Source organism: Microcaecilia unicolor, chromosome 3 (assembly GCF_901765095.1).
Source record: "Microcaecilia unicolor chromosome 3, aMicUni1.1, whole genome shotgun sequence".
NCBI lineage: Eukaryota > Metazoa > Chordata > Amphibia > Gymnophiona > Siphonopidae > Microcaecilia > Microcaecilia unicolor.
In genome coordinates this window covers 147095657-147305973 of record NC_044033.1, presented here as the reverse complement: position 1 = coordinate 147305973, position 210317 = coordinate 147095657, and the positions used below count along the sequence as shown (strand labels likewise).

Sequence of the window (210317 nt, the reverse complement as noted above, 5' to 3'; positions counted from 1 at the left end):
TTTTCAGAGGTCTGCTCGAAGACCAGCAGTTGTGTTAACCACGGAGTTATTCATGGACATGTATATTGATTTATATAACACTTCTAAAAGCTAAGACTTTGCAATGGTAGGACTTGAAAAAGAGAGTGGATTTTCCACATGAACAAATGACACACTGGTGAATGAAAAGTGCATTCTTAGCAGGAGCAATGTATTTGTGAAAATTTTCATTATTATAGTTCTTTCATTATTCAGATCAGAAAGCGTAAACTCATTTTAAAATGGTGTAATGTATATACAATTTTAAGATGGTTGTGTGATTTGGTAAGAGTTCGAGTGATGACAGTGTAAATGAGTAATACAATGAGGTGAGGCATTTCCTTTGTTATGAGTTAGCTGTATGTAAAGATTTACTTCAGAGGAGCATTTATATTTGTAACTATCCTATATAATAATTCTCACCACCAACGTTCTAAAGTAGCTGCCTGTGTCCGTGGCTCCTGGAGTTGCTGAGCTAGGCTCTGTAGCCAGGATGATGTCACTAACAGCTGATTCCCAGGCAGCGGGAGGAGTAGTGTTTCCCTACTCCTCCCCCTGCCTGGGAATCAGCTGTCAGTGCGCTGCTCCCTGCTACTTCGGAGCAAGTGGCAGGGAGTGGTGCATCAAAAAACTACAAGCGCGGCACCACAGAACCCCCCCCCCCCCCCCCCCCGGCGCATCAAACCCCATCGCCACCCGCAGATGCCATTAGTAACGCTGTCCGGCCACTGATGCTTCTGTTGAGCAGCAGCGGCCGCTACAAAAAGAAAAGAAGCGATAAATGTCACGTCACTGCGCTCCTCCAGGGTCTTCCTTCAGGGGCAGTGACGTGGAGGCGAGAGGAGGAGCGGCTGCAGAGACTGCGTTGTAAGACTCGGGCATTTGTGAATGATTTGGGCTGGGTTTTAAAACATTTATCGCTTCTTTTCTTTTTGTAGCGGCCGCTGCTGCTCAACAGGGGCAGCAGCAGCAGCCAGACACCGTTACCACTGGCAGCTGCGGGTGGCGAGGGGGTTTGATGTGCCTGGGGTGGAGGGGAGCCTCGCTGGACATGGGTAGCTGCAGGGGGAGAGGAGGGTCGCTGGACATGGATGGCTGGAGGTGGGGCAGGGGAGAGGGAAGTGGAGAGGGGGTTCTGAGACCAGAGGGGTGGGGGGCCCTGCGAGAGGGGGGTGGGGGCTCACACTCACTGTCTCTCACATACACTCGGGGGGGGGGGCAGGGGGAGAGGAGGGTCGCTGGACATGGATGGCTGGAGGTGGAACAGGGGAGAGGGAGGTGGGGAGGGGTTCTGAGACCAGAGAGGTGGGGAGGAGGCCCTGCGAGAGGGGGGTGGGGGCTCACACTCACTGTCTCTCTCATACACTCTCTCTGACACACTCCCTGTCACACACACACAGACACTCTGTCACACAAACACACACACGCTGTCTCTGTCTCTTATTCTCTCTATGACACACACACTCCATCTCACACACACACACTCTCAAACATACACACTCCGAGGAAAACCTTGCTAGCGCCTGTTTCATTTGTGTCAGAAACGGGCCTTTTTTTACTAGTATGGAAATAATTTGTACTCAAGTATACTAATAATGAATATTCATGAGAATATATTTACATGCAGTGAAGGCAGATGTTTTATTTATTTATTGCATTTTGTATCCCACATTTCCCCACCCATCGGTAGGTTCAATGTGGCTTACATTTTATAAGAGAGAATGGTTATAGAGTTTCGATTTTGCTGGAGTAAAGATCTTAATAAAAAGGATCAAAACTGGCATGTACTATGTTTATAAGCATGAGTTGATTGGGTAAGGGTTAGTATTGTTTTCATTTCTGAGGTTATTTTGGCAATATTTAAGTTGTTTTGAGGTAGGTAGCCACTGGAGGAAGGAGCTTCCTGAAAAGTTGTGTTTTTATTTTATTTTTTTTAATATAAATTTAAGGTAGTTGACTGTGAGTTTGAGGTTTTTTGGCAGTGAGTTCCAGAGTTGGTTGCCAATAGAGGAGAAGCTGGATGCGTGCGTATGATTTGTATTTCAGTCCCTTGCAACTGGGGTAGTGAAGAGTCAGGTATGATCTTGCTGATTCATTTGTGTTTCTTAGTTCGGTCATGTAGTGCAGTGCAAGGCCGTAGATAATTCTGAACACAATTGAGCATATCTTGAAAGCTATGTGCGCATTTATTGGTAGCCAGTGGAGAATTTGGAGGAAGGGTTTCACGCTTTCGAAGTGTGATTTTCCGTATATAAGTCTGGCTACTGTATTCTGTGCTGTCTGTAATTTTCTTATGATTTGGTCTTTGCATCCTGCATATATTCCGTTGCAGTAGTCCGCGTGGGCAACATCATTGATTGGATCATGTAGCAGAATATATCCCTGGGGAAGTAGGGTTTTATGCATTTGAGTTTCCATATTGTGTGGAATATTTTCTTTGTTGTAATCTTAGCTTGGTTTTCAAATGTCAGGTTGTGATCTGTTGTTATGCCTAAAATTTTCAAATTGTCTGAGATTGGGAGAGACGTACCCAAAGCATTGATTGTGATGGGGCATTCAGTATTATATTGGGAGGAGAGAATGAGACACTGAGTTTTATCTCTGTTGAGTTTTAACTTAAATGCAGAGGCCCAGGATTCCATGATGTTCATGCTGTTTATTTCTTTGGTGATTTTGGAGGGATTCTGTTTGAAGGGTATGTAGATAGTGATGTCATCAGCATAGAGAAATGGGTTAAGGCCTTGTTTGGCTAGTACTCTGGCCAGTGGGATCATCATAAGGTTAAATAGTATGGGCGAGAGAGGTGAACCCTGTGGTACCCTGCATTCTGCTTTCCAGGGTGGGGAGATCTCTGTGTTTGATTTGACTTGGTATGTCCTTGAGGTCAGAAATCCCGTGATCCAGTTAGACGCGTCCTGTGATTCTTATCTTATCAAGGGTTTTCAATAATATATGGTGGCCAACCATGGCGAATGCGCTTGATAAGTCAAATTGAAGCAGTAGGATGTTTTTGCCCAATGCTATTTCCTGCTTGAATCTGGACAGGAGCGTGACTAGTACTGTTTCTGTACTATGTTGGGGTCTGTAGCTCAATTGAGATTAGTGCAATATAGTAAATTTGATGAGGTATTCTGTTAGTTGCCTGGCTACTAAGCCTTCCTTTTCTGAATATCCATAGGGATATCTCAAAATTGTGACTAGCTTGTGGCCCTCCAAGGTTGCAGTTCAGCACCCCTGCTTTAAGGCCTAACAGGATAGTGCCTGTAGCTATCTGAAAAATATATTGGTTGAATATTCACCATGGTGTCTGTCGAGAGTGCCTTCAGCTCAGAATATGTTGAGGCAGAATATATCTCAAAAGGCTGCCTTTTCTGTTCTAGTCTCTGTGCAGTGAAATTACATTACAGTTCAAATTACGTTGCATTATAAATATTGTTGTTTTCCCACAAACACCTTGTAAGTTCTATGCGGATTATATGTTAAAAGAAAGCAGACAATCACTGGGAATAACAGATCAATGTAAACAGCCAAATAGCAACTGCACAAGTCAAATTACTACTACTACTACTATTTAGCATTTCTATAGTGCTACAAAGCATACGCAGCGCGGCACAAACATAGAAGAAAGACAGTCCCTGCTCAAAGAGCTTACAATCTAATAGACAATAAATAAAGCAAACAAATCAATTAATGTGTAGAGGAAAGAGGAGAGGAGGGTAGGTGGAGGCGAGTGGATACAAGTGGTTACGAGTCAAAAGCAATGTTAAAGAAGTGGGCTTTCAATCTAGATTTAAAGATGGTCAAGGATGGGGCAAGACGTAGGGGCTCAGGAAGTAAATATTTCCTAAACAAATAACCTTTCAGCAATTTCCTAAAAATTGAATAATTCTGTATAATTAGAATTCCAAATACAAAGGCGCTTGAAACCAAAAGCTAGAATTAAAGTAGGATTTCTATTTGACCCCTGCCAGATGTGTTGTGTTGGGAGAGTGGCGGAGAGGGGGGGGGGGGGGGGGAGAAATGTATGTTAAACAGATTAAGGTTTTCTGTTTAAGCAGCTTCTATCACTTGCGACAACTATGCTGCCTGTCTCCTTACATTGAGAAGGCAAGCTTTGTCTCAGTTGTGCATGCCATGATAACATCAAAACTGGATTATTGTAATGCACTTTACACTGGTCTGACTACAAAGGGTTTGCACCAGCTCCAATTGATTCAGAATGCTGCAGCAAGACTAATGGAAGGTTGTAAGTGATGTGATCATGTCACACCATTTTTGCATAAACCTCACTAGCTACCAGTACAATAAAGAGCCAAATTTAAAACTCTCTGACCTTCAAGGCCCTTAAAGGAAATGCCCAGAGTACTTGAAGAACAGGCTGTTCCTCTACACACCTTCAAGGTCACTAAGGTCCTCAAGGAGTTTCCCTAACCACACCCTCTCCAAAGGACATCACATGATTTGATACCCACAAGCGAGCCTTCTCTGGAGTAGCCCCAGCAGTCTGCTGGAGCAGGCTCGCAAGAGCCTGTTGTTAAATTTATTGGCATTTTGCGAGCTGGTTGTTGCGAGCCGGCTTGCCTCTCCTCCCCCCCACCCCGCAAGCTGCATGCTCCCCCGCTCCGCAGGTCATCCATCATCTCCTGTCTGCCCTCAGCTCCCCGATAGCCCTCGTTTTCTTCCTGCCCGCCACCCTAAATTTTATATTTTTCCTCAAGTCGCAGCACCGGCATTGAAAGCAGCAGGCTCGGCTCCAGCCTTCCCTCACATGGTTCCGCCCTCTTCTGATGTATTTTCTGTTTCCGCGAGGGCGGAACCATGCGAGGGAAGGCTGGAGCCAAGTTGAGCCTGCTGCTTTCAATGCTGGTGCCGCGACTCGAAAAATACAATATTTAAAGGCAGGGCGGCGGCAGGAAGGAAACAAGGGCTATTGAGGAGCTGAGGGCAGACAGGAGATGATGGATGACCTGGGGATCGGGAATGGGAGGGGGGCTGGAAGAAGGCAGGAAATGTCTGGCGTTGAGTAGGGGAGGGGCTAGAAGGGAAATGGTTGACATGGGCTGCTGGGGGGGAGGCTGGAAGGAGATGGTTAATGGGTGGGTGGATGGATGGATGGAGGGGAGGGCAGGGGGGAGAAGAGGGTTGCTGGACAGGTGGATGGAGGGGAGAGGAGGGTTGCTGGACATGGGTGGATGGAGGAGAGAGTAGGGGGAAGAGGAGGGTTGCTGGACATGGGTGGATGGAGGGGAGGGCAGGGGGAAGAGGAGGGTTGCTGGACGTGGGTGGGTGGATGAGGGGAGGGCAGGGGGAAGAGGAGGGTTGCTGGACATGGGTGGGTAGAGGGGAGGGCAGGGGAGAGAAGGGTTGCTGGACAAGGATGGAGGAGGAGGAAAGAGTGAGGAAGGAGATGAGATGAGGGAAAAGGAAGAGAGGAGAAAAACTGCACATGGATGAATAAAATAGGCAGAAGCTGGATCCACTGGACAGTCAAGTCTGCGGAGGACCCAGCTTTTACCTACGGATGTAGGGCAAGAAATGAAGACAGGCAGAAAGTAAATAAATAAATGGAAAGGAAGCCCTGGAAACGGATTTAAGAGGACAGATAGCAGCAGAATCGGATACTGGGTCAGCATAATCAGAAAAACAAAGTCACCAGACAACAAAGGTAGAAAAAAAATCATTTTATTTTCATTATAGTGTTTGGAATATGTCCACTTTGAGAATCAGGTGCTCAACATTAAAAGTTTATATTTATTTACTTATTTATGGCATTCTATCCCACTTTAAACATGAAAGATTGGAACCTGGGATCATTTTAATTTTTTTTTTTTTTCCTGGAGTAATGCATTGCCCCCTCCCCGGCTATAGCCAGCTCTGCAATTTGGGGGTGGGGTGGGTAGGGGGCGCAGAGCTGGATCGGCGAGAGAACCTGTTGTTTTAAACATTTACCAGCACACCACTGAGTAGCTCCCACTATTTCAGAAAGCAGGTGAAAGCTTGACTCTTCAACCAGGCTTTTAACGGAAGAAGTAAATGACACTGACTGCACATACTATAGCAGGAGATAATGTTCAAGCACCTTTCTGACCTCATTTGCAACTCTCTTTAGTCCCTTATTTTCTTACTCCTGTTACTCTATCTTATCTATATATGTTCCATCTATGCTTACACCCTATGCTGTCTATTAAAATGTTTCATTGTGTATTGTGTTGACATAATGTAGCATGCTATGCTATAGTTTGCATTGTTTGAACATTTTTACTGCTGTAATTGTCTATTGCTTATGTTTGACATTCTTGCTGTACACTGCCTTGAGTGAATTCCTTCAAAAAGGCGGTAAATAAATTCTAATAAATAAATGTAGGCTTTTGGATGAATTTGTTATTGGCTTGAAGGAGGGATGCATTTTTAATCTGTTTTCTGTTGACGATTTGTCTAATATGCTTGTGTGAATGTGTTGTTGTAAGCCATGCTGGCCAGTCTTGGTCAGAAGTGTAGTCTATAAGTTTTATGAAACAAATACAAGTTCTCTCTCCTGGATCTAACCTTTGCCTCAACATAGCTGTTGGAAATGAACAGAGTGACCAAGCAATAAGTTGGAATTCAAAAGGTCAGACTACTGCACTGCTTTCCAGCAAACCACACATCTTAAATATCTTTAAATCAGAATTCTTGCAGTCATAGCTTTGGCCTCACTGAAAAAGTGCTATGTTTTGCAAATCAGTAATGTAGAAAACCTTCATTTTCTTTTTTATGCAAATGCATGCAGGTGCTTGTTCAAAAGTTAATTTAAAACACATCCAAAGCAGCTCACCACAGTTTTCAAATGGCCCACAGATTTAGGGCCTAATTTTCAAAGGAAAGTACCTGTGTTTTTTTTTTCTTTTCGAGGGGGAGGGGCATTGTTTTAAGACACCCGTTGCTGGGTCTGAAATAAATCTGGATATTCAGCTCTGTAATTTGGATAGGGGTAAGCACTGAATATCTGGATTCAAACGGGAAAGAAGATTAAGTTGTTTCCGTCGTCTACGCCCATGAGTACATCAGTTGTGATATATCAAAAGACCAAAGACAAGACATAACATACCTAACAGTTGGAATATATAACATTCAATGACATAAATTATTGTAACTGTCAAATTGAAATATTTATATATTTAGAAAAACACCAGGACAAATAATAATAACCTGTAGTAAATATAGATGAAACATCCAAGTAAACTAGCAGAACAATGACATAAAAATGAATTAAAATACACATACAAAAAACTCTGATAAAAGTTATATATCAAACTTTAACACTAAAATAATAAAATGATCTGATAATCTAAAGTGTTTATGTGCCAAGGTATGTCTGTTGTCCATTTTTACACGTATTATATCCACGTTGTATTTAAAATCACCATTTTTTAAAAACATCAGCACTATAGAGGATACGCAATGATAAATCTACCAATATGTGAATATACATAACTCCTCCACATATATTCAGAACTATCTCAAAATATCTGCTTGTTCTCTACTATCGTGCTTTATCTTTTTCACGTTCCCAAGATCCTTCTGTAACACTAATTGTATATTTTCTAATATATGTCCATTATTCATGACTATTGTAAGCCACATTGAGCCTGCAAAGAGGTGGGAAAATGTGGGATACAAATGCAATAAATAAATTAGCCACAACGGTTTTTACAGTATTTTGATATGGAATAGCATCTTTCTGAGCTCGCTTCTTTTCTTATTCTTAATATCTACATTCTGCATATTACTGCCCGTTGTTGGTTCTTCATCCAATATTTTCTCCCAGATTTCCATTTCTATGCGAAAGCAAGATCATTTTTAATGCCAGTACTTTGATTATTTAATCCATGATGACATATAGGTATCATTATTATTAAATAATATATTTTTAATATCATCACTATAATATTAATAAATATTACTATTTATGTTTTTAGTTTAATTAAATCATGACGATTAATGTTCGCTTTTCCTTTTTTATATAGTGTTTAATATATTTTGTGAATATGTTGGTTTTAATTGGATTTGTATATATATATATTACTTTTTAGACCCCTGATGAAGGCTTCTGTAGCTGAAACATGGACCGTGTAGGGTCTTAATAAAGTTGTATTTGGAGCATCTTATCCTGGTGTTTGGACTGATCTCTTGGTTCTTTTCCACCTTTCCTGTTCAGTTCTGTTTTTGTGGAATTTGTGAACTCCTTTTGTTTTTTTGCAGAAAATGAATATAATACCATGATTCCTCTACCTGTTTCAGGTCTTGCTGATAGCAGTTTCTAAGAGATTCTTGGACACATTGCAGGACTGTATCCTGGAATTTATTTGGTGGGGGGGGGGGGGGGGTCATAGACCACGTTTTTCTAGAAAAATGTTATTCCGAACACGTGATTGTATTATAGGGCAGCTCAGTTGCGTACCACCATCGAGTGGTTTCAAAATCATCCCTACAAATTGTGGATAGGCATAGAGCACAATGTAATGGGGCTGATTCCCTTGAGCTACCTTATGTGGCTCCCTGAAGATGTCGCATATTATAAGGGGTGATACTAGCCCCAGCAACTTTACTCACCTTGAAGATTTGGGATGTATCAGGTGCTCATTCGAGTTTCCACTCTCTAGGTATACCCCCATTAAGCATAACTCCATGTTCAATCCTGGGTTGACATCAGGAGTGTACAAGTAGTGGGAGTCTAGGGGGCTAGGGAGGTGGGGTCAATTTGTGGATGATGACTCTTTTGTGCCTTTTGCTACCTTGACTAGGGAGTATCAGCTCCCTTGTCAAGTGATACACTTCTTGCAAGCTAAATTAGTTAAACCACATTTGTTTGGGGAATACACTGAATTGGAAGATATAGGTGAAGACTTTTGATTTGCTAAGTAAGTACTTACTGGCTGCATTGTATTGCCACAACCTGACTTGCAACATCGACAAAAGTGGGGAGCGTGAACTTGGTGAATCCATTGAGCCATCTGAATGGGATTCCTATTTTCCATTCCTTAATGTTTATGGACCTCTGATCTATGGTTTTGCAGCCAGAAGGAAAAGTGAGGAGACCAGATGGTCTTTGGCTTTTACATGTTTTCTCCTAATTTTACATATCCCTACAAGTCAAGGCATTACAGGTGCCTCTAAAAGCTGCAGATGCCACGGTGACAGAGTGATTATCTGACTTCAGGATATAAATGAATAGATGATCCAGTCTAGAATTTTTGTTCCTGTCTTCAGGCATTTTAGTGGTGGTGGTGGTGGTGGTGGGGGGGGGGGGGGGGGGGGGGGGGAGAAGGGTTCTCTAAGTGAAGAAACTTGAAGCCAAGACTATTTACAAAAAAGAAGCAAGGAGTTAACTTTAACATAAACTATTAAGAATTAATCAATACAAATTTCCAAAATAAAAAAAATGGTTTGTGTAATTTCGATCGGCAACTCATTCTACCATTTAGCTGCTTGATCGGAAATGATTTGTGGCAATTTTAGAAAGGCAGTATTTACATGTGAAGATCCACGCCATGCCAAGATTTCAAGGAGACATGATGGAGTCATAGTTTGAGCGGGACAATAATTTACAAGTGTATTCTCCATTTACAAAGGGCATACAGATTTATGGGCCAAATTTCCCTGTCAAATTTTACAGCAGCTCAGGCATACATAGATTTTTAAAAAGTGCTTGTTTCGGGCAGGGTTTTACATGAGGGATTAAGGGAATAATTGTCCTTTTTCCCCCGTTTTTTATTCCCCCTTTGAAAATGAAGAAAAATAAACATTTCAGTCTTACTGCTTGGCAACGTGTACATGTCCAGGGTTGTAAAATGGCACAGCTCTGTTTGGAAACAGTGCCACTGAAGAAATGGCAGCACGGTTATGGATCAAGGGATGTTGTTAAAGGTGAAGGCCGACCAAACTAGCAGACAAAGCCTGTAGTTAGAATGGTATGTGCACAGGAGTTCAGGAAACAGAACATGAGGCAATAGATAAAGTAAGCAGGGAGGTTTTGGCTGAAGAACATAAGAGAAAAAGATAAGTGAAAAGAATGAAGTAATGTTTTTTATGAAAAGGCTTTGTGTAGAAACAGTATATAAGTAGCAGCATGATTAGTGAATGTTTGAGACAGTCTCAGCCAATACTTTTGTATAAGCAGAACTGTACTCCTATGAGAAAATTTATTTTAATTCTGTATGCTCTATTGGTAAGTTAATAAATTGTTTTTCTCACATGTGGCCTGGTCTTTTATCATTCCAATCTTTTCCAGGGATATGTATGATTATTGGGATGGTGGTAAAAAGACCTAAATCTTAATTACACCACTTCCACATGGAAGCTGCTGGGCCCATGCTGTTTGGGTTTTTTTTTTTTCAACCTGTATATTTGTGAAATGGCTGTCCCTACTGCACATGTAGCTAAATACATGTGTATTCCTGCATAGGTGCAATATTTTGGGGCCTAACCCAGAATGGAACAGAGCTCTGTACACCGCCGTTGACCCAGCACAGCACTGCACCACAAAAAGTACTTTCAAAATTCATGGCCATCAAAATTCATGGCCGGCAGCAGCAGCAATGTTGCTTGCTGCCTTGCTCCTCCCCGAGTGTCCCTGCTTGGCCTGAGGCCCCGAGGCTCACCCCGAAGCTAATATATTAAAACCTAAAAAAAATCCAAAGCGGCGACAGCGTTGTGTGCAGCTCAGAGGGAGGCAGATGTGATCATGTTTGCAGCCAGTGGAGGCGTGCAACCAATAGAAGAAGAGAGGCAAAGATTGTGTCAGCGTCAATGTGTCTGGGGTGCAGGTGAGGGCTGAATTCTAGGCCGGAAGTTTGCTGGCTGCTTAGCATTTTGCACGAGGGCAGCAGTCAGCATCCTAGCCTCCCATCTCCTGGAGGACTCCAGTTTGATGGCTTTCCTCCTGCAACCGCTCCCGACTGGCCCACGAGGAGAGACAACGTTTAGTTTACTTCATATAGTAACTGATTGTGACACTTTAGTAAACAGGCCCCAAAATGTGCTTTTAATTTCTCTCTGGCCATCCATCTCTTGATGGTGATGTCACAGACAGAAAATATGGCAGGCAGATGGACACACACATTTTTCTGCCCATGCATACTCTACAATATAGTTCTACACATGTATCCATATGCTCCCAAGCTCATCCACCCAACTCTCAACCCCACACTATACACGTATACCTCTTTTAACAATCCCCTTAATATAGTCATTTACCCAATACACACCTATCTACCCACATACCCTCACAGTTCTTTTTCATATATTTAGATTTCAATAGTAGCTCAAGGTGAATTACATTCAGGTACACTGGATATTTCTCTGTCCCAGGAGGGCTCACAATCTAAGAGGCAACAGAGGGTTAAGTGACTTGCCCAAGATCACAAGGAGCAGCAGCGGGATTTGAACTGGCCACCTCTGGATTGCAAGACCAGTGCTCTAACCACTAGGCCACTCCTCCACTAACACTCACACACTCTTCATTCAGTAACTGGTGGCATCTCCCTGAGCAGCAATAATTTCAATTAAGCATTCTCCTACAGAATTTTCTGATATAAAGCAGAATTCATGGTTCTGCTAATGATAATATTCCATCCAAGTCTGAAGTAGCAAAGAACCCCAGCAATTGATATCTTCACCACCACCATAGTTGCATGAGGTTGTTACTTTAGGAGGTAGTGTATGGTTTTTACCAAACAAACATGTCATTATGACTGAAAAGTTCAAGTTTTGACTCCATCCAGAAAACATTATTCCAGAGCTTTTTCAAGTCACCCAGATATTCTTTGATGAGCCTGATATGGGCAGCAATGTTCTTTTCAGAGAACAGAGGTTCTTTCTAACTGCCTTCCCATGAACACCATTCCTAGAGAGTCGAATGCAGTCTAAGACTATTTCTTTTTTTGGTGGTGACAGGTGGAGGGAGACGGGTTGTGTTCATTTGGCACCCCCCAATCATTTTGAAAAGTTGGCTGCTATGCAATCCTGCAGATGTTTTAGACAAAGCCTTTGTGTCGGCAGAGCCTTTCCCAGAATTCTGCTGGATTTGAGCACGTCCTGGCCTGGATGTCTCAATTCCAGTCTCTATGTTCTCTGTAAAATGGACCTTCCTATGTCTTTATAAACATGCCTTCATGAAATTCCCACAAAAGTTCTTCTTGTTCCAAGGACAGAGTAACGTGCTGGTAGAAATCAGCACATATGAATTTATTTTGTAGAACTCGTGGATGTATCTATCTCATTCCTACTCCACCCATTCTTCTGGGAGCAAACTAAAAGGTATTACATAAAAGTAGGTGTATTTTTATGCATATATACTTGGCAGCAATTTAGAAGCACTTATTTGAGCATGGAAAATACTATCCTGCATGCTGAAGACCCGTGTAAATTACCCCCATTTATTTTGATGCTTTCCCTAGACTGCAAGAGTTGCAGGATGCAACTGATAAAAAGAAACACTATTTAGACAAACACAACCCTGCCTGGTAATAAGCAAAGCAGCAACATTTGATGTTGGCAATATCATAAGAATTTATTGAAAATCTGCAAAACCAGATGAATCATGGAGGGTGGGGGAATACAATAAACTGTGACCAGAGTAGATCAATAAACTGTCTCAGATTCAGAAAGTACAAACATTTGCTATGTATACAAAAATTAGAAAAAGAATTCTTGGGGTTTTTTTTTTCTATCCACCAATGTTTGAGCACAAATGTGATGTCTTTTGCCACTGGATGTAGCTGTTCACAACTAGAAAAGTGACTTTAACATGTTAGGGTTTGGTAGAAATGAAAATACAAGCAACATTTTTTTTCTCCTATTCAGTTCTATGGGAGACACAATACATTACTTTCTTTTCACCAACATTTAAATCAACATTTCATGCTTTACAATACGATCAGAGGACAGATAAAATTAGACCATGCAGGATATCTCATACTTTATTTCCTTGTGGTTCCATCTTTAGTGTTTGGAGGAGGGAGGAGACAGGGATTAGCCGTTTGTTTTCTTTATATTTATACATGAATTGTGGCAGACATATCAATGGGTGGGAATGCAGCTACAGCAGGATTAGGAGTTACAGAGAAGTACGGGCAAAATACACAAGCTATTACAAATATTCATGTTCAAATAATTCCACAAAGACCTTTGACTGACACATCTTAAAGAGGTTTGCCTCCAGCAAGCTGCTGTTTAACTGGCAAGGTACCAGATTCATGCTGCTTGGACGGCAAGGATGTCAGATGATGCCAGGATCACTGGAACCAGGTTGACCCAGTTCTGGTTTTGCCCCATTGCACCTATGAAGTTCTATATCAGGCTTGTCTAAGTTCAGCCCTAGAGGGCTGCATGCAGGCCAGGCTTTCAGGATAGCCTTAATGCATGAGAAAGAGTTGCATGCAGATTTCTATACATATTCATTAGGGATGGCCTGAAAACCTGGTCTATTTGCAGCCCTTCAGGACTGAACTTGGACAAGTGTGTCCTAGATCCATTGGTGCAGAACTACAGGCTAAAACAGAGGTGAGAAACCTTGGTCCTGAAGGGCCGCAATCCAGTCAGATTTTCAAGATTTTCCCCAGGTCACTTGATGAGCAGCGTATGAGCATGACTGAACCTGTGGGAGCTCCTGACCATCAGCATTCAGTGGCATACTAACTCCTTATTTGTTTGATTGGAGGGCTGCACTCAGTGATGGATATTACAGAGTACGCAGTGAAACTGAAATATTGGTCAGCTACGGCTGGTATGTCCAGCAAACTAGAAAGAGCACGTCACTGACTTAAAGATGGTGGCTGAGAAGGGACTACCTGTTCTCATAATGTCTGAAGAGGTGGCGCGTCATCTACCCAGTGTGTCAAGATGATATTGGATGATAAGATATCGCAGCTTCAATCTGCACTTCATGAAATGAAGGAGACACTGACAACCAGACCTCTAAGATTGAGGCTGCTGAGCATTGGCTCACTTCATAAGAATGATCACAGGAGGACTACAGGAACAGATGGATTGCCTGTGCATAAAATGCCAGGTTAGAGGAACAACTGGAGGATTATGAGAACTGCAGCTGTAGGAACAACATTTGGCTAGTTGCTCTGCCAGAGGACATACCTCCAGGTTCATATAGCATGCCTAGAGATCCACGCTGAAATCCAAGCGTATTCTATAACAACGCAGGTAACTTAATTGGCTAACAAGCTAATCAGTAGCTCTTAACAAGCAATAATGAGCACTAATTGACAATAATTAGACTTTAGGTGCACAACTTGCTAAAACACATTCTGTAATGCAGTGCGCCTAACTTCTAATATGCACAGGCAAAAAGGGGCATGGTTATAGGCAGGGAAATGGGCATTCTGAATATAGAATATGGCCCAGTGCGCCTAAATCTACATGCTTAGATTATCCCATGTTTTCGTTGAGTAGATGGAGGTGCATAGTTTTAGATGCTGAGATATCAACTAAGTGTATTTTATACACCGTGCCTAAATCTAGGCGCCGCGTATAGAATATGCTTAGTCAGCACTGATTTCCGTGCCAAATTATTATGCGCCATATATAGACTCTCCCCCCATAATGGAAAAAGACCTAATTGCATTGTGTGAAAATGAGCTGCTTCACAGGTTGGGCCTGCAGGATAGTAAAACACATTTCCAAGTGGAGGAGAGCGCGTGGCAGACCATAGGTTGTGATTGCATGCTTCTTGAACTATGCAGGTAAGATAAATATTCTCAGAGCATACCGTTCAGCTTGAGAAGTGGAGATTGTAATCATAAATCTTCGAGGACTTTTCCACTCATGTGGCAGCGCAAGATGTGCAGTGGGTGCCATTGTACGCGGGCTGGTCAATCAAGATATCCACTTCATGATGCAGTTCCCGATGAAAGTAGAAAATTTTCATAATGGATCCGTGCACCAACATTATATAGTACAATCCTTGAAAATCTTTGTTTCGGTCCTGGGCAAGCAAAATGCTGATGGAGGCCATGGAAACTGACAGGGTGTGTGTATACTTGTTGGATATGACAGCACCTAAATAATGGGTGAAGTAGGAGACTTGCACAGCCTCTTGGAAGTGTGTGGCACTGGCAACCATAGACTGCCGATGGGATTTTTCAGTTCTATTGATGTTGCTGACAACCAGCAGCGAACTACTGCATGTTGCTAACTTGAGATTATATACATTCCTAGTTATGGCTGTGCTGGGTGATGGAGCATGCTACCACATTGAGACATATGATCTTGGCCTCTAAGTTTTCTCTCTGGAAGATACTGTACTTCTAGGAGACGGCATGGACCCAAGACATGTTATTACCAGATCTTTACAAACTTTTCATTTGGTGGGGTGATGGCCAGAGACCTGTAATATTTGTGATAGGGGGAGGTAGTAGAATGGAAAGGATGATTGGGGAGGAGAGGGGCGATGGTGTGGAGAAAATGTATGTGTGGGAGTTGGGTGGTGTATGGTCATCTCTGAAATTTTGTGAGGACAACACTTGGAAATATTATGAGTAAATTATTTCATACACATATGCATTTCTTTGTTGGGGGATTGGGAAGCAGAGGAAGGTAGGGAGGCAGACAGAATTGTTCCCATTGCGCAGAAGACATTTATCATGTATGCTCGTTTGCTAGCTAAAATACTGATTTTTGAAGAATTAGATAACAGTTACAGCACCTGACCCAACAGTGTGGGTTCAATGAATGTGTAGATTGGGTACCTTTGAGCTGTGAGCATATAAATACAACTCCAAACCTTGGGTACCCACTTATCTATCACTGTGGAATATGTTTTTTTGTAAATGTACTCACTTAGCCGCAGAAGTGGATAAGCAGGAGTGATACTCCTTTTATTCGTGAATTATAGCAGACAGAAGACCCTTGTACTGATGAGAAGGGAGGAGTGTGTGTGTGTGAGGTATGGTTTGAATGATGGAATGAATGTTAATCATGGGATATTGGGATATGTTCGGCAGGGTGTATTATTATTTCATTAATCCATCAGATTAGAGTCCATCAATGGATTTTAGCTGGCCTTCCAGACTATAGTGAAAATGTTATATTGATTACGACTTGGGTTTCATCTTTGGGTTGTATCATGTATACTGTTCGTTTGTTGCGGTACGGGCCTCGGATTATGTTGAGGTCTAAGCATTATCATGTATTTTGCCGACTGATAAAGTACAAAAAAAAAAAGATTTCCCCAATGAATATGCATGACTTCTATTTGTAAACAATGGAGGCAGTGCATGCAAATAGATTTCATGCATATTCATTCGGGAAAACCTGAAAACTCGACTGAGTTGCAGCCCTTGAGGACTGAGGTTGCTCACCCCTGAGCTAGGACTATCTCAACCCATGCCAAGGTACTTGAAGCCAGCTGGTGCCTCTGTTAGAATGGGACTAAATGTCTGTGTTCTGGACCTGAGGATAGCAAAGTGTTATAGAGGTACCTAGAACAACAATACACAACCTTTAGTTCTTCCATACCACAAAAAGAGCAATGTTTTCATCCATAAAATTTTAGAACCTTAAAAAAAATCTATTGGATCAAATGCATGAGGCAAATACACTGTGAATATATGAGTGAGGCTGTCAGAAATGGATGAAAGCAAATGACTGTGTAAAGATTCTACAAATCATCTGCAGTTCTTCTCCACTCCTTTTATTTTTTCAGGAGTGTAATGACTAGTGTTTTATGGAGACGATAGCCAGTTGCTCATTAAGTAGTGAGAGACTGTATTCTTCAATCAGGTTAAGAATATCACAACATACAATAATATGTTTTTTTTAGTATGCCTATAAAATATTTAAATTGTAAATACAGATCCTTTTAGAGTCTTGAAACCCCACTTATTTTCATGAACTAACTTTTTAAAGAGTGTAATTTGTTTTCTTTAAGGGCGTGATTGACATGAATAAGACATGGACCTCATAGTCTAATTCTAGAGTTGATTCTTCAAGGATTTAATACATTTGTTTACAAATTATACAGAGTTCAAGCAAGCAACCTCTAGTACACTGCTTCTTGCTCAGGTACAACTAGATAAGAAGTAAATTGGGTGCGTTCTTTTAGCTATCTTCATTAGGTACAATTGTAGAAATGAATACACATACATATAAACAATACTAAGCACTTTTCAAATCCCACCCATGGAAATATTTCATAAAACGATTTTATATACAATACAGTGCATAGGAGTTTAATTATATTTCAATTTTCATCATAAAATCTTGATGTAGGTTATCAGAAATGCTTCTAATTCTGCTAATTTACAAAAGGTATATATGTTTAAACAATTTTTAAAGACAGAGGAAAAATTATTTTCCTCATAAGGTCCCTCTTTGCCCTAATACTTGTTATTTTTTTTCAGGTAGTAGCATCTTTTGCTCATTTTGTCCTGAAGAATTTGGTTCAATAAGTGTGTATCAACTTATATTCTTTTGAGATTTTGTTTTGATTTAATTTTATCTTTATTTATTAATCTTTTATTTTTCTGCAGTGAGCCCAGAAGATGCATAAAGGGTTCTTTCCCATTTTGTATCTGGGAACAAAGTTAGTACACCTGCCCCTAGTCACAGAAATAGTGTTGCTCACCTGTAACAGATATTTCCTGTAGACGCAGGATTGATAAGGGACATAAGTGGGTGACATCATCTGATGGCACTGGGAAGGAATTGCTCTCCCATATGTGGCTGTCTTCATATGTCCTCAGTTAATTCTAAAGGTACAGAAATTCTTGAGGAGGTGGATGGGATTGTGTGCCTTATCAATCTTGCTGTCTATGGAAAAAAGTTACAGGTGAGCAACACAGCTTTTTTTGTCGACAAGCAGGACTGAGATAGGCACATAGGTGGGTGACTCCCAAGCTTAGGACTGCGCAGTTATATATTGTCTAGACCTTAGAGCAGCCTGCACAGTCAACTTTGAAAATTATTAGGTGACAAGGACAGATTGGCCAGCACTTTTTGACCAAAGGCACTGTCAATGAGGCAGATTTCAAGAGGTCTCCCATAGTTTTATAGCTCTAATTTGATGAGATTTGATCTTGGAACTGAGAGGAATATACACCTGTTCATAGCAGAATTGTATGCAAAAGGCCAGCCAGTTTGCTAGGTTTTTTTGCAACCAGTCTTCCATTTCTATTTGGATCTAATGAAATGAGTTGAGTTCCTTAATGAAGCAGTTCTGTTCATGTAGTAGGCAAGAGCCTGTTTACAATCGAGAGCATGAAGAGCCTTCTCTCAAGCATTCAAATGAGGGTTTTGACAAAAATTAGAAAGCCTAGTGGTTAGTGCAGTGGACTTTGATCCTGGGGAACTGAGTTAAATTCCCACTGCAGCTCCTTGTGACTGGGCAAGTCACTCAACCCTCCATTGCCCCTGGTACAAAATGAGTACCTGAATATATGTAAACTGCTTTGAATGTAGTTGCAAAAACCTCAGAAAGGCGGTATATCAAGTCCCATTTCCCTTCCCTTTATTCGGATGGAAAGGTGTTATGACCTATTGTAAACCCTGTGATGTGTTTGAAAAACAACTTTGTTCAAACGGGCTAGAGTATATGTTTGTTCATTACCAATGCATGAAGCTCACTAACTCTCCTAGCTGATGAGATAGCTATGAGGAAAAGTACTTTCCAAGTGACGAACTTAAGAGATGTTGCTCTAGAAACTCAGAAGGGGACTTATGTGTGAAGGACTAGATTCAGGCCCCAAAACACAGGGAGCTTTCGCAATGGAGGTTTTACAAGATGTCAGTGGTGGTCAAAGTACTAGATCAAAGTACTTAAGTAAAAGTAAATGTATATTTTAATACTTAAGTAAAAGTACAATGAAGATCACATTCAAAAATTTACTTAAGAGTAAAAAAAGTTACTATCTAATATAATACTAAAAGGACCGTAACTACAGAGAATGCAGTTATTAATATTTTTATCCCAACAATTTTATTATTCTACAATTTAATCTACTTCACTTTTTGTAAAACTAAATTTTGAAAATTGTCACTCATGTGAGTGCACTTGTGAATCTTGAATTCACCACAGCTAAAATGGTGTTTAACAACTGCACCATCAGGAAGTGGATTATTCAGTCTGATAAAAAGTTTCTTCAAATCAGGCCAGACTGTAGTATTACTGATGCCTTTTAACTGTGGCTGCAGCCAGGTATTGATGAAAGGAATCTCTGTCTGAAACACTTGACTTCCGTATAGCAAAGAATGCTTATCATCATCGTTGTCATTATCATCTGCATTAGTAATAGTCTTAATTCATCACTTGCATCTTCATCTTTGTTATCACTGACGGTCATGCAGTCCAATTAAAGAGAAGGCTTTCATGAAGTTGAAATCATTGTCTGTTGTCCTAAGTATTTTTTTATCTAATGACAAACACTGAATATCTTCAAAAACTGATATGAGGATGTCAAATGTATGGAAACTCTTCAGTCAGCAGACTATCAATCCAGTGGACTGTCACTCCAGTGTAAAATTTTTCATGGGATGTCCAGCAGTCTGTTGTGATTGAGATATGATTGTTCACCTAGAATTGCAACCAGCTTTAGTTTCATCTCTGTTTCAAAGTGATCGAACTGATCACTGTTCTGTTTGGCCAGAGACTAGTAACTAGTTCAGCAAGCACAGGCAACCCACTGTAACTGTTCTCATAGGCTGTAATCCCTGAACAGCAAAACTGTTTGTGTGACGAGGTTTGCTATTGCAAAATCCTGTTCCATAGAAACATAGAAACATGATGGCACATAAAGGCCATACCAGGTTTTGCTATTTCATTTGGTTTATTAAGGAATCATCATTTAGGTCTCTCTGCCACATTTAATTTTACTTTTGGTAAAATTATTACCTCGGTAAAAGTAAATTTTTCCTGTACTTCTTTACAAGTAAAAGTAATAAGTTATATTTATTTAGTTACTATACAACACTGCAAGAAGTAAACCTTTCACGAAACTGCAATTGTAAAGCTGAAAGTTATGTTTCTGAATGGTAAGCTCACAATTTGCTGAGATGAAATCTGATCGAAAGGCTCAAAGCCAAAGATGATCTAAATGGTATAAATACTGCAGGATCGTCATAGGAGGGCATCCGTTACAGTCATGGAAGTAGTAGAGCACCAGATAGCTGTTTGTTTATTATTTATTTATTTTTAAATTTATAGTATGCCTACATCCTAGGCGGAGTACAATAAAAAGTTACATAATTTAAAAGAAAACATACAACAATCACATACACATAAAAATACTGTTATCTTTGGTGCCAAAAGAGTGCTTACAGAGGGGGTCTTTTACTAAAGCTTAGCTCGAGTTATCTGCAGCAGGGCCCATAGGAATAAAATAGGCCCTGCAGCAGATAACTCAAGCTAAGCTTTAGTAAAAGCCCCCAGAATTCTACCTCATACAATACACACCAATAGGTTTGCAAGAAGAGATGTTTCCTCCTGGCACTGTCAGATGATAGTAACATAGTAACATAGTAGATGACGGCAGAAAAAGACCTGCACGGTCCATCCAGTCTGCCCAACAAGACAACTCATGTGTGCTACTTTTGTGTATACCCTACTTTGATTTGTATCTGTGCTCTTCAGGGCACAGACCGTATAAGTCTGCCCAGCACTAGCCCCACACTGTCAGATGATGTCACCAACTTTTGTGTTTGACTCAATCCTGCTTGTCAACGACAAATGAGTATTTGCCTTTTTTTAAATTGTATAAAGCACAAGATAATAATCATTTCCCAGTTCATACAGCGACTGCTAATCATTTTATAAGCTTATTTTCTTATCCTTGCTTACATTCACAAAACAGCATGCTAGAAAGGGATATGTTTAGTGTTACTTTTCTCCCATTTGCTATTCAGTGTAATCACAATTTAAAATAATTAAGAAACCTATGGAGTAATGAGTGTTAGCCCTAATGTTCATATACTAAGGCCAGTAATGTGGCTTTGCATATAGACTAGATTTACCACTGGTTATCCCAGTATTCATGTAAATATAGATACAGTTTCTATTAAAAAAAAAAGTTTCTGTAGGTATTAACGCTGGATTTATATGTGATGTTATGCAAATTCTAATGTGACTTGGTATATAAGCTACTAAATTTATGGACTAGAACACCAGAGTAAAGCTTAAATGTTTTCAAGTTGGTCCTGGAGGCACAGACACTTAAAAAGTCATTGATAGATAAAGGTCTTGAACTTATGTCTTAGGATTTTGCAAGTACCTTTTTCAGTAGCAGCACAAGGTGAGATATATTCAGGTACACTGGGTATTTTCCCTACGTTTGTACCTGAGGCAATGGAGGGTTAAGTGACTTGCCCAAGATCACAAGGAGCAATAATGGGATTTGAACCAACTACCTCTGGATAGTAAGACCAGGCCTCTAACCACTAGGCCACTCCTCCACTCCAGTTGTCTGCTTCACACTCGACAGCTATAACCTGATAGAATGCACTTCTCTCATGATACAGCCTGGCTTCCACTAGTAAAGGGAGAAGATATTGTGCAATGCGTAAGCTGGTATGTTGAAAAGTTACTTATAATTGCTACATAACTCTGTAATTCAACTTAGCAGAAATGTGACTACATTTACAAAATATTGGCGTAAGCTAAATATTTAAAAAAACATTATTAAGCTCTACAGGGCCAACTGAAGGGGTGAGCCAATGAGGCAGTGGCTCTGAATGCCAAAGCTCAAGAGTGTCAAAAGCCTGCCATCTCTGTTTCTTTCTTTAGTATTCCAGAGCTCATAGAGTCTGGGTTCTTGGATGTTCCATTTCATATTTTGTCTGTATATATGTTTATGAGTTGCAGTCTTTTATTCTTTGCTAGGTAATGGTCTGTGTTTTGCTTGTTTGAAGGCTTCTGTTATTATATAGGTTCTGTTTAGGAATCTGCAGCAATCAGTCTTGTTCAATTTTCCCAAGTGGAAATGTACTGCTGTTCTATAGTATTTGCAGTGCTGACTTTTCATAGATAGGGTTTGTGCAGTTTGAGTTTTTGGACTTGGTGCTGGTATAAGCTTCTGAGTGTCTGCTTGCAAAGTTTTGTGTTACTTCACTCAGTGCCTTTAACCAGGAGAATGCACAGTTTGTGTTGCTGTCACTGATGTGACACCAAGATTTGAATAGTATTTTTGTAAGTTAAATTGTAAAGTGAAACATCTACTTCTGCTCTGCACCCATTATTGGGGGAATGTTATTGGTTGGTCTGGGAATGTTCCATGTGAATGAATAATTACATGCCATAGTATTAAAAATGTGTATTAGAATGAGATTAAATTATAATGGTAGTTTTAGTTGGTGGCTGAAACTGACTGGAGCTCAAATATAATCAGATATAGCCAATCAAAAGAGAACTAAGTAGTCAATTGAAGCTGGATCTGCTAATGTGTTTCTCAAATAGTCAATAAGAGGAATGGAGGACAAACTTACAGGTACCCAGAAAACAAAATCTGTTCTCTCTTGGGATCCTGATTCACAGACCTGTAATACTCCTCTTGAGAGGTACAGTTCCTCTGGGACATGATGCATACATACATTGACAATCACCAGCCCCATAGGGAGGGCATACTAGTTGTTACACAGTGACACCTACTGGCTGAATAATGTATATAAGGTTCTGGAGGGAATCAGCAGGGGCAGCAGAACACCTTTTTGGTTACAGGGTCACAACTCTGACCAACTACTACTACTAATCATTTCTATAGCACTACTATATGTATACAGTGTTGTACACTGAATATGTAAAAGACAGTCCCTGCTCAACAGAGTTTACAATCTAATCAAGACAGACAAACAAGACAAATAAGGGATAAGGAAATTACTTAAGGTGGAAATTATAAAACAGGCATGGGTACTGAACAAGTGAATAGGAGTTAGGAATTAAAAGCAGCCTCAAAAAGGTGGGTTTTTAAGCCTAGATTTGAAGACAGCCAGAGCTGGAGCTTGACATACTGATTCAGGAAGTCTATTCCAGGCGTATGGTGCAGCAAGATAAAAGGAACAGAGTCTGGGGTTCGCAGCGGAGGAGAAGGGTACAGATAAGAGAGATTTACCTGATGTATGGAGTTCCTGGAGAGGAATGTAGAGAGAGATAAGAGTGGAGACGTACTGAGGAGCTGCAGCGTGAATGCACTTGTAAGTCATTAAGAGGAGTTTGAATTGTATGCAGAAATGGATAGGGAGCCAATGAAGTGACTTGAGGAGAGGTCTGACATGAGCATAGCAACACTGGTGAAATATAAGTCGTGCAGCAGAGTTTTAAATGGATTGAAGAGGAGAGAGATGGCTTAGTGGGAGACCTGTGAGAAGCAAGCTGCAGTAGTCCAAGCGAGAGGTGATGTGTGGATAAGGGTTTTGATAGTGTGCTCAGAAAGGAAGGGGACAAATTTTGGTGATATACAGAAAACCCCCCCAAAAAGTTTTAACAGTCTGTGGAATATGTGCAGAGAAAGAGAGAGAGGAGTCAAAGATGACCCCAAGGTTACAAGCTGATGAGACAGGGAGGATGAGAGTGTTATCTACAGAGACAGAGAATGGGGGAAGATGAGAGGTGGGTTTAGGGGGAAAGATAAGAAGCTCAGTCTTGGCCATGTTTAGTTTCAGATGGTGGTGAGACATCCAGGCAGCAATGACAGACAGGCAGGCTAAGACTTTTCCTGATGAAATTTCTGGTGTGGAGAGGTAGATCTGGGAGTCATCAGCATAAAGGGGATTACTGAAAATCATGGGAGGAGATCAGAGCACCAAGGAAAGAAGTATAGATGGACAAAAGAAGAGTTTCCAAGACAGATCCCTGAGGTACACCAATTGATAGTGGGATAGAAGTAGAGGAGGATGCACCAGAGCATACACTAAAAGTGTGATGGGAGAGATAAGAAGAAAACCAAGAAAGAACAGAACCCTAAATGGAAGGACAGAGTATCAAGAAGTAAGTAGTGATCAACAGTGTTAAAAGCAGCAGATAGATTGAGAAGGATGAGGATAGAATAGAGACCTTTGGATCTGGCCAGGAACAGGTCATCAGAGGCATTAGTAAGGGCTGTTTCAGTTGAATGTAGAGGGCAGAATCAAGAATAGCTTGAGATGAAAGAAAGTCAAGACAACAGTGGCGAACAGCATGTTCAAGTATCTTGGATAGGGAGGAGGGAAATGGGGCGATAACTGGAAGGGCAAGTAGGGGCCAGTGAAGGTTTTTGAGGAGTGGTATAACTACGGCATGTTTGAAGGCATCAGGAACAGCTGCAGTGGAGAGTGAAAGACTGAGGCTATGACAGATAGAAGAGATGGTAGTAGGAGAGAGAGTGCTGCGAAGATGGGTGGGAACAGGTAGTCAGTTTGGAGGAGAAAAGAAAATGTGCAGGTTCCTGTTCAGTGATTTCAGAAAAAGAAGAAGGCAGGGGTTGAAGAAGGGTTGACAGAATGGACTTGGGGAAGGAGAGGTGGAGGTGACTTGGTTGAGAACTCAAGGTTAATCTTGTGAACTTTATCATGAAAGTACTCAGCCATAATCTGGGAAGAAAGCAAAAGAGAAGTTGGGAGGTGAAGGCACTTTAAGGAGAGAGAGAGCAGTGTGGCAAAGAGACATTGAGGGTTTGAGCTGCTGATGCTGTGATGGACAAAATATTGATACCCCAGCCCATTCTACTACCTGTGAATGCTGATCTCTCGGTTGGAATTGTTTGCCTTTCGAACTCTGGTAAACTGACTCTCATCTACTTTTTTGGAAGAAGACTAAAGCCTTCCTTTCTCCCAGGCATTTAGACCTGAGTTGGCACAAGAAGAGAACACTGGGCAGAAAGAAAAGACATGAGGGAAAAAGAAATTAGGAGAGAAACGTGCAAAAGTAGCCAAATTGTTTTTGAGACAGTTCATCCTTTGTTTCATTTATATTCAGAGGGAAGGATCAGTGAAAGAGCTATTCTATTCTATTCTGTTCTTTTATATTCTGCAACAAGCCTCATGAGTTCTGTGTAGATCACAAAAAGAGAAACCAGGCATACCTGGGGTTATACATAAAATTTCTCTTATATTACAATATCAGCCGATATCTGCACCCATAGCTAAAGATAGGTATTTCTTAAATAACTAGGTTTCTTTTGGTCCAGCTGATGTTTATTGGGGTAAGTTGTGAGCATTATGCAGAAATAATTCTTTGACTGTCTATGGAATTCAGACAAGACATCAAAAAGTTTAAACAAGAATTGAAGACCTACCTCTTTAGCCAAGTATATGGAGCAGATGATAACATGGTTTGAATGGTTCTATGGATCAGATTGTATAAGAAGTCTGATATTTGGATTTTGTATTGTTTTTGTTTTAGTACTTGGTTGGTGTCTTTGTTGATTTTATGTATGTTTAATTTGTAAACCGCTGAGAACATTGGGATTGTGTGGTATATAATATTTTACATAAATAAATAAATAAATAAAGGAATGGGATGAACACAGAGGAACCTTATATAGCAAGAATATGGAATCAAAGGAAAACTTAACTGATCTGCACATTTTTAAAAAAGCCATAGAGGGGTGTAAGCTGCACAGAGAGACAGGTACAACTCAAACCAACTACATGAACCATGCTGGTCTTTATCTGCCATCTTTTACCATGTTACTTAGGAACAATCTGCATTAGACTGCTGATCTTTCTTTTCACAGAATAAGTCCGTTCACCTCTTTAATGTCACAAGTTCAACAATGCACAAATGAAAGCTACAATACAGTAAGGCATATTTCTTTAAAAATTTAATTTAAGATCACTGGAGGTGGAATTCAGGACCAGAAGCAAAATCTGAGGTAGATGTGCAGACCACCAAACATATTCGCTAAGCTAGTGAAAAATGAAAGAGATGGTCACTCTCAGGAGATCTCCAGTCTTCTGAAAACATTTTTGCAATAAAAACTTGATGTTTCAAGAAGATACATCATTTATGAAAGAAATCTTTTTCATCTTCACATTCTGAATAACTATTGTATCACTAGCGTAGCCTGGATGGGCCCAGGGGTGAACTAAGTGGGTCCGTGTATTTCTTTCCTGGCACCAGCTGCCAACACTGGCACCCCTCAAGCAGGCTCAGTTCATGTGCATGTACAGAGCGCTCATGGGGGCATCCTGCAGATCCCTGCCAGCTACACCAAGGATGTATGCCACTACTTGGTGGGCATGAACCCAAGTGGGTGGTCCCTTATGCAATCATGACTACGCCACTGTATTGTGTAACGTGGAGGGGCATAATCGAATGGGGCACCCAAGTTTTCCTGAAGGCGTCCTCGCAGGACGTCCTCGGGAAGGGGCGGGGATACCCGTATTATCGAAACAAGATGGGAGTCCATCTTTCATTTCAATAATACGGTCGGGGACGCCCAAATCTTAACATTTAGGTCGACCTTAGAGATAGTCGTCCCCAGTTTTCAGTGATAATGGAAACTGAGGATGCCCATCTCAGAAACAACCAAATCCAAGCCATTTGGTCATGGGAGGAGCCAGCATTTGTAGTGCACTGGTCCCCCTCACATACCAGGACACCAACCAGGCACCCTAGGGGGCACTGCAGAGGACTTCATAAATTGCTCCCAGGTGCATAGCTCCCCAACCCCCCCCCCAACCCCACTCCCCACAACTGTACACCACTACCATAGCCCTAAGGGGTGAAGGGGGCACCTAGATGTGGGTACAGTGGGTTTCTGGTGGGTTTTGAAGGGCTCACATTTACCACCACAAGTGTAACAGGTAGGGGGGGATGGGCCTAGGTATGACTGCCTGAAGTGCACTGCACCCACTAAAACTGCTCCAGGGACCTGCATACTGCTGTCAGGGAGCTGGGTATGGCATTTGAGGCTGGCAAAAAATATTTTAAAAGTTTTTTTTTAGGTTGGGAGGGGGTTAGTGACCACTGGGAGAGTAAGGGGAGGTCATCCCCAATTCTCTCTGGTGGTCATTTGGTGAGTTTGGGCACCTTTTTGAGGCTTGGTCACAAGAACAAATGGACCAAGTAAATTCGGCCAAGTGTTCATTAGGGACGCCCTTCTTTTTTCCATTATCAGCTGAGGACGCCTATGTGTTAAGCACGCCCCAGTCCTGCCTTTGCTATGCTTCCGACACACCCCCGGGAACTTTGGTCGTCCCCGCGATGGAAAGCAGTTGAGGACGCCCAAAATCGGCTTTCGATTTTGCCAATTTGGGGGACCCTGGAAGAAGGACGCCCATCTGCCGATTTGTGTTGAAAGATGGGTGCCCTTCTCTTTCGAAAATAAGCCTGATAGTAACATAGTAAGTGATGGCAGATAAAGACCTGAATGGTCCATCCAGCCTGCCCAATAGTCACACTCATTATCAATTCATGATTAAATGAGCAATGAATGTGTGTGGTGCTTATTCACTGTTATATTCAATAGCTAACTTTATTAACCTGTACAATCTGGAAACCAAAGTCAAGAATGCCATCTTGATATCACATGTGAAGATCCATTTTATATAAATCATTGAAATCAGAATTGAGATGTCCAGGTCAGGACATGCTCAGTTTTCCTCTGTTTTTTAACAAAATGCTCTACTGAATGAAGCCAGCTCGTAATATAACGCGTGCACAAAAAGAGTGGCATCAACTCATCAGCTTTCACTTCTACGTGTAGTAGGGCTAATTTATACACCTATATATATATATATATATATATATATATATATAAACCACCAATTAATTAGTGAAACCAGCAGCTTGATATTTTTCATTTCATGAAGCTGAGTAGCATTTTGACAATCTTGAGCCTTTGAAACAGTGAACTACATGAAATTTGGTGCTAAGTTGGGCAAAATGACACCGTGAACACTGCATTATTATAAGCTAAGTGCTTTTGATACAATTTAAGCTTTATTCTTGCTGTGGATATTTGGAGTTACATTGATATGAGTTTTGTATGACTATCAATGGGACACATACATTTTGGAATTTGCACTGAACACTAAATATTTGCACTATAATGAGAGAATTAAGTCAGTGACTGAGAACCAGACTTCGTACTTCACTTTGTTTTACTATAAGCTCAGCAGCCAGTATGATGATATTTAGCAGTGATAATAATATGCTCTGAAACTTTGTCCCTTCTTCTATAATTATTATTATTGATATTGTACCACATCATGGTTTTATATTGGACTGTATTGTTAACCTAATTCCGTGTTTCATTTTGGATATTGTACATCATTCACAGGTCAATCATTTTTCTTTTCTGTATTCCTAAAGCCCAGCTAGTTTCCAGTTATCTGCTCTTTAATCTTTTGAACCTCACAGTCTACATAGTCACCATAATCCATTGGTCTTTGGATCATATGGAGTCTTCCCCGTCCAGCTCTTGGTACCCTACTACCATTCTGGGAAACTTTAACATCCTCCTGAACTGTTTACTACTTGGCTTTAGGGATGGAAAGCCCAGAAATGTTCATTTTATTTCCCTTGTCATTTGCAGCATTGTTCATTTTATTATCTTTGTTTAGTCCTCATTTTCATTTTAGGGGGAAAATGTTAAAAGTATATACTCTTTTGAAATAATGCACCCTCTTTGCAAATAGTGTACAATGCACTGTTCCTTTTAAGCAGAGCGGGAGTCCTCCAACTGCGTTGCTGCCAATAGGGGGTGGTGCTTCAATATTGTTATTAAAATAGCTAACATCATTCAGGTACCCTGGAGTCCTGCAGAACTTGCCTGTCCCTGACTATTGAAAATGTGATAGTGAAACAGCACCACCCACTGGCAGAACTGTAGGTGGAGGACTCCTGCTCAGCTTAGAGGGAACAGTGATGCACACTGGCAAACAAAAAACTCAGGATATCATGTTTATTCTGCTTGTTTTTGTTTGTTAATGACATGCAATGATGTGGCATAGGACATTGACATTTCCCATCTCTTTGCAAATGACATCCCATCCCTACTCAGCTTTGCTGCTCTTCCTATCTGTGCTTCTTATCTAATTTCTTCTGCATCCTTTTCTACTGCTGGCCATTTCTTATGTAAAAGAACTTGCAACATTTGCAGACTGGTCACTATAGATCTTTGTTAGTTGAAACTCTGCTGACCACCGCACAATTTTTGCATCAAATTACTATACTGAATGTATTCCCTTGAGCTATTTTAACACAGGGTACAGAAAATCAGGTTTTACTTATTTGCCACACAGCGTATCAAGGAGGTTCGATTGACAGGAGACGGCATTTCATGACAAGGCTGAAGCTGTCTACACCCAAGGAGGTTTAATTACTCCCCTATGCAGTGCCGCCATCTTGATACACTCAAAATTCATTACTTTGAATGGAAGCAAGCTCCGCCTATGGGCCAAGCATGCTCCCGTCATCTCCTGTCAATTAAACCTTCTTGTAGCATATATGGTTTTAGTGTTTCTGTGTGTTAAATTTAATGCCTGGAACTCTCACTGTATGATCTGTAGAAATTAGTCCATTCGCACGCTCAGATCATATCAGCTTTTCATTAAATATTTCTATCTCGCCTTATCCTCTTTGCTGTAAGTATTGGTTTGCACACTATCAACCTTGGCATCTGATACTTCAGATTATACACTTTCTTCAGTTTTCCTTTAAATGAATTCTACTTAACTGTGATTAGTTTGCTCGAGGAGTAATTATTCAGCATAAATGCTTTAAGTTGACCATGGCTTGGCCCCTTTCTGAAAGAAGTCAAACCCTTCCTACAAAGAGATGCTGGAACAAATTTCATTTTCCATTCAATTGCATATTTTACACAACTCTTCTTTTTCTCCAAGAATCATCTAAGTTAGACAATGAATCTTTCATTACCTCAAACTTCAAATTCTTGCCAGCTTTTCAGTACTCTGAAATCACTCCTTTCTTCTGTTTCCTATATGATTTCTCCTTCAGTCATTTTATTTGTAGACTACTCCCATCTCTAAAGCCAAGTCCACTAATTCATTTTTTCAAATTTTCATTTCCATCCCTATTTTAACCCTGTGTCTACACCTACTGCCTCTCTTCTAGTTGGTCCTTATATATTGTCTCACTTAGATGTCTCCCCTCTTCAATGAATGTATCAGTTTATTTATACAACTGATGTACTGCCTTTGGCCAAAGGTCATAAAAGCAGTTCACAAATGCTGAAAAAGACTAATAAAAGGCACGAAAACAGTAATGCATTGCAATGTATCCAGGGGTTCCAGGGACCTGATGGTCGAGAATCACTCTTCCAGGAAGGTCTTTGCAAAGAGGTAGGTTTTGAGGTTCAACTTAAAACAGGGCCACAATGTCTCACATGCGATGGCAGTGGGCAAGGCATTCCAAAAAACGTGGAAAACAGTATCAGCACCAAGTACCCTGGTGGTGTATAAGTGAAGAAGATGAGAGGACCAGTTGATTAAGATACTGTGACTACAGCAGATGAATGAAACATTGAGGAATCAACAGAGAATTCAAGTAGACAGGATAGCCTGAGATGTGGGTTTATGTATCAGTTGCGTATTGTACCACATGGGATAAACAACTGGGAGCCAGGGAAGGGAGATAACAGAGTGACATGTTCATACTAACTGGCTCCCCAAAACAGTTTTGCATCAGCTGCAAATGTTGAAGAGAGGAAAGTATACAGTGAGAGGAAAAAGCATTATGGTGATCTATTCTGTTAAGAGGAAGAGCAAAGATCAAGGAATGAAAATTGTCTTGATTAAAGAAAGGTGTCACAATGCATAGTTGCATTAAGGCGAAGAAGGCTGACTTGACTACTGTTGATATCTGTGAATCAAAAGAGAGGAGTGAGTCATAATGCACGCCAAGAACGGTGGTAGTATCCTATATTGAGATGGATGAATCCTTAATAGATGGGGATAAGCCCATACAGGGCAGACTTTGAACAACCCAAAGAACCTCAAATTTAGTGGTGTTCAGTTTCAAACCATAACTAACCGATCAGTTGTGGCAAACAGTTATTGATCTGTGAAAGACCTGGAGACGCAAAATCTGTCTAAAACACAGTCTGGACATAATCAGTGTAGAAAAGGCTCTTTACTCAAACCTTCAGCTCTCAGCCCTAATTAAGCACACTACTTCAACTGCTCACTCTGGCCTATCTTTTCTTCTTCTATTTTAGCTCTACTATTTGATTTATTTTAATCATGCAAACCACCTAGTGGCACTCAGCATTATATCAAGAGATAACAAGCAAATAGAATCAAAAGTGACAGTTGAGAGAAATAATAACAAGTTTTCCAGTGTCTTATTTCATTTGTTAGAGAAACAAGCAGAGATTCATTATAATGATTGAGCTGAAAACCTACCTCTCTTGGAACTGCGGCCTGTGGGGTAAATGCAGTCTACTTGAGAAATTTAGCAAGCAAACAAACAAATAAAATGTACCTAATTAGCTAGCACTTATGATTTCAAAGAATTGCAGATCTATTTGGTAGACTACTATTTCAGAAGAGATTCACAGACTCTGCTGAGTATAAATCATCCTGTGACAAGCCAAAATATTCATACAGGCCGAACACAAAAATGGATTTCTGATTATGTGGCCCACTGAAAAATATATGCTGCACACTACTCCATCTCCAAAGCCAAGTCTTCCAATTTGTTTTTTTTTTTTTTCAGTTTTCTCTTCCCTCCTTCACAAACTCCATGTCTGTTCTGACGACCAGCCATGGTTTAGTGTCTGGTTAATTGTTTTGCCCAGACTACATTTATCCTTTTGTTTCATAACCTAGGAAATTTGTAATTAAACTCTGGAAATCATTGCCAGAGAATGTAATAAAAGCAGTTAGCCTAGTGGGGTTTAAAAAAGGTTTGGCTAGCTTCTTAAAAGAAAAGTAAATAAGCCATTATTAAAATGGACTTGGGGAAAATCCACTGCTTATTTCTAGGATACTGTCAAAAATTAATGGGCACTTCTCTACTGAAGAATAAAACTCAAAACTAATAAAAATAGTAGAGGATACACAAGAAATGCAATATGTCACAATCTTATACGTGGGTAAGTCTCATATATGTTTGACGGCTAATGTCACTTCACTCCTCGGTGAACCTATTGCCGTACAATATTATAATCATAGACTCTTACCCTCCGACCTACCAATGCCTAAGTACTTTACTATTCATTTTTTATTTTTAACATTATGTGTAAAGGTTAGGCAATATGTTACTTATCTGAGCTTGTTTCTAACGGGTGTGCTCACAAACCCCGACAGGTAGCCTGTTTCGCAATTCTTGCTTTGTCAAGGGGGAGCGCTTCACCTCATGTTCGCTCGTAACATGAAGAAACCAGAGTTGTTACGAGCGAACATGAGGTGAAGCGCTCCCCCTTGACAAAGCAAGAATTGCGAAACAGGCTACCTGTCGGGGTTTGTGAGCACACCCGTTAGAAACAAGCTCAGATAAGTAACATATTGCCTAACCTTTACACATAATGTTAAAAATAAAAAATGAATAGTAAAGTACTTAGGCATTGGTAGGTCGGAGGGTAAGAGTCTATGATTATAATATTGTACGGCAATAGGTTCACCGAGGAGTGAAGTGACATTAGCCGTCAAACATATATGAGACTTACCCACGTATAAGATTGTGACATATTGCATTTCTTGTGTATCCTCTACTATTTTTATTAGTTTGTATTTCTAGGATAAGCAGCATAAAATGTATTGTACTGTTTTAGGATCTTGCAAGGTACTTGTAATCTGGATTGGCAACTGCTGGAAACAGGATGCTGGGCTTGATGGACTTTCGGTCTGTCCCAGTATGGCAATACTTATGTACTTTATGAATCATTCATTTTTAGGTTCACATTTTCATTTTTGACCCATCTTTCATAAGTAGGGTCCTGCCTTCTTAGTACTTACAGAAAGGAGAACACCACTGAAGTGGAGGAATCAAGAACCACTACTGAAACCTCAAAGGGAGTAGAGAAAAGAGATAGGGCTTCCAATACATGGTCTGATAAATCAACTAAAGTGTTTGTTGCAGGGGTGTAGCCAGACAACAGATTTTGGGTAGGCCTAGACAAGAAGTGGGTGGGCACCAAATGTTCTCCCCCCACCACCACAAAAAGACATCTCATCTGGCAGGAAAATGCTTCTTTCCACCTTGGCAGTCTGCAGCAGGCATGCACTGAAAACTGAACATGCACAGGTGCCAGTATCGTGGAGAGTAGCGTTTTCTTTACCATCAGGGGGAAGTCTTCAACTGGTAGAGCTTGGGATCTCCACCAGCTACCGCTAAACGCGTGCTGCTGTTGGGTGGGCCTGAGCCTAAGTTGATGGGCCCTGGCCTACCCAGGCCCGCCTGTGGCTATGCCACTGGTTTGTTGTAAAATTGACACGGTGCCTACATTTTCTACTTTGTGAGAACTAGTACTGAGTTTTTATTCTCCACGGTTTATTGTCCATTCAGGCATTATGCTGTGCTGACTTACTCATAAAAATAGAGAGATCGTTTGTAGCTTACGAACTAGCAGATTCCTGAAGTAGTCGGCAATGCTGAAACAAGGCTCCATGTCGAGTTTCAGTGTTGATTTTGCAATAAAAACTTTACTCGATGTATCTGAACTTTTTTAGTACTTACTACATAAACCTCATCTCTCCTTTCATCATACTAACACCTAGGGTCAAGCATTGCTTTAATTCAGACACGATTACTGCAATTTTCTTCAGTCTGCCTATCAGAGATATTCAAACAACTCAAAGGTATAACTAAATAATGCACAAGAAGCACACACTTTTCACTAGAAGGCAATTCTAGAAGTCGTCATGGTATATAGGGCTGTGCCATCATTTGAAAGAAAACAGAAACTATTAACGATAGTTTCTATCTCGTTTCAATTCATTGTCAAAATGTTGGCTGCCATTTTAAGAACTCCCTGGCCACCCAGGCTTTCTGTCACCTCTGCCACAGGTCCCCTACACACAGGACTGATTCCCTATTGCTTCTGCCCCACCACTACTATTTTTCAACATGGTACCAACCAGCCTGAGGCTGTGCTATTTTCTTGTACAGCAGATTCTGCCACACAAGAAAATGGCAGTGGTCAGGAGCGACAACAGATCACTCCTACTCACAGAAGACCCGCAAGCAGCGTAAGGGGTAGGGAGGGGTCAGGTGGGGATCATTACCAAGCCTAGGTGGGAGCTGTTTTTAAATTTTGGGGCTGGAGGGTGGAACCTGACATTTTTTTCTTCTTGATTTCTTTTTCTTTCGTTTCTTTTGTTTTAAAGAAATGAAACAAATAATGAAACCAAACTAAAATGCTCAGAACATACCCCTAAAGATATCAGGCTGTAAGTGAAGGGATTCAGCAGTAACATTAGAAAATATTTCTTTACAGAAAAGATGATGGATACATGGAACAACCTCCCAGTGAAGACAGTGGAGGCAGACACAGTAAGAGAATTCAAGAAGGCACAGGATAAACACAGATGATCCTTAGCTGTGAGGAAGAGAGAAGAAATCATCTGGGGTCTATGTAAGGCAACAGGGTGCAAACTGGACAGCTTAGATGAGTTTTACATTCCTTCTCTGCTCTGTGTTACCACTGGATGTCTTGCTTTCCTTCCCAGCTAATCCTAAATTAGCTGTACAAACTCTGTGATGCTCCACTTGACAATCTCATGCAGCCCCCACTACTGTGTTCATTCTTGTGGCTTATAGTTCAAACTCCCACTTTACCTTTTTTGCAAGGCATGGCTTTCTCTTACTCTACTCCGAGACAATGATAAATTATTAGAAACCCTCGAAGCTCTTACACTTTGTCCCATCTGCTTTCTCTTTTACTGGCTCCCTATACTTTTCCCCTTTTCCATATTAATATGCTCCTTACTATTGAGATGTTGAAGAGCACAGACTTTCCGCACCACACAGGGGCAATTCTATGCCTAGATGCAGCACACTGAGGGATAATTCTATTAACGGCAGTTAGGCGCCAAGATTCCATTATAGAACACCAGAGTAAGTTGACATTTACATGCTTACAATTAAGCATGCCCACTCATACCACGTCAATAGCAAGCATAAATGCATGCGCCTAAATGCGGCACCTTAGCACACAACTTACAGTATGTTGTAGTTATGCACATTAAGTGGGAGCTCCACCTATGCTCCGCCCACATGTACACTGCCCTTGCATGTACATGTTAAGCAAATTATGGAATAGCAGTGTACCCTAACTGCATTAAGTGCTAATAATCTATAAATTTAAGCGTGCTAAAATGTCGGTCAAAGACAAAAGCATGATGTGCTTCCAAGAATGGGTTTGTGACCAAATTTTAATGAGGGACCTGACACAGCCATGTTTCAGCAGAACGCCTGTGTCAGGGGTCATCAGTATCAGTAACACAGTCTGGGTGGTGTTCTCTGTGTCAATGGTCACTACCACCACACACAAAAAGTGAGAGCAATGTAGATTGTCCTTTCAATATGTTGAAAAAAACACTGCCAAGGCTCACTTAAAGTTGAAAGCAGAAGCAAGGAACAGAGGCTGAAGCGGAGAGTCTCTCTGTCATAGCAGTGAAAAATGCTGCTCACTGTTTTCAACTTTAAGGGGGTCTTTTACTAAAGATTAGCTTCAGTTATCTGCAGCAGGGCCCATTTTATTCCTATGGGCCCTACTGCAGATAACTCGAGCTAGCCTTTAGTAAAAACCCCTAAGTGAGCCTTGGCAGTGCTTTTTCAACATTTTGAAAGGACAGGCTACATTGCTTTCACTTTTTTGTGTGGTGGCATTGGCCATTGACACAGAAAGAACAGAGGATACCACCCAGACTGTGTTACTAATACTGGTGACCGCTAATACAGGTGGTCTGTGTCGGGTCCCTCATTAAAATCTGGATAGAAACCCATTCTTGGAGGCTTTTTGTGCTTTTGTTGTTTGACTTCGTCTTCTGTGCCTTGGATTTCCTCTCCTTTGTTGCCTCAGTTGAGGCAACAAGTTATAGAAGTGAAAGCAAGAATCCACACAGAAGAATACATAGTCCAGTGGGGTGCCCTATGTGGATCCTTGCTGTCACCTTTAATGATGGGAATTCACAAGCTGAAAGAATTTTCTTGGTATCATCAGAACATACATTCTCAGAATGTTCCTCTGTCTCTGGCTCTTCCCTTTTGCTGAATTGTCATGCACATATTTCCATCAGCTGCTATTCGCCAGTTGTTTCTCAACCGCATATAACTGAGATCTTGGATTTCCTCCATGCTTGAAATGGAGGAGGTCTATCATTCTGGGCACGTTAGGTCCCAGCAATTTGGCAGAGGGCTCTGCAAAATGCAAATATAATTCAAGCTTGAAAACTAAATCAAGGAGTTGCACTTTTTTTTTATTAAGCATTATGAGTTATGAAAAAGAAGAGGCAGTGAGGTGTCTACAGATTTTAATAAATATGACCCTAGGTTACATTGCTCTGTGGCTCTCACCATGTCCGTTTTCCAGGATGGATGTGTTCTCTAATTAGGAAACACATCTGTAGGACACATGGTACAGAATGGTCTAGTTTCAGTTTTAATACTTTAATTCCAGGTTATTCTGGGTCTTGGAGTTCTCAGAAGAGAGCTGGGGGGGGGGGGGGGGGGGGGGAGTGTAGTAAGGAGCATGACCTTTGGGTGTCCACAGAGGTTAGTGACAAGAGAGCCATTTGCATCCCTTTATTTTAATAACTATTCTTGTAAGTATTTCTAGGATTTTGTTGTACATTCTTATTTTTCTCTTTTGATATGCCCCCATCATCCCCCTGAAAAGTTTCTAGCGGGTACTTTGCATAGTAATAAGCAACCTGTGTGTCAGGCTGCAGCTGCTTGGAAAAGACAGCTCACTGCTTGGGAGCTTTATTTTTTGTGCTGCACTGCACTAACCAGCCAGGGAAAACATGGGAATGTTCCTGTTGGTTTCATGTTAAACCCCTAATACAGCCCTTGAGAGGGCGAAACATGGTCATGTTGGGTGGTTATAAGAAAGCTGTATGCTGATTTTATGTATCTGTGTGAGGAGGAGTGGCCTAGTGGTTAGAGTGGTGGACTTTGGTCCTGGGGAACTGGCTTTGATTCCCACTGCAGGCACAGGCAGCGCCTTGTGACTCTGGGCAAGTCACTTAACCCTCCATTGTCCCAGGTACAAATAAGTACCTAAGCCACATTGAGCCTGCCATGAGTGGGAAAGCGCGGGGTAAAAATAAATAAATAAATTTTGTTTTATTTTACCATGTGGGTCTGCTTTTCTTTTCTGCAATTCAAATCATTTCCAGTTCAGAAATTCAGCTCTACAACCTGAAGATTCTGTCTGAATGAGGGCTGTAGTTTTTTCTATGCAAACTGTAAGTACAGTGCTGTGAAACACCTGCTGATGGTACATGTGCACTCCTACACTGTGACATCTCAAATCAGCAAAGGGAAAAGACACCAGGGTTGCCAGGTGGAAAATTTTTTTCCCACCCAAACGAGCCCAAATCCAGCCCAAACCCCGCCCAAACTCAAACCCCGCCCCTGACACCCCCACCCCCGCGTCATCACTCCCGCCCCCGCCGTCATCACCCCCGCCCCCGCCGTCATCGGCCCTGCCTCCCCCGTCATCGACCCCGCCCAAAACGTCACTAACCCCGCCCCCCGCGGCCAAAAAAAAAACGCTCAAAAACCGCCCAAAAGACACAAAACAAGCCCAAAAAACCGCAACCCGCCGCGGGCAAAAATTTCCCGCGGCAGGTCGCGGAAAACCGCCCAATTGGGCGGTAAAACCGCCCACCTGGCAACACTGAAAGACACTCATAAACTGTTCACAGGCAGGGTTGAGCTGAGGGGGGGGGGGAGGGTATATGAGGGAGTCTATAGGAAACTACCACTCCCCCTTAATAGCACTCCCTCATAGTTATGGAGCCACCTTAAAAGGCAGGGCCTAGAACAGGGAAGTGGTGGTTCACCAGGTACAGAGCAGGAAGGGTGTTGCCAAACACAATACAAACCCACAGTTCTAACCCCTCCTGAAAACTAAAGGCACCATTATTACTGAAGCCATCCTCAGAAGGAAGAAAAGTGTTTGATGAAACAGTGGCGTAGCCAGACATTGATGAGTGTGTGTGTGTGTGTGTGTGGGGGGGGGGGGGGCACATTTTAGCCCGCCTCTCCTGCACCGCCTCCACACATATCTTGGCTGGCGGGGGTCCCCAAGCTCCACCAGCTGAGGCATTTGTCCAGTGCTGATTTCCTCTACATTGCCTGCCCTGTTCTTCCCCTCATATCACTATATATGCAAACTCGTTTTAATGAAATTGAGCATGCACGAGTGTCACGCATGTTCAGGTTCACTAAAACGAGCATCCACATGACGTGAGGGGAAAAGCACAGCAGGCAATGTGGCGGAGACCAGCGCTGACCCCCGCCAGCCAAACCAGGGGCACCAGAGCCAATTTGGGTGGGGCCCAGGCCCCCATAGCTATGCCACTGTGATGAAACAATGGTTTTCATGTGCTATACCTATGCCATACAAAATGTATATGTGTATAACAATCATGTACAGAGTTACATCACACATACTATCGCATTTGAATAGAGAACCACCTTGATGGAGGACTGTGGGTGGATAAGCAAGTCATTGTAAAATTCTAAATAAATATATAAGTATAAAGCATAATATTCTCATTGTAAAATGAAATTATGTAAATCTTTTTTTTATAAAAACGTACAGCACAAGTTAGCAGTGCAGTTTTCTGTTGTGTTGAGTGTGCTGTATTTTTTTAGCGTATTAAATAATGTTATATAACAGAAAAACAAACAAAAAAAAAAAAAGATCAGAAAAGCCACCATTGGGTTTTTCAGCAGTAGCACGGGAGTCAGATGGGTGGTTTTGTTTGTCTTATGCTCATTGGCACTTCCAATCCTGTGCGCAGAGTCACCTGTAAGAATAAATATATACTGAAACATTACTAATTACTTTAATCTATGTTACAAATGTGCAGGATTGACTCATAGGAAATAATTCTATAAGGAGCCACCTAGATCTAAGAAGCAAAAAATATGTATAAATGCCGGTATTCTAGTCATCTACATGCATAAAGCGCCACTTATATGCAAAAATGACAATTTTCTGGCTATGCACTATTCTATAAGAATGTACCAATCTTTGATGGTGTGTACTTTACCAGGAGGGCATTGACATGGGCGGAGTTTGGACAGAGTTTAAATGGGATGCCCAATTACACATGGATGTTATAGAATATGAACAGAAAATGTAAGGTGAGTTAGATACAGGTTACAATTTATATACTGCTAACACCAATTTGGTTCAAAGCGGTTTACAATAAGATTAAGAACACCATCCTGCTTATAATCGAACGAGAAAAACGCCCAAGTTCTGACCTAAATCGGGAGATGGACGTTTATCTCACAAAAACGAATAAAGCGGTATAATCGAAAGCCGATTTTTGGACGTTTTCAACTGCAATCCGTCGCGGATGCGGACAAAGTTGATGGGGCGTGTCAGAGGTGTGGCGAAGGCGAACTGGGGCGTGGTTATCTGCCGAACAGAGATGGGCGCATTTCACCGATAATGGGAAAAAAGTATGCGTTTTTAGCTAGAATTTAGGACACTTTTCCTGGACCCTGTTTTTTTCACGAATAAGGCCCCAAAAAGTGCCCTAAATGACCAGATGACCACTGGAGGGAATCGGGGATGACCTCCCCTGACTCCCCCAGTGGTCACTAACCCCCTCCCACCACAAAAAATGAAGTTTCTCAACTTTTTATTTTCACCCTCAAATGTCATACCCAGCTCCCTGACAGCAGTATGCAGGTCACTGGAGGAGTTGTTAGGGGGTGCAGTGGACTTCAGGCAGGTGGACCCAGGCCTATCCCCCCTACCTGTTACAATCGTGCTGCTTAATGCTTATTAGTCGTCCAACCCCCCCAAACCCACTGTACCCACATGTAGGTGCCCCCCTTCACCCCTTAGGGCTATAGTAATGGTGTAGACTTGTGGGCAGTGGGTTTTGAGGGGGATTTGGGGGGCTCAACACACAAGGGAAGGGTGTTATGCACCTGGGAGCTCTTTTACCTTTTTTTTGGTTTTGTAAAAGTGCCCCCTAGGGTGCCCGGTTGATGTCCTGGCATGTGAGGGGGACCAGTGCACTACGAATCCTGGCCCCTCCCACGAACAAATGCCTTGGATTTATTCGTTTTGAGCTGGGCGCTTTCATTTTCCATTATCGCTGAAAAACAAAAACGCCCAGCTCACACATTGTTGAATAAAACATGGGCGTCTATTTTTTCCCAAAATACGGTTCGGTCCGCCCCTTCACGGACCCGTTCTTGGAGATAAACGCCCATGGAGATAGGCGTTTTCGTTCAATTATGCCCCTCCATATCCTCTTAATAAAAATTAAAGAAAAAAAACCTCAAAAAAATCAGAATTAGCAAGAAAATCTTTCAAGAGAGCAGTTTTAAGCATCTTTCTAAAATGTGCATAGTCTAGATTAAACAAAAACAGGTTGCATACAACGACTGCGAAATTTTGGGGGCTTGATAAGCAAGAAGCATATCACAGACCCTAAATCTCTTAATGCCCTTAACTGAAGGAAAGCAAAAGTAGAACATTTAGTGGTTCCTCTACTCCTAAAGGATCTTGAAAATTCAAAATGAGACAGTAAATACTCAGGACAATCACCATGTAAAACATGAAAAACTGTACAAGAACTGTAAACAGAATCCTGGCCTCTATAGGAAGCAATGGAGGTCCATGCAGAATTTAGAAATCCTATAATTAATCTGACTACATATTTTGATTGTCTGCAGACATTGAAGATTATACCTGGAAGTACCCAGAAAAATCAAGGGGCCCTTTTACTAAGGTGTGCTGAAAATGGCCTGCGCTGGTGTAGGCGCGTGTTTTGGACGCACGCAGGTCCCATTTTTAGCGTGCCTACAAAAAAGCCTTTTTGGGGGGGAGGCTGAAAATGGATGTGCGGCAAAAATTAAAACCAGCATGTGTCCATTTTCGGCCTGAGACCTTACCGTCAAGTCATGGGTGGCGGTAAGGTCTCATGCGTTACACAGGCGGTAATTGTCAGTGCGCGTGCACTGCCAATTACAACCGGGGAAGCGCCACACGGTAGAAACTTCTACTGCGTGTTTTTGGACATGCGTCAAAAATGGAATTACTGCCCGGGGATGCAGTAGCTAGGCGGTAGTTCCAATTTGACGCTCATTATACGCACGTAAGCATCTATGTGCCTTAGTAAAAGAGACAAGCTACAATAAACTAATTTTGACAAAAGTAAAGCTTGCACAAGTAATTTAAATTGTTCAGTTTCAAAAAATGTTCTAATTCTTCTCAATTCCTCATAAGGAAGAAGGAACTCTTGGCTATAGAGTTAACTTTTGGTTCTAATATATTTTACCAAAAAATAATAACCAACTCCAAACATATTCACAAGAATCAGCAACAATAACTTAGGGACCCTTTTCTAAAGGGCGTTAACCCCCAGATTTCTATAGTGCATTTAGATTTAGGAGCCAGAATCGGCACAGATTCTATAACACCGCACGTAACTTAATTGGCTTAACAAGCTAATGAGTTCTGATAACAGCACTTAACAAGCAATAATGAGCACTAATTGGCACTGATTAGAATTTAGGTGCACAACTCGCTAAGCGTATTCTGTAATGTTATGTGCCGAATTTCTAACACATGGAGGCAAAAAGGGGTGTGGTTATGGGCGGGGAAATGGGCATTTCATGGGCATTCCAAAATTTAGGTGCCTAGTTATAGAATATGGCCCAGTGCGCCTAAATCTATGCACTGAGATTTACACCAGGTTTTTGTTGGTGTAAATGGATGCTCGCAGATAGGGCGGTCCGCCCCGGGTGCACGCCGCTGGGGGGGTGCCGCGTGCCTGTCGGCTCCGCTCATTCCCTGCTCCCTCTGCCCCGGAACAGGTTTGTTCCGGGGCAGAGGGAGCAGGGAACGAGCGAAGCCGACAGACGCGCGGCACCCCCCCAGCAGGTAAAAATGCACCCGGGGGGGGGGGGTGGTCCTTTCGCCGGGGGAGGTGTCCGTCCTTTCGTCGGGGGTGGGGTGGGTTGCATTGGCGATCCGCCCCAGGTGTCAGCCACCCTAGGAACGCCACTGTAGAATACACTTAGTTGGCACTGATTTAGTGTCAATGTTTTAGACGCTATATATAGAATCTCCTCCTAAGCCCTTAATATGCAGTTAGTGAATACCAACAGGCTACTAGACAAGTACTTTGCAGTTTTGCCTGGTAACACATGGTATGTCGTGCATTAGTGATTTTCTGAGAAATATTTTTGGATGGGGGCATGTTAGGGCAGAGAGTTGGCGTTCCTGCTTTATCCAGCTAGCCTATTATGATTAGCATGCACTAACCCCCGGATTCTATATATGGCACCTAGATTCTGCGCAGAGATGCATGCGTATCTTAATTGGCGGAACAAGATAATCAGCATTTTAACAACACTTAACAAGCAATAACAAGCACTAATTGGCAATAATTACAATTTATGCATGAAATCGCTAAGCGTATGCTATAAAGAACTGCGTCTAAATTGCAAAGCGTGCAGTTCAAAATAAACACACATAGCTTAAAGGGGCGTGTTTATGGGCGTTTCATGGGCATTCCAAAATTTCCACCAGAATTACAGAATACAGGTCAGTGCGCCTATATCTACACACATGGATTTACACCAGGTTTTATTGGCGTAGATGAATGCACATAGATTTAGGTGCTACGTTATCCACTAAGCGCATTCTATATACCGCGCTTAATTTTATAGAATACGCTTAGTTCCATGTGGATTTTTAGGCTCCATATATAGAATCTCCCCCTAACTGGATAACGCAGCGTTAATGCGGGAGAACTCAGGCAACTCTTAAATAGGAGGCGGTAAGTGCTGCGTTTAGTAATATAGTTGTTTTTCTGCATGTGGTGGAGTCACTAGCACACATTGTTAACTTTTGTGATATTTTTCAGTTTTTAACATTTTTACTCTATTTGTCAGACTATCAGTTGCAGTCTTTAAATGCACTAATTTTATTTATATGATTTTAATTTCATTGTTTATAGATTAGTTTTACCCTGATGCAACCTTTGGGCAAAGTGTGGCCATGGGTGGTTGTTTTAATAAAATTGCACAGCACTTTACTACTGCTGGTCTGCTTGTCTGCTTATTGCCATGCTTTGCTGCGGATCATCACCTCTTGTTGCTGTCGATTGAAAAAAAAGAGTACACACTCTTTCCAAAGAGTGTACACTAATTACAACACAAAAAAAAATAACATTTTTTTCTGTTTTGGATGTGAATGCTGTGTAACATCAGCCTGCACTGTTTACAAGGAAATTTAGCTTGAGATGTGCGACAGAAACTTAACCTATGCATTTCGGTGGAGACTCTTACCTGTACATTTCGATTGAGACTTATTGCAGGCATGAAGACACCTTCTATGTTCTCAAAAGCCACTGGACCTTGGTGCTTCCCGTTAATATAAAATGCTAGTGTGTGCTTGTTCAGGTCCAATAGAACACCGACTGTGGCCCCCTTTACAAATTCCACCTTCCATCCTAAAAGAGTGAGAAAGAGAAAGTTATCTCAGGGCCATACCTCAGTCTAGGCGCTATCTTTCCCAGTCACTCTTTCCTGTGTTTTGGAAAAGAGGATGGGCAACATCTAAGGAATGACAAAAACTGACCCAGAAAACTGCAAGCATTTGATTCAAAGAAAGTGAGAAATACGTACCGCATTTTGCAGTTATGTCTCTTTGCATGTACTAAGTGCATGTTATTTATTTTTCTTAAGTAAAAGGGCCTGTTTAATATTCATTAAGGTAACCCAAGAAGTAGACCATTACAGTAATGAAAATACAGAACAATCAAACTTTGGTTACTGTTCTAAAATTCACAGGAGATAAATATTCTCTCAAATGCCTAACTATTGCTCTATGCTTCAGTGACTTAAAGATTGGCACATAAGAGAATTTTGTAGGTTTATTGATAAAAACAGTTTGAATTTCACAAAAAGTAAACTTTATTAATTTAACTAGTGTGAAACTCTTTTCCCCATAGTTTTAAACTTAACTGCTATAGCCTAGAGCATTAACAGATAGGCTATAGAAATCACAGCAGGGCCTAGTCTAGTCTTCTTTCCCACTCACCCCTGGCACATTTCTTAAAGTCTTAGGGCTCCTTTTACAAAGTGGTGCTACTGAATAGTGTGTGGTGAATGCACAGAAGCCCATGGGAATTAAATGGGCTTTTTGCATTCAGTACGCTGCTAATCAGTAGCATCGCTTTGTAAAAGGAGCCCTTAATTTGTAGTCAGTTATTCCAATTAAGTGCACAAGTGAGAGGGGGTTGTCATTAGAGTATTTTCATCTGCAAGTGATTGCCCTAAATAATTTACACTTGCTGAGAAGCGAATACTAAGTAAATCATACAATATACCATATAATCTTAAAAGCTCTTTATATTAGTCTAACCAATATTGGGAGGAAGTGACATCACCAAACAGTATGGCGGTCTGAAGAGATTGCTCCTACTCGCCCACGCTGTTTTTTGAAGCGTTTCCCCAGCATCTAAGCTTCAATCAGCTGATTTTGACTAGAATGGCAAGGAGAAGAGTCCAGGCTGCCAGAGACGATGAGTTTGCAGAACAACTTGTCACAATTTGAGTATGCAGGAGGCGCGACTGCAAACCGCGAGGCAGACTCAGAACCGCCACCCACACGCACCTCGCAGCACTCAGAGAGTTTGTCGCCCCGAGATCTATCTGCATCTGGGGAAGGCCAGGACTTAGCAGGGACGACTCCCTCGATCGACCTAAAAGAATGGCTGCAGGAGATTCGCTCTGACCTGAAAGCCATTCTCTTTGAGCTGGCCTCATTAGGGGCAGACTTAAGAGGTGAGATCCGGGACCTGGTAATAGGCTGGAGGAAGTGGAAAGCCAAGTTGAGGAGCAGATGGAGGAGATGGGATCCCAGATCGCAGGGTGTCGGATGTACACTTGGGCTACCAGCAATTAGCTGATAAAATCGAAGATCTGGAGAATAGGAGCTGGAGACACCATGTAAGATTTAGAGGGCTCCCAGAAACCCCTGCATATATTGACTGTGAATCAGTGGTAAAACGGGTGACTAACGCTATTCTGACAGAAGCAGGAACCCCCTTGGATGCCACCGAGATCCTGATTGAGCGATCCCACAGGGCTTTGGGCCACACCCGGAATAACTTGTCTAAAGACATTATTGCCTGCGTCCAGGATTTCAAACTCAAGGAGCGAGTGTTACATGCAGCCCGGCAGCTCAACAACTTTCAATGGGATTCATACCATATAGAGATTTATCAAGACTTGGCAGTGGCCACCCTAAAGTGGTGTGCGGAACTTAAGCCGGTTACAGCAAGGTTCCGCGAGTTGGGACTGCGATACCGCTGGGCACATCCTTTTGCATTGGTGTTTTATAAAGATGGCCGTAGGCACCAGGTTAGATCACTATCAGAAGCCAGGGAGATCCTTCCTGCAAAGGACCAGCCAGTGGCGTTGGAGACACCCGGAAAAGGGAAAGCACCTGCTTCATCAGGTGCGCACCCTAAGTGGCAGCGGGTGGCGAAGGGACATAAGCACCTGCAACGCCAACAATCGGCAGGACAACTCCCATGACTGTGGTAACTGCATAGATGTATACACCAGGATAAGACTTGAACTGCAATATTGATATTGACTATGAGACACAAGGATACAGGTCGGACTAGCAAGGAAAAAAAAAGTTGTGTTTAAATGTTAACCGTTAGCTTGTTTGAGTGCTGGGGAATATTAGAGGATATGCTTTATCTACAATGGTGGGGAACTGATTTTTCACGCTTTCAAAAAGTACAAAGACCAGAGGACACTCAATGAAATTAAGTGGAAATACTTTTAAAACAAATAGGAGACAATCTAGCATGAAATATGGGTGACACAGATTTTTCAAGTATAGTCACATGGGAAATTGCATAGCCTGACTAGTCCGAACAGAAAGAGGGCCTCGTTTTAATCCCTTTTAAAGAGCCCTGGCCCTGATGGTCTTCCTTTAGAATTCTATCAGTTCTTGGCCGAACATGTTACTCCCACCTTGCAGGCATTGTAAGAGAAAGCTTTACAGACTTTTTTTTTTCCCCTGATAGTATGTGATGGGTTATGGTGATACTCATCTTGAAGCCTGGATGCGATCCCTTTTGACTGCATCCTACCACCCTATCTCATTGCTTAATGTAGATGTCCAATTATATGTGAAACTTTTTGCTAATAGTCTTCTGAACATCATACCTCATTTGGTGGGCACTCCTAAGGGATGGAATGCGGTTATTAATATCCAGCGTCTGCTTTGCAGTGTGTGTCCAGGATGTCGACACCTTACTTGGTGGGCTTTGACATTGAGAAAGCTTCTGACACAGTGTCCTGGCCTATCTCTGGAGGTATTGCAGGGCTTTGGCTTTCGGGGCTCCATTTTAGCTATGATTCGCATCCTTTATACTGACCCCTGTGCCCAGGTTTTGGTAAATGGCCTTCTCTCATCGCAGTTTTTGGTACATTGTGGTACTTGACAGGGCTGTCCACTCTCCTCTACTCTTATGTATGGAACCTTTCACACTGGCTCTCTTAGGGGACCTGCAGATTAATGTATCAAGGTGGGAGTAAATGAACTTCAGGTGGCTTTATTTGCTGATGATTTACTGTTGGCCCTCACCCATCCTACAATGGCTTTTTGCCTAGAGCTTTGGACTTGTTGCAAACTTTTGGCCATTATTCAGGTTTTTGGATTAATAATGATAAGTCTGAAGCCCTCTGGATGAGCCTTAAAGTGGGTGGGTGAGTGGGTGAGAAATTGAAGTACTTGGGTCTTTTGATTCCCAGGGATCTTAGGCGATTATATGATATAAATGTCACCCATTTATTATTTGCAATGAAAATAAATGTGCTAAATGGAAGATCTTCCTTTGTCATTTGGGAGTACAGTCCAACTCGTAAAGATGGTCATTTTGCCTAAATGGCTATACCTGCTACAACATCTGACTCTTGTTTTAAACCCCAGGACTTGGCTCTCTGGAATAAATCATTTGTATTTTTTGTGATGAACGCGGAAACCACAGGCCTCTCTCCGTCAGCTTCAGTTATTGTGACGGGATGGGGGAGTGGGTCTCTGATCTCATGGGTGTATGTCGATAGCTTGTCATTTGTGTTGCCCTCGGGATTGGATACCTTACCTCAAATTGTGTGATGTGGCCTACGAAGCAGAGGTGGTAGCCTCACATACATTGGCTTATGTTTGCATGCTAAATCTGCAACACTACCCTTTTTGTGAGGCAGTATATTTAGTGAAAGCGGTACGATGGCTTGGACTCTATTTTGCAAGAAATTTGGTCTACATTCCTATTGCTCCTGACTTTTTCTCCGGAGTAATGCGGAATTTCCTCCAGGTACGATTCTGCTACTTTTGCCAGGTGGCAGACTCAAGGGTTGTTTTTGCTGAAACATGTGTAGAAAATGATGAACTAAGAATGCCTGTCCTATGATGTGTTAAAGAAGTGACTTGTACCCTTAGCTACAATTACAACATTATCTTCATGATTTATTCCAAAATAGTTTGGTGGATTTCACTGAATCTGCTTGTGTTGATTGGGTTTGATTGGGTGATATTATGATACAGTCAAGAAGCCCATGGGAGTCACTCCTCTCAGCCAGATAATTACTAATTGGACACAAGATTTTGGCATTTACTTTTGAGTCTGAAGGATGGCCTCCGCGTAGCAGGTAGTATCCAGTTACAGAAACTGCATTATGAGTTTTTGTTAGAGCTAAAAAGATGAGTATGCCCATATCCTCCAGTTCTTGATCCAGCGATTAGTACATTTTGAAGCTTATTCTTTTTGACCTTGATCGGATTGAAACAGACTATTCTAATACATAATCTGTCCAAATCAAGAATCACAGGCATTGAAAGAACTGTGAAATAATTTTGAGTTTTATATCCATCGTGCAGATAAAGGAGGCGCAGTAATCATACAGTCTAAAATACTATATGAGGCTGAAGCCCAGCGACAGCTGAGTGAGAATAAATTTACTCAATTCTACAACAAGATCCTACAAGTTATATTATAGCTTTAATAGCGAATATTGTAGAACCAGCAGTAATGAGCGGTATGATTACTAAAAAGAAGCTGAATTTTTGCTTGATAAAACTCCATCCACTCCTTACATATATTTTCTGCCTAAAGTTCATAAAAATTAAAGAGCCCTCCTGGTAGACCGATTGTATCTACGGTCAACTCTGTACTAGAACCATTGTCGAAATTCGTTTGATTGCTTCCTTCAACCTATGGTGAGGAAAAATTGAATCATACATTAAGGATTCTTCTCATATGTTACATCTTCCGATGAATTTAGAAATGATTCCTGAGGATGCATGGCTGGTCACCCTCGATGTTACGGCACTCTACATGAATATACCCCAGGATGCAGCATTGATGATTATTAACGAAAATTTAGAAAAACGTACGCCTACCCCCCATATCTCTATGAATTTTCTGATGGAATTAGCCTCTTTGGTGATTAAAAGAAATTTCTTCTGGGATAATGGTATTTTTTTATCTTCAACAACATGGAGTAGCAATGGGAGCAACGCTAGCTCCTTCTGTTGCAGCTTTATATGGCAGCGTTTGAAGAAAGATTTATTTATCCAGCGACCCAATATACTTCAGTATTAATTTGGAAGCGTTTTTTGGATGATATTTTCTTGATCTGGACGGGATCTTTTGAATCATTATTGGATTTCATTACCTGGATAAACACTTTGGATTCAAATTTAAAATTTACAGCTATCTATAACCGGAAATTTATTAATTTTTTGGATATTCATATTGAAAAGACTGGTGGTAGAATCCTAACTACCATCTATCGTAAAGTTACTGACCGGAATATCTATTTACATTTTAGGAGTTTTCATCCATATCATCTACACAGTAATTTACCTATTGGGCAATTTTTGAGGCTATAAGGGAATTCAAACTACAGTCTGATATATTAAAATCTAAATTCCTGGAGCGAGATTATCCTGCCACTATAATCTGGAGGGCTTATCTACGTGCTCGTTTTGCACAGCGTGACTTGCTGCTGTTGTATCAAACTCAAGAGGAGGAGAATGAAGAGAAGCAGATATGGTGTTCTCCCTTTTTCATCTTTGGCAAAATACATAGTACATTCAATTATGGTTCATTGGCATATTTTACAAATGGATGCGGTATTTACTAATAAACCTATAATAGCCTTTTTCAGAGCCAGAAATATTGGAGAACTGCTTTCTAGGAAAAAGAGGAGAGAAACGATGATAAGGGATGAGACACCTCATCACAGTTGCTGTGGTCATTGTCAATGGTGCTCCCAGACTTTACCCGGTCCAACATGGATGGATACACAGATGAAACAAGTCATAAGGTCTCGTTGGACTACGGACTGTTCAACCTCTATGGCTGTATATATTGTTCAATGCCCTTGTAATAAGATCTATATTGGCAGAAGCAAACGTGCAATAAAGCCACACCTGAATGAACATAAGTCATGTATTTTCACAGCAAAGACTGAAGCGCCTCTGGTGCAGCATTGGATAGAATGTGACCACCGAATCTCAGATCTCCGCTGGAGAATTATCGATTGTATTACAGTAGGGTGGGAGGGAGGTAATATGGAGAAATTATTAAACTTTAGAGAACAATATTGGATTTTTTTCTTTAAAAGCTGTAAGTTCTGGAGGGCTGAATCGTGAAATCGAGTGGATGTCGCTGCTGTGAATATATGCTTTGGGATAAAGTGATTGGATGATGGAGTCGGTCTCGAGTACGCGATTGGTGCCTTTATGTTGAACAGCTGCTGAAACTTGAGCATTGAGTATATAAGCATTGAGACGCCGCAGCCATTTTAAATTCTGTGGGCTATGAAGATGTTGCCGTTTCTGTATAGTGGTACGTGGGATAAGAAGAATTGTTTGTAAAGAATGAATAGTGTGTGAGCTTGATGCAGACTTGTTGTCTGTTTTTTTCAGGAGACAACCCTTGACACAGAATTTCAGGATACAATTTAGAGGCTGCCACATAAGTTCGATGATCATCTCAAAAGAAATACTCTTGAAGTAAATATTTTGGGCCCTTTGTTTGCAATTTACATTTGTTTTACAACTATCATTCAGTTTTTACTAATGTTGTAACACTCAAAATGTAGAATTTTGTTCTGGTCCCCAGATTTCATAACTGCTGGGGATTCCTTCACTCCTTGTACAGAGTTATTGACCTGCATACCACAGACTAATCTCTGGTCTTCATTTCCTGACCTATACCCAGCACCCCTTGCCTGTCCAAGAGGAGATAAATGTGCAGTGTTTCATACTTTTGAATGCCAAAATAAACCCTGATATTGGCCCGGGGAAGTGAGCAGTTTGTTCTGCATGGATTTTCCCCCACCCCCATTTTGTTATATTTAACACTGACACATTTCCAAAAATAAAATAAAATGAAAAACTGAAAGGAAGAAATTTAAAATATTATATAGCAGTGTGGTATTTGTAGTCCAATTTTCCCCATTGGACTCACATAATGCATCACGATGGGGCTATTGTGAATCCAGGGCTATAGCAGGCATAAAAACAAAGAAAATGTAGGCCGATAAAGACCATATGGTCTACCCAGTCTGCCCATCCATGCCATCTACTCTCCCTATCATCCCTTATAGATCCTATGTACTTGTTCCAAGCTGTCTTGAATTCAGATACAGAGTGGGCAAGCTGGCAACACAGAGACAGTGGTACATATGGGCCCTTCCCTTCTACAGTATGTTTCCTGCTTAGAAAGAATGAGCAGGCCACTGAGGCTAAACCAGCAGTGAGGGCTAGGATTTCATGTTCACATTGAACCTGTGTTACCAGCCTACCAATTCTGACCGCCAAGCCCAAAAGAAGGGGTGCTCTCAACTCCGCACTTTCTATTTTGCACACTGTGTGATCAAAACAGAATAAGATTATTGGTAATTGGGGTTAGGAGTGTAGGGAAAGGGATGGGAGAAATATCAGTGTCCCTGAATGAAAGGGGAGGGGTTCAGGATTTTCTAATTGATCTTTAAATTCTCATATTTTTTCAACTGGAAAATATAATCTATCTTATTAGCAGGCTCATTTTTGAAAGAGGACGCCCATCTTTCGATACGAATCGGAAGATGGGCGTCCTTCTCACAGGGTTACCCAAATCGGCATAATCGAAAGCCGATTTTGGGTGTCCCCAACTGCTTTCCATCACGGGGACGACCAAAGTTCACGGGGGCGTGTTGGAGGCGTAGCGAAGGCAGGACTTGGGCGTGCCTAACACATGGGCGTCCAAGACCCATAATGGAAAAAAAAGGGGCATTCTTGATGAGCATTTGGATGACTTATCTGGTCCTGTTTTTCCTTACGACCAAGGCACAAAAAGGTGCCCAAACTGACCAGATGACCACTGGAGAGAATCGGGGATCACCTCCCCTTACTCCCCCAGTGGTCACTAACCCCCTCCCACCCTCAAAAAACATCTTTAAAAATATGTCGTGCCAGCCTCTATGCCAGCCTCAAATGTCATACTCAGGTCCATCGCAGCGGTATGCAGGTACCTGGAGCAGTTTTAGTGGGTGCAGTGCACTTCAGGCAGGCGGACCCAGGCCCATCCCCCCCTACCTGTTACACGTGTGGTGGTAAATGTGAGCCCTCCAAAACCCACCTCAAACCCACTGTACCCACATCTAGGTGCCCCCCTTCACCCGTAGGCTATGGTAGTGGTGTACAGTTGTGGGGAGTGGGTTCTGGGGGGGGGGGGGTTGGGGGCTCAGCACACAAGGTATGAGAGCTATGTACCTGGGAGCAATTTATGAAGTCCACTGCAGTGCCCCCTAGGGTGCCCAGCTGGTGTCCTGGCATGTGAGGGGGACCAGTGCACTACGAATTCTGGCTCCTTCCATGACCAAAGGGCTTGGATTTGGTTGTTTCTGAGATGGGTGTCCTTGGTTTCCATTATCACTGAAAATCAGAAACGACCAAGTCTAAGGACGACCATCTCTAGGGATGACCTAAATTTCAAGATTTGGGCGTCCCTGACCGTATTATCGAAACAAAAGATGGACATCCATCTTGTTTCGATAATAAGGTTTCCCTGCTCCTTCGCCAGGATGTTTTGCGAGGACATCCTCAGCAAAACTTGGGCGTCCCTTTCGATTACGCCCCTCCACATGTCCTTTTACTAAGCTGCAGTAACAAATAGCCATAGCACCCCCTTAAACGGGTCATTCCCATGCACTAATGCCTTTTTTTACTGTGCCCGTAACCTCCCCAATTTTCTGTTTATTTCATTAACAGCTGTTTGCTAATGTTGCATATGACCATTAAAAAAAAATTACAACGGGAGCACTTCCCACCACCTATTTTGTAGGCAGTAAGGGCTCCCGTGTTATCCATGCGCTATCCAGTTAATGTGTGGTAATGTAGATGAACTAACTAGTTAGTGCAGTAATGCCTACTCTCCATCCATGACATGCCCCCTCAAAATATTCCCCAAAAAATGTTTACCACATGGTTATCACGCATACAGGCAAAACCTAATGTGTGACACTTAAGCACATCCTGTGTTAGACCATTTTTGCTCGATTAGGTGTGCATTAGTGCCTAAGGGGCCCTTTTACTAAGCCACGTAAGCGTTGACACGCACCCAACATGCGCCAAAATGGAGTTACTGCACGGCTACTGAGTGGGAGTAATTTCATTTTTGGCGCATGTCCAATATGCGTGGCCGAAAAATAATGTTTATTTTCAGCCGCATGTATCGGACACGCGCCAAGTGGCATTTGGCGTGCGTAGGTCATTACCACCCGGTTACCGTGTGAAACTTTACCACTAGGTCAATGGCTGGCGATAAGGTCTCAAACCCAAAATGGAAATGTGCCAATTTTTATTTTGCTGCACGTCCATTTTTGGCAAAAAATTAAAAAAAGGTATTTTTTGCAGGCACGCTAAAAAATGGATCTGCGCACGCCCAAAACCTGGCTCTACACTACCGCAAGCCATTTTTCAGCGCACTTTAGTAAAAGGACCCCTAAATCTGCTTTGTAAAAGGATCTTTTAATATTGTAAGCAGTGTGGTTTCTATGTTAGTATGTTGAGATACACAAAAAAATAGGCCATCATGCTAACTGTAAGTAGTACATAGTGACAGAGGGCATTTTTTAAAAACATGTTTTCCTTTGATATGGCTCCCACTGCCCTTCTCTCCCTACCACTACTTCCTCTGGTTTGTGCTTACCCTTCCTCCTGTTTCAGGATTTCCCCCCCCCCCCCCCCCCCCCACCAATCCACCTCTGAATTCACAGATTTCCTTCTCCTCAACTCAGCAGGAAGCCAATTTGCCAGTATGATCCATGTAGTGTCCCCATTTCAACTACAAGGTGCTATATGGTTCAAGCTGCCAAACTAAATTCAGGTGCAGAGGATGTAGGAGCAGATCTGAAATGTGACTCTGATCCTGCTGACTAGGGGAAGGGTGTGGGAGGAGAGCACAGAATCCAGGTCAGGGGAGAAACTCAAAAGTAAAGGGAGAAAAATCCCTGAGACCTAGGATCAAGGGAGGGAGAGAGTTTGAGCAAGGGCTAGTATTTGCAGAGGAGCTGAATTTCTGTGGGGTTTTTGGTACCATGATAATATTGGGTCAGCTTATCCTTTTTGTTGGACCAATGTAATAAATTTCTAAATAGCTTTAAAGAGCTAAACACTATTTAGTGGGTCAGTGCAAACTGAGTGAAGGGTGATGATGTCTGAATATATACATAAATAATCAGTCACGATACAATATCAATATTGTTTTCAAAGCTGTAAAGAAACAGAAAGTCAAAGAATGAGGGGATGTGTTTAGAGAAGGATGAAAAAAATCGAGAGAGGCATAAGAACAGCAGCTATAGAAAAGCTATGAGCCTGATTCATTAACACTTTGCTTCCCTTCCGTGTCTGAGAGTATGGGAGTGAAATAAACAGTCTCTCTATTGAGTCTTTTCATGTTCGCTTTCTTGTATTTGATCATTTTCCTTTCAAATTTCTCATGGTCTTACTACGTAGATTATAAGGTTATTGAGGCAGTGATCTGACCTGAAAAAGGCTTCCTCATAAGAGTGTTACCCTGTTCTCTGTAATCTATTATCATATACATATTTTTTGCTTCAATAATTTTTATTCAGAAAAATATGTACAATACTCCCTCCCGCTTTCATAGATCATAAAAAACAAATAAAATATTTGTATCCTTTCTCTAACTAGACAGTACAACTCCAACAACCCCCTCCCCAACAATATACAAAAAGAATTTTTATGTTTCACTCTATCAGGATGTTTACCGTTGTTCCTTCAGCAAATGCCTGCTAAACTACCCCCAACCCCCTCCCGAATATTCAACTCAGCCAAGTGAATCCATTCCTCTTGTGATGGATCAAAAAGGCCATTTCTTCTGTCAATTGTTCCAGTTCTCGAACCACTTCCAATCTCAAAAGCGAGTCCTGCAGAGTTGGGCCCAAAGATTGTTTCTACTTAATGGCTATAACACCTTTGACAGCTTAGGTCCTCTCTTATCGCTGAGGACCAACAAACACGCCACCTGTTCAAGAGTGAACCAAGTCCCTAAACTGTGCTTCAGATGAGTAACAACAATAGTCCAAAAAGTTTGAATCTTTTAACAAGCCCACCAAATATTATATCTATGAAGGTTGATTCTTATTTTAAACTTCTGTTTTGCCAATCTAGCATCCCTCTTTTCATTATCAGCAGAATATAATAAAAATGGCCCTTTTATTTGGAATATCTTTCCCATTTGGCCCAACTGGAGGAGCTTGCAATATGTACTAACATTGTTCCTACTGTGGTAATTTGAAGGGTTTTGTGCCATTTTATCTTTATGGATTTCTGTTTGAAACCTGCTTATCAAGGGCCCTGTTTACTAAGACATGTTATCAATTTTAACGTGCCTACAATTAGCACGCGCGCTGTGTAGGCGTCTATAGGGATATTGTAGGTGCGTACACTGTTAACATGCGTACATGATTAACGTGCATTAAAATGCTAACGCGCCTATAATGCGGCTTAGTAAACAGGGCCCCAAGTATTTTTTGCCTCAGAGCAGTTGGTTGCCAGAAAACTAGAACAAAAGGCACAGGGAATATTTCATTCAGTCTCCAATGTAATGGCTGTGGGTCATTTATGATTTTTTTTTTTTTTTAGTTTTTTTATCACCAGATTGCATAGGTGATTTTCTAAAAACAAACAAACAAATAGACAAACAAAACACACACACACACACACACACACAAAAAAAAAAAGGTACCTAGTTGGGGCAGAAGTGTACAGAATTTCATTCTGTTCCCCTCCCTCTTCAGTGGTGCGGATCTGTCTGACCCATTCTCACCAGTATTTTTCTCTTCCCCAGTCCATCCCATCAGTCTCTCCTCTCTATCTCATCCCAACAACTTTTGCCTCTGCAAACTATCCCCGCCCCACTACTCCCCTTGTTTCTATAAACCAGAAGGGTTTTTAATGTTGTAATTTCTTCTCCTAAATTTTCTTTTTAAATTTATAATGTAAACCACTTATATTTTATTTTTGTTACATTTGTATCCCGCACTTTCCCACTCATGGAGGCTAAATGCGGCAGGCAATGGAGGGTTAAGTGACTTGCCCAGAGTCACAAGGAGCTGCCTGTGCCGGGAATCGAACTCAGTTCCTCAGGACCAAAGTCCACCACCCTAACCACTAGGCCACTCCTCCACTATGGCATTCTCGATGGGTGGTATAGCAAGATACGTGTAAACCTGAAAAAAAAAACTAAACGAGGGAATAAAGATGCATTTTTTAACTTATTTGTTCAGAGTGGTGGCCCCTCTAAAGCCAGCAGTTGTGTGGTTCAGAATTTATTCAGTCTAATGTTTCTTTTCAACATGAGCTGAGCAACAGGAGAGACCCTGAAGCAGTTTTAAAAAGACAAATAATTCCCAGTGCTCTACTAGTCCCCACTTACAAAGGGGGTGGAGCAGGAGAGCTCATCCTTGAAGGGTCCAGAGGAGCATGAGTGAAACGTCAGCCGTAAGCAATGAATGCCACCATTCCAATCAGTTAGAGGGTCCTGAGAGAATGAGCAGCAAAGGTGAGAAGGTGGTGCTGGGTTCTACAAATCCTGAAAGCCTGGCTCTAGAGCCACACCCTGCTCTTGGTCTCTGTAACAGTTTGTCAGTACCCTTGGCTCCCGCTTTTAGTCTAGCTCTGCTCTTGACTCTTGCTACAGTTGAAGCCAAGCTCTGTTCCTGCTTTCTGCTAAAGCCAAGCTCTGTTCCTGCATTTCTGTTAAAGCCAAGCTCTGTTCCTGCATTTCTGGTAAAGCCATGCTATGTTCCTGCTCTTTGTTAAAGCTAAAGCTCTGTTCCTGCTCTTTGTTAAGGCTAAAGCTCTGTTCCTGCTTTCTGCTAATGCCAAGCCCTGTTCCTGCTTTCTGTTAAAGCCAAGCTCTGTTCCTGCTCTTTGTTAAGGCTAAAGCTCTGTTCCTGCTTTCTATTAAAGCCAAGCTCTGTTCCTGCTCTTTGTTAAGACTAAAGCTCTGTTCCTGCTTTCTGCTAAAGCCAAGCTCTGATCCTGCTCTTTGTAAAGGCTAAAGCTCTATTCCTGCTTTCTGCTAAAGGCAAGCTCTGTTCCTGCTCTCGGTTAAGGCTAAAGTTCTGTTCCTGCTTTCTGCTAAAGCCAAGTTCTGTTCCTGCTTTCTGCTAAAGCCAAGTCTGTCCCTGAGCCCTGTTCCAGTTGCCAAGTCCGTTCCTGAATCCTGTTCCAGTTGCTAAGTCAAGTTCGTTCCTGAATCCTGTTCCAGCTGCCAAGCCAAGTCCGATCCTGAATCTCAGCTGCCAAGCCTAGTCCGTTTCTAAATCCTGTTCCTGCCTTGTTTATAGTCTTGTTTCTGTTTGTTCTTGTGCCTTTCTCCTGCCCTGTTTTGCCTGTCTAGTCTCATTCAGTCTAGTCCTGTCAGGATCCAGTCCTTGCCTAGTCCTAGCCTGCCCTTTTGTGGACCCAGTATTAATCTAGTTCCATGTCTTGCCTTGTTCTGCATTGCCTTATATTGCCTGGGTCCCAGTTTTAATCCAGTTCCGAGTCTGCCTGTCCTGTCTGGGTTCCAATTCTGCCCCTTTGCCTTGCTTTCCTTGCCTCACTTGGATCCGGTCCTTGTCTTGTCCATTGTGCCTTGTTACCTCTGTCCTGCCTTGTCGAGTCTCCTGGTATATTCCTATCCAGCCTGTTCTATTTCCTGCCTGTGCCAGCCCAGGTGACTTATCTGCCTAAGCTCCGGCTTTGGTCTAAGGGCTCACCTTACCTGAATCCATGACAAATTGAAAAAGCCCTTGAGGCCGTGACAAAGGGGGCCTGTGCTGGCATCGACACATATTTTTGACGCGCGCTGAGGCCCCCTTTTACTGCAGTGGGTTTAAAAAGAAACCACACAGAGCGAAAAACTATATATTGCAGTACGGGGTCATGTACCTTGATAAAGCCCAGAACGGTGAAATGGGACCCCGTCGGAGTAGAACAGAGTGTAATCATACTGCAACACCACGACAACAAGATAAGTGTTAGACATTGTCTAATTGACAGTCATATTGCGAATTATAAGTTACATCTTTAAATGATATCAATGGAGGTTTTCTATTCATCAATTTAAACAAGGCTTGACAAACTCTTAATCATGCAGGGATATTCAAAAAGATACCACTTTCCTCCCAGCAATGTCACAAAATTTCAAATAGATGCAATCATTCCAATCAGTCCACTGGTTGAAATGATAGGTACCTAAATATTGGCACTTATGCGAACAACTTACAGTAGTCTACAAGTTTTGTATATACATGTGTGACCCATCCCCATGCATACACTCCTTGCAGTTATGCACCAAAGCACTTAGGAACTACTTTATAGACAAGGGCCTAAGTATAGTTATGTGCATATATGCTACATCAGCTACTACTGCTTCCACTGCAATAGACCACTTTTTTCTAAATTGTACTATGAACTGCAAGTTTTCACCAATTATACTACTCTGAACTGCTAACTGCCATAATGAATATTACCAAATTGCTCTTAGTAATTCATTCCCTATCCCTGATCTCCCACATACTGTCCATCACTCCCACACACAACAGTATACCCACAGTACTTAGTCCTTGCGGATTACCTAAATACAATTCTCCTCACCAGAAGAATAACAACCAATTAAAAGGAAAAAAACTACTACATATGGTTAAAATCAACTTAAAGGAAAGAGAGGACAAAACAAGCCCAGATTCCAAGAGGATAGACAACTAATAAAAATTAATACATCTTCGATCCTAACCGAATCCTACCAATCAATCCAACTGGGATATATAAATGCCAGATCAGTAGTCAATAAAACAACAACAATAACTGACTGGATCACTTCAGACAATCTTGATCTCCTTTTTATTAGTGAGACCTGGAAACTACTGAAGACTCATCTCTTTAACAAGGCATACCACAAAGATCAACAAATGTGAATCCCTACACACATATCCAGAATTGTCTTACAACATTTGCTTGTTACTCTACTATCATGTTTCATCACTATCATAGTACCCAAGATCCTTATGTTATACTAAATGTATATTCTCCTATACATTTCCATCATTCATGATGTATTGTAAGCCACATTGAGCCTGCAAAGAGGTGGGAAAATGTGGGATACAAATGCAATAAATAAAATAAATAAAAAATTCATGATCCTAAAGACCCCATAATTTTAGATTTATGCCCCCTGGTTACAAAATTACCCACTGGACAAGGAATGGAAAAACAGGAGAAGGCATAGCTATAATTCACAGATCCCACTTCATTGTTATTACCATAACCGAATCCTTACTTCCCCAACTCGAAATTGCCTCAGTCAGTATTAATCATATAAATCTGCTTGACCAGCTTAATGTAGTCCTCTTTTACAGACCACTCTTTATGGACTTATATCCAACACTTGTGTTTCTACTTCCAACCTTATTATAATAGGGGATATTAATCTTCACCTTGAAGACCCTAACTCTATTAATGTGCGTGATTGCATGGATCTCTTCCTACTATGGGACCAACCCATATTAAAGGACACATACTTGACATCATTACATATAAATTCTCGTCAGACTTAAATCTTCTATTAACAGCTACTTAATGGACAGCTACACCATGGTCTGACCACTTCAAATTAAATCGTCTCCTCCAATGGCGAAAAAATGACTTACACTATATCAAAGAACGCTTATCCTATACCACGAGAGGCCAAATTGACCCGGCTAGAGTTTGGCAACAATTCTATAATAATGAATGGACAGCTCAAACAGATTCAACTCATTTCCTTCAAGAATGGGACAATAGGTGTAGAAGCATTTTAGACAACATAACACCCTTACAAACTAGAACCTCACGTAGAAAGAACTCCATACCTTGGTTTAATGCTGAACTGAAAAAAACTAAAAACCCAAGTTAGAAGGCTAGAAAGAGCATGGAATAAAAAGAAAGACGACTCTACACTCAACGCTTGGAAACATCTACAAAGAAAATATAAATATACCATCCGACAAACCAAAAGAGCATACTACAAAACTAAAATTGGGCCAGACTACAATGACACATAATAAACTCTTCCAACTTGTGAGCAAATGATTAGATACCACACCGATTACCTATAACAGTACAAACACCCCTTCAACAGATAAACTTGCGAATTACTTCAAAGAGAAAATAATTAAGTTACGACTCACACTACCTATTAATTCCACAGACTACATAAAATTCCTTGATTGTCTAGACCCAATCTCTGGTGAACATCCAGCAGACAGAACCTAGACTAACTTCGATATACTCCTGGATGATTCCATCTCCCAAACACTCAAAAAATTTGCCAAGTCCCACTGCAAACTAGATAAATGCCCTAACATCCTTATAAAATCCGCCCCTCAACAATTCACATCAGACCTCAAGTTACATTTCAATTATATGCTACAAAATGGACTATTCCCAAAGGATAAAGAAAATATTTTACTCACCCCTAAAACCAAGGACTCAAAGAAAAGTACTAATGATTTAACCAACTATCGTTCAATAGCATCTATCCCTTTGATAACCAAACTAATGGAAGGTGTGGTGACCAAACAACTTACAGAATACTTTGATAAATTCTCAATTCTTCACGACTCTCAATCAGGATTTTGGTCTTATCACAGTACCGAAACATTATTAACTACTCTTCTTACTAAATTTAAATAAACAATTGCAACTGGTAACAACATACTCCTCCTACAATTTGACATGTCAAGTGCATTCGACATGGTTAACCATAAAATATTATTAATCATTCTTGAATACTTCGGAGTTGGAGGTAACATTCTCAATTAGTTTAGAGGATTCCTAACTACTAGATCATACCAAGTAAAATCTAATTCGAATATGTTAGTTCCATGGATACCGGAATGTGGAGTTCCTCAAGGATCTCCACTCTCCCCTGTTGGATTATTTGTAGTAAATAATTAGCAGATTTTAGTACACACAGCTTCAGCTTTAGAAATGTTAATTTCTTTCTTCATCTCTCTCTCATTCACCCTGAATAATTCACTGCTGAGTCACTTTAAAGTTGAAGTAACAAAACATCTGTTTACTCACAGTTTGTAGTTAGATTATAATCAGACAGGCTTATATATACATAATATTATACATTTGTATTATCAGCTCCTTCCATGTGCTTAGATGGTAATGGATGCTCACACCACCATAGATCCTCTCAGGTTAGGAGAGATCATGAGCTCCATGTGCTCCATGTGCTGCATGTGCTGTGTCTAACCCCCACAGGAAGTTGCATAGCTGTGTGACCTCTCTAAGTAATTCACATCAGAGGTCACAGAGTAATCACAGAGAAATAATAGGTGACAGGCAATGCATGTAAAATACAATACATTCCACAAACCCCTTCTCATGCATAACTGTCATGCAATTATTTATTCATACAAAGTCCAAGCTTTATACGCAGATTCACAAAATGTTCTCTGGGTAACGGTTTGGTCATGAGTCAGCTGTCATCTCACTGGTGTGACAATAGTGTAGACTGATGACCCCTTCTTTCGCCAACTCTCGCACGTTGTGGTATTTCGTTGCGATGTGCTTGGTGCGTGACTGAACCTTGTCATTCTGTGACAGTCGGATGCAGCTCTGATTATCTTCCATTATCTGGATTGGTCTCTTTTCAGCTATTCCGAAATCCAGCAAAAGTTTTTCAATCCACATCAGTTCTCTGCACGCTTCCGATACGGCCACATATTCAGCTTCTGTAGAAGACAAACTCACAATACTTTGTTTATGACTGGCCCATGAAATTTGTACATTTCCATACATAAACACATATCCACTTGTGGATTTATAATCAGAATGATCCCCTGCCCAATCTGAATCACAGTAACATATTAGTTTTGGGTTACTATTGGCTGAAATCTTTAATTTACAATCAATGGTACCCTTTAAATACCTTACCATCCTTTTAACTGCAGTCCAATCTGATTTGGTAGGTGAGCTGACCCTTCTGCTCAAAATTCCTACTGCATTTGCTATATCAGCCCTGTATGTGGTAGCTAGATATAAAAGCTTACCTATGGCTGATCTATATTGGATGTTATCTGGTAAAGGTTCTCTTACTGTTTCATCCTTCAGAAAATCAGTGATCATGGGAGTGCTTACAACTTGGGCATCTTGCATACCTAAACTTTCAATAAGCTCATTTATTTTGTGCTTCTGGCTTAGAAGATAAGAACCATCATTTTGTTTCTCAATTTCTATACCAAGATAGTATGACACATTACCAAGTTCTTTTATCTCAACATTCTGGTTTAAACACTTTACAATGTCCTTGTACTCTTGCTCACTTTTGCTTGCAATGAGCAGATCATCAACAAAAGCTAAAATGTATGCATATTGTCCATTTGTGCACCTAGTGTACAAGCATTTATCTGCTTCACCTTGCTTAAATCCTAAATTTGTCAATATTTCATGCAATTTGTCATTCCAACATTTTGCACTTTGCTTTAATCCATAAAGACCTTTGTTTAATTTACACACTAGCTGTCTTTGTTTTGTATTTATGAAACCTGTTGGTTGTTCCATGTACAAGTCTTCAGTTATATCTCCGTGAAGAAACGCTGTTTTCACATCAATGTGGTTGACTTGCATGCCTTTTGAGACTGCAATGCTCAGAAGTGTTCTTATTGTCGTGTGTTTCACTACAGGTGCAAACACTTCATCAAAATCTTCTCCATATTTTTGAAGATATCCCTTTGCCACTAATCTGGCTTTATACCTTTCCACTTTTCCTTGTGCATTCCTTTTTAACTTGAATACCCATTTGCATCCTATAGCTTTCTTGCCAGGAGGTAATTTTGTAAGAATCCAAGTATTATTTTTATGCAATGCATCAATTTCTTCTTGTGCAGCTTTATGCCATTCAGCAGCTTCTTCTGCTGGCATTTTCTCAATCTCATCCCATGTTAAGGGCTCTTGAGCTTCTGCTGACTTTGTTAGGTAAGACAGTCTTGGGGGTGGAACACCTTTGTTTTCCCTGGATGAGCGTCTGACAACAGGTTGGTCTGACCTTTCCGCATCCTCTAAATCTGAGAGTCCTTCTCCAATTGATTCCCCTTCTCCAACTGTACTGTCTTCTTCAATGATCCTTTCTGTGTCTGCTTCCTCTGCCTGTTCCTCGTTAGATACAGGTGAGTTGCTTTCAGACATCTGCCTTGGTATGGCATTTATATACACTGGCATGTCTATTATGGTTCTAGTTTCATATTCTGGATGATAAGGCTCATCTGGGATAATCCAGCCTTTATCAACCCTTTTGTTTTCATCAAAATATGTAACATATCTTATGCCAACAATGCCAGTTTTCAAATTCAAAATTCTATATCCTTTGTGTCCTGGAGCATAGCCAACTAAAATGCCCCTTTCTGTTGTGGAATCCAGCTTATGCCTTCTTTGCTTTGGTATATGAGCATATGCTGTACTTCCAAATGTTCTTATGTGTGACAGGTTTGGCTTCCTACCATGCCATGTCTCATGTGGTGTGCGCTCAGCGCCTTTAGTTGGCATTCTGTTTTGTAGGTACACTGCTGTGAGAATGGCTTCCCCCCATAGTCTTTAGGGAGATTGCTATCTGACAGCATACATCTGGTCATTTCCACAATTGACCTAAATTTTCTCTCTGCAACAGAATTTTGCTCTTGTGTATAAGCTACTGTTGTGATATGCTGAATGCCTTCTTGTTCTAGAAATGTGCGCATGCTTTGTGAAGTGAACTCACCACCATTGTCGGTCTGAAGAACCTTTGGTTTTCTTTCAAATTTATTGTTCACCATGGCTACGTATTTCTTCAGCATGTCTGTGACTTGACTTTTTTCTTTCAGCAAATAGGCCACACAATATCTAGAGAAATCATCCAAGAATATTAGCACAAATCTGTTATTTCCCAATGATGGGATATTAAACGGTCCACATAAGTCACTGTGTATTAAGTCCAGCACTTTATTACTCCTATTTCCTGTGTATGCAGGAAATGAGGGTCTCACACCTTTTTGAGTAACACAGTCTATGCATTTCTCCATATTACCAGCATCTGCACTTATCTGAATGCCGGTGGCCAGTTGCTTACTGTAAAGATCCTGGATCACCTTAGAATCACGATGTCCCAGGCGGCGGTGCCAGATTTCCAGACTACATTTACCATCATTCTTCCTTACTTGCGCCATATGTGAGGCTTCACCTGAAATGCTCAGTTTATAAACATCATTATGCATAAAAGCTTCAGCATACACTTCATCATTTTTAGAGATTGTGCACTTACTGTTTTCAAAATGAATCACAAATCCCTTCTTATCTAATGTAGATACACTAAGCATATTACAAACTGCTTGGGGAATATACAAGACATCACTTACAGGAATTTCTTTAACTTCATTAGACACTTTGCATTTTAAGAATCCAATACCTTTTGCTTGGATCTTAGCAGTCCCTGCGTTTGCAGTTTTAAGAATTCCTTCTTCTGGACACATTTCCTGAAAGAAATCTTTACAATTGGTTAAATGGCATGTGCTCCCCGAATCCAAAATCCAAGTACTTTCATTTGAATTATTATTTACCATAGTCAAAGATTTTTCTGCCATTAGAAAGCCCTTGTGTTTATCTTTGTCCTTCATACATTTCCTGGTTTGAAAATTCTTTAGTTCCATTGGCTTAGGTGAGCTAGAGGGAGTGTTTTGTGTTTCCTTACACCATTTAGATACATGTCCCTCCTTTCCACATGAGTAGCAAATCAGCTTGCCCTTGGGTGGAGTTTTCCCATAGCTCCGCCTTCCTCTGTTCTTTGCCAAGAAATTTGTTTCATTTCTCTCTGACTTGCTTTGAGAACACATCTCCTCAGAATCATTTATTATGCATTCCTGCCTTAGTTTTGATGTTGTCTGTTCAAAAGATTGCCCTTCAATGGCCTCATTTACAGACCTAAAAACATCAAACTTCTTTGATAGTGAGGTAAAAGAAATGCTCTTTTCAATGCATCACACATGGGAATTCCAGAAAGTTCTAGCTTTTGAAATGAAGACATAAGATGCATAATGTGATCATTACATTTACTTTTATCCCTTAATTTGGTTTCATTCAACTCTGCCAGCCAAATTGGTTGCTGCTTTGCATATGTAGTTGCATACATAGTTCTCAGTTTATATAAAATGTCCTTTGGTGTATCTTTCCCTCCACTAATATGGCTTGTTTCTCTGAGAGAGCTTCCAAAAGCATGCACTTCACATAATAGTTTGCATTGTCCCAATCAGCCATATTTTCAGCTGTTCTGTCTTGGTCTAAGCATATATTTAATCCTTTTGCTTGAAGGAGACATATGAATCTTAGTTCCCACTTCTGATAATTAAACTCAGTTAATCTAGGCACCTTGAGAGAATAGAAAAATGGTGAATTTCTTCCCTCAGCCATTTTCTTAGCCTTCTGTCTGCTGTGTGGGGGGAGAGAGAGACAGACTGAATCTTTCCTTTAAAACTTAAGAGAAAAATGTGGCCTTTTTTTCTGCCTGGTAATATTTCTCTTCTTTTTCAATTCCTGGCCCTGGGCCCATAACCCTTTTGTTGGATTATTTGTAGTAAATAATTAGCAGATTTTAGTACACACAGCTTCAGCTTTAGAAATGTTAATTTCTTTCTTCATCTCTCTCTCATTCACCCCTGAATAATTCACTGCTGAGTCACTTTAAAGTTGAAGTAACAAAACATCTGTTTACTCACAGTTTGTAGTTAGATTATAATCAGACAGGCTTATATATACATAATATTATACATTTGTATTATCAGCTCCTTCCATGTGCTTAGATGGTAATGGATGCTCACACCACCATAGATCCTCTCAGGTTAGGAGAGATCATGAGCTCCATGTGCTCCATGTGCTGCATGTGCTGTGTCTAACCCCCACAGGAAGTTGCATAGCTGTGTGACCTCTCTAAGTAATTCACATCAGAGGTCACAGAGTAATCACAGAGAAATAATAGGTGACAGGCAATGCATGTAAAATACAATACATTCCAACATCCCCGACCCTCTTTAACTTAATGATGACACCCTTAGCCAAGTCGTTATCCAGTCAAGGCCTTAATCCATACATATATGCTGATGACATCACAATTTACATCCCGTTCAAATATAACCCAATGGAAATTATGGACGACATCAGCCACAGCTTCCAAATCATGCATTCTTGGGCGGACACTTTTCAATTAAAACTTAACGCTAAAAAACACAATGTCTTATACTTACCTCGCAATATAACACAAGCAAATTCACCACCATAAACACATCAAACTTTTCCCTTCCTGTTTTAGATCAAAATCTCACACTTGAAAGTCATATGAAAAACACAACCAAGAAGATGTTCCAGTCAATGTGGAAACTTAAAAGATTAAAACCCTTCTTCCCAAGAAGCATTTTTCGCAACCTGGTGCAGTCAATGGTGCTTAGTCATCTAGACTATTGCAATGCACCGCAGAACACTGCTGCCAGACTCATATTCGAAAAGAGAAAATATGAAAGTGCTAAATCCCTGAGAGAAAGGCTACACTGGCTTCCAGTTAAAGAACGTACTGTGTTCAAGGTTTGTACACTGGTTCATAAAATCATTCATGGAGATGCACCAGCCTACATATCAGACCTTATCGACTTGCCACCTAGGAATGCTAACAGTTTGGCACGCACATTCCTAAATCTTCACTTCCCAAGCTGTAAAGGTTTAAAATACAAGCTAACACATGCGTCCAGCTTTTCCTACGTGAGTACGCAGCTGTGGAATGCATTGCCTCTTGACCTGAAATCTATTCACGACCTACTCAACTTTCAAAAATCACTAAAAACTTTTCTTTTCAACAAGGCATACCATAATGATCTATATTAAGAATTTTAGCACATCGCTACTTCCTGATAGCATGATTGTTATCTTATATACCGATTTGCTTATATCTACTATATTACACTTGTTCTTTATGTAATACCGTTTATTTGCTCTTGTATTGTGATTGCCATGATGGAATATTGTAAGCCACATTGAGCCTGCAAATAGGTGGGAAAATGTGGGATACAAATGCAACAAATAAATAAATAAATAAATAAATAAATAAATAAATATGCCATTTACCCCTGTTTTGGCAGTTAACTTTCCTTGGTGCACAAAATGTTAGGCCTATTATATAGAATTAGGAGGATAGTGTTGAGGCGTCTTCCCAGATATTCTGTGGTACTCTATGGGCATGTGCTGCTAAATTTCTGGGTGTGGCCTGGTCATTTTAGACTAGGCATTAACAAAGCAAGAACAAATAAGGAAAATAATTAAAACTGTCTTTTTGAAATTAAAATGTATTAGACATTTAAAAGAGTTTTTAACACCAGGAAATTTCTAAATGGTAGCCCAGAGTACTGTGATCCCACATTTTGATTAGTGTGGTGGTTTATTGTTAGGGGTTCCTAGGAAATTTTTTAAGTCCCTTCAATCAGCACAGAATGCAGTGGCAGAGTAATTTCAATTTCAACATATTACTCCTTCACTTATAACTCTTCGTTGGTTACCTACTGAGGGGTATGTTTACTAAGGTGTGTTGCTATAACAGCACAGAAAAAGAGTGGGAAATGGACCAATGACTCCAGGAAAATGGGAGATGAATTTCAAAGAACCACTTTATTCAATGACTCGACACAGACAACTGTGTTTCGGCCAGGAGGCCTGCCTCAGGAGTCTTGGTGATCCTTGTATTCTCAAATAAGAACTTGAGGTCGAATAGTTACAAAATGGGGGAGATGTTGGGTCTGCTCTTCTTCCTATTTATTCTGCATCTGCACATCTCCTGGAATTCTCTGCAGCCCCTCTGAGTCAGTGTGTGTTACAGGGAATCAGTGCAGATGGAATTGCTTCTTCCAAAGAAAGGAACTCAGTCATTTTTGGGGGAGTCTTCATTTATTTCCACCCCTGACCACTGACAGAAACTTCACATGGATAAGACCAGAAGGAATTTTAATTTCATACTATTTGATTTTTACTTTAGTTTTGTATTATTTGAATTTTACATTTTTGTATGTTTTTTTAAAAATTTATTGTATATATAATTCTGTGCTCCACCTAGAATTGGAAAGATAGAGTGGAAAAGAAAGAAAGATAAAAAACTAGCTCTTACCGGTTGGTGTGGGAATTGCAGTGCATAAACCAGCTGCGATTGTTGTCAACATACATGGCCCAAGCCTTGTCGTCTTTCCCAAGCATCATGTCCTTTGCTACATTTACTCTTGCAATGCCAAAGGCTGGATCGGGATGGTTGTCATAACGATCCACTTGGAGTTCCCAGTAATGCACCCCCTTGGAGAAAGCTGCGGTACCAAGCACGACCCGGTCATCATAGCTGTTACATGAGGCCGTCATGTTGTCATTTGTCAGGACAATGTCTCGATGTGCTGAAGAGTGATCAAAGGCGAACCAAGCCACTGGACAGAAGGAGCATTGGGAGAAAAATAAGAAAAGCATCCCAGAAACACTCATTCCCGCCAGAGAAAACTGTCTTGTAAAGTGCTATGAACAGCAAAAAAAAAAAAACAGTAAAGAAAATGAGCAGAGGAACCAAGCTTATTATAATCACAAAAACAGAAAAAAGAGCAGCTACAGTGAGAGACATACTATGGAGTAGATATTCAAAGTGATTTAACCAGGCAGAAGAGGCTCCTGCCTGATTAAATCATGCTAGCCAGCTCAGGAGCCAATATTTAACACCATTTAACAGGACAGTGTCACTGAATATCTGCCCTGACCGCCACATCACTCTCTGGTTAGTGCCAAGGCAGTCCAGGGGCAGAGTTGGAGCAGAACTGTAAGTTACTGAGGCACCAGTAATATTCAGTGCCGATGCCGGGATGGTTAAACAGACATGTTGGACTGCATGAACTATGCCTGGTTAGCTATGTGTGTATAGCTAATAGAAATAAGGACAAAATTCATTCTGAAGAAGTGTAGAGCCACTGAAGGAGTAGGAAAGGGATTTGACCAACCAAACACACAAAACCTCCAGAAGTTGACTGTAGTATAATTTATTTAGAGACCAGATCAGAAGACTCATAATACCAGATACAGTGATCATAATATGATCAGAGTTGATATTAGCTTTAGAGAAAGTATACGCAGGAAATCCAATATGTTAGCGTTTAACTTTCAAAAAGGAGACTATGATAAAATGAGAAGAACGGTGAAAAAAAAAACTCAGAGGAGCAGCTGTGAGGGTGAAAAATTATATCAGGCGTGGATGCTGATCAAAAATACCATCCTGGAAGCCCAGGCCAAATATATTCCGCATATTAAAAAAGGAGGATGGAAGATCAAACGACAGCCGGCATGGTTAAAAAGTGAGGTGAAGGAAGCTATTAGAGCTAAAAGAAAATCTTTCAGAAAATGGAAGAAGAAAACGACTGAAAATAATAAGAAACAGCATAAGGAATGTCAAGTCAAATGCAAAGAGCTGATAAGGAAAGCAAAGAGGGACTTTGAGAAAAAAATTACGTTGGAGGCAAAAACACATAGTAAAACTTTTTTTTAGGTATATTAAAAGCAGGAAGCCTGCAAAAGAATAGGTGTGGTGCAACATGGGATGCATTGGGGGGGGGGGGGGGGGCCCTTTTACTCAGCTGCGGTAAAAAGTGACCTGCACGTGAAATTGGCGCACACTGGGCCCTTTTTTACCATAGCGGGTAAAAAGGCCTGTTTTAATGGGGCAGCAAATGGCCATGCACTAAAATTAAAAGTAGTGGTGGCTATTTACTGCCTGAGCCCTTACTGCCACCTATTTACTTGGCGGTAAGGGCTCACACGCTACTTGTGCGGTAATCAGGCAGCTTGCGGCAATGTGGCTGCACTGCCGATTACTGCTGGGAATGCCCTTCGTGGTAGAAAATTATTTTCTACCATGGGAAACAGTGCGTCAACTTCAGAATTACTGCCGGGCTTCCACGCTACCTTGGCAATAGTGCTGATTTGATGCGTACTACCCATGAGTTAGCCTTACCGCAGCTTAGTAAAAGGGCCCCTGGGTGAGGCCCTAGGCATATAAAAGGGTATGCAGCTTTATCGAGAAAGAACTTACCATCAGATGTCTGTAAGACAACCGTTTTACTGTAAGGCCCCACCCCTGAGGAATTGTAAGCTTTGACTCGTGCATTGTACGTGCTGTTGAAATGAAGTCCATCGATGGTGCACAGGGTCTCCTTGCCAACGTACACTTCCTAAAGGTTTACACAGAAAAGCATAGCATGGTTCATTAAATACCAAATTGTCATACCTCCCAATGAGGCTTTTCAACAACGGAGAAGGCAAAGAGCACTCGGCACAAAATAGGAAGCTTGGGTTCCTGCAAAAAAAATGTGACACAACTCTGTTTGATGCTTTTTTGCAATGGCGGGAGAGGGTCGTCGGGAGAGGGGTCCAGGAGGAAATCTACGGAGGCCCAGGCCCCCTCAGGACCCACATAGCTACGCCACTGGTGAGGACAGTTCCGGGCAGACTTTTACAGTCTGTGTCCTGCAAATGACAAATAGTACAGTCCACAAAAGAAAAATACACGTCTTCTAATAGTTAAAAAGGCTTGAGAAATGAGGAGACACTCTCTTTATCCTGCTGCTAGCTGCTGATCTGTTTTCATTTCTACATCTACCAACTCTTAGGTGTTTGTGCCCTTTGGGACCCTAATAGTTGATAATCCCTGATGCAGCCTTTAGAGAGACGAAACGTGGCCACGTCGGGTTGTGTTTTAAAGTGGCAAGAATAAAAGCCTTTTTTTAACTATTAGAAGACATGTATTCTGGTTTTGTGACTGCTCTTTCTGTAGAACTTTTGTTTTCCTTTTCTGGATTTTCTTTGCAAATGACAAAAAGACAGATTTGGATGGAGTGGGCTTTGACGGCAACTGCAGTAGTTAGAACATAAGGACAGAGCCAGGCGGACTTCTACGGTCTATGTCCCAGAAAAACCAAAGAAAGACCATGATCAAGTATATATTATCATGTTCATTGTTGATTTAATCTTGAATTGATAATGAATGTGGCTGTTGGGCAGACTGGATGGGCCATTCAGGTCTTTATCTGCTGTCACTTACTATGTTACTTTGCTACAACTATAAGACATACCCCACTCCACCCATGTGCATGACCCCTTGTACTTGTGCACTATAGCATTTAGGCGCATGCTAGTTCATATTCAAACTCCCCGATATTCAGCACTGTTTAACTGGCCAGAAACTGCTCCTGGCCGGTTAAACAGTGCTAAGAGTAGCCATACTGGGTCAGATTAATGGTTCATCTAGCCCAATATCCTTTTTCCAAACAGTGGCCTAGCCAGATCACAAGTACCTGGCAGAAACCCAAATTGTGGCAACACTCCACACTACAAATCCCAGGGCAAGCAGTTGCTTCCCATGTCTGCCTCAATAGCAGACTATGGACTTTTCCTCAAGGAATTTGTCCAGACCTTTTTTAAACCCAGATACGCTAACCGCTGTTACCACATCCTCCGGCAAAGAGTTCCAGAGCTTAACTATTTGTTGAGTGAAAAAATATTTCCTCCTATTTGTTTAAAAAGTATTCCCAAGTAACTTCCTTGAGTGTCCCCTAGTCTTTGTACTTTTGGAACAAGTAAAAAATTGATTCACTTCTACTCGTTCTACACCACTCAGGATTTTGTAGACCTCAATCATATCTCCCTTCATCCATCTCTTTTCCAAGCTGAAGAGCCCTAACCTCTTTAGCCCCCCTTTATCATTTTGGTCGCTCTTCTTTGAACCTTTTCTAATTCCACTATTTCTTTTTTGAAATACGGTGACCAGAACTGAACCCAATACTCAAGGTGCGGACGAACCATGGAGCAATACAAAGGTATTAACTGGCTATCTGCGAATATTCAGCGGGAGATTGCTGGTTATCTCCTGCTGAATATTACAGGCCAGTGCTTACCCCTAGATTCCATATATCATGCAGAAATCGAAGTGTATTCCATAACAATGCACATAACCTAACTGGTTAACAAGCCAATCAGCACTGATAATTGGCATTAGAATTTACGCACAGAACTGTCTAGGCATATTCTAGAATGTGCTGCATGTAAATTCTATGTCACATAGTTGAAAAGGGGGTGTGGCCATGGACATGGATTGGGCAGGTCATCGGCATGTCTAAAATCTATGCATGTTGTTATAGAATACACCCAATCTGCGCCTAATTTAGGCGTCAGCATTTACATCAGGTTTTACTTGGCATAACTGCCCATGACTAAATGTAGTCGCGCATAAGGGCGCTCGGTGTATTCTATAAACCACGCAGTAATTTAGGCTTACTCTATAAAGTATGCCTAAATTGACGCGTATTTTATAGAATGTGCTTAAGCGGATTTCATTTTGGTGCTGAATTTGGCCTTTCTTTGGCCAGTTTCAATTTAACCGGCCAAAAATAAACCGGATATTCAATGCTGGTCACTGGAAACAGCTTGGCATTCAATATCCAGTTTCACCGTGACCAAGGGAGTTAGCCGAGCTGCCTCCCACAATCATGGCCGCTGAGAGACTAAGCCGGGCCAGGGGCAAGGCCACCCCCCACCGCCGCCGCCACTTCAGTCCCCGGTCTCACCTGCCTGCCCTCGGCTCCGTCCGCCAGCGGGCCCCCTGCATTAAAATCAGCAGCGCCTCATCTCCGTGTGGAAAGGCAGATCACCTCCCTTTCGGGCCTTCCGTCACGGTGTCCCGCCCTCGTCTGATGTAACTTCCGGTTTCCACGAGGGCGGGACACAGGGAGGGCCCAAAGGGAGGCGATCTGCCTTTCCAAACGGAGCTGAGGCACTGCCGATCTTAATGCAGGGAACCTGGTGGCAGACGGTGCCGAGGGCATGCAGGTGAGCCCGGGGACTGCAGCGCCAGCGGCCTGACTCCGGCGCCGGGCCCCCCTTGGAGGCCCGGGCCTGGGGAATTGTGTCCCCCCTGCCCCCCCCCCCTCTCGGCGGCCCTGCCCACAGTCCGAATATCGGCCCCAAAATGATTTAACCATCCAGAAACATCCACTGACTGATTAAATCGCTTGTTCAGGGCTATTCACTAATATTCAGTAGCACTTAACAGGTTATCGCTGCTGAAAATTAGAGCGTAGCAATATATGAAAACCGGCTATTTTGAGGGCATTCTGGGGGTGGCGTCAGCAGTTGACTGGTTAAGTGCTGATATTCAGCACTTAACCAGCCAGGGTAACTGTTTAAATGGAACCACATAAAACACAGCCCTATCTTTAGCACTTCAGTTCTGAATATTGAATTAACTGTCTATGTGTTAGCTGGCGCTGCATAAACCAGATATTCAGTTTCAAGGCCTGGACATAGCTATCTCTTCTCTCTGCTGTATCCTCCCCATCCCTGATTGTTTGTGTGTGTGTGTTTCCTTTTTTTGGCACAGCATAATTATGATTAGTTTATTATGTGAACCGCTTAGAAGCCAGTTCCTGACGTATGTGGTATATCAAGTGTTTGTAAATAAGTAAATTAATATCCGGGAATAACGCCGGTGATGGTCAGCTGAATATTGAGCCCTAAGTTCATAGAATACCAGCGCAAGTGGCACCATTCTATAATTTGAATGGTGTAAAACGGATAAAAGTGAATAGGTTTTTACTCTTTCAAAAAGTGCAAAGACTAGGGGACACTCGAGGAAGTTACATGGAAATACTTTAAAAACAAATAGGAGGAAATATTTTTTCACTCAACAAATAGTTAAGCTCTGGATGGTAACAGCGGTTAGTGTATCTGGGTTTAAAAAAAGTTTGGACAAATTCCTGGAGAAAAAAGTCCATAGTCTACTATTGAGATAGACATGGGGAAGCCACTGCTTGTCCCGGGACTGGTAGCATGGAATGTTGCTACTATTTGGGTTTCTGTCAGGTACTTGTGACCTGGATTGGCCACTGCTGGAAACAGGATACTGGGCTAGATGGTCTGACCCAGTATAGCTATTCTTATGTTCTTAAAATTGTGTATGGGTTTGAAATTTGGGTATGCAGCTTTATAGGATCTGGCTGTTTTATCATTTGCTGATAAAAGTGTGCACCATGTGGAAAGACGGCCCACTCTTTCCTGACAGCAGAACAACCACACATGCACAAACTAGTGCACACATGATGCTCTATCAGGAAAAAGCGCATCCACTTTCTGAAATAGTTTGCCTTTTTTCCACATAGTGCACTTTGCTTGTTTTTCTCGAAAGGCGGTATATCAAATGCCTAATAAGCATTTGTGCATGTATCTTCTAGAATACCGCTGTGTGCACAGCTAGCATTTATGCACACATGTGTACATTGGCACACTATGTGCTAGTATTCTACAAATAAACACACACAAGTGGAGCTTTACATTAGGTGAACAGTTATTGAATTAGGGGTTATTGCTGGGGTGGTCCCATGGGCGTAGACTGGGGGGGGCGAGGGGGGGCAATGCCCCCCCAAACGCAGGGCCGGCAACAGGCAGCTCTCCCTTCACCCCACCCTCTCCCCGTTCCTTCTCCTCCCCCCCCCGGCCCCCCCGTGAGCCGGCTCTCCTCCCTCCCTCCGTATCCGTCCCTCACGGACCTGATCTTCGAATCCTTTGCCTGCCCGCTAGGCGCTAGCGCTCTCTCCCCTGCTGGTTCGCGCTTTAAAAATGGCCGCCGAGACTTTCAGAGGCGGCCTCGCGAGAAGTCTCGGCGGCCATTTTGAAGCGTGAACCAGCAGTGGAGAGTCAGCGCTAGCGGGCCGGGCAGGTGAAAAATTCGAAGATCGTTGGTGAGGGACGGATCCGGAGGGAGGGAGGAGAACTGGCTCGCGGGGTGGGAAGGAACGGGGAGAGGGCGGAATGAAGGGAGGGGAGAGGAGGGTCACTGCTGGACTAAGTGGATGGAGGGCAGGGGAAAGGAGGGCCACTGGGTATGGGGGCAGGGGAGAGGAGGGTCACTGCTGGACTGAGTGGATGGAGAGCAGGGGAAAGGAGGGCCACTGGGTATGGGGGCAGGGGAGAGGAGGGTCACTGCTGGACTAAGTGGATGGAGGGCAGGGGAAAGGAGGGCCACTGGGTATGGGGGCAGGGGAGAGGAGGGTCACTGCTGGACTGAGTGGATGGAGAGCAGGGGAAAGGAGGGCCACTGGGCATGGGGGCAGGGGAGAGGAGGGTCACTGCTGGACTGAGTGGATGGAGGGCAGGGGAAAAGAGGGCCACTGGGTATGGGGGCAGGGGAGAGGAGGGTCACTACTAGACTGAGTGGATGGAGGGCAGGGGAAAAGAGGGCCACTGGGTATGGGGGCAGGGGAGAGGAGGGTCACTGCTGGACTGGGTGGATGGAGGGCAGGGGAAAGGAGGGCCACTGGGCATGGGGGCAGGGGAGAGGAGGGTCACTACTGGACTAAGTGGATGGAGGGCAGGGCAAAGGAGGGCCACTGGGTATGGGGGCAGGGGAGAGGAGGGTCACTGCTGGACTGAGTGGATGGAGGGCAGGGGAAAAGAGGGCCACTGGGTATGGGGGCAGGGGAGAGGAGGGTCACTGCTGGACTGGGTGGATGGAGGGCAGGGGAAAGGAGGGCCACTGGGCATGGGGGCAGGGGAGAGGAGGGTCACTACTGGACTAAGTGGATGGAGGGCAGGGGAAAGGAGGGCCACTGGGCATGGGGGCAGGGGAGAGGAGGGTCACTACTGGACTAAGTGGATGGAGGGCAGGGCAAAGGAGGGCCACTGGGTATGGGGGCAGGGGAGAGGAGGGTCACTGCTGGACTGAGGGGATGGAGGGCAGGGGAAAAGAGGGCCACTGGGTATGGGGGCAGGGGAGAGGAGGGTCACTGCTGGACTGGGTGGATGGAGGGCAGGGGAAAGGAGGGCCACTGGGCATGGGGGCAGGGGAGAGGAGGGTCACTACTGGACTATGGATGGAGGGCAGGGGAAAGGAGGGCCACTGGGTATGGGGGCAGGGGAGAGGAGGGTCACTACTAGACTGAGTGGATGGAGGGCAGGGGAAAAGAGGGCCACTGGGTATGGGGGCAGGGGAGAGGAGGGTCACTGCTGGACTGGGTGGATGGAGGGCAGGGGAAAGGAGGGCCACTGGGCATGGGGGCAGGGAAGAGGAGGGTCACTACTGGACTGAGTGGATGGAGGGCAGGGGAAAGGAGGGCCACTGGGTATGGGGGCAGGGGAGAGGAGGGTCACTGCTGGACTGAGTGGATGGAGGGCAGGGGAAAGGAGGGCCACTGGCATGGGGGCAGGGGAGAGGAGGGTCACTACTGGACTGAGTGGATGGAGGGCAGGGGAAAGGAGGGCCACTGGGTATGGGGACAGGGAAGAGGAGGGTCACTGTTGGACTGGGTGGATGGAGGGCAGGGGAGAGAAAAGAAATGCTGGACATGGATGGAGGGGAGGAAAGAGTGAGGAAGGAGATGAGGGAAAAGGAAGAGAGGAGAAAAACTGCACATGGATGAAGAAAATAGGCAGAAGCTGAGGACCAGAAATGAAGAAGAAAGGAAGAAAGAAATAAATGGAAAGGAAGCCCTGGAAACGGAGTTAAGAGGACAGATAGCAGCAGAATCAGATACTGCACCAGCATGATCAGAAAAACAGTCACCAGACAACAAAGGTAGAAAAAAATCATTTTATTTTCATTATAGTGTTTATAATATGTTCACTTTGAGAATCAGGTGCTCAACATTAAAAGTTTATATTTACTTATTTATACCCCCCCCCCCAGGCTCTCTCCCGGCTATAGCCAGCTCTGCAATTTGGGGGGGGGGGCGCAGAGGGGGACTGGGGGGAGAGCCTGTTGTTAAACATTTGCCAGCACACCACTGCCTGTCGCCAACCCGCTGCCTCTCTGATTCAGTGGCTATCCATTGGCAAACGAACACTGTTATTCCCAAAAAAGCCAGCTCTTGCTCCCTTCCTTCCTCCATATTAGCATAATTTGCATATACATATATGCAAATGAATATGCTAATATGCCCCGCCCCTTCCTTTGCCCCCCCAAATGAAACAGTCAAACTACGCCTATGGGTGGTCCAGTGGCAGAATCTGGGTGGAGACAGGAATTATATTCAGTGTCAGTGTCCAGATAGCTATTCAGGACAGAATACAAAAGTTATCCAGATAATCTCCCCCTAATTTTGGCCCCCCCTTTAAGAAGACTCCCTGGGACACTAGACTGTGCACAGCACAGCGCCTGTTGCTACTGGGGAGAGGAATAATGCAGCTAATGAGGTTGATGGCAAGTTGCATTATTCCTTTACTGTGGGAGTTATTAACTGTGGTGCTGAGTTACTACAGGTTAGTGATGCTTGCGGTAAATTAAACTGCAGTAAAATGTGATATTATACCATAGTTTAGTAAGTAGCCCACTAACGGGGTAATTATATATGGAGTTGTCTAGATTTAGGCCACAAGAACACATGTAAATGCCAGTATTCTAGTCATTTATGTGTGTATGTGGACACACAAGTGCATAAATGACCATTTTCCAGCTACGGACTATTCTGTAAGCAAGTAGCACAATTCAATGGCACGTACCTTTGAGGTGTGAGTTCGCATAGGTGGAGTTTGGGCAACGTGTGGGCAGCTGCACATTTATGCATGTAGATTATAGTATTCAGTCTGTGTGCAAGCTTCCTTGTCACCTAAGGCTACACCGTTGTGAACATGTGAGTGTTATCCCCTCCTACCAGCAGATGGAGGTAGAGAAAAACCTAGGCTTTTCCAGTGAACTCACCGGTATAACCTGCTAGTGCACTGAGAAAGTTCCAATATTTTTCTCTACCTCCAGGAGATGGTAGGTTAATCAGGTTGGTGTTCCTGGTCCTCTGCCCAAGAGCCGCAGGCTTCTGCGGCAGAGACCGTTGGAAATGGAGCATTTGGATCTCTTCTGGCTTACGGTTTGGCCCTTGAGAGGAAGTGGTTGGCAAAGCATGGCTTGTCATTCACAGTGATTTCTACCTTGCTTAAGTCCCAGAAATCTGCCAGGTCCTTGGCTTATGTGCGGGTCTGGAAGGTTTTTGAACAGTGGTGTTCCGAATGGGCTCTAGCCCTATGGAAGGTGCAAGGTCCCAAGGTCTTAGCCTTTTTGAAACAAGGTTTAGATCATTCCATCAAGGTCCAAGTGATTGCCCTTTCCAGTTTCAGGGGCAAAGCGCAGGACCTCTGGCAGCACATGGGGAGGTTGCCCAGTTTTTGAAGGGGGTTGCTCATTTGCGGTCTCTGGTGCATCCTTCCTTCCCCTCCTGGGACCTGAACTTGGTCATTAGGGTGCTCTCTGGGGCTCCCTTTCAGCCTTTGCAGTGGGTCTCCATTAAGTATCTTACTCTCAAGATGGTGTTCCTGGTGGCCATCACTTTGGCCCATAAGGTCTCAAGTTGCAGGTGCTGTCCTGTAGAAACCTGTCCCTCTCCTTTTCAGAGGACTCTATGTTGATCTGCATGGCTCCTTCTTTTCTGCCCAAGTTGGTCTCAGTGTTCCATATGAACCAGGAAGAGGTCCTATCCCTATGCTTGGAAGTTATACAAATTAGACGCCCATAAGATGTTGCTTCTCTACTTGGAGGAAACCAATTAATTTCATCTTTCTGACCATCTGTCCATTCTTTTCCAGGGTCCTCTTAAGGGCTAGGCATTCTGCTTCAAAAGCTTTACTAGAAGAACTATCATTTAAACTTATGAGACTTGGTATCTATTGGGCATTGCTTTTTAGATTTGTTGGACCATCCTTGTGGAATGCTCTGCCAGATATAGTATGAAACACATCTTCCTATTTGACTATCAGAAAATTGCTAAAAGTATACTTTTTTGCACAAGTTTGTCTTGGGCAGACTGGATGGACCATGCAGGTCTTTTTCTGCTGTCATCTACTATGTTACTATGTATGTTACTATGTTTCCCTAGATAAGCTTGCAGACAGCACGAATGTTATATATTTAATTTCAGCACAACCCAGGCAGGATTTATTATTATTATTATGTTAAGAATTTTGTTTTTATGTATTTTATCATTGTGATGCGTTATTTTATTGTGTATGTATAGTGTAAACTGCTCACATTTGGATATACAGTGGTGGAAATAAGTATTTGATCCCTTGCTGATTTTGTAAGTTTGCCCACTGACAAAGACATGAGCAGCCCATAATTGAAGGGTAGGTTATTGGTAACAGTGAGAGATAGCACATCACAAATTAAATCCGGAAAATCACATTGTGGAAAGTATATGAATTTATTTGCATTCTGCAGAGGGAAATAAGTATTTAATCCCTCTGGCAAACAAGACCTAATACTTGGTGGCAAAACCCTTGTTGGCAAGCACAGCGGTCAGACGTCTTCTGTAGTTGATGATGAGGTTTGCACACATGTCAGGAGGAATTTTGGTCCACTCCTCTTTGCAGATCATCTCTAAATCATTAAGAGTTCTGGGCTGTCGCTTGGCAACTCGCAGCTTCAGCTCCCTCCATAAGTTTTCAATGGGATTAAGGTCTGGTGACTGGCTAGGCCACTCCATGACCCTAATGTGCTTCTTCCTGAGCCACTCCTTTGTTGCCTTGGCTGTATGTTTTGGGTCATTGTCGTGCTGGAAGACCCAGCCACGACCCATTTTTAAGGCCCTGGCGGAGGGAAGGAGGTTGTCACTCAGAATTGTACGGTACATGGCCCCATCCATTCTCCCATTGATGCGGTGAAGTAGTCCTGTGCCCTTAGCAGAGAAACACCCCCAAAACATAACATTTCCACCTCCATGCTTGACAGTGGGGACGGTGTTCTTTGGGTCATAGGCAGCATTTCTCTTCCTCCAAACACGGCGAGTTGAGTTCATGCCAAAGAGCTCAATTTTTGTCTCATCTGACCACAGCACCTTCTCCCAATCACTCTCGGGATCATCCAGGTGTTCACTGGCAAACTTCAGACGGGCCGTCACATGTGCCTTCCGGAGCAGGGGGACCTTGCGGGCACTGCAGGATTGCAATCCGTTATGTCGTAATGTGTTACCAATGGTTTTCGTGGTGACAGTGGTCCCAGCTGCCTTGAGATCATTGACAAGTTCCCCCCTTGTAGTTGTAGGTTGATTTCTAACCTTCCTCATGATCAAGGATACCCCACGAGGTGAGATTTTGCGTGGAGCCCCAGATCTTTGTCGATTGACAGTCATTTTGTACTTCTTCCATTTTCTTACTATGGCACCAACAGTTGTCTCCTTCTCGCCCAGCGTCTTACTGATGGTTTTGTAGCCCATTCCAGCCTTGTGCAGGTGTATGATCTTGTCCCTGACATCCTTAGACAGCTCCTTGCTCTTGGCCATTTTGTAGAGGTTAGAGTCTGACTGATTCACTGAGTCTGTGGACAGGTGTCTTTCATACAGGTGACCATTGCCGACAGCTGTCTGTCATGCAGGTAACGAGTTGATTTGGAGCATCTACCTGGTCTGTAGGGGCCAGATCTCTTACTGGTTGGTGGGGGATCAAATACTTATTTCCCTCTGCAGAATGCAAATAAATTCATATACTTTCCACAATGTGATTTTCCGGATTTAATTTGTGATGTGCTATCTCTCACTGTTACCAATAACCTACCCTTCAATTATGGGCTGCTCATGTCTTTGTCAGTGGGCAAACTTACAAAATCAGCAAGGGATCAAATACTTATTTCCACCACTGTAAATAGTTTTTAAAAAATAAATAAATAAGGCCACTATTGCAGGAATTAGGAGAACAGACAGTCTTGCCAACTCTGAAAAACAATGTGTTATCAAAATCTCAGAACCTAGCAAACAGATCCCTATTCAGACACTTGGCCTTGCAGTCATACATGCAGAAGAGATAGCCCCTATTCAAAGTCTTCAAAAATTAACCTGAAAGCCTAAGAAGTTAGACTTTGCATGCAGCACAATACCAGAAAAACAGAAACACGTTGCTATACACTGCAAAATATGATAGCAGATGTAAATTCTCAAAGTGGACATATTCCAAACACTAAAATGAAAATAATTTTTTCTACCTTTGTTGTCTGGTGACTTTGTTTTTCTCAACATTCTGGCCCAGTATCTGATTCTGCTGCTCTCTATCTGTTCCCTTGACTCCGTTTTCAGGGCTTCCTTTCCATTTATTTCTTTTCTTTCCTCCTCCTTGACTGTCCAGTGGATCCAGCTTCTTCCTATTTTCTCCATGTGCAGTTTTTCTCCTCTCTTCCTTTTCCCTCATCTCATCTCCTTCCTCTTTCTTCCCTCCATGTCCAGCATTTCTTCTCTCTCCCTTCCCTCTCCTCTATCCATGTCCAGCATTTCTCCTTTCTCCCCTCCATTCATGTTCATCTCACTTCCTCTCTCTTCCCTCCCCTCCATCCATGTGCATCTCATTCCTGTCTTCCCTTCCCTCCATCCATGTCCAGAATTTCTCCTGCCCTCCCCTCCATCCATGTCCAGCAACCCTCCTCTCTCCCCTGCCCTCCCCTCCATCCACCCATGTCCAGCAACCCTCCTCTCTCCCCTGCCCTCCCCTCCATCCACCCATGTCCAGCAACCCTCCTCTCCCCTCCCTTCCATCCACCTATGTCCAGTAACTTTCCTCTCCCCTGCCCTCCCCTCCATCCACCCATGTCCAGCAACTGTCCTCTCCCCTGCCCTCCATCCAGCTATCCATCCATATCCAGCAATTCTCCTCTCTCCCCTGCCCCCATCCATCCATCCATATCCAGCAACTCTCCTCTCTCCCATGCCCCTCCCCTCCATGTCCAGCAATTTCTCCTCTCTCCCTGAGACCTGACTTCCCATCCATATCCATTGATGGCTTTGATGCTCCTCTCTCCCCTGCCCTCCCACTCCCATGTCCACCTGCCCGCCCTCTTCTCCCCCCAAAAACCCTGTTTTTGCTCCTGCCACCCTGGGGGGGTTTAAATCTTTGACTTACCTCCGTCACAGCAGCCGCAGTGAAAGCCCATCTCTAGCCTTCCCTTCGTTTCCTGTCAGTGTCCCGCCCTCGTGGAAAGAGGAAATGATATCAGAAGAAGGCGGGACACTGACGGGAATGAAGGGAAGACTAGAGACGGGCTTTCACTGCGGCTGCTGCGACGGAGGTAAATCAAAGATTTAAACCCCCCAGAGCAGCGGGAGGTGAGGTAAGCATGGCTTGTGGTGCCCTCCTGCCATGCTTACCTCACTTGCCGCCGGGTTGCGCCGCCCCTAGGAGCCAGCTCGCCTGCCAGAACCACCGGCTCGCAAGAGCTTTAATAATTTAACAACCGGCTCTTGTGAGCTGGTGCGAGCTGGCTCCAGCACACCACTGGGTACATCCCACATATTCAGAACGGTGCAACCTAGATGACAAGGAAGATAAAAGTATGTCTTACCTGATAATTTCCTTTCCTTTACTTGGCTGCACCATTCTGCCCTCAGAAGACTAATGCCCAGGCTCCCAGGTTGTTCTTTTCTTTTCTTTCAGTAAAAAAAAATCAAAAAAGAAAAGAAAAAGAAACAAAAAGGGATGATAATTTGAGTAGTGAGGAAGTAATCCTCGGAGATATAGGATAGTGAGTGGTACTCTGTGGTGTTATGCTTGTTTGTGTTATTTTTTTGTAGCTGCTTTGGCAGAAGCATACTGGAACCGGTTATACCGGTGAGTTCACTGGAAAAGCCTAGGTTTTCCTCTACCTCCATCTGCTGGTAGGAGGGGATAACACCCATGTGTTCAGAATGGTGCAGCTGACTAAAGGAAAGGAAATTATCAGGTAAGACAATTTCACCATATACACCAGCTCTATGGCTGGTGTAAGTGCTCTTGGCTAAAATACCAGCATGTATTGACCTGTTATGCTAGTATGCTTTCTTTTATAGAACATGCTCCAAGTAGGCATGTTCTTAGCACCTAAAGATAGGTACCTCTTTATAGAATTTCCTTCCAAGTAATTTGCCCAAGGTCAGAAGGAACAGCAGGGAGAGTTGAACTCTTTCCTGGCTTTCCTGGTTCTCAGTCTGAATTACTAAGGTACTCCCCTAGCTACTGAAAACTATTTACTATTTTTTTCCTGCTTATGCACATTGAATTGCATGAAGCAAATAGTGATGCTATATTTATTCTGAGAAGCTATCATAGGATCCATGGTGGGTGAGCAATTTGTGTGTTTGGAAGAGACAAGGAAGTTCACCTGTTTCACATTGCAGGCAAAATAATTCCTCAGAAATAATATCATGGATAAAGACAGGAATGATGACAGTGAAGCTCTTACTCTGAACTGCCCACCATTTCCATCGTCAAGCTCTAGGATGTAACCTTCGACTGGATTATGGCTGAAAGGCGGCATCCTCCAAGCCAGCGTCACACTGTTGTTGCGCGTACAGCACTTCTCTAGCTGCAGCAGCGGGATTGGGGGCACTGCAAGAGGAAAAAAGTGCAGGTTAGTGCAACTTGTTCATCACTTATTGAGCAGCACTGCGGATATGCAATATTCATCTCTGGCAAGCAATCCAGACATTTTCACATGTAGGTCCAATATTCAAAGCCACTTATACAGCCAGCAAATTGACTTTCAAAAAATCTGCAGCAGCTGTATGGCTATGCCACTACATAAATTCATATGTACTGGTATTTATCTGTAAGAAAAAAAAGGCTGGGGTCTGCCACAAAAGCTATCCGGAGTATGGTGAAATCTAGCTGCTCTCTAGATAACAATATATTTATAAATTAGGCTAGAGAATTAGCAGGCTTATCTTATGCGTTGAAATGGTGATTAGCAGTGCTACACAAATGGATAGTGCCGTTGAATATATGAATACAGTAAAACTCTACTGCTGGAGATTTACTTGGCCCGGAGAGGGTTTTTTCCACTGTTTATAATTTGGCAGTAAGTTTCCGCTAGAGAAGGTTTCTTGAAACTTAGAGCTAAATCAAAAATCAAATTTTCATAATAATAATAATAAAATAACACATGCAAGCTGTAAATACATTCTTATGAATATTCATGAAACCTAGACCTGAAGGAATAAAGTTTCCAGCACTGCTTTAAATGGAGGCACTTTTTAATGCATCAGCTAATGCAAACAATCAACCTCCCGATACTGAGCCCACAGCTGCCATGGAGAAAAGTTCCAGATATCAGTGGCAATATCGGGATAGCGTGGGAATGGGATTTGATATACTGCCTTTCTTGTTACAATCAAAGTGGTTTACATATTATATACAGGTACTTAGTTTGTACCTGGGCCAATGGTGAGTTAAGTGACTTGCCCAGAGTCATAAGGAGTTGCAGCGGGAATAGAACCTGGTTCCCCTGGTTCTCAGGCCACTGCACTAACCATTATGTTTACTCCTGAGGTGCCAGCATTGTCTGGAAAACAGAGATAGTCAACCACTATCCGGATAGATTAAGGACAAACCTTTTGCTGTTCTAAGTCATCCGGATAGTTATTTGGGTAAATTGTTGCAGCCCAGAAACTTCTGGTCTCTGCCCCAGCGCTGCCCCCGGACTGCACTGGCACTATCTGGATAATGCTGAGGCAATTTGTAAAAATATTCAGCCACACTATCCAGCTAGTGCCACTGAATATCTGCCTCGATGGGACTTATCCGGGTAGCTGCTGCTGACACCTGGAAAATTCCATTCAAATATGGAACCCTAATTTTCTATTTGGAGGACTAGCCTAATGGTTAGTGAAGCAGTCTGCGAACCAGGGGGACTGGATTCATTTCCCTCTGCAGTTCCTTGTGACTCTGGGCAAGTCACTTAACCCTCCACTACCCCAGGTAGAAAATAAGTACCTGTATATAATATATAAACTGCTTTGATTGTAGCCACAGAAAGGCAGTATATTATTATCAAATCCCATATTCTATCATTAGAAGCTTTAAACAAACAAAATTGGCCTTAAAACTGAGGAACTCAGCTGGGTGACCCATTAGGCAGGATAGGTGACTGTCTAGGCTAGAAAGAAACCCCTCAGATCTTAAACTTCAGCTGCTGCTCTTCACATCACTGCACTGTGCGGTCGCTGGGAGACAGAAGGAGTTAGAGGTGCTTGTAAGGTGAGATGTATGTGGAAGGAACAGAAACTGTAGCAGTGAAGGTCTAGAGGATAATGGATGACCTAATTTCTAACTCAGGTGGAGGGGCATAATCAAAAGGGGCGCCCAAGTTTTCCTGCGGACGCCCTCGCAGGACGTCCCAGCGAGGGGGGGGGGACCCATATTATCGAAACAAGATGGGAGTCCATCTTTCGTTTCGATAATACAGTCGGGGACGCCCAAATCGTGAAATTTAGGTCGACCTTAGAGATGGTCGTCCCCGATTTTCGACCATAATGGAAACCGTGAAGGCCCATCTCAGAAACGACCAAATCCAAGCCATTTGGTCATGGGAGAAGCCAGCATTTGTAGTGCACTGGTCCCCTCACATGCTAGGATACCAACCCGGCACCCTAAGGGGCACTGCAGTGGACTTCACAAATTGCTCCCAGGTGCATAGCTCCCTTAACCTTGTGTGCTGAGCCCCCCAAAACCCACTCCCCACAACTGTACACCACTACCATAGCCCTAAGGGGTGAAGGGGGGCACCTACATGTGGGTAAAGTGGGTTTCTGGTGGGTTTTGAAGGGCTCACATTTACCACCACAAGTGTAACAGGTCGGGGGGGGGGGGGTGGGCCTGGGTCCACCTGCCTGAAGTGCACTGCACCCACTAAAACTGCTCCAGGGACCTGCATACTGCTGTCATGGAGCTGGGTATGACATTTGAGGCTGGTATAGAGGCTGGCAAAAAATATTTAAAAAATTTTTTTTAAGGGTGGGAGGGGGTTGGTGACCACTGGGGGAGTAAGGGAAGGTCATCCCCAATTCCCTCCGGTGGTCATCTGGTCAGTTTAGGCACCTTTTTGAGGCTTGGTCATAAAAAAATGGACCAAGTAAAGTTGCCCAAGTGCTCGTCAGGGACGTCCTTCTTTTTGCCATTATCGGTCGAGGACGCACATGTAGGCACACCCCAGTCCCGCCTTCGCTACACTTATGACACCCCCCATGAACTTTGGTCATCCCCATGATGGAAAGCAGTTGAGGACGCCCAAAATCGGCTTTTGATTATGCCGTTTTGGGCGACCCTGGGAGAAGAATGCCCATCTCCCAATTTGTGTTGAAAGATGGGCGCCCTTCTCTTTCGAAAATAAGCCTGATAGGTAACAAAATACTTTGCAATGGAGGGTTAAGTGACTTGCCCAAGGTCACAGGAAGCTGCAGTGGGAATTGAACCCAGGTTGCCATGATCAAAGCCCGCTGTACTAACCATTAGGCTACTCCTCCACATCCTGGGGTCAGTATCTCTCCCTGTGGCTCCCTCTCCCCCCCCCCCCCCAATCTGGTGTCTCTTTTCCCCGTCCCATCCAGCATTTCTCCCCCTCCCCCAATCCTGTCTATTTCCTCCCTCCACCCCCGTCCAGCATCTCTCCATCTTCAACCTGGGTCCAACACCTCTCCCTATCTCTCCCTTCCTCCTCCCCCCCTTGAGTCCAGCAGTACCTCTTCTTGTCCATCCCTTCCTTCTCCCCACTTCCTGGGTTCAACAGCACCTCTTCTTGTCCATTCCTTCCTCCTCCCCCCTCCCGGGTCCAGCAACACCTCTTCCTGTCATTCCATTCCTCTTCCACCCCCTCCTCCATCCAGCAGTACCTCTCCCTGTGCATCCCTTCCTTCTCCTTTGTGGGTTCAGTCGCACCTTTTTCCTGGTCATTCCTTCCCATAATGCACCAGGATGGGGTGGTCAGAAATCCAGGACTATCCAAAAATCTCCAGCCTGGAACTGGATAACTTGGTTTCTCTGATAAAGTAAATTCAGCAGCGCTACTTAATCAGGATATATGCATTTTCACGCCACATGTGCTTTGGTAAGTGTACACTAGTGCATGTAAGTGGCAGCACAGTACCTAAGTGCTATTCTGTAAAGGTGTGTGTAAGTGGCATAAAGCGTAACTTGGAAGAGGGGCATGTGAGGGGCAAGGGCAGGGTGTAACTGCGGTATGGCTGGGGTAACTGCAGGCACCTAAATGTATGGTGAACCAATGCTGGGTTATGCTAGTATTCTACAACAGAATCCTGGTTACCCAGGTGCTATTATAGAAAAGATTCTCACTTTGCAGCTCCTAAAAGGAGGTGGCCACTTGTGCTCAAATCTGTCCTAGGGGTTCACAGGCCAGTCGGGTTTTCAGGATATCCCTAATGAATATGCATGAGAGAGATTTGTATATACCATATACACTCAAATATAAACCCATCTGAATATAAACCGAGATAACATTTTCCCCTAAAAAAAGGGGGGAAAACTGTTAACTCAAATACAAACCGATGGTTTATATTCAAGTAATCCTCTCTCTCTCCTTCCTTCCCTCCCCTCTGGCATCCGCCATTCCTTCCATTCCATCCCTTTCCTGAGGTGTCCTGCCACAGCCGGTTCTGCCCTCTGCAGCTGTCCCCCCAAACTGGAAACTCCCACTCATTCACTCCTTCCGTTGTAAAGAGGAACCCCCCCTCCCGAATCCACTGTAGGTCTCTCCCCAGGCCAACTTTACAGCCTTGGTGGTCCAAAGGTGAGCTGGGGCAGGAACGATCCTCTCATGCATATTCATTATATCAATACAATCCTGAGTTAACACAGACTATAAACAACAGTAATATCACAATGTCATACTAATTGTTCTTAAATCTCATTTATACCCCTTACTAAAATAAATATAAGTATTCAGAAGCAATCTTTATTCTTCATATAATGTTCCCATTTCACTCTACAGAAATTATTTAAAAACTAACCTTCCCCACAAACCCAAATCAGTTCAAGGGTCAGGACTTCCATATATCGCACACTGCATACACGTTAAAAACGATTAAATCCTCTGTACACAGTGATACAATTCTTCTTGCAATATAAGCATTCCAGTCCAAATGTTCTGCACAAAGAAGGGCAAATCCCTTTCTGACAAGGCACAATAATCCTTTCTGGACAAGTCCAAAACCCAAATACTGAGGCGTGAGTACAAAATCCTCTTCTTTCAGACAGCCAAAACTGCTACCAAACTAATCATAGCTGAAGTAGCTCCAGGCTCACTGTTGCCTTGGTCTCAACATGAACCACATTTCGCAAGTGCTTCTTCAGGAGACCAAGGTCATCTGTTGAAACATAGACAAGAGTCAACAGCTCCTCTGTAATGATGCTGATTTGGGTTTATGGGGAATGTTAGGTTTTAAATAATTTCTGTAGAGTGAAATGGGAACATTATATGAAGATTAAAGGTTGTTTTTGAATATTTATATTTATTTTAGTAAGGGATATAGATGAGATTTAACAACAGTATGCATATTCATTAGGGATAGCCTGAAAAACCGACTGGCCTGTGAACCCCTAGGACAGGTTTGAGTACCTCTGCTCCAGGCCCCATATTAGCGTAAGGTGCTGAAAACATGCTTATATTTAAGGTGCAAATGCTTATATTAGCCATAGAGCTGATAAGAATGCTCAAGCCTAAATTGCAAAAGATTGTGCGTAGACCCACAAAATATATGCCGTTGCATCTAGGTGCGTACTTAAACAATACTGCTTAGCCAGAAACTGATGATTGGCATGAGTCCATGTACACATATGTGCATAAGTGACTAGAATATCAACATTTGCACTCATTCTTGCCACCTAAAACTAGGCGGCTTCTTATAGAATTACCCCCTGCTGCTGCATTTACAGCTAAAGTAGAGTGGTGCCACCTCTGAAAGTCAGGCCCAGAACTTTGTCTCTTTTCAAACCTCCTCTTCCAGCCATCTTTGCTAAGTTTGCACAAAGCATTCTCACTTGGTGACAGACATCAGTGTCTGTCAGGTTCTCGAGGCAGAACCAGAATACATGAGCCCTTGGGCCACTGCCGAGGAGCAGCAGCGGCAGGCAAGACCACCCTGGAACTGGATACACAGAAGAGCAGGACTGGAACTCTGGACTGGAGTAGTACTGAGGCAGGCAACTAGAACAGGCAGAACAGGAACAACTTCACCTGCGCTTGACCACCATTCCTCCGGAGTTGAGCTCCGGAGTGTGGGTGGCCGGCAGGACTTGCAGGATAAGGCAGGAACTGAAGATCCAGAGGACCCACCCTGGGTCCGGGGTACACGAGGGAGACTAGGCTAAATACTAGACTCGGACTGAAAGCTGCATGCAGCCACTAAGCCAGAAACACAAGACAGACCAAAGGGACAAGACGTACACAAAGGCTAGGCAGAGACAGGATTCAGGATATACACTCAGGATATACACACTAGCTAGGCAGAGACAGGATTCAGGATATACACTCAGGATATACAGACTAGCTAGGCAGAAACAGGACTCAGGATACACAAGCAAGCTTGGCAGAAACAGGACTCGGGATATACAAGCAAAGCAAACTAGGCAGAGCAGACAGAAGAAGAACCAGGAACTAGCAGAGTCTTTGGGCAGGCAGTGGACAATAGAATAAACCAGGAGCAAACAGAGTCTTTGGGCAGGCAGTGGACAATAGAATAAACCAGGAGCAAACAGAGTCTTTGGGCAGGCAGCAGGCAGAGGAATAAACCAGGGATAACAGAGTCAGGGCTGAAGCTTCAGCAGCTCCAAACACAGACAGAGAGAAAATGGCTGAAGCTTCAGACTCCAAACGCAGAGCAAGGCAAAGGAAGGACTAGCAGTCCACAGACACAAAACAGAAGGGCAAAAGCCCACACGGAAGGACTAGCAGTCCACAGACACAAAGCAGAAGGGCAGTGCCCACACAGAAGGACTGGCAGTCCATAGACACAAATAGCAGATGGGCAAGAGCCCCAGAGAAAGGCTAAGTAGCAGCGCAACAGTGATCTCACTAACCTCACGGCCTATTAGCATAACACTCTTACTTACTATGCAAAGGCCCTGAATGCAAGCACAGCACTTCCTTATAAAGGCTCTCACTGATGATGTCACCTACTGCAGGACAGGAGCAGGGAACACACTCACACCAAGAAGAGGCTTGGAACACATAGGAAGGACAGGCAGGAGCCATCTTGAAAGCTGGAACAGAACAGGTGGAAGCCATCTTAGATGCTGGCTCCCCAGAGAGGCATAGCCCACACAGGTGAGGGCTAGTGAAGTAATCAGCACACAGAGACAGAGACAAAACTAACACAGAAACAGACAGAAGCCAGCACAGATGCTGACCCCCAGAAATAAGGTAAGTCTGAGGGTGGTCACGACCAGAGACGTGACAGTGTCCTTCCAAGAATCAGATTGCTATTTCATTTCATGTGGAGGCTGTAAAAAAGCTCACCCTTACATTTCATCTGAATAAAATCCAGTTGATGGATTGACTGTAGCAAAGGCTCACTGTCCAAAGTCAAGTCAAATTCCGAAGATACTTTTGGTTCCAGGGCTCCTTTAACCCACTGTTCCTGAGACCCTTGGACACGTTTGATTAAGGCATCTGAAATCTGAAAAGAAATATAAAGTATAACATCAAAGTATGAAAATGAAAAAAATGCATGCTTACTTACAGTGGGGGAAATAAGTATTTGATCCCTTGCTGATTTTGTAAGTTTGCCCACTGACAAAGACATGAGCAGCCCATAATTGAAGGGTAGGTTATTGGTAACAGTGAGAGATAGCACATCACAAATTAAATCCGGAAAATCACATTGTGGAAAGTATATGAATTTATTTGCATTCTGCAGAGGGAAATAAGTATTTAATCCCTCTGGCAAACAAGACCTAATACTTGGTGGCAAAACCCTTGTTGGCAAGCACAGCGGTCAGACGTCTTCTGTAGTTGATGATGAGGTTTGCACACATGTCAGGAGGAATTTTGGTCCACTCCTCTTTGCAGATCATCTCTAAATCATTAAGAGTTCTGGGCTGTCGCTTGGCAACTCGCAGCTTCAGCTCCCTCCATAAGTTTTCAATGGGATTAAGGTCTGGTGACTGGCTAGGCCACTCCATGACCCTAATGTGCTTCTTCCTGAGCCACTCCTTTGTTGCCTTGGCTGTATGTTTTGGGTCATTGTCGTGCTGGAAGACCCAGCCACGACCCATTTTTAAGGCCCTGGCGGAGGGAAGGAGGTTGTCACTCAGAATTGTACGGTACATGGCCCCATCCATTCTCCCATTGATGCGGTGAAGTAGTCCTGTGCCCTTAGCAGAGAAACACCCCCAAAACATAACATTTCCACCTCCATGCTTGACAGTGGGGACGGTGTTCTTTGGGTCATAGGCAGCATTTCTCTTCCTCCAAACACGGCGAGTTGAGTTCATGCCAAAGAGCTCAATTTTTGTCTCATCTGACCACAGCACCTTCTCCCAATCACTCTCGGCATCATCCAGGTGTTCACTGGCAAACTTCAGACGGGCCGTCACATGTGCCTTCCGGAGCAGGGGGACCTTGCGGGCACTGCAGGATTGCAATCCGTTATGTCGTAATGTGTTACCAATGGTTTTCGTGGTGACAGTGGTCCCAGCTGCCTTGAGATCATTGACAAGTTCCCCCCTTGTAGTTGTAGGCTGATTTCTAACCTTCCTCATGATCAAGGATACCCCACGAGGTGAGATTTTGCGTGGAGCCCCAGATCTTTGTCGATTGACAGTCATTTTGTACTTCTTCCATTTTCTTACTATGGCACCAACAGTTGTCTCCTTCTCGCCCAGCGTCTTACTGATGGTTTTGTAGCCCATTCCAGCCTTGTGCAGGTGTATGATCTTGTCCCTGACATCCTTAGACAGCTCCTTGCTCTTGGCCATTTTGTAGAGGTTAGAGTCTGACTGATTCACTGAGTCTGTGGACAGGTGTCTTTCATACAGGTGACCATTGCCGACAGCTGTCTGTCATGCAGGTAACGAGTTGATTTGGAGCATCTACCTGGTCTGTAGGGGCCAGATCTCTTACTGGTTGGTGGGGGATCAAATACTTATTTCCCTCTGCAGAATGCAAATAAATTCATATACTTTCCACAATGTGATTTTCCGGATTTAATTTGTGATGTGCTATCTCTCACTGTTACCAATAACCTACCCTTCAATTATGGGCTGCTCATGTCTTTGTCAGTGGGCAAACTTACAAAATCAGCAAGGGATCAAATACTTATTTCCCCCACTGTATATTCCAGCTGACTGCGCTGCAATAAGCCTAATGTCAGGCTTTGAATGGGCGCGTAGGTTATATGCAGGGTTTTTTTTGAGGGGGTACTTGGGAGTACTAAGTACCAGCACCTTTTTCATTGTCTGTAAAATTGACTCATGGTCCCCAAGTTATAATGAAAATGCTCAGGCTCTACACACCAATTCTGCCTTTTCATAGATTCTGTGACTGGTTGCAGAGGGCCTGGCTATTGTGGGGTGGGTCACTCAGTGATCAACCCACCCCTGAAGGGTGGCCTGACATTTGAGTATCGGCACCTTTTTTCCTAGAAAACACACACTGGTTATATAATACTAGCAGTTACACATCTTAAGTGCTAGGTACTATTCTATAAAGTATGTGGCAAACACATAGGCAGAGAGTGGGCAGGCAGTGGTGTACCTAGCTCGGTTGCCCTCCAGGCATGTCCCCCCCTCCCCAGCCTCCCTTCTCCAAGCAAGGGGGTGCACTGACAGTTGTGCAGCTGTCAGCTCTGCAGGTCCCCTGCCCCGGAACAGGAAGTTGACGTAAGAGGGGGCAGGGGACCAGCAGAGCCAATAGCCACACAACTGCTCAGTGCACCCCCTTTCGGCCTGCACTGGAGTGGACCACCCCCACTGCCCCGCCAGTGTGCCACTATGGGCAGACTATGGGCATGCTACCAAGTGACCTGTGCAATTTGTAGAACACTGCTATTCCAAGTAACATAAATCTGGCCTACAGTGTTTGAACGCACCAACATGGCTTTAAAGCACAGGCCCCTATCCCAGACATTTAATACAGGTTATCTAAAACACAGGCCCCTATCTCGGAGATTTAATACAGGTTATTTAAAGCACAGGCCCCTATTCCAAATATTTAATATATGTTATGTAAAACACAGGCCTCTATCCCAGAGATTTAATACAGGTTGTTTAAAGCACCGGGTAAGGCAGTTTAATCGTTAGGCATATTGGCAGTGACCTACAGTAGCAGCCGTGGTCACAGCAAGCCAGTAGGTCTTGACAATCACACAAACTTAAAATTTTTTTAACATACTTTTACCTATGGGGAAGGTGGCACTTTATAAATAACTGTTTACCTAGATACGGTATTGGCTTTTGGAAATGGCTGTTGTTGGGAATAATTGTATAACAGGTTACCATCCTTTGTGAAAAGTCCTAACAGTTGCCTATTTAGCAGGGCCCTGTGCTAAATAGGCACCTTTTAGGACTTATGATTTCCAACTGTATATTTTTACAGGATTCTGCTGAGTACCATTGCAGTGGCCCTACGCAGGGCCCTGCTGTCATATCCACTTTATAGAAATACAGAACTTGAACTACACAAGTGCTTGACTTAACATAACCCATGCTAAAGAAAAAGAGGTCAGCCGCTGCATAGTGTGATGACCAAAAGCAATGTGGTGGCGCCCACTTGGCTTGGTGCCGCTTCTTGGCTCAGCTCCATTCTGCACTGGGTTATTGCACAGAAAGCATCCTCACACCATTTGGTGCATTACCTGGATGACTTCTTGTGGGACCTGAGAACTCTGATACCTGTTCCTTGGTATTGAAATTGACTCCTCAACACTGATGACCAAACTGCCCCAAGACAAATTGGAGGTGCTGAGGACAAAAATTGCTACAGCTATCTGTGCCAAGAAAGTAATGCTCCAGCAAGAACAGTCTCTTCAAGGTTACCTCAGCTTTGTGTGCCATATCATCCCTATAGGGACAATCTTTGCCAGGAGGCTGGCTGCAGCTACATCGGGTATGAAGCATGAGCATCATCACATTAGAATGACCCTTTCACTAAAGTAGGACCTGCAGATTCTCATGGAGGACCTCATTACATTACATTACAGTTACATTGCATGGAGGCTTATAAACTGCCAACGAGTAGGATTCGAAGTGGGATACAACCAAATAAAAACTGATACAACTATCAGGAATTACAAATAGCAAACAAAACTTTAACTATAACATTTTTAAAAATTCATTAATTACACTGAAAATATTTAAGTCTTTAAAGCCTTACGAAAATGTTAAAAATGACTCAAAAGAAGAAGAGCAATGGAAAGGCGATCCCAAAGCTGAACTGCAAGAAAATGAAATGAATGTGAGAAAACAGCTTTAAATCTAACTTGTGTAACAGAAGGTAAAGCTAAAATTAATGAGTTACAAGTCCGAGACCTAGCACTGGATTGTAAGGGCCTTGTTTATTAAGCCACGCTGTAGGTGCGCTAAGGTTTGTAGTGTGTGCTAAAAATTAGCACGGGCTAACACTGGAGAAATATATGGGTGTCTCTAGCGTTAGTGTATGCTAAAATTAGCATGCACTAAAAATGCCTAGAGTGCCTTAGTAAGCAGGGCCCTTAAATTCTATAAGATTGTGAAAGACCTTCTGCACAGACACCATACAGAGATTTAAAAATCAGGCATAGTGCTTTGAAAGCAATCCTTGTTTGGACTGGCAACCAGTGCAAATTCTAACAACAAAGGGGAAGCATGATCAAACTTTGATTTATAAAAAATCAACCTGGCTGTAGAATTCTGGATCAGCTGCATTGTAGACATATATTTTGTAGCTACTCCTAAATATAGGGAATTAAAATGATCCAGCATAGAAAGAATAGATAATTGAACTATTATCCTAAAATGATCTTGTAAAAAATAACATTGAAACGATCTAAGGGATTTCATTACTAAGCCGTGGTGCAGGTGCGCAAACGTTTTAGCATGTGCTAACGCTAGAGACACCCATAGGAATATAATGGGTGTCTCTGTTAGCGCAGGAAATCGCCATGTCAATCAAGAAACTGAAAAAAAAAAGATCAAAATGCATTGAGGATTAATGCAAAGATTGTATATAGTCATCCCAGGTTTTAAAAATAAACTGTTTCCATTTAAAGGAATACACAGCATGCTGCTGATCCAGGAGCATGAGAGCATGAAAACAATTCCTCCAGGTCCAAAAAGATGGAGATTCAGCACTGAACCACAGCCCTAAAATGACCTGTTTACCCAACATACCTGTCTTCTGGAGCAAGAGGACCTGAAATCAAGCTGGAATATGAAAATCTTTATACCTATCCAAAAGTATACCTTGGGGGCATTGCAAGAAGAAAGCGACCAAATAGTTTCCAAAAATAGCATAATAAAACCATCCAGAAATGTAGGATCTTAGCACAACTCCAAAAAGCATGGTAAAATGAATTAACCCCTTGATGACATTTCGGACAAATAGGGGTATGTATATCTCCTCTGCTTTAAACAAAAGTTCCTGCATGAAATAGGCCCGATGTAACACCCTAAATTAACATTCATGTAGTTCTGCACTAATAGAAACTGCACACATACAGCAAAACAGCATCCCTAAATACAAGGATGCAGGTGGTATATCTAAATCCTGACACCAACGATCCCGGAATTTTGTCTGATTGGGGACTGAAGAATGCTTCCTGAGAGCCCAATACAGAGAAGAAACAGAAAGGCCACTATCTCAGAAAGGCTCGAAGAAATCTAACAAACAAGAATGTAAAGAAAAAGCCAAACCCGCAGAGTCTAAAGTAGTGACATAATGTTGTATTTGGTGATAAGCGAAAAAATTGTGCTGCTCCACCATTCCTTGGCAAGCAAATCCTCCCAACGAGCCAGCTTATACCCAGACTGAGGCTGCAAAATATGATGTAAATAGAGTATCCCCTTGGCTGCCCATCGGCAGAAGCTAGCATTATCATACCCAGGTGGAAACTGTAAATTACCTAAAATGGGCATATGGTCTGATACCCAAGGATTACCCCCCAAAAGTAGAATAAGAGTCTTCCACGCCTCAGTACTATTAGGTCTATGCAACAAAGAATAGAAATGGTAGGGGTAATAGAAAGCCTGTTCATAGTAATGAGGTGTATAGGTAGATTCCTCCAAAATCCAATCTCCCAGATGATGGAGCAAACATAACAAATTATACAACAGCAAATCAGGGAGCCCTAAGTCACCATAATGCCAAGAACCCTGCAGATAGGTAAATGGAGTCTTCGACCTCATTCCTCACCAACACCATTTAGAAACAAGCCTTTGCAAAGAGAGCAAATCCTGTTTTAACAGTTTTAAAGTAAAAGCTGAAGCATATAAAGCCACCTAGGAAACAGAACCACATGAAAAACGTGCACGCGACCATGAACAGTTAGGGGCAAAGACATCCAGCAATCTAAACAATCCTTCAAAGAGGCAAAAAGAGAGGAGCCATTAACCTCCCAAAGTAAAGAAATCTTATAGGACAACCAGATGCCGAGATAACGAAAGGACCGAAGTTCCCATCAAAAAGGAAAAGGACCTTCATTAGTCTGAACTGTGGCTACAGTTGGCACTGCCAAAGATTTATCTAAATTCAATTTGAACCATGAAAGATCACTATATTCAGTAAAACTATCCATAAGAGCAGGCAAAGAAAGACTGGGGTCTACTATATTAACCAAGAGGTCATCAGCAAAAGCAGAAAGTTTAAATTCTTGATTACCTATCCGAATTCCCCAAATATCCGGATTAACCAAAATGTCTCAAAAAGAGGATCTAAAGAAAGAACAAATAACAAGGGGGAGAGTGAACAACCCTATTCCCCGTTTAATAGGAAAAGATCATGTAGTTGGTCCTCCAAAAATTTCACTTTTGCTTGCAGTGCTGTATTGTCAGTGGTCAGCTGCTGTACGCGATCCTCCACATTGGAGATGCGTTGACATTGTGTGGTAAAATCCCCCCACAATGCTTCCAACTGGCCATCCATAACGTCAAGCTTGTCCGTAACAGTCTGTAATCTCTTAACTAAGGAACTATCAACAGCCTGCTGCACCTCCGCAACAATTTCGGCTACCCAAGCAGAACTCATTGCCCTCATGCGCCTCCATCGCCATTATACATGGATACATTTATGTCTGCTTGTTATCAATAGAAATCAAACAAAATAAAACATGGAAAAGAAAATAAGATGATACCTTTTTTATTGGACATAACTTAATACATTTCTTGATTAGCTTTCGAAGGTTGCCCTTCTTCGTCAGATCGGAAATAAGCAAATGTGCTAGCTGACAGTGTATATAAGTGAAAACATTCAAGCATTACTATGACAGTCTGACAGGGTGGGAGGATGGGGGTGGGTCGGAGGTATGCATGGGGACATCAAAGCATATCATTGATATTCTAACAGGATGGGTGTGGATAGGTGAGGGGTGGGGTGATCAACAGAGACATACAGCTTTATGGTTTATAATGCTAATCAAGAAATGTATTAAGTTATGTCCAATAAAAAAGGTATCATCTTATTTTCTTTTCCATGTTTTATTTTGTTTGATTTCTATTGATAACCTTAAGAGTGGACTAACACGGCTACCACACTCCTCTACTTAAGATGTCTGCTTGTTGAAATAGACATCTACTTTGCCTTTGCACATAGGTGACCTGTTAACGATTCTCTTATTTATTTGTAGTAGATTTATTCATCAATTTCGCTTTCACTGATATATTATCTGAACATCCTATTCTCAATCACTTTCACACCTCCAGCTACTAAACTTCTGACAAAGGTTTCTATTGAATGCAAATTCAGTCTCAGCTTAATCCCTACTCTGGGAATTCCCTGTAGATAAAGGCAATAAATAGAAATAAAACAAACCAAAGATTGAAAAAGCTTCCTCCTTTTGGAATTGCTGTGATATTTGAAGAAGTATGTACTGCAACATCTTTTTTACATAGATTGTTTAAAAGCTACGGTATCACAATTTACAACTAATCTGATTAAAAATAATGAACGTTCCCAATATGTTTATTTACGCCTCAAACTTTCTCAAAATAATTTTCTTGTTATATGTGCAGATGGAGAAAGTGTGGGGGAGAAGTGGCAGTCTGCCTATGTTGGTGTTGTAAATGGCCAACTTAAACAGCATTTTGCATATCTCTGCACAATATTTATCAACTGGGATGTGAAGTGAGTGGATAATTCATAGTAGTTTGACTGTTCCATTTGGGTGCAAAGGGTGGGTTGTGGCACATTAGCATATTAATTTGCATATACACATCTCATTCATATTCATTATGGCTATCTCAAAGAGTAGACTGGATAGAAACCCAGTTTATTGGACAGTGAAGACTTTTTTTCACTAAATTAAGCCAGCACCAAGGGAATTTTGTCTCTTAGTGCCCCCCCTTTCACATCCCCATGAATTATCAAGGGCAGCACACCTCTACACCTCACTACTGCAGCCTGTTCTCTCTTTCTGCCTCTCCAAAGCCCTGCTGTTTTTCTCTTCCTCCCTCCCTCCTTGTTTAGCCAGCTCTCCCTCCTCCCCCAGTACTCCCATACCATGCCAGTGTGAACCTTAGAAATACACAGGCTCTAGATGCAGAAAAGCTTATTTTTGGGTTGGCAAAATGGCTGACAGTGACAGCAAGTAATTTCTTGCCTTCCAGAATAACATCTTCAGATGGGTTAGTTTTGTGTATTCCGAAACAGTTACAGGAATGAACCTCACTCTTAAATAAGAGTATGTTGCCTGGAGATGATCACAGACTCTCAGATGTTCTGCTAATGCTCATCTTTTCATTATGTCAAAAACAGCCTCCAGGGTGTAACATCGACAAGGAACATATAACTTTAAAATGTTGCTTATCAATGTTACACCTTACAAAATTTCTGAAGGAAGCCATTTTAAACAAAATGATAGGGTTGAGATGAGCATTAATAGTACACCAGTTTACCATGATCACTGGAACATCAAAATACCTACTGGTAAAACAAAACAGACTGGACTGTTACAAATCCCTAGGCAAAAAATATGCCTTAGCAAAACACCACACCACAAAAGTGGCTCGGCAACCGCACCATTCAACTTTTCATCTTCTCACAATAGCACAACAGGGGCTCAGGGATCCCACCACTTCTACCCCTCCCCCCCACACACATAAGAACACCTATATTTAGGCACCTGATAGAAGCCTATTCTATAAAGGAAATTAAGTACCTACTTTCTTTCACAGAATAGGCTCTTATCAGGTGCCTAAATATAGGTGTCTTGTTATAGAAGTGCCCTTAAAATATCCCTTCCAAATCTTCTTTTCTCCCTGAAGAGTTTCCACAATAATTTCCCCATTTTCTTGCTCTTGATGCTGACCTCCACTTTCTACCTCAATCCATCATAGGCAGTCAGTGACTCAACTGTTTGGGGAGGTTCAGATGGGTGGGACTAAGGTGGGTAGGATGAGGTATCATGGGGCAAGTTAAAATTCTTATTGTGGGGGAGGGCAAATCCTACATCAACAGTAAAGGTACAGTAGGGACATTTTTGAACACAGCAGGGAAGGACCCATTTAAGTTGCTATCACCCCCTTATTATCTTTCCTACTGATGGTAATGTGCACACTGAACATACACTACAGAGAATTAAGTGCCAAAATAATGCAACATATTAAACAGAATGGCATTTACAGTATTCTGGTAATATATGCAGGTACATAAAATATAAGAGTAGTCATACTGGGTCAGACCAATGGTCCATCTAGCCCAGTATCATGTTTTCCAAACAGTGGCCAAGTCAGGTCACAAGTACCTGGCAGAAACCCAAATTGTGGCAACATTCCATACTACAAATCCTGTGATTGGCTCAGAGACTTCCAGATCTCTTAGCTGACTGTGAAGCATGGCCAAAAAAGACGTTTTTATTATTTGGGTGTGAATAATGGCCAAAATGGAAGGCTATTTTTGTGATGCAAGCTTTCAACTGCACTCTCTGATATCAGCTGATTGAGAAATGGGGGTGAGCGGCACGGCGTCTTCGGGCAAGGAGATATCATAGATTTGGCGATTGTGCGCATGCGTTTCCTATACTGCTGGCAGAGATTACACCAGATTAACGATACTTTCATGCATCCGATGTTTGAATACCGCACCGAACATATGCGTCTTTTTTTTTTAGTGCATCCTTCGTTTTTTCTAAAACGGTAATGACTTTTAAGTTTTCGGTATTTTACGTTTTGTTGATGCATCTAGTCCGTAGTGCTGTCTGGGGTAAGCTTGTGCCTTGAGTAATTTCAGTTTGTTTGTTTAACTTTCTCTCCCTCTGTGTTTCCTTTGTTGTGCTGAGCTTCTGCTCTGCTCCCTGTGGTTCTGCCTCCCCCTGTCCTTGTATTTTGCTCTTGTTTGTTTGTTTTAGTTCTCTTTGTTTGCTGTAGCTGTCTCCTGTGTACCAGAGCAGCATTCCTTTTCTGGTCTGTGTGTGTCATGGCAGCTTCCTCTTTTGTTTACTCTCCCCTTTATCTTTGTCTGCTGAGTAGCTCTGCCCTGTTTTTTCCCTTTAGCAATCCCCTTTTCCCCTTGTGGGCTGTGGGGCCAGCTTTGTATATTCCTTAGGTAGTTCTCCCTTTCCCTTTGTATGCTGTATATTCAGCCTAATGTGTTCCCTGTATCGTTGTATGCTGTAGGTATAGCCTAGTTCCCTTGTGTGCTGAATGGTTCAGCCTAGAGTGTATTCCTATAGGTGGCTTTCCTTCCCCTTTTCCCTGAGTGCTGTAAGGTATAGCCTAGAGTGTTCCTATGAGTGGCTTCCCCTTTCATGTATTGTTGTATGCTGTAGGTACAGCCTTGTTCCCTTGTGTGCTGTAAGGTACAGCCTAGAGTGTTCCTATGAGTAGCTTCCCCTTTCCCTATATTGTTGTATGCTGTAGGTACAGCCTAGTTCCCTTGTGTGCTGAATGGTTCACCCTAGAATGTGTTCCTATAGTTGTTTTCCTTTTTCATTGAGTGCTGTGTTGTATAAGCCTAGAGTGTTTCCTTCTGGGGCTTCCTGTATTCTTGTTCGCCTGTGGCACAGCCTTGTATACCTTTAGAGGCTTCTGCCTCTCACCCTTTCCTTTGTGACTCTAGTCTTCGCTATATGTGCTGCTTGTGGCCCAGTTCCTTGTGGAACCCTTGTTGTTCTTTCTCCATTCCCAGAGTGTGACTTAGTTCCCGGTCAGCCGTGAGGCCCGCTTGCTTGGTCTCTGTGTGAGTGGGTTCCCAATCGGCCGTGAGGCCCACCTGAATGCTCTATCTCCTTTCTGGTGGTGCCTGTTGGCTGTTGTGAGTGTGCGGGGTTTGCTGGCTGGGGTGGTGCATAGGGCCTGTTCGGGCAACCCTAGGCCTAGGCCAAAATCCTATACTAGGTCTCAGCCTGGGCTCAAGGGCTCACGTCTGGAATAACACCAAGGAGGGTCAGGGGTGGAGGCAGACAGGTTACACAGAAGCCAAGGGTTGAAAGGGGTTGAATTTGCTCAGGTCATCTGAGAGGGAGAGATCATGAAGAGGAGGAGTTTCCATGGGTTAATAAGAGACTGCATAGCCCATGGAGGTGGAGACAGCAGAACACATCCCCTCTGAGCAGATTCCTGCTTTGGAAATAGAGCCATTCTTAAGAAATCTTGGAGCATGCTAGAAATTTTCCTGTTTACCAAGAATAAGGCATTGTCACTAGCTCTTAAAATTCTGAACTATTTTCTGTAAAGGGAGACTGCTGTCTGCTGAGTGAAGCCTTACATATGTTTTTTTGTTTTAATTTATTTTTACAGCTGTGGTTGGGTCAGTGACTTAGTGAGCATTGAGGGGCTGATGCAGAAAGCTACCATGGGCAGAAGCTCATGATTGAGTGGTCTACCTGCTTGACACTGGCTACGAGAGGCAGAAAGGAATTGAAGTTAACTTACATGATAGACACCAGTGCAAAACATATTAAAATGCTATCAGTTAGGGGATCACGTGATGCTAGGCTAGAAGGAGGAAGCCACAGAGTGGAGCTCCGAGGCCCCTCAGGTAAAATTTAACTCCAAGCAGGATAGGAACATTTGCAAAGCCCATTAAACGATATAATTGAAGGAGAACTCTTTAGACATAAGACTGGAAGATCAGCGGATCTCTGAGTGAGTGAAAATGTCCACTAAAGTGCAGCGGAAAGAGGGAGCAAGAAACTGCACTGGAGAGAACAAGATGGCAGAGCACGGCCCCTCGGGTGAATCGTCAGTGGGATCGGCGTGGGCAGCGGAGATTGCAGCAGAGGTCTTGGCATTGCTGGAGACCTCGGTAGATCAAAAACTGATAAACTAGAACAGATGGACGGCAAACTGGAAGGTGTGCAGGCTGATATGTTGGGCTACCAGCAGAGACTCTCCAACGTGGAAGATAAGTGTTTGCAGCATGAGAGCCAACAGCAAACGCTGCAGAAAAAGTTAGCCCAATTAGAATCGAAGCTTGAGTCCTTAGAGAATAGAGCACACAGAAATATTCTCAGAATAATGGGATTCACAGAGACGATCAAAGACGCTGACCTGAGAGGCTTCCTTGAGACATGGCTGCCTAAAACGCTGAACTTACCGGCAATGGATAACTCCTTGAGGATTGAACGCACTCATCGTCTGAGCTTGGCCTGGCAGGAGGACTCCCGCCGTGAATCGTGATTTTCAAATTACTGAATTATGCCCATAAGCAAGAGATCCTGAGGGCTTGGAGACTGGCGGGAATACTGCACTATGAAAAACATCGTATTCTTTGTTTCCAAGATTTCCCTGCGGCAGTCGTAGCAAAATGCCGACTATTTGCTGAAACATGTACATTGCTCCATACCAAAAGAGTACGATTTGCCTTGCTTTATCCGTCGCACCTGAAGATCCAGCATGCAGGAAAGACTGACTTCTTTACATCCCCCGTCGACACCCTTAAATTTGTGTCGCATCTAGAACCAGAACCAGAGAGGGGAACAGCAATGAATAAAGCTTGAAGTTTTATCTGAGGCCAGAGCCAAGTCCGGTTGGGGATAGCGGTGGCTGTGGAGGAGAACGTGAAATGTTACCATCAGGACAAAGACTTTTATTGGAGTCTGCAAATGAGATTTGAGATATGTTTTCAGTGTTATGAATCTAACGTTGGTTTTTGGAGAGCAAAAGTGACTGACTGACACTCCTTAGTTTGTATGCATATTTGGAACAAATGTCAGCTGATAGTGAGTAAACTCAAATAATGTAAGGAGATCTGTTCCCTAGAGACATTGGTCAGAGGAACTCGTTTACCTTTAGTATTTCGGGAAGGTCTAAGCAGCTGGGAATGATGCAAAGGGTCCGAGTTTGGCTACTTGTTTGGTTAAGAATGCTATGGGTTATTTTCTTTCCATAATAGTTGTTTCTGCTTGGGGGGGCAGGAGAGGGGTTCCGGTGTGAACAGTTCTTTAAAGGGAACAAGGTTATCGGGGTAGTTAAATTGGTGGGGGGAGGGGATGGGAGGAGGGGGAGGGGGTTGGGGAGGGAGGGAGGGAGGGATGGCAGAGTGGGGGGATGGGTTTTTTTCTTCTTTTTCTGGTCAGCAAAATGCAGATTCCTTGGGGACGATGCGAGGGCAAAAATGGAAATTGCGCATATGGCGTGGGGGAGGGTGCCCAGGGGCTGGGAGGGGGTACTCTCTCAAGCAAAGTTCTAGTTGTTTCTTTCACAATATCAGTGTAACTATCAGATCCTGGGATCATTTAAATTGATATCTTGGAATCTTGGGGGAGTCTCATCACCAATTAAATGTATGAAGGTGTTGCAAACCTTACGACGCCATGGAGTGGATGGAGCGTTCCTGCAGGAAACCCACTTGACAACAGTAGAGCATTTAAAGTTTCAAAAAGGTTGGGTGGGACAAATGGAGGAGGCCCCGGTGGTAAACAAGAAGGCAGGAGTAATGATCCTTTTTCGCAAAGGGCTGCAAGTGCAAATCCACTCAGTTAAACATAGCCCTGAAGGTAAATATGTTGGGTCGCCCACTGATACTATGTAATGTATATGCCCCTAATGTCTTTGACAAAAAATTTTTCCGAGGGCTAATTGACCTTTTGAACCCTTATCAGGAGGGAAATGTTATCCTGGAGAAGATTTCAATTTGGTGTTTGACCCCCAGATGGATAAATCCACTCCTGCAACCCAGAGCCTGAGCTATTATTTGAGGGGCCTGTCTTTCCTTTGCACAGCATTAGACTTGATAGACGTGTGGAGAGTGGTGCATCCTACACTTAGAGACTATACACATCTGGCAAGGGCACACTCATCGCAATCGCGCATAGATTACTCTTTAATCTCAAACACTCTTTTTGCTAGAGTCCCAGCTGTAGAGATTGGCCCGTGTGAGGTCTCGGACTATTCTCTTATATGGTTGCAGTTGGAGACTGGCATGGGTGTGGGAAGGGGTGGGAACTGGTGATTTCCATTGGAGCTGTATTGGGACACCTCTTTTCATGCTTTTCTCCGGGAGATATGGGTGGACTTTGAGCGTTACAATGGGGGGCATGTTCACCAACATGGCCTATATTGGGAAACAGTGAAGATGGTGATGAGAGGGGAGATCATCGCTTATAGAGCCCGGGTTCGGAAAAGGAGGGACAAAGAAATCCTCTGTTTAGAGAGGGTGATTCGCCGTCAAAGGCTTCAATATGGGGCATTCCAGACAGAAGCGATGAAACAAGCCCTATTGGCTTCCCAGAGAGAGTTGAATGAGCTGCTCCATCAGAGAGCATTGAAGTCCCAATTATATTATAAACATCGGTTATTCCTTTACGGGAATAAGGCAGGGACTCTGTTGGGGCATTTGGTGCAGGGACAAAGGGGTCCATCTCGCATTATACAATTACAGGACTGAGAGGGCAGATATATTAGCTCAAATGTGGGAATCTTAGCTCATTTCAAGAAATTTTATGAATCGCTCTATCAGGCACCCACAGATGCCCTCCTAGATAACATCTTGTAGTTGGAAAACTTAGTTTTACCTAAGATCTCATCCTCGCAGAAGGCATATCTTAATGCCCTGTTATGGAAGGAGACCTGATGTTACAACAGAGTAAGCTTCATAAAGCACCAGGCCCCGATGGGTTTAATGTGTAGATTTATAAGTTATTTCAGGAGCAGGTGAAGCTTCCTCTACTTAATTTGTTCAATTCAATGGCAAAGTCTGGAGCTATGCCGGATTCCTTTAACATTGCCCAAATGACAGTATTGCTGAAGCCGGGCAGAGACTCTGAGGATCCTGGGTCCTATCAGCCTTTCTCCCTCTTAAATTGCGACGTAAAATTATATGCAAACATTTTGGCTAATAGGTTGTCCTGTGTGTTCCCGGACCTGATAGCGGCTCCGCAGGTGGGATTTGTGAAGAGAAGGTCGGTAGCTAGGAATGTTAGAGCTATTCTAGCCTCAGTGGAGGCAGTGGCGGCACAGAGAAGGCCCTCCCTGTTGGTTAGCTTTGATGCAGAGAAGGCGTTTGACCGAGTAGTCTGGCAATTTCTATTTGCAGTAAGGCAAACGGTAGGCATGGAGAGTTTTTTCAAGGAGGCAGTGGAGGTTCTCTATATGCAGGGCCGTGCCTAGGGTCTCTGGCGCCCCCCTGCAGACTATCAGTTGGCGCCCCCCCCCCCCCCCCCATGAAAATGATCGCTCACCACTTGCCACACTGACAGGAATTGTCAGCAATATTCTTAGAAACAAATTGCTATACATTGCAAAATAAGATAGCAGATGTAAATTCTCAAAGTGGACATATTCCAAACGCTAAAATGAAAATAAAATGATTTTTTTCTACCTTTGTTGTCTGGTGACTTTCTTTTTCTGATCATGCTGGCCCAGTATCTGAGTCTGCTGCTATCTGTCCTCTTAACTCCATTTCCAGGGCTTCCTTTCCATTTATTTCTTTACTTTCTTTTTCATTTCTTGCTCTATATCCATTTCCAGCAATTTCTTCTCTCTCCCTGGGTCCTGTCCTCCCATCCACGTCCATCCTTCTCCCTCTCTGCCCTTCCCTCCTCCATCCATAGCCAGCAATCCTCCTCTCTCCCCTCCCCTCCATTTCCAGCAATTTGTCCTCTCCCTGGGCCCCCATGTCCATCCTTGTCCCTCTCTGCCCTTCCCTCCTCCATCCATAGCCAGCAATCCTCCTCCCCTCCCCTCCATTTCCAGCAAATTGTCCTCTCCCTGGGCCCCCATGTCCATCCTTGTCCCTCTCTGCCCTTCCCTGCTGCATCCATAGCCAGCAATCCTCCTCTCCCCCCTCCCCTCCATTTCCAGCAAATTGTCCTCTCCCTGGGCCCCCATGTCCATCCTTGTCCCTCTCTGCCCTTCCCTGCTGCATCCATAGCCAGCAATCCTCCTCTCTCCCCTCCCCTCCATTTCCAGCAAATTGTCCTCTCCCTGGGCCCCCATGTCCATCCTTGTCCCTCTCTGCCCTTCCCTGCTGCATCCATAGCTAGCAATCCTCCTCTCTCCCCTCCCCTTCCAGCAATTTGTCCTCTCCCTGGGCCCTGCTGCTGCCCTCCCATCCATGCCTCTCTGCCCTCCCATCCATGCCCTCCCATCCATGCCTGTCTCTCTGCCCTCCCATCCATGCCTCTCTGCTCTTTCCTCCGCGCCCTGGGGCCTTTAAATCTTTTACTTCCGGTCGCAGCAGCGTCAGTGAAAGCGGAGCGCTGCCGACGTCTCCCTTCCCTTCATGCTCTTGGTTCCCTCAGTGTCCGCCTTCTTCTGACGTCAGAAGAAGGCGGGACACTGAGGGAACCAATGAGTGCAAGGGAAGGGAGACGTCGGCAGCGCTTTCACTGACGCTGCTGCTCTCTCCCCTCCCCTTCCAGCAATTTGTCCTCTCCCTGGGCCCTGCTGCTGCCCTCCCATCCATGCCTCTCTGCCCTCCCATCCATGCCCTCCCATCCATGCCTGTCTCTCTGCCCTCCCATCCATGCCTCTCTGCTCTTTCCTCCGCGCCCTGGGGCCTTTAAATCTTTTACTTCCGGTTGCAGCAGCGTCAGTGAAAGCGGAGCGCTGCCGACGTCTCCCTTCCCTTCACGCTCTTGGTTCCCTCAGTGTCCGCCTTCTTCTGACGTCAGAAGAAGGCGGGACACTGAGGGAACCAATGAGTGCAAGGGAAGGGAGACGTCGGCAGCGCTTTCACTGACGCTGCTGCGACTGAGGTAAAAGATTTAAAGTCCTTGGAGGCACGGGGCGAGGGTAAGCACTGCGGCGGCGCCCTCCAGAGGTGGGCGCCCCCCTGCAGCGCTTACCCCGCTTACCGCATCGGCACGGCCCTGTCTATATGAATCTGCAGGCTTTTATGTGGGTTAATGTTGAGAGGTCGTCATTGTTCCCTATACGTTGGGGCACGAGGCAGGGGTGTCCTTTGTCCCCATTGCTTTTTGTGCTTTCTATGGACCCCCTAATTAGGGAGATTTGCTCTCACCCGGAGAACTCAGGGGTAACCATGGGGAAAGCCCAATTTACGATTTCAGCTTTTGCAGATGACTTACTGGTACACCTCACCAATCCACGGGGATCCTTGGTGGCGTTATTGGAGCTGTTTCAGGAGTTTGGTGATTTTGCAGGGTTTAGATTGAATCTTCCTAAGTCTCTGGTGTTGGCCTCTACTGAACAGTTGAAGGGGGGTGGGGGGAGGGATTTCCGCTTAGATGGGCTCAAGAATCCTTTACATATTTGGGGATACAGCTCTCTATGCGAACATCTAACTTGTATCAACTTAACATATCTAGATTGCTAGACAACACAATAGAACATTTGTATAAATGGAGGACTTTGCCTCTTACTTTGCATGGGAGGATACATCTGTTTCATATGAGTGAATTTCCGAGATGGTTTTATGTTCTCCAGACATTGCCTCTGCGCATTCTCAACAAAGATTTGAAGCTATTATATAAACAGTTAAGAAAGTTTATTTGGGGGGGGGGGGGGGGCAATAAATCTAAATTACCCTTGCAGTATTTGTTGGGCTCATGGAGGGAGGGGGGCATGGGAGTCCCGGACCTTAGAAAGTATAACCAAGCTTGCTTGTTACGCCACTTAGGTGACTGGCTTTTGGATAGACAGGACTATACTCCCCGGCATTTGGAAGTCGAATATTTTAGCCCACGTCATCTTTATTTTTTGCTGCAGGCTCCAAGAAAGCTTCTTCCAGTTAGCTTCTGTGGTAGTCTGCGGAACATTTTGAAAGATTTGACTAGATACTGAGGAGTAGCTTCGGATATATCAGATCTTCTGTCCCTGCAAGGCAATCCTATGTTTACTCCGGGTTCGGATAGCTTAGTATTTAGACAATGGGCATCTATGGATATAACAAGATTAGAACGTTTTGGATGCGGGAGGCTTGCTGTTGGGTCTGGGAGCACTAGGGGTAGGTATTGATTCCAATCATCTATTTGCATATTATCAATTGGCACACTATGTCCATACGTTGCAGAAAAAAATCATTGGAAAGCAGACACAGTAGGTGAATCAGAGATTTTTTTAGTTCTGTGCCAGGTGACTGGCTCTTGATTTCGGGCTTATATAAGGTGTTAACGGCAATAGCCCCTTGTAGCATTAGATCACACTGGGCACAAGATTTGAGCCACCCAAATCTTGCTTTAGACTTTAATAAGTTATCTTCTCGTATACCCACATTGTCTGCAAATGCTAGTCTGCAGGAGTGTCAATACAGAATCTTGCATACAGCATATATGACCAAGGCCCAAGTTTTTAAAATGGGGGGGGGGGGGGGGGGGGGGGGGGGGTTTTCACAGCCTCTCTGCTCAAAATGTAAACAGAAGATGGGTTCATTCTTTCATTCTCTTGGGGAATGCCCAATGATAAAGGTTTTTTGGAGGGCACTATTTAGTTATTTAGAAACTTTGGTGCAGCCCTGGATACCATTTACTCCCCTGGAGGCTCTACTAGATAAATATGAGCTTTTCGCTTTGCAAAACAGGGGAGCACAACAATTAATCCGTAAGGCTGCATACTAGGCAAAAGGCTCATTACGAGTACATGGACAAGCACATCTCCACCGGATTACTGGCATTGGCGAATTAGACTCCATAATCTTCTGTTGATGGAACATCAGAGGGTGGGGTCCTCCTCTAGGAGACGGAAACGTTTCCTTGGAATTTGGGAACCATACATACAAACCTTATCCCCGAAGGCACATAGCTTTGTAGTTAATTCTCTTTGAAAGTAGGCTGGGTTTTTTTTTCCAATTAGTGGATACTGTAGAGGGTGGGGGGAGGGATGGGTGGGTTGAGAAATGGGGAGGAGTTGGAGATTGGTTTATGTGAAAATATGTGATGGCATCAGTGGTATTTTTATGTACTGTTTCTTTTTATGCTTGTCATCAATAAAAACTATTTTAACATAAAATGTTATCAGTTAGCCCACAACAATGCAGAGAAGTTTCTCAGCTGTGTGCTGGTCTACTACTAGGCAAATTAATGCCAGGCCTGAGGCGAACATAGAAGGGTTAATTGAGAGGATTTTAATGCTCCCTCACCTGACCCGACCCCATTCCCCAAAACAGCTTTCTGCATTAGCCCTTTGTTCCTGATGTCTCGTGGCACCTCCCTCCCCTAATCTAGCCCCTCTGCCCTGAAATTAAAATTAAAAATAAAATCCCTGATGTCCAGTGGTACCCTTCACTCCCTATGACCGACCCCCTCCTCACTCCATTAAAAATAAAATCCATGGTGATAACAACATCTATCCCACCCCCCTATGACCTGCGATTTCCCCCCTCCATCTTCCCCCAGACCTCACCACCCACCTTGAAGAGGCAGGAACGATGCCCACTTGCTCCTATCTCCGTGCTGCCATCTTGGAAAACTGTGGTGCTTGACACCAGAGATTTTATTTTTCATTTGGGGGGGGCAGATGGGTCAGGTTTGGGGGAGAGAGAGGAGTGCCAGTAGACACCAGCGACAAGCAAGTTATCAGGAGCGGGGGGCTCATGTTGGTGGAGGAAGGAGGGAGCCGCTAGACTGCTAGGGATTTTTTTTTTGTCAGGGGTAATGCTGACCCAGTGGCATGTTATTTTTTATTAAATGGCATCCTTCTTATTGGTGCGTGAGTCATAGTAACATAGTAACATGTAGTAACATAGTAGATGACAACAGAGAAAGACCTGCATGGTCCATCCAGTCTGCCCAAGAAGATAAACTCATATGTGTTACTTTTTTGTGTTACCTGACCTTGATTTGTATCTGCCATTTTCAGGGCACAGACCGTAGAAGTCTGCCCAGCACTAGCCCCGCCTCCCAACCACCAGCCTTGCCTCCCCCCACTGGCTCTGCCACCAAATCTCCGCTAAGCATCTGAGGATTCATTCCTTCTGAACAGGATTCCTTTATGTTATCCCACGCGTTTTTGAATTCTGTTACCGTTTTCATCTCCACCATCTCCTGCGGGTCAGTCACCACTCATGCACTGACAAGAAGGTTTTCACAATAAACTGCAGATTATTGCCACATTTTTGATGCAGCAGGAATCTGCACTCTCCTTGTTACTGCAACCCCGCAATATATTATATTGTTAATTTTGTGACAGAAGTTGTGTAATCAGCACGTGGTTCTACCGTGTGGCTTTTTGCATCTGCCTCTGAGAAGGAGATGATTGTTTTACAATCTGGCTGCCATTCGTATTGAAACAGGGAAATGCCAGTGCTGAGTCTTTTTGTTTGGTTAGCTGAATGATCTGTGAAGTAGTTAAAAGGACAATAATATAAAAACTGATAAGGTAAAGAAACAAAGGCTAAAAGCTCAGGCAAATAAAAGGCTGAAGGTTAACATAAAGAAAGAGGGAGACTCTGTACTGTTGCAGAGCTACTGGGGGAGAGAGAGAGAGAGAGACAAAGGAGCCCATGCAGAATGAAATTAGTGCTGCAAAACTATAAATAATGAGCGTGCAGTTTACTGCTGCATTAAAATTACAGCAGTAATCCACAGCTCATTGCAAAATATCACCCTTCCTGTCAGTGCTTGAGCAGTTACTGGCTCAGGCACTGAAAGGAAGGGTGTCATTTAAAAACAAAAACAAACGCTACATGCTGGGGGCATCTGCATCAGACCTCCTCCCTGAACCAAACCCCCAATGCCTAGTGTCTAGTAGCACCCATCACCCCGTGACCACCCCCTCCTGAAGAAAAAAAACTCCACCTGACATGACCTCCCTTCCCTCCCCTGCTCAAAAAATCCCACTCCCTGGTGTCTAGTGGCACCCACATGACTCCTCCCCCAGGAACCCCAACCACACACACACACACACACACACACACACACACACACACACACACACACACACACACACACACACACACACACACACACACACACCCCCCGCTTGGGCAAGTCACTTAACCCTCCATTGCCTCAGGTACAAACTTAGATTGTGAGCCCTCCTGGGACAGAGAAATATCCAGTGTACCTGAATGTAACTCACCTTGAGCTACTACTGAAAAAGGTGTGAGCAAAATCTAAATAAATAAATAATAAATCATAGCTTAAGATGCAAGAGCAATGCCCACTTGCTCCTGCCTTCAGCACTGCCATCTTGAAAATGGCAATGCTTTGCCCTGTGTGATGCATCCTGGGATGCCAGGCAGGGCCAGTCTGCCATAAAAGGAAATATGTGTCTGCTCCTGAGCAGGCATAAATGTCTCCAGCTTCAATCTAGGTGCAGTTTCTGCCACTTTACCCTTATTGTTTTACCTAGATACATAGACACCTATGTGACTTTATAAAATAGCCAAAAATTAGTGCCAACTGAGTCTTCAAGTGCTCTGTTACAGAATAATTCTGTATATGGATTGTACCAAGTACAGGTTTCTTAGGAATTAAATCCATGACCTCAAAGGCTAAGAGCTGGAGATTTGTGGCACAGCCACAGAGGCTGCTTAGTTTCTGTTTCAGCCATAGCAGCCATCTCTGTGGGTGCCAGTGAGAGTGCTAAGCACCCACAATATTGAGCAAGCTCCTTCACTGTGTGCAGGGAGGGCTAACTTGTATTGTGTTTGGCGCCCCAATCATTTTAACCAATCATTTTAAAATGTTGGCTCCTGTTGTCTAGGCTCACAGAAATATGATCACAAGGGGCAGAAGAAGAAGCCCATCTCTGTAGAAGACAATTGGACCAACAAGAGGTGTGTGTTATCAGTGGCAGTACATAAGGAAGGTCCTGCCAGATACACTCTTGCTGGGTCAACAGTTTTCAGTAGGCCTGACCTGTGTCGTGTGCTATCCGAGCAACTTGTGCTACTTGGAATGTGTATTTACAGTAATTAGGGGTGAGAAAATACTTGATTTTGAAAAACCAGCCAAGTAGATATGGGCAAACTGAATTATTTGTGATTATGTTTTTTATTGGCATTTTCTACAGGAAAATCTTATTTTCCATGATATGTTGTTACTATCCTGCTTATTTTCGAAAGAGATCGCCGGCCATCTTCCGACACAAATCGGGAAATGGCCGGCCATCTCCTGAACCCGGCCAAATCGGTATAATGGAAAGCTGATTTTGGCCAGCTCCAACTGCTTTCTGTCACAGAGCCGGCCAAAGTTAAAGTGGGTGTTTCGGAAGGGTATGGAAGGCAGGACAGGGGCGTGGTTAAGAGATGGCCGGCTTCGGCCGATAATGGAAAAAAGAAGGCCGGCTCTGACGAGCATTTGGCTGGCTTCACTTGGTCCATTTATTTTTAGAACCAAGCCTCAAAAAAGTGCCCCAATTGACCAGATGACAACCGGAGGGAATTGGGGATCACCTTCCCTTACTCCCCCAGTGGTCACCAACCCCCTCCCACCCAAAACAAAAAATTAAAAAACATTGTTTTGCCAATCTGTATGCCAGCCTGAAATGTCATACCCAGCTCCATGACAGCAGTTTGCAGGTCCCTGGAGCAGTTTTTAGTGGGTGCAGTGCACTTCAGGCAGGCGGACCCAGGCCCATCCCCCCCACCTGTTACACTTGTGGTAAATGGGAGCCCTCCAACCCCCCCCCCCCAAAACCCACTGTACCAACATGTAGGTGCACCCCTTCACCCCTTAGGGCTATGGTAGTGGTGTAGAGTTGTGGAGAGTGGGTTTTGGGGGGGATTTGGGGGGCTTAGCACCCAAGGTAAGGGAGCTATGCACCTGGGACCAATTTTTGAAGTCCACTGCAGTGCGCCCTAGGGTGCCCGGTTGGTGTCCTGTCATGTCAGGGGGACCAGTGCACTACAAATGCTGGCTCCTCCAATGCCTTGTATTTGGCCGGGTTTGAGATCGCCGGCATTAGTTTCCATTATCGCCGAAAACCGATGCCGGCCATCTCTAAAGCCGGCCCAAATGCTGACATTTGGCCGGCTCCAACTGTATTATCGAAACAAAAGATAGCCGGCTATCTTTTTTCGATAATACGATTCCACCGCCGCTTTACAGCACTGGACATATAGATGGCCGGCGCCATTCAATTAAGCCCCTCTATGGCGCTCACTTTCGAAGCATATGAACGTCTCAAAAGGTTGAAATGTATGTCTCAATTCTGTAAAGGCAGAATAGAGGCATCCAACACTGCAGTATGTCCAAAGAGCAAGGGGGTGTGTTTTGGGCAGCACTAGGGAAGGCCTGAAATCTGGACACCTATTAGCAAATACTGAAGGGGAAGAAACATTCTTGTCTAAAAAGAAAGTAATCCTTTTAGACCTGTTTCAGGAACGTCCAGGTTACAGGAAGGTGCTTTGATTGAGCAGGTGTCCACTGGAGGGATTAAGGCATGACACCTCCTTAATCCCACAGTGGTTACTGTCTCCCTTTCTCTGCCCTAAAAGTGAAACCAGAAGGGGATACCAGGCTCTGACAGCTTCAGTTATGGGCATTTTTAAGAGAACAGGAAGCAGGTCTGAGGAGTAGCCTACAGGTTAGTGCAGTGGACTGTAAAGCAACTCTTTCTTTTTTTTTTTAAATTGTGAGTCCTCCAGAAACAGAAAAATACATGCTATACCTAAATATATAAGACACCTGCAAGCCTGAAGTCTATTGAAGTGGTCTATATTCAGGTACAGTAGGTAGTTTTCTGTTCCTGGAAGGTTCAGCATTACGAAAACAAGAGTTAAAGTGGGATTTGAACCTCGATCCCTTGGTTACGTAAGTACATAAGTATTGCCATACTTGGACAGACAGAAGGTTCATCAAGCCCAACATCCTGTTTCCAACAGTGGCCAATCCAGGTCACAAGTACCTGTCAAGATCCCAAAAAAGTACAAAAGATTTTATGCTGCTTATCCTAGAAATAAACAGTGGATTTTCCCCAAGTCCATTTTAATAATGGCTTATGGACTTTTCTTTTAGGAAGCTATACAATCCTTTTTTAAACCCCGCTAAGTTAACTGCTTTACTACATTCTCTGGCAACGAATTCCAGAGTTTAATTACACGTTGAGTGAAGAAATAGTTTCTCCAATTCGTTTTAAATTTACTACTTTGTAGCTTCATTGCTAGCTTCATTGCGTGCCCCCTAGTCCTAGTATTTTTGGAAAGAGTAAACAATCGATTCATGTCTACCTGTTCCATTCATTATTTTATATACTTCTATCATATCTCCCTTCAGCTATCTCTTCTCCAAGCTGAAGAGCTCTAGCCGCTTTAGCCTTTCCTCATAAGGAAGTCGTCCAATCCCTTTCATCATTTTTGTTGCCCTTCTATGTACCTTTTCTAATTCCACTATATCTTTTTTGAGATGCGGTGACCAGAACTGCATACAATATTCAAGGAGCGGTTGCACCATGGAGCGATACAAAGGCATTATAACGTCCTCATTTTTGTTTTTCATTCCTTTCCTAATAATACGTAACATTCTATTTGCTTTCTTAGCCGCTGCCGCACACTAAGCAGAGGGTTTCAACGTATCATCAACGATGACACCTAGATCCTTTTCCTGGTTGGTGGCTCCTAATGTGGAACCTTGCATTACATACCTATAGTTCAGGTTCCTCTTTCCCACATGCATCACTTTGCACTTGCTCACATTAAACGTCATCTGCCATTTGGCTGCCCAGTTTCCCAGTATCGTAAGGTCCTCTTGCGATTTAACAACTTTGAATAACTTTGTGTTCTCAGCAAATATAATTAACTAGTTACTTCCGTCTCTAGATCATTTATAAATATGTTAAAAAGCAACGGTCCTAGCAGAGACCCCCGAGGAGCCCCACTATCTAGCTTTCTCCATCGTGAATACTGACCATTTAACACTACTCTCTGTATTCTATCTTTTAACCAGTTTTTAATCCACAATAGTACACTACCTCCTACCTCCTATCCCATGACTCTCCAATTTCCTCTGGAGTCTTTCGTGAGGTACTTTGTCAAATGCCTTTTGAAAATCCAGATACACAATATTGACCGGCTCACCTTTATCCACATGTTTGTTTACCCCTTCAAAGAAATATAATAGATTGGTGAGGCAAGATTTCCCTTCACTAAATCCATGTTGGCTTTGTCTCATTAATCCATTCTTTTGAATATGCTCTGTAATTTTGTTCTTTATAATAGTCTCTACCATTTTGCCCAGCACAGACTTCAGGCTCAATGGTCTAATTTCTTGGATCACCTCTGGAACCTTTTTTAAAAATCGGCGATACATTGGCCACCCTCCAATCTTCCAGTACCCTGCTTGATTTTAAAGATAAATTACATATTACTAACAATAGTTTTGGAAGTTCATTTTTCAATTCTATCAGTGCACTGGGATGAGTACCATCTGATCCAGTTGATTTGCTACTCTTCAATTCCTCAAATTGCACCATTACATCTTCCAGGTTTATAGAGATTTCATTCAGTTTCTCTGACTTGTCAGCTTTGAATATCTTTTCTGGCACCGGTATGTCTCTCAAATCTTCCTCGGTGAAGACCAAAGCAAAGAATTCATTTAATTTCTCCACTATGGCTTTGTCTTCCCTGAGTATACCTTTTACCCCTTGGTCATCTAGTGGTCCAACCGATTCTTTTGCCAGCTTCTTGCTTTCAATATACCTAAAAACATTTTGCTATCTGTTTTTGTTTCCAACGCAATCTTTTTTTCAAAGTACCCCTTTGCCTTCCTTATCAGCGCTTTGCATTTGACTTGCCATTCCTTATGCTGTTTCTTATTATTTGCAATCAGATCCTTCTTCCATTTTCTGAAGGATTTTCTTTTAGCTCTAATAATCTCACTTTTTAACCATGCCGGCTGTTGTTTGGTCTTCCTTCCTCCTTTTTTAATACACAGAATATATTTGGCCTGGGCTTCCAGGATGGTACTAGTCCACTGCACTAACCATTAGGCTGACCCTCTTGTCTGCACTCTGCATAGATATTTGTGTAGCCATTTTCTAAGAATGCTGCTATACAGACAGTCATGTGGGCTCTGTTGAATGTTTATTGCTCATTGGATGCTGTACCTTCTGTAGCCTTCTCTGCTAGACTTGCATTGTGTTCTGTGGGTTCTGCTCTGTGGAGTGGGATAAGGTGTATTCTTTGTGCTTGTCACTTTAATAATTGCATAAGTACAAAACATGTTGGGGAGAGGGGAGGAGCTGGAGGATACGTTTGTCATGGTTGTGGATCTTTACTTGTTTACACTACATGCTGTTGAAAGTTCTTGTAGTTTTTGTTTCTGTCAATAAAGATATTTGAAAATTAAAAAAAAATCTGGATGTTTCGTAAAATGGATGTTAATGCTGGACGTTTCCAGAGCATGGAGGTCCATCTCACATATTTTCGAACAGGCTGTATCTTGTTTGAAAATACATGTGAAATGAACATCCATTTGAGACGTTCTGACTTGGACGTCTTTCGAAAATGCCCCCTGCCCATTTTTATTGTTTTGTTTTGTATTTTAAAACTTTATGTATGTAACTGTTGCAAACTGTTTAGGTATAAGCGGTACATTTATTTATTTATTTAGTTGCATTTGTATCCCACATTTTCCCACCTATTTGCGGGCTCAGTGTGGCTTACAATACATTGTAAATGATGGAAATACAGTTTCTTATATTACATTACATTACGATTATGGGTTACATTGTGAACAGATCCTTTATCAGATCAGTCGCCTTTGGGGCGTGGAAACTAAAGGATATGGTGTAAGGGATTTAATACGCTGATCGAATAATAGTAAGTGAGCGATGGGGTAGACAGTTTTTATCTGTGGGTAGATATTGAATGGGAGAGTATGGGGACGTGGATTACGTGGGGTAATATCTTGAGGCATTGTTGTGATGTATATGGGATTTATATGTTTTGCTCCTTGCGGTATGTTTTGTCAAAGAGATAGGTCTTCAATTGTTTGCGGAAGTCTGTCAACTCGTAGACCGCTCTCAGGCCGCGTGGTAGTGCGTTCCAGAGTTGCGTGCTCTTGTAGGAGACTACAATAAACTAATAAACTGATAAACCATAATTCAATGCAAGTTTTTCTCTACTTGCTTCAAACTTAATCCTGCTCTACACTTGGTTCCTCTTTCACACCTGATTCCTGAAATATGGTTGGTTCCCGCTCTACTTGTGATTCCTGCTCCAGGTCTGGTTCCTGATCCTGCCTGATGTTTGCCTTGCTCAACTCTGCCCTCTGCCTAGCCTTTCCATCAACTCTGTTGTCCAGGGGAGGTACTAACACGTTAAATCAATTACAGTGAAGTTTATTGGCACTATCCATATAGGAGACAGTTCTATATCTGGGTACCACAATTTATGCATCCACTTTACGCAGGCTGAGAGCTTATTTTATAACAGTAATTTCCATTATAGAAGATTAGTGTAAGGTAAAATTATGCATCATACCTGATAATTTTCTTTCCATTAATCATAGCTGATCAATCCATAGACTGGTGGGTTGTGTCCATCTACCAGCAGGTGGAGATAGAGAGCAAACTTTTGCCTCCCTATATGTGGTCATGTGCTGCCGGAAACTCCTCAGTATGTCGATATCAAAGCTCCATCCGCAGGACTCAGCACTTAGAGAATTACACCCACAAAGGGACACTCTGCCCAGCTCACCACCGCCGAAACGGGGGAGGGGAATTAACCCAGCTCATCCCCACACAAGTGGGGGAGGGGAATCCGTCCAGCTCATCCCCGCGGAGCGGGAGAGGGACACCACCCCGCCGATGCGGGGGGATCTGGCTTATCCTGCAACCGCAACCGTGGGAGGAGCTGACTGACCCTAACACCGCCGAAGCGGGAGGGGTACAAAGCTGCCCTACAGCCGCACGAAGCGGGAGGGAGTGCCGGCAGAATTTAAGTCTCAATCCAGCCCCGTAAAACGGAGGGGAGAGGAATGCAGCAGCTCACTGTAACACAAACTCGTCTCAACTCTTGAAGAATCCAAGTGAAAAAACTTGAACACGAAGTCCTCCTGAAGTAACTGAAGACTAAACTTGAACCTAAAATTCAATCAGAATATAAACAGTACAGATATCTGGGAGGGGCTATGGATTGATCAGCTATGATTAATGGAAAGAAAATTATCAGGTATGATACATAACTTACCTTCCATATCATCATGCTGATCAATCCATAGACTGGTGGGATGTACCGAAGCAGTACTCACCCAGGGCGGGACATTGAAATCCCTGACCGCAACACTGAAGCTCCAAACCGGGCCTCCGCCCGAGCAGCCACAGTCAAGCGGTAATGCTTGGAGAATGTATGGGCCGATGCCCAAGTTGCCGCCTTGCATATCTCTGCCAAGGAGACGGACCTGGCCTCTGCCATCGAGGCCGCCTGAGCTCTAGTGGAGTGAGCCTTCAGCTGGATAGGCGGCACCTTCCCCGCGGCCACATAAGCCGCTGCAATGGCTTCCTTGACCCATCTTGCCACTGTAGGCTTAGCAGCCTGCAGACCCTTACGAGGACCTGCAAACAGGACAAACAGATGATCCGATTTCCGGAAATCATTGGTCACTTCCAAATATCTGATGATAACTCGTCTCACATCCAGATATTTGAGAGCACAGAATTCCTCTGGGTAGTCCTCCCTACGAAAGGAAGGGAGACAGAGCTGCTGATTCACATGGAAGCGAGAAACAATCTTGGGCAGGAAGGAAGGCACTGTGCGAATAGTCACTCCTGCCTCAGTGAACTGCAGAAAAGGCTCTCGACATGAGAGTGCCTGGAGCTCGGAAACTCTTCTGGCTGAAGTGATAGCCACCAAAAAGACTGCTTTCAACGTCAGGTCTTTCAGAGATGCCCTCGACAAGGGTTCAAAAGGCGGCTTCTGCAAGGCTTTTAGTACCAGGTTGAGATTCCACGCAGGCACCACTGAGTACAGAGGAGGGCGCAGGTGATTAACTCCTTGAGAAAGCGCACCACATCTGGCTGCGAAGCCAGGGAAGCACCCTTCAGGCGGCCCCTGAAGCAAGCCAGAGCCGCTACCTGGACTTTAAGGGAACTGAGCGACAGGCCTTCTCCAGACCTTCTTGCAGGAACGCCAACACTGAAGAAATTGGAGCAGTGAAGGGAGAAAGTGAGCCCGCTTCACACCACGCTGCAAAGGTACGCCAAACCCTGGCGTAAGCCGTAGAAGTAGAGCGCTTCCTCGCTCTCAGCATAGTGGCGATGACCTTGTCTGAGAAGCCCTTCTTTCTCAGACGCTGCCGCTCAATAGCCAGGCCGTAAGACCAAAGGGGGAGGGATCCTCCATCACCACGGGACCCTGATGAAACAGGCCCTGCTCCCCTGGCAACCGCAGAGGATCGTCGACTGAAAGCCTGATCAAGTCCGCATAACAGGGACGTCTGGGCCAATCCGGACCCACCAGGATTATCCGGCCTGGATGCTTTGCCACCCGGTCTAGCACCCTGCCCAACATGGGCCAGGGCGGGAACACATAGAGAAGCTCTTGTGTCGGCCACTGTTGGAGAAGAGCATCTACTCCCAGGGATCGAGGGTCCCGTCCTCTGCTGAAAAAGCGCGGCACTTGGCAATTGGCCGATGACGCCATCAGATCTAGGCTCGGCTGGCCCCAGCGCTTCGTGATGTCCAAGAACGCCTGAGCAGATAGCTGCCACTCTCCGGGCTCCAAGGTATGGCGACTGAGAAAGTCCACCTTGACATTCATGACTCCGGCAATGTGGGCCACTGACAGCTGTTCCAGGTTCGCTTCCGCCCACTGGCATAAATTCATGGCCTCCTTGGCTAGAGGGGCGCTTTTGGTACCTCCCTGGCGGTTGACATAGGCCACAGCCGTGGCATTGTCCGACAGGACCCGTACTGGCTTCAACGCCAGTACCGGGATGAACTCCAAAAGCACCAACCGAATGGCTCTGAGTTCCAGGAGGTTGATAGACCACTTTGCCTCTGCAGGAGACCAGAGCTCCTGCGCTGTCCTTCCCAAGCAGTGGGCTCCCCAGCCCGACAAAGAGGCGTCCGTCGTGACGACAATCCACTCCGGGGTCACCAGAGGCATTCCTGCAGACAACTTGTCTGTCTGCGTCCACCAGCTCAGCGCCTTGCGCACTGCTGGGTCCAAGGGAAGGCGCACAGCATAATCCTCCGACATCGGAGTCCAGCGCTGCAGCAGAGAGTGTTGTAGTGGTCTCATATGAGCCCTGGCCCAGGGCACTACTTCCATCGTGGCCGTCATAGAGCCCAACAGCTGCACATAGTCCCAAGCCCGAAGAGGAGAGGCTACTAGGAACTGGTCCACCTGAGCCTGAAGCTTGACAATCCGATTGTCTGGCAGGAACACTCTGCCCACTTGGGTGTCGAATCGAACTCCCAGATACTCCAGGGACTGAGCTGGGCGCAGCTGGCTTTTCTCCCAGTTGATGATCCACCCCAGGGAGCTCAAAAGAGCAACCACCCGGTTCACAGCTTTGCCGCACTCTGCATAAGAGGGGGCTTGGATCAACCAGTCGTCCAGATAAGGATGGACTTGTACTCCTTCCTTCCTCAGGAAGGCCGCGATAACCACCATTACTTTGGAGAAGGTCCGCGGAGCAGTAGCCAACCCGAACGGGAGGGCTCTAAACTGGAAGTGTCGGCCCAGTACTGCAAAACGCAGAAAGCGTTGATGAGGAGGCCAGATGGGAATATGCAAGTACACTTCCTTGATGTCCAAGGATGCCAGGTACTCCCCTGCCTTCACTGCCGCTATAACAGAGCGGAGAGTCTCCATGCGAAAGTGCCGAACTTTCAAGGCCCGATTGACCCCTTTGAGGTCGAGGATAGGCCGTACAGAACCTCCTTTCTTTGGTACCACAAAGTAAATGGAGTAACGTCCCTTGCCAAGCTGATTTTCTGGCACCGGAACGACCGCACCCAGGCGGATCAGATTGTCCAAGGTCTGCTGCACTGCCACAGCTTTGACCGGAGACTTGCAGGGAGAGAGTACAAACCCGTCTCTTAAGGGTCGGCAGAACTCTAGCTTGTAGCCGTCTCTGATGACTTCCAGCACCCAAGCGTCTGAAGTTATTGTGGTCCACTCGCCCAGAAACGAGGACAGCCGTCCTCCAATCTGCACTGGGGCGTGGACCAAGGCCCCGTCATTGGGTACGAGACCCTGGGGGAGGACCGGAGGGAGCACCTCCGGGACGGCGGTCTCTGCGAAAGGAATGCTGCTTGGAGGAGAAGTTCCTCTTGAAGGAAGAGGAGGCAGAAGAGCCCGACCTGCCCGGGCGGTACCGACGGGCTTCCTGAAACCGTCCTCTGGAGGTACCGGGGCGAGTACTAGCCCGAGCCCTGACCTCTGGTAACTTCTTGCCCTTAGACGTGCCGAGATCTGTCACGATTTTGTCCAGCTCGACCCCAAAGAGCAGCTTGCCTTTAAAAGGCAATCTAGCTAGGCGGGATTTAGAGGCGTGGTCAGCAGACCAATGCTTCAGCCAAAGCCACCGCCGCGCAGAGATTGTCTGAGCCATGCCTTTAGCTGAGGCCCTCAAGACATCATACAGCAAGTCTGCCAAATAGGCTAAGCCCGATTCCAGGGCCGGCCAATCAGCCCTCAAGGAATGGTCCGAGGGGGAAGCCCGCTGCACCATAGTCAGGCACGCCCTGGCCACATAGGAGCCGCAAACTGAGGCCTGCAAACTTAAAGCAGCCGCCTCAAAGGACGACCTTAAGGCCGCTTCCAATCTTCTGTCTTGGGCGTCCTTTAGGGCCGTGCCACCTTCCACCGGCAACGCCGTTTTCTTAGTCACCGCAGTGATTAAAGAATCCACGGTAGGCCACAGATAGGCCTCACGTTCACTTTCAGGCAAAGGATAGAGGCGGGACATAGCCCTAGCCACTTTAAGGCTCGCTTCCGGACATCCCATTGAGCCGAAATTAAGGTGTGCATGGCATCATGCACGTGGAAGGTTCTAGGCGGGCGCTTCGTCCCCAGCATAATGGCAGAGCCAACAGGGGCTGAGGGAGAGACGTCCTCCGGAGAGGAAATCTTCAAAATGCCCATGGCCTGCACTAACAGGTTGGGCAAATCCTCTGAGCTAAAGAGCCGCGCTGCAGAGGGGTCATCCGCTCCATCCGAGCGGGGATCCGTCTCCTCCAAGGAATCCGCAAAGGACTGTTGGGAGAACTCAGATACGCTGCCCTCATCTACATCGGAGGAGACAAAGTCCTCCAAGGCCTGGGAATCAACCCAAGGGCGTTTACCTCCGGGGGCCTCAACCTCTTTACCAGACGAGGGAGCAGGGGCAGCGTTTTGCATAATGAAGGCCTGATGCAGCAGCAAAACAAACTCGGGGGAGAAACCCCCCAGATTGTGCACTTCCGCAGCCTGGGCTACAGCCCTAGACGCACCCTCAACCGGTGCTCGCAAGAGCGGGGGAGAGACATGCTGCGCATCCAAGATGGCGTCCGGCGCGACACTCCGCGAAGGAGCCGCGCGGGAAGAACGGCGCTTAACTTTAGCCGCTTTTGTGCCGTCGCCCAAATTAAGGGCGTTCATGGCATTAATGTCTCCCACCTCAAGGGCAGCCCAAGAAGAAGCCGTCCGAGCCGCGTGGCTGGCCAAGATGGCGAAGGCGAGCAGCGGGGGATGGGCGTTTATGGCGGGAAAAACCGCCACACAAGAGGAAGGACCGGGACACTCATCGGTCACGAAACTGTCACCCAACAAGGGCGAATCAGACTTTAAGACCCCCGCATCCCCTCTAGAAGCGCCCAAGCGATCCGGGGAGCGACTCTTTGCGCCCTCGCCCTCCGACGCCATAGGCCACGTGGAGATCAATCGGGGAACCCCCTGCCCGCTATAAAAAGGTAAAAATTACCTGCTTTCCGCTCCGAGCTGTAACGACCTGGTGTCCCAGTGAGTAGCTGCAATAAACGTTTAAATAAACGTCGAAATAAACGCCTTTAAGGACGTTCAAAATTTTTTATTTTTTTTTTTTAATGGAGCCAGCGGGAGGGGGGAGAAAAGGAGGGACCTGGTGCCACCAGGTTTGCACTTGCTCAAGAAGAGCCCTCAACCCCAGGCACTCAACAAAACCTAAAAATTAGGCTTGGAGGCCTAGCCAGAGCTGCTGCTGTGTGTGACCACCACCTGCTGAGATAGAGAACATACTGGAGAGTTTCCGGCAGCACATGACCACATATAGGGAGGCAAAAGTTTGCTTTCTATCTCCACCTGCTGGTAGATGGACACAACCCACCAGTCTATGGATTGATCAGCATGATGATATGGAAGTCAACATTTATGTGCTTACGTTTAGGTGCAGCCGCTTACACCATGTCAACAACAGGCATAAATGCATGTGATTAAATACGGCACTTAGACACGTAACTTTCAGTATTCTGTAACTTATGCACATAAGTGAGAATCATGCCCATGCTCCTCCTTCTGTGAACACCCCCTTGCATTTACGTGCTAAGGCAGTTGTGGGCATATGTTACAGAATACCGTTGAGCATGCATTCGTGGCACAGCCACAGAGGGGACTTCAGGGCCTGGGCTCCCCCACTGTGGCTCAGACCCCCTCCTAACCTGCACTGTACCCATTAAATGGTTAGTGTCCCCACTAAGCCTTGCCAGCCAAAGAAATTCGCTGCTGAACTGCTCCCCTCCTCCTCATGCTGCTGCAGTAACCTGGAAGTCAGCAAGGTGCCTCCAGCAAGAACTGAGCATACTCAGGGAGTCCTAGAGTTGGCAAATTTCTTTGGCTGGCAGGGCTTCAGCAACCCCACCAGCAAAGGTATTATTTTTAACTCACCGGGGGGGGGGGGGGGGGGGGGGGGGGGGGCCCTTTTACTAAGCCGCAGCAAAAAGTGGCCTGCAGCAGTGCGAGCATGTCTTATGGGTGCATGCCAAGCCAATTTTGTTGCTTCCTGGAAAAAGGACCTTTTTTAAAGGGGCCGGAAAATGGACATGTGGCAAAATAAAAACCAGTGCATGTCCATTTTCGGCCTGAGACCTTACCAACATCCATTGACATAGCAGTATGGTCTCATGCATTACCCGGGCGATAGGCATGCAGCGCATGCCCACTACCATTTACTACCAGGTAAGCGCCACGAAGTACAAAATAGAAAATATTTTCTACCATGTGTTTTTGGTGCATGCCAAATTCAGAACTACTGCCTGGGGCATGCGGTAGCCGGGCGGTAATGGCGATTTGGCACATGCTGGACGCGCATAGGCCATTATACGCCTTTGTAAAAAGGCCCCCTGGGGGGGGGGGGGGGGGGGGGGGGGGGGGGGGGGGGGGGAAGGGAATACATTGCCCTCTCAGTCTACCTCTGGGCCTCTCCAAAATCAGAGGGCTGGCTATGTCCCTGGTGCACATCTGGCATGTACATGCATACCTAACTGTAACTTTAACTGTCACTTCTTCTGAATATTGAGCTCTTAAGGTATCCAAGCTTTGTAAAATCTATAAGGGATTGAAAACTGAGTGTTGGAAGGGACTTGGGAAGACAAGCACATTGCTACATATCTGATAGGGGTGCCAATGATAAAAGAATACTAGGGGAATGATGCAAGAGGAGCTACAAAAGATAATAGGGAAGCGCTTGAAAAGAAATGCCAAGCTATACATAGTGGAAGGATGCGGGGTAGGAGGCGTGTGGAGGCCAAAAAGCCAAATTGATTAAATATTGCCTGGTAGCAGCGAGGGGTGAAATAGCATTGGCCTTGAAAAGAAAACAAGCCCCAGGCTTGCAAATATGGTACAAGAGGTTATGAAATGTCATGGAGCAAATTACGGCCCTGAAGAATAACTCATATGATAGAGTGAAAAGGTCTTGGAGATTATTTAAAGGATATATCAGAGCTTGAGAGGTCAATAGTTGTAAGAAAGAAGAAAACTGGAGAACCCAAGCAAGAGGTGGGTCAATGAGGAACTACACCCATTTAGACCTAGGGGAGGTAGGAAAGGGAACATGGACATGACAACAATATGGGGGGGGGACGGGCGGGGGGGGGGGGGGGTGGGGGGGGGACAGAATCAAGGCAGAGGAAAGGAAAGATGACTGAATTCACAGTTGCAAAACATGTTGAAATTTGATGTAATTATGGGATGTTTCAAGTTTTGACTGACAAATTCTGTAAGGAATATTGTCTAAGCTCAATCTGCTTCCAGTTCCTAAATAGAAAGTAAAAAAGAAAAAAAAGAAAAACTGTCTTACTTAGTTGCATTATGCATTTATAGTTCTAAGCATTTTGGCAAAATACCTGTAAGAAGCCAGATGGATCATTTTCTTTTATCACTTCCAGACAGTATTCCATAAGCCCTGTTGACTGTCGCAATTTCAATGTGCAGTGATTTATCTGATCCCAGACAACCTGAAAAAGAGGACAATATATCTCTGATAATCCTTTTTCTGGCTTTTGGTGAATCCTTTCAGGAGTAGTAAACACAGGCACTGTCCATCTCTCTCTTAGCTGTCACATAGGCAATGTCATATGTACATTAACTTTCATGCCCAGGCTGTGTAAATATAAATATTAATAGCTAGACTGGGCAGGATGCCATCTGATAATTTTATGGTTGGGTAAAGAGTCTGTCAATTTACAGGCCCATTAGTGATCTAGCAGGCTAAGATTAAAAGATGATGGTTTCTGGTGTGATATCTGTCTTGCTGATGGAGAGGACAGGATATAAAGTTAGAGGCTGTGCTCCAGAACCTAATCAAATGTAAGATTCTTCAATCATCCTACCCAATGTAGACTGAGATGTGAATTAAATATAGATTTCTGTCTAAACAGACTGACAACTTGATTGTAAGGGACATAAATACCCACTTGAATGATAGATTTACTTTTATTGGTGTGTTGTTTTGTTTTAAAGATTTTAGAGGGCATGTACCCATCTGATTTAACTTCACTAGTCACACTATTGTATGATGACAGAGCACCACAAGAGTGGAAGATGCCACCAACCCAATGCAAACTGGAACAAGATAGAAAAAACTTCTTCAAATGTCAACAAGATAAAAATTTATTTATAGGCCTTGAAGGCCTCCCCCCCCACCACCACCAAAGAGCTCCTAGTTGGCCCAGAGTCCCCCTTCCTCTGAATAGATCCTTGGTTGCTGTAATGGACCTTGAAGCTCCTTATCCCCCACCCCAGAAGAATCCCTAGTAGCTCTAATGTTCCCAGAAGGTCTCCTTACCCCCAAAGAAATCTTTGGAGGCCCTTGTGAGTCCAGAAGACCACATACCCTCAAAATACTCCTTTGTTGCTCAGGTGGGCCCAGAAGCCTTCACTCCACTGAAAAAGTTCCTGGTGACATTACTGGGACTAGAAGCCTCCCACACTGCTAAAGAAATCCTTGGTGACCTTAATGGGCTTGGAAGCCTTCTACCTCTGAAAATCTTCCTCATGGCACTAGTGGGCCAAGAAGCACCTCACCTCCCAAAGAAATCCCTGGAGGCTCTTTTGGGTCTGAAAGGCCCCTCACACTCTCAAAAAACTTCTTGATGGCCCTAGTTTACTCAGAAGCCCTCACCCCCTAAAGAAATTCCTGATCACTCTAGTGGGTCCAGAAGGTCTCCACCCCTCCCAAAGAAATCCTTCATGGCCCTAATAGGCCTCAGACATCTCTAACAAGGGCCCTAATACATCTTGGGTAGGGATGGAGTTGAGGTGCATATTAATTTCTACCTCTGGTTCCACTGTGTTGAAAAATGGAGACTCCTGACTAGTAGTAGTATATCAGAATGCAATGCTAGGATTCAGCCTGCCAAATAAGGGATTCACTCCCTTATTTGGGAGGCTGACTCCTAGCATTGTTCTTCAGTGTACCACCAGGGGTCAAGCACCACTATTTTTCAAGATGGTGGTGTTTAAGAAGGGTGGTGCTGGACACCTCCCTGGGACAAGATAAATCATTTATTTACTATATCGTCACTTATTGCATAGCAAATCAGAACGGTTTACATTTCAAAAAGTGTATAAATAACATACAATAAAATCAACAACAATAAAAACTAGGAAATCCATTTTATGATAGGACAGCACAAACAAAACTTCCATACCAAAAAGGATAAAAAACATTCAATTACATCAGTCTTATAATTCACATCAATCATACTATTGTCTCTAATAATTTATATCTCCTATATAGTAGAGACATGTTTCTTACCTGAGTGGTTTCCTAGTCAAATAATGTTATATTTGAAAAGCTTTCTCAAAAAAATAGGTTTTCAGGGCCTTAGAAAAGAGCTTATATGATTCTTCCACCCTAATACATTTTGGGACGAAATTCCACAATGATGGAGACCAAAAGAAAAAGGCCGAACTGTGGGTTGATTCCTACCTAGCTCTAGAAGGAGGTGGGATCACCAATCTATTGTCTGTGAGTGAACGTAAGGCTTGCAATGGTGTGTAGGGAATAGTTAAGGTCGCAAGAGAAGATGGTGTGGCTGAATAAAGCACTTTATATGTTAGAACAAGAACTTTAAATGAAACTGTTAAATATATTGGGATCTAGTGAAGCTGACGTAGCAAAGGTGTAGCTTTGTCATATCTTGAAGCTCGACAAATAACACGAGCAGCTGTGTTTTGAATAGTTTGTAAGCATTTCAAATTGAACTTAGTAATGCCTGCATAAATGATATTACAATAATCAGGATGTGTCGCAATGTAGGCATAGGCTATCGGTTCAGAAGGGGTGCCGCAGGTTTAGAGGATCTATGGTCAAGGGCCTCTCTCTGCCAGGTGCTCAGTTCAGACTGCCTGGCTGGGTTACCCTGACTTAAGCTGCTGGGCCACAAGAACTCTGGCTCAGGGTACCCAGGCCAGGTGTGTCTTAGTCTGGAGTGTCTTAGACCAGACAGCTTCAGGGGGAAGTACTTTTTCTCCTCCAATGAATGAACCAATTCCTGTTGAAAGGAAAAACCTTGCACCTGATGCATAAAACAGTAGCCTGTTACCATGGTAGTATGTGCTGTTTTATTGTCAAAGTACATTTTTTAATGGCATGGTAATTTGCAAGCCATTAGTTTACTGCATAGGGAGTTCAGCATTTTTTCAGTGTGTGCATTAGAACAGCTTCTCAACCCCATCAGGTTTTCAGGATATCCACAATGAATATGCATGAGATAAATTTGCATGTACTTCCTCCTTGGTATAAATCTATCTCATGCATATTCATTGTGGATATCCTGAAACCCTGATGAGACTAGGGACCCTGTTTACTAAGCCATGCTATGGGAACGCTATCATTTTTAGCACACGCTAATGCTAGAGACACCCATAGGAACATATGGATGTCTCTAGCGTTAGCGTGTGCTAAAAATGCTAGCACACCTTAATAAACAGGGCCAGTGGTGTGCTGGAGCCGGCTCGCACCGGCTTGCAAGAGCTGGTTGTTAAATTTACTGGTATCTTGCGAGCCGGTTGTTAGCCTGTGCGAGCCGGCTCGCCTCTGCTCCCCCGCTCGTCCATCTTCTGTCTGCAGATCTGCCGATAGTAGCCCTGGTTTCCTTCTTGCCCCGTCGCCCTGCCTTTAAAATTTTTATTTTCCCTCGAGGCGCGCCAGGGTTGAAGCGAAGGCAGCAGGCTCAGCTCGGTTCCAGCCTTTGTTCCGTTCCTTCGCATCATGGCTCCGCCCTTGCGCAAACAGGAAATACGTCAAGGCAGGGTGGCGGAGCAAGAAGGAAATCAGGGCTACTATCGGGGAGCAAAGCTGCAGAGGGCAGATGGAAGATGGATGACCAGGGGAGTGGGGAGGGCTGGAAGAAGGCAGATGAAGGAGAGGAGGGCAGGGGGGAGACGAGGGTTGCTGGACATGGGTGGGTAGATGGAGGACAGGGGAGAGGAGGGTTGCTAGACATGGGTGGGTGGATGGAGGGCAGGGGAGAGCAGGGTTGCTGGACATGGGTGGGTGGATGGAGGACAGGGAGAGGAGGGTTGCTGGACATGGGTGGGTGGATGGAGGGCAGGGGAGAGCAGGGTTGCTGGACATGGGTGGGTGGATGGAGGGCAGGGGAGAGGAGGGTTGCTGGACATGGGTGGGTGGATGGCCTGTTCCTTGCCAAATCCAGAGGCCACTACTCCATCCTCATCCTCCTCGATCTATCCGCCGCTTTTGACACTGTCAATCATGATTTACTTCTTGCCACACTGTCCTCATTTGGGTTCCAGGGCTCTGTCCTCTCCTGGTTCTCCTCCTATCTCTCCCACCACACCTTCACAGTTCACTCTCTTGGATCTTCCTCCACACCCATCCCCCTATCTGTTGGCGTTCCCCAGGGATCTGTCCTTGGACCCCTTCTCTTCTCAATCTACACCTCTTCCCTGGGCTCCCTGATCTCATCTCATGGCTTCCAGTATAATCTCTATGCTGATGACACCCAGCTGTATCTCTCCACACCTGATATCACCACAGAGACCCAGGCAAAGGTATCGGCCTGCTTATCCGACATTGCTGCCTGGATGTCCAACCGCCACCTGAAACTGAACATGTCCAAGACCGAGCTCATCGTCTTTCCACCAAAACCCACTTCTCCTCTTCCCCCACTTTCTATCTCTGTTGATAACACCCTCATCCTCCCCGTCTCATCTGCCCGCAACCTTGGAGTCATCTTCAACTCCTCCCTCTCCTTCTCTGCGCATATCCAGCAGATAGCCAAGACCTGTCGCTTCTTCTTCTTTAACATCAGCAAAATTCGCCCTCTCCTCTCTGAACACACCACCCGAACTCTCGTCCACGCTCTCATTACCTCTCGCCTTGACTACTGCAACTTACTCCTCACCGGCCTCCCACTTAGCCATCTATTCCCCCTTCAATCTGTTCAGAACTCTGCCGCACGTCTTATATTCCGCCAGAACCGTTATACTCATATCACCCCCCTCCTCAGGTCACTTCACTGGCTTCCAATCAGATACCGCATTCAGTTCAAGCTCCCCCTTCTTACCTACAAATGCACTCAGTCTGCTGCCCCTCGCTAACTCTCTACCCTCATCTCCCCTTACATTCCCGCCCGAAACCTCCGCTCACAAGACAAATCCCTCCTCTCAGTGCCCTTCTCCACCTACGCCAACTCCAGGCTCCGCTCATTCTGCCTCGCTTCACCCTATGCTTGGAACAACCTTCCTGAGCCCTTACGCCAAGCCCCCTCCCTACCCATATTCAAGTCTTTGCTGAAAGCCCACCTCTTCAGTGCTGCTTTCGGCACGTAACTCTTACCTTTCAGGAAATCCAGACTGCCCAATTTGACAGTCCCTATCGGACTGACTGTTCATTTGTCCTTTAGATTGTAAGCTTTTTGAGCAGGGATTGTCTTTCTATGTTAAATTGTACAGCGCTGCGTAACCCTAGCAGCGCTTTAGAAATGTCAAGTAGTAGTAGGGCAGGGGAGAGGAGGGTTGCTGGACATGGGTGGAGGAGAGGGAAGGGAGAGAGAAGAAATGCTGGACATGGGTGGAGGGGAGGGAAGAGTGAGGAATGAGATGAGAAGAGGGAAAAGAGAAGAGAGGAGAATAACTGCAAATGGATGGAGAAAATAGGCAGAAGCTGAGGACCAGAAATGAAGAAGAAAGGAGGAAAGAAATAAATGGAAAGGAAGCCCTGGAAACGGAGTTAAGAGGACAGATAGCAGCAGAATCGGATACTGGGCCAGCATGAGCAGAAAAATAGTCACCAGACAACAAAGGTAGAAAAAAACTCATTTTATTTTCATTATAGTGTTTGGGATATGTTCACCTTGAGAATCAGGTGCTCAACATTAAAAGTTTATATTTATTTACTTATTTATGGCATTTTATCCCACATTAAACATGAATTAGATTGGAACCTAGGATCATTTAATAGTTTTTTCCTGGAGAGAGTAATGCATTGCCCCCCCCCCCCAGCTATAGCCAGCTCTGCAATTTGGGGGGGGGGGCGCAGAGGTGGACGGGGGGGGGGGGGGGGGGGGGGCGCCGAGGTGGACCGGGGAGAGAGCCTGTTGTTAAACATTTACCAGCACACCACTGAACAGGGCCCTAGGTGTGCCTCATGGTTGAAAAGCACTGCATTAGAACACTATACTGCAGCTCAATGCACAATCTCAGTTCATAACTTATCACTTTGGCCTTCAAGGGTGCAATGAGCATTTATTTATTTGGTTACTTGAATTTTGCCTATAACTAAGCAGAGTACAAGTCAAACATTCATAATCAACGTGAATAAAATAACATAAATTATTTGAAAACAGGCATCATCAAAACAAGTGCATAAATAGACAAAAGACCTCATCATGCTGAAAATACCGCTATCATAAGCCAGCGTGAAAAGTAGTGCAATTCTGTTTTAAGTGATCATATTTGTGTGATTTTTCAGCAGCCCTTTTTAGAGCACCAGTGGGGGGTACAATAAACTCACTCACCTTGAATTTATGCTCCCGTTCCTTTGTTACCTTGGTGAGCAGTTTTGCTTTTTGACGGTTTAGCGCATCGACCAGTGCATCACACTGTGCCACCAGGCAGGCTTCATAATCCAAGCCGTTTTCCTGAGGAGAAAGTTAGATGTTACAGTTACATTCTTACAGCCCTGGCAGACACCACTTTAGCTGTGCAACAAAGGTACTATCAACATCTAATTTTGTATCAGATAAGACAGCAACCAAAAAAAAATTATTCACAGCTAGATTCAATATATGGCACCTGAAAAATCTGTGCGGTAAAAAAATATGCCTAGACATATTTTCTAAAGTACACCTAAATTTTATAGAATCATCTTAAATTTCCATGCAATATGAAGAATACGCCGAGCGTCTCTCCACGTGACCAAACTTGGTTGCATCTATTTAGGCCATGTTTTACTTGCAATAAATCCTGATGCCTAAATTAGGTGCACAGCGGGTGTATTCTATAATAATGTGCATAGATTTTCAAAATGCCCATGACCCGCCCATTCTATGCTCATAACCACACCCCTTTTTCAACTACACAACTTGGAATTTATACGCATCACATTACAGAATACACTTAGCGAGTTGTGTGCATAAATCTTAATGCCAATTAGTGCTGATAATTGCGCTTCCATTATTATTCAATAGCTCTCTTTTAAATAGTAGTAATAAAACATAGGATATGTTAAACAGAAAAATGGTCAATCCGTCAGATTGTTTTTCTATTATTATGATTAAAAGGATTACTCTTGATTTTTCCTTTTAATAGTAAAGGTATAGTTGAAACATTGCATTCATGGCACCACAGCAACATTGAAAAGGTATCTCATAATGCTTAGATCAGGGGTTCTCATCCCAGTCCTTGGGACACACCTATCCAGTCAGATTTTCAGGATACCCACAATGAATATGCATGAGTTAGATTTGCATGCAGCGGAGGTAGTGCATGCAAATTTCTCTCATGCATATTCATTGTGGATATCCTGAAAACCTGACTGGATAGGTGTGTCCCAAGGACTGGGATGAGAACCCCTGGTTTAGATGTATGATTTAGAATCAAGCCTCCACTTGTGACAACCATCATGGAAAGGCAATAGTGGACAATTAATTTGTCCCAATTATTTATTATTTTGGTTTTCTAATTTGTATTATCTTTTAAGCAGCTATTATGCATGCATAACTTGAATCATGTGGAGGGGCATTTTCGATATGATGTCTAAGTCGGACTTTGGACGTTTTGTGCTAAACGTCCAAAATCTGAATAGAAAACATGACCATTTTCATTTTTTTGAATACCATTTGTAACAAGGTTTTGTGCTCTGTAAATTTATCTTTTTAAGCAATTTTTTAAAAACCCTGTACAAGTTAAAAACGTAGAAAATCAAGCCATTGGGATGTAGGAGGGACCAGCATTTTTAGCAAACTAGTCCCCCAGACATCCCAGGAGAGCAATGGGGCACCCTAGGGGGTACTGCTGTGGACTTCATATAAATGCTCCCAGGTACTCATCATTGCTCCCTTTATCTTGTCTGCTGAGTCCTCCAAAACTACTACTACTACTAACGCTACAAGGCATACGCAGCGCTGTACATCACACATGAAAAGACAGTCCCTGCTCAAAGAGCATACAATCTAAATAGGACAGACAAACAGACAGAACAATTAATAGGTAAGGGAATTAAAGAGGTGGGGATAAAAGGTACAGGCAAAAACCCACCCAAAACTTACTACCCCCAACTTTACACCACTAGAATAGCTCTTATGGGTGAAGAATGATCTGTTCCTGGCCAGATCCAAAGGTCTCTATTCTATCCTCATCCTTCTCGATCTATCTGCTGCTTTTGACACTGTTGATCACAGCCTACTCCTTGATACGCTGTCCTCACTTGGATTTCAGGGCTCTGTTCTTTCCTGGTTTTCTTCTTATCTCTCCCAGCGTACCTTTAGTGTATACTCTAGTGGATCCTCTTCTATTTCTATCCCACTGTCAGTTGGTGTACCTCAGGGATCTGTCCTGGGACCTCTTCTCTTCTCCATCTATACTTCTTCCCTTGGTACTCTGATCTCATCCCATGGTTTTCAGTATCATCTTTACGCTGATGACTCCCAGATCTACCTCTCCACACCAGAAATCTCAGCCGAAATCCAGGCCAAATTATCAGCCTGCCTGTCTGACATTGCTGCCTGGATGTCTCAGCGCCATCTGAAACTAAACATGACCAAGACTGAGCTTCTCATCTTTCCGCCTAAACCAACCTCTCCTCCTCCTCCATTCTCTGTTTCTGTGGATAACAATCTCATCCTTCCTGTCACATCAGCTCGTAACCTTGGGGTCATCTTCGACTCCTCCCTCTCCTTCTCTGCACATATTCAGCAGACTGCTAAAACCTGTTGTTTCTTTCTCTATAATATCAGCAAAATCCGCCCTTTCCTTTCTGAGCACACTACCAGAACCCTCATCCACACTCTCATCACCTCTCGCTTAGACTATTGCAACTTGCTTCTCACAGGTCTCCCACTTAGCCATCTCTCTCCTCTTCAATCTGTTCAAAATTCTGCTGCACGACTAATATTCCGCCAGTGTCATTATGCTCATATTAGCCCTCTCCTCAAGTCACTTCACTGGCTTCCTATCTGTTTCCGCATACAGTTCAAACTCCTCTTATTGACCTATAAGTGCATTCACTCTGCAGCTCCTCAGTATCTCTCCACTCTCATCACCACCCCTGAAATCTCAACCTCGATCCAGGACAAAACCTCAGCTTGCTTGTCTGACATTGCTGCTTGGATGTCTCAACGCCATCTAAAGCTCAACATGACCAAAACTGAACTTCTTATTTTTCCCCCTAAACCCACCTCCCCTCTTCCCCCTTTCTCTATCTCTGTTAATGGCACTCACATCCTCCCTGTCTCCTCGACTTGTAACCTTGGAGTCATCTTTGATTCCTCTCTCTCCTTCTCTGCCCATATTCAACAGATCGCCAAAACCTGACGCTTCTTTATCTACAACATTAGCAAAATTCGCCCCTTCCTTTCTGAATACGCTGCCAGAACCCTTATCCACACCCTTGTCGCCTCTCGCTTTGACTATTGCAATTTACTTCTCACTGGTCTTCCACTCAGCCATCTCTCTCCTCTCCAATCTGTCCAAACTTCTGCGGCACGACTTGTTTTCCGCCAGAATCATTATACCCATACTAGCCCGCTCCTCAAGTCACTTCACTGGCTCCCTGTCCGCATTCAGTTTAAACTTCTCGTACTGACCTTTAAATGCATCCACTTTGCAGCCCCCCATTACCTCTCCGCTCTCATCTCTCCCTACATTCCTCCCCGTGAACTCCACTCGCTTGACAAATCTCTCTTGTCGTCCTCCTTCTCCTCCACTGCTAACTCCAGGCTTCGTTCCTTTTCTCTCGCAGCACCTTATGCCTGGAATAGACTTCCTGGACCTATATGTTTAGCTCCGTCTCTACCTGTTTTCAAATCTATGCTGAAATCCCACCTTTTCACTGCTGCTTTTGGCTCCTAGCCACAATTGCCCTCCCCTTGTCCCTTCCTCCCTTCTCACCCATTACTTCCCTCACCCGTAACTGTCTTGTTTGTCTGTATTACTTAGATTGTAAGCTCTTTTGAGCAGGGACTGTCTCTTTGTATCAGGTGTTCAGCGCTGCGTGAGTCTGGTAGCGCTGTACAAATGCTAATAATAATAATAATCTCTCCCTACATTCCCCCCCCCCCGGGAACTCCGTTCACTGGGTAAATCTCTCTTATCTGTACCCTTCTCCTTCACTGCTAACTCCAGACTCCGTTCCTTTTATCTTGCTGCACCATATGCCTGGAATAGACTTCCTGAGCCGGTACGTCAAGCTCCATCTCTGGCTGTCTTCAAATCTAAGCTAAAAGCCCACCTTTTTGATGCAGCTTTTAACTCTTAACCCTTAGTCACTTGTTCATAACCCTTATTTTATCATCCTTACTTTAATATTCCCTTATCTCTTGTTTGTCCTGTTTGTCTGTCCTAATTAGATTGTAAGCTCTGTCGAGTAGGGACTGTCTCTTCATGGTCAAGTGTACAGCGCTGCATACGTCAAGTAGCACTATAGAAATGATAAGTAGTAGTAGTAGAAGAAGGCACCTATATGTGGGTACTGTGGGTTTTAGTGAGTTTTGGAGGGGTCACAGTTTCCACCACAAGTGTAACAGATAGGGGGAGGTATGGGCCTGGGTCCACCTGTCTACAGTGCTCTGCAGTACTCTGGAGACCTGCAGGCTGCTGTAATGGACCTGGCTGTAACATCTGAGGCTGTCATAGAGATTTGTGAGTACTATTTTATTGACATTTGGGGGGGGGGGTTGGAGGGGGTCACTGACAACTGGGGGAGTGAGAGGGGTAATTCCTGATTCCCTCCAGTGGTCATGTAGGGCACCTTTTTGTGCCTTATTCGTTCTGAAAACAGGTCTAGACCAAAATGCTGAAGTTTTCACCCTAGATATTTTTGTTTTGTTCCATTATGAAACAGATGTCCAGGTGTTAGGCACGCAATTAAGCCCGCCTTCGAAACACCTCCAACATGCCCCCTTGTGATTTGGACACACTGCAGACAAAATGCATAGATAGACATTGGAAAACGGGTTTCAAAAATACCAGTTTGGACATTTTGAGAAGAAATCCGTCCAAATGGTACTTTATAACACTTTTTGGACATTTTTCTCTTTCGAAAATGAGCCCCAAAGTGTGATACTCCCCTTTTGACCAATACAATCCTGCTGGAATTCTGCAACTGATTGCTCCATGTATTTAGTTAGTTCAATAAAAAAGGTATCATCTTATTTTCTTTTCTATGTTTTATTTTATTCTATTTCTATTGATTATCCATGAATGGTAAAATTCGTATTGAAAATTTCTTATTTCTATATTGTGCTCAGTTTTGGAGGTCATGGCTGGCTAAAGATGGAAAAAGACTAGAAGCGGTCCAGAGGAAGGTGACAAAAATGATATGGGGCTTGCACCACAAGATGTATGAGAAAAAACTGGAAATATGATACAGACATTTAAATACTTGAAAGGTATTAATACAGGAACAGATCACTTCTAGAGAAAGGGAAACGGTAAAACTAGAGGACATGAGATGAGGTTGTGGGGTGGTAGACTTAGGAGTAATGTCAGGAAATTCTTTCTCACAGAGAAGGTGGTTGTTGTGTAGAATGCCCTCCTGAGGTAGGTGAGACAAAAACGATGATGGAATTCAAAAATAGATGGTATAAAACAAAAACTAAAAAAAAACTTAAATGGTTGCAGGTGTGTGGTTGTGTAGTAACGCTAGGTCAGTGACTCCGGCTGTAAAGAACTAAGGCCAGTGCCAGGCAGACTTTGTAGTTCTGTGTCTGTATATGGCAATCCAAGTTAGGATAGGCTGTAAAGGACTTCAATGGCAACTTCAGTAGCTGGAACTGAGGACAGTGCTGGGCAGACTTTTACAGTCTAGGTCTGTGAAGAAACAGTGGGGTCTTTTTACTAAGCCGCTTAAGCGCCTACGTGCGCCCAACATGTGCCAAAATGGAGTTACCGCCCGACTACTGTGTGGTTCTTGTGGTAAATTCATTTTTGGCGCATGTCTGATATGCGTGTCTGAAAAATATTGTTTATTTTTGGGCGCGTGTAACAGACGCGCATCAAGTGGCATTTGGCGCACGTAGGTCATTACCGCTCGGTTACTGCGCGAGTCTTTACCGCTAGGTCAATGGCTGGCGGTAAGGTCTCAGACCCAAAATGGACGCGTGGCAATTTTCATTTTGCCGCACGCCCATTTTCGTCAAAAATTTTAAAAAAGGCCTTTTTCACAGGCGGGCTGAAAGATGGATCAGCGCACAGCCAAAACCTGTGCCTACACGAGCACAAGCCATTTTTCAGTGCATTTTTCATTGTAAAACAACTCCAATGTGTTTTAAGCCTGTAAAATGAATTGGATATTTTCCTGTCTTAAATATGTCTGAAGTATATTTCTCCTGTTTGGCCTGCAGACGGTGCATATTTATGCTTAAAGCTGTTACAGAAGACTGACTTCTTTTTCTTTTAGGGGCCCTTTTACTAAGGTACGCTGAAAAATGGCCTGCACTGGTGTAGACATGTGTATTGTACACGCGCAGGTCCATTTTTCAGCATGCCTGCAAAAAAGGCCTTTTTTGCCGAAAATGGATGTGCGGCAAAATCAGCGCACGTCCATTTTGGGCCTGAGACCTTATCACCATCCATTGACTTAGCAGTAAGGTCTCACGCGTTAACTGGGTGGTAATCGTCAGCGAGCGTACACTGCTGATTATCGCCCGGTTAGTGCCACGTGGTAGAAAATAGAAATTATTTTCTGCTAAGCGTTGTGGACGCGTGTCAAAATTAGAATTACCGCCCGGGGCACGTGGTAGTTCTAATTTGACGCGCATTGTACGTGCATAGGCGCCTACTTGTCTTAGTAAAAAGGCCCCTTAGTTGGCACACAGAAAATAGGAAGTACCTGTAGTGATATAACCAGTTTTTATTTGAAACCTGACTGTTCTGGGCTTTGATTGGCCTGGAGTTTGAAATTACCCAGCAGATGCTGGCTGTTGCTTCAGTTTCAGCCTGGGAGAAGAGAAAAAGAGATCTCTTTGATGAAGCTCTGTGAACAGATATATGCCCTGATCTCCCCAGGTACTTTCTAGGAAGTAAGCAAACGTTTAGCTCGTTTTATAATTCATCCATATTTCAGTTACCTGTTATTGTTTTGCTGATTGCACGTTTTTTGTTCACTGTTCAATTTTAAGACAATAAATAATTATTTATTGCCTCTGCCTGTCTGGACTGATAAAGAACTCTTGTGGTTTGTGTGTTGGGTCTGTGAGTGCTTTCTGGGAACTGTGGGACCACTGGAAGTGTGGCTCCAGTAACCTAGAAATCACTGGGGATAATTTGAGAGTGGGAGACTCGCCCAGAGGCGGTTGTGACCCAGTTGGTGGGAGAAGGGTGCTAGTGTAGAGCATAAGCGGCAGGTGCAGGCAGACCTGAGCTGTGCTGGGAACAGACCCTCTAAGTGGCTGTGGGGTAACCACAGGCTGGTGGCTAGGCATTTTGTGACAAGGTCCACAAATGACAGGACATATTCAGATAGGCTGGAGTGGACTTTGACAGCAATTCCAGTAGGTGGAACATAAGGACAGAGCCGGGCGGACTTAAAGTCTATGTCCCAGAAACACCAAAGAAAGACTCGTGATCAAGTATATAATATCACTTTCAATGTTGCTTTAATCATGAATTGATAATGAGTGTGACTGTTGGGCAGACTAGCCACCTTATAATTGAAAGAGAAAAACGCCTAGATTTCGACCCAAATCGGGAGATAGACGTTTATCTCACAAAAACAAATAAATCGGTATAATGGAAAGCCGATTTTGGACGTTTTCAACTGCACTCCATCACGGAAGCGTACAAAGTTGACGGGGGCGTGTCGGAGGCGTGGCGAAGGTGGAACTGGGGCGTGGTTATCGGCCGAGGAGAGATGGGTGCCTTTCGCCGATAATGGACAAAAAGTATGCGTTTGTAGCTAGAATTTAGGGTACTTTTCCTGGACCTTGTTTTTTCACGAATAAGGCACCAAAAAGTGCCCTAAATGACCAGATTACCACCAGAGGGAATCGGGGATGACCTCCCCTGACTCCCCCAGTGGTCACTAACCCCCTCCCACCACAAAAAAATGATGTTTCACAACTTTTTATTTTCACCCTCAAATGTCATACCCACCTCCCTGGCAGCAGTATGCAGGTCCCTGGAGCAGTTGTTAGGGGGTGCAGTGGACTTCAGGCAGGTGGACCCAGGCCCATCCCCCCCCTACCTGTTACAATTGTGTTGCTTAATGCTTAGTCGTCCAACCCCCCAAACCCACTGTACCCACATGTAGGTGCCCCCCTTCACCCCTTAGGGCTATAGTAATGGTGTAGACTTGTGGGCAGTGGGTTTTGAGGGGGATTTGGGGGGCTCAACACACAAGGGAAGGGTGCTATGCACCTGGGAGCTCTTTTACCTTTTTTTTTGTTTTTGTAAAAGTGCCCCCTACGGTGCCCGGTTGGTGTCCTGGCATGTGAGGGGGACCAGTGCACTACGACTCCTGACCCCTCCCACGAACAAATGCCTTGGATTTATTCGTTTTTGAGCTGGGCGCTTTAATTTTCCATTATCGCTGAAAAACAAAAACGCCCAGCTCACAAATTGTCGAATAAAACATGGAAGTCTATTTTTTTTTCGAAAATACGGTTCGGTCCGCCCCTTCACGGACCCGTTCTCGGAGATAAACGCCCATGGAGACAGACGTTTTCGTTCAATTATGCCCCTCCACGTGGACCAATCAGGTCTGTATCTGCCATCACTTACTATGTTACTATGAGGCCCTTTTACAGAGCGATGGTAAGCCCAACATGTGCATGCCACTTGCTATTCCAGGACTACCACTGGCCCAACGCGCCCGCCAGTGGTGGTTCTGGGTCGAGCGTGCAACATTTCTGGGGGGAAAATGATTAGCATGGCGGTAACCTGGCAGTAATTGGGCATTGCCATACGCTGCCCGGCTACCACCAGGTTACCGCAGGAGCTCTTACTGCCACATGGCTATGAAGTAAGAATTTTCTAACTGCATGGCCATTTTGTTTTTGGGGCGTTTTACCCACTGCAATAAAAAGGGCCCTGCCGCTACCACAGGACCCTTTTTCCCTCAGCTTGGTAAAAGGACCCCTATAAGATTAAAAAGATAATAAGCCTTTTAACAATCACAGAATCAAAAACCTTATATGCCTTTTGATCTGCCTTAGATTAATGTTTCATAATCATGCAACATATCTTTTTTGTAATTAGCATGTTCCAATATGTAAAATATCAATTTCTCTATCTTATTTTCTTTACATATTTATGCTCTATATGATTTAAAATGACTAATATTTATGCATGGATTGTGACAGTATTATTATATATATATATATATAAAATGTATATTTTATAGAGTCTTTATTTAAATATATTAATATTGGCATTTTTAATGTAATGATCCCTAATGCAGGCACACCTGCTGAAACATGACTTATTTGGGTCATTGTTGGATAATAAACTCACAGTTCTCTGACCTCTAGCCACCTCTGCCCCTTTGTGTTTGCTAATTGTAGGAGCATTGACAATATCTGTTTCCAGTCCACTCCGCATGGAAACGCCCAGATAAAAATGTAGAACATTTCCAGAGAAGAAGCAGCTGAGATAATTATAGTTTACTTCCAAGCATGCTGACAAGTGTGAATAAAAGACAAGAGAGTTGGTCTTTAAGGGATCTACTAAAAATTGGTTTCAAATCACTATAATAATGAAAAACTTGATAATTATTGTTGTTGCTTTTTCACTTGTACAATTCTGTTAGCTAAAACACTCTATATATGAATATGTGTGTGTATATATATATATATATATATATATATATATATATTTTATACGTGAGCGTGCACACACACACACACACACACACACACACACAATCATATACATAAATTGGCTCCACACACTCCAGAATAGGGCAGAGACTTTTCATCTCGCTTTGCTTTAGTTATTTCCCCCCTCTTCAAACAGACTTTGGCCAGCTAAAACAAAGCAGCCTATGTTGAATTTTAGCCACAAAACCAAGATTATTATTCCCACTCTAGGCACAAGTACCATGAGATTGCTAACGCCCACAGCTAACAATTCCATATCATAAGCACAGGGTAATCAGGTCCTGGTTTGTTTGTTTTTTGGAATGTAGATTTTATTACTGAATTTTTAACAAAGGAACAAATCATACAAATATGTGCATTGCTGCATCCATATCGCTGTACTTTATACATTACCACCAATACAAGACACTATGGTGAAAATTCATCAAGGTGCGGTAAAAGATTGCCTTTTGCTACACCTTGATTCCCTGTGGGATTCAGCAACCTGCGGGATCCATGAATCCCAAAGCAAGAGAATAACGCTGCTTGTGAGCCACCTCACAGGCAGCGTTATTCCCATGGCATGGGAGCATTGGGTTGCAAAGCTGCCCCCACAACATAAGCCCCCTCTGGCACAAGGCCTTCCCATCCCCCCACAAGTATAAGCCCCTCACTCCCTCATCTCAAATGTAGCCCTCGCTCCACCCCCTCTAGGGCTACCTTTGTATCATTGGTGATCCAGGAGGGGTCCAATGGGGTCTTTCCGGGCTCTAGGGTGTCTTCAGGCAGGAGTGATGCCCAGTTGCTCCTGCCTAGTCCTTCGCTGCTTAGTGGTGTGACTACCACTAGAAGCCATATTTCACTTAGAGTGCCATTTTGAAGCTGGCACATGAGCAACTCGGCATCACTCTTGCCCAAAGACTCCCCCTGGATCCTCCCGGACCACCAGTAATAGCAATGTAGCCCTTTGGGGGGAGAAAACTACTTTTGAGATGGGGGAGTAGGGAGCTTGTACTTGTAGGGGGTAGGTGGGCCTTGTTTTGGGGAGGGCATAAGTTTGGGGGGTCCTGGATCTGTCGGCCCGGGCACATCAAGCTGCAGCTTTGCAGCCCGATACTCCTGGATGGTAAAAGAACCCCAGCATTTTACTGTGATTTTTGAGCCCTAACGTGACTTGCGGATCACCACAATTCATGTTAGAGTATTTGTGCAGTAATGGGATGCAGCGACTTAAATATCACCATGGTATTTTTGGTCAAAGAGCATTAGGGCATTTAAGCCTGGTTAAGGCCCAAATAATGTGACTTAGTCCAGCACCCAGCCAGCCCACATTTATTTATTTATTTGTAACATTTGTATCCCACATTTTCCCACCCATTAGCAGGCTCAATGTGGCTTACATAATACCATAAAGGCGATCGCCAGGTCCGGTAGATGTTAAACAAATATAGTATAAAAAAAGGTCAGGTAAGGCAAGGGTATACAAGTACAATAAGGGTCAAGGAAATAAGGAATATATAATGTCCAATACGATGTAAGGTTTTGATGCGTGGCCCAGCACTGAATACTGGGGGCTAATTTACTTGGCGATGGTAAGCGTTTAAAAAAACGCTGTCACCGGCTGAATATCCGGTGCATTATGTTTTTTGTGATCCCACTCAGTTGGAGAGGTTATTGGTGGAGCAGGCTGTCTAGGGCTTAGATATAGTGGCTGACGTTTTAAGGGGTTCATAAGTATTGTGATCAAGAAGTTAGGGTTTTGAAAATGTAATTCCCTGTTATATTGGGGATTACTAGAGTGCTGGTAGAACTCTCCAAAGGTACTAGGGGGAGGATTTAAGTGAGGTGTGAGGATCTTGCCCAAAGGGGGTGGGGTTGTGGAATAAAGTGCAAGGAGAAAATGGTTCTAGCAGGGGCGTATCTGAACTGCGGCGGTAGGGGGGGCCAGAGCCAGAGTGAGGGGGCACATTATAGCCCCCCCCCCGCTGCCACCGACCCCTCCCCGCCGCCGTCACCTACCTTTGCTGGCGGGGGACCCCAACCCCCGCTAGCTGAGGTCCGCTTCCTCCTGCCGCTGCCTTTAAAAATATTCCTTCAGCTGGCTGGGGACCCCAACCCCCGCCAGCCAAGCCGAAGTCTTTCAAGTTCCGCTTTGTCCTCCTCGTGTGCTGTTCAACTGCTAAATCCAGTTTCGGAGTCTGACATCGCAGCACGTTGTACGTGCAGGACGTCAGACTCACAGACTTTGTTTCTGTGAGTCTGACGTCCTGCACGCACAACGTGCTGTGACGTCAGACTCCGAAACTGGATCAGCTTTGAACGTGCTAGCACGGAGGAGGACGAAGAAGAACAGTAACACTTGCACAACACACTCGCTTCCTATCACAAACCGAGCCGGTCTTTAACTGTTGCACGGGCCAAGCTCCCACCGCGGCGCCAGTGACGGCGTTTACGTCAGATAGAAAGGGGCGGGACCTAAAGTTTATCCCGCCCAGAGGTGCCTTTCATTCTCCCTTCAGTCCCAACCAATGGCAACGTCGCTGATTGCTGTGTCTGGGAACGTTTGTAGTGGGGGCGGTAACGCACTGCGGCGGACCCGGATGGAAAAAGAGAGTTGCATTTCCTTTAAAAAGTAGGTGACGGTGATGGCGGGGGAGGGTTGATGGCGGTAGGGGGGTCCAGGGTGAAATCTGCGGGGGCCCAGGCCCCCGTGGCCCCATGCAGATACGCCCCTGGGTTCTAGGTATGTAACAGAAAGGGGAGGAGTAAAAGGTAATAAAGGTTAGAGTTGGGGGAGACACGGGGTCTTTGGTTGCCTGTATCTCTGCCGGGACCCTTGGAGGACAGGGTGATCCCAAAGTGGCTAAATAAACTCAGGCTGAATTGAGGAGAAGTTGTTGCCTCTATCAGTGGCAACTGTGAATGTGTGAGAGCTTAGGATGGGTAAGGGGAACCCAGCCTGAATGTAAGTGAGAGTGGGATGTTTGACCACGGAAATTCAAATCCTGGAGACAAGAATCTTAAAAAGCTTGTTTATTGATGAAAAGACTCGACACAACTTTTTCATTTATTCATGTGTTTATATAGATTTTACTGCACAGATGTTTTATGCAACATTAGCATTCCATGGGAATATTGTACATGCGAATATGTAATTATGAAAAAATTCTCAGTTTTCATTATAAGCTTACTTTTCATTATAAGCTTACTGCCCGTAACTATACACATCATAGCATATCCTTCCAATATAATATTTCATTCATATGCTTTGTACGTCTAGTCCCTATTCTATTCATTATTTATATGTATTTTATTGCACGCATTGTTCTTGCAATATTTAGCACTTTATGAGAACATTGTATATGCGAACACATTTTTTGATGTTTAGCAAATGATGTTATTCCCATATTTTATCTTTTGATTTTGTTTTTTATCATATGTTATTGCTTTACTGTGGTTTTTTATCATATATGGTTTATGTTTTTACTTAATTTTTCTTTATTTGCATATGTATGTTTTTATAGACTCCTGATGCAGGCCTGACGGCCGAAACACAACAGTTGTGTCGAGTCTTTTCATCAATAAACAAGCTTTTTAAGATTCTTGTCTCCAGGATTTGAATTTCCGTGGTCAAACATCCCACTCTCACTTACACTTGTGTTTTCCCGTGGAGAGTTCGAGTTCTCCGCTTGGCTGCGGATTCTTCTGAACAGAACCCAGCCTGAAAGCAGAAGCCAGAACAAGAGAAGCCTCTTCAAGGTCTGGGTGCGGCTCAAGAAGTGCATCGGTGGAAGAACAGACATACCAAGTCACACGCATTTAGAGTGTCAAACATGCAATCGTGATTCGGGCCCCATCTCCAGCTCACATGCTTAAGGGGCCCGATGTCACGCATTGGTGTCCTCCCCCGCCACCCACAATCCAGTACCTCTCCTCATCTTTTAAAAGTTCTTTTTGACAAATCTGCACAGTGCCGGCTCGGCACTCTTAGTAAATAGCAGGTTGCTTCAGCCAATCCCCAGCCAGGAGTCAGGACCTTCCTTCAGCTGCCTGCGTCCCGACCTTGCTGAAGGAAGGCCATGGGATTGGCTGAAGCTGCCTGCTACTCAGCAATAGCTGCTTCAGCCAATCCTGGGGGGGCCTTCCTTCAGCTGCACACCGCCCTTGCTGAGAGAAGGCCCTGGGAATGGCTAAAGTAGCTGCTCTTGTTGAGTGCCAGTATTTCATAGATCGTGGCAAGAACTTTTAAAAGAAGAGGTACTGGTCTGGATTGCACGGGGGAGGGGGGAGGACAATAAGGAGGGAGCAAGATGTTGTATGGTGGGGGCAAGGAAGGAGACAGGTGCTACATGGTGGGGTGGGGGGGACAAGGAGGGAGACAAGTACTGGATGGTGGGAGGGCAAGGAGGGAGACAGATGCAGCATGGTGGGGGCAATGAGGGAGATAGGTGCTGTATTGTTTGTGTATGGGGGGGCAACGAGGGATACAGGTGCTGTATTGTGTGTGTGTGTGGGGGGGGGGGGGGCAATAAGGGCTACAGACATACCAAGTGACATGCATTTTGCTTGTGACATATGCATTGGGCCCCCAACTCCAGCTCACACGCCAAAGCCCCTCCTTGCATGCACTGAGAGGAAGCGACTTTGGAGTCTAGCACTGGCAGGCTGAGGTGCTTGGTAAGTATCTCTCCCCTTTCCTCCTCCTTCCTTTCTGATTCCAGTGTCTGTCCTTCCTCCCCCACCCCAATCCTGTCAGTTTTTTTTCCATACCGCCAGACCAGGTAGCAACATTGCTTCCATTGAATCAACCTACCTCAGGGCTTTGGGCCTTCCCTGTAATGCGACCCACCCTCATGGAAGCAGAAAGTTGGTTCAGTGAGGGTAGGATGTTGTCATAGGGGAGGCCCAAAGCCCTGAGGCAGGCTTCAATGGAAGCAGTGCCGCTACTAGCGTCAAGGGGGGAAAAGTGGCAGGGACTGCAGGGAGGGAGTTGGTGGAAGGAGAAAGGGAACAGATGCTGTAACCAGGAAGGGGGGCAAGAAGGGGAGGGACACTGGAACTGGGAAGGGGGGGATGAGAAAGGGGAGAGACGCTGGAAGGGGGGGGGAAGAAAGGAGAGGGATGCTGGAACTGGGAAGGGAGAGATATGAAAACAGGAGGGACACTGGAACCAGGAAGGGGGGAGAAAGGAAAGGAAATGGGACAGATGCTGCAACTAGCAGGGGGAGAAAAGGGGACAAACGCTGGACCAGGATAAAGTGGAAGGAGAAAGGGGACAGACACTGGAACCAGGAAGGGAGGGGAAGAAAGGGGAGGGATGCTGGAATCGGGAAGGGGGAAGAACTGAAGGAAAAGAAATGGGACAGATGCTGGAACTGGGAGGGGGAAGGAAAGGGGACAGACGCTGGACCTGCAAGATGGAGAGGGAAAGAGAGGTGCTGGACCTAGGTATAGAAAGTTGAAGGAGGTGCTGGATCCAGAGATAGAAAGATGAAGGAGGGAGATGGGGGTAGGAAGGGAAATAGGAAGCTACATCAGAGGAGGGCAGGACACAGTGAGGGAAGGCCCGCCAAAGGCGATCTGCCGCTTTCACACAGAAGGCGCTGCGCTGCCGATTTCAAGATTTTTTTTAAATGTAGGGGACGGGGTGGCAGACAGAAGGGAGCTGAGGGTAGGCAGGTGGAGACTGGGGACTGTGACGGCCTGGGAGCAGGAGAGGGCCAGAGACCCCGGTGCAGGGCCCTCCTTGGAGTCCTGGGCCCAGGGAATTTAGCCCCCCTGCCCCCCCCCCTCGGCGACCCTGCAAACAGGATGCTAGGAATTATTAGAAAAGGGATGGTGATTAAGACCAAAAATACTATACTGCCTTTATATTGCTCCATGGTGTGTCCACACATTGAATATTGAGTTCAGTTTTGGTCGCTGTATCTCAAAAAAGATATAGTGGAATTAGAAAAGGTTCAAAGAAGAGCGACCAAAATGATAAAGGGGATGGAACTCCTCTCGTATGAGGAAAGGCTAAAGAAGTTAGGGCTCTTCAGCTTGGAAAAGAGATAGATGAGGGGAGATATGATTGAGGTCTACAAAATTCTGAGTGGTGTAGAACGAGTAGAAGTAAATCGATTTTTTACTCATTCTAAAAGTATAAAGACTAGGAGACACTTGAGGAAGTTACATGGAAATACTTTAAAAACAAATAGGAGGAAATACTTTTTTCACTCAATGAATAGTTCAGCTCTGGAACTCTTTGTCGGAGGAGGTGGTATCAATGGTTAGCGTATCTGGGTTTAAAAAAGTTTTGGACAAGTTCCTGGAGGAAAAGTCCATAGTCTGCTATTGACTTGGGAAGCAACTGCTTGTCATGGGATTTGTAGTATGGAGTGTTGCCATGATTTGGGTTTTTGCCAGGTACTTGTGACCTGAATTGGCCACTGTTAGAAGCAGGATACTGGGCTAGCTGGACCATTGGCCTGACCCAGTATGGCTATTCTTATGTTCTCATCTAATTTTAGTTTGTTATAACATCAGATGGGGGTTTTAGAAACTGTTGCAGAATCTGTTGTGTGTTGAAGTAGTTGTCTTTATAGCAGACATGTGTGTGATCAAGTTTAAATCATGACATACTGCCAGATGAGGGATTTTTAAATACAGTTGAATTGTTTCCATAGGTTTGTATGTAGTTTCGTGTTTGAAATAATTGTGTTTAAATTTAAAATATGTAATATGTCAAGAAGTGTAGCCAGTAGCCCTTCTTTGGACTTCAGTCCCTTCACCACCATTTCAAATTTATAGATTGAATGCACTGCGAGAAAAACCTCACTCATTGACCTTCAATTTCACTTATTGGGGTGGTACATGTCACACTTCTGGATGGGTCACCCTTGGCATCTCTGACAACAAATGCAGAAAACATAATTTTATTTTCTATTTATTGATTGGAATACATCAGTTTTTGGAATGTGCATCTGCCAGAACTAGTTTTAGACATTGCTGGGGCTCGCGAGAAAAATCTCACTCATTTGGACTTCAATCTCCAGCATTGGGATGGGCCACCCTTGGCATCTCTGGAAGAAGGACAGCCTAAAGGATCTGTGCCTGAGGGAAATGGATTTTGATGAGTAAAATTCAGGAGCAGCCTCAGCTTATTTACCAGCCCCTGGGAAGGTAAAGGACAGGCGGTATTTATAAATGTGTACATACTAAAATCACAAAGAAGATAAAAGAAATTGGTTTGCAGGTTCAATAAAGTTGAGTTTGCTGTGTGGTTCTTTGTAGCGGGAGTGAGGACGCTTGCTCCCAGAACTGGTAAGGCCTCATTAAGAAGCCACATTTGATTTCCCAAGGCCACGGATCTGTATTCCAGACCTTAACCCACCCAAACTAGCATTGGGAGGACTGTGCTGAATGGAAAAAGTGGAATGGGTGAGAATGTGGTGATGAAGGAGGATTTTTGTCCCTGTGACCCGAGTTGAGAGGTTAGAACTGATCTAGTGGCGGTGAGACCCAGGTTACAAAAAATCCTGGAGAAGGACCGCAATGGACTGGAAATAATACAATTGAGAATGATGTGGATAGAGCACCATTCACGGAAGAAAGTGTGTATCAACAACTTGAAAAGCTAAAGGTGGACAAAGCCATGGGACCGGACGGGATCCACCCCAGGATATTGAGGGAGCTCAGAGAGGTTTTGGCGGGTCCTCTTAAAGATTTGTTTAATATATCCTTGCAGACAGGAAAGGTTCCGAGGGATTGGAGAACGGCGGAGGTGGTCCCTCTTCACAAAAGTGGTGATAGGGAAGAAGCTGGAAACTACAGGCCGGTAAGCCTCACTTCGGTTATTGGAAAAGTAATGGAAGCGATGCTGAAGGAAAGGATAGTGAATTTTCTGGAAGCCAATAAGTTGCAAGATCCGAGACAACATGGTTTTACCAAAGGGAAATCGTGCCAAACAAATCTCATTGAGTTCTTTGATTGGGTGACAAGAGAATTGAATCAGGGACGAGCTATGGACGTAATCTACTTAGATTTCAGCAAAGCTTTTGACACAGTTCCCCACAGGAGGCTCTTAAATAAACTGGAGGGGCTGAAGATAGGACCTGAAGTGGTGAACTGGATTAGGAACTGGTTGACGGACAGACGCCAGAGGGTGGTGGTGAATGGAATTTGCTCGGAGGAAGGAAAGGTGAGTAGTGGAGTGCCTCAGGGATCGGTGCTGGGGCCGATTCTGTTCAATATATTTGTGAGTGACATTGCCGAAGGGTTAGAAGGTAAAGTTTGCCTATTTGCGGATGATACTAAGATCTGTAACAGAGTGGACACCCCGGAGGGAGTGGAAAACATGAAAAAGGATCTGAGGAAGCTAGAAGAATGGTCTAAGGTTTGGCAATTAAAATTCAATGCGAAGAAATACAAAGTGATGCACTTAGGGAATAGAAATCCACGGGAGACGTATGTGTTAGGCGGGGAGAGTCTGATAGGTACGGGCGGAGAGAGGGATCTTGGGGTGATAGTATCTGAGGATTTGAAGGCGACGAAACAGTGTGACAAGGCGGTGGCCATAGCTAGAAGGTTGTTAGGCTGTATAGAGAGAGGTGTGACCAGCAGAAGAAGGGGGTGTTGATGCCCCTGTATAAGTCGTTGGTGAGGCCCCACCAGGAGTATTGTGTTCAGTTTTGGAGGCCATATCTTGTTAAGGATGTAAAAAGAATTGAAGCGGTGCAAAGAAAAGCTACGAGAATGGTATGGGATTTGCGTTACAAGACGTATGAGGAGAGACTTGCTGAACTAAACATGTATACTCTGGAGGAAAGGAGAAACAGGGGTGATATGATACAGACGTTCAAATATTTGAAAGGTATTAATCCGCAAACGAACCTTTTCCGGAGATGGGAAGGTGGTAGAACGAGAGGACATGAAATGAGATTGAAGGGGGGCAGACTCAAGAAAAATGTCAGGAAGTATTTTTTCACGGAGAGAGTAGTGGATGCTTGGAATGCCCTCCCGCGGGAGGTGGTGGAAATGAAAACGGTAACGGAATTCAAACATGCGTGGGATAAGCATAAAGGAATCCTGTGCCGAAGGAATGGATCCTCAGGAGCTTAGTCAAGATCGGGAGGCAGGGCTGGTGGTTGGGAGGTGGGGATAGTGCTGGACAGACTTGTACGGTCTGTGCCAGAGCCGGTGGTTGGGAGACAGGGCTGGTGGTTGGGAGGTGAGGATAGTGCTGGGCAGACTTATACGGTCTGTGCCCTGAAGAGCACAGGTACAAATCAAAGTAGGGTATACACAAAAAGTAGCAAATATGAGTTATCTTGTTGGGCAGACTGGATGGACCGTGCAGGTCTTTTTCTGCCGTCATCTACTATGTTATATGTTACTATATTTTCTATAAAAATATCTTGATTTTTTTTTCTTTCCTCTCTGACCACCCCCCCATTTACAAAGCCACATGGCAATGCCGGCACAGCCCATTCAATGCACAAGACACATGAGGGTAATTGTATAAAGCTCACAAAGTTAGGCACCAAAAAGAAATTATATGCTAAGCTAATACTCTATAATGGCAAAACTGTGCTCTAAAATCATTTTAGAACATCAGCGTAAGTCCGCAGTAATGCACCTAACTTTAGTTGTGACCATTTACTGGTCTATGGCAGGCATAAGTTAAAGTTAGGTGCAGTGGTGTACCTCTTGGCTGCCACCCAGGGTGAGTCGTCACTGCGCCCCCACCCCGAAGCACATCACCTCCCCCCCTCGAAGTGCATCACCCTCACTACCCTTCCTCTTAGCAAGGGGGTGTACGGAGCAGTCGCATGGCTGTCGGCTCTGCCGATCCCCTGCCCTGGACCAGGAAGTAATGTCAGAGGGGGCGGGGGACCGGCAGAGCTGACAGCCGTGCGACTGCTATGTGCACCCCTTTGCTGCCTGCACCCTGGGTGGAATGCCCCCACCGCCCTGCCCTTGGTACGCTACTGGTTAGGTGCTTGGGTGTGTAAATGACTTTGTTCTGTAAACACTGCATTCAACTCACAATCACATCCATGACCCGCCCATGTGTACACCCCCTTTTCAATTGCGTGCTATAGATTTTAGGCGAGAAGGTTATAGAACAGCCCCCGAATTCTATGAGTGGTACTCAAATTTGGGTGGCCGCAATTGCGTGCAATCCTTAGATCTGTGTGCAAATAAATACGTTAATAAGCCCTTGTTAATCAATAATTGGCTGTTAATAATCAATTATTGACATGAATTGACTCTAATTTGGATTTGTGCTTGGATCTGGCCACGCACAATTCTAGAAAGATCTGCACCCAAATCCTGTCCTGTGCAACCCAAAAGGGGGCGTGGCTATGGGAGGGGCATGGGTGGGTCAAGGGCATTCTAAAGAATTACGCACAGTGTTATAGAATTTGGGGGATGCACGTTCAAGTTGTGTGTCAGGATTTACACCAGGTTTCAGTTGGTATAAGTGCTCACTCCCAAAGCTGAGTGCCAGAATACACACTCAGCCCGAAGCACCCTTTATCAGGGCTGCAGAGAGACATAGCTGGGCCTGGGGCAGGGCTGCCCCCCCCCCCCCCCCCGCTCCCTTACCTTCCTGCGTCTGTTCCTCCCTCGATCTGTCACCCTCCTGCTCCTTGTGCTGGGATCCGGGTTCTGGGTAATCGCATTAATGCAATCACCTGGGTCCCAACACACAGAAGCAGGAGAGAGAGACAGACACTGGCTCTGGGCCCCCTTTGGAGGCCAGGCCTGGGGAATCATGGCCCCCCTGCCCCCACCCTCGGCGGCCCTGCCCTTTATAGAATAGCACTGAGGGCAAATTTTTCTCAGGTCCTAATTTTCGGCACCATTTACAGAATCCAGCCCTAGGGGCATAAGTCAGTTATGCAAATACTTGAAAAAATTAATGCTTGTTAAGGCCAAGTATTGATACGTAACACCAATTAAGCACCAATTTAGTGCCAATTAACTAATTACGAGGCCCTTTTACTAAAGGGTTGGTGCACAGCAAAGGGCTTGCTGCACGCCAGTTCGGAAGTACCGCCGGGCTACTGCAGGAGCCTGGTGGTAGTCCCACCCCCAGCACTCACCATTTCCAGTGCTACAGTAATTTTTTAGATTTTTGTAGTGCCGGAATTTAACCGGTGGTCATCATTGCCCGTTTACCTCTGGGTTAGTGCAGGAAACCTTACCGCCGTCTCAATGGGTGACAGCAAGGGCTCCCCACCGAAATGGCCACGCAGTAAGTGGTTCACTTACCGCACAGTCATTTCTTTTCCCCCAAAATGGCCAGCTTTTTACCCACTGTGGTAAAAGGGGGCCTCAACGCATGTCAAAAAAACAAAAGCTAATGCTAGCGCAGGCCCTCTTCTACTGCAGCTTTGTTAAAGGACCCCTCAGTGTATGTTACAGTCCGTTAGCATGCGCTAAACATTAGTAAAAGGGCCTCTAAGTTACACATGTAAATGAGGGTATTCTATAAGTATACACTATATAGAATCAGGAGGGTGAGCACTGGTATAACGTTACCTGTATCTGCTGCAATATATTTTTCAGCTGGACCAGAAAGTCTTTGGCTTCCTTCGCTTTGTCTGAGACACCGTTTAGAGCCTGAGACAGCTGCTCCTGTAAAAGAAAATAAATGTTAAAGACACTGAGAAGGCACACTGCTTTTATATCTTTATTTCAAAGATTTATCAACCGCACTATCCACGTTCTAGGCAGTGTACATAGCAATATGCATAATAAAATATAAAAACGGACCATTATAACAAACATGTAATAAAAATATACTAACACCATACAAAATAACAGCTTGCAAGAAAATAGATCACCTGCATAGAAATGAAGTGTGCTAAAGGATATGACATGCGTAATTACAGTAAGCCAAATTAAATAGGTGAGCCTTCAAAAATTGTCTAAAGCACAGAACAGAATCAAAGGGCAATGTATTCCATAGGGGTGCACCTTTGACATGGACCATAGAGGCCAGGTAGACATCAAGCCTAATTTGTTTAAACGAAGGTACCTTTAACAATAATTTATCGCTAGATCTCAAACAATGACTTAATCGATACATTTTCAGAGCAGCCACAATTGCAGGAGATGTTTCACTGTTCAAAATGTTATAAATCACAGTAAGAACTTTAAATTATACACGAAACTTAATTGGCAGCCAATGTAACTCCCTTAAAATTGGTGTAATATGACAAGAATGAGCCAAACCTGTTAACAACCTTGCTGTTGCATTCAACGAAAAAATAATAAAATTACGCAGTACACTCCCTCACCACAACACAGACATCGAAATCTTCTTCAATGATCTGGACCCAACCTCCGATGGATACCCAGCTGATCGAATTTGGACAACATTTAAACTTCTCAACACTGAATCAGTCAAACAAGCAACGCATAGGTTCGCCAAGACCCACTGCAAACTGGATACATGTCCCAGTCATCTACTCAAGTCCGCCCCTGACCACTTCAAAGCAGACCTCACATCCCACCTAAACTTCATGTTACAACAAGGTCTCTTCCCTGAGGAACATGGCAACATCCTACTCACCCCAATACCAAAAGACGCCAAGAAAAGCACAAATTATCTCAGTAACTACCACCCAGTTGCATCTATCCAATTAGTAGTAAAAATAATGGAGAGCTTGGTGACTAAACAGCTTACGGAATACCTGGAAAAGTTTTCAATACTACATAATTCACAATCAGGATGCCGATCCCATCATAGCACCGAAACTGTCCTAGTTACCGTCTTGGCCAAATTCAAGCAGGAGATAGCCATAGGTAATAGCATACTCCTCCTCCAACTCAACATGTCGAGTGCATTCGACATGGTAAACCACAACATACTACTAAGACTATTAGGCCACTTCGGGATTGAAGGAAATGTACTTAACTGGATCAATAAATAAATGTTCTGAGTTACTCTAAAAAGTGAGATGTGGAAACACTTGAAAAAAAAGATGAAAGCAGTGGTTCTCAACTCAAAGCAAGTCCTGCTGGATAACCTAGCCAGTCTGACAGTCTGGTTTTCAGAATAGCCAGCATCAATGTGCATGATATCTATTTCCCTATTGTAAACAAGGATCCTACTGGCTAAGTCCGTGAAGCCTCCTCACCACCAGCACCGAGCTCTCTGTTTTCCTCTTTATGTGTTTCTTCTTCTTTCTTGGGCCTGTTTTTGGGTTAGACAACCCAACCCCCCTTTCTTCAACAGCTCCTCGGCTGTTTTAAACCCAGTCCAATTACAGCCAGGGTTCTCTCCGCACAGTTCAATGGAGCTAGGCTGTTTCAAACACAGTCCAAGTACAGCCAGGCTTCTCTCAGCACAGCTCAATAAAGTCAGGCTGTTTCTAACACCTTCCAATTACAGCCAGGCTTCTCTCAGCACAGTTCAATGGAGCTAGGCTGTTTCAAACACAGTCCAAGTACAGCCAGGCTTCTCTCAGCACAGCTCAATAAAGTCAGGCTGTTTCTAACACAGTCCAATTACAGCCAGGCTTCTCTCAGCACAGTTCAATGGAGCTAGGCTGTTTCAAACACAGTCCAAGTACAGCCAGGCTTCTCTCAGCACAGCTCAATAAAGTCAGGCTGTTTCTAACACAGTCCAATTACAGCCAGGCTTCTCTCAGCACAGTTCAATGGAGCTAGGCTTTGCGCGGGCTCAAAGCCTTGGGTCCCACCCTCTAGGTCAGTCTCTATTCTCCTGACCTCCTCCCGCTTTGACCCAGGCCTCTCCCCTATACCTCCAGTGCTGGCTGAGCCATAGCCAAGAGCTCCATGGGTTCCTCTAAGACCAGCTCAGCCTCCTCTTGCTCCATCGCCTCTGGTTCATTCTCCCCTCCTCCTCCTTCAGTAGCCCAGTCCATTTTCTCCTCCCCCCACCCCTTTTCCAGCTGATTACACTTTTCTTCATTAACTCTGCTAGGCTGCTTTTCCTTCTCCTGCCACCGGTTCCACCACCTCCTCCACCAGGTGGGAGAATCAGCTTTTCCTTTTCCCTGGCGGCCCTCTTCTGGAGCTCCTTGGTTCTGCACCCTACTTCTCCTCCCCCGGAGCTCTCCTGTGGCCTTCTGGGAGTTGTAGTTTCCCATCTTTATGTCCCTTTTGGGCAAAACCGGAGCATCCCTAGGGTCTTCCCTCCTACCCTCCGGCTCTCTTTTCTCCGGTGGGTAGCTGGGGTCCCTCTTCCTTTCGGCATATTCCTTACACTATGTATATATATATATATATAGAGAGAGAGAGAGAGAGAAGAAAAGAAAGAAAGAAAGAAAGAAAGAAAGAAAGAAAGAAAGAAAGAAAGAAAGAAAGAAAGAAAGAAAGAAAGAAAGAAAGAAAGAAAGAAGGCAGGCAGGCAATGCATGCCAAAATATCTCATGCGTATTCATGTTGGATACCCTGAAATTCCAACTTGCCGGGTTAAGAACTATTAGCCTAAATATTTGTCAGAGTGAAACCTAAAAGCAGCGTTTTTTCCTTTCAGTCTTCAAGGACTACAAAATTGTCTGGGTCTGATAAATAGCCATCAGATAGCGCTACATTCATTGGGCTAAAAATGTTTGATATAACCGAAATAGCAGCCCTGCATTTAGCCACTGAAGAAAGGTCAATACCCTCTTGATATAAAGACTTAAAGCTGAATGAGATCAGTGATCCATGGAGTCAAACCTGCTAGTCTGGGTCACCTGGAGTCCCACCAGATCCCAGATGGGGAAATCTTTTCCATGGTACTCACTGAGAATTGGAGATTCCTAAAGTTATGCGGCTAAATAATGGCTAATGCCGTGTTTCCAAACCTTCCCCTGGATGGGCACCCGGCCAGTAAGATTTTAAGGCACAAGAAATATGCATGAGATAGAGTTGTATACACTGGCAGGGCTGCCCCCCCCCCCCCCCATGCCACCACAGCACCCTCCCCCTCCCAGCAGCAGTGATTGAGAGAGGCTGCTGTGCTGGCCACAGGTCCTTCTTCCTGCCGCATCCCACCTTCTGTGAAATACGCATGAGATATATTGGGAGTTATGGAGGCGTGAGGATGCTCTCGTAGGGAACCGCCGAGGCCGCCGAGGGCTCAGTCAACAGCACCGAGACCAGAGTGCAGCAGCAGCGACAAGAGGAGAAGAGGCAATGCAGCGGAGGCCCCGGAGACAGGCTCCGAGGGGCTCAGAGCAAAGCAGTAGTGGCAGCCTGAGGCTGCTACCCCCCCTCTGGTGTCTACCTCCAACACAGACACAGCTCCCAGGGTTGCAGAGTCTTTGTGCCCTGGGCAACGCGTCCGATCACCAGACCATGAGTAAAGTGCCTATTATGTTTCAAGATACTGAGACTTTACAACTGACAAGACTTGAAAAGCCTGACAGTAAAAACCAAAGTAAAAACTGAATAATTGCTAGTGAACTGAAGACACCTTCAGCAGGACGGGCGTGCCTTTTGCACTGCATTTGATCAACCGGAGAAGGCAGGCTTGTGAGGAGAACAGATTGGGGCAACACGGTCTTAATAGTAACCACAGGAAATATATACCATAATGAATGCCCTCAAACTACTCCTAATAATCTACTCCTTAACACTGATCCACTTAACACTAACCACCCCACTTGCAGAAAACAACATCATACCCATACTACACAATCATCATAGATTGATCAAATACACCACACCTCACCAAACTGAGAACAACCTAAACAAAGTAAGAACACTTAAATGCAAACAACCACAACAGAAGAGAAAGAAGGGCCCAAACAAACTCACCTCAACAAAGAAATGACAATTAACAAAAGTCCACTTAACACCAAACACAGAAGACCCATTCCAAACAATCTAAGTGGGCTACGTCAACGCCAGATCTGCTGTAAATAAAACAGCAATACTAACAGACTGGATCATGTCAGAAAACCTCAACCTACTCTTCCTCACTGAAACTTGGATCCATGACCAAAAGGACCCTATAATCTGAGACCTGTGCCCTCCAGGATACAAAATCACACACTGGATCAGAAAAGAAAAGAGAGGCGGAGGCATAGCACTAATCTATTGGTCCCACTTTACCACCGAAACCACTGCTGAGTCCATAACACCTCAACTTGAAATTGCCCCAATCAGAATCCACAACAAAACCCTACGCGATCATTTGAATTGTGTCTTGTTTTACAGACCTCCAGGTAATTGGAACAAAGGCCAGACCAACTTCATGGACTTCATTTCAAACACATGTGTAACCAACTCCAATACACTAGTACTAGGAGACATCAACTTTCACTTAGAAGACCCAAACTCTATCAACGCACGAGAATGTAAGTAATTTCTCCGTTTATGCGATCTCAAATGGCCACAAATGCAAGCAACCCACATCAAAGGGCACACACTTGATCTCATCTCACACAAACTCTCAACAGACCAGAACCTTACAATAACATATACGAAATGGACAGAGACACCCTGGACTGACCACTACAAACTAAACTTATCCCTACATTGGCGGAAGAAGGGTATACAACGAAGAACACACATCCTACAGCACAAGAGGTCAAGTAGACATGAAAACATTCTGGCAACTAATATAAAATAATGAATGGGCAACACAAACAGACTCCATAAACTACCGCATAGAATGGGACAAAAGATGCAAAAGCATACTAGATGAAATTGCACCCTTACGAAATTACAAGCATAACTCAACACCATGGTTCAACGATGAACTGAAAAAGTTAAAAACACAAACCAGGAAACTCGAACGAGCATGGAATAAAACAAAAGATGAACATACATTCAACACATGGAAACATACAAAGAAAATACAAATACGCAATAAGACAGGCCAAAAGATCATACTATAAAACCAAAATAGGGACAGATTACAAAGACAAGAAGAAATTATACCAACTCATGAACAAACTCCTAGACACCAATTTGGTCACTACCACGAATACAGACATCCCATCTGCAGATAAACTTGCGAAGTACTTCAATAAAAACAATTGTAAACCTACGCAACACGCTACCTCAGAACAACACCGACATTGAAAACTTCCTTAATGAATTGGACCCAACCATTGGACAATACCCGGCAGATCGGACCTGGTTAAACTTCGCCCTCCTTACCGTCGAAACAGTTACCCAGGCGATTAGTAGGTTTTCCAACACTCACTGTAAACTAGATACTTGTCCCAGCTACCTAATGAAATCCGCCCCTGACTGCTTCATAGCAGACCTCACATCCCAACTAAATTACATGCTTCAGCAAGGCCTCTTCCCTAAGGAAAATGGCAATATCCTACTCACCCCAATACCAAAACATACCAAGGAAAAATACAAACGAAATCACTAACTACTGTCCAGTAGCATCTATCCCATTGGTGGTCAAACTGATGGAAAGCATGGTAACCAAACAACTTACAGATTACATAAACAAATTCTCAATATTACACGAATCACAGTCAGGCTTTCGCGTAGCCTAGTGGTTAGTGCAGTGGACTTTGATCCGGGGGAACTGAGTTCGATTCCCACTGCAGCTCCTTGTGACTTTGGGCAAGTCACTTAACTCTCCATTGCCCCTGGTACAAAATAAGTACCTGAATATATGTAAACCGCTTTGAATGTAGTTGCAAAAACCTCAGAAAGGCGGTATATCAAGTCCCCTTTCCCTTTCCCTCCACAGCACGGAAACAGTATTACTCACTCTTCTAGCCAAATTCAAGCAGGAAATAGCAACAGGCAAAAACATCCTTCTCCAATTCAACATGTCTAGTGCATTTGACATGGTAAACCATAATCCTATATAATAATTTGCACCTCCAACATTCTACGTCTGGATGCCTAGGTTCATAACACAATTCCCATTGGTCCCCCCTTGAGTCTAAAGGTGATGACATCAGAGGGCGGATCAGTGAGAGGGAAGGGAAGCCAGCACCAACCAGCCACAGGTGGTGAGGATAGAATCGCAGGAGAATCACCCTCCTCCCTCCCCCCATGTTCTCCCAGTTCCAGGCCCCCCTCTCCTCCGAGTTCCAGGCCCCCCTCCCCTCTCCCTCCCTCTCCTCCGAGTGCTAACCCGACGTGCCTTGCCCGCCCTCTTCTCCCAGTCCTCCGCCTGCCCCTCGCCTTCCTGCGTGCAGCCCAGAATTTAAAAGTTCTAACCTCGGGGTCCGGCGGCAGCAGTGAAAGGCAAGCAGGCATGGTGCTTCAGCCTGCCTTCCCTTTTCTCTCAGCTCTGCCTCTGATCCCGCCCTTCCAGAAACAGGAAATGAGGGCGGGAGGGGAGAGAGAGAGAGAGAGGGAGGCGTGGGGGTCTGGGACATGGAACTCGGAGGAGAGAGAGGGGGGCCTGGAACATGGAGGAGAGGGAGGGGGCCTGGAACTCGGATGAGAGGGAGAAGAGGGGGCCAGGAACTAGGAGGGAGAGGGCCTGGAACTCGGAGGAGAGGGAGGGAGAGCGGGGGCCTGGAAATCGGAGGAGAGAGAGAGGGAGGAAAGGAGGGGGACCTGGAACTTGGAGGAGACACAGGGGGCCTGGAACTCGGAGGAGAGAGAGGGAGGGAGGCATGGAACTCAGAGGAGAGGGGAGCCTGAAACTCAGAGGACAGGGAGGGAGGGAGGGGGGCGATTCTCCCACGATTCTATCCTCACCTCCAACATTCTGTGGCTGGCTGGTGCTGGCTTCCCTTCCCTCTCACTGATCCGCTCTCTGCCATCATCACGTTTAGACATGAGGGTGGACCAACGGGAATTGTGTTACGAACCCAGGCATCCAGACATAGAATGTTGGAGGTGCAAATTAATATATAGGATATTTTTAGATCATTGATATATATATATATATATATGTCTATATATTTTTACATATCATTGCTAACTATATGTGTGTATATTTTTAAGTATTTTAATATGGGTATGTTGTCTTGGTCATGGTTTTTCAGTCATTATGTAATACTATTGTTTTTATACATTTTTTTATTATTATTGTTGTTACATTATCTCTCATATTTGTCACTTTGTGTGTTTTATTACTTTAGCCCCTGACGCAGCCCTTCTGAGCGAAACACGTCCTGTGTCGGGCAACATTCCTGATATATGGTACTATTAATAAAGTTTTTATATATTTTTCACTGATCTGCTGTTTTGTTTTCCATATTCATTACAGATATCCTGAAAGCCTGATTGGCTAGAAGTGCCTCATGAGGAGGATTGGGAAACAATGAGTTAACAGAAATGCCCCTAGAAACTTATTCAAGCTCCCATAGCCGCCGAGAGGGGGGGCAAAATTTCCCGGGCTGGGCCTCCAGGGAGGGCCCGGCGTAGAGGTCTCTCTCTTTCTCCTGGTCCTGATGGGAACCGGGTGATCACATCCGACCAGGAGCAGGAGAGAGAAAACTCCAGCGCCGGGTCCCCCTTGCATTGCCTGCCTAGCAGCTGCTAGTCCCTCAGGCCGCGCATGCTGCTTTGAGACTGAGCATATGCAATCTGAGGAATTCAGCTGCAGAGGCAGGCAATGCTGGGCAGAGGAAGGAGCCGTGCTGCCTGCAGCTGGCGGGGTCAGCCAAGGTATTTCGGGCGGCGGCAATAATGATTTGGGGGGGGGGGGGCGGCAGCGATGACAATTCTGCCCCGGGTCCAGTTCAGTCTCTTGGCAGCTCTGCAAACACCCCCTTTTTAAAAGCTCAGCTAAATTACTAGTCTTGTCTACATTTCTGATAGCAGATTCTATAGTTTAATCTTCCAATGACTGAAAAAATAATACTGTTTTTAAATTGCTGCTAGATAATTTTATGGTATGTTCTCCAGTCCTAGTACTACTGGAAAGAATAAATAAGTGTTCCCACAGCACTCTTCATATGTCTTCACAGTCATCGTTTCTCTCTGCTAAAGAACCCTAATCTATAGAGTCTTTCTTTAAAAGGGATCTGTTCCATTCCCAATCATTTTGGTTGCCCTTCTCTGCACCTTTCAGGTTCTCACATATCTTTTTTAAGATATGGTAACCAGAACTGCACACCATCCTCAAGGTTGAATCCCACTGAGTGGCTATGAGCAGGGGTGTAGCTACAGGGGGGCCACGGGGGCCTGGGCCCCTGCAAATTATATCCAGGCCCCTGGTTTGACTGGTGGGGGTCCCCAAACCCCGTCAACCGAAGCCTTCTTCAGCGCCATCTCCAGCACAGCCTTGTTCCTGCCCTGTACACGCTGACACTCCTTTATGTGAAACTGAGAAGGAGCATCAGTGTGCACAGGACAGGAGAAGCAAGAAGAGCAGGGTTGGGGACCCCCGCCAGCAAAGGTATTTGCGAGGCGAGGGGGGGCGCGAGAAGGTGTGAGGCGGTGGTGGTGGGGGGAGGTGAGACAAAGCGAGGCGTGACAGTGGGGGGGTGGCGGCAGGGAGGCACTCAAAATGTGTCCCCAACCTCGGGCTCTGGCCCCCTCCTACCGTAAGGTCTGGCTATGCCCCTGCTATGCAGCAGAGAGTGCTACTGAATATCATAGGAACCTAAGAATAGCCATAATGGGTCAGGTCAATGGTCCATCTAGCCCAATATCCTGCTTCCCACAGTGGCCAATTCAGGTCACAAGTACCTGGCAGAAACCCAAATAGTGGCAACATTCTATGTTACCAATCCCAGGCCAAACAGTAGCTTCTCCATGTCTATCTCAATAGCAAGCTACGGACTTTTTTACTCTAGGATCTTGTCCAAACCTTTTTTAAATCCAGATATGCTAGCAATATGTTACCAATATTGCATTGGATTCTTGCCTCAGAAAGATAATTTTGTGATTACAAATAGAGAATTGGCTCCTTTACAGTGTGAAGTGGCTGCTTTGATGTGTTGGAATCCAATATTAATTTTTTGGTTTGACGATTTTATCCTACAGGAGACAGAGTGTTTGCTACTGGGTTATGTTTGTTCATTGGGGAACAATAGAGTGTTTGTCAGCACAGTTATTGGCTTTCATAGATGTCAGTAGTGCATGGGAAGACAATAACACTGATTAAAGAAAAAGTGCAGACCACACTACACTTTGATACCTTTTCATTGATTTTCATTTCCTTTCACATTTATAGACCATCCTTTAAAAAAAAACACCTTGTTTTAAATCAAAGCAATTAACTTTTTTTTTTTCAAACCTACAATAAATAGTTGCATATTAACCCCCCCCCCCCCTGTTCACTAAGCCACGCTGCAATACCGACACAACCCAAAGTGAATGGGCTGTGTCGGCATTAGCGCACAGCCAGCCGCTAACGCAGCTCAGTAAACTGAGGATAAATATGCATAAATGTACTGCCTGAATTTATGCTTTCATTAGGGGAGGAGAAAGATGACATAGAATAATAAAACAAATTTAAATATATAACACAATAATATCAATTAATAACAATATGCAAGGAAAATTAGTAAAATTAAAGCACAGGTCTACAACTAAAACCTCAATGACTGAATAATCAAAAAAACAGAAAGGTAAAGACAAACAGTAATCTTAAAGACTGTCCAACCTTGAGCTCAGTACGGCTTACAATAAATTATGAGTTACAGCTGAACTCATTTAGAAACAATCGGGTTGCCAACTAGATCCAGATTCGCCCAACAGGGTTTATCCAGTCCTGGGCTTATCCTAATACATGCAGTAACTTGTAGCCTTGCTTTTCTTATGCAATCCAATGGGGAAATAAGAACCACAAGCCACTGCATGCAATGGGGTGAGCCCAGGACTGGATGTAGTTGGCACCCCTAGTTCGCCCACAGGTGGACCTGCCATCTGCTTCAGGCCACAATTTGTCAGAAGTCTGAACTAACATCAGCAGGAAGGGCTTGGCCACAGGAAACACAGGAACAGGAGTTTCAGGACAAGGCAGGAGACAGCAGCCCAGTACATGGCAGTGTCAGTATGTATCACTTATCTCTTCCATATCACCCTCTGGTCTTCTGTCAGGAATGAAAGCAGGATTTCAAGAGTGTTAACCACAATAAACCTCCTTCGCCTGTATTGCACAGTGCTAAGGAAGACTCTAATGTCTTTTGGGGGGGGGGGGGGGGGGTTGGTGGGACCAGCCAACCATTTATTTTTATTTATTTATTTGTAGCATTTGTATCCCACATTTTCCCACCAATTTGCAGGCTCAATGTGGCTTACATTTGACGTAATGGCGGTTGCCATTTCCGGTTAACAGGATTACAAATGGCATTGCATTCAGGTGCATATATACATGGTAACATACATGGAACATAATTTAGTTAGTTATTTTAAGCATTTGATATACCACAAATTGTCCATATGGCAACTATGAGGTTAATAATATAAAAGCAATTAGGGAGCAGATACATAAGGAAGGCAGACAATTATGTGTATGAGCCAAAGGATTCAGTAAACAGGTGGATCTTGAGTAAAGTCTTGAATTTGGGATAGGAGAGTTCTAAATGGATGCAAGGTGGGAGAGAGTTCCGAAGGGACAGTCCTAGAAAACTGAAACTGGTCTCATGAAAGACTGAGAGGTGAAAAGAAGGGAGGGAAGGAATTGTAAATTGATTGCAAGAAGCAGATCTGTTCTTCTATTAAAAAAAAAACTTTTTCCACATCATTTCAGTTATTTATCAGACAGTTATCCTCTTCAAACTGCCCAATAATTGCTTCTCACACACACACAGGCAAAGTGTAGTACAGTTCTCCAAGCAAAATAGAGGATGCTTACAGCATATGCAGAAATGAATGTTCACAGGCACAATGGTTAGCAGAGGCCATACAAAAATTAGAGCAAACCTAATCTGTACACCAAGTATTGTTTAAGGCAACTATATTATTATTTTGAATTCCATATTTACAATCCAATCCAACAATCCAAAAAACTAGTCTTATAAGAATGTTCAGTCGTCATTAGGGGCATATTATTAGCATTGCATTATATGACCATAACATCCTAACCTGAAAACTGGCAGTTTACAGTGGGGTAAGGCATGCCCTTTTCAGACACAAACAGCTAAGCACTATTTTGCACTCCCTGTTCCACACTGAATCACATCAGTGCCTTTTTCTCTATATAGTTCAGGCTGAAGGAAATGTCACCCGTATCTAGCCCAGCCAGGGCTCTGTTGCTTGGTGAGAAGATATTCAGCATGATGAAGCAGTGCATAAATAGTGAGACCCTTGAGCTGGGTTTTGTGGTTGTTGTATTCTAGAGGTTTTTTTGTTTTATTATTTTGCCAGAAAAAGAGAAAAGAATTATACATTTAGTTGAAATCTCCAAAACTGCAAATAATTAGTATTACAGGACAGGTACTTAATTCAGGACCCAGCTCCTTGTGACTCTGGGCAAGTCACTTAACCCTCCATTGCCCCATGTAAGCCGCATTGAGCTTGCCATGAGTGGGAAAGTGCGGGATACAAATGTAACAAAAAAAAAAAACATCTTCTCAGAATACCTAGGGACAGCCCAAACTAGCCGCACTTCCTCTTCCATGGTGAGTCCCCCCTTAACCCAACCCCACCAGTGTGCTTTCTATAATCCAGCTGTGTCACCGTCCTCAAGCAGCTTCCCCCTCCCCTTTAAAATGATCAACAGTCAAAAGTGTTTAATTGCTTTGCATTCTCTCCCCAACTACTGCTGTGCATCATCCACTCAGCAGCTCTTCAACTCAGAAGGAGACCAAGCTTTCTGTCAACTGCATGCCCCTTCCATGCCCACCAAGCTGCCAAACTGCCTAGATGGCATTCATTCTGGCCTTTCTTAGTCTTATCCTCTAGTCTTTCCCAATATTGCTGTCTTTCTATTAGTCTCCTCCATATGCCCCCTTGCAACTCACTGCCAGTCTTACCACATTGCGTTGGCTAGTTACTATCTCTCCAACCTTCTCATTATGAATTTGTGTCTTCTTCGGCAGGGTCCTTTATCTGTGATTATGGTTCCTCTTTCTCCTTGTGAGGGAGTGGGTGGTACAAGGAACGGTTTCCTTAAGAACACTTTCTCACTGAAGCAGAGCCACCTTAAGAATAGGGATGTTAGCCTATGTGGCCAGAAAGGCAGGGCTCAAGCAGAGAGTAGGAAGTCAAAAGCCCTCTGGCAGAACAGAACGGGAAGGCCCCAAACAAGGATCCTCCCAGAGATTTCTGGCATGGCTGTAATACTTGAGGGGGATTCCAGAGAAGAGGAATGGCTCTAGCTCAGACCATAGGAGCCAATTTTTCAAGATGATTGGGGGTGCTAAACCCAATGGAAATTACCTCTCCCAGGACAGAGTCAAGGAGTTTGTTCAATGTTGGAGGTATTAGATCCTCTTGTTGTTGAACCGCTTTATATTTCAAAAGATCTTCTCTAGGATTGTGCCAAGCTCGTTTGGCTGCTCTATTATTAATATTATTTATTTATTTATTTATTTATGACATTTATATCCCACAGTATTTCCACCCATAGGCAGTCTCAATGTGGCATTCAATAATTAATAAGCAACAATAGTACAAAGTACAGTAGACAAGGTCACAGGAGAGAAGAGAAACAACGAAGGAGGAAGAGAGGGGAGGAGATAAATCAGCAAGAAAGGAGTCGTGGGCTAAAAGGGTACGGCACCCAGGGCCGTGCCAACACGGTAAGCGAGGTAAGCATGGCAGGAGGGCGCCATCCTCTGGGGGGCGCCCCGCCGCACCATGCTTACCTCGCCCTCTTCTCCCCAGATCCTTTTCCTTTTTTTTTGTTTAAATTTACCTCTGTCTGGCGGCAGCGTAGCGTTAGTGAGAAGGAGGCGGCGCTCCCCCGCCCCGACGTGTCAGTCTTCCCTTCGCTCAGTTCCGCCTTCTTCTAACATCAGAAATGACGTCAGAAGAAGGCGGGACACTGAGCGAAGGGAAGACTGACACGTCGGGGCGGGGGAGCGCCGCCTCCTTCTCACTAACGCTATGCTGCCGCCAGACAGAGGTAAATTTAAACAAAAAAAAAGGAAAAGGATCTGGGGAGAAGAGGGCAGGTAGTGTAGCGATCGTTTTCGGGGGGGGGGGGGAGCGGAGCGGAGCCAACTGCAGGGGGGCGCCGGAGACCCTAGGCAAGGCCCTGACGGCACCTGTAGGGCTTTTAGCATATGCACTGCCAAAGAAGAAGGTCTTGAGTCGCTTCTTGAAGGTCGGGTGATCAGAAGTGAATTTGACCTCTCGAGGCAACCCGTTCCACAACTGAGTGCTGAGGTAAGGAAAAGGGGAGCCATAGGTGGTCTTATATTTGAGGCCATGAGGGGCAGGGTAGTGGAGGTTGAAGTACGAGCGGGCCGACCTACGGGAATTCCTGAGCGGCAGATTAATGAGAGTGTCCATGTAGGAAGGGGCATCGCCATAGATGATTTTGTGCACCAATGCGCAGGTTTTGAAGGCGATGCGATCCTTTACAGGAAGCCAATGCAGCCGCTCGCGCAACGGCCTCGAACTGTCAAATCTAGACTTGCCAAAGATAAGTCGGGCTGCTGTATTCTGAGCTGTTTGCAATTTTTTCAGGAGCATACTTGAACATCCCCCATAGATGCTATTGCTATTAAAAACTCATCCGATTTTGACTAAGTCCAATATCCTGTTTTCATATCAAAGAAGTAATAACCTAGGTGACATGTTGAGCCCTAATGACATTTGGACCGAGAAAAAGAACAGTAGGTCTAAGGGCTTTCATAAAAAAAATGTGGCCACTGTACTGTATGCCATATTATGGAGGAGGGTGAAGCTTTTATTCATCCCAATACCGGCAAAAAATGCATTTTTAGATCAAAGACATCATGTGAAACCAGGGGAGTGATATATTTAATTAGGTGTCCTTGTGGTCTGCTTTATATTGGTCAAATCACAAGACCTTTAAAAACATGTTTAATGGAACATCGTTCTTGTTTGAAGTTGAAGAAACATGAAGCCCCGATGGTTAATCATTGTGAAATCGCTAAACATGGATTCGATGATCTACGCTGCACGGTTTTGGAACATTTACCATCCACCCAAAGAAGAGGTGATTTAAGCAGACGGTTGCGACAAATTGAGCAGAAGTGGATCTTTTATTTCAATACTATGGAGCCAGCTGGATTAAACATCAGAGTAGAATGGTCTGCATTTTTCTGATATAGTCTGAAGAATGTTTGATTTTCAAATAGCCATGGATTGGTCAGTTCAAAAGATGACGTGAGGCTTTTTTACTGGTTATGGATTGGCTCTCAGACATAGTGGAGTGGTACGTCACCGATGAATAAATTGAAAGTATCTGTGGGGCAGTTACAGGCTCATCTTTTGGAGTACAGCACTCGAGATAGGAGAATGTGCGGATTCTTTCGATTGTGAGCAGATGAGAACAAATGTGGAGACTTTACAAATGTGTTTAAACCCCTGAAGCAGCGACGGCGAAACGGGAACTTCCCTGTTGGGTTCGGATTGAGCTATCAATTGAGCTACTGATTGAGCAAGAGACACCATTGTGTTGGCAGTCAAGATAAGTAACCAGTAACTCAGCACAGCACAGCAACATATTGTAAAGCAGTATATTTTTCTGAGACAGATATTCTCTGTATCTCGTCTTTGGAAACAGGCAATGATCTGCTGCTTGTCCATTTGGAATAGTTATATTTATATTTTGATATTTTTGGACATTGATGTGTGTAGAGTTTTTTTCGGGGGCCATATGATGCTGCGCCGGGCTCATGCCTTATTGCCCGTTGACTTTTGGGCTGGCTGGGTGGCATTACTGAATTCCCCCGTTTTTCTCCACATTTATTGGTGTGTTTTTTTGCCAAAGTAAAGTTACAGATCATTAAGCTCTGTATTCCTGTTTGGAATTTACACAGGTAGTGTGAAACTGGGTTTTTGAATTTCAAATGAAAAATATATGTCATGTGAAAAATTATATGTATTGACCTTGAATTATTTTTGTTTGTATGATTGATTTATGTCTTTATGATTTATATGAATGTATTTATTTATTAAGAGTTTGTTTTTAAGTATTTCTATTTGTGTATCTATTGTTTTTGTTTTATTAAACATTCAAAAACAAACCATATAATACAAAAAGAACACTTATACTATAACTCTTTGGTACAATATAGATTATCCTTACAAATAAACATAAAACATAAAAACATAAAATCCCCCCCCCCCCCAAGCAGCCCTTAGTTTGTGATTCTTACACCTTGTGCTGTCTAAGGGCAAAATCTGGCCACATTGGGTATTTTAATAAAGATTTTAACCTATTTATCACTGTGTTGTGGTAATAGTGTGGCTCATATTCATGTGGTTCTGTATTACCAAGTCTCTCTGGATTCCAAATAAAAAATCTAGCCTGCACAATATATGGCATGTGTCAAACCCAGAGGCATTGGAATTTACCTTCTACTCACATCCTCACAATAGCTACTTGAGGCTGGATTATGTGTGGTTTTCAAACGTATTTTCCAAACGGTAAGACAGTAGGAATGGGAACCATTGCCGTCTCAGCAGTGAGAGGGCAAGGATGGGAGCCATTACAATTTCAGATCATGCAGCAGTTATAGTAGAATAAAACTGGGGGGGGGGGGGGGGGGGGGGGGGCTCAGAAGGTAGGCTTAAGAGGTTGAGGATGTATGCAGGATTATTTTTATTCTGGTCAATAAGCTGCTGGTTGTGGTCAGTAATATTTTAAATGCAGACTGCCGTGGGCAACATTAGGCCCCAGTATTCAGTGCTGACCCATGTCTGGGCTCTGGCATTAAATATCCAGGTCTGACCAGATGTTGTCAGGCTGCCAGCTCTTATGTGGGTCCCAGCTAATATTAAGTCGGGACCCGCGTAAGACACTTATGCAGATCCCAGCTGAATATTGGCTGGATCCCACATAAGGGTATTTGGGCAGTTCACCTCCCTCCAATTCTGATTCCCCCTCCCTCCCTTGCTAACACCCAAAGGGAAGAAATAGGCCCAATAAGGCCCCCACCCCTACTCTCAACCCCCATAAGCCCCTCTGGGCATACCTTTACTATCCCTGGTGGTCTAGGGGCTCAAAGAGCAGGAATGATGCCCACTTGCCCATCACAACTCTGGCCTCAAAATGGCCACTGCAACCTCTAGCAGCAATCTTGCAGTACTAGCTAGCACGGTTCCCTCTAAACTGAGCGTGAGTCCTCCATCTACAGTCCTGCCAGTGGGGGATGCTGTTTCACTATTATATTTTCAACATTGAGGGACAGGAAGCTCTCAGGACTCCATGGAACCTGCCTGCCTCTAGTAATTGAAAACACAATATTGAAGCACCATCCCCTACTGGTAGCAATGTAGTTGGAGTACTCTCGCTCAGCTTAGAGGGAACAGTGCTAGCTAGTACCGTGAGGCTGCCTCTAGAGATTATGGCAGCCATTTGGCGGCAGGAGCAGGTGGCTTACAGAGGTTGGTGGGGTGGGGGTGGAGTCTTATTGGGCCTACTTCTCTTTGCAAGGGATAGGGAGAGAGGGAGGAAGCTGGGATCAAAATCTGGAGGGGGGCTGCCATTGCTCTGGGGAAGAGTCCTGAGGGGGGGTACCAGAAGACCCTTCAGGCTGCTACCCAGAAGTCAACTGGACACCAGCCAATATTCAGACTGGTGCCCTGTTAGTTCAGCCTTTTTGCTCTCCTAACTTTATTCTCTTACTTAACCAGTTAGTGGTCTGAATATCACTGACAGCTAGTTAAGTACTGGCTCTGCCCAAGCTCCACCCCTGAACTGCCCCAGCACTAACCGGACAGTGCCTAGGCAGTCAAAGGCAATATTCACTGGCACTACCTCAAGTGCCTCTGAATATTGCCAGCTGGTCAGCTCAGTGGGATTTAACCAGATAGGAGAGGCTCCTGCCCAGTAAAACCCTTTTGAAAATCAGGCCCATTTTTTAAAAGCTTTTACTATTGTTATGTTTTTGTGTCTTATGCATTTGTGTATGCTTATTTGTTGCCTGCCTAGAGTTGTGGATAGTTTATGCATTAAGCATTTGTAACTAAGTAAGTAAGTAAATAAATAAATGTATGTCATGATAAATAGTTTGACGGGTACCTGAAAAAGAAGTGAGAGGGTTATCTCGAATGTAATCATCAGGAGAGGGTCAAACCCACGTTGCTGTGCGAGGCAAGGAAGGCAGTAATTTGGGGGGGGGGGGGTATTTATAGCTTACACAAGTAAAAAGAAGAAAATGCAACATGCAGTATACTCCGCCCAATATTTAAAATTGTTTAACCGGCCAGGAACGGCACTTAACCAGCTGTATTCAGCGGGAGATAGCCGACTATCTCCCGCTGAATATTGCCGATTAGCTCTTAGTAGATAGCCAGATATATCGTGTGATAGAACCAGGTATCCACTGATATTCGCGCATCACTATCTTTGGCCGGTTTAAACTTAACCAGCCAGCGCTGAATGTTGGCTTGGCTGGTGAAATTTAAACCAGCCATAAAACACACCCAGAAATTCAATGCTGGTCACCAGAAACGGCCCGGCATTGAATATCCAGGTTCAGTGCCGACCACAGGAGGCAGCACAGCTACCTCCCACGGTCTGAATATTGGGCTCACTGTATCTCACAAGGGTGGTAGAAGTGCAGAGGAAGCATTTAGCTACTCTAAACCAGGATCAAAAACAAATCAAAATTTTAGAGAGTACTGATCAGTTGCTTCATGACGGGGCACTGAAGTCTACAATATAAGTACCAACTGTATCAGTATGGGAATAAAACCAGCAAGTAAGAGGGTCTAGTAAGTCAGTGTTTACCACAGGGATTACAGATGGGGTGAAATGAGTCGATAACAGGCAGGGAGATCGTAGAAGAAATGGTTGTGAAGTATTATAAGGAGTTATATAGTTGGAGAGATTCACACGAGCAAATGAGAGGCAATTTCAGTGCAGGGATGCATACTCTCTGGTGGGGGAGGCACAGAGGGCAGTTAAATGCATCCATTACGGATAAAGAGGTATATTAAATCAACCTGAAGCTGCAGTTGTTCAAAGAAATACAGCCAAGAAACTTGTCATAAAAATATATATATATCCTATATAATAAAAAGCACCTCCAACATTCTGAAGCTGACTCTGTGGCAGTGTAGGGTTCGTAAGTCTGTAGTTCAGTGTTTCATTGGCTCTCACTGTCCCCGCCCTCACGTCGAGGAAACGGAATGCTGCATAGTTGCCAAGCAAACAAGCGCGACGTCACAGGAACAAAGAACCAATCAGACAGAACGGAACTTGGAGGAGGGAAGTGGAGTGGATTGAATCTCTAACAAACAATCATATACAGGGAGGTACGAACATCAGTGGAGGCAAGTGCACAGAACGGAAGGGAAGACAAACATTTAATCACTTTGTCACTCACACACATACACACACACTCAATCACTCTGTATCTCTCTCTTACACTGTCTGTAAAACACACTGTCACTCTCAGTCTCTCACATGGGCAACTGTATGTTGCATTCTCACGAGTAAGGAGCTCTTCTGATGTGATTGTTAAATTGATTGAAGGACCTGAACAAGGAAAACTTTTACCACATTGTAACACAGTTTACACAAAAAATATCTCTCTATATAAAAGGCAACCCCAACGTTATGAAGCCTCCACGGAAGTTGAGGCGCCCGAGATATCCGGTGTGCACTGGAGTGTCTGCACCGCCCTCGCGTCAAAACGTCATGATGTCGAGGGCGGAGCTATGACACTCGACAAGGGCCGAAACGGAAACGCCACAGCGAACAAGGCAAGTAGCTCGGAGGGATGGAGGGAGGGGGCCCCTTGCTAGCGCCCGTTTCATTGCGCTCAGAAACGGGCATTATTTCCTAGTTGTATATAAAGAAATCTTACACATGTAAACAACAATTATATTCAGAATACAATCATGGAAACATTAATGGTAGGAACTCATTACATTGCTAGCGCCCGTTTCATTGCGTTAAGAAACGGGCCTTTTTTTACTAGTATATATATATTATCTCAAAATTTAAATTGAATTGGCTTTCTTAGACCACAAATCATGGGGGGCATTTAAACAAACAGGAAATTATAGGAATACATAGAAAAGTATATTACAATTTAAAGGCTACGTGATATTCCTCTATTTCTTCTATTTCTAACATTATTTAAGCCTTTTCAAATCTAGAAAAGATTTTAATTGATCAGGTGTATAAAATATATATTTAGTTTCTCCAAATCGAATCAAACATTTGCATGGATAAGCTAGAAAGAATATACCCCCAAGTTCCACCACTTCTTTTTTCAAATTCAGAAAAACCTTTCTCCTTTCTTGAGTCATTTTAGTAACATCTGGATAAATCCAGATCTTTTCGGATCCAAAAGGTTCCTTAGAATGTTTAAAATATAGTCTCAAGATGGCATTTAAGTCTTGCTCAAAGACAAATGAGACTAATAATGTAGCTCTCTCTGAAACGTTTTCTATGGATTTTTCCAAGATAGCAGATATATTGTTCAAATCAATATCAATTTTTTCTTCTGTTCCTTTGATTTCCCCAACTTGTTTTCCAGGTCTTTTAGGTAAGTAGTAAATCTTGTTAATAGGAGGAATAGCGTCCTGACAAATTTTAAAAATCTCTTGCAAATATCTTTTAAATAAGTCCAAAGGCAACTGGCCCGGTACTTTTGGGAAATTCAAAAGACGAAGATTCAATCTTCTATTGTAATTCACAATCTGCTCTATTCTTCTATGTAAAGCTATTTTATCTTTAACCGTTGCTGAGTTAAATTCTTGCAAATGTTTTATATCAGCTTGCATCGAGTTAAACTGGGTGGAAAATTCTTCCTTCACTACTTCCACATTTTTTACCAACTCTTTGAATTTAAGGAATAAAGCAGATACCTCACCTGAGGATTTCTGTAAGGTTACGTCCATTTGATTTAGCTTTAACCAGATTTTCCCAAGGCTCACCTCCGCTGTTGTTTCTGAGGAACCAATTAACTCACGGGCCTCATTTTCCAGAATTTTCTGATGCAATGGTAGGCCCTCGCCAGTAAGACCACTCACCACGCTTTTGGTGGCGTGGGTACTTGCTCCTATCGATGCCGTTAATACTGGGCAAGGAGGAATGTTAGAATTTGAGGGAGGCAACAATGATGTTTCCAGTCCTGGCTGAGGTTCCGCTCCTCCGGCTGCCTCTGCTATGGGAATTACAACCCTCAATTCACTCGAGGAACTCCCGGTGAGGAAACGATCCAGACTTTGCTGGGTTGGCGAGGAGGTCAAGGTAGGCGCGGGGGGGGGGGGGGGTCAGACCTTTTCTTTTTGAGTGAGGCATAGTATTTTAAGTAATACAAATTTCCTCCAGCAGAGACATAACGCTTCGTTCACCAACACACCACCATCTTGACACGCCCCTTCGTCTCCAGTCTATTAAACCTCCTTGGCCTCCTCCAACTGGTATTGACTAAACTGGTTCTGATCCTTTCTCTCCTCTGGTTTTTTTTAAGTTGTTCAGGTCAATACTTTCTCTGACCTCTTCCCACTATCATGCAGGGTTCCCCAGGGATTAATCCTGGCACCTTTCTTATCTAATGTGTTCACAGCCCCTTTGGCTACCCTCATCCAAGATATCAGCTTCACTCCCTACCTTTATGCTGATGATATCCACTCTACATTCTGAAGTTCATGGGGATTGGCATTAAATTACAACATATCACCACTGTTCCCTTACTATGATTGTCTTTTATAATCGCTTGATTAGACTAACCTACGACCCTTGTTATCCTTGATATCTCTGTAACATCAATTGTATCTTTTGTACCCTGATATGGTGACACCATAACAGATCTCTGTAAGCCACATTGAGCCTGCAAATAGGTGGGAAAATGTGGGATACAACTGCAACAAATAAATAAATAAAAGTGGACATCTTGACCTGATAAAATCTGTTTCACAGGAATCCATTGTACTAGTTGGCTACTATTCTACTAAGTCCCAGATTGCTAGTAGATTCATTAATATTTCATGATCCACAACATCAAAAGCACCGGACATATCGACTTTTAATAGTAAGATTTTCTGATCCTTGCATATAATCTTCTGAATTTTGTTACTAGGGTGGTTATGACTGTATCAGTGCTATACAATTGTCTAAGTCCTTCTGTGACTGTTCTCTTGTGCTTGACTGCTTAAATATTTTAAATTTAAATGCTTTACTTTTTGTCTATTAGATTGTAAGCTCTTTGAGCAGGGACTGTCTTTCTTCTGTGTTTGTACAGCGCTGCGTACACTTTGTAGCGCTCTAGAAATGTTAAATAGTAGTAGTAGTTATGACTGTATCAGTGCTATACAATTGTCTAAAGCCTGACTGGGAGCCAAAGTCCATTAGCTGCTGAGCTACTAAACCCTCCATAGTTTTAATCAGTAGTAGGATTGAAGCTACTGGTCTGTAATTAGATACTTCATTTAACTTAATTGTAGGGTTTTTGGGAAGTGGAGTAAGCATAATATTTCCCTTATCTGCAGGGAAGTAACTGTTAGAAAACATATAAGCTGTATGTTGAATGAGGCAGTCTGGTGGATCTTTCATTAGATAGTTTGGGCAATTATCTAATAGGCAATTTGCATGTGCATATTTGATTAGGAATGATTTAACTATGCTAGTTATAGGCAGCTCAAAGGAGCTTTAATAAATTCAGCTGAGAATTCACATTCATGCAAGGAATCTACTAGTGATGATTGTGTATTAACAATGTCTTTCCTGATTTTTATTATCTTATGCTTGAAATAATGAGCAAGCTCAACTGCTGTTGGAGGCAATTCATTGGATGCTAATATAGTCTGAGTATGTATTAAGCTATTCATAAATTCAGACACCTTTTTGATACAAACATTGTTTTGTTCCACATATTTGCTATAATATGCTGCTTTAGCTCTTTTCATTTTGAGTTTATAATCTCTTAAGGTTTTCCTCTATATTATTTTATTCATGTCTGATTTGTCCTTGGATCATATCTTTTCCAGTTTTCTACATAGTTTCTTCATCTCTATAAGTTCAGTACTGAACCATGGATGGGTTTGTTTCTACATAGTAGGTGACAGCAGAAAAAGACCTGTACGGTCCATCCAGTCTGCCCAACAAGATAAACTCATATGTGCTACTTTTGTGTATACCTTACCTTGATTTGTACCTGTCCTTTTCAGGGCACAAACCGTATAAGTCTGCCCAGCACTATCCCCGCCTCCCAACCACCAGTCCCGCCTCCCACCACCGGCTCTGGCACAGACCGTATAAGTCTGCCCAGCACCATCCCCACCTCTCGCCACCGGCTCTGCCACCCAATCTCGGCTAAGCTCCTTAGGATCCATTTCTTCTGAACAGGATTCCTTTATGTTTATCCCACGCATGTTTGAATTCCGTTACCGTTTTCATTTCCACCACCTCCCGCGGGAGGGCATTCCAAGTTAGTTGCTGTTGAGACTTGGAAGGAGGAGGAAGTGCTGCCAGAGGCTCTGCAGGCTTCCAGGGGGAAGGGAGTGAGGCCTAGCTCCTTCCCCAGAAATGAGGAAGGTCCCTGGGGAGCAGTCCTCAGGAAAGCCCCAGGCCAGGGGGTCTCCTGGGGCCAGGGACCAGAAGGCCAGGAGAAGTAGTTCCCTCTCTGGCAGGACTCCAGAGAGGAGGGAAAGGAGCCCTGTGGATCGAAGAGTGCAGGCTTCCATGGGAGGAACCCAGACCGGTACCCCCCTCACAGTGGCACGCCATCTAGCAGGTGAGGGGGGGAGAGAGCTGGGGGAGGCCCCAGAGAACAGCAGATCGGAAGAGAGAGAGGAGAGAGCAGAGGTAATGGAGATCTGCCGGGAGGCCCTACCGGTGTCAGAGGAGGAGGACAGTGACTCCTCAGAGGAGGAAGATTTCACAGACTATAGTCAGGATCCAGAGGACCCGACCAGTGGCCTGATTCAAATGGTGAGAAAAATAAAAAGCACAGAAAAAGAGGTGGTAGAGTTGGGGAAACGGGTTAAAATGGCAAAAGCCCTGTGCAAACTAGCCCCAGTGGAGCACCGCAAGACTTATACAAAGGAGGTAACCCGTTTACTCAAGCTTCTTCAAAAGAAAGAACATTTGCTGGGGGCATTGAAAAAGGGCCCTGGGAACCCTCTGAGAGAAGTTTACATCAACAGAGAAAGAATGGCCTTGGGGGGAAAAGCCCTGACAACCTTCAAAAAGTCACAACAGCAAACAGAGAAGGAGAGTAGGAGCTCAGACCTTGGACCCCAGAACACCCAGGGGCCAAAGGAGCTTCCTGGGCCCAGTACCCAAAAGACATTACAGTATATGCAGTACCTTGCTAGTCAGTCTCTGGCAGCTTCTGAAGCAAGCAGGACTGGAGGTGGGGCTGGAGAGGCATGCTCGTTAAGGGAACCTGAGGTTGGAAAAACTGAACAGGAAAAAAGTTTTAAAACCCAGACTTTTCATCTTGTAGAAACAGGGGCTGGAAGTTCAGGAGAGAGACTCTTTTCTACACCAGTGGAAGCAGAACTGAAAACTTACTTGAGCAAGAAGCAAGAGGTCAGCAGAGGCAGTTGCAGCCACAGGTTTTGTGCCCATTGCCTGCAGCAGGAGTTGAGAGCAGCAAACAAACACTGACTCCATTGCAGCTGGGGAGGCCCCGCCCACGCAGCACTGAGGGGCTGGAGGTCACGGCCAGGCAGGCTGCAGCACTGCCAAAGACTGAGAATGGTGAGGTTTTAGCAGAGGAAAACCTGGTGACAGAGAGTGCTGCAGCTGGACAAACAGCAGGTGAAAAGGAGGGGTTCTCGATAAAGAAAGCACTGGAGGATCAGGAGTGTTTGCAACAAACCAGCCTGGCAGCAGAGGCTCCAGCCAATCGGGCTGTGGGAGCAGGAAAGACTGCAGAACAGCTACAAAGGCTGGCAGGGGAAATAGCTGCAGCGCCAGAAGATTCCCCATGTGTGAGAGGGCAGGCACTTCTGGAGTGTGGGAAGCCTCATCCGCTTGGCGAAACAGCGGGGCTGGAGGATCCGAAGGAGCAGAACGTTGGAGGAAAAAGGGACCCGGTCCAGAGAGCAGGTTTTGGGCGGGAGGGAGGGGTGCTTGCCTTGCCATGCGCACCAGAAGTAAACTTAACTGGTGGTACTAGGGATTCTGATTCCGGCCAGGCAGCGGGGTGGTTGGCTCTGGGGGGAGGGGTTGATTCGACGGGAGGGGGGCAGGGGCACTGGGAGGGGACCAGTTATATAGGGGAACCTGCTCTCAAAGTTCCTATGGACCAAATCGATAGGGAGACAGGCAGGGTTTCTGTTGCAGGAGGCATTGAACTGATGGACACTGTGACTACAGGGGATACGAGTGCTCGGGGGGTGAGGGGTGCAGGGGACCAAGGTTTGCTGGTTGAAGGGGTACAAGGCATGTTGGGGGGAGGGATAGGGAGGGAGGGGAGGGAGGCTGAGAAACGGGGAAGGCAAGAGAAGGAGGATATGGTGCATCAGGAGCGGGGGGGTCCCCGCGCTGCAGAAGGGGGGGGATGGTGGGGTGGGGGTCCGTCCTTTGCGGCGGTGGTGGGTGGAGGAGGTGGCCGCAGGGGAACTAGGGGGGTAGGGGGCAGCGGGGAAGGATGGGGAGGGGGGTGGGGGGGAGGCCAGGTTCCCAAAAGGAGGAATGTGGTACAATTGAGATGGGTGGGGGAGGGGGGGATGCCAAGCAGGGATGCGGTCCTGAGATTGGTCCTTGGTCTAGGATTCCTCCCAGAGGACCTCTATGCCTGTATTCATCCGGTGAATATACCAGAATACGATGTCAGCTTTCTAACCCAGCGAGGCATGGAGGTCTTCTGGGAGAGATACGAAGGGGTACGGGGGAGAGGGGACTGGAAGAACTACCGGGCCGTACCGATCAGCAGACCCGACCTGGTGCAAGTAACCCTTCTTGTTCGAAATGAGTCTCTATCAGGGGCGGACCTGGCCTTCTGGCTACAACGGTACGCAGAATTGCGTACCCCCTTGTCCAAACTCCCGGACCCCAGTAGGGTGTGGGCTGGAGGTTGGGGTGCGCAGGTTAGGCTGAGGCAGGCAGGGCATGTCACCCAGCACATTCCCTCCTCGGCGTTCATCGGCAGGGATCGGATTCTCTGCTTTTATAAGGGGCAGCCACGGCAGTGTCACAAGTGCGGGTCGTTTAGACATTTTAGTATGTCATGCCCGGTTGTGCAGTGTGGAAAGTGCGGGTCTAAGGAGCATCCCACGGAGTCCTGTATGTCTATTCGGTGCAACTTGTGTGGGGGTCTGGGGCATGCATTTCGAGCCTGCCCTTGGGCCTCCCATAATGGGGGTGAGGAGGAGATAGATAGGGATGGTTCAGGTCAGGGGGAGGGGGGAGGGGAAGCAGACCATGATCAGGTTCCCGGGGCGGGAGGGAAAGGGTCCAGGGAAGGACAGGGACAGGTAGAGGGGGGGGGGCTTGGGGGAGGGTCGGAAGCGGCAGGAAGGGGAGGATGAGGGCTGGACGCGGGTGTCCAAGAAACAGCGGAGAGGAAAGGTGGGAAGGGGGGTGGGAATGGGGATAGAAGTAGGGAATAGATTCAGGGGTTTGGAAGAGGAGGGAGGGGTTGAGGAACTGGCTGGTGAGGAGGTAGAGGATGGGGGTAGCCGGCAGGACGGGTTGGGAGGTAGGGGAGAAGGAGTGAAGGGAACAGCGGGTAAGAGGAAAGAGAAACGGGAGGGGAGGGTTTTGAGGGACAAAGAGGGGGGAAGGGTAGGGGGGGAGGTGGGTGGATCGGGGGAGGTGACGGCTGATGCAGGGAGGGCGGGAGAGGAAAGGAAGGTAAGAAAGGATGTAGTAATGCAGGCCCGTGAGGGGAGGGAGGAAGGGTCGGAGGCGGGATTGATGGGAAGGGTGGAAGAAGAGGAGGTAGTAGGGGTGGAAGAGGGAGGAGAGGAGGGGGGCAGGTCGCTTGATGATCCCCAGGGAGGGAGGGAGGTGGGTGAAGACAAAAAGAAGATAGGGAGGAAGAAAGCAAGGGTGGGGGAAGGGATGTTTAAGCTAGGGGTCCGGGATTGGGCGGAGGAGGAAGAAGAGGGTGGAGGGGAAGGGACCACGGATGATGGTGTGGAGAGAAGGGAAGGCAGCCAGGAAGGCGGGGGGTGTGGTAGCGAGGACTGATGGCGGGACTGCTATTGGTGTTCGCCACACTTAATGTGGCTAGTGTCGCCTCCCAGAGGGCAAGAAGCTTGGCATTTGATGGCCTCTCTGCTGTGGAGGCGGACTGTTTCCTCCTCCAGGAGACCCGGTTGCAGACGCTAGAGGACATCCGGCGGGCAAAGAGGGCCTGGAGATGGGGACCCTCTATTTGGGGTCTGGCCGGGGAGAGGTATGGGGGGATAGGCGTCCTCTTTAAAACCAATAAAGTAGAGATTCAGAGGGTGGTGGAGCTGGGTATTGGTAGGTGTTTGGTGTTGGACGTAATATTGCGGGGGGTGGCCTTGCGGGTGATTAATGTGTATGGACCGCAAAGCAAACAGGGAAGGTCTGCACTGTTCAACAAAATTAAGCCTTACCTATACACTTCAAGGCAGTTGGTGTGGGGAGGAGACTTCAACACTATCTTACGGAAAGAGGATAGTGGGGGGCGGGCACCACAAGTACGTTATGATGGGGTTCGACTAGCGGGGATTATGAAAGGAGCAGGGCTGGTGGATGTACATATTGCACTTGGTGGTGGGAATCAGGGTTTCACCTTTTCACGGGGCACCTGTAGGAGCAGAATTGACCGGTTTCTAGTTCGGGAAGGGGCATGTAGGCAGGCACCTAGGGTGGTGGAAGTAGATTTCTCTGACCACAGGATGGTGATGATAGAGTTGGGGGGGGGGGGGCGTGCAAGCTAGGGAAAGGGTTGTGGAGATTGAATCTCAAATGGTTGAAGGAGGGGGTGTTGCACCAGGAGTACCTGGAATTCCTAGCAGACCAGGTGTCCATTCAGGGTGTCTTCCCTTCCCTCAGGGACTGGTGGGAAGTACTGAAACACCGCACCAGAGGGTTTTTTCTCCGTCAGGCAAGGCGGGAGGGAAGGGAGGCCACCCGGTTGGGGATCGCCCTGAGAAAGCGACGGGATAATCTAATTTCCCGGGGGGGGAGGAGGGAGGATATTGAGGTACTGCAGCAGGAGGTTGAAAGAGTACAGTACAACCGCTACTCTTCCCTCGTCTACGAGCGGGACTTCGGGAAGCTGCTTGGTCCGGACCCGTATGACTGCTGCAAGGAACGAAGGGAGAGGAGGGTGGTGGTGGGGTTTAGGGATGAGGGGGGGGTGCTCCAAGAATCCAGGGAAGGTATTTTGCGGGTGGTGGGGACGCATTTTGGGCGGGTTTTCTCGGACCTACAGTTGGGGACAGAGGCCATGGGAAGATATATTGAGGGGACCCCGGGGGTGGGTAACTGGGGGCCCCATCTTCAGGTCTTAACGCAGCCGTGGACGCTGGGTGAGGTGGAGGAGGCCATTGGGGCCTTGCGGCGCAGAACAGCGCCGGGGCCGGATGGACTTCCGGCGGAGTTTTACCAACGGTTCAGGGACCAGCTGGCGCCGCTCTTGCTGGAACTCTGGGAGGAGGCGCGAACAGGAGGATCCTTGCCAGAGTCTATGGGAGGATCAGCATTGGTCCTCCTTAGCAAAGGCAAGGATCCTCAAGACGTGGCGAACTGGCGACCAATAGCACTATTGAACAGCGACCGGAAGATCTTCGCCCACATGCTTCATGCTCGCATGAGGAAGGTCTCCGGTGAAGTGCTAGCAGTCCCGCAGAGGTGTGGGGTCCCAGGAAGGGGGGTGCTGGAGGCAGTAGCCTGGGTGAGGGAGGGCTTGGAACATAGCCGGGTGGGAGATGGTAGGTTGGTCGTGGCCTTGGACCAGGACAAGGCTTTCGACCGAGTGCAGTGGGAGTTCTTGTGGAAGGTCCTGGATCACTATGGCTTCCCGGGGGAGTGGATCGCACAACTGCAACTGTTGTATGCTGGGGCGCGATTTTTTCCCCTGGTGAATGGATGGAGGGGGGCGGAGGTGGGGGTCACGGCAGGGGTACGGCAGGGGTGCCCATTGAGCCCCCTGCTGTACGCTTTTGCCATAGATCCCCTGGTGCGGAGGCTGGGAGGGGGGGGGGGAGGGAGGGCTCAGAGGGGTAGAGGTTGGCAAAGGGAACGTATTGAGAGTCATCGCTTATGCAGACGATGTCACCGTTTGGGTGGCAGACCAGAGGGAGGGGAGGATGCTGCGGGAGACCCTTGAAGAATATTCCAAGGCATCGGGGTCACGGGTAAACCTGGGTAAGTGTACTAGCTTGTGGGTGGGTCCAGAGGAACGGCGATTTAACCTAGGGGGCGGGTTTCCTGCAGGGATTGAAAGAATGCGGGTGTTGGGAGTGTATTTTGGGGGGGGGGATTACGGGCGGGAGAGTTGGGAGCAAAAGATATCGGAGGCAAGGCAAAAGGTGGATCGTTGGAAGGGGTGGCGGATGTCCATGGCAGACAGGGTCCGGTTGTTGAAGACCCAGATAGTCCCCATGTTTCTCTTCTTGAGTTACATCTGCCTTTTGCCGGAATGCTGTTTCACTTCATTGTACAGCGTGTTTTTTCAACTTTTGTGGGGCAACAGGATGAACCCGGTAAAACGCAATATTACTTACCGGTCACGGGAGGAAGGGGGGGTGGGGATGGTAAACCCTGTCCTGCTATTCTCCTCCCTGTTCATCCAGTTTAACCTTGGGCGGGGGGGAGGGCCGGAGGCCCCAGGGTGGGCACAAAGTGTTGTGCAGTGGTGGGAGGGATTTTGGGGCCCTTGGTGGGGGGGGGGGGAAGGTGGGGAGGTTGCGGAAGGGTTTCCCGGAGGGGGTAGGCTACTACAAATCCTTAGTAAAGCTGGTCCGGTTGTGGGACATTACATGGGAGGAAATAAGGGCGGGGCAGAGGGAGAGCTGGGTGGAGCGGGTTCGCTCCCAGCATTTCTCATCTCCCCTGACTCTTAGGGATGCTCCAGGGCCCGTGCTGAGGCAGGGCCTGCGCTTTATTTCATCTAGACGACTCCCGAACAAGTACAGGGACATTGCCTGGCTGTCCCTTCACGGTAAATTATATGTTAGGGCAAATATGCACCGAAGCATGCAGGACCGAAACTGCCCGAGGGGGGAGTGTGCTGGTCAGCTGGAGACGATGGACCACTTCCTTATGGTGTGTCCATTCTCCAGAGCAGTTTGTGGAAGAGTGGCCGCCTTGTTGGCCATCCCCAGCTTCACGTCCTACACCTATGCAGACTGGGTGTACGGGAGGCAGCAGGGGACGGGGCGGCTGGAGCCAGGTACCGCCTTCCTCATATCAGTCATTATCAGGTACTGCCTGTGGGTGGCTCGATGCGGGGTGTCTATGCGCCAGGAGTGCAGGTCGGCTGAGCAGGTTTCCTGGGACATTGTCCGAGCCGTCCAGGAATTGGCACGCTGGGAAAAGGTGGAGGGGGGGGGTACATAATTTTGGGGTTTGGTGGAAGCATGTCCGCTTGAAGTTGATTTGAATGTATGGTGTGGGGGGGATTTGGGGGGGACGGGTTTTATCGGGTTTGTATTTTTTGTATAAAAGTGTAGTGGGGCTGGTTTTACAACGGCATGATGTAATGTCTTGAATATTGGTTTTTTCCGTTTTATTTAATAAAGGAATTCTCCAAGCATCCACTACTCTCTCTGTGAAAAAATACTTCCTGACATTTTTCTTGAGTCTGCCCCCCTTCAATCTCATTTCATGTCCTCTCGTTCTACCACCTTCGCATCTCCGGCAGTTTCTTATTCTGGTTTTTATTTTAAGTGGAGCTATCTTATCCAGTATTTTCTTACTCATTTCATCCCAATTACTCATAAAGTGAATATTATTTTTGTGTCTGCACTGTTGGCCAGAAGTTATGGGTGTCTACCTTTCCTCTAGCTGGAAAGGTGTGTGTTTGTTTTGCTTCCCTATCTTTTCCATTTTCTTTCCATTGAAGAGTGAATGTCAGTTTGCTGTGATCTGACCATAATAACTCCTCCCAATTGTGATTTTCAATTAAATGTTCATTATTTGCAGAGAAACCTGTATGCTAATATATCAAGTAAATGACCTTTTCAGTGAAATGATTGGACTTGAGATAGTTTGAAATTCCACATGTTTAAGAAATTCATTAAGCACATAGTATTGGGCTCATTACAGTTTTCTAGGTACAAATTAATATCTCCAAGTAAAATTATGCCAGAGACGTTGGTGCAGAAATTTGATACAAATTCCATGAAATCATCCTGAGCATTGGTCCAGCTTCCTGGGAGATGATAGAAAATTATACAACTCAATTGACCATTTAATGTTACATCGGTTATTATGCATGCTATAATTTCAGTTGAACACGTTAAATGAACATGGGTTCAATTTTAAAGAAAGATTTATATATTAAGGCAACCCCTCCCCCTTTCTTGTTATTTCTGTTGAGGTGGGCTGTTTTATAGGTCAAGCAGTACTGGGTCATCTCTATGGTGTAACCAAGTTTCTGTTAGAAACAATAGGCCTAATTGTTCATTTTCAAGCCAATCCCTAATTACCACTGTCATATTGACAACTGATCTTGCATTTATATACCCTATGGGTATGGGAACATAAGTATCTTGTGTATCATTGTTATACTTTACATTTAACAATTGTTTTTATATTCCACCTTTCTTGAATTTAAATACATTACAGTGATTATTAAAACCTGGTCCTTTATTTAGACTAAACAGATTGTTACTTGGGTTATTATATGATTGTTTGTTTGAAACCTCAACTTGATATTGAGATCATCATCTAGCAGAAGTTAGTACCAGGGATTTTGTTCCATTCATTGAGAGAAGCTTCTTGCAACCCGACTTTCCATAATATTATCAGGTGATAAAAAGCCATTTCCCTAGACTTGCCATGTTTAAGTAGCAAAGAGATACAATATAGAATCAAGTATATGTTACTCACAAATCAGTTGTTTTAATATAATTGAGTTAGCATTCATGAAGTTCTGTGCAAGTCTTGTATGAAGGGATGTACAAAGGGGCAGGGTGTGCCCCTTTGGTGCAACACCTGCTTTCTTAAATTCTGACACAGTCCTCATCTGCACGACATCCACAGGGAGGCCATTCCATGCATCCATCACCCTTTCAGTGAAAGCATATTTTCTTAGACAACTCCTTGGTTATCCCTAGTAAAGCTCCTTAAACACCAAGGGCCTAAACTGGAAAGGAAATCTACCCTAAATTTCAATTACCCTGATACTAACTAGGTAAATATAACATCAGGGAATGCTAGGGAGGTAAAATTCCTTGACGAAATCAAGGACTGCTTTATGGAGCAGCTGGTATAGGAGCCAACAAGAGGAGGAAAAATTCTAGACCTAGTCCTTAGTAGAGTGCATGATCTGGTGCAGGAGGTAATGGTGATGGCGTCACTTGATAACAGTGATCATAATATGATCAGATTTGATATCAACTTTGGAGTAAATATACACAGGAAATCCAATACGTTAGTATTTAACTTTCAAAAAGGAGACTATGATAAAACGAGAAGAACGGTGAAAAAAGAAACTTAGAGCAGCTGTGAAGGTCAAAAATTTAGATTAGGCATGGATGCTGTTCAAAAAAACCATCCTGGGAGCCCAGGCCAAATATATTCCGTTTATTACAAAAGGAGAAAGGAAGACCAAATGACAGCTGGAATGGTTAAAAAGTGAGGTGAAGGAAGCTTTTAGAGCTAAAAGAAAGTCCTTCAGAAAATGGAAGAAGGATCCGACTGCAAATAATAAGAAACAGCATAAGGAATGGCAAGTCAAATGCAAAGCGCTGATAAGGAAGGCAAAGAGGGACTTTGAAAAAAAGATTGCGTTGGAGGCAAAAACACATAGTAAAATTTTTTTTTAGGTATATTAAAAGCAGAAGTCAGCAAAAGAATCAGTCGGACCTCTAGATGACCGAGGGATAAAAGGAGCATTCGGGGAAAGCAAAGCCATAGCAGAGAGATTAAGTGAATTCTTTGCTTCAGTCTTCACAGAGGAAGATTTGGGAGAGATACTGGTGCCAGAAAAGATATTCAAAGCTGAGGAGTCAGAGTTAATGAGAACAGTTCCTCATCCTGTCCCTGCCCTTTCCCCATGCCCAGCCGTGTGGGACTCATTCAGTCAGGTAACAGTGTAAAGGCTTATGGCTGACATGTGCCCCCTTGATCATTGTCCATTGTCCAGCAAAGATAGTACAGTTGGCAAGAAGAGGCTTCATTCATGGGGCCACTAAAATTGTCAATGCCTTTTTTGTGGAAGGGCAGCTGTGAGCAGCACTCAAAAGGGCTGTGACACACCTTTCTTGATCAGGACAAGCTAGAAAACTACCTGTCTGACATTCCTCTGTTGGAAAAACATATAGTACAGTTGGTCTGCATTCAATTCAACAACTGGCTAGAAGAAAGAAACTGCCTAGAACTAATCTGTTACCAGATCTGGGTATAGAAGGGCCGGGGGGGGGGGGGGGGCAGGGGAGGGCAAAGTTCCATAGGCCCGACCTCCAAGGGGCGCCTGGCACCGGGCCCTGGGGTCTGTCTCTCTCCTGCTCCTATCAAGAACCGGTCCCGGCACACTGGAGCAGGTGAGATACAGATAGTGGTGCCGGGTCCCCCTTGGAGGCTGGGAAGGAGCAGATGCACTGATGTAGGGGGCCCATCAAGTCAGTGCGTCAGTGAGTCTGCTGCTCCCTGGCCTCCAAGGAGGGCCTGGCACCGGGATCTGGTTGCAGCCCGAGAGTGAATGAGGGGCAGCAGTGGTGGCTGTGTTAGTACATAAGTATTGCCACATAAGTATTGCCACACTGGGACAGATCAAAGGTCCATCAAGCCTACCAACAGTGGCCAATCCAGGTCACAAATACCGGCAAGATCCCGACTTATCCCAGAAATAAGTAGTGGATTTTCCCCAAGTCAATCTATGGACTTTTCCTTTAGGAAGCCATCCAGACCTTTTTTAAACCTCGCTAAGCTAACCACCTTTACCACATTCTTTGGCAACGAATTCCAGAGTTTAATTACACGTTTAGTGAAGAAACATTTTCTCCAGTTTGTATTAAATTTACTACTCTGTAACTTCATCACATGCCCCCTAGTCCTAGTATTTTTGGAAAGAGTAAACAAATGATTCACATCTACCCGTTCCACTCTACTCATTATTTTATAGACCTCTATCATACTCCAACATAGTACACCTGTTCATACCCATTTCAACCAATCAGGATGACTTTTATTCGCTGCAATAATTGTGCTGCTTTGGTTTCAAGGCCAATCATCTGGAAACTTAAAGCTTGTCCTATCTGCCTTCAGCTATCTACTTTAAAACAAGAGCTATATAAAGTAATGCAAGAATTAGATGCAATTAAAGCAACTTATAGGACTGTGCAGAATCATAACTTCTCACCACTGCCTCAGAGAATAAAACCACAAAGGAACAGATGGCTCACAGTAGGCTCAGGCAGAATTCGTCATGTGACACAGAAGCATCCACCCACACAAGTGTTGCCACTACAAAATTCTTTTGCTCCACTACAGCACTGTGATGTTTCTGAAACTAAAATTGAAGCAGAAAAAAAAGAAAAAGCAAAGAAGAGGGAACAAAAAGAGGAGAAGGTACCCAAAGACAAAAGACACTCACAAATCACTAAACCCAAAACACATACTAGGAAATGTAGTTGGAAAGCAATGACCACAAATGCTCACAGTCTAAGCAATAAAATTCATGACCTTCAAGCCCTGATGTTGGAGACTGACTTGGACATAGTTGCAGTCACAGAGACATGGCTCCATGGTTCCCATGAATGGGATGTAAACATACCAGGCTATAATCTTTTTAGGAAGGATAGAGAGGGACGTAAAGGTGGAGGAGTAGCTCTGTATGTGAGAGATGATATCGCAGCAACTGAAATGACAGGGAAGTGGGGAAAGGAAGAAGCAATATGGATCACCTTAAAAAGAGAGGATAGAACCTTGGTCCACGTGGGTGTTGTCTATAGACCCCCGACACAATTGGAAGAACTAGATAAAGATCTGATCGCTGATATTCAAAAGTTGGGGAAGAAAAGAGAGGTGCTGCTGTTGGGAGATTTTAATCTGCCGGATGTAGATTGGAAGGTTCCGTCTGCAAAATCGGAAAGAAGTAGAGAGATTGTGGATGCTTTCCAAAGTGCTCTGCTCAGACAAATGGTGAACGAACCCACGAGGGAGGGAGCCACGTTGGATCTGGTGCTCACGAATGGGGATAGTGTGTCAAATGTCCGAGTGGCTGCACACCTGGGAAACAGTGACCATCAAACGGTTTGTTTTGATGTAACAGCTCATGTGGATGGCAGCCACTCCAAACTCAAAGTCCTGGATTTCAAGCGAGCTGACTTTAACAAAATGGAAGAATACCTGAGGAAGGAGCTGATGGGCTGGGAGGACATACGAGAAGTGGAAGGACAGTGGTACAGGCTAAAAGAAGTAATAAACAGGGCCACAGACCTTTATGTAAGGAGGGTAAATAAAAGCAAGAGAAAAAGGAAACCGATATGGTTTTCAAAGCAAGTGGCTGAGAAAATAAAGGCTAAAGAGTTAGCGTTCCAGAAATACAAAAAATCTAAAGTAGAGGAACACGGGGAGGAATACCGGATGAAACTGAAAGAAGCCAAGAGAGAGGTACGTCTGGCGAAGGCGCAAGCGGAAGAACAAATGGCTAGAAATGTACGGAGGGGAGACAAAAACTTCTTCAGGTATATTAGTGAAAGGAGAAAGACTAAAAAGGGGATTGTGAGACTAAAAGATACAGCAAAACGCTATGTAGAAAATGATGAAGAAAAAGCCAATTTGCTAAATAGATACTTTTGTTCTGTTTTTACTGAAGAAAATCCTGGGGAAGGACCGAGAGGGACTGGCAAAAGTACACCTGAAAACGAAGGGGATAGAGCACCGTTCACGGAAGAGAGTGTATATGAACAACTTGGAAAGCTAAAGGTGGACAAAGCCATGGGGCCGGACGGGATCCACCCCAGAATACTGAGGGAGCTCAGAGAGGTTCTGGCGGGTCCTCTTAAAGATTTGTTTAATAAATCCTTGGAGACGGGAGAGGTTCCGAGGGATTGGAGAATGGCGGAGGTGGTCCCTCTTCACAAAAGTGGGGATAGGGAAGAAGCTGGAAACTACAGGCCGGTAAGCCTCACTTCGGTTATTGGAAAAGTAATGGAAGCCATGCTGAAGGAAAGGATAGTGAATTTCCTGGAAGCCAATAAGTTGCAAGATCCGAGACAACATGGTTTCACCAAAGGGAAGTCGTGCCAAACGAATCTCATTGAATTCTTTGACTGGGTGACGGGAGAATTAAATCAAAGACGTGCTATGGACGTGCTAAGGCTTTTGACACGGTTCCCCACAGGAGGCTCTTGAATAAACTAGAAGGGCTGAAGATAGGACCCGAAGTGGTGAACTGGATTAGGAACTGGTTGACGGGCAGACGCCAGAGGGTGGTAGTGAATGGAGTTCGCTCGGAGGAGGGAAAGGTGAGTAGTGGAGTGCCTCAGGGATCAGTGCTGGGGCCCATTCTGTTCAATATATTTGTGAGTGACATTGCCGAAGGGTTACAAGGTAAAGTTTGCCTTTTTGCGGATGACACCAAGATTTCCAACAGAGTGGACACCCCGGAGGGAGTGGAAAACATGAAAAAAGATCTGAAGAAGCTGGAAAAATGGTCTAACGTTTGGCAATTAAAATTCAATGCGAAGAAATGCAAAGTGATACACTTAGGGAGTAGAAATCCAAGGGAGGTGTATGTGTTAGGTGGGGAGAGCCTGATAGTCACGGACGGGGAGAGGGATCTTGGGGTGATAGTATCTGAGGACCTAAAGGCTATGAAACAGTGCGACAAGGCGGTGGCCGTAGCGAGAAGGTTGCTAGGCTGTATAGAGAGAGGTGTGACCAGCAGAAAAAAGGAGGTTTTAATGCCCCTGTAAAAGACGTTGGTGAGGCCCCACCTGGAGTATTGTGTTCAGTTTTGGAGGCCGTACCTTGCGAAGGATGTTAAAAAAATGGAAGCGGTACAAAGAAAAGCTACGAGGATGGTATGGAGTTGCGTTCCAAGACGTATGAAGAGAGACTTGCTGACCTGAACATGTATACTCTGGAGGAAAGGAGGAACAGGGGTGATATGATACAGACGTTCAAATATTTGAAAGGTATTAATCCGCAAACGAATCTTTTCCGGAGAGGGGAAGGCGGTAGAACGAGAGGACATGAAATGAGATTGAAGGGGGGCAGACTCAGGAAAGATGTCAGGAAGTATTTCTTCACGGAGAGGGTGGTGAACGCTTGGAATGCCCTCCCGCGGGAGGTGGTGGAGATGAAAACGGTAACTGAATTCAAGCATGCGTGGGACAGGCATAAAGGAATCCTGTGCAGAAGGAATGGATCCACAGAAGCTTAGCTGAAATTGGGTGGCGGGGGGAAGAGGGGTTGGTGGTTGAGAGGCTAGGATGGGGGAGGGCAGACTTATACGGGGTCTGTGCCGGAGCCGGTGATGGGAGGCGGGACTGGTGGTTGGGAGGCGGGAAATACTGCTGCACAGACTTATATGGTCTGTGCCCTGAAAAAGACAGGTACAAATCAAGGTAAGGTATACACATGAGTTTATCGTGGGCAGACTAGATGGACCGTGCAGGTCTTTTTCTGCCGTCATCTACTATGTTACTATGTTACTAGACACGTCAACTTTTCCTCATAGGGAAGTAGTCCCATCCCCTTTATCATTTTCGTCGCCCTTCTCTATACCTTTTCTAATTCCATTATATCTTTTTTGAGATGCGGCGACCAGAATTGAACACAATATTCGAGGTGCGGTCGCACCATGGACTGATACAAAGGCATTATAACATCCTCACTGTTCCATGTTGGGCCCACCGTCTGCGTCTCAAGTGTGGGTGGGGAGCCTGGCAGCTGTGTCCTGAGTGGGGGTCCAGCGGCTGTGTCCCAAGTGGGGGGGGGGGGGGGGGCAGCTCTATCTCTCAGCGGCCCTGGGTATAGAACAGAGATAGTTCTTGTATCTCTGCTTGACATGCTCCACAGAAACTGTGACAGGGATACACCTTATAGTGCTGCTGGATTTTTCAGCAGCCTTGACAATATTATGCTTGCATGGCTGGCAGAAACAAGTATCAGTGGCACAGTAATGCATGCTTCAAATCCTATCTGTCAGTTCTGTTCAGCAACACCTCATCACTTTGGGCACTGAACTGTGGGGTACCACAAGGATCTAGATTGCCACCTATTTTATTTAATACTAGTAAAAAAGGCCTGTTTCTGTTTGAAAGGAAACGGACGCTAGCAAGGTTTTCCTCTGAGTGTGTATGTTTGAGAGAGTGACTGTGTGAGAGAGGCTTCTGTTCCTGCTGCTGTGCATTCCCCGTGTTGTGCTGATTCGCTGCTCCCTGTATTGTGGCTCCGCCCCTCTCCCTTCTACTGGCCAATCTGGTGTGGGTTGTGTGACATCACTATTATCTACTCCAACATGATCCACGGTTCCAGGTAGCCTCAGAATGTTGGAGGTGAGAATTATTATATACTAGTAAAAAAGGCCCGTTTCTGACACAAATGAAACGGGCGCTAGCAAGGTTTTCCTCGGAGTGTGTATGTTTGGGAGAGTGTATGTGAGAGTGACTGTTTGAGAGTCAGAGTGAAAGTGTGATTGTGTGAGAGAGAGCGTGAGTCTGGGTGTGAGTGTGTTTGTGAGAGAGTGTGTGTGTGAGAATGAGAGTGTGTGCAAGTGTGTATGTGAGACACAGTGTGAGTGAGAGTGTGTGTGTGTGGGCGAGAGAGAGAGTGTGTGTGTGAGACACAGATTCTCTGTTTGAGTGAGTGTATGAGACCAAGCGAGTGTGTGAGTGACTGTGTGGCACATAGAGAGTGAATGTGATACAGTGTGAGACAGAGTGTGTGAGAGTGAGAGTCAGAAAGACATTGTATATGAGAGAGAGAGTGTGAGCCGTGCCCTCCCAATCCATGGCCATCTGTCCCCTGCCCCCTCCATTCATCCTTTTCCAGCAATTCCCCTCTGTCCCTGAGCCCTGCCCTCCCAATCCATGGCCATCCATGTTTGTCTGTCACCTGCCCCCTCCATTCATCCCTATCCAGCATTTCCCCTCTCTGCCTGAGGCCTGCCCTGCAATCCATATCCATCCATGCCCATCTGTCCCCTCCATTCATCCCTATGCAGCAATTCCCCTCTCCCTGAGTCCTGCCCTTCCAATCCATGCCCATCCATGCTCATCTGTCACCTGGCCCCTCCATTTTTCCCTATCCAGCATTTCCCCTCTCTGCCTGAGGCCTGCTCTGCAATCCATATCCATCCATGCCCATCTGTCCCCTCCATTCATCCCTATCCAGCAATTCCCCTCTCCCTGAGTCCTGCCCTTCAATCCATGCCCATCCATGCTCCTCTGTCACCTGGCCCCTCCATTTTTCCCTATCCAGCATTTCCCCTCTCTGCCTGAGGCCTGCTCTGCAATCCATATCCATCCATGCCCATCTGTCCCCTCCATTCATCCCTATCCAGCAATTCCCCTCTCCCTGAGTCCTGCCCTTCCAATCCATGCCCATCCATGCTCATCTGTCACCTGGCCCCTCCATTTTTCCCTATCCAGCATTTCCCCTCTCTGCGTGAGGCCTGCTCTGCAATCCATATCCATCCATGCCCATCTGTCTCCTCCATTCATCCCTATCCAGCAATTCCCCTCTCCCTGAGTCCTGCCCTTCCAATCCATGCCCATCCATGCTCCTCTGTCACCTGGCCCCTCCATTTTTCCCTATCCAGCATTTCCCCTCTCTGCCTGAGGCCTGCTCTGCAATCCATATCCATCCATGCCCATCTGTCCCCTCCATTCATCCCTATCCAGCAATTCCCCTCTCCCTGAGTCCTGCCCTCCCAATCCATGCCCATCCATGCTCCTCTGTCCCCTGCCCCCCTCCATTCATCCATTTCCAGTAATTCCCCTCTCTCCCTGTGCCCTGCCCTCCTAATCCATACCCATCCATGCTCCTCTGTCCCCTGCCGCCTCCATTCATCCTTTTCCAGCAAGTCCCCTCTCGCCCTTCCATGCCCCCCCCCCCTCGCATCCATGCTACTCTCTCTCCCATGTCCCAGCCTGGCCCGCTCTCTTCTTCCCCCCCCCTTCGCATCCATGCCCCCCCCTTCGCATCCATGCATCCCTTTTTTTTTTTTTTTAATTCTTTTTAACTTACCTCCGTGGCGGTTCGTGCAGCGAAGCGTCAGGGAAGGAGGCGGCGCTCCCGACGTCTAGCTTTCCCTTCGCTGTGTTCCGCCTTGTTTTGAAGGCGGAACACAGCGAAGGGAAGGCTAGACGTCGGGAGCGCCGCCTCCTTTCCTGACGTTTCGCTTCCGGATTTGTTTGTTTTGTCGCGAGGGCGGGGCAGAGACGGCTGGCTGGCTTGAAGGCTTCACACCACGAATCCACGAACCCTTCAGCCTCAGCCTGGAAGGTTCGTGGTGGTGAAGCCACCAAAATTGCTCCGGGCCCCGCCCTCGAGGGCGGAGCAATGGCAGAACAACGAAGGGGTTGGCAGGGAGGGAGGCAGGGAGGTGGGGGGGTGGGAAATCGCTCCAGGCCCCGCCCTTGCGTCAAACGTCATGACGTTGAGGGCGGAGCAATGGCAGAACAACGAAGGGGTTGGCAGCGAGGCTTGTTGTATTCCTATTGGTGTGACGCAGCTGTGACGCTCGTTTCAGATCATGGCGGCGCCCAGATGTACTGTGGTTAAAAGTGGTTACAGAGCTTCGAACATACGAACTTTTGAAGCCTCAAAGTGTGGTTCAGAACGTTCATGGTGCTTTTTATGTCCAGTTGGGGCGTGGCGTAGGTCGCAGAAGGGGCGTGGCTGAGGGCGGTGGTGAGTAGTCCGAATAGCCAGGAGGACTACAGCAGTTCAGGACTTCACTGCCACAGTTGGAGGGAGTTTCAGAACGTTCAAGGTGGGATTTATTTATATAGATTATATATGATGATGTTTCTCAAGCGTCTGGTTGAGCTGCTTCAGTTGATGGATGCATAGTTCTATTTGTATGTTGATTAGGAGTGTACAGTGCAAAAACATTATGTTTTATGTAATTTCCCATGTAATTTACAATAATGTTTTGTTCGGGGTTTTTAAAAGATTTTTTTTTCCATTTCAGGAGTAATATTGTTTGTAGTGCATACTCTTTCACAAACAGTGTGCACTACTGGGAAAGGGTGTCCACTGTTCACAAAGAGTGTGCATGTTCCTACCAACCTTCTTAACCTCCATGCTCTTCCCCTACCTCTTCTTTATCGCACCACTTCCTTACCTATCCCTATCCTTTCTCTCATACCTCTTTTATCCCATTTACTCCTTGCTCATTTGTCCTACCACATACCTCCCTTGTTGATTCTGATACTACAAATTGTATTTTCTTGTTACTATATAAGCCGCATTGAGCCTGCGATGAGCGGGAAAGCACGGGGTACAAATGTAATAAATAAATAAATAATACATACTCTAGGGTGCACTATTTAAAATATGGGAAATAAACCAAAATTTCAGATGTCTTTTGTCATTTCAAGTAAAAAAAAAAACTCACACACAAAATGACATGGGAGATGTCACACAGTGCCAGTTCAAGGTATGGACCAGGTATGGATAAGCACTGGCTTATCCAAAATCTTGCCTCACCAGCTCAGCCTTCACAGCAGTGTGTTTTGCAGTGCTTTTACATGCCAAGCACCTTCTTCCACCCACCCGCTCTGCTCCCTTCCCTAGTCGGGCACCTGCTCTGCTCTGCCCCTCTCCCCTGCTCAGGCATCGAAATTTCCCTCCACTGCCTGCCTGCAGTCCAACATTCACTCTCTCTGTCTCTCAACTCCTCCCCCCCCCCCCCCATTTACCTTAAAATCAATCTCTCTTTTTTCTAGAAGTTACCAGAAGCAGCAGTGATACTTTTGCACTGCCTGCAACTTGACCTAGAGCCTTTCCTGTGGTCCAACTTCCTGTTTCTGTGAGGACAAGGTCATTGGCTCTGGGTCAGGTTGCTGCTGCCCAGGACTTCTAAAGAGATTGAGAGAGAGAGAGAGAGAGAGAGAGAGAGAGAGAGAGAGAGAGAGAGAGGTTAGGTAAACCAGGGATGAGGGTTGCAAGGGGGAGATGCCGAACTCAGGGGAAGGGGTTCAGAGGGGGTAGATGCTGAACTTAAGGGGGGGGGAGTTGAGAGGGGGGGATGCCAAACTCAAGAGTGGGAGGGTGGAGTTGGAGAGGGGGAGATTACAAACTCGGAACAGAGAAGGACATGTTGAACCAGGTGAGAGAGGGCGGGTGGAGTGGAGGAAAGGTAGGCAGGTGGGCTGAACCCTTGGATTGGAATAGAGGTAAGACAGGGAGGGAGGAAGGGTGGGCTGGTCCCCTAGAGGGGAGAGGAGGGGAGGGAGGGAAAGATGTTGAATCACAGTGGGGTGGAGGGAAGAGAGAGGGAGAAATCCTAGACCATGGGGAGAAGGGGCAGGGGGCTAGATAAATGGCTATTGAAAACCAGAAGGCAGTCAGATTGTTCTTTTTTTTTTGTGGGGGGGGTGATTATTTTTCAATCTGATAGTGAGTATAGAGGGTTGAAATGCGGTAATGGAGAGTAGATGAAAGATGGAAAAGAATAGGAGGCCGGAGAAGGAGAGAGACAGGGAAAGGATGTTAGGGAGTAAGAGAAGGAAAGATAGGTTCCAGAGATGACATGCAGGAGGGATCCCCATTTGTTTTTGCTCTGGCCTAGGGGCCAGCAGCACCATTTTGAAGAAGGCAGCAACCAGAGCAGGAGTGAGTGAGGATTGTTCCTGTCCCCATTGCATCTGAGGTGAGTCGACATATGCAGGCGGGGGAGGGGGACTGGCTGGTTGGGAGCCGATTTGGCTCTAAGGGAGTTGCGGGGGGAAGGGTGCTCAGGGTGCCACAATCCCTTCAGCCATCCCTGATGTTACAGACCATTCCTATATCCTTTTTAAATTAATGCACACACCTAATGCTGATGATGTACAGCTACTCATACCCAGTGAACCACATCTACCCATAGTTTTGAGTACATTGACTATCTGTCTAGCAGGAAACCAGGAATGAGCAAAAAAAAAAAGAAACCCCAAACAAATAAACAAAATTTGCCTGAACACAAGTAAAATGGAGATTCTCTGAGTTCCTAACACAAGTGAACAGGAACTTAACTTCAAAATCCCTTTTGGGAAATATAACCCCCCCCCCTAAAATCACAGGTCGGGAGTCTTGGGATACTGTTAGATTCATCATTTTGATCCTACAAATTCAGGCAACCTTAAAGGCTGCTTCTATCACCTGTGGCAGCTAAAAAATCTCTCTCCATATACTGAGATGAGACTGATTTCAGTAGTCCATATCGTGATTATGTTTCAGTTCCGGCTAGACTACTGTAATGCCCTGTATACTGGTTAGACCATAAAGAGTTTGTACCAGCTCAACTAATTCCGAATGCAGTAGCACAACTGACAGAGCATTGCAGGCAGCATAACCACATCATACCCTTCCTGCAAAAAAACTGCACTGGCAACCAGTAACTTACAGGACCAAATTTAAAACTCAATGTCCGATTTTCAAGTAAAAATGGGCCAGAGAACCTAAAGAATAAGTTAGCCTTCTAGGTATCTTTGATGCTAAGGTTCCTTCATTATACCCATGAACTTCTGAATAGAAACTTCCATATTCTGGAACTCAGTCCCAGAGGGGCTAATAAGACAGGTAAAACCCTGGCTTTTCCTCTAAGTTTTCACTCCTCATCTGGACTAGGTTGCAGCACACCCTGTAACTGAGACCACTTCCATATACCTTATTCAACTGTACATACAATTTGCCTTCAATCTAGTCTCCCACTTATTTATCCCAATCCCTTTGTCTTACACATCTTGTCTATTAAGATGTTACTCAGTTGTATTGTGCTGATTTTGTGATAACATGTTTCTGTGTGTTATGTTTAAAACAATTTTTATTGAGCAACGTGGAAGATAACACAAGATATGGATACAAAAATGCCACTTCCCCACTATCCCCATCACTTGGACTTTTGCAATCCTGTCTTGATTCAGTTGCATCATGGTTAATAGGGCACAATTTAGTACTCAATATGGATAAAACCGTTGCCTATTGGTTTGCTGGTGCATGAATACCTCTGTCGTTCCCCATTCACTTGTTTGGAACTCCAATTACCCCTGTACCCAGTTTTTATTACCTTGGTGTCATTCTTGACTCAACCTTATCATTCGTGCCATAAATTTCTCACTTACCTAAAGTCTGTTTTCTACATTTTCGGAAACTGCGGGCAATTTGCCACTTTTTAAAATTTAAATCAGTTACGTGCACTTGTTCTATTTTTCACATCTCGTTTAGATAATTGCAATATCATTTACTCAGATTTACCCCAATCATCATTAAAGAAGTTACAAACTCTACAAAACACTGCAATTGGATTCATTTAGTATGCCATGCACACCACTATGACCATACTTCACCTTTGTTAAAGCAGTTCCATTGGTTACCGGTTCACCAAAGTATCATTTACAAGGAGGTTGTTACATTGACATTCAAAGCTCTCCGTGTAGGTTTACCAAATTCTCTCTCTTCTCTCACAATTCCTTATTCTCTAGCCAGAATTCTCCATTCAGTTAATGACCATCGCCTGATTCTCCCAAGTCCAAAATTTACTTATCTAGACTCTACGAGACATTTTCTCTCATCATGTCTGGAACAATCTCCCCCATTCCCTTTGCAGCAACACTTCTTTTAAAAAAGTTCAAATCCGAATTCAAAACCTGGTTGTTCATACAGACTTTCGGGCCCCAGATACATAAGGTTTGCTGATTTGATTTTGGTTATGTTGTCTTTCCTTTTATCTCTGCCACCTTATATGTTGATTTTATTTCCACTTTATCTTCCTTCACCTGTTGTCCATGTCTTGATATTGTGTGAGTGTTTGCACTTTCCTATCAAAAAATGAAGTTCCTTTTCATACGTACATAAGTACATAAGTAATGCCACACTGGGAAAAGACCAAGGGTCCATCGAGCCCAGCATCCTGCCCACGACAGCGGCCAATCCAGGCCAAGGGCACCTGGCAAGCTTCCCAAACTTACAAACATTCTATACATGTTATTCCCGGAATTGTGGATTTTTCCCAAGTCCATTTAGTAGTGGTTTATGGACTTGTCCTTTAGGAAACCGTCTAACCCTCTTTTAAACTCTGCCAAGCCTTCACCACGTTCTCCGGCAACGAATTCCAGAGTTTAATTACACGTTGGGTGAAGAAAACGTTTCTCCGATTTGTTTTAAATTTACGACACTGTAATTTCATCGCTTGCCCCCTAGTCCTAGTATTTTTGGAAAGCGTGAACAGACGCTTCACATCCACCTGTTCCACTCCACTCATTATTTTATATACCTCTATCATGTCTCCCCTCAGCCGTCTCTTCTCCAAGTTGAAAAGCCCTAGCCTCCTTAGTCTTTCTTCATAGGGAAGTCGTCCCATCCCCGCTATCATTTTAGTCGCCCTTCGCTGCACCTTTTCCAATTCCACTATATCTTTCTTGAGATGCGGCGACCAGAATTGAACACAATACTCAAGGTGCAGTGGTACCATGGAGCGATACAGCGGCATTATAACATCCTCACACCTGTTTTCCATACCTTTCCTAATAATACCCAACGTTCCATTTGCTTTCCGAGCCGCAGCAGCACACTGAGCAGAAGGTTCCTTCTCTGTTTGTAGTGTGTACACTGCTTAATCCTGCTTGGTCAGTTTAAGCGGTATAGAGCGCACTAATAAACTATAAACTATCAGAAAGATTGCTCTCTTTTTTACAAACTTATAATCCACCTGTTACCACCCCCCTCCCCACCCAATAAACCCTCTATCCCTATGGTTCTCTACTGTGTGTTATATGATTGTTCTACCATACTTCCCATTATGATGTGTCATTTATATTCTAACATTTATCATATTTCTATGATATTAATTTTCTACTGTGCTGATGCTCAAAACCTAACACCAGCGTTAAGGGCAATTAGCACCAAACTAGCAAACATGTTAATGTGTGCATGATATTCAGGGAGCTGTAGCTCAGGTATCAATGTGCATGCCAAAGGTGGTCTCAAATTGTATTTAAATGTATTCAAACTGATGTTAATGAGGTCACTCGGTGTTCCCTCCCAATGCTCAGATGACAGCGCAGATACAAGTGCTGGCCTTAACACTGAAAACTTACCACCAGCTCTGGGATGGCATTGAAGGTTTTGAGGAACGGATTTCTTCTGAATTTCTCACATTAAACTGCCAGTTTTGATTTCTTTAGGAAGTGGAAGGAAGCTCATGCAATCTCTGAGCGTGGATAGTAAGAACTTGTGTGTGAGTGCAAGCAAAACTTGGCGCCTATTTTTCTGTGCTTAAATATGAGCCTTTCAAAAATTCAAATGCAAACAATTTTTGAAAAGCTAATATTTAAAGGTGCAGAAAAACTGTGCTGATGTGTGCTTGCATTTCCGTTTTTTTTTTCTGGGCGTGTGCTCAAGGGCTGTGTTTACCATGAAACTTTTGAGTGCATGCGCCAGGCACATTCCTCCCCCTTGCTTTTGGTTTAATAGCACGCATAAAATTTGAAGTTTCTGTGCTGTTGTCGTGCTATGGGGTTTGCACTGTTGGCTTTAGTGCCACAGCTTTGAGCATCTCTGCCTCTTAATGTGGACATTTCTGGCACCGTATCATATTAGTGCTATTATTAGGATTTAATTTGCCTCTCTCCACATTCACCTCATTGTATTAACTGTGTGTTAGGCTGATATTTGGTCATTTTGCTACTGTTATGGTCTTAACACAATATAAGATATAGGTGTTGTACACCACTTTGGGTGAATCTCTTTATAAAGGCAGTGAATAAATCCCAATCAATCAATTGACTCAGTTGAAATTCAACAGGGTTACCAGGTCAAGATTAAATCAAAATCTCATTCACAGATGGAGTCCTAGTCACCAGCAACAGTGGCACTTAATAACCCTGATTTGAGGCCCATGATAGAAGGAACCACATTGTGTGTGGCCACCTCTTCCCCTCCCCCCTCTGGCTGAGGAATGTGGCTACAATAACTTGATTAGGTGAATCTGAGTTAGGATATGACAAGAAAAAATGAAGACACTAGATGCTGGATTCCAGGCCAGCAGCCCAAAGATCACTGTAAAGGAAACCACCACCACCACCACCCCCCACCCCAAACAAAACATTTTGAAGACTAAAATTGTAATAACAATTTAAAAGCACCACTTATCTGAGATCAACAAGTACCGTGAAAATGTTAAATAACAGGTTGCGATTATTAGTTACCCACTTAATGGTGCTCAACCACTTCATATTATATAATACACAGTGATATAATCATTTAACAAGTTCATTTATATGTTTTTTTTCTTAGCACACTGTTATTGTTAATATTACTATGATGTTGAATGTTTCATAACTAAATATTTTATGGCAATTTGATATAAAACTTCAATAAAAAATATTTTTTAAAAAAGAACAACAAACACACTTTGAAGATCAAATAGTAATACGTCAAGAGGTGCGACCAATACTAATTACTAGGTACCAGTGCAAGACTTGTTCAATGTTTTTATCAGTTTAAATACCTGTATTTGGGGAAGATTTTGAAGTACAACAAAACTTCTATTGGATAGACTGCTTGCCTGGGATTGGTGGCATGGAATGTTGCCACTATTTGGGTTTCTGCCAAGTAACCTGTTGGAAGCAGGAGTCTGGGCTAGATGGACCAAGGGTCTGACCCAATATGGCTATTCTTATGTTCTAAATCTTATCACTGTGAGTTTGAATTGCAGTTCTAGGGGGTTGTAGAGTAGGGGAGGGCTTGTGGCATTGTTGTTCTAATTTTGGAAGGCTAGGACCTGGCTTTGGACAGAATTCCCAACCCCCTTCCCCCACACTCACCTTGTGCTGTTTCCACATGATGCCCAGGGCCTTGACCTCATGCTGTGCGTGTTTGCCCTCTTGAAGGCACTGGAAGCAGACAGGGCTTTTACAATTCAGGCAGTACATGCTGTAGTTCTCCAGCTCATGCTCCGAGCACGTGGGGATCCTGCGGGGAGGTGCCGCAGCGGCCACCCGCTCTTCGGCCTTGGCACTGCCCATTGGAGTTGCAGCGGGAGGGACACACTGGCTGCCGCCGGGCGGGATGAGGCGGTGCTTGGCAAAGGGTCCGCGGATCGGGTGGCACTTCCTCTGGCAGGCGGCGCAGTAGAGGACGTCGCACTGCTCACATAGCACAGCTGCTGCTGCCGGGTGGCTGGTATCACAGAGCTGGCAGCGGGCGGTGGCGACGGCGGCGGTGGCCGACCGGCTCTGTACATAGCGCTGCACTATGCCCTCCAGCAGCCGGTTGCGCGGGAAGCCGCGCAAGCCGCGCTCGTCCAGCGAAGCGCTGCGATGGCACTGCGGGCAGGTGATAGAGGAGGACGAGAAGGGCAGGCGGGAGGCGGCGGAGCCCAAGGCGGGGGCCGGAGCAGGCGGCAGCACCCGCACCCCGTTGGGTGACTTGAGGCTGGGAGTGTAGGAACCGTAGCCGCTGTCCGTCTCGCTGTGCAGGCTCAGTTTGTCCGTGTGGTCTGCGTAGTCGGAGTCGCCCGGCGGCAGCAGCAGGGGGCGGGCAGCGGGGGCCAGGTGCTCGGCGTCCGGGGTCTGCACTGCGATGGTGCGGGCACACGGAAGGCAGACATTGTGCGAGCAGGGCAGAATGACCGGCTCCCGGAACAGATAGCCGCACACCGGGCACTTCAACTCTTCTTCCATGGCCGCTAGACAAAACGCAACGAAAGGAAACGATCCGAATAAATAAATAAGTAAACAAAATAAAACAGAGGTAAATGTCTGCAGGGAGGTTCTATTCGCGAACTACGATATGTGCTTCTGACGGATGGGTTGCACCCTCCGCTCCGGTCCGCTCCTTAAGGCATTTCTGTTGTGTCCAGAGCGTTCCACGTTTCAGCACCAAGGGAGTCGGACAGCTCCAGGGCTGCTGCAATGCAGGGTCGCTTTATGCCCAGGAATCTGCCCCGTCCTGCTGGGCAATGGCCATAGTAGAGCCGCTACTACAGTATTGTATTAGAGTGAAATAAAAAGAGGAGAGGGAGGGGGCCAGGGAGGAAGAGAGGGCGGGGAGATAGCTTTCAGCAAATGAATGGTGGCTGGGAAAATATGTCTGCAGTAAAAGCCTATTTTTTTTGTTTGTTATTCGTTTGTTTGTTTTTTTTAACTGAGATGTCTCTTAATCTTGTCATTTTTGTCCGCGTTTCTATATTATTTGTACATACGTGTTCCGCTGTGCGTGATGGGGGAGTGGAGCAGGAGTGTTACACTTTTCTGCTCTACAGAACTATTACAATTTCCATGCCGCTTCAAGGCTCTTTTGCCAGCTAGCCAAAAGCGAAATTGCGGATAAAAGAAATGCTATGGAAAGGACGTTTTAAAAAGCCTTTGATTTTTTTTTTTACCAAATTAGGTGCGTTCGAACTTTGGTATTTTGCCCAAATAAGAATTTACCATAAAATCAGTGAGAACTGTTGAATTTAAGTGAAATACGATAGTTATTAGACATAACAATTAGAATTTCTTCATTTCTCTTCAGACACATGACATCAGAAAACATCGTGTGTTTTGTGCCTGGCCATTGGTGTAAGGGTGGAAGACGGGTAGTGGTAAGGTAACAGGGAAGCCATATTCGTGTAGGAGTCGATTCCCGCCCCCTATACGGCTGCTTTTATTGCTGAGGTAACGTGGTTGCATACCTTTAAAATATCTTTATTATTATTTACGTTTTCAAACAACTGTTGTGATTAATCCCTGATCTTATTCCCTATCTCAGATGACTTAAAAAAATCGCTTTAATTGATGCTGAGCAGAAAGGAAAGATCCTTTGTCTTGTGTGCCTCAGTCGAGACATTTTTATTATCAGTCATTATAAGACAGGAGAAACTATGAGACACAATTTATGTGTATTTTCTTATGCATAGGAACCAACTTTTCAAAATGATTAGGGGTGGTAGACCTAACAGAAATTAACCTTCCCTGGACAGTCAAGGAGCTTGTTCAATATTGGGTGTTTTGTTGGAATTCTCTGAGAAGCCTTGCTTCGGTCACGTTTGGCATTAAGGCTGAACTAAAAACGAGAGAATGAGATTTATTTTCCGTGGCAATGCAATCGTTAACGTGGATTGTAGATGTACCTTCAGGTCACTGCAGTCAGTGGTGTGAAGAGTATGGCAAATGTGAGTGGCCTGATGTAGTAAGCTAGGCTTTCATGTCCAGTCAGAACACTGCCGTTGTACCCTGTAATTCGCCCATGGCTCGCTGTAGTTGGCTAGTCCAAGCCTTCTGATTGGTTCACCTGCTCATCAGCTCTTTAAGGAGGAGCCGAAGTGAGCGCCCTTGACCGCAGCGGATGTTGTTTGACTGGATTTATTTAATAACGGTGCCGAACAATGCAGATCAATCCTTTGCACATCTTTCGCGTGCGCCTGCGCTTTTATGATCTTCCTTTTCAAAACTGACTTTATGAACGCGCTAGCTTCTGGTCATTACAGCATAAATTCACATTACTTCTGGGCTTGTTTTAGTCTGGAGATCGGGGAAACATCGGAGGAGGAGAAGGGTACAGACAGTCATGTTTACAGTTCTATATAGCTCAGATTGAGTGTGTTGGAATAACCACATAGGGTTTTGCCTTCAGCACCTTTCCAGTTGTGTATTCCTGGACAGACTATGCTTTATTGCTTGCTTACTTCATTTAGGAACAGGTGAGCTTCCAGACTGGAGGAGGAAGGGGACGGAGGGTAGAGAGAAGGCTCAGCTTTTAAAAAAAGGAGTCGAAAAGCTAACATAATCCTTTTTAAAATTTATGTTTCTATTTATTGAGACTTGCTATACTGCCTAACTTGACTGGCAGATACATTTAATTATATATTGAAACAACGTTTTATATTACAAACAATCTAAACCCAAATGTTCACTTTATTTTGGCAGTGGTGTGCTGGTAAATGTTTAACAACAGGCTCTCTCCCTGGTCCACCTCTGCGCCCCCCCCCCCAAATTGCAGAGCTGGCTATAGCCGAGGAGAGAGCCTGGGGGGGGGGGGGGGGGGAATCTAATTCATGTTTAATGTGGGATAAAATGCCATAAATAAGTGAATAAAAATAAACTTTTAATGTTGAGCACCTGATTCTCAAAGTGGACATATTCCAAACACTATAATGAAAATAAAATGATTTTTTCTACCTTTGTTGTCTGGTGACTTTGTTTTTCTGATCATGCCGGCCCAGTATCCAATTCTGCTGCTATCTGTCCTCTTAACTCCATTTCCAGGGCTTCCTTTCCATTTATTTCTTTACTTTCCGCCTTTCTTCTTCATTTCTTGCCCTACATCTGTAAGTAAAAGCTGGGTCCTCCGCAGACTTCTACCTATTTTCTCCATCCATGTGCAGTTACTCTCCTCTCTTCCTTTTCCCTCTTCTCATCTCCTTCCTCACTCTTCCCTCCCCTCCATCCATGTCCAGCGTTTCTTCTCTCTCCCTTCCCTCTCCTCCATCCATATCCAGCAACCCTCCTCTCCCTCCTGCCCTCCATCCACCCATGCCCAGCAGCAACCCTCCTCTCCCCTGCCCTCCATGCACCCATGTCCAGCGACCCTCCTCTCCCGCCCTGCCCTGCATCCACCCATGTCCAGCAACCCTCCATCCACCCATGTCCAGCAACCCTCCTCTCCCCCTGCCATCCACCCATGTCCAGCAACCCTCCTCTCCCCCCTGCCCTGCATCCACCCATGTCCAGCAACCCTCCCTTCCCCTGCCCTCCATCCACCCATGTCCAGCAACCCTCCTCTCCCCTGCCCTCCATCCACCCACACATGTCCAGCAACTCTCCTCTCCCCTGCCCTCCATCCACCCACCCATGATGTCCAGCAACCCTCCTCTCCCCCTGCCATCCTCTCCATCCACCCACGTCCAGCAACCCTCGTCTCCCCCCTGCCCTCCTCCCTTCCTTCTGCCTTCTTCCAGCCCCCCCTGCTCCCCCAGTCATCCATTATCCGTCTGCCCTCTGCAGCTCTGTGAGTCCCCGATAGCCCTGCTGGTTTCCTTCTTGCGCCGCAGCCCTACCTTTAAAATTTTATTTTCCCTTGAGGTGCGCCGGCGTTGAAGGCTTGAAGCGAAGGCAGCAGGCTCAGCTCGGTTCCAGGCCTTCCCTTCGCATCATGGCTCCGCCCTCGCCTGACGTATTTCCTGTTTGCGCGAGGGCGGAGCCATGATGCGAAGGAAGGGAAGGCTGGAACCGAGCTGAGCCTGGAGTTGCAGGGTATGTTGTGGGCTTACTCTCAGTGTTGCCGGGAAATTTTTGCCTGCAGCAGGTTGCGGTTTTTTGGGCTTGTTTTGTGTCTTTTGGGCGGTTTTTTAAGCGTTTTTTTTTCGGCCGCGGGGGGCGGGGTTAGTGACATTCTGGGCGGGTGACGGGGGAGGCGGGGCCAATGACGGGGGAAGCGGGGCCGATGACGGGGGAGGCGGGGCCGATGACGGCGGGGGCGGGGTTGATGATGGCGGGGGTGGGGGTGTCAGGGGCGGGGTTTGAGTTTGGGCAGGTTTTGGGCTGGATTTGGGCTCGTTTGGGTGGGAAAAAAATTTTCCACCTGGCAACCCTGCTTACTCTGTTTTGTTGGGAGAGGTGGCAAAGGTGCAATGTCAGTGCTCCAAGCATTGTAGGGTTATTGGGTCCAATTTAGTTGTTTTGTGTTGCCTGTCTCAAGTAAGCTGGTGACATAGGTGTACTCATATATTGCCAGAGCCAGTTGATTTTCCTTTACATCTGTGTTGTCACAGTGTGTGGTGGGAGGCTCCTGCCCCTGCAGAACAAGCTCCTGTAATGCATGAAGCACAAGACTACCAGAAGGTTGCTGTCCTCCAACAAAAGGTTAAGCTTCCTTCTGGCAGCCGTGTCGCACATCTAATATCTAGGGAAGTTAGGGGGACTAGGTCATGTGGACAGGAACCTGTATGTCAATGATCCACACATTAATACTGATAGACATCCAAGCATGCATCAAGATGGATATCCATGTTGTATTGTTTCTTCTCATCAGTGGCTGTTTATTTTACGTAGTATAAGTGCTTATCTGTTGTATGTCTAATCTGTTGTATGTCTATCTTCTTTCTGCACATCAATGGCTGTCTATTTTATATCACAACTTCAGCAATGGAACAAGAACATGAATTCAATTCACTTTTGCCCCTGAAAAATAGTATCTTAAATGGATATTAGACACACTTACTATTTCTAAATAAAATATTTTAAGGTTTTAAAGTTTTTTTGAGGACCATCAGAAGGTTTGCTCCAATCACCATTTATAGTTATGAGCATCTGCCACAAATCTTCAGAGATCCTTCTTTTATTTTTTTACATCTTCAAGATATATTCAAAAGGAGTATTTTAAATATATATAGAGTATGCTCATCTAATAAAACAGAGGATCTCTCAGGCGGAGCAGTTGGGGGGAAGAGGGGGTGGTGGTTGGGAGGCGAGGATAGGGGAGGGCAGACTTATACGGTCTGTACCAGAGCCGCTGATGGGAGGCGGGACTGGTGGTTGGGAGGCGGGAAATACTGCTGGGCAGACTTATATGGTCTGTGCCCTGAAAAGGACAGGTACAAATTCAAGGTAAGGTATACACATATGAGTTTGTCTTGGGCAGACTGGATGGACCATGCAGGTCTTTTTCTGCCGTCATCTACTATGTTACTATGATCATGTTTTGCCTGATGCAGCTTTAAGTGAAACTTGACCACATCTATTTTAGATGACATGGACATTTGCCTGCAGTATGTCTATATTTATTTTGGGGCTGTTCAGTTCTGTATGCAATTTCAAGCCACTGTTGGAAGTTTACCCCAGTCTTCGGCTATTCTGTTCCTGGGACGTGCATCTAGACTTGACTGTTTACCTTCGGATTTGGATGCCCTTTCTAAATTGCTGTTCATTTTAAATAGTGACATTAGCAAATGCTGAATCAATTGCAGTTGTGCAAAGTCTCCTTTTGCAAATTCATTGTCACTTTTTCTGCACACTGGTGGCATGAAGCAAGATTCTTAATCAAGTTGATCATGTCAATCAAGTCTTGCAAACCAAAAGCTTTATCGTAAATCAAGCAAGTCAAATGATTCATGGGCTTATAAATGCTTTACAAGAAATAGGGTTTTTTGTGTATGCTGCATAAGCATCTGAGAAAATGGAAAAGGCCTTCAGTGCTTCCAGATGAAAAGAAAACTAAACAATTCATCTTTAGAAATCATCTGATGAAGACTCAAGTTTATTTGCAGAGCAACACTTCCAAATTCCAATTCCTGTGGATATCCTAATGTCTGACTTAACCTGACAAAATTAAATGAAATTTCATTAGACTTTGAGGCCTGTAGCTGTTTTAATTATTTCCCTCACTCCCTCGGGCAGCAAATCTACATTTGGAACTTTGGAGGGAGCAGGAGTTGGCAAGCCTTAAACATATGCAGAGATGCTCAAGACTTCATGCCGGCCGGCCACACAATGCCTCTTATGGCAATTATGGCAATTATAGATTTGCTACCCTGAGGGAGAGGCAAAGTTATTCCTGCATAGGACCTAGTATTAAAAAAGAGACACTAATTCCTTTGTGCACTATAAACCAGATTCTTGGTTATTTATTTAGATTCAGATCTTGCATTACATAATCAAGCTATTTTGACAGTAAGGAAGATTTTAAACTTTAGGTTATCGCATCAAATCCATGTCTTTCCATTAGAGAACAATCTAATGCTGTTGCTCTCTTCTATCTAGATCAGGGTGGACAACCTCGGTCCTTGAGGACTGCAGTCGAGTCAGGTTTTCAGGATTACCCCAATGAATATGCATGAGATCTACATACAATGGAAGTAGGGCATGCAAATAGATCTCATGCATTGCCCACCCCTTATTTGGGTCTGCCAACTAGGTTGGAAATGTTACAGAATACTACAATGAAGCTGGTCCTGGCTGGTTCTAGTTGGAACAGAGCAAGTCCATTTTTTGGAAAAATTGCATTTTGGCATCCTGTCCATGCCAGAATACATTTTACATTGTTAACCATTACTCATAAGATTCTTTATGGAATGGCACCATCTTACTAGGATGGTTTAGTGGAACTATTCTAACCAAATTGTAATTAGTGATCAGTAGATGCATTCATATTCAGGCTACCATGCCCTGGCGATTGTTACTTAAAAACAATTTGTGAAAGCACAGGTTAGTGGAGCTTGCTCACTTTACTGGAGTAAACTCCCAAAGGAATTAATACCAAAACCCTCTTATCTTACTTTGAGACATGGATTAAAAATCTAGGTGGTAATTTTCAGAAGCAGAAGCTTAAATTAATATGTATATTCAGAGCTACCATACATAGAGTCCGCAGCACTGAATATATGTGTTGGCCCTTGACTGCCGTCATTACCATTCATTTAGTTTGGTAGGCCTGAAACAAACATATTGATAATCTAGATAACAGCTGGATAATAATGCCAATTTGCCCTTCATCTGCGCTTTTACTATAATGATAATGTCAGGCCAGAGGGCTTTTCAGCCTCCATATAGGGGCAATTCTACACTTGGGTGGCCCGATGTTATATGGTGACAGCCTATTCTGTAACAAGATCTGGGCGCCTAGTTTCCATTATAGCATGCTATCTCAATCCGGTATAGGCATGTCTTACTTGTAGGCACCCACAGGTCACAAAAAAAGGAACAAAATCCTCCCATACAACAACACAAAGAAATAAAATGGTGGAAGGAGCCAAACCCACAAGCCAGGATGATGCCAAATCAGTTCCATTTATTATTTAAACAAAAAAAAAAACAGTCTTCTAGGAACAATATCCAAAGTCAGTGAACAATGGAGGTGTACGAAAAGTACTTCAAGATAAGGATGAACCCAACATTGTAGTGTTTCGGCAAAATGTTGCCTTCATCAGGGGTCCTAAAATGAAGTACATTGCATTCCATTTAAGTGCACGTCAGATAAGCACATGCTCTGTTTAACTGCATGCCGTACTTCGGTCCCGTTTCTGGCGCTATCAATTTCTACAGGGACAAACTTCGGTTTAGCGCACCACTGATAAGTGTGAGATTCGATTATATGCATGGTTTAAGACCGCTTCTCTGCAGGAAAGACTCCGCATAAGTGCACGCACGGAATAAGGAAGCTGATTGGCGCGTGACAAAGGGGCGGTAAATTTGAAATCTTGTTGGTTAACTGCCACAGGCAGAATAAGCGAAAGAATGTTGTTAGAGTGTACACTGGAGTTGTCATTGTTGTCATCGTCGCGCAACTGTAAGACTTTAACACTGGCTGAATGAAAACAAAGTCAAGCATCTATTGCTAAAGAATATGGTGTCAATCCCAGTCAAATTTCACGTATCTTAAAGCAGAAAGACCAGCTTCTGTAAGACTGGCAAAACAATACAAATCCACACCGGAAACGTAAACGGGCAGGAAAAGCTGAGGGTGTAGAAGGTGCTCTTCTTCGGTGGTTTTCTCAAATCAGGAGCTGACAGTTTCCTGTCAGTGGTCCACTGCTTATGGAGAAAGCTAATCAGCTAGCTGAAAGTCTTGGACTAACTGAATTCAAAGCCACTGTTGGATGGTTGGAAAGATGGAAGGAGAGGAACAACATAAAATTGAAGAAACAGCATGGTGAAAAACAAGATGCTGATGACTTGGTGCTGAAAATTGGGCTGTTTCAGTTCTTCCTACCATTTTGAATGAGTTTGCACCTCGTGACATTTTCAATGCTGACAAAAATGGTCTCTACTGGCGAGCAATTCCTGATGGAACACTTGCATTCAAACAAGCCGAAACTACAGGAAGTAAAATGTTGAAGGACCAACTGACGATCCTCCTTTGCTGCAATATGGATGGGAGTGAGAAGTTGGAACCACTCGTCATTGGAAAGAGCAAACAGCCCAGTTGCTTCAAGAATGTTAAGCGACTTCCTGTGTCATACGAGGCTAACGCAAATTCATGGATGACTGGGGAAATTTGGAAGCGGGCATAAAAGCATCAGATTTTGTTGCTTTGTGATAATTGTGCTGCACACAGTGATGATGTCAGGCTGTCTAACGTCAAGGTGGTCTTCCTGCCACCAAACACTACCTCTCTGATCCAACCTATGGATCAGGGTATAATAGCCAATTTCAAACAACATTATCGGGCGGCGGCGTCTGATGAGCGTTATGTATGACTGGCAAGGATAAACGTGTTGTTGAACTGGCTCATAATCTATCACTGTTGGATTTCCTACATATGCAGAAAGAAGCCTAGAATCATGTTACACAGGCAACCATTGTGAACTGCTACAAGCGGGCAAGCTTTGTTAGGGATATGGAGAGGGATGAAACAGATGCAGCTGTTTCAAACGCGTCAGATGAACAGGCTATTGACATCCCAGCCGGTGTTACTGAAGAGGAGTTTCATCACTATGTAGCTGTTGATTACGATCTACAAACAGCTGACGACAGCACTGATGTCGAGATATGTGCCTACACGCAGGCAATGGCTGATGATGAAACAGATGATGAAATGAGCAGTGAGGCACATGCTGACGAAATTCAACAACCTCCTGTCACTTTTGCAAGAGTGCTGGAGAGTCTCAACACCATGCAGGCCTATCTGGAGGCCACTGGATGTCAGTGCTATGACAGTTTTACCATCTGGCAGACATAGAGGGGCATAATCAAATGAAAACGTCTATCTCCATGGGTGTTTATCTCCAAGAACGGGTCCGTGAAGGGGCGGACCGAACCGTATTTTCGCAAAAAATAGACATCCATGTTTTATTCGACAATTTGTGAGCTGGGCATTTTTGTTTTTCAGCGATATTGGAAAATGAAAGCGCCCAGCTCAAAAACGAATAAATCCAAGGCATTTGTTCGTGGGAGGGGCCAGGATTCGTAGTGCACTGGTCCCCCTCACATGCCAGGACACCAACCGGGCACCCTAGGGGGCACTTTTACAAAAACAAAAAAAAAGGTAAAAGAGCTCCCAGGTGCATAACACCCTTCCCTTGTGTGTTGAGCCCCCCAAATCCCCCTCAAAACCCACTGCCCACAAGTCTACACCATTATTATAGCCCTAAGGGGTGAAGGGGGGTACCTACATGTGGGTACAGTGGGTTTGGGGGGCGGTTTGTAGGGCTCCCATTTACCAGCACAAGTGTAACAGGTGGGGGG

The 210317-nt window shown here is 44.6% G+C and overlaps 1 protein-coding gene across 1 annotated transcript; it reads right to left on the bottom strand.

Moving 5' to 3' along the window:
* Nucleotides 1-38859: 38859 nt before the first annotated feature.
* TRIM67 (tripartite motif containing 67) lies at nt 38860-200834 on the bottom strand. The gene is given in 11 exon segments (XM_030195210.1): nt 38860-38922; nt 43439-43582; nt 43584-43602; nt 67900-68203; nt 69847-69985; nt 82984-83129; nt 90049-90208; nt 125313-125423; nt 131454-131576; nt 152484-152579; nt 199977-200834. Coding segments are annotated over 11 exon segments (2163 nt in total).
* Between the last annotated feature and the right edge of the window lie 9483 nt (nt 200835-210317).